At 51.2% G+C, this 232352-nt stretch overlaps 17 protein-coding genes across 19 annotated transcripts; 9 read left to right on the top strand and 8 right to left on the bottom strand.

The window, feature by feature from the left end:
• Positions 1 to 1322: 1322 nt before the first annotated feature.
• TANGO6 (transport and golgi organization 6 homolog) lies at positions 1323 to 27985 on the top strand (the record flags this gene model as incomplete). Its single annotated transcript, XM_079541351.1, has 17 exons — positions 1323 to 2111; positions 2379 to 2495; positions 3142 to 3289; positions 3744 to 3868; positions 4334 to 4496; positions 5057 to 5139; positions 7787 to 7899; positions 9259 to 9435; positions 10611 to 10737; positions 10858 to 11037; positions 14006 to 14140; positions 16612 to 17118; positions 17285 to 17342; positions 20941 to 21093; positions 24236 to 24387; positions 26087 to 26200; positions 27809 to 27985. 17 exons carry the CDS (start codon positions 1323 to 1325, stop codon positions 27983 to 27985), a joined length of 3318 nt encoding a protein of 1105 aa, XP_079397477.1.
• Positions 27986 to 30574: 2589 nt separating this feature from the next.
• Positions 30575 to 32786, top strand: HAS3 (hyaluronan synthase 3; the record flags this gene model as incomplete). Its single annotated transcript, XM_079541381.1, has 3 exons — positions 30575 to 31278; positions 31684 to 31785; positions 31863 to 32786. Exons 1-3 carry the CDS (start codon positions 30658 to 30660, stop codon positions 32784 to 32786), a joined length of 1647 nt encoding a protein of 548 aa, XP_079397507.1. The 5' UTR covers positions 30575 to 30657.
• Positions 32787 to 34611: 1825 nt separating this feature from the next.
• CHTF8 (chromosome transmission fidelity factor 8) lies at positions 34612 to 35101 on the bottom strand (the record flags this gene model as incomplete). The annotated part of the gene is given in 4 exon segments (XM_079541442.1): positions 34612 to 34766; positions 34769 to 34808; positions 34887 to 35004; positions 35079 to 35101. Coding segments are annotated over 4 exon segments (336 nt in total).
• Positions 35102 to 35791: 690 nt separating this feature from the next.
• UTP4 (UTP4 small subunit processome component) lies at positions 35792 to 40497 on the top strand (the record flags this gene model as incomplete). The annotated part of the gene is given in 18 exon segments (XM_079541684.1): positions 35792 to 35950; positions 36393 to 36399; positions 36402 to 36583; positions 36663 to 36747; positions 36858 to 36947; positions 37189 to 37400; positions 37492 to 37672; positions 37821 to 37897; positions 38209 to 38233; positions 38236 to 38304; positions 38641 to 38705; positions 38819 to 38941; positions 39061 to 39220; positions 39418 to 39524; positions 39640 to 39735; positions 39834 to 40019; positions 40164 to 40274; positions 40381 to 40497. Coding segments are annotated over 18 exon segments (2052 nt in total).
• A 143-nt stretch (positions 40498 to 40640) lies between these two features.
• SNTB2 (syntrophin beta 2) lies at positions 40641 to 45270 on the top strand (the record flags this gene model as incomplete). The annotated part of the gene is made up of 7 exons (XM_079541403.1): positions 40641 to 41210; positions 43667 to 43877; positions 44010 to 44211; positions 44313 to 44455; positions 44531 to 44727; positions 44906 to 45087; positions 45178 to 45270. Exons 1-7 carry the CDS (start codon positions 40697 to 40699, stop codon positions 45268 to 45270), a joined length of 1542 nt encoding a protein of 513 aa, XP_079397529.1. The 5' UTR covers positions 40641 to 40696.
• Positions 45271 to 46815: 1545 nt separating this feature from the next.
• VPS4A (vacuolar protein sorting 4 homolog A) lies at positions 46816 to 49894 on the top strand (the record flags this gene model as incomplete). The annotated part of the gene is made up of 11 exons (XM_079541679.1): positions 46816 to 46836; positions 47010 to 47121; positions 47190 to 47337; positions 47412 to 47473; positions 47655 to 47774; positions 47983 to 48139; positions 48374 to 48522; positions 48670 to 48751; positions 48892 to 49111; positions 49189 to 49329; positions 49612 to 49894. 11 exons carry the CDS (start codon positions 46816 to 46818, stop codon positions 49711 to 49713), a joined length of 1314 nt encoding a protein of 437 aa, XP_079397805.1. The 3' UTR covers positions 49714 to 49894.
• A 205-nt stretch (positions 49895 to 50099) lies between these two features.
• PDF (peptide deformylase, mitochondrial) lies at positions 50100 to 51137 on the bottom strand (the record flags this gene model as incomplete). The annotated part of the gene is made up of 2 exons (XM_079541284.1): positions 50100 to 50501; positions 50597 to 51137. 2 exons carry the CDS (start codon positions 51135 to 51137, stop codon positions 50344 to 50346), a joined length of 699 nt encoding a protein of 232 aa, XP_079397410.1. The 3' UTR covers positions 50100 to 50343.
• Positions 51138 to 51400: 263 nt separating this feature from the next.
• COG8 (component of oligomeric golgi complex 8) lies at positions 51401 to 53990 on the bottom strand (the record flags this gene model as incomplete). Its single annotated transcript, XM_079541283.1, has 5 exons — positions 51401 to 51690; positions 51804 to 51972; positions 52178 to 52996; positions 53254 to 53461; positions 53677 to 53990. The coding sequence occupies 5 exons, from the start codon at positions 53988 to 53990 to the stop codon at positions 51401 to 51403; spliced, it is 1800 nt and encodes a 599-aa protein (XP_079397409.1).
• Positions 53991 to 54104: 114 nt separating this feature from the next.
• NIP7 (nucleolar pre-rRNA processing protein NIP7) lies at positions 54105 to 55686 on the top strand (the record flags this gene model as incomplete). 2 transcript variants are annotated; one of them, XM_079541634.1, is made up of 5 exons in its annotated part: positions 54105 to 54160; positions 54769 to 54855; positions 54942 to 55080; positions 55164 to 55304; positions 55385 to 55686. In XM_079541634.1, the coding sequence occupies 5 exons, from the start codon at positions 54105 to 54107 to the stop codon at positions 55502 to 55504; spliced, it is 543 nt and encodes a 180-aa protein (XP_079397760.1). In that variant the 3' UTR covers positions 55505 to 55686. The 2 variants fall into 2 exon arrangements, with proteins under 2 accessions (XP_079397760.1, XP_079397761.1); XM_079541635.1 differs by lacking the exon at positions 55164 to 55304.
• Positions 55687 to 56205: 519 nt separating this feature from the next.
• On the bottom strand, positions 56206 to 58458 carry TMED6 (transmembrane p24 trafficking protein 6; the record flags this gene model as incomplete). The annotated part of the gene is made up of 4 exons (XM_079541210.1): positions 56206 to 56430; positions 56738 to 56889; positions 57056 to 57182; positions 58204 to 58458. The coding sequence occupies 4 exons, from the start codon at positions 58456 to 58458 to the stop codon at positions 56206 to 56208; spliced, it is 759 nt and encodes a 252-aa protein (XP_079397336.1).
• Positions 58459 to 60236: 1778 nt separating this feature from the next.
• On the bottom strand, positions 60237 to 66954 carry TERF2 (telomeric repeat binding factor 2; the record flags this gene model as incomplete). The annotated part of the gene is made up of 10 exons (XM_079541554.1): positions 60237 to 60395; positions 61335 to 61387; positions 61788 to 61873; positions 63329 to 63709; positions 63947 to 64770; positions 65167 to 65313; positions 65852 to 65938; positions 66229 to 66359; positions 66544 to 66639; positions 66777 to 66954. The coding sequence occupies 10 exons, from the start codon at positions 66952 to 66954 to the stop codon at positions 60237 to 60239; spliced, it is 2142 nt and encodes a 713-aa protein (XP_079397680.1).
• Positions 66955 to 71540: 4586 nt separating this feature from the next.
• Positions 71541 to 82325, top strand: CYB5B (cytochrome b5 type B; the record flags this gene model as incomplete). Its single annotated transcript, XM_079541233.1, has 5 exons — positions 71541 to 71696; positions 78313 to 78441; positions 78981 to 79007; positions 81290 to 81321; positions 82235 to 82325. The coding sequence occupies 5 exons, from the start codon at positions 71541 to 71543 to the stop codon at positions 82323 to 82325; spliced, it is 435 nt and encodes a 144-aa protein (XP_079397359.1).
• Positions 82326 to 90651: 8326 nt separating this feature from the next.
• NFAT5 (nuclear factor of activated T cells 5) lies at positions 90652 to 141539 on the top strand (the record flags this gene model as incomplete). Of its 2 annotated transcripts, XM_079541457.1 has the most annotated exons (13): positions 90652 to 90724; positions 106344 to 106469; positions 118853 to 119411; positions 124089 to 124281; positions 127078 to 127268; positions 128840 to 129012; positions 131141 to 131275; positions 131438 to 131490; positions 132890 to 133022; positions 133630 to 133710; positions 137029 to 137168; positions 137658 to 140097; positions 141301 to 141539. In XM_079541457.1, the coding sequence occupies 13 exons, from the start codon at positions 90652 to 90654 to the stop codon at positions 141537 to 141539; spliced, it is 4536 nt and encodes a 1511-aa protein (XP_079397583.1). The 2 variants fall into 2 exon arrangements, with proteins under 2 accessions (XP_079397583.1, XP_079397584.1); XM_079541458.1 differs by lacking the exons at positions 90652 to 90724; positions 106344 to 106469 and having other exon boundaries at positions 118853 to 118992.
• A 9474-nt stretch (positions 141540 to 151013) lies between these two features.
• NQO1 (NAD(P)H quinone dehydrogenase 1) lies at positions 151014 to 152168 on the bottom strand (the record flags this gene model as incomplete). Its single annotated transcript, XM_079541282.1, has 5 exons — positions 152009 to 152168; positions 151809 to 151939; positions 151565 to 151678; positions 151393 to 151494; positions 151014 to 151289 (listed from the first exon to the last, which is right to left on the bottom strand). The coding sequence occupies exons 1-5, from the start codon at positions 152115 to 152117 to the stop codon at positions 151014 to 151016; spliced, it is 732 nt and encodes a 243-aa protein (XP_079397408.1). The 5' UTR covers positions 152118 to 152168.
• A 1334-nt stretch (positions 152169 to 153502) lies between these two features.
• NOB1 (NIN1 (RPN12) binding protein 1 homolog) lies at positions 153503 to 155689 on the bottom strand (the record flags this gene model as incomplete). The annotated part of the gene is made up of 9 exons (XM_079541596.1): positions 153503 to 153772; positions 153945 to 154089; positions 154216 to 154313; positions 154552 to 154779; positions 154853 to 154993; positions 155080 to 155151; positions 155216 to 155349; positions 155423 to 155555; positions 155627 to 155689. The coding sequence occupies 9 exons, from the start codon at positions 155687 to 155689 to the stop codon at positions 153503 to 153505; spliced, it is 1284 nt and encodes a 427-aa protein (XP_079397722.1).
• Positions 155690 to 158220: 2531 nt separating this feature from the next.
• On the top strand, positions 158221 to 186902 carry WWP2 (WW domain containing E3 ubiquitin protein ligase 2; the record flags this gene model as incomplete). The annotated part of the gene is made up of 23 exons (XM_079541630.1): positions 158221 to 158296; positions 158923 to 159070; positions 159362 to 159480; positions 165192 to 165473; positions 166053 to 166149; positions 170096 to 170235; positions 172331 to 172535; positions 176140 to 176229; positions 177768 to 177942; positions 179710 to 179764; positions 181041 to 181122; positions 181339 to 181467; positions 181682 to 181760; positions 181877 to 181948; positions 182035 to 182123; positions 183162 to 183321; positions 184000 to 184133; positions 184216 to 184356; positions 184779 to 184899; positions 185194 to 185298; positions 185389 to 185489; positions 186535 to 186603; positions 186803 to 186902. The coding sequence occupies exons 1-23, from the start codon at positions 158227 to 158229 to the stop codon at positions 186900 to 186902; spliced, it is 2763 nt and encodes a 920-aa protein (XP_079397756.1). The 5' UTR covers positions 158221 to 158226.
• Positions 186903 to 189094: 2192 nt separating this feature from the next.
• On the bottom strand, positions 189095 to 194213 carry PSMD7 (proteasome 26S subunit, non-ATPase 7; the record flags this gene model as incomplete). Its single annotated transcript, XM_079541436.1, has 7 exons — positions 189095 to 189534; positions 190225 to 190316; positions 190689 to 190769; positions 191016 to 191113; positions 191966 to 192058; positions 193406 to 193497; positions 194140 to 194213. The coding sequence occupies 7 exons, from the start codon at positions 194211 to 194213 to the stop codon at positions 189096 to 189098; spliced, it is 969 nt and encodes a 322-aa protein (XP_079397562.1). The 3' UTR covers position 189095.
• Between the last annotated feature and the right edge of the window lie 38139 nt (positions 194214 to 232352).

Genomic DNA, 232352 nt, shown 5'->3' with positions numbered 1-232352 from the left:
AATTATATTTGATAAGAGTACTTACGGTCAGATTTCTATTTTTTTGTATAACAGGTGATGATGTTATTTCCATCTGTGTCGTTTGTAATTATTGTTCTGTTAATGAGAGGTGCTTTCTGAAATCAAGCGGCTTTACTTAAACTCTGAACTCCATGTCTAGCTGTTGTTTTGTATTTTTAATATGGGAAAAGGGCCCGATGCACGCTGGAAAGCCAGCGATTGTCTAAGTGTTAATTGATGGAATGATTTTTATATAAAATTGAAAGAATAAATTGTAAGAAAACCAGCAGCTCTGTTCTCTGTGCGTACCTCTGCCTGCAGCGCTGCCCCATGGTGCTTACTTGGAGTGGCTGTGGCTGCTGCTGCCTCCGAAGTGCCAAAGAGAAATGAAATGCTTTCTGCAGCCCTGCTCTTTATAGCAACCCTGCTCAGGAGGAGACGGATTCGTATCAGAGCACATGTTTTCCTAGCACAGAGCTGAGAAGCACAGCAGTATCTAATAGCAGTCAAGGTTTTACTCTGCTGCCTGGACAGATCCCAGGGAAGGGAGGAGCAGCAGACTGTGTGAAAACTGGACTTGCACCAAAGTGCTTTATCACAGGAGCTGCACCCTGTGCATAACGCTGTGCCCCACTGACCCGCATGGGACCGCAGCACAGCCAAGGCTGCTATCTCTGATGTTTGCCCAAGCCTGTAACGGCTCTGCTCGCTGCCCTGTAAGGAAACACAAAGCAGAACACCGTGGCCCACAGGGCCTGCATGCCTTTAGCCACACAGCCACCCAGGAGGCAAGCTGAGGATTCACAGCCATCCTGGTTACAGCCCTAACCAGGCTGAACTGTGTGCTCTGCAATGTACGCCTTATCTGTTTACTCCAAAGGCAGCGAGCGTTTGGCTGCAGCCGTGGGAACACTGCTCACCTCGCAGTCCTCCTCCTCCACATACTGACCACAACAGGCTGCTGCTGAGATGGGGCAGCTCCAGTGTGGGTTATCCCTCTCCCGTACCCGCAGGTAACACCTGACAGGCGGGAGCTTTCCTGAAACACCTGCTTTGCCGCAGTGCTGAGCGCTATTGGACCCGTGCAACGCGGGACTGGAAAGCAGGGACAGACAACGAACTGCCAGCCCTCACCTCAGGGTGGTGCTAGGCTAGGTGGAAGGAGGCTGTGTAGGGCTGGGGGACGGCGGCGTCCCGTGCCCAACCTGCTTCTCCGCACCAAACCACAAGCGGTGGCGGTACCCGCGCTGGGGAAGCCCGCACGTGGATAGCAGGAGGCAGCCTGGACCCAAGATGGCGCCGCCCACCCCGACCTGCCCAAGATGGCGGCAGGCGACGCCTCTCTCCCTCCCGTTGCCCTCCAAGATGGCGCCGTGCGGCATAGCCCCGCCCCCCCGCCCGACCTCCCCAAGATGGCGGCGGCAGGCCGCGCCGCGCCCCTCGGCGTCGGTTCTAAGATGGCGGGTGGCACGGTGGAGCCGAGCCGGGTGGTGGAGGCCCTGGAGCTGCTGCTGGGGCGGCCCGCGGGGCCCGGGCCGGACGGTGTTTCCTTGCGGCTGGAGGCCCTGCGCGACAACGCGGCGGCGTTGGAGGAGCGGCTGCGGGGGGAGCCCGGCTGGGCCGCGCTGCGCGGCTTGCGGGCCGCTGTGCTGGGCCGGGACCCCGCGCTGGCAGCCGGGGCGGAGGACGAGGCCGAGCCGGCGTGGGCCGCGGCGTGCGCGGTGCTGGCGCTGCTGCTGTGTCTGAAGGAACGGCTCGAGGCGCTGTCCGCCGCCCCCGTCGCCCCCGCGTCCGCTCCCGGGGCCGCCCCGCCGCCTGCCGCCGACACGCTGAGCGCGGCGCAGGGCCAGACGGTGCGGCGGGCGCTGCGGGCCGCGGTGGGGCTGGGGCTGGCCCCGTACCTGCCGCCGGGCGTGGGGCGGCGGCCGGGGCTCCCCGCACCGCCACTGTCGCCGGGGGCCGCCCGAGGGGCCCGGCTCCGTGCCGCCACCGCCGCGCTGGTGGAGCTGGCCCGGCACCCCGCGCTCGGCGCCCCGCTGCTCGCTCAGCACCTCGGCCCGCTCCTCGCCGGCCTCTGCCTGCTGGGCCACGGCCCCGCCGTGCACTGCGAGGTCGGTGGTCCCCGTCCTTCCGCTCCTTCGTGCGGGTGTGTCCCCGCGGGCCTGGGGTTGTGGTTCTGGAGCAGTCGAGGTTTGGGGATGCCCAGAGTCCCTGTGGAGTGCTGCTCCTGGCAGCTGCTTGTGAGCCGTGTGTGTCTCAGTGTGAAAGAACAGATCAAAGCTGTTGCACGTACAACGTGGGAGCTGGGTGCTGGGTGTGTGGAGGTGCAGTCTCACAGCTAGGCTGCCCTCACCGCTTCAGGGTTTGTGTTTTTCCAGGGCCTTTCAGAAGCAGAGCGAGCAGAGAGCCGGGAGGCCCTGCAGCACATTCTGGACCGTGTCTATCAGCCTCTGGCCGTGCGGGAGCTGCTCATCCTGCAGGGCGGCCCCAAGCAGGTACCAGGCAGCAGAACCATCTCCCGGTACAACTTATGGCTGTTACCTCTTGTTCTGTTTGGGGCAGCTGCTCAACCTTGTGCTAGGATGCAGCAAGCTGCTACCTGCAGATAGCAAGGTGCAGGTTCAGTTTAGGCACACCTGCACCTGGAAGGTTTGCAGCAGTTCTGGTGAAGCAGAGCTGTCTGCTGCCTTGGCTCCTGCTGTTGTCTGTGGCCCTTTCAGAGGCTGCCTCTTAGCAGTGGGGAGTAGAATATAGGCAATGTTAGCTGGGTTGCAGCCAGGGCAGCCAAGGAGAGGGATTCACCACTTCTGTCCCCTTATGTACATTGAATGTGACTCATCCCCTGAGCCCCTGTGTCAGTAATGAGACAGAACTGCTGCCTAATCCTGAAAGATTTTAATTAAAGGAGGGAAGCTCTCCATGACAGGATGCTCCCAGGAAGGTTGGTCTCTCTCATTAAGCCTTAATTTACTTTGTGCCCCTGGATGAAGTGATTTTAAATGTTTCTCCAACCTCTGCTCCTATGTGGTATCAAGTCCTCTGGGGCAGGATGCAGGCTGCTTTGCTTGTTAGTGAGGGTTTGCCCACAAATGTGTACTGGAGAGAATTCACTCTTTAGCTTGCTCCTTTGTTTCCTTTCAGAGTCGCCCTGCTGGGGGAGAAACAAAGCCAGCCCTTGCTCGGTCTCCAGCATGGCTGCGTCGCCTTTGTGGCCAGCTGCTCTCAGAACGGCTGATGAGACCCAATGGGCTTCAGGCTGTGGTTCGGGGTATCATGGAGGGCACTGGCGGTGAGTTGGGTGCTTGGGTGCTGCTCTTCGTTTCTGGGGTTGCAGATTAAAAGACTCTTAAAAGATGTGTCTGAGACAATTCGTCCCATGGGACGTACTGAAATGGGGAATGCTTTTGTTAGGCCAAACTGGCTTCTGTAATGCTCAGATTCTGCTTCTAAATGTGGCTATTCTGTTGAACTCCTGCAGCATGAACTATGTAAGCACAGCCTCCCTCTGTTTTCTTTCTCATACACCTGGACATTTATGGACATTGTTTTCCAGTGTCAAAGGCCTTGGACAATAGTTTTCCCTTTTCCCTCATTCAGCCCAGGTGTTTCCTGAAAGATGGTTTGAGGAGGTTAATAAAAACGAAAAGGCCATTTTTTGGCCAGAAACGTTTGACTTCAGCCAAAAATGGCCCTGCTGTGTGCAGTCGGGCTGAGCTGATCTTGTCTTTCTGTGAGTGGGGCAGGTGGCACTGATGCTGAAACAGCAGCTGTGGACTGGAGAAAATGTGATGCGGTTGCAAAGATCCTGGCTTCCTGCCCTCAGCAGTGCCTTTCCCTGGAGGATTACTACAAACACGTGTGCCCCCAGGTAGGCGCTGCCCTCTGCTCTCCACACAGCATGCTGACTGCCTGTGCATGTAAAGTGGGAGCGCTCTCAGCACAGTATCTGTGCTGTCAATACTTGAACATCACCTGACTTGAGCCTGGCTGCCCCAGTGCAGAGCTGTTTTCCTACTGCTCTCCCAGTGGGATGCGTTTTTATTCTGCTCATGAGTTTTCTATATTTTACTGAAATACTGAACAACCTTGCCTGACCACATGAGCTATTCAGCATTGCATTTCAAGGAGCTTTCTGCTGGGGAGCTTTGGCTGTGGGTGTGGTGCAGGCTCAGGTCACCCTCCTGTGCATAGGACAGAGAGCTGCTCCTCTGTGTGGGGAGTGTTGTGCCCAGTGTCCAGTAAAGCAGCACTGCAGGGGCTCCTCAGTCTCTGCCGTTAGCTGCGTGGAATCAACTGCTAAGTTTTGTTCTGGTTCTGCGGACTTTCCTTTCAGATTCTGGACTTACTGCACATCCAGGACAAACTGACAGCGCGGCAGTTCCAGAGAGTGGCCACCACGACACTGCTCACCATGGTGAAAGAGCACCCTCAGCTGGCAGAGAAGCATTTGCTCCAGCCTCTGCTGACACCACTTCTCCGCTGCTCGGACGCAGCAGGTAACAGCTGGTGAGGGGACACGTTGAGCCCTGGAACAGGGAAGGATCGGATTTCTCTTTCCACTGGTCTTTGTTTTTCCGTCACAATTCTCTCACGTGTTGGTGACTTGGCTACTGAGGGTGCGAGCCCAGGTCTGTTGGTTATGGATATGTTTAGGTAGCTGTGTGCACCATATTCACTAGCACTTAACTCATGTTGGTGTAAGGTCAAGCAGTGGGGCTTCTACCATCTCTCTGAGAGCCTCTTCCATTCTGGCATTGTCGTTCTGGTCTTCTAGATGGAAGCCATCAGTTCCCCACACTGGCCAAGCAGTTCTCTAAGGAATAATCCATCAGGATTTTTTGGTCTGTTTTGATTTGATTGTAACCTTGCAGAGTTTACAGCAGCACAGTGATATTTAGCACAGCTAACAGGGCTTATTTTTTCCTGTGCTTTTCCCTCATGGAGAGTAAACAAGAGGATTATCTGTGGGCTTTTTGGTACTGGGCATCAAGGGGCTGACATTTTGTTAAAGACTCTGCATACGTGAAGGTGCTTATTTTTCTCCTCTTTGTTTCAGAAATAGCAGAGGAAGATTTGTCAGCTGGGACAGTGCTGGTGACAGAGGCAGAACTCAGCAACTGTGTGGAAGATGTGTTCAAGGTAGAGTCTGTGATCTGATCTTTGGGGAGATGAGAACGCTGCTCTATGAAGGAGCTGGCTGGTGACTTCCTGAGCTGTTGAGGGTGTGTGTTAGGCCGCAGCAAAACGAGCAGCTCAGGCAGTGATGGTGCTGAAGCAAGGCCTGGAGTTGTGCAGAATAACTTTGAATGAAGTTCTGCACTGGAGGGACTGCAGCTTCTTAGTGGATACCAGAGGTGCTGCTTCCAAGTATTCTCACCCCGAATTCTGTGAAGTAGCAGTGAGCTCTTGCTGGTTGGTTGTTTTATTTTTCTTTTCCCCCAGCATCTTTCTGGTGTGTCAGTGAAAGGAAGGAAGGAGTTGGGGTGGTGGGCTGGAGGCCAGCAGTCCCCACGATGTTGTCATGATCTTATCCTCTTTGAGCTGCAGCAGGACCTGAGCCTTGCTAGGTTATGCTGTTTCCAGTAGGATGGCTGTGCCCGAGTGTTCTGTCAGAACAGCATCAGGCCTCGGGATATGATTGTGGATCAGTAATATCTGAACAGGCAGTGAGACACAGGAGCTGGCTGGGAGTGCCACTGGCCTGGCACGTGTTGCAGTCACTCCCTGGCAAAACCAACGTGTCTGTCCTATCAACATCAGAGCCTGACAACCTCAGGTGTCCCAGATCCGTGCAGGACATCGCAGCTGGTGCCCACTGGGGGTCCTCAGCGGTCTGTCTCCTGCTGGTACGTCTGGTGGCTCAGGGAATTACAGTGCATTTCCTCCCACTGGGCGAGGTGAAGTGATGAGGGTTAAGTAAGGAAAAACGAGCAGCCTGCTTTGCAGGGACCTTTCTGAGCCTGACCTCGTGACATGTGTTTTCTGTGTGCGTGATGTTAATTTTGAAACCTGTGGGTGTGTAATCCGTCAGCAGCTGCTGGGTGTCCTGCAGCCTCATTTGCTGATCTGTTGGGAGCTGCTCATGGACAGGACTGAGACTGGGGGTAGTGGTCTGGCCTCAGTGCTGCTCTGTGCAGCACGACGGGCTGTTGGAGCTTGGCAGCTGTCTGCCTGGTGCTTGGGTTCTAATCAGGTTCTGGGGCATGGGGAGGGCGCAACAGAATTGACAGAAAGGTGGGCCTTGTTGCTGAAAGGCTAGTTGCAGTCTGATTTCATTGGTAACAGATCACCTTCCATGTCTTATGGGCCGGGCAGTGTATGTGTAACACCTGTAGCTCCTTCCAGCAAGGATAATTAGGATTATGATGATTTTAGTAGGGAGCATCTCCACCTCTGTGGCACTGATCTGTTCCCAACTGGAAAATTTTCCTGTCCGTGTAGAAGGGGCCCCTTGCAGCGCTGTGCTCAGCAGCACAGATCTGAGCTCTGGTGTTGGAGGGAGAGGTGGTGTCCCGTGAAAGACCAGGGCTGTTCGATGAGGACCTCTTCTAAAACCTCTACTGGTGCCTCCTTCTCCCATCAGCGCCACCAGTACTGTGCTGCCTGGCAGCAGCTGAACACTTTCCAGCAGAGAAGGACATCTCAAGCCCAGGAATTCAAGAAGGGGGTGACTGACTTACTGGCATGCCCCTAGGCAGCCTAAGCTCTTAAATGCTGTGTGATTGTTGTAGTATTTTGTGTACTAATGATCTGTTGCAACTAGCTGGCAGGCAGAGACCAGTCTGGAGGGCTGCTCTGTGGCTGCTGCTCACAATGAGAATGCTTTTGGAGTTTGGGGTGGATCCCTGCTTAATGGCATAGTGCTTTAGGCCTGACAGCGGTGAGATTAGCGATGGAAGATCCAGCCTGCCATTTGTGGGGGTTTCTTCCCTAGCAAATGTCATTTGATGCGGAGTGGGAAACCATCCTTTAGGCTTCATCAGGGAGCCTTTGTGTACAAAAGATTCTGGTTAGGAAGAGTGGCTCCATGGGGATTAGAGAAGGCAAAACATTGGTTTGCTTCAGTGCAGCAGGCCAAGAATTATCCAGGCAACGTCCTTCCTAGTGCTGTACCTGGGCTGTCACAGTGCCTCTGGTGGGCCAGAGCCCTATTGCTGTGTCTCCAGCTGATGGGAGGTGTGGGGATTGCTCTGTTGCAGGGACAGCATCTTCTGAGCTGGATGTCGTATGGAGAATGAGAAGAGGCTGTTTTTTACTGCTCTGTGGGCAGCAGCAGGACCTGTGTGCAGTGCCCTGGTAACAAGGCAACTGGGCTGAGGGTGCTTCTAGTAGTTCAGGAAGGCACTGCTTGAGGCAGAGGGCAGGAATGTGGTCCTGCTGCCTCCTCCAAGCCTGATCAGTTCAGCACACGTCAGCTCCTACTAGAGACTGATTTTTGTATTTGGGATTTGGCTCTGAGTGCAGTTTCCTTAAGATCTGCTGAGTCGAAGGTGTCCATTGCATCTCTCTATAGCTTATGACCTGACCCCTAAGCAGCAGCTTTCCTGAGTTTGCTGCAGTGTTCCTGCAGCTTGGAGCCCTGCTGTGTTTAAGCAAATGCTGGGAGAAAGATGGTGCTGAAGGCTGCTTTTAATGCAGGATATACATAATCAGGGAGAATGGGCTGAAAGGGTGGAGGCTGTAAACACTGTGCCGTGCTCTCTGGTGTCAGAAGTACCTTCTGTTCTCCCTTGGCATCCCTCTGTTCCACTCGAGTTTGACACTCTGTGTGCCCTTCTCTCCGTAGGTATACGTGGTTGGGAATGACAGCTCCAGCTTGCTTCTGAGATCCTTGCAGTCAGTCCTGGGAGTGGTTTTCTCCCTCTATTCCTTTGCCAAGCAGAATGTGTCATACTTACGGTAAGGGAGGGTTGTGCACAGCTTCTTTGGGGTTTTGTTTCTTTACCGCCTGGCCCTAGAGTACATGCTCTATATGGACACGTATAGAAGTGGAGACCAATTTTCTTACCCTGAAAAGCTTATTAAAAGCAGGCAGTAACCACAGGCCTAGGCATGGTGCGTGACCTTACTGTGCCCAGGGAGTCAGTTCTTGTCTTCACTTTTGTCTTCCCCGAAGGCCAGGTGTTTGGGCAGGCGTGCCCTGCGGGAGCCCTGCTCACCTCACTGCAGTGTGCAGCAAGGGCAGCCCAACCCCAGGCCAGGGCTGGTAATGCCAGGACTAGGCTGGGTGTTGGAGGGTTCTGTGGGGGTGGATTAGAAAATAAAAGATCATCTTTTTGCTAGATGGGATCATTTTTTCCAGTGCATGTGGGATCTGCCTCTTGGCAGCTGTCTCTTGCACTGTGCCCAGCTCCCCCACGACTGATGTATGATGATGAACATGACATATGTCAGTTGTGGTGGGAATGATAGTGGTCACCAGGTGCTGGCTGTCCTCTCCCTGTTCTCCTCCCAGGCTTTTCCTGGGCTGCTTTGCTTTGGGCCATTCTAGTACCTATGCTCCTGGTGGGTTTACATTGATGCCTTGGTGGTACCGGCACGTGGGTACTGGAGGTTTCCCCTATAAGGTCTGTGCTATTATTAAAGACTTCATTAATCACTTCAAAGAGTAGTGAGTGCTGTGGCAAGTTCTCAGAACAAGCCAAGTGAATGCTGCTGCTGGGTGAGCACAGTCACTGTTAGCTTCTCTCTTTACACAGGAATTTGGCAGGGGTGATAAAAACCACAGCTGCCTGGAAGCGTTCAAGTTTCCAGACCCCTGGCACAGCACTGCTATTCAATCTCATTAACCTGCATCTTCACTTGGCAGGGGTTTCCGTGCCACCTTACAGTGCTCCCCGTCTCCTTCCTCTTTCTTGGCATGGCTGACAGCTCTGTGCTTTGTCAGATTGGCATGAAGCACCGCGCGCAGCATACTGAGGCTGCGTGTGAGTGGCTGTCCTTGTACAAACACGCTGTTCAGACAGAGTGCTCTCTGCTTGGCTGGGCTGAAATCTTGGAGGGCCTACATTCTTCCATCTGTGAATACTAGAATGACAGAATGTACCGCTGAGCTCCTCCTAAATGGAAGCAAATGCTTTCAGCTAGGCAGAGCTCTCCTGCCAGAGCATCCCAAGGAGGGTCTGTGCTCACTGCAGAGCATTCACGCTTTTCTCTTTGTCCTTCCACACACTGTCACATTGCAGTGCTGCTGCGCGCTGCGGGGAGGGCTGCAGCGGGCGGCAGAAGGTCACCATTGCTCTGTGTCTGTCCCTGCAGCTCCCCGTGCCAGGAGGTGCTGCTGTGGTTCCTGGAGAAGTCAGAGAGGCAGACTTCACTGTGGGTGCTGGAGGGCTGCGTGGGGTTGGCCAGCAGCGTGCACCGCCTGCACCCGCAGTGCCGCTTCCGCGTGGGCAGCGAGGGCGGTGCGGCCATCGCGGCGGAGGAGCCCGTCAGGTGAGGGCTGCAGGGGCATGTGAGTGCAGGGCTCAGAGCCCTGCGTCACCCAGCACCTGGGGCCTTCTGTGGGGATGTGAGGCTGGCGATGCTGTCCTCACTGGTCTCGTTCCCCCGGTGGGTGGGTGGGCTGTATGCACCAGCTCAGTGGTTCCGCAGTGCAGAGCCCGGCACTATCTGAGTGTTAGTACGTGCTCGCTGCGTGCCTCTCCAAGTCCCAGGACTGGGCTGTCGGATGTCTGGGTGGAGGACATACAGCATCAGTCCCGGCACTCTGCAGATGCCCATTCCACTTCCAGCCAGGGTCTGCCTGTGGCCAACCATGTCTGCCTGGAGCTGGTGGAATTCCTCAGGCGCAGGTGGCACTGTCACAGCAAGGACTCGGTGATGCCAGAGTACCTGAGCCAGTAACCAGACCCCCTCCTGCTCTGGCAGGTGGCCTCTGCACGTAGAGTCAGAGCGTGGCCATGTGGTGAATAAACGACAGCCATTAGACTCCAGCTATGCAACTGAGGACTGCTGAGCAGCATGATGTTCACTTCAAAGAGAGGCAGCAATGTCATGTGGCACATGTGAGCACAGAGAAGCAGTACACATGGAGCACACAGCTCCTGCCAGCAATGTCTGCTGCATGGGTGTGTCAGCAGCTGCAGGCACTCATTTCACTACGAGTGTAACAAAACCCCATAGAAATGTGCTCATTCTGGTTGCATTTCAATCTTTTCCTGACCTGAATTAGTAGAAGGTCTGCCGTGGGATTTGCACTGTTTAAACTGAATATAATTTAAAATTATTTCTTAATGATTATGCCTCTGTCTGTCCTGACTGTGACTGCTATGAGCGCTGCATGAATTAACTAGCGCTAGAATAGGATGGTTTCTGTTAATGTTATTCTTTGAACGAATGTAGGTTAATTAATAAGCTGAGTGCTTGATCATGCAGACCAAATGAACTCAGCAGCAGCAGTTGCGTTTGCTGCTTCCAGGCACTCACTTTCTGGTTGTGCCTCAAAACCCAGGGGCTGTCCGTGGAAAGGTGCTGAGGGTGCTGTGGCCTACAGGGTGCCCCTTGGGTGGTGTCTGTGAGACTTATTCTCTCTGCCTCCTGTGACTGGGGACACACCAAACTCAGCTTGTGCCGTTAGTGGCTTTCACAAGAATGGAAATCTATTTCAGTGATGAAGACGAGGCCCTTTACCAGAAGGTTTCCTCGGAGCAGTGCCATGTGGAGAGTTTAGTGGAGCTGCTGTCTCACTGCCAGCAGAGCGGCCTGGCTGGAGACTTTTTCATCCACTGCCTGAAGGTGAGAGCTTTGCTAGGGGAGCATCCCTGGGGTGGTTTCCCTGGGACAGGTAGCAAAGAGGCTGTGATGCACCTGGAGGTGCTTTGCAGTGTCCAACCTTCCTTTGCCTCTTCCCATCAGGCGTTGAGAAATGTGGCTGCAGAGGACGAAGCAGTGGCAAGCTGTGATGTCATGGCTGGACGTAGCCTCCTGGAGCTGGAGCAGCACAGTGCTGAGCAGAGGAGGAAGCTGCTGGTCCTCCAGCTTGTGGCTGCGCTGTGCGAGAGCGTCTCGGACACTGTGTTCACCAACATTGCTCAGGTGGGTGATGGTAAAGCCCTGGGGGAGCATGGCACTGCTGTCTGTGCCCCTGGGTTTAGGTACGTAATTGCTAAGAAACAGCAGGAGAAAACTAGAATGTCCCCGGGAAAAGCAGTTTATTGAGTCAGTTGTGAGTGTCTGAACAAGACTCCAACCTGTGCTGTATCAACAGGGAGGGGGGAGAGCTGCAGATGTAGGAGGGAGCAGCCAGCAGATGTCTTTATGGCTGTGTTTTGAAAACCAAGAGAGTAAGTCATCAAAACTCCAATTTTTCATATTTTTTTGAGCAAAATTCACTTCCCAACATTTAGCAAAGCTTGAAGACATCTGCACCAGGCAGACTTTTCCAGCAAGTGCTTGCTGTGCATCCATGCAGTGGTGCCAGTTCTTTTGGCACATCTCTGCAACAGCCTCTAGCTGTTGCTGCAGCTGTGCCCCGACCTGGCAAGAGCACTGAGGCTCTGGGTGTGCAGCATGGTACAGCCATCATATCGTGTCCCCTCTCCCTTGTCAGCATGTAGGCTGCTCTGGTTTCTGCTGCTGAGCACCTGTACTGAGTGGGGTGCCCTACTGTCAAGGCTGGTATAACCATGATCATGCTCTTGTAGATGTCTTCCTGAACAAGTAGCTGCAAAATGTATCAATTACTGTAAGTTCAAAATGTGGTGTTTTGTCACCTCCCAGCCCACACCGCAGTGGCACTGAAGGAGATTCTTGTCCTGCACCTGGCTGTCAGGGCTTTGTTGCTCACCAGGGCAATGCTTAACCAGCTGCTTTGCATGTTTAACTTCCTCATCCAGTTCTTTTTAAACTCAATGATCTGATTACACTGGTTACCTATGACTTCCTGAAGCAGAGCAGGTCACTTCTTGCACGGTTTTTCTCAGTTTTCTTTTTGGAACAATGGCATTTCTCATGCTGTGCCCTGCGGTGGCAGAGCAGTGACAGCGGTGGTCGCTGCAGCATCCAGCTCAGCCTGAGCACCAGCAGTGTGCCTGCGCCCTCCTTAACCCACAGACCTGAGCACATTCAGCTCTGCTGTCCAAGTCAAAACTTGGGAGTGGGAAATGGGAGAGGGTTTCACTGAGTTTCTGGGTCCAGCATGTCTGGTGTAAAAAGAAACAGCCCAAGAAAAAAAAGTGCAGACAAAAAAGCCATTATACTTCAACCTGCAAGTAAACACCAGGGGTCATATTTCAAGGACCAGTCCCTCAGGTTCAAACAGGCAGCTGCATAGCTGTGTTCTTAAGCATTTTCTGCAGTACATGGTTCCTTAGGGGGTTTTGTTCTTGCTGCAGCTGCTTTGCAGCGTGTGTTTGTGTAGAACAGAGTGGGAGCAAGTAGGATCTCTCCATGTGGGGCCTGAGCCCAGGGATGGAGATTGGAGGCAGCTGTGGACCTCCTGAGCTGCACATTTATTCTACATTTTCCCCCTCACAGTTGGGTTTGATGAGGTTGATTTGATTTTATTTCCTCGGTGGCCACTGGTGGTGCAGCATGTCTCCTCCTGCACGAGACAGAAACGTCACCCAGTGTTTCATCTTCCAAGCTTTTATTTTTCCTTTCTAGACGGTAGTGTTTCTTTAATTATTGGTGTCGATCACTGCTGATGGACCACTTGTATGTGACATTGCTCTCTTTGCAATTGAGTGTAGTTTCAATTCGTTCAGGTTGTGTTACTATTTTATGAGAGCAGTCACTAATGCGTTTTCGCTCTGCATTCTTGCTGTTTAACAGCACGTTTCTTGGTCCTCTTAGTCCAGAATGTACCTGTGCCTTACCTGCAGACCCTCAAAGCCAACCTCCTACTCTCTGCTGCAATAGGGGACATGTAATGAAGATGGCATTGGTCAGCTCTTTGAGCCCTGCTGATGAGGAATGCGTTTTACCCACGGTGCCTGCTGCACTGGCAGGAGGCTGGTAACATGGGGAGCTGCTGTAGCAGTGCCTTGTTGCTCTCTTGCTTTGTTTCTAAAGGAGGAGCTACTCCAAAGGGTTCCTCTCATTTTGCAACAAGTGTGTTAAGCAGTAGTGACCACTAATCCATGCTTTTCCCACCATGAATGAGCAGCTGGCTCCCGTTGCAGTCAACAAGTTCACCCGGAGCAGACAAAGGAAAAGAAGTATTAATTTCAAGCTCCATTAGAAATGCAGGAAGCCTGTGGGATCAAAGATCTTGGTGCCAAGTGCTGAGAAGGCCAAAGTCAGCCAAGTGAGATCATCACTGGCTTGGAGAGAAAATACTGTGAGAAAATCACCAAGTGTGACACCCCCACCCCCCACCCCTTTAAGCCAACAAATTGGGGTCGCTGTTTGCAGTCTGCAGAACTCAAACTTTTCTCTAGCACAATCTTGTAGGGGCCTCTCATATTTCCCCCTACTTGTCTCTATCCGCTTTGCTCCCTGTTAGCCTCGTTTTGCTCCCCAGCATCTTCCACAGCCTTGTTTTCCCAGTTTGGGCAGAGGCCTCCAGCCCTGTGGCAGCCAGTCTGCTGTGACTGTTTATGGGCTAGGCTGTCAGCACCTTTCTGCTTCAGCTTTGTTTGCTATGGCTCAGGAAATGGATGGTAGCGTTGGATTTTAGGTCTCATGTTTCACAAATACTGGTTTCCTCCCTTCAAGGGAGGGCTGTGTAGGGAGAGGAGAGGAGCTTCCAGCCTGGCTGCTGTGGTGCTGCTCCCTGTGAATTTCATCTGCTGGTTTAGAGGGCGAGAGGCAGGGCTGTGCTGCTGTCTGGGTTTGGGGAATGGCAATGGTTTAGGAACTCGAACACATCCACCAGCAGAGCCCCAGCATGCTGCATTCCTGGTGCAGATGGACTTCACCTAGACCCTGGCTGTCCCCCAGATTTCCAGGGCTCCCTGGTGGGGCTGGCATTACAGCAGCTCCTTGCTGGAGCTGAAGAAGCAGCAGTGGAACTGCTGGGGCCACCTCCTTCCTTCCTAACCGTTCTCCCATCCGTTGGCAGGTGGAGGAGTTCGTGGCTGTCACACTTCAGCGAGCATGCATCAGCCTGGCCCGGGGCCACGGCACAGCAGTGGAGGCACAGACCCTGAGCATGGCCATGGGGCTGGTGGCTGCCATGCTCAGCGGAGCCATGCAGGTGAGCGGATGTGGGGCAAGCCCTGGGTTCAGGCACGGTTTGGTACTGATGGAGGTGACACACACTGGGTTAGGTTTGGGTTTCCTGAATACTGGTGTGTTCATGTGCACGCATTGTCTGTTTCCTGGGAGCACAGCCAAGGGTCCCTTCCCAGCAGGTCACTCAGAGTGCAGCTGGTGTGAGCCCTGGGATCCTTGCCACACTCTTTATGGTCCTTGTTATCTCTTTCGGAAGCACCAGCCTGCCCGCACACGCGTGTGCTGCTTTGGGTCTTGCTGGCATTCACGAGCCACTTCCTACTATTTGCTTTATTCATTTAACCCAGCTCTCTTTACAATGCTGTGTGTTCCTTATGAGAAAGCAGACAAACAAAAGGTTGTGTGCTTCCAGCAAGGCTGGGAAGCAGCCCCGAGTGGAACCTTGTGTGCCCTGCGAGTGTGCCTGCAGGCTCTGTGTGCTTGGAGGATGAGGCCTGTCCCATCATCTTCGTGTGCCACTGGCTGCAGGGTCCCAGACATCGTGCTGTTTCAGTGCAAAAAGAGGCACAGAAAAGCTCTGCAGAACTATGCTCATTGATGACAAAACGTTGGTTAATTCATTGATCATCCGAAATCTGCTTCCTAGAATGTTCTGTTAGAGCCCTGCCATCACAGTCTCCTTATGTTATCATCTTTTGCATCCCTACGCATCTGTGTGCTCTGCCTGTGCACGGTGAACTTCTGCATGTGGGCTGCACCATTCTGGAAAATCCTCTGTCAAAGCTGTGAGTTTCACAGTGTCAGTCAAACAGCACTGCAGAGTGGTAATGTTCATTAGCACTGCGAAGTCGTCATATTTACTTCACTGAACAGTCAGCTGCTTTATCCCTGGGCTTGCCCAAAGGAAAATTCAGACATTAATGGAAGAAGATGATTTATTGTCTTATTAGCAACATTCCTAGAATTGGAAGAAGGGACATTTAATTAAAAAGGATGGCATGCTCACAAACAAGGGAAGAACAAGCAGTGTCTTTCAATTAGAGCAAGAGCAAACGGCAGTTCTCATGTAATTAACGAGCATATTGTGGCAATTGATGTGCAGGAAAAGGAGGTGCAAAGCCACCCATCGGGTGCTGGCCTGGGGCCTTGCCTTTGCCTGGCCCCTAGCGTTGCATTTTCATGTGCAGCCCTGGGGCTAAACTGGGTGCTCAGCGTGGGGCTGGAGGGTTTGCCTGAGGCTTTTGAGGCCCCCCCAGCACCCCCGTACTCTATTGGTCTGGCTGCAGAAATGCAAAGCCTGGAGCTGGTCCTGGTCCAGGCAGCCCCCACCTCGCTGGTGGTCCCGGAGCAGCCTTAATGGGCCCCCTCCCAGGCCAGGCCCTGCTCTCTCTTCTTAATGGAAGCAACTTAACTTGGCCAGCAAATTGAATGAAAAAGGTTTCCCAGGGCAGCTGGTGCTGGAAGCAGCAGGAGTGGCTGCAAAGCTGTTTGTTTTTGAATGGCCAAGTGGGTGTGTGTTTTTTTTTTTTTTTTTGCTTTTTTTTTTTTTGTCTTTACACAATCATCCAAATGCTCCCCTGAAACCTCCGGTAAAGCTTTGCTTTTCAGGCCTTAGCAGCCCAGCTTTTCCTCCTGGGATCTAGCAATTAAATCCTAAATCCAGGTTAGGGCAGGAACTTCTCCCCAGCCCCCAGGGCTGTGTGCTGTGCCAGCAAACCCCGCCGGGCTGCCTGGCACGTTCCAACCACCTGCGTGCCACTTCCTTCAGGGGATCACAGCCTTGGCAGGGCAGCAAGAGTGCTGTGGGATGAGCAGAGTGATCAGTGCCTGGATCTGATGCTGTGCCAGCCCTGGGCTTAGCATCAGGGCCAATCACCTATCTTTGTGGGGTGCTTGTGGCTCCCAGCATTTGGGATGCTGCTTGGTGCAGGGACAAGGAGGCGTCCTTGGGAGCTCCTGCAATGCCTGCCCTGCCTGCTGCTTTCTCACCTTCTCCCGTGACATGCTGTTCGTTCTCAACCCAGAAAGCTACCATGTTACTTTGTAGTGCACAGAGTGTTTTATTTCCCAACAGTGAAGTCTGCATTGTTGGAGCTCTGTACAATGAGCCTATTGAGGTGCTATCAGAGAGGGAGGGTGCTGCAATCGATACGTTTGCTGCTAACCTGGGATTTCACTTTGCAGGCTCATCTAGCTAGGGCAGTGCAACAGATCCAGCCATTCCCTGCTGTGCACCCTGAGATATGATGCTCCAGTGACCAGAACTTGGGATGGGGCAGCCCTCAATGTTCAGCAGCCCCATTCTTCTGCAGGGCTGCCAAGAGGCCATCAGCACCATACAGTTCCCCCTGCCAAAGTCTCACGACAGATTTAACCCCAGAGTACATCTCCTGCCCACAGCTCACCCCTCGCTAGCGTCACAAGGGAGCAGCCCCGTGCCAGCATGAGCCCCTTGTTGCAATGGTGCCAATGCTGCTTCTCCCTTCCCTGCAGCTGAAATCAAGTGACTTTGCTGTCCTGAAGCGACTGCTGCCCTTGCTGGAAGAGGTGTCCTGCACTCATCCTGACCCCGTCATCCAGGAGCTGGCTGCAGACCTACGCATCACCATCTGCACTCATGGCGCCTTCTCCACTGAGACGGTTGACACTGCAGCTGAGAGTGTGCTGGGGAAAAAGCTGGGGCCAGGCAGGACAGAAGCCTACACAGCCCCCTGCCAAAGCCCAGGGGCTGCTGGGGCACTGCCACAGCACAGCCACGGCCGCGGCCACCCCTCAGCTCCCAGGGAGAGTGAAGAGCAGACTGTGCATGGGGAGCCTTCTGCTGTGGGTCCTGCTGCAGCTCCAAGTGCTGAGAGCTCGGCCCCAGCTCAGCTCCATGAGCTGCTTCTGTCAGCCTATGACCCCCAAGTTCCTGTCCGGGCAGCTGCCCTGCGCAGTCTTTCCAGCCTGATAATGCAGCGAGACCCAGAGGCACTCCAGATTCAAGAGAAAATCCTCCAGGTACAGGATCTCCACACCATCACCATCCCCTGTGACCAAATCATGGGGTGCGTGGTGAAGCTTGTGGGGCAGAACATCTGTCAGTGCCCACCTCGTGTCAGTGCCCACCTCGTGTGCTGCAGGGCTCCAGACTGCTGGTAACAAATCTGTTCCTTGATTTTTACAGGTTTTCCTAGAAAACCTGCAGCATGAGGACTCCTTTGTGTACCTTTCTGCCATTCAAGGTGAGCAACTCATGACCTGGGGGAGGGCAGCTGTGTAGCAGTGGGGAGTGACAGCACTGTGTGCAAGTGGCAGTGCCACATCTGTACGTGGTGCTGTGCTTTGTGGGCTGTGCAGGGTCCCTGGGCACTGCTACAAGGGCACAGGCTGGAGAAGAGCCCACCGAGGGGCTTGGGGGTGGTAGCACCAAGGAGGGCTGCGTAGGAGCCAAGCCAAGCAGCAGCACTGTGCTGCACTCAGGGCTTTGAGCCCGCTACAGCCCCTTGCCATGGCTTTTCTGAGCTGGGTTGTCTTGGTGGTGGGAGCGTCACCAACAGATGAGTTTTTGGAGCGGGGGGAATGTGGCCTTTGGAGGTGTTGGGGCTTCAGTCTCACCCCACTGAGACTGTGGCTGAGCTCTTCCTGAAGCAGAAGGTTGAAGTTTCCCACCGTGAAGGGGCGGGGAAGCAGTGAGTGAGCTGTGGTGCTCCAGCCATAGCCCTCCTCTATCTTGGTGCTGTAGAAATAGGCCTGCCGGGGGGAACGGTGACAAAGACTTAAGTAACCACTCCTGAGATTTCTAACCCGCTTGGGAGCCGTTCCCTGGAAGACACCTGGTTGTAGGGGAGGTTGAACGGATGTGGGGGAAGCAAATGCCAACCTGTCTGTGCCAGCCCCTGCTTCCTTCCTCCTGTTTCCCTGCAAAGGTTGTGATGCCAGGAGGCACGGCCACCTCTTTTCATGCCTGCAGCCTCAAGACCAGTAGCAGGTGGTGCTGCTATGCCCCTCTAAGTGCCGTGCCCTGAGCAGGCAGCAGCGATGCTCCTGCGTGTTTAGCTGACCTGCTGCAACAGCCGTGGTCTGTATGGCAGTGCTGCATGGCTGGGCTGGGAGCTTAGGAGCAGTGTCCCCTGTGCCACATGTTCCCAGGGACCTGCAGTGTCACTAGGAGTGGGACAGCTGGAGCTTGGGCTCGGCTCCTATTTCCTGAAGCTGGTGAGTGCCGTCTCCTTGGCCTTGTCTAGTTGGAGCTCTCCTTGTGCTTCGTCAATGGGTAATTAGTTAATTTACTGCCTGGTTTAACTGCTAATGTGCACAGACCACAAGTGTGCATCCTCAGTGGAGCTGTAAGTGCAGAGGTGAGGGTGCCCTGCACTGTTTTACTGCTCGGGGTGTCCTCCAGCTGAGGACAAGCAGGAGCTGAGCACTGTCCCTGCACTGGGTCTGTGCTTCTGGCACCTAATCTATGCAGGCAGGAACTGGGGGCTGGGAATACTTGGTGCTGGCATTGCACTGCGGCTCTTTTAGAGCCTAAGCTGCATGGTAGCAGAGGCTTGGAGAAGGAAGCTGGAAGGACACAGCCCAGCTCTGCATGCCTGGGGCTCCCCTTCTGCTGGGCCTCCAGCCCTGCTGCTTTCCCTGCAGACCCTTGGGACTTGGCCTGCTCATCGTTCAGCTATTCCCTGTCCTGCTGTTCTGATGCGGTGGCACCAGGCTGACTGCAGTGATTTGCATGCAGGAGCTTCCAAACCCAGACGTGGTTTAGGTGTTGCCGTTTCAAATTGCTGTCTCTTGTGTGTATGTGAAGTAGCAGAGGTAATTTGAAGAGAAGTTGTTCCGTGAATGTAACCAGAGCCTTGGGAGACCCCTGTGAAGCAAACTACAAGCTTGGCATGGCTGAAATGGGAGAGGAAACTGTTTGCAGGGCCAGGTTTCCCCTGGAGGCAGGCAGAGCTGGTGGGCAGGCAGCTCACTGAGGCTAAGGGAGCTGGAGACAGGAAGAGGGTGCACTGCCCCTGCGTCTCCGCTGCACTTGTAGGTAACCTTCAAACCTAGTTGGAAAGCGATCTTATCAATATACTTTCCTCTCCATGCCTGTATGGTCTTGAGTGCGATGGGTTTGTCCTTGCCCTGCAGGTGAAATAGAAATGAAGGCTGAAATATTCCCTAAGTGATTAATATATGGTGTGCAGCTGCCTCTGTGTTTCGCAGCCTGGCTATGGCTGTGATTAACCCTGACGCAGTTCCCTGTGGTGGTGACTCACACTGCGTGCTGTGCTGGCACCTGCACCGTGCTGTGCTGTGCTCTGCCGTGCCTCGCTGTGCCACACGTGGGGCCAGAGGGCAGCAGGAGAGGCACCAGTGCTGCTCAAGGCTCCCGCTGTGCCTGCAGGGCTCGGCTCTGGGCACACAGTGCTGCTGCTGGGAGCTGGCTGCTGCAGCGGCTCAGATGGGAACCATGGCACTGGGTGCACGCGTGGTTGATGCTGGAGGAGAGGTCGCAGCCCCTCTGGATGTGCCTGGGCTTGTGGGTGGTAACTTGTGCTGAGTGCTTTGTGATAACTGGGGAACTGGGTTGGAGGTGAAGGTTCCTGGAGGGCAGGAGAGCTGGATCCGGGCTCGCTCTTAGCCCTCGCTCTGACTCAGTTTTTGGCACGGTCAAATTCTGCCATTCGTGTTTCCCTGGAGAGCAGCTGCCTTTCCCCATCCCAGTGCCGTGGCCATAAAAGTGCCTGCATGCAGGAGCCTCAGTACTGGAGGAGCTCTGCACAAAGCCAGCCTCTGGGCTGCACAGGAGGAGAGGGCAGAGGCCAGACTGGGCTCCAGGAGTCACAGCCAAGTGGTGCCCAGAAGCATGCCCAGCCCGGTGCTTGCTGTGGCAGTGTCTTGCAGCCAGTGATGTCTGGCTTGTTATGTAGACACTGGGTCAATGAATATTAACCAGCAGTAATTAGTGGACACCTGCTGCCAACTGTTATTTATCTTTCAGTTTGGCATCCAGCTCATTCCACGCTAGACTCTTGGTGGTTTGGCTTTGTGCAGAGGGGGCTACGTGATACGCTGTGCTGAGCTGGCAGGGTACAGCGTGCTCATCTGTGCAGAATTCATGTTCAGCCTGGGCATACCTGCAGGCCAAAACCCAGCAATGCTGAGCAAGCAGCGAGAGACCTGGGGGTCGTTCCCCTAGTTATGCAGGAGGGATTCCTGCAAGGAGCCTGAGATGTGCCACGATGTCCTTCGCATCTCCCAAAGCACATCTTGGGAGCCAGAGGGGCAGTAGGGCCTGTCCCACACTGGTTCCCTCCATCACGGCCCCATCAGTTTGGTTTTATCATCTGGAGCATTGTGCAGCCCCAGTGCAGCTGCTGCCTCTGCCCAGGAGTGGCATCCCTGAGGAGCAGGCTGTCACCTGGGCTCACACAGCACACAGGCACTGCTTGGCTTCCTGCCTTTTTTGGAATGCTTCACCCCTTCCCTGGCCATCACTGTCTCACCTATAATGGATTTTGGGTCTGTGCCTTTTTGAGAGTGAAATCCTGCGTTTTTCCTCCTTCCTGCCTGCTCAGGAGCTCTGGTACTGGCCTGGCCACGGGGCTGGGCCTGATGGCAGCATGGATTGGTGCTCACCATTATGCAGAGCCACAGTGGGAGCTGCTGCCAGGGTGCTGCTTGGTCAGCTGTGGCTACCAGCCTACATTAGCCATTCCTGTTGCAGTGGAGGCAGGAGACCAGCACACATCGTGGGTACCTGGCCACGCGTGCAGAGTACAGTACCACCCGTATGCGTGCCATCTTCCTGCTCAACCCTGGACCATCTTTCCCAATCCCTTTGACTTCCAGGTGCTGCCTTGCTGTCCAGTGAGTACCCAGAGCAGATCCTGCCCATCCTGCTGGCCCGCTATGGGCATCCTGTCCAGGGCACAGAGGACAGCACAGCTGCTGTGACCAGGATGAAGCTGGGCGAGGTGCTGATGCGCGTCACTCGGGCGCTGGGTGAGTCCTTGGCTGCTCTCTTCTCCCACTGGGACGTTGCAAAGCTCTTGCAGGGTGCTGCCGGGTGCTGCTCTCCTGTGCTTCCCCCACCTAAAGCACATGGAGCTTTTTGTTGTCTAGAAGTGGGTGCAGGGTTGGGACTGGGGCATTTTGAAGATAAAGGCGAGATAAAGCCCAGGCTGTGTCAGACTATGGGTTCTTGCTGTGTGTGGTATCACTCAGGACCGTGGAGGGTATTAGCAAATGGGACTGAACCCACTGTGGGCGTGGTGAGGCTGGAGGGACCCATGCAGTAATGGGGGCAGAGGAGCAATCTGGGGAGCACCACTGGGAAAATAAGTCCAAGGCTTTGGTGTGTTGCACAAAGGCCTGGAATTCTTTGGAAAACCCCATCCGCCCGCATATGGGGCAGATGGAGCCAGTCCCTGGGGCCTCCCAGACTTCGCCCTGCCTGGGGGACATGGCCTGACAGGAGTTGGGATCCTGCCCCGGCACTGGGAGCTTCCCAGCTGAACCCCAAGGGCAGGAGCGGGGGTGCAGATCCCACAGCCGTTCCCCCTCACCCTCAGCAGCCGACGCCGGGATCGGAGGACGCTGGGAAGCGCCTGGACATGTAGGGCTGAAGGATGAAAGCTGGATGAGGCCTTCCTGGCAGCTGTTGTTGGGACATGTCCTAAAACGCCTTGTGCTTCTCTGGTGGAGACAAGGCTGATGAGAGCAGGCTGTTGGTGTTCCCGGGGCACGAAGGGAAGGAGGAAGCTGCTGTCCCTGCTGCTGTGGGGCTGCCGACAGCCCTGTCCTACAGGGGATGAGTTGAGCTCTCCTGGTCCCACATGCCTTTCTGTCAAGGTCTGATCCTGCTCATGCTGAAGAGGAGTGTAGCCAACACTGGGGCCACAGCCAGCTCCCAGCTTGGCAGCCAGTCCTCACACCATTCCCACTGGTATCTGCCAGCATGGTGGCAGCTCTGTGCCACCTTTCTTCCTGGGAACGTAGGGGCAATGCACAACCTGCACAGCCTCCATGCTGATCAGTCCAGTCTGTTGTTATCCATAACAGTCACACCGTGAGGAAAGGCTTCTCTCCAGGACTCTGAGACCACAACAAATCTCTGTGCTGTGCCCTGAGCCCTCCCTGCCCTGCTCCCCCACCTCAGGTATCCCCTACTGGCTTCCGTTCTCAAAGCACACAGCGTGGTGCACACTGCCTTGCCCAGCATGGCTGCACGGGACAGCAGTGGCTTGTTCAGGCAGAACAGTGACTGTATGCCCTGGAGTCCTGCTGCAATAAAAAAGGAAGAGAAATCTTCCCATGTGAGGAACTGTTGCCATGTGAGGTGGTGTGGGTTTGAAATGTGATGGTGGAGCTGGACGGGGGCATGTGCTGCTGTGCTCTCTGAGTGACAGCAACCTGCACTTCCAGCCCAATGCCTCCTGGCTTTGGTTGTGCTCTAGGTGCATTGAGCTTAGCCGTGCATTAAGCCAGCAGCTGTGCCAGATGGGGAAACATCTGTGTACATCTGTGCAGTGCAGGGGAGGGCTGATAGAGCAGAAAGTATCACAACTCCTGGGCTGTCTCATTGCTGCCAGCAGCTCCTCCATCCTCCCTCCTCGCTACGGAGCCATCTCTTGGCTCTAGGCATGAGCAGCAATTGGCAAAGGGCCTTTTCTTTTAAGATAATAACATAATTGTGCTGCAGTGTGTCAAGGTTTTATTCCACTCATAGCTCGTTTGGATCCTTCAAAGATACTTTATCCTTTAAAGATGCCTCCTCACCTACCAGCAGGGCGGGAGCTATGCTTGCAGGTACGGAGAGCTCAGCCAGGATCCCAGCCAGGATCTCGGGTGCGGAGGTGCGAGGAGGATCGGACAGAGGGCCGCACAGCCCACAGCCAAGGCCCCCCGGGGAGGGCAGGGCGAGGGGTGCGCTTGGGGTGTGCGCGTGGCAAGGCTGAGCCTTGGCGCGGCCAGTGCAGGAGCACTTCTGCATTGCCGTCCCCAGCACAGCCCCAGCCCTTTGTGCCAGGGCCTAGCAGTGCCAGCACGGCCCCGAGCAGCCTCCTCTCGGGCACTGAGCGTGGGCACGGGCCGTGGCACAGCCTGAAGCGCTGGCGGCGGGCGGCCGGTGCGGCACTGCGGGGCTCTCCTCCCTGCAGCGGCGCCTTTGCTGTGGGCTGCGCTGTGTCCTGGCACGCCTGTGTATTTATAGAACAAATTGCACCGAGTTGTTTTTTGTTGCAAAGCTTCAAGTGTTTGAGATGGAGAATTTATCTGGTGTTTCCAGAAGTGCTTTGCTTTCTGGCAGTGTGATGATTCAGAGCTTTCCTGCTGCCTTGTGCCTGGGGACCGCCATACGTCCCTCTGTCCCCATCCCTGTCTGCTGCTGTCTGCTGTGCTACTGGAGCGGTGCCTGCGTGGTGTTGATGGCTCCCAAGGACTGGGGGCATCAAGGCAGCGTAGCCATAAGCATAGGTTATATCCCCATGTGCAGAGCATTGCTTTCTCATTTATCCCAAATACCACCTCGGGTTAATCCTTATCAAAGCAGTCCCTGCTCAATGGGAACTGCTCTTGCAGGAAGGTGCCCTCGCATTTGGGAGCATGTCGGGCTGCTGTTCCAAGCATCTTTCTGCACTGGGAAATTGTGCATGCAGATCACTGGCTGCACGCTCGGTGTTCCTAATTAGCTGGCTCACACCTCCCCGTGTCTGCATGTGCTAATTGGGTGTGGGCTCTGCGCACTGAATGATGTGAGAATTTGGGCCTTCACACTCCATTTTTGTTTATTTGTACCATGTCACCTATTTGAAAGGCTCAACAGCAGACTGAGGGAGTTTGTGATGCCCTGAGCAGCCCCAGACAATGATCTGTGAGTCCCCAGCAGCACAGTAGGTCACCATTAGGGGTTTGTCTGCAGCGTGCCCTGAGCACCATTGTGCTGGGCAGAAGCATTGCTCTGGATGTTGCATCCACCCGTTCTGTGCAATGCAGAGCTGCTGCCCTGGGAGCCAAGGGGCTGGCGCTGCTCTGAGCGGTGCTGGGAGCGAGCTCTAGTGCAGGATGGGGCTCTTGCATCTCCTTGCGGTCTAAACACTGCACCATCTGGCATTGCCATGACCCACAGTTCTGCTCTCTCTTGCAGGGGATTTGGTCATCAAGCACCGGGAGCCCCTGATCCACGCCTTCCTGCGGGGAGCGCGGAACCCAGACAGCACGCTGCGTGCCAGCAGCCTCTCCAACCTGGGGGAGCTGTGCCAGAGACTCGGCTTCCAGCTGGGCTCTGTCATCCACGAGGTATCAGCTCCCTCTCCAGCAGCCTCTGTCACTTCCCTCTTCCCACTGTCTTGGGACAGAGATGCTCCATCTGGGCAGGGGCTGTGCTGGGTGCAGCCTGAGGTCTAGTGGGGAGGCTGGGGGCAGCACTGAAGCTCTGTCAGCCCTAGGGGCATCCTGCTGGGGGATGTTAATGAGGGTGGTTTGTCAGCTGCTGGCAGGGTCATTGCTGGGGGCACGGCAGCACGGTTTTGTTCACTGCTTACTGTGGGAGAGGAAGTGAATGATGTTTGCTGCTATTAGAGTGTGAAAGTCATTCATTCTGAAGCAAACGCTTGGGAAATTCTAGCACTGAAAGCTTTATAAATAGCTTAAAATGTCCCTTGTGATGGGAAATGATAGACAGCCCCAAGGAAACACAGCAGTTTCTGCTCCTCCCATAGCCATCTCACTACAGTCCTCAAGGCATGCTTTGTACCTGCCAGAGGCACCTCCTCCCCTTTAATGAAGCCTCATTATTCCTCACTACTGATGGGGAGAGCTCTGTGCCCACAGGAGTGCGATGGCAGCGGCTCCCAGCCCTTGCTAAGAGAGGTGCCATGGGGTGAGGTGTGCTGCAGGGCTCGAGTGGAGCCAGTCTGCATCTGTGCATCTTGAGAGCTGTGCCCTGTGCCCAGCAGCTGCCATGAGGGCTCAGCAGCAGAGCCAGTGCGCAGGGCTGGAGGGAAGGCAAAGCAGCGGCACTGAGCTCTGGCTTTTTTCCCTGGGTTCCCTCTTGCTGCTCGCGCATCAGTTGGGTAATGACAGCATCTGATGAGATGCCAATGCACCACACATGCAGCTATTTCAGGAACGCACTCACTCTGCTAATTCTCCCTCCTGTCACTGGCTGTTTGATTAGCTTCTTTCAACTCTGCTTTTTCTTAAAGCTCTCAGAGATGTCCGCACTACACTCGGCCCCTGGCAGAGGCTGGTGCTCAGTGCCCCGCAGGCAGTGGGGCTCAGTGCTTTGAGGGCAGCACAGCCCCTTGGCAGCAGGGTTTCCGTGCGGGCTTTTAAGGACACTGCGTGTCACCTGGGAGCACGCTGCAGTCCTGCTGTGCTCGGTGCCCTCTGACGTGGGTGAGCTTTGCAGAGGGACCAGCGCTGCCTCCTCACCTGCTGCCGTGCTCAGGGTGACAGCTGACAGCCAGCACAGTGCCAGCATCAGCTGGACTGCTCACCCTGGCACTCATAATGCCAGACGCTCTGCAGGACTTGCAGCAGTTTTGATTTTTACTGCGGAAGTCCATCCCCCTGTTTCAGTGCTCTGCACTGTTGCAGTGAGGCAGACGGCTTGCCTGCAGCTCTGCAGCTGGAAGGAGAAGAACGCAGGGCTGCATCCTCTTCTGAGCTCAGGAAAAGTCTCTGTGCTTCATTACTGATGATGAAATCCCATCCTGAGTGTGTGGCTCACCACTGCTTTGTTCTGCTGCCACTGACCATAAGCAGAGCCTGTCCCAGCCCCGAGCAAACTGCCCCAATTCTTAGTGTGATGCTGCTGCCCAGCGACAGATCTGCAGTGCATCCAGAGCAGTGTTGCTGAAGGATGGAGGTGCTGGGAGGGTTTTTCCATCCCCATCCACCAGACTCGGGCCACAGGCCGAGTACCAGAGCCACACATTGTCCCCACCAGGTCACCCTGTGTGCTTGTGCTGATCTCCCTGTGCCATCCTCACAGGTGTCCTCCTGTTTGACGGCCATCGCCAAGACGGACCCTGAGGCGGAGGTGCGGAGAGCAGCTGTGCATGTGGTGGTGCTGCTGCTGCGGGGGCTCAGCAAGAAGGCAACCGAGGTGGGTCCCTTCCCACTGCATGGTGCCCCTCAGGAGTGTCCCCCACCCCAGTGACAAGGAGGGCAGCAGGGACGGGGCTGGGTGTGCATGTGGGGGAACTTCCTCTTCCAGGCAGTTCCCCTCAAGCTGGGGGTGCCCCCCTACTCTTAGGGGCTGTTGCATCCAGCACCATCTCAACATGTCCCCGTGCTGGTGGTGGCTGTGCTCACCCTGAGGGCCCCCTCCTGCTCCACAGTGCCTCCCAGTTTCCTGGCAGCAGTGTGTAGAGCAGCTGCAGTGAGTTAGGAGAAAATTAACTGAGCTATAATTACCTGAACAGCTGCAGGCTCTCTGCCTGTGTTATTGCTGATTCTGGTGTGAGCAGCACCGTGTACCGTGTTCCTGGTGGGAACAGCCTGGAGAGGGCTGGGCCGGGTGCACCAACTCATCCTCTTATAAACAATGCTCTCAGCACCAGCACAGCCAGTATCAGGAAGAGCCCAGTTGGGCAAAGCCCTTCTAGGTCCTAATTGCAATTGTTTCTGTTTCTTTGCACCAAAACGGCCCTTCTCATCTATTCCCTCCATTCTCGCCCTCCCTGTAGAAGGAGCGAGCAGAGGAGCACACTGGGAGAGGCAAGAGCAGCTCAAGATCAGCGTGCAGCCGTTTGGGGGCACACCAGTCCCTGGTGCATTATTCTGCCAGTCCACCATGGGGCACGAGTGGGTTGGGGACTCTGATAGCCCCTCCGATTGCAGGACCCAAGTTGGGGGCAGTAAGGACACAGGCGTGTGGCGCAGTGATGTTTTTGTGTCACAGTCTTGATTTGCTTCATCTTCCACTCATGGCTCCTCCTGAGCCCACGTCTGCTTGTCTCAACAAACCAACTGCCTCAGAACCTCTCCCAGGTGCTGCCTATGGGTGCTTGGTGCCAGTGTCCATGTCCTTGTGCTCAACCACTGAAGAGTAACCAGCACATCATCCTCCTTCCTGGGGCAGAGGGGCCATGATGACAAACAATATCCTGAGAAGCTCTGGGAAGTTGCCCTTGGAGCCCTGGTGATGGATACTTTGACCTGGAAAGGACCAGGTTTCCTAAGGTCATCGTTGCCTTCCTCCCTCCTTCCCAGCAATGAGTGTGTTGGGACTCAGTTCCTAGGAAGGAAGCAGCTGGTTCCCAATTGGAATCCCCCGCAGCTCTGCTTCCTGCTGTGTCCCTGTGCAGGCAGTGACTCTGTGCCCCATGCTGTCACTGGGGCTGCTCACGGGGCCTCATCCTCTGGAGGGGCTGAGGGTGCTGCTCCCTCCCAGGGCTTGGTGCTGCAGTCTGGTGGCTGTCCTCAACTGCTGTGCCCACAGGGTTTGCTACCGGGGCTGCCCAGCTTGTACCCATGTCCTGCAGCCTCGCAAGGATCTAGGGGCTTGGGGAGATCATGCAGTGCTGCCTGCATGTGGGGAAACTGAGTCACAGGAGGGGAGGGCTGTGAATCAGCAGTGCGGCGGGGCCATGTCCCGGTGCTGGCCAGGTGGATGGGGCACCTGCCGGGACACGCCGTGCACTGTGTCTGGGGCTCACCCCGGGTGCTGAGGAGGCCCTGGCGGGTTCTGACTGCTGCCCGCTCTCCCCAGGTGCTGCAGGACGTGCTGCTGGACCTGTACCGCCTGCTGAAGCACGTGGTGGCAGCTGAACCCGACGGTGCGGCCGTGCTGCACGCCCAGCTGGCACTGGAGGAGCTGGACATGGCCATGAGGAGCGTCCTCTTCCCTCCGCAGGTGCTGGAAAAGAAAATCGTGGTGCTGCCATAGCGGGTGCCGGGAGCCAGAAAGCCACTTTTCCTGCTCCGGTGCTGTGTCAATTTGCTCCTTGGAGGAGACGTGTTTGCTGTGCCCCCGGGCTGCCTTCAGCAGGTGTCAGCCGTGGTGTAACCACAGCGCTGCTGGGGGCACATAGCATCTCCAGTGCCCCTCGTCCGGGGCAGCGTGGGGGGGTGAGATTAAAAGGAGAAATCCTCTGCTGTGTGTTGTCTGTTTCTGGGAGCCACACAGTGCCCTGGTGCCATCTCAGCTGTGAGACACATGGAGAGCCCCTGGGTACTGGGGGATTTGGGGTGCCAGGACCCTGGAATGGCCAGGAGTGTTCAGCCCTTCAGTCCCTGGGGTTCCTGTGGGCATCAAGAGGCATTTATGGGCCAAGGAAAGAGATATCTGGAAGCAGCAGCCGAATCAGATTCAAAATGTAATTTTATCCATATTTGAGTGATTTTCCCAGGAGAAAATAAGGAAATGGAGATGGTATTGCCAACCTCCTGTACCCCACCAGCACTGGAGCCCTTCTGCCTATTTGACAGTGCTGTGGACCTGCACTGGAGCTCCTCTGTGCTCAGGGGGCTGCAGGCCCTCACAGTAAACCACTGTTTGGGGGCATTCCAGCACACTGGGGAGAGGGAGTCATCCCTCTCCCTCTTTCAGGGCAGCCCCCACGGGTACCCCAGCAAGGGGGACATCCCAACCCTGCAGCATCACTGCACATCCTGAGCAGAGTGGGTGAACAGGGCAGGGGGCTGCAGGATCACAGCAGGGTACCCGAGGGTCTGGCACCCTGCAGCAAACCAGTGTTCAGCCACCCCCAGCCAGGGCTGCACAGTGCTGCTGCACCACAGCCCCGCAAGGTTGGGGTACCGGGCTGCATCCCCACCCCCAGCAAAGCCACCAGCGCCGTGCCGTGCCGTGCCGTGCCGTGCCGTGCCGTGCCGTGCCGTGCCGGCTGTGTGTGTGGCCAGGAGCGCATTGTCCTCGTTGGCGGACCGGCGCTCCTCTGCGCTGTCACCGCCGCCAGCCGCTGCCGGCGTTGGGCTGCGGGCGCACGCCGGGATGCAGCCGTACCGGCTGTGCTTTGCCAGGGCCTGGAGCAGACGGCCAGAGGAAGGGTTTGAATGAGAAGTCTGTATTAATGCAGCTCCCTGGGCGTCTGACTGCAATTCTGCCGCTGCGAACAAGGAGATTTCTGTGCCGGAGGAGGAGGAAATTTTATTTATACCTTGGGAAGCACTCGTGCGGGGAGAGCACCCGGGAGCTGCGATCACACTGAAAGGTAACGGGGCCGCAGCGTAACCCCAGCGCTGGGCACCTGCAGCGGGGCGCGGTGTGCACCCTCCTGTCCCCGTCCCTTCCCTGCAGTGCCGGGACACCCCGTGCCCCAGCAGCAGGGACTCAGATGCGACCGTTTGGTGCCACGTGGGAGCCCGACAGCAGTGCGGGGGTCCCAGCTCGTCCCACCGTGCGCGGGGGACCCCCGGGGTCCGCCCAGGGAGTGTCCCCTTGGAGGGCGGCACCGAGCCCTGCACCCAGCCTGGGAGGAACCCAAAAGTGCGGGATCTGAGCCCAAAGAGGAAAGGCTGCGGCTCGGCGGGGTCCATTCCGGGGCTGGCGGTGCCTTGCCGTCAGCCTGGCACGGGGACATCGCGTGTGATGGGCGCAGGTCTCCCGTTCTTGAGGGGGCACAGGGACAGAATGACAGCCACGAGGTGTCCCCGTGTGTCCCCGGGAGGCGGTGGCTGATGGCTACGGAGGGGACGCGGGGAGGTGGGGAGGGTCCTGGAGGATGGCACGGGGCTGGTAGATCCGTGTCCCCGGGTTTCCCAGCTGTCCCCGGCTGACGGGTGGGGACGGACCCGGCGCCCGGTGCATCCCGCAGTGCGGGGCCGGTGCCGGGCGGGTCCCGGGGGCTGCGGGCGGGGCCGGGGGTGGTGCCGGGGGTGCTGGTGCCGGGGGTGCCGGTCCCGGTGCCGGGCGGAGACCCCGCGGGCTGCGGGCGGTGCCGGCCCCGCCGCGGTATAAAGCGGCCGCGCGGGCCGGGCCGGGCGCACAGCGGCGGCGGCGGCGGCCGGGGCGAGCGGCACCACCGGCACCGGTACCCGCACCGGTAGCAGCACGGTGAGTCCCGGTACGGTCCCTCCCCTCCTCCTTCCTCCCTCCCTCCCAGCCCCGCCGGTGCCAGCCCGGGGCTCCTCCGCCCCCGCGGCTCTGCAGGACCGCCCGCGGCCCCCCCACAGCGCGGAGCGACACCGGGGGCCGCGGGGCGGGGGAGGACCGGGAGCGGCGGGGCGCTGCGGAGCCCCCGGGAAGCGCTTCCCGCCCCCGCCCCCCCCCCTCAGCCCCGGGCTCCCCCGGCCCCGCGGCGCAGTCCCCGTCCCGCAGTTGGGGTCGAGGACCAGGGAGGGGCCGAGCCGGGTCCCGCAGTACGAGGACCGGGGGTCCCGGGGCTGTCCCTGCCCCCCGGGGTCAGCCCGCTGCCCGTTGTTCCCGTGCCCTTCCCTGTCCTCCAGCCCAGCCCCTCAGGGCTGCGGGTGGGGAAATCCCAAAAGCGATGTCTGCGTGGGGATGAGGTTCACGTGGGCTGGGAGACCACCCGGTCACCGTGCCTGCATCGCGCTGCCCCCTGGGTGGTGGCCGTGCCCTGACTGTCCTATCCCACCCAGATGCCAGTGAGCCTCTCCACGGCGCTGCGTGTCGTCGGGACCAGCCTCTTCGCGCTGGCGGTGCTGGGGGGCATCCTGGCCGCCTATGTCACCGGGTACCAGTTCATCCACACGGAGAAGCATTACCTCTCCTTTGGGCTCTACGGGGCCATTCTGGGGCTGCACCTCTTCATCCAGAGCCTTTTTGCTTTCCTGGAGCACCGACGCATGAGGGCTGAGGGACAGCCGGTGCGGTTGGGCCGCTCCGTGGCCCTCTGCATCGCCGCCTACCAGGAGGATCCCGATTACCTGAAGAAGTGCCTGCACTCCGTCAAGCGCATCGCCTTCCCCGACCTCAAAGTGGTGATGGTGGTGGACGGCAACGGCCCGGATGACACCTACATGCTGGACATCTTCCACGATGTGATGGGCTCCGAGCGCGTGGGCAGCTACGTCTGGAGGAGTAACTTCCACGCACGGGGCGAGGGCGAAACAGAAGCTGGGCTGCAGGAAGGGCTGGCCCACGTGCAGGCTCTGGTGCGCGGCACCACGTACTCCTGCATCCTGCAGAAGTGGGGCGGGAAGCGCGAGGTGATGTACACGGCCTTCCGGGCGCTCGGAGACTCCGTGGACTACATCCAGGTGGATGTGGGGTCCAGGCGGGTGGAGGGGGGGCACGCAGGGTGATCTGGGGACTCACGGGGTGCGGCACCACGTGGGAGAGCTCAGTGTTGCTTCCTTGGTGCATCCCCTGCTGCGTGCCGGTGTCACCCGGGGGACACCGTGCAGCACCGCATGGGGCCCGGACCCCCATGCGTGGGTTGGGGTCAGCCGGGGTGTCCCACCGCGATGCCATTGACCAGAACTGGGTGTCCTGGGGCAGCGGTGTCCGGCACCGCGGAGCGCTCCGCTCCCCTCACCGCCCGCTGCTCTGCGGGCTCTGCCTCGTCTCGCCAGCCGTGGCTCAGGCTTGCCCGGCTGGGGCTGGGCCGTCTGCCGGGCGCGTGTGGGCGGTGGAGCGGGGCTCGACGTTGCCTCTGCCCCCAGGTGTGTGACTCAGACACGGTGCTGGACCCCGCCTGCACCGCCGAGATGCTCCGCATCCTGGAGGCCGACCCCCGCGTCGGTGGCGTCGGTGGCGATGTCCAGGTACGGCGGTGGGACAGAGAGGGGGCGCACGGGGCACCACTCTTGCATTGGTGGCACTGACCCCGTCTCCTCCGCAGATCCTGAACAAGTACGACTCGTGGATCTCCTTCCTGAGCAGCGTGCGGTACTGGATGGCCTTCAACGTGGAGCGTGCCTGCCAGTCCTACTTCGGCTGCGTGCAGTGCATCAGCGGCCCGCTGGGCATGTACCGCAACGCGCTGCTGCAGCAGTTCCTGGAGGACTGGTACCACCAGACCTTCTTGGGCACCAAGTGCAGCTTTGGGGATGACCGGCATCTCACCAACCGCGTGCTCAGCCTGGGCTACCAGACCAAGTACACGGCACGCTCCCGCTGCCTGACGGAGACGCCGACACGCTACCTGCGCTGGCTCAACCAACAGACCCGCTGGAGCAAGTCCTACTTCCGTGAGTGGCTCTACAACGCGCTGTGGTTCCACAAGCACCACCTCTGGATGACCTACGAGTCGGTGGTGACCGGCTTCTTCCCCTTCTTCCTCATCGCCACCGTCATCCAGCTCTTCTACCGCGGGCGCATCTGGAACATCCTCCTCTTCCTGCTGACGGTGCAGCTGGTGGGCATCATCAAGGCCACCTACGCCTGCTTCCTGCGTGGCAGCGCTGAGATGATCTTCGTCTCCCTCTACGCTCTGCTCTACATGTCCAGCCTGCTGCCCGCCAAGATGTTTGCCATCGCCACCATCAACAAGTCGGGCTGGGGCACGTCGGGCCGCCGCACCATCGTGGTCAACTTTGTGGGGCTGCTGCCGGTGTCGGTGTGGGCGGCCGTGCTGCTGGGCGGCCTGGCCTACACAGCCTACAGCCAGGACCTGCTCAGCGACACCGAGGTTGCCTTCCTCGTCTCGGGTGCCGTCCTCTACGCCTGCTACTGGGTGGCCCTGCTGACGCTCTACTTGGCCATGGTGGCGCGGCGCTGCGGGAAGCGGCAGGAGCAGTGCGGGTTGGTCTTTGCCGAGGTGTGAGGACGCCGTGGGTCCCCTCGCGGTTGGCGCTGACCCACCGGTGGCCACCCGGCTGCTGCTCCCTGCGTGCGGCAGCGCTGAGCGCACCCCAAGGTCAGCATTTGTGATCAAGTCTTGCTTTTTTTTTTTTTTTTAATTGCGGTTGTTTTCTTTTTTTCCTTTTTAATTATTTTTAATTTTTTTTGTTGTTGTTTTCTGTAAAACTCAGCCCCGAGGGTGCTAGCGGCCGCGCCGGGGCTGTCTGGAGCTGTGCTTGGCACAGCCTTGGTGCTGCAGGGTCCTTCCTTGTGCCACGCTGAGCATTTCGCTGCCTTGGTGCGAGGGCACAGCGGGAGCTCCGCTGGTTGGGCTCCCCCTGCCCTGCTGGGCCCCATCCTTTGTGCTTTCCTGGGACCCCCGATGTCCCCCCCGTGGCACTGTGGAGGATGGACCCCACGTGTCCAGCCAGGTGCTGAGCTGTGATGCTCAATGCTGCTGGAATTGCTGCGCCCCAGGATTTTTTCCCCACCATCCCTGTGCAGCCCCTGCATGGGCGGGAGCCGGCTGCAGGCTCAGCCCCCTCTCTGCCATGATTTAGGGACAGAAATTGGATTTCATCCCAACGTTGGCACCACGTCGCTCAGGTGCTGTGCCAATGCCAGGCACCGCTGGCTGGTGCTGCCAGCTGGGCCCACCCACGGGGGCTCAGCATCCCTGCTCTGTCTCCATGGAGCTCTGAATGTCCCCAAAAGCCACCCACCCCCATCCCCATGCTGTGTATGTGCGGGCATGTACCCACAGCTCCCTCCAACTCCATTCTGGGGATCTGGCTGCCCCAGGAGGGCAGCTCCTCTGTTGTGCTTTGCCAAAGAGCATGTGGAGGGGGCACTGGCACCCCATTTTTGTGCCGCAGCCTGGGCAGAAGCAGAAAAACCCGGGCCGTGGGTCAGCTGGAGCATGGGTTGCTGATGGTCCGGCCAGCCCACGGCACCATAAAGAAGCCAACCACGTCCGGCTTCCTGCCAGCTGCCTTCTCCACCGCCCCTCCTCTGCCCCCTAGCTCTGGAAGCGAGGAGGGAACCTGGCATCCGTCTAGACAGCGGGGAGGCGCTGGGTTTTAGGTCTGGGCATGCAGAGGAGGGCGGGGAGAGCCAGTTCCCAGCCTTTCCCTGCCCACTGTGTCCCCCTGGGTATTTACCCACGGCCATCTCCCCTGGGCCCTCTTTTCAGGGCTAAAACCTTTGTACAAGTCAGGCTTTTTATTTAAGATGGGATTTTTTAGGAGACTTTTGTAGCTCTTTTCGTATTTACACTTTATTGCTGATTGTTTGTAAATCTATTTATTTTTAACTCCTATTTTTTTCATATTTTGAGAGGTCTGTTTTTTATATCTTGGTGGATTTGACACAATAAAGACTTGCACAGAGAAAACATGGTGTGTCATCCCTGCTCCCCCTGCCCGACTACACGTGGGCTCCCAGTCTGGGGAGACTCGAGGGGGGAAGGTGCTAAAACAGAAGTGATAGACCCTGTCTGCAGCTCTGCTGGCTGCAGGAGTGACTTTAGAAGGGAACACGAGGAGGCAGCCAGCTTGAGAGTGTGCCCAAGCCATACCTGGCACAGGCAGGAGGATGGGCAGAGCTGGCAGCACGATGTGCATGGCTGCAGAGCTGAGTTCTGGTGCTTGAGGCAGTGCTGGTGGCACGTCATGTGCAGCCCCCATTAGGGGCACAGCCTGGCCCTGCAGGATGCCCCTTGCCTAAGGTGGGTGCTGTGTTCATGCCCAGCTGTCCTTGGCAGCGTCACAAAGGAAAAGCATTGCTCCCGTGGCAGCAGGTCTGTGTCCTCACACCTTCTTGGGCACGTTGGTGATGATGGGCTTGGGCCGCGTTTTGAAGAGCAGCTTGGTCTTGATGAGGGCGGTAACAGCGTAGCGCGTCCCTGCAGGGTCGGCTGCCTGCTTCATCAGGACAGCAAAGGGCTTCTCCAGCTGCACCACCTCCCATAGAGGATGTGGTGACCCACGATGAGCACGGGGATGCCCTGCGTGGGAGGAGTGGGGTGAGGACGGCCCTGTGGGCATCGCCGCCCCACAGCCCGGGCTCACAGAGCGCTGCTCACCTCCCGTGTGTAGTGCAGGTCTCCCAGCAGACTCCCAGGCAGCGCACCGCCACCACGCGGCTCCACCTCTCCCTGCAGCTCCACCAGCACCCAGCGCTCCAGGCTGCCTGCACCAGCACTGCCAGGGAGAGGAGTGGTGTCGCCCACCGGGCACAGGGCACCCGAGCGTGGCAGGCCCAGGCCCTCACTCACCTGGAGATGATGAGCTGCACCATAATGTGGGCTCTGCAGAGCTGCTGTCACTGCAAGGGGATGGGATGGGAAGAGCCCTCAGGCTGCTGCGTGATACTGGCACCCCATCTCCTCAAACCCATGCCCTGAACCGTCCCACGTCCCCTGTGCCGTGATCCTTTCCTATGTCCCATGAATCTACTAAGCCAACGTTCCCATACCAACTCCATTCAAAGCCCCACTATATTCAGCTGCCCCCTGTGCCTTGCTTTGCCCCCCATAACCCCACACCCCACCAAACCCGCAGCGCCCGAGCACCATACCTCCCATCATATCCAGCTGCTCCCTATGCCTTGATGCCCTCCCCATGCTCTAAATTCCTCCCCATGCCCACACCCCACCGAATCCTCTACGCCCAGAGCCCTGTACCCCAAAATCGCACCGCCCCCCGCCCCGTGCCTCCTGGAGTCCCGTGTCCCATTCACACCCCCAGCACCTTCCCGTGCCCCCCGTGCGCGCAGCCCTTTGCCCGCCCCGCTGTTCCGTCCCGGCTGGGTGCCGCCCGCCCTCGCTCCGCACCCCCGGCTCCGCTCCCACCGCCCGGCACACCCGAATCTCCCGCCGTTCTGCTCTGCCCTTCCGCTTCCAGGTACTGGGGATCACTTCCGCTTCCGGGAGCGCGGCGCCGCACGTGGGGCCCGGCAGGGCGGAGCGGAGCGGGACCGGGAGCCGCGATGGGGGAGTTTGAGGTGCACCGCGTCCGGTTCTTCGAGCTGGTGCCCGCCGGCGTGCGCTGCATGGCCTACCGGCACCGCGGCTGCCGCCTGGCGCTCGCCCGCACCGACGGCGCCGTCGAGGTGTATAACTTCGCCGCTAATTACTACATGGAGAAGGTGGGCAGGGAATGCGGGGAGAACGGGGAGGACCAGGCGGGTGGTGGTGGTGGTGGTGGTGGTGGGGAGTCTGGGTGGGAAGGCAGGAGGTGGGAGCGGGGCTGGGTGATGGAAGGGAGACGGAGGGAGAGCGGGGAGAACTGGGCTGGGGCTGAGGGTAACGAAGGGGAGAACTGGGCGGGGTGATAGATGGGAAACCGGGGTGAATGGTGGGAATGGTGAGTGGAGGGTGATGGTGGAGGACCGGCGGGGGAACCTGGTCATGTAACAGTGTGGAACCGGGGGTTATTGAGAAGAGCACGCCTGGGGTGTTAACGGGAACTCGGAGGAACCGGGGTGTGGGGTGACAGGGGAGAAGCAGCAGGGAACCAGGGGCCACAGGGTTGGGGGCGGTGGGGATATGGGTGGAACAGAGCCGTGGTGATGGGGCCTGCTTCCCTAGGCCATCCCCGGCACCAGGCACGCTCAGTGGAAGCGCTGTGCTGGGCAGCAGGGGAGCGGCTCTTTGGGGCCGGCCTGAGTGGGGACATCACTGAGTATGACCTGGAGCGGCTGCACCCGGCCCGCGCTGTCGATGGCTTCGGGGGACCCATCTGGAGCATGGCTGCCAACAACGATGGCACACGGCTGGCGGTGAGCAGCAGGGATGGGGCTCACAATGGCAGAGGAGCTGCCACCCCCAGGAGCTGATCCTTACACCCCCAATCCCTAGATTGGCTGTGAGGACGGCTCGGTGAAGCTCTTCCAGGTGGTGCCTGGTGGTGTTCAGTTTGAGAAGAACCTGGACCGGCAGAAAGGTGAGTGTGGGGGGCTCTGCAGGGCCATCCCCTTGTCTACTCCTCGTGCCATTCTGGTCACCGAAAGGCTGCTGTGCCCTGGAGCACACCTGGAGCTTCCATCTCTACAGGACGTGTGCTGTGCCTCTCCTGGCATCCCTCGGGGACCCACCTGGCAGCTGGCTCCATCAACTTCATCCGTGTGCTTGATGTCCGCTCAGGTAATGAACTGCCCCAGATTGGGGCATCGCTCCTTGGAGCAGCCTTCAGGGGAGCCTGCGGTGTCCCCTGTCCTGGGGCACCATCAGCAGCCACAAGTCTATGCTTTGGGATGTCTGCCTGGCACTGCCACAGCTCCCAGCCTGGGAGTCCTGCAGAGCACAGGACACAGGGAAAGGACAAAGTGAGGAGCCTGAGGTCATCCCACTCTCTCCCCATCTTGAACAACCCTTCCTACCTCAGGCCGAACAGCCCAGAGGATCATGGTGAACTATCATGTGCCAAAGTCCAAGAAGCGCGAGTGCGTCGTGTGGAGCATCGCCTTCCTGTCGAGTGGCACCGTCATCAGCTCAGATTCATTTGGGAGAGTGCAGTTTTGGGACTGGGAGCGAGGGACTCTGCAGGACTCCCACACTGTCAGCACCTCAGCTGCACTCTCGCTGGCTGTGTCAGAGGTGAGGTCACCCTGGGCCGGGACAGCAGTGCCAGCACCCAGGTGGTATCCATCGCTGTGCCCTGTGATCAACAGCCCTCTCTTTCTCCCAGGAAGAGGACAGCATTGTGGTGGGCACCTCGGCGGGGGCCACTTACCAGTTACAGCTGCTGCCAGTGAAGGCAGGCGGCCAGGAGAAGCGCTGGGTGAAGACGAAGCCATTCCAACATCACACCCACGACGTGCGAGCTGTGGTGCACACCCCGACAGCTCTCATCTCTGGAGGTGAGGACTGTGTGGGGAAGCTTGATGGGTGCTCCCCCTTCCCTCCCATCTCCCCCCTCCCCCTCTTCCCTCCCCCCCGTCCTCCCTTCCCCCTCTCCCCCCCTCCAATAGTTGCTTGTATGAGCTCCACTCGTGGTTTCCAGGCCTGGATGCCCAGCTGTGATCCGCCCGCTCATGGAGAAGGTACAGAAGAAGGGCTACGACACAGCGCTGAGGAAATTCACCCTTCCCCACGTGAGTGTGGCTCTAAGCAGGGTCCTGTGGTGGCTCCTGGGGCCATGAGGTGAGCTCTGTGGGAGCAGCCAGGCTCTGCCTGCCCCGCTGGGTCCCCTCCTGGCCCTGGCACGCCTGTGGCTCCTGTGATGCAGTGAGATGGAGAGTAGAGTTGATGAGCTGTCCTACTGGTCCTGCTGCGGCCTCCCTCTCCTGGTTCTCATCCCATAGAACCTGAGCTGTTGCTTGCTGCAGCCCAAGCCATTGTGGCTTTGGACCAACCCTTTCTGCAAGGCTGTGGTCCATGATAATGTGCCCGTTTCTGCCTGCAGCGACGCCTCGTCTCCTGTGCCAGGAAAGCCGGCTCCTCCTCTTCCAGTTCTCCCAGCACCTGGAGCTCTGGAGACTTGGCTCTACTAATAAAACTGGTACGTCTGCCGGTGTCTGTTGGGTACAGACCTCTGAGTTTAACTCCAGGGCAGTGTCTGGAGGACTACAGGGTGCAATCTGCCAGGGCAGTGGAGGAATGGTGCAGCCCAGATTTGCTTATGGCTGTGTTGCCCAGTGCTGTGCAGGACCGTGGTGCTGCTGGCAACATACTCTTCTTGCTGAGCTGGGTGGTGCCCTGAGGAACTTAGCCTCGAGGCGGCCAGGGAAGGGTCTGGATCCATCCCGGTGTCTGGACCATGCCCTCTGGGTCCCCTGCTATTCTCACCAAGGCCTGCATAGTTTCTGTTGTTACTGATGTTTGTTTGTCATTCCAGGAAAGGATGGAGAGGTCCTTCCTGTGAGCCGCATGCCGGAGCATCTCCTGCAGCTCAAGAGCAAGGTAAGACTGAACTGGAGTTGGCACCTGTGCTTGGCAGCTTTGCTTCCTCCGATGGCCAAGTTGCGAGTGCCAGGGTGCTCTGCAGACCCCACTCAGCACCTCCACATCTCCAGGGTCCTGAGCACATCTACTGCAGCTGCGTCTCACCCTGTGGCAGCTGGATTGCCTACAGCACTGCGTCTCGCTTCCACCTCTACCGTGTGCAGCACGAGGGCGACAGCATCAGCGTCAAGAAGGTGAGGGCTGGGGGGTCTCGCAGGGAGCTGGGGCTGCTGGTGGCACAGTGTGTGGGTCAGCAGCAGTGGGGCTGCTTGTCAGCAGTGTGACTGCCAGTGCTGCCTTCTCCACCTGCAAGGTCCCTGGCCTGCCCAAGCTGCTGCTCCCGGCCTACCAGCTGCAGTGTGCTTCCGACTCAGGCAGACTCTTCATCGCCTCTGACAGAGGCTCTGTCCATGTGGTGCAGCTGTTGGAACTGGGAGGTTGCAAACACCTGCACACGCTGCGCCCACCCGCAGGTAGGGAGCAGGCACTGTGGCCCCTGTGGGCACACAGCTGAGGGTGCTGCCCTAGATCTGGAACACCTTGGAGTAATTTAAGGCGCCTGAGAGCATGGGGGTGAAGATGGAGAGCATTTCTGGGTACTTGTTTGTCCTGACTGTGACTGTGTAGCATTTTCTTGTGTCTGTGTAGCAATTGTGTGTGTGTTGTTCAGGGACCAGGGAAGCTGTCTACCTGCTGGCATCGAGTGCTGATGGGAACTGGCTGGCTGCGGTCAGCGGGGACTGGGAGGTGCATGTCTACAGCCTGAAACACTTCAAGGTACAGGCAGGGCTCTGTGTGGGGCCCTCTGCGGTGTCCCTGGAGCCGGGCATTGGGGGAGGTACCGGCGGGTGGCCGAGGACACGTGGGGCAGTGTTGTCCTTCTGCCTTTCAGCACCACTGCACGGTGCCCACCTACAGCTGCGCGGTGACAGCCCTCGCCATCCACCCAGCAACCAACAACCTTTTTATCTCCTACTCGGACCAGCAGGTGGGAGCTGTGCCTGCGGCAGCCGCGTGCTGCTTGGGATCGGCTGTGTGTTGGCATTGGGCTCATAATGGGGATCCATCTTCTCTCCTGTGCCACAGCTCTTTGAGTTCAGCATCCCTGAGAAGCAGTACACGGCCTGGAGCCGCGCGGTGCAGAACAGCGGGCTGCACAGGCTCTGGCTGGAGAGGGACTCGCCCATCACCCACATCGCCTTCAACCCTAAGAACACCTCGCAGGTCCTGCTGCACGATGTCTACATGCTGTGTGTCCTTGACAAGTCCCTGGTGAGCTGAGAAGGGCACTGCTGGAGCTTCGCAGGGGTTGCTTGTGCTGGTTCAAAGGGAAGGGCGGGTGGTGTGCAGCACTTCAGGGGGTGGGCACAGGGTTTGGTGCCCAAGCTGCAGCACTGACACGGGCTGTGCCCGCAGCCCCTGCCCGACAACAGCGCCCTGCTAATGAACCAGAGCACCCTGAAGCAGCTCTCGGAGCCCGCCCGGCGCCGGCAGCTTCACGCCTTCAAGATCTGCAAGAAGTTCCAGGTGGGCGGTGCGGTCCCTGCGTGCATCTCATACCCGGGAGCGCCCTTGGCACCGCTGCCCTCGGTGCTCTGTCGCGTTCCCTGCGCTCACACCGTTGTGTCCACAGCCGCTGCTGTTCGCGGACCTTCTGGACGAGCGCTGCCTGGTGACGGTGGAGCGGCCCGCCGTGGACATCAACGCGGAGCTTCCGCCGCCCGTGCAGCAGAAGAAGTTCGGCACTTAGCGCCGGCCGCCTCAATAAACGCGCTGTTCTCACGCCGCGGTCCCGCGCCTCGTCCTTACCGGAGCACCGAACCCCCGCCTCCCCCGCCCCCAGTCCGCGGCGCGCTGCCCCGCCGCCGCCTCCCGCCCTCGCCAATCGGAACGCTGGAAGGGCCCCTCGCCCCGCCCCTCGCGACGCGCACAGCCAATAGCCTCTCGCCATGCGGGCGTGGGGCGTGTCCTCGCGGCGGGGCCCGTGGCGGGGCGGGGCGGAGCGGCGCGGCGGCGGCGGCATGGCCGTGTGGACGCGCGCCTCCAAGGCGGGGCTGCTGGAGCTGCTGCTGCGGGAGCGCTGGGTGCGGGTGGCGGCCGAGCTGAGCGGAGAGGCGCTGAGCCTCACGGCCGAGCCCGGAGAACCGACCCCGGGGCTCAACGGCGTGGCCAACGGCGGCGGCGAGTGGGGCGGCGCGGAGGCGGCCGTGCCCGGCTGCGTGCGGAGGGTGCGGGTGGTGAAGGCGGAGGCGGGCGGGCTCGGCATCAGCATCAAGGGCGGTCGCGAGAACCGCATGCCCGTGCTCATCTCCCGCATCTTCCCGGGGCTGGCGGCGGAGCGGAGCGGCGCGCTGCGGCTCGGCGATGCCATCCTGGCGGTGAACGGCGTGGACCTTCGCGACGCCACCCACGACCAGGCCGTGCAGGCGCTGAAGCGCGCCGGGAGGGAGGTGATCCTGGAAGGTACTGGCCCCGCTCCCCCCCCCCTTTGCCCCGTCCCGCTCTCCGCCCCGGGGTCTCCTCCTCCCCCGTCACCTCGTCCCCGGGCTTCCCCCGGCTCCTCTCCCTGTGGCGTCTCCGCACAGCCCGGCGGCGAACGGGGACGGCCACGTCGGAGCTCACTCCTACTGCCGTGCCCCGTGCTGCCGGGGGTGGCAGCGGCGCCCCGGGACCGGCGGTGCTCCCCACGGTGCCCGCCCTGATGCTGTGCACGAGGCTCGGTGCCCGCGGAGCACCGGCTCCTGCCCGACCTGTTCCCGGCAAGCTGGGGCAGGACCTGCCGGTGCAGCGCTGCTGGTGCCACCGGTACCACCAGTGTCAGCGCGGTCCCACCCCCACGTCCCGTCCTCATGTCCACCGGGGCCCTGTGTCGGTGCGAGGGCGTGTGCGGATTTGTGTGGCTCAGCTGCCCACGCTGGCTCCAGGGCACCGGGGGACAAGGAGGGGACGAGCCATGTTTGGGGCTGGAAGGAGCATGCAGGGACAGGCAGCATTGCTCCATGGACGTGGATGGGGTACCCTAGCCAGCTGGGGGCTGCCAGGAGCACTGGCACTGGGCCCCGTGCCCACTCTCCAGCCCTGGGTTTCACTTCACTTGCAGGCACCCGTGCTGGGTGCCATCCTTCTGGTGCCATCAGCGTAGCGGAACCCCTACCCCATCCTGGGTGGGAGCTGGGAGCTGAGCTCTGGGCCCACAGGCAGCTCTGCACCGGGCAGCAAGGTTGGAAAGAGGAAGGAGGGCTGTGGGAGGAAACCCACATGCATGGGTGGGGAAACCACTCTGGTGCTGCTGGGAGGGGGCTGGTAATGCTGGGCTGCGAGGGGGGGTCTGGGCTGTAGTGAGAGCCCCGTAGGTGAGCCCAGGGTGCAGCCGCTTTCCTGCAGCGAGCTGTGAGGGTGCAGCAGTGCTGGGTTTCCTTTGCGGTGAGCGTGTAGGCGTGCCGTGCCATGACAGCCGTGCTGGGATGGAGCTCAGCTGGTGAGTCTGCACGTGCCATTGCCCTCTGCGCTGCGCCGTGTTGGTACAGCAGCTCCATGCTCGTGTCCTGCCTCGGGCACTGCCCCCAGCAGCATCTCCCAGCTGTGTTCTGGCTCTGCTGCTGCCTGTGCCCCAGTGCCAGGGTGCTGGCCAGGGTTGTACAGCATGGCAGTGTCTGCGTGTACTGTCCCAGCTACGGCAAAGGCGGGCAAACCACCAGGTTGGTTGAACCAACGCCACCCAACCAAGCATTTGGAACACTGTGGTTGCCTAGCTGGTGCTGCACAGGGTGCAAGGCACTGCAGGGTGCCCTGTGCAAATCAAGGCGCCCTGTGCAAATCAAGGGAGGTGGGCATGAAGCTCACGGTGTGTCCAGCAGCTCCCACTTTGGGCTCAAAAGCCTGCCCAGGGGGTTTCAGGGATGTCGTTGTCTCTGCTGCTCAGTGCCAGCACCATGGCTCAGAGCACAAAGGGTTCACTCCCGGGCAGGGAGCAGTGGCCCCAGTGCTCCAGCCTCAGACACAGGCTGCCAACATCTGGCTGCCAGCTGTGAGCCACCTTGGAGGCTGCCGCTGGCCGAGCCCCAGCTCACAACCATCCACTCCAGGCACTGGCCTGCCCATGGGGATTAGAGGTGCGCAGGGAAGGCGTAATCTGGGGATAAGCGCGGCGGGAGCTAATATTATCTCCTGGTGTCCGCAGCAAGGGCAGTGCATCCCCTCCAGCTGTGTCGGCTCAGCAGCACCGCCAGGCGCCCCTCAGAGCTCCCACCACGGCGTCACACCGTCTCCCTGCCTGTGGGGAGCCGTGCTTCACAGCTGTGTTTCACAGCAGATTACAGCTTACTCGCTGTTTTTTTTCACTTTAATTCCCCGCTGCCCTGCGGCTGTTCCCTCCCTGCTGAGGGGGCTCGGCTCTCTGGCTCGGCCGCACGCCCGCTGCTCGGCGTCAGCCCCTGCTCAGTGCTCTGGCACGCAGCGCTCCCAGCATCTGGAACGCATTGTGTTGGCTGTCCCCAAGCGTGACAGCGGGGAGCGGCATGGTGATGGGACAGCACTCAGCAAGTGAAGGATTTTGACATCCTGGCGCCTACCATGTGTTTGGGGAGGGATGGTCTGTGGGGACCTGGAGCGATGAGTCCTTCCTTCCTCTCAGCCCGGAGAGGAGTGCAGGGCCGGGACATCCTGGCTGCAGGCACCATCCTGGGGCTGTTATCACCCGCGGCGCTGGAAACTTGGCCGCAGCGTGCGGCAGGGTGGGCAGGATGGGCTGCAGGCTGACCTCCTGCCCGCGCCATTGTCCCGCGCTGCCGGGCCCTTCCGATCCCCATGTCCTGATGGTGCTGGGATGGGCCCTGCGTGCCTCCGGCTCCTGGCAGGGGTCAGCGCTGTCTGTGGCCCTTCTTCCCCCCATCCCTAACACCGACGCCGTCTGCCCGCAGTGAAGTTCATGCGGGAGGTGACGCCCTACATGAAGAAGCCATCGCTGGTGTCAGACCTGCCCTGGGAGGGTGCTGCCCCGCAATCGCCCAGCCTGAGCGGCAGCGAGGACTCAGGATCACCCCAGCACCACGGCGCCCGTGACCACAAGGTCATCCCTCTGAAGATGTGCTTCGCTGCACGGAACCTCAGCATGCCCGACCTGGAGAACCGGTGAGCAGGCGGCGGTGTTTGGGAAGCGCTTGGCACATGGCCCAGGCTGCGCCGTGCCCCCATTCCGGCCCCACTGCTGGCAGCACGCCTGCAGCCAGGCTGGCCCCGTCCCAGAGCCCCGTATCCCCGCAGGCTGATCGAGCTGCACTCGCCGGACAGCAGGAACACGCTGATCCTGCGCTGCAAGGACACTGCCACCGCACATTCCTGGTTCACAGCGCTGCATGCCAACATCACGGCGCTGCTGCCGCAGGTGCTGGCGGAGCTCAATGCTGCGCTGGGTGGCAGCGCTGGGGGCCGGGAGGTGAAGCACGTTGCGTGGCTGGCAGAGCAGGTACGGGTCTGTGTACCGGGGGATGCCATCACTGGGTGGCACCATGACGCTGGGGAGGTGGCGGCTGAAGCTGCCCTGTCGTTGTGCTGCTTGTCCATCAGGCACGGCTGGACGGCGGGCGGCAGCAGTGGCGGCCAGTCCTGATGGCGGTGACGGAGAAGGATCTGCTGCTGTACGACGCCATGCCTTGGACGCGCGACGCGTGGGCCTCGCCATGCCACAGCTACCCGTTGGTGGCCACCAGGTACTGGGATGGGGACTCCTGCAGGAGCCATCCCCACACGTGGGATGCAGCACCGACATCTCCTCCCGTCCCCAGGTTGGTGCATTCAGGCTCGGGCCGCCGCTCGCCCTCGCTGGGCTCTGAGCTGACCTTTGCCACGCGAACGGGCTCACGGCAGGGCATTGAGATGCACGTCTTCCGTGTGGAGACGCACCGTGATCTGTCCTGCTGGACGCGAGTGCTGGTGCAGGGCTGCCATGCTGCTGCTGAGCTCATCAAGGAGGTGTCCGTGGGTGAGTGCACACCGGCACCAGGGCTCTGCCCATGGGACAGGGAGTCCCTGGCAGTGATGGTGCTGTGCTGCATGATGGCTTCTCTACCTTCTCCACTGCTTGGGGCAGTTTTGGGGTGTCTGGGGGTGATTGTAGCCAGGTGGTGGGGACAGAACCAAAGCCATGCCTGTGCCTGCAGGCTGCACTCTGGGTGGCCAGGAGGTGAAGCTCTGCATTCACTACGAGGGCGGCTTTACCATCTGCCGCGATGAGGCAGGCGGCAGCGTCCTCTACCGCTACCCCTATGAAAAGCTGAAGATGTCGGCGGACGATGGCATCAGGACCCTCTATCTAGACTTTGGAGGCCCAGAGGGGGAACTGGTGAGGAGGGACCCCTAACCCTATCCGAGGCATACCCTAGGACTTGGGTTGCCCTTATGCTTTGACACCATTCTCCCTTTCCTTGCACAGGCGCTGGACCTGCACTCCTGCCCCAAGCCCATCGTCTTCGTGCTGCACACCTTCCTCTCGGCCAAAGTCACCCGCATGGGGCTGCTGGTGTAGGCGACCATCCTGACCCCCCCAGCTGCCTCCACAATGCAAAGCAGCCTGGGAAACATGGAGCCCCACCGCTGCCTGCCACACCGGTGCCTTGGGGAGGGGGCTCCCCTTCTGCGACTCGGGGAGCTCAGTGTTATCCCCTGCCCCCAAAAGCCATCTCTGATCTCACCACCTGTGCCTTGCAGTGGGGCCACTGCCCCCCCACCCCCCCGGGAGCTTCACCTTGTGTTCCTCCCCCAAGTGGGACTGTGTTGGGCACTGTTTGTATCCCCTGGGGGGGGCTCGTCTTAAAAATGTGGGCACTCAGGAGGACGCTGGGACCTGGCCCTGTGATGCTGGTATGGGCAGGGGGCTCGGTCCCTACCATGCCGCAATCACAAGGCAGGTGCTCCCCAAACTCTCAGAGTCTGCAAACAAACGCTGTTCCCTGCCTGGGCTGAGAGCACAGTGGGACCCCCGTAGGCCCCGTGGTTTTGGGGAGGGATACATAGATCAATGCACTTTTGCTTTTTGTACTTTACCTCCGCCCCTGGTGCGGGGACGGGTGCTCGGTGCTGGGGGTCCCCGCTGTGCCCCAGCCCAACTCCTCCGCAAACGTTTCTGCTTCCCATGAGCTGTGCCAGGGGGCCTGGGGGGTGCAGAGCCCCCCACCCCGCTCAGCCCATTCTATTTTTGTACTCTTTGTAAATCGCTATTTATACAAACTGGCCTTGTATGGGGTTTGTGATCGGCACCGCAGCAGGAGCAGCTGTGCATGGTGCTGCACACGTGTGGGACGTGCTATGTGGATGGGAGTGTGCTGTGTGCCCCTGCACGTGCAGTGTGTGTGTGCTGTATGTGTTTCTGTGTAGGGGTGTGCAGATATACACGTGTGTGTGCTGTGTAGATGCTGTGTTGTGTGTGTGTATGAGGGGCTGCACTGTCTGAGGCGTAGTGTGTACATGTTTGTATACACATGTACATGTATACACACACATTGTGCATGCAGTACAGTATAGATACACATACACGCTCTCCGTACCACACACGCAGTGAACATATATATCACACACAGATATGTATGCACACGCTATTTATGAGGTGTATACACAGAGCATATTGGCTATGTGCACCGTGTGTCTGTCCGTGCTGTGGACCACCGTATATGTATGCTATGTAAGCATTTTGCCCTCCGGCACTGACTCCCAAGGGATTCTCCCATCAGATGTCCCAAACAGCCCAAGTTCTGCCTCCTGAAGTCCAGGAAGCGCCTTTGCTGACTTCATCAAGAGCAGACAACCGTGCCACTCGGCAGCCGCTCACACCGACACACTACGTTAAGAGCCGGCCATGCGCGGTGTACGCATGCGCGAGAAGTGCGGGCGGGGCGCGTCCAGCGGAGGCCCCGCCCATGTTCTGCCGTACCGGCGGGCGCCGCCTGGGGGCGCTGTAGCCGCCGCGCACAGCCGCAGTCGGGGCGGTCCCGCGGGCCCCCGCCGCCGCCGCCGCCGCCGCCGCCGCCGCCGCCGGGCCGGGTCGCGCCAGCTGCGGCCGCCACCGGGCGATGAGATGACAACGACCACCCTGCAGGTACCGCGCCGTGCCCGCCGCCCGGGCCCGGCCTCCGACCGCCCCGCCGGGCCGCTCCGGGAGGGCCCGGCCCGTCCTTCCGAGCGGGCCCGGCTGCGGGGCGGGGCGGGTCGCGCTCGCTGGGGCCGGGCCCGGCGCCGGGCTCAGAGCTCAGGTCGCCGCTTCCCCCGCAGAAAGCCATCGACCTGGTGACCAAAGCCACCGAGGAGGACAAGGCCAAGAACTACGAGGAGGCGCTGCGGCTGTACCAGCACGCCGTGGAGTACTTCCTGCACGCCATCAAATGTGAGCGGGGGGGCGCGGGGGGCGCGGGGCTGCGGGGCCCGCGGTGACGGCCGGGGCTCTCCGTGCAGATGAGGCGCACAGCGACAAAGCCAAGGAGAGCATCCGTGCCAAGTGCGTGCAGTACCTGGACCGGGCCGAGAAGCTGAAGGAGTACCTGCGCAGCAAGGAGAAGCAGGGCAAGAAGCCCGTCAAGGAGGCACAGAATGACGCCAAGGGGTGCGTGGGGGCTGCTCCCCTACCGGCGGGGCACGGTACGGCCGTGTGACCGCATCCCTGTCCTATCTCTCCAGGAGCGACAGCGACAGCGAGGGCGAGAACCCGGAGAAGAAGAAACTGCAGGAGCAGCTGATGGGTGAGGGGCTGTGGTGGGCATGGTGGTGCTCGGCTGGAGGGAGGTCTCACAGAGAGCGGTGCCGTGGGGGCACTGCTGGAATTTGGAGCTGTGCTATGTGCCAAGGGGTCGGGTCAGCCTGGCAGGGTGGGGGTTTGGCGGGGTGGAGCCGTGGGCTCCAGCTCTCATCTCTGCCCCGCAGGTGCCATCATGATGGAGAAGCCCAATGTGCGGTGGAGCGACGTGGCTGGCCTGGAGGGAGCCAAGGAGGCCCTGAAGGAAGCCGTGATCCTGCCCATCAAGTTCCCACATTTGTTTACTGGTGAGGCTCACTGGCAGCTCCAAGACTGCCGCTTGGCTATGGAGAGGGGCCTCATGCCCCATGACGAAGGGTGGCAGCTGTGGTAGAGGTGTGCATGCAGGGAGGTGACCCAGAGCAGAAGGGATGTCTGTCCCTGCTGGCCCGAGGTCCCTGTGCAGATCCAGTTTGTGCAGTGCAGGAGAAGCTTTGACGCTGGGCTCTGTCGCAGGGAAGCGCACGCCCTGGCGAGGGATCCTGCTCTTCGGGCCTCCTGGCACTGGGAAGTCCTACTTGGCCAAGGCTGTGGCCACTGAGGCCAACAACTCCACTTTCTTCTCCGTGTCGTCCTCGGACCTGATGTCAAAGTGGCTGGGAGAGAGTGAGAAGTAAGGTGTCACCAGGGCTGCGGGCTGGCCAAGGGATGGCTGTCCAGGGGGTGGCTGCTCTCTGTGCACTGCGTTCCCCTCCTTGGTACCATCACAGGGCTCTGGAGTAGGCAGGGGCAGGAGGAAGCAGTGGTGTGTAGGGCTCGTGCCCCTCTGCAGTGGGTGGGCAGTGGGGCTGTGGGTCCTCGCCTGGGGCTCTGGGTGGGGGCACCCACCCCTTGCCTTTGTGTCCAGGCTAGTGAAGAACCTCTTTGAGCTGGCAAGGCAGCACAAGCCCTCCATCATCTTCATCGATGAAGTGGACTCACTGTGCGGCTCCCGCAATGAGAATGAGAGTGAGGCAGCCCGGCGCATCAAGACAGAGTTCCTGGTGCAGATGCAGGGTGAGTGGGGCTTCCCCTGGCACGATGAGCTGCCCGGGGCATGCACACCTGTTAGGTAGGGAATGTGGGATGGGGTGGGTTTGGATGAAGCAGCGATCTCCTTTAGGTATGGCTCTCAAGCGTCCCCCCTGCTGTTTCTCTGGGCAGGTGTGGGCAACAGTAGTGATGGGATCCTGGTGCTCGGTGCCACCAACATCCCCTGGGTGCTGGACTCGGCCATCAGGAGGAGGTAAGCAGGACACGATCCCTCTGCAGTGCCCAAAAGCACAGTGCTGCACTGCACAGGATATGGCTGCGAGATTTGGCAGCGCAGGGCCAGCCTGGTGGGGAACACAGCCACTCACCCACGCCTGCCTGTGCCACACTCAGGTTCGAGAAGCGCATTTACATCCCATTACCTGAGGAGGCAGCCCGGGCCCAGATGTTCAAACTGCACCTGGGCAACACCCCACACTCTCTGACGGATGCTGACATCCACGAGCTGGCACGCAAGACAGATGGCTACTCTGGGGCTGATATCAGCATCATTGTGCGGGATGCCCTGATGCAGCCTGTCCGCAAGGTGCAGTCAGCTACGCACTTCAAGAAGGTGAGTTGGGTGCCAGGAGCTGTGTTGCTGCAGGGGGGGCACTGAGGCTGTATTGCAGCACTGCCCGCCTCTCCCAGGTCCGCGGTCCCTCCCGCACCAACCCCAACCTTCTGGTGGATGACCTCCTGATGCCGTGCTCGCCTGGGGACCCGGGTGCCACCGAGATGACCTGGATGGAGGTGCCCAGTGACAAGCTGATGGAGCCCATTGTCTGCATGGTGAGTGGGGCTGCCAACAGCGGTCAGATCCTGCTGCGTTTGGGCCCATCCCCAGCACAGCAATGCTGCCACCCCAGCCCTACCGGTTCCCCTGCCTCCTCCAGAGCTGCCACTTGCCTCAGGGCCTGGTGCAGGCACGTGGCAGCTGGGTACTGGTGCCCTCCCGAGCCCCTGCAGTGGCAACGCCTGCCCGGCAGCAGCACCCTAAGCGTGAGCGTGTCCCCAGCATGTTACCATCCCCCCAACCTCCACGTCTGAGCTGCCCCCTGCTCTGTATTGCAGTCGGACATGCTGCGTTCTCTGGCCACCACCCGTCCCACCGTGAACACCGAGGACCTCCTGAAGGTGAAGAAGTTCACAGAGGACTTTGGGCAGGAAGGTTAAGGGCCGTGGTGGATGATGGGGCCCCGCTGCTCCCAGGCAGGCGGCTGTGCCAAACAGGTTCATCTGCAGCTCACAACCCAACCCATCTCACTTCAGCACCAGGCAGGGAAGGGGGCACGCTGCCCTGGCAGGGCCGACATTAACAGAGGCGTCCCAGCGCTCCTCTGCTCCTCACTCTTCTTCCTGCTCTTTTTTTATTTTTTAAATTAATGCTGCTTTGGGTTCTGTCTTGTTTATATGAAAATAAAAACAATCTGAAAGCTTCCGCCAGTGCCTAGCCCCTCCCTGAGGCACAGCTGCCCCACAGCAAGGCTTTGGGGCCACAAAGGGACCCAGCGTTGGGGATACCCTCTCCTCCCCATTCCCACGGTCCTTTGCCTGCCACACAAGGAGCACGTTCTATAATGGCCGCTTGGAGCCGAGTCCCTCCTCGTTTCTCTCCAGGTCCACAGCCCACAGCTCCCAGCCCCTTCCCCTCCCGTGGACCAGGTGCTGCAGGAGAGAGGGGTGGTCCCGTCCTGCACAGCCCCATTTCCTAGACCGAGAAAGGAAGCTCCGAGGCCGGCTCCAAGGGGCAGATGGGGGCCGCGGCCACATCGCAGAGTGCCGTACCGCTGCCGGGGCTCCGTCTCAGTCGAGGAGTTGGCTCCAGGCGGTGTTGGCGAAGGTGCGGCTGTCCATGCGGTCGATGAAGAGCACGCCGTCCAGATGGTCCATCTCGTGCTGCACGATGCGGGCAGCCCAGCCAGTCGCCTCCCAGCTCACCGGGTCCCCGTTCTCATCTACGCCTGCGGCAGGACGGCGCCAGTAGGGCCGGAGCCGGGCCGCGGGGAGAGGGGACGGGAAGAGAAGCGGGGGGGACGGGGTGGGGACGAGGCCGTACCGGAGACGTGCACGGCCCAGTGCCGCGGGACGCAGGCGGAGAAGCCACGGATGCTGGCGCAGCCCTCGGGCGCGGTGACGAGGCGGGCGTCCAGAACGCGCAGCGCGGGGTTCACAAGAAGCCGCAGCGGGAAGGGCTCGATGCGGTGCGCGCGGCGGAGCGCGGCGGGGTACTGCCGGCAGCGCTCTGGGGGCAGCGCGGCGGCGAAGACGCGCAGGGGCACACCGAGCTGCGGGGCGCTCAGCCCCAGGCACGGCTCGCCCCGCAGCCCGGCCGCCAGCGCCGCCGCCAGCGCCCGCAGCTCGGGGCCGCCCAACCGCTCAGGGGCGACGGCGGCGGCGGCGGCGCGCAGCACCGGAGCGCCCACCTGGCACGGCGCGGAGAACGGCGGCTTGGAAGGGCCCCGCAGCCGCCGCCGCAGCGCCTGCCAGTAGGAGCGCTCCCGCACCGCGGCCCAGCCCGACCCCGCCTCGGCCCCGCAGCCGCGGGCCTGACCCGGAGCCCGGCCCGGCAGCAGCCGCCTGCACAGCACCGCCGCCATCCCGGCGGATGTGACGCAGCGGCTGGAGGGGCGCTGGGGGCGGGGAGGGCGAGGACTGGCGCCCCCTGCCGGCGGGGAGGAGCGACGGCTCCGCGGCTTCAAACGGGAAAGACACGGCGGGGACCGGGCGGCCACGCGGGTGGCACGGCTTTATTGCTGCAGGCACGGCCCGGCCCCACCGAGGGGACGCGTGGGGACCCCTGTGCCCGCAGAACAAGTGTTCACCCGAGCAGCACGGCTCTCCCCTCTCCGCAGCCCCCGGGTCACGATGCAGGATGCTCCCCTCCCTGCCCGCTCTCATCCAGCAGCACAGCACCCAGTGCAGGGTCTGCGGGCTCGTCTCTGCCCTGCTCTGGCGGGGGCCCCCCTGGCCCAGTCTCCTCTGTCTGCGTGCGATGCAGTGCGAGCACAGGGCTTTGTGGGGATGGCTCTTCCTCACTGGGCGGCAGCTCTGCCTCCTGTGCTGGCAGGACAGGGGCCAGCAGCTCTCTGAAAGCGTTCACATCAATGCAACCCAGGTGGGTGTAGCGCTGCAGATGGGCCGGGGGGATACCTATGGGACACAGAGAGGGGTGGGCACAGCCCTCCAGCGCAGTGCAGCTAACACTGCATCCCGTGGTGACAACAGCATCTCCCACTTTATTCCTCCCCACAGTGGAGTCTTACCCAGCACCTGTGCGATCTGAGCCGGGGGGAAGAGAACCTGGAGGCAGCGATTCAGGTAAGGAAGCAGATCCTCCAGGAATGCTGCGCAGAACTGGACAAAGAGCTCCTGCTCGCGCCCGCTGAATGCCGCCTCCTCTGCCCGGTGGAAGGCCAGGATTATTTTGGTCACCTGGGGCAGAGAACAGAGTCATTAATTTCCAGATCACAATCCCCAGGCAAACCCAAGGGCCTGGAGAACCTGACACATGAAACAGCCACTTCCCTTTCATAGCACTAGGCCCAAGGCAGCATTTTGGGCACAGAAACCATCCTTATTTGCAGCTGTTCTGTTTCTCCTACAAAGTAGGAGCCCAAGTGCAGCCCCAGCACCTTACCTTGCCAAGGGCATCCTTCAGGCAGGCAGCCACATCCTGTGCCAGGGCGATGGGGCAGCAGAGCCGCAGGTCATTGAAGGCAACAAGGAGGCCATTGAGGAAGCAGGCAAGGGGAGGAAAGTCCAGCAGCACCATGGGTGGCTGCAGTGTCCCTGGCTGGGCTGAGGGCACCGGCACTGCTGCGGCACTGCCCAGCACAGATGGGGCAGAGATGAGCGTGTAGGAATTCATCTCCTCCTGGAACTTCTCCACCGCCTCATCCACTGCCTTGTTGAAGGTGGTGGCAGCGACACGCTGGAAGATGGGGGCCAGCTGCCCACGGAAATCAGCCCCCACCCTACTAAAGGAGAGGCCAAAGTACATGCACTGCCCCAGCAGCGAGTCCAAGCGGCCGCCCACCCCTCGCTGCAGGTCGCGCTCCAGCACCTGCAGGAACTCAGAGACCTTCTGCAGCACCCAACCATGGAAGATGGCCCCCTCGTTGAGGGAGGGCTGCTCGGGGGCCAGGAGCGGTTCCTCATCAGAGAAGATGGCACGGTACTGTGTGATGATGTCAAAGAGGTGGACACGGCAGGCCTCGACTGTCTTGGTGAGGTGGAAGTAGGGGTCATCCTCGGGGATGGAGGCCTGGATGGAGCGCAGCCAGGCGTCCCGTGCCTGCAGGAACTTGATGCGCAGCTCGGCCTCGGTGAAGACATCCATGCGCCGCAGATAGCCAATGACCCGCAGGCAAGTGGGCAGAGGGATGTTGGTGCGGAGCTGCTGGATGAGCTCGTTCAGCATCAGCTGAGTGGACTGCCGCACCTCGGCCACAATTCCCTGTGAGGAGAGAGCCTCAGTGGTACTATCAGTGGGCTGAGGCCAACTGCATGAGACTCAACAAGACCAAGTGCCAGGTCCCACACTTCGGGGTCACAACACCCCATGCATCAAGAAACATGGAGCTGTGGCATTTGGGTCTAAGCAAGCATGGCAAGGTGGGTTGACAGTTAGACTCGGTGATCTTTTCTGACCTTAATGACCTTTCTGACCTTTGACTGTGGGACAGCCATGCAGCAGGGGCAGCATGGCCCTACCTGGATGACGGGGATGCTGCTGTACTTCTTCTCCAGCCGGCGCACGTAGGCCGCCAGCTCCAGCGCCTCCTCATAGTAGCGGTTACGCACACAGGTGTCCATGAGCTGCGGGATCTCCAGGATCTCTAGGATCTCTGTGTGCCGGTTCAGTGTCAGGCTGTTCATCCGCCGGCTGCAGGCAATGGCCTCAGCATCACGCATGAAGTTCCTGCGGGGCCAGGAAGGATCAGTACCGGGCGGGTGGAGGGGGACATGCTGGGACCTCCTTAGCTACTCTCCTGCTCTGCTACTGACCCCGATCCCAACACCGGGCTGGCACTGGCCTCGGGGCTCCAACTGCCCCCAGCCTCACCCACCTCCAGTCCTTCCTGCGTCTTGTCAGCTCTGTCCCCAGCGCCCCCGAGCCTGGCCCATCCCGCTCACCGGCAGGCATCCTGCAGGGCGGGCAGGCGCTCCAGCAGGCTGCTCAGACGGCTCTCGATGCCACCGAAGCCGCGGCCGGCGCGCCCGGTGCACTCCGCGGAGCGAATGAAGGCGCGGTAGTGCTCGAAGGCCAAGCGCCGCGTCTCGGCCCCGACCCGCTCCCGCTCCGCCGCCAGCCGCGCTGGCTCCCGGCCCAGCTCCGCCAGCCCCAGCGCCGCCAGCTCGGCCACATAAGCGGCGAGCTCAGCGCCGCCGGGTCCCGCCACAGCCGGTCCGCGCAGCCAGGCCAGCAGCCGCTCCTCCTCCGCCGCCATCGCAGTCGCTCCGCCGGCACGGGCCCACGCCACTTCCGGCCCCGGCTCAGGCACTTCCGGCGCAGTACCGCCACTTCCGCTTCCGGCGCTGCAGCGCGTGTGGGGCGTGCGGCGATGCGGCCGCTGACGGAGGCGGAGACGCGGGCGGTGTTCGAGAAGCTCGGGAGATAGTGAGCGGCTGGGAGTGCGGGAGCGGCGCGGGGGAGCGGTGGGACCGACGGGGGAACGAGGGCCTGGGGCTGCAGCGGAGGCGCGGCACGTGCCGCGTGTGGGAACGGCGGGGCTGACGGGGAATGGATGGGGCGAAGGACGGGTGCAGGCAGTGGTGGCACAAGGGGGGCCGAGGGGATCGCAGCGTGATCGGGTTGGAACGGACCTCCTGCTCCTCCCCTGCCGCCGGGTGCCCCCCAGCTCGGGCTGCCGGGAGCCCAACCACGGCCCCGGGCACCTCCAGGGATGGGCACCACCCGTCTTGGGCTGTTGATGCAGCCCAAGATACTGTTGGTTCTCCGGGCTGCAAGTGCACGCCGCTGGCTTGTGTTAAGCACTCCGTCTGCCAGGACCCCCAAGTCCTTCTATGCAGGGCTGCTTTCTACACATTTTTTCCCTCACTCTATGTATGTATCTGGGATGGCCCCAACCCAAGTGCAACACCTTGCATTTGGCCTTGATGAACCTCATGAGGTGTGAAAGAGAGAGATGGGTCAGAAGGAGCCAGGCGGACCAGAGGACACTGGGAGAACACCAGAGATGGATCTGATGTAGCTTTTCCCTGCAGCATTGGCGAGAACATCCAGTTGCTGGTGGACCGGCCCGATGGCACCTACTGCTTCCGTCTGCACCGTGACCGTGTCTACTATGTGAGGTGAGCTGGGGTTGGGGCTGTGGGACACAGGGTGAGCCCATGCAGCCCTCCCAGCCTGCAGCCTCTCCATCCCTGTCTCCCCACAGCGAGAAGCTGCTGAAGGGTGCTGCAAGCATCCCACGGGACAGCCTGGTGGCACTGGGCACCTGCTTTGGCAAGTTCACCAAGACACAGAAGTTCCGGCTCAGCGTCACTGCCCTGGACTTCCTTGCACCTTATGCCAAGGTGGGATGTTTCCCACCCCCCAGCACCTGCTTGTTCCCAGTGCCACCCTTTTGGCAGCTCACCGACTCCTGCCTCTCTCTTAGTATAAAGTGTGGGTGAAGCCAGGCTCAGAGCAGTCCTTCCTCTATGGCAACCATGTGCTGAAGTCTGGCCTGGGCCGCATCACGGAGAACACAGCACAGTACCAGGGCGTGGTGGTGTACTCCATGGCTGACATCCCACTGGTGAGTGGCCTCCCCAACACTTCCCACTCTAAGGGAATGGGTACTGGGCTGCAAAACACTCCCTCTCCCTTCTTCCCCAGGGGTTTGGAGTAGCTGCAAAATCCACCCAGGACTGCCGGAAGGTGGATCCCATGGCCATTGTGGTGTTTCACCAGGCGGATGTCGGGGAGTACGTGCGCAGTGAGGACACACTGACTTAGGGCAGCACAAATGCTCAGGAGCCACAAGCACGCCTGGGCAGAATGGACTTGTCCTGCATCATGCGTGGTAGCAGCACACGGAGCTGCAGGGAGCACACCCCAAGGAGAAAGCAGGAGCTGGGAGCAGTTTCTGCTGCTGGGAGCACAAGAAGGCACCAGCTGTGCTGTTGTGATTGTATAAAGCCTGTTCCTTCTTTTTAACTGTCTCTTGTCTCATGCAGCACCTTAGGGCGTCAGTCCTGAGGCCTGGCTGCACATTTGGGAGCCTGGGATTGGTGCAGCAGGCAGCAATACACAGGAGGGAGGCAGGAAGACAGCAGATAGCTGCCTGCAGGGCTGCTGTCATCCCATCCAGGCAGGCACAAGAAGGATGGGTACAATCCATGGGTATTTCATAAAATGGGGTTCTAGGCAAAAGGGGCAGATTGAAACACTAAAAGCTGGCAACGACACACTAACACAAAATCGAGGTTTTTGTATTTTTTTTTCCTAAAGGTAATTTCAGTTAAAAGTGGGAGGTGAGTGAGCTCTGCTTCCAGCTACACCACCCCCTCTCCCCAGGGCAGGACCTGGGCTTTCTCCTCCTGCTCTGTGGAAAGCAGGGGGGCTGATGCAGAGGAGCAGGCAAGCCCCTCAGTCACTGCTGCGGGTGAGTGCAGGTGGGGCTCTGCTCCTGTGGGCTGTGCTGTGTCAGGGAGCTGTCAGCACCTCGGCTTCCCAGAGCTCTGCACGTTGAAGAGACGCTTCAAGAAGTAAAGCTGCAGGACCCCAGAGAGGACAATGAGGCAGCTCTGAGCCATCGACCACCAGTTGACGTAGTGGTAGTTGGACTCGAGAAGGAAGGAGTCGGCCCTTTTCCTCATCCGGGCAAAGTTGTAGAACCTCCACATGTGGAAGATGCGGATGTACAGTTTCTGAATGCTGTCCTGCAGACATAGCCCAGGAGGAGAAGAGAATGGTGCTCAGGCAGGTTGTGCTGCTGAGGAGCTGGCAGAGCACTGGCAGAACCCTTGCAGGAACATCCAGTGAGCCACCAGCTTGGTTCAACACCAAGTTAGGCAGCAGCACATCAAGCAGGGACAAATGTCCTTCCTTGGTCCCTGAGGAGGAACTTGCCCATCCCTGCCACGGGGTGCTGCTGGAGGCCACACTGTTGCGTTCAGTTCTGGCCTGTTTTTGCATCAGCCTGACCCGTGCGCTGCTTTGAAGCACTGTGGCAGAAGCAGCACTTACCTCAATGGCATCCAACGTGTCATTCAGCTGTTTCCTCTCTTCTGTCTGCTCCTTTTCCATGTTGAAGCCATCATAGTAGACACCAAAGTTGAGATACACCTGCATAAAGCCAAAGTGATTTTGCCCATTGTCCAGGCAGAGCTGATAGAAACCTGCAGAGAGAAGTGGAGATTTTTGTTCCCTAAGCTGGCAGCGCTGCATTGAGCACTTAATGCTGATGTGTGCTGGCAGGGAGGGCACCGTGACCACACAACACACATCAGCACTATGGGGACCCACAGAGCCCACCCAGCCCCGGGGGACACGGGCAGCAGGGACCTGTCTCCTTGGTCAGGAAGTTGATCTGTCCTCGCACATCCTGGGAGGCGCCGAGCTGGAAGCCATTGGGGTCTTTTGCTGTGGCCAGGATGTGCCTGCTGTTGGCAATGCCTGTCGCCCGCTGCACCTGGAGGTGGGAGACACCCAACAGCAGGGCTGGGACGCTGCCCAAAGGGGACACCTGTCCTTAGGGAGGCATCACCTAAGGGTCTTTTGTGCCCCATTCTTGGGAAAACAGGAGTCCTTCAAGTTTCCTTCTGCTTGGTCGTGAGCAGGAGCTGAGGGTGCTGGCTGCACTCAAGCACTAAATGCCTCCTGCCACTGCCAGCTACACATAAAAGGAAAACAAAACCCACAGCCTTGAGAAGGGTCACCTCTCAGTTCTTTGTCCTTGCCCATAGTGCTGCTGGCACTCACAGAGAGGTAGAGGACCGGGTTGGGTCATTGTCAGGGGTCCCTGGAGGGGAGAGCAGGCTCCAAGCATGTTCTCAGCCCTGCAGAGCAGCTCCCAGCTGTCTGCTGGCTTTGGGGCTGAGCAAGAGCATGTTTGGGGTCGGCTGGGCTTGTGCTACGTGCTGGGGCTGTTCCCACACGAGCACTGTGTGGCTGCTCTGCCAAGCACGAGGTGGTGGCAGCTGTGTCCCCACGCTCCTTCAGCCAGCAGTGTAAACAGGAGATTAAAGGGCTCCGGTCCCCCTTGTGGGAAGGGGACTGAGCACAGGGACAAACTGATACGGCTGCACCTGAGACCTTCAGCACTCCTCCCAGCCACAGCTCAGAGGGAAGCTGAGGTCCTGCAATGGCCTCCAGCCAGCCCAGCACTCCTGCAGCGCTGAGCTTGCCCCAGCGAGCTCCATCTGGGTACAGGGCCACCACAGCCAGAGCACCCTGCACCTCCTCACTCTGAACATACTCCTCGTTTTGAAAATAGCTGATGGGATTGATGATGAGAAGGCAAAGTGCCTTAAAAAAAAAAAAAAAAAAAAAGCTCAGGCCCTAGGACCAGGCATTGAAGTTACTGCAGCCATTCCCCGGTACAACCAAGGATGTTCCCCTCCCCTCCACCCCGATGACAGCAAGGCAGCCATTCCCCCAAACCCATTGGCAGAAGCACCAGCTCACAGCAGGATGGGTCCCACAGCACTCACCTCAAAGCTGAAGAAGAAATTGCCACTCTGGTGTGCAAACTGCCAGAAGCACTCAGTGGTGCCAGCATGGACGATGATGGCAAAGTCATAGCGGTCAGCACCACGGAACAGGGGCTCATCGCTGGTCCCGCTCAGGGGCTCAGTCCTGGGGCACCCAGCAGGACCTGGCAGCCCCAGCACCAGGAGCACCAGCAGCAGCATGCTGCTTCCAGCTGGGCAGCAGCACAGAGCCGAGGCAGCGGCGTTATCAATCATTAACTGCGCCTGTGCTGCTGCACGGTGTTGCTCGGCAGGAGCCGGCTCCACTCAAGGTGATATTGGTGCACGGCCAGACTTGGTCTGCTTTGTTCATGTTCCCATCCACCCAAACCCCCCTGCTAAGGGCCAAGGCTGCTGCAAAGTGCCACAATCACCAGCAGCATCTCCTGTCTGCACAGCACTGGTCCAGGTCCCAGGCAGACTCGCTCTGCTTGCAGACAAACGATGCCAGTACTTATGAGCAAAGCAATTAATCACTCTGGTGATTCCTGCCCCACTGCATGATTCTCACCAAGTCCAGAACTGGCCCCTGCAAGCTCACAGTGCTCCCATCTACCTGCAGCTGTTCCAGCACAAGTAGTGTTACAGCAGCAGAGGGAAATGCACAGCCACAAGCAGGTGGCAGCGGAAGCTCGTTCCATCAGTGCTGAAGGGCAGAGGGGAAAGCAGGTGTTTCCAAACAGTCTGCTACCCAGCACTAGCTCTACAGCTGCTTCAGTGAGCCCAGAGCATCGATCAAAAAGGAAACAAAACCCCTTCCAAAAAAAGAAACTGGAGAAGTGAACAGATCAGAGGGTGGAAGTACACGCTATTCCAGCAACCCTCCAGATCCAACCCCACAGTGTTGGTGTAGGTACGTCTGCACAGTGCCTAGCTGTTGTGCATTGGCTCACAGCACACACGAAGCCCCCAGCTGTAAGTCCAGAGGCTACAGAACAACTGAAAAAAGCAAGAAGCCTGGCTGGGCTTCCCATCATTTCTAGGGTTTCTACAGCAGTTACTCTCACCCCACAGTGCTTTTAGGAAATGCCCCTTTGGCTTCAGGGCCATGAGACTTCAGAGCCTGTGAGGAGGCACTTCACACCTTCAGAGCATCCCTGTTCCACCCCCCCCCCACCTGCTGCTGACATTGCAGCAGGCTCAGGCAGCAAACAAACTGGTCACCACACAGCCAGCGCTCCAAACTGCCTCACTGCTATCAAGGAGGCACAAATTCACATATTGCAACTCTTGAAACTCATCAGCAAAGAACTTTATTTTATAGAAGACACCACTCAGTCATTTGAAGGCAAGAAACAGTGCCCTCAGGGTTCACATGCTTGCAGATTGCGTACAGGATGCTGTTACCAGGAAGGAGACAATGTCACAATCAACATCATTAAGCACTAGATTGTTTAACATGGGACCAATTTTTACTAAAACAAAACAAAAAAACAAAAAAAAAAACCAAAAAAAAACCAGTTGCTTAAGTTTCAGAAGGGAGGGAAAGTCCCACCTGCAGGCTAGAAAAATACTTCTGGGAGAAAAACTGCCTTAGCTAAAGCTCTTCCCAGAAACTGTGGGACTGTGTTGCCTCTCCAAAGGAGAGAGTACAAACAGACGGAACAAAACTCGAATAGTTTAGACAAGTTAAACATAAAAACAGCCACTGACAGTTACGCAGATATTGTCAAATGGCAGAACAGAAGACAGCAGCCCATCAGGTTGGCTGCAGTTGTCAGGTAGGAAGAAGTCCCAATCCAGGCCATTTCCTAGCACATGCATTCAAACTGCAGCTTCTGCCAACTGCAGAAGACGTAAACCTTGCAGCTACAACTCGAGACACAAGGCTCCTTAGAAACCACATCTGACAAGAACCACCTGCAGCAGCCTGTGGTAGGCAGTGCAGAGGGGCTCACCACACACATCAGGGAAGCGCCCCGCAGCTTTGCTGCTAGTATTGCTATGGTCAACCTTAAAGAACAAGAACACTGACACTAAGGATGGCCCCAGCTTTAGGCGATGCCCAGCTTCTTCATGGTCCGGTAGCGATCCTTGATCTGCACCGAGGTGCGGTTCTGGAAGGGGTATTTCTCAGAGATGGTTTTCCACCTCCCTTCTCCATACTTCCTCACGCCGTCTTTGATCCACTCGCTTTCCTGCACTGTCCATTTCTAAAAAAAGCAGGTAAGCAGCATTCTGTGAGTTCAGAGCACAGCTTCACAAGGGAGCTGCACAGCACAGCTCTCTGCAGAGCATCTCCTTCCTAATTAGCTTTCCTTTATCATCTGTGCTAGGGACGTGGAGGAAAGGCAGAACTGTTCTGTCAAAAGCACACGAACACCCAAGAAATCCCTTCATTGTAGAAGAGCTCTCATAACTAAGATAAGAATAACGCCAAGCTCCAGCACAAACTCCAGTGGTTCTGCCTCCAAAATACAACACTAATCACAGAAGAGGAATTGTCCATTGATGCAGCAGCAAGCAGAGATACAGAGCACTCAGTGCTTACCTCCCACACAGCTGCACAGAGGCAGTTAAAACTGCAAGGTCAAGTCAGCTGAATTTTTGCATGGGAGGCAAATAAAACAGAACTGCAGAAAGCAATCATAAGCACAAAAGCACTGCTCTGTGTACAGCTGCACAAGAGCTAGCAGCCATTCACCCACACGTAAGGCTGACAGTTATTTGGAGCTGCTGGAAGGCATCAGCTGCCTCACGTGCGTCCCTCACCTGAACAAGATGCTGAACCTCTCCAGTGCTCACAAACCTTCTGTATGCTGTGCACCAGGGAAGAGCAGCTTTACTCAAATACCCAACACCTGACATGCAGGAGGCACAGAACCACAACCAGCTACCAAATCTGTTTTTGAAGGACAAACTCACACCAGCTCTGCAAACACAAAGACCCAGACAGCTAACCATGCCTCAGTGCTGCAAGGTCTCAGCAAGAACCACTCTCCAGCCCAGCCTGTGTGCATGGCAGCAGCTCAGCCTGCTGCAGGGCACTGCACCAGTGTCCTCACCAACATTTCCAACCATTTTATGACTGCTTTTCTCTGCAGACGTGTTCTGATTTCAAACCTTACAGAAAGGCTGCAATAACTCATTACCTGTTTCTTGGAACCATAGACTGTAGAGTTGTTGCTGCTCGTCTCAGTTAATGCTGAAAAGCAAAACAAGGGCATTACATTGGGTATCAAAGCAGTGCCAGGGCAGACATTCCCAAGAGACAGCCTTGTTAACTGCCGAGCTCTGCAGTTGCTCACAGTGCAAAAATGCCACGACACACAATGAAACTACATCAATTTATCCCTCTCTTTTCTACAGTGTCTCTCTTCTAAACTCTGTCTACTTTCCGGAAAGCTTCCCAATAGGACTGGCTTATTGGCTTTGTTTTACACTAGTCAGTATATCAAGAACAGGGGCGTGTACCCAGAATGAGGCTGTACTCTGTGCTGAGGCTGGAATTAGGCATTCTGGACCCTCATCCCCTCCTTTTAACTAGCAATGCCAGCCAAGCCATGCACGTAGCCACAGAGGTAGCTAGACCAGAAAATTCATACCTGCATCTGCAAAGAGCTCATCTTCATCACTCCAGCTGTCTTTTCTTTCTTCACAATGTGAACTGTTCCACCTTGGTTTAGAGGACCTGAAAGCAGGCAAGCACTTACTTCAGCTAATGGCGAGTAAGATTTTGGTGGAGGAGGGCAGAGCCAGCTAGAGCACAGCAAGTAATGCAGAAAAACGCATCACAAAGCAATGTGTGAACAAGCTCCCCCTGCATCCCCCCCAAAGTGGGGTTAAGTCCTTCAGAGCCCCTGCTGGAAGCCACCAGCTCTATCTCAAGAAGTGGCATGTTGTATTTTGTAATCTGCACTTGCAAAGCCCAACAACCTCACATTAACAGCACCAGTAAACCAACAAGCACTGAGCTTTGCAGGCCACCACATACAGCACTAACTCAACAACAGCTCAGGGCAGGAAGCCTGTAGTATTTCTAGGCATCGCTTGGAAGTTTCCACTACTAACATGAGGGCAGCTAAACCAGAAGAGCCTTTGTGAGGAAACATGCCTCAGTGCTGTTACCTGCTGCCATGGTTCAAGCACAAACAAGTGAAATTAAGTTAGGCACTTTAGGAATACTTCCTGAAGCTCATGCATGGCTGTCACATCCCATATAGCTGGATGGAAATAGAGTCTCAGTGTCACCTCTGCTCATTAAGCTTAGCCCTGGGCAAGGCACTTGAGAGGTTTCACCACCTCTCACACTAATGCACACTGCATCATAGCACGTGATGCTTGAGGCCACCCTGGTGTTTCGGAGCAAGACAACATGTCTCCAAATGCTATACAAAGATCTGTACTGTCTACCTTCAAAAACTAAACCTTAGGTTCTTAGCAGTCTTCAGCCAGGAAACCATGAGAAACTGATTTATTTCTCCTCCTGAACACAAAGTTGTCCTCAAACAACCTTTCCAGTTTCACTCCTGGAGGTCCAAAGTATTACTGCTGTCTGCTAACTGAAGAACAGCAACTGAAGCAGGAAGCTGTCACACCCTTGCTATGGCTTGCAGAAGGAGATACTCTTGAGACTTAACTTAGGAGTCTCACACCAGTATTAATCTCAGACTTCTTCCAGTGAGCACACTTTGTTGTTTTCCATAGGAAATACAAAAATTAAAAATCTAAAATCCCTCTACCTCCTTCACTGCTGTAATTTCAGCTATAAGGTAAGCAGTAACAAATTCCAGAAACAGTCAGAAAGCTGCAACTGAGAGCTTTAGCCAGATGTGTTTCAGAAAAAAAACTTTGAGATTCTACTTCTCAAGGGGCATAAAGGCCACCCCCACCACGAGGCTGTCAGAAATACCTGTCAACATTAATGGCACTGGCTGAGCGACTGCTGCTGCAGCACTGCCACCTCTAGTACCAAACAGCAAGTTATAACAACAGTTTACTACACATGCTGGTGGAGAAGGAAGGCCGATACACTCGTACTGAATTAAAGAAAGGTTTCTTGTCATTCACACTGGTAAAGTAATTCTACGTGAAAATACTGGCTGCAGGTTTGATCATAGCACAAGAGACAGGCTTCATACTCAACCTTTCAGCAGATACAGGCTGGTCAGACAACTCCTGAACAGGTCTATAGGCAGAAGATACAACTCGTTCCTGGGAAGAGTCTGGGCTTTCACTTGACTTGCTGCACTGGCTGCTTTGGTCCATGACCATTTTGCTTATGGTAAACAAGCGTTTGCTCTTATGGGGTATTTCAGGAGAGTCTGTGGTCTCAGAACCTTGATTCTTCTCTTCTTTCCGTCTCTTGGTTCTGTGGGATACAGAAGGAGACATTTGCTGGGGGGAAGGTAAGTCTGTTTCATCCAGTTTGTTGAAGAGTGCATCTGAATCCGGGGAGCTGGTCAGCATCTTGAAAGCTTCTCTCAGAACAGAAATCCCGTAGGTGGTTACAGTTCTAAAGGGCCTCCTACAAAATAGACAAAACTAAGCAGCTTGTATTTCACCTACGTGGTTCCACCTCACTGATATCAGTCTTTTCCCCATGCCTTGCCCCTCACCAATTCCCTATAACTCTATGGTGCAAACAGAAGCTACTAAAGAAGTCAATCCCAACCCTTCCGCCCACCCTCCTTAAGGACGCTGCCAAGGCCACCCAGCACAACCCATTTTTATCTACAACACAGGGCCAGCTTTCTCCGCCCACCTTTCCAAATCCCTGGAGGACACTCCTGCATGCACTGGAGCTGCGGCTGCTGGTTGTTCAGATACTTCCATAGGCACTGAAAAAGCTCTCGAGCTCTTAACAGCTGCTATTTGAGGCTGAGGAACCGCTGGGTAACTGGCACTTTTCACAGGCTCGGAAGTTCCTGCTGTGTCCTGTGCCCTTTCAGCAGGGCTGGGTGCTCTCACCACATCTCTGGCTGTTTCTGGGTGCTGTGGAGCTTTTACAGAGTCCTTTCTCCTTTCAGCAGGGCTGGGTGCTCTCACTGTGTCCGCACACTCTGGAGCTCCCGACGGGTTCTTTGCAGTTTCAGCAGGGCTGGGAGCTCTCCCATCTCTCGCTGTGTCCGCATGCTCTGCAGCACCCGCTGGGTCCTTTGTACTCTCAGCAGGGCTGGGTGCTCTCACCACATCTCTGGCTGTTTCTGCACGCTTTGGAGCTCCTCGCAGGTCCTCTGTCATTTCAGGGGGACTTGGAGCTCCCACTACATCTCCTGCAGTTTCTGCACATCGTGGAGCTCCTAGTGAATCCTCTGCACTTTCAGCAGGGCAGGGAGCTCTCGCCACATCTTTCCCTGTTTCTACATGCTCTGGAGCTCCAGTCGGGTCCTTTGCCATTTTAGGGTGGCTTGGAGCTCTCACCACATCTCTTGCAGTTTCTGCACGCCTCAGAGCTCCCACTGAGTGCTTTACCCTCCTTAAGGGCTCATAAGCTTCTTCCTGGTCCTCTGTCCTACTTGGAGACTCAGGAATCACTGATGAGCGCTTTGGCTCTTCAGCACGTTCCGAATTCAGACTCTTCATCATCTTCAATAGGAAAAAAAAGCATGTAACCATCACAATGATAATTCACTGCAACACCTTTCAACTTTATGCTCTAAGGGCATTTTTTAGCTGTTACCTGCAGTTCACCGAGCGCTACGTACAGAGCTCATGCCTACCAACTAAAGCCTGTAACAGCTGAAAAGCATCTCCAACTGCTTAAACCTTATAGAAACAGATCTGTAGTACTGCAGATTTCATCCACTATTAATTACTTGAACTCTGCAACAATTTCACACGTACGAGCCAAATTACTGTATTGGATTGTGTCGTGGAAAGGTGAGCATTCTCCCCAGGATTCCATCTCATGCTCCGTCCTACTGCACACGAGGGCAGAAGCCAGCCCAGGGCTGGAAGCAGGTGAGCAGGGCAGACACACACCGTTACCAGCAGCGGCTCTGACGTATCCACGTAGGCCTTCAGGAACTGAAACATATACTGCTGGAAGTTCACGTATGAGAAGTCTCTGATTATTGGATGAGCACGATTCTTCTCCCGGATGATAGTCTGCAACTCAGTCCTCTTTTTCTGGAAGAGGCAAAAATGCTCTTAATAGTCATTGGGGCTGTAGGTGATAACCTGAGGAAGCGGCTGTGAGTGCCTTTCCTGCTGGATGCTGTGTAAGCCCAACTAATTTACACTGACCTAAGTTACAGAAAAAGTTGGAATAGGAGATCTAACTGGTTCAGCAATTCTGTTGGCTTCCAGTGCCCCAGGCAGTACACTGCACACAAACAGGAGCGGGGCCTCTTCCCACCCTCCTTGCCAGCTCCTGCTCTAGCACGTAAGCTTGATTTTGTCATGGGGCAAAAAATGAATGAGGGAACGTGTCACTCTGGAGTGACAACCAACAGACTGGAGAATGCTCAGTGCTAAGGATTCATCTTTCAAGAGCTCATTTCATTTCACCACTTTTTCTTCTTTCTACTTTTTCTTCTTTCTCAGATCTACCCAAGGTTCTTGCCTCGCAGTGAAACTTATGGCTGTGGTAGAAGTCAGAGATACCCCATAATAACCCACGAGCTGTCACAGCCCTCATCCATCTTTCATTCAGGTGCCAACTCACCTGGTTTCCAGTATCCTTCTCCATATGTCTCTTCAAAACCGCCAAAGCTTTACTGAACTCTTTGTTTTTTATGCAGACAATAACAGCCTACGAGAGAAAAAAAGACCCATTTATCTGTCGATACTGGTTAACTCTACTTCCAATTAGAAAGCACAAGCAATAATCACCATGGCACAGAGGTAAACCCCCTAGCTCTCAGTGCAACCTAGCGTTCAGTTCTAGGGTAAGCAATAAGAAGCACACACACACACTGAAGATATGCATTTGCAGCCAACACACTGCTAATGATGACAGTTCTCACGTTACACAATGACTGCTGCTCACAGAAAACTACATGAACAAGACACAAGCAGTGTATTTATTAGAAAAGGTCTTACAGCTTCCTTCAGTACTTTGTGGATGAATTCTATCTTCTTTTCAGGCACGCTGAATTCTTTTGCAATCAGCTGCAGGATTCCAATTGCTGACTCAAGAGGAGTGAGCTCTGTCTCTTTATCAAAGGTGCAATCTGCAAAAATTCACAGCCCACGGTTTCAGAAACAGACACAGAAGCGTTCTGTTCAATCACAAATTCTAGAACTACCGATAACAACAACGGGCGGGGCACCTACAGCGGGAAAAGTCCCTCCAGGAGGGCATAAACCCACAGAGGCAGCGCCCGACCTCGGGTGACCGACCCCGCGGGGACCCACCTAGGTTCTCGCCTTCCTCGATCCGCGACAGGAATTGCATGACGCGCAGCATCTGCGCCACCGCCGGCTCCCGCTCCAAGGGCCGCACGAGCAGCGCTGCGGGACAAGGTGGGTTATGGAGGTGGGTTATGGAGGTGGGTTATGGAGGTGGGTTACGGAGGGCCCGGTGCCCCCAGCGCCGCCCAGCGCCGCCCAGCGCCGCCCCGCCCCGCCCAGCGCCCGCCGCCCCGCACCCTGCATCACATCGCGGAGCTGCCGGAAGTCGCGGTTCCGCCCGGCGCGGTAGGCCGCCACGGCCTGGTGGAAGTAGAACTGCAGCACCCAGCGGTTCACCGCCTGCTCGCGGTCGTCGCTCCGCGTCGACGCCTTCTCCTGCTCCTCCATTGCGGCCCGCGATCGCTTCGCCGCCATCCCGCCAGGAAGTGACGCGCGGCGCAGGAGGAAGTGACGACAACACCGCCCGCCCACCCCCCCATCGGCGCCGCAGCTTTTATCGCGAGAAGGGATCCCGCCATCACCGGCGTGCCCCGCGCCAGCCAGCCCCGCCGCGCTGCTGCCCCCTGGCGGGCCGGAGGAACGCTCGGGCCCAAAGGCGCCCTTCTTTACGGCAGGAGACCTTTATGAACCCCTCGTGCCCCAGCTACTCGCAAGCCCCTTGCTCTTCTCTGTCACAGGAGAGGTCACAGAATCGTGGAATTAGACGAGTTAGAAAGGACCTCTAAAGGCCATTGGGCTCAACTCCCTGCAATGAAGAGGGACACCCATAGCTCGATCTGGTTCTCATAGCTCCTTCAGCCTGACTTGGAACGGATCCCTCCCTTGTCCTGCCAGCCCGACTGCTTTTCATGCAGCGCAGGATGCGGTTGTCCTTCTGGGCTGAGGGCACAGCGCTGGCTCGTGTCCAGCTGCCATCCATCACTGCACCCAAGTTCTTTTGGGCAGACTGTGCTCTATCCTTTCACCCCCCAGCTTGTACTGATAGCACAACATTTGGCTTGAACCTCATGAGGTTCTTCTGGGCATACTGCTCAAGCCTCTCTAGTTCTGTGTGGATGGCATATCCCAGCCCCACGGGCAATGCTCCCTGCCACAAGGAATCCCACAGGTGATCCAGTGAGCGAGCAGCACGAGCACCCTGCCGGTGCCAGCCTTGGTGCTGCAAGCTGGCCCTGGGGCCATGGGGCTCTGCAGCCAAACCGTGCCTCATCTTAGAGGCTGCTTCACCTCAGGTGGAAAAGCACGTGGAAATTCCTCTCACGTGAGGTTATCCAGGATACTCCCTGCCCTCCACCCCTGGCCAGAGGAGAAGGAAACGCACATGAGAAAAATCCGTGTGTCAAGTGGAAAACAGTAAAACTGGGAGGGGATTTTATTGGCAAACAAAGGGAGATAAAAATAATCGTGTGAGGCCCAGCGGCAGCAGCTGCCCCAGGCAGCACGGGTCAGAGGGAGCTGTGCAAGGGAACGGTGTCATGCGGCCAGCGCGGTGAGCACGGCTGCAGTAGGAAGGCTGCAGAGGGAGATAGGGACGGCTGCTTCCTGGGCTGAGACAAGTTGACAGAGCAACGCGCTTTGATTAAGATACTCATTTCATTGGGATTTCACGAGCAACGTGATCGAGCTCTTTCTGTGTCACAGCATGTAAGGACATGGGACACGGCCAGGACTCCTGAACCTCACCTCTCTCCCTGATCTGAGGATTTTGAGCAATTGCGTTTACTTCTGCTATGAGACAGAAAAGAGTCCTTGGAGCCCTCTCTCCCATGAAACAATGAAAGCCTTCTCCTGGAGCCACACGGGCAGAGCCATGCAGGGTCTGCCTGTCCCCTCCAGCCCTGTGGAATTCAAGGAAAGCAGCAGAGGTATGGCTCACCAGGCCAAGCCTTTTGACTCCCCTGCTTCTGGCAGTGCCCCCCTCTGTGGTACCCACCAGCACCTCCCTGCCACTCCACCAGGGGCTCAGCACAGCTCGGTAGCTCCCCCCTATCCTGGAAAATCAAGCTGCTCCAGGTTAGGGCCAATGGATGGGATTTGTGCAGCCCCTGTGATCCCTCTGACAGCAGCAGCTGAAGGCGCTGTAGCACAGTCGTGCTGACAGGTGTCAGCAGTCACTGTGGCACAGGGTTGAGAGAGTGCTAATCCCTGCAGCTCTGCTGCTAGCAGGGCACGTGGCAGGGGCTGCAGTGCTGGCATCTCAAGTAAGTCTTTTCTCTCATGAGGTCTCCTGGCCTGCCTGTGCCAACTATGAGCTAGCAGCATCCAGCACTGGAAAATAATTCTATATTTGTGATTTCCAGAGTAGCCACAGCTCTACAAACCATTGTTATGCTCTCTCAATCTTCTGTGACGAATGAAGAGGAAGCAGGGATTATGGAAGTGAGATCAGGAATGCTGTGGACCTTTCTGTCCACTTTCACCGAATCCTTTCCCAGTGTCACCATAAATTCCCTTTCAGGAAAAGGTTTGGTGTTTTGTGTGCCAAAAGAAACACTGGGCAGGAAGACACAAATTACAGTCATGCTTGTGCTTTTTAGTCTTAACTAACTGATTTATGGATTTTGATGAAGTGATTACAGATGAAAGAAAACATTCCAGGGAACGAGATCTACACGTTGCTGAGGTCTCGTGTCTGTCCTTCTGTTCGATTTATAGTGGAAAACAAAATAGGAAAATTACTGGGGGCATTCTGGTCACCGCACAGATCTTTCTCTCCTGTGCATTTGTGCACCCACTGTGTGCTTGCTGTTGCACCAAGCAGAAGACAGCATCTGCCCCCAAGGGCCTGCGCCCTGAACAGACACGCAGTAGATTTCTGACTTCTGTTGGATAATGATCATGGGGAGCAGTAATTGAATCCTGTCGCTTTCAAATAAATACACACCCCAATCAGAATTTGTATTGCTAATGTGCCCTGAAAGCCTTGTCCTGGACCAGGATCCCGCTGTACTGTGTACAAATGCAGAAAAGATACTCTGCCGTGTAGTCATGGAAAGATAGTGGACAGGTACAGAAAAATAGTAACAAAACTGTTGTCAGAATAGAAACAGGAAATGCTGAGGAGCGTAATGAGGTTGTCTTGAAGAATATATGGAGAAACCCTCCAAGCACGCAAGCTGCAAAGACAAAAGTACAAAGGCACTTATTCGAAAATGTATCACGTTGCAGAAAATGATGCTGTAAACCAACTAGAGACAAAAGGCAAATGCTTCCTAATAAAATTAAGACAGACAGCAATGTGCTGAACAGATCTAGGGAAAGGGACATTGTTTTTGATGCAACCCCCGCGTAGTGGAAATGCTGAGTCCTGGCCTGAAACAGTGACTGAACACCTGGTGGGCAGGCAGGGCCGACCCAGCAGAGCTCAGGTGCAAGCAACGCACCTGAGTGATAGGAAGGAGTGGAGTCAGGATCCATCCCTTTCCAGATCTCATTTAAGGGTTGGCAGGAGGGGGTGAGGCTTTCTTGCTGGAAATCTCCTGCTTACTAGAGGCCTTCTAAAGGTAAGCGGTGTTCCTTTCTTTGTTTCTGTCCCCCTAGTTGTATTTAGGCTTATTCTTGTTTTCTGTGGTGTGGGATTGTGCCACTCTGCTATTATTGCTATTCTTTCCATCACGTTATCATGTTACGGTATTGCACTCTGGATGGGCCCAGCAGATAAATGCAGAGATAGGTAGCCTGGCTGAAGCGAGGGTAGAACAACCTTTACAACAGCCTTCCATGTGAAATGGGGCAGGGCTGCAACTGCCAAGGCTAGGCAGAAGGATGTTGTGGCAACAATGATGCAAGGTAAAATCCTAACATGAGTTTATAGGACATAACCTGATGAGGGCAAGGAGACCTTCCCCCTTAGAAATGTTCCTTAGAAAGGAAACTGAAAGGCTGCATGTCATGTTGATATCCTCTCTGTGCCAGAGAGGATGCTTGGATTACAGGCAAAACCAGAAATGCATCCTTAAGGACTGAAAAGAGCTACACTAAAAAGGATTGAAAGAGGAAAAATAAACTCAAGGTATAAGCTACTTTGGAGCATGGCTATTGATTAAGTAATTGTGAAGAAGTTTCATAACAGGTAAAGATGTCAATGCATACAAAATCTGGTTGAAGAAATGTATAACTTGCTGAAATAGAGAATATATCTGACTTGTCAGTTATGGGTAAAGAATCTGTGTTAATCTGAAAGTAGATGGAGAGGATGCTGTGAGGTCTGTGCCCTTCAGACACTGACAGAGCTAGAGAGAGGCTAAGGATTTCAAGAATAGTGAGACTTCACTCTCTGAGCAATGCTGTGCCCTCCCGTGTGATGGAGGCACACGGTGCCCTGTGGTACCTCATCGGAGTGGAACCCCAGCTGCAGGTGTGCAGAGCGCTGCATAGACCTTTAACCTTTAGCCAGTGTCAGCGATGGTATCAGCACTTCTTTCCACACAGGGCATTTCTGCTGCCTCAGCAGTTGCATTAGAACAAACAAAGCACAGCTGTGAGTTCACACGTGAAAAGCAGTGACTTCACAAACTGCCCGTCTGTCCCTAACCCTGCCTGGGAGGGAGCGGACCTTTAGGAATGGGTAACAAGGCAGCGCTCCGGGAATGTTACAGCACTGGCTCGTTGTTAAGATGTACGAGATTAAGGCTTGCTTTATTGACAAAAGGAGCAGCCGTTCTGCCAGGCTCTGGAACCCAAAGCGCCCCGCGGCGCTGTGCCTCAGAGCTGAGCGGCGGGGTCAGGCTGCGCGAGGTGAGCCTCTGCGCCTTCCCGCCCTCCCGCTCTGGCCGTTCGCCATTGGCCCTCGCCCGGCGCGGCGCTCGCCCATTGGTTGCGACCGGTGCCGGGAGTCGCTCCACCGCCGGGGCCGATCGCTCCTCATTGGCCGGTGCGCTCGGCGCAGCGCGGCAGCCGGTCGTTGGCGTCGGAGTAGGAGGGGGGCGGCTCCTCCCGACGTCGCTACGGTGGCCGCCGCGGGCCTAACCGCGCGTTTCGCGAAGCTGCCGGTGGCCAGCATGGAGACTGGGAAGCGGACGGAGGCCAGGGACTGCGCGGAGGAGGCGGCCGGGCCCGTGTTCACGTTGGAGGAGGTGGGGAAGCGGAACTCCAACCGCGAGGCCTGGCTGGTCATCCACGGGCGCGTCTACGATGTCACCCGCTTCCTGGAAGAGGTGAGGCGGGGCGGGGTCCGGCGGGCCGGGCCAGGGGAAGGGCCGGGCCGGGGGGTCGGGTCGGAGGTGCGGGGTGCGCCGGGCCCCTCCGTGTCCCCAGACCGGCCCGGAGAAGGCGAGGAGAAGGAGGAAGGAGAGGAAGGCCGGGCCCGCCGGGAGCCCCGCGCTGTAACGGACGCGCCGCGGCCTGCGGTCGGAGCCCAGCGGTGCGGCACCGGGCCGGCGTGCGCCTCCTCGGCCGTGAGAAAGCGGCTCGGAAGGGCCGCAGTGCGTTGTGACATCTCCAGTTCCCCTGGTTGCAGGGGCAAAAATTGTCCAAGACTCGATGCCTTCAACTATTGCTTCTAAGAAAGTTGAAAGCTGTGTCCTTGCTGTTTGGAGCTAAAATCAGAGCACGATGAAATGCTATCAACGTTTCTGAAGCTTTTTTGTCTCAGCTGAAAGTAATGCCAAGCCCTGTAGTGTCCGTAGGGTAACAATGAGAGCTGGTTTGAGCTGGCTGGAGGAGAGCACTTTGTTACAAATCTTCAAGTTCCTGCTTGCTGGTTTTGCTTGTGTAAATTAAACTTCTGTTTTCCCCCAGGCGTGTATGATTACAGCATGTCCGCTATGTACTCATCACATCACATGTAGCGACAAATTCCTTTGCTGAGGTGTAAGAGGTTTTCCAGATAGGAGGAGGTTGATAATGTGGCAGCTGGAAGCAGTGGCTTTCTGTGTAGTTTTCCAGCGTTTATAGACAGGATATAAAGTTGCATGTGATTTATTTTGTTCTTAGAATCCAGCATCATAATCTGAATCTCGTTTGTGCTTTGAGTCTTCCTCCTGACACTTTAAGAGAGCTTCGAAGATGTGTCAGTGTACATATGAGGAATTTCAGTGTCTCTTACCATGGTGGCTTGAGATGGCCTTTGCTGTAGTTAGATTTTCACTGCTTGCAGCTTTTAAACCAGGAATTACTGTTTTTCCTTTCAGGGCTGTAAATGAGTCCTGGCTTCTAGCTCCTTTGCTCAGCTCTGCATGCAGTCAATACTCAAGCAGTGTTTTCAGGTGTCTTTGTCAGGTGAGGATCTGAGAAGCAGCCTGATGAACAACCGTTGTTCTTGGGCATTTAATGTGTGTGGAGGCTCCAGGCACCCAGTCCATAGGAAGGCTGGAAGAAAAGATGTAGGACAGTGGGATGGTGAGTTGTGGAAGTATGGCTGCAGGGTGCTGGGCACGGCAGAGGCACAGCAAATCATCAGCTGACACTCAGCCGCTTGTTGTACAGGAGAGCCCACAGATCTATCTGAGATGCAGGACTGGTTGTACACCTAGCTGTGTGTATGCACAAAAGTATACATGCTGTCAGGGTGGGAAGGGAAGACAGTCCTACTAAGTGTAGCTCTACCTCAGGAAGCCACTGAACAGTGGAGCTATGAGCAGAATGAAGGTCTGTGAGCAGTTTGGGCAGCGACTGCCTCCTTTACGCATGGCCCCCCCTCATGTTTGTATTCCCTGGTATTAGGCCAACCTGTCATCTGGCACCTGTCGTGTTCCTGAGAGCAGAGCACAACACTGGGCTCAGCAGCTCTGCTAACCAAATGAAGTGGACAGGGTGGCAGGGCAGATTTTGAACATTTGTTATTACGTGGGTTTCTGAAAGCATTCATGTTTGCCTGCCACAAGTAGCAGGGGGCATCGCGGAAGCTGGCTGGAGCCTGTTTCAAAACTAACAATGTTTCTTCACACAGCAGGGAGCAGACCATTCTTGCCAAAGAACATTAAGGATGCAAGAAGCTTAGGCAGCTTTGGGGGAAGATGGGACAAAAATGTGGAAAAGCAATTCACTATTTGTTTCTAAATAACAAAGCACCTGGGGCTTAGGAAGAGCCAAAACCAGCTGGAAGCTGGGGAGGTACTTGCAGGAAGTGCCCTGTCTTACGTGTGACTCAGTGTACGGTTACGGTTGTTGCTTATTGCTTTCAGAATTAAGAGATAGGAAAAAAATAAATCTTGGAAGAATTTTTTTCAGAATCACAATTTCCAAGGTATTTACCTGCAGACCCATGTGTGTGTATGACGCTTTTGCAGCATGGGTGCTGTGCAGTGGTCACAGTCTTCATCTTGGCTCTTTTTGCTAAGATGGCATCTGGATTCTGCTCTCTGGAGCGCCTTCAGTATGTGTAAATGAGCCCAGAAAATTCCTTTGTTCTACCCCAGCAATTTGGGTGGAGTGCCCTAGATGCTTCCTACCGAAGAAATTTTTGTGCTGCCCTTCCCAAGCCCTTTCTCTCATTTGTGTTTTTCTGACATAAAAATTTACTTGATTAGGGAAGGAAGAAGAGTAAGGCTACTCTTGTAAGTGTAGTAGCATGGCTTGCAAATGCTCTCTGCTATCTAAAGCTTGTAAACATAAATCACAGCCTAATTTATTGGTAAAAATACACTTTGTATCTGTTATCCCACTGTAATCAGTCCAGTGACAGGAGAACAATGTGTAACTGATCAGAACCAGGAATGTTTGTCTTGTTTAAAGGTTACAGTTGTCTGATAAACTGTTCTGCTTTAAAGCTCCAAGCTGTTGTAACTGCAGCTATCAGAGTTTCAGTGGGTAATATTTTCCCTTGATCTTGTGTAGTCACTGAAGCAGTGTCTAATTGTTGCCTTTTCTGGCCTTTGGCCATAGATTATTTGAACAAGATTGCTGAATTCTGCTGGAGCGTTGCCTCGGAGCAATTTGTTATCTCTAAGAAGCCTCCTTAGAAGGTTGTTGAATATTGCTTCATGATTTCTGCAGCCCAGGTGCAGCAGGTCAGCTGTTAACTAGCCAGCTCCAAATCTGTGTGCTAGCAGTAGGAGAACAATACTGAATATCTTTGTTTTTCTGCACATAATTCCTGCACACTCAGATGTGTTTGAAACCAAAACTGTGAGGGAGAAGGAGGAATGTCAGGGATCTGTTTTTCCTTATGCTGACTTGTTCTAGTGCTATGGAGACAGACTTAGGGAAACCAACCTGCTTCGTGTCTTAGAACAAGTTGTGAAGGGCGTGTGGCTGACGAGCACCATTTGTGTAGGTGTTTTTTGGCCTGCACGGTACTGACACATTGCTATGGCACAGAAATACTCTTTCCTTTCATGGCATATTTCTCTAATAATGGTGGCTGGAAATTAAAGCTTTTGCATCTCTCTTCAGTGTGATGATTTTGTCTCATCTGATTCAGCAACCTAATTAACCACTGTTTGGTGTTGCTTCTGAACTCGCTGGTGGTTTGCCCCGGGGCTGTAAGGGTGGCTGCCACCCGTGGACAGGCACTTGGCATTTGTGGAGAGACAGCTCCAGGTTCTCACCTTCTGCATCGACTTTGTGGTGCACTCTTTGAAGCCTTTGCCATGTGCTGTCAGCAGTGCAGGCAGTTCTGACTGCTGTGCTACACGTCCCTTCTAAAGGCTTCACAGAGAGAGCATCTCCTTGGCTTTCACCAATAAAACCTTGTGGCTGAACACAGAACATGAGAAATACATGAGCTGCTCCTAAATACTAATTAGAGGGAGAGTCTTATTTTACCTGCTGCCTTAGAGCATCAGTGTGTATTTCAGTTTGGGTTGCATATGGGGTTACTCGGCGTCCTGCTGCTATTCTCTGCCTTGTGGGATCCGGCCTTGGATTCGGAGGACTTGATTCAAAGGTCACGTGGAAATGATTCGTTTGAGGTCTGTGTAGCTCCAAGCATTATGCATACTCTGCAAATCCTGGGTTTTATTCCACCTTATCCTCCTGACTGCGACACAGGCAGCCACCTCGCCCTGTGCTGTGGGGCTATGGATGCCTTGTGCTCGCAGGGGCTGCTGCTTTTGCTCCCAGGCTGCAGGGTTCCCTCTTAAAGCTGTTTTCTCTGCTCGGTGGCACTGGGTATGTCCTGCCAGAACCAGTGCCTCAAGACTGTTTCTGCTGCTGTCATCAGGTACTTAGTGCATTATGTATGTGAGAGACTCCAGAGAGAGGGAGGTCCTGGTTACATTATTGTTGCTAAGAAAGAATTTGGAGGGCTGGCACTTGGGCCCATCTCTTATTCTCGTTGGCTTTTGTCTGCTCATTTTCACAAGGAGGAAAGCTTTATTTTTGTCATTGTTTCTTCTGAAAGTACATTTTGTTTTCAGAGTTTGCCACGCTTCTCAAAGTGTCTGTTTTTCTGCAGGAGCTGTAGCTTTGGGAAGTTTTGTGGCAGAGCAGATGACTTGTATAAATAGTCTGGTTTTATATGTGCTTGGGTATGACAAGGTAAGAGCTGTCTGGCTGCAGTTGTGGGTGTCTAGACTAGAGAGTTCTGTCAGAAATAAGATATGCCAAAAATTCTTTTTTTTTTCTTTTTTTTTTTTTTTCTTTGGCTTGGTGATAATGATGGACAGATGTGCATGAGCAAGTAATTATTGGAGACTTAACAAGTGCATAGGGAGGCTTCAGAACCAAACATGTAAAGAGGAGTAAGCTTTGCCATTCTTCTCTTTTGCACTGGTTCCCACCGAAAGCAGGCAGCCACTCCACGTCCTGTCTTACTGTGGGTTTTGTCTGCTCATCTAGGATGGATGACTAGGAAAGGAGGGTAATATTTAAAAAAAACTCATCTCAGTTCTGAAATGAGGTTTCTATCAAGATATCCCCAGAGGGTTCTTGTAGAGATCTTAATGGTTGGCCCTTCATCCCCTCATTCCTTTGCAAATGGATCTTTACAAGAGTGTTCTGTAAACTGGACAGCCGCACACAAGGTGCAGAACGAGATGCAGCATCCCACACTACAACCATGTCTGGCAGGGTGAGCTAAGGAGTGCTGTGGTGACCTGAAGTGGTCCTGCTGCAGCCCCTGCTCCTGGTGACTCTCATGCACCCGGGTCTGTAGAGAGTTCATTCACAACGACCGGCAGACAGTCATTTCCTTTCCTTTTTTTGGTGGGCTGGTTTTCTGCTATGGCAGCCCCTGACCTGGCTGCCTTTGAGATCAGGTGAGCCTCGGTGCAGGAGCATGGCAGTGGGACGTGGCTGGGCTCAAAGGGGAGCAGCAGAGCGGAGCCTTCCTTGGTTTTACAGCTGAGGAGAGCTGATACCTGATTGCTGCCCGGCTGCCTCCCAGGCCTGCAGACTTTGCCCTTCATGGCTGCTGAGGGAGCTCTGTGTTGATTGTGTTACGTACCTGCCCAATAAAGGGATTTATTCAGAATAAAGAGCTCTGATATGGGGATTGGAGAGTTGGCTGCAGCAGCTCCCTGGAGTAAACAACTGTACTGTTTTTGTGTCCACACGGAGTATGTTTGGTATGAGGTGGGATAGCCAAGTGAGAATATTTAGGCTTTTGGGAGAAAAACCAAACAAGCTGAAGAAAGAAGGGCAATAACAACTGTTCTGTGTCTGTGGGAAGGAAAAGGGTATTACAGAGGAAAACCTTTGAGTCCTTTGATGTGAAATTTACTCTAAATTGTTCAGTTCCAGGCTTCTAGTTGTTAGAGGAATTTCTGAGCGCTGAGCCAGTCTCATCTTCTCATGCAGCCATTTGGTGCCTGTTGCCTAGCGCTCTGCGAAACGAAACTGGGTTAGTCCTTGTGTGTGGACTCAGCAGTCTGATCACTTTATTGGTTTAACTGGATTAGCTGGTAGTTTAAACAGAAGCATTTCTTCCCATATACACACTGTAAATAGATTGTACACTGCTGGCCTTGTGGTTACTGCTTTCTATTGCCAGTCTGTTCCTGGAATTCTGGTACTGACAGTGTTGAGAGCCCAACCCATCAAGGCAAATAGCACTGCACTAGGGATTTTTCAGTCTGTGCTGCTGGTCTCGCTGTGACCGTCTGCCACCACCAGCAATGCCAGTGCTGCTGGGGGTGTCCTGTGCGTATGGTGCTTCTGGTGTTGCAGCTCCTGAATTTCTGAAATCAGTATGTGATGTCAGATGGTGGATTTTCATAAACAATACTTTTCTTTCTCCACCCGGTACTGAGTAGCTGTATGCTGGATCAGTACTGGTGCAGCTATGCTAGAGCTGCAGCTTCTTATGTCACTGCACTTCCCCTTTGTTCTTCTCCACTTTTCACTGTACAGCCACACGCAGAGGCTGTTGGTTTTTTGTCAGATCTGAAGAAGTAGAACATCATTTCCTCCACTGATGCCTATGGATGCAGCATTGTCTTGTGCTTCACTGGGACTTGAGCTGTCTCTGGAAAGTTCTTCAGAAAAAATAATGCAGCAGAGGCTCCTCTGCAAGGAGTCTGGTTTGTGCAGTGAGGGCAATGACAAGGTACATGAGGATATGCTTTCTTCTGTATTATTTTCTTGCCTAAACCAGTTGCAGAATTGCAGAAGGGTTGGTTTTGCTGCAGGGGGATAAGCTGTGCTTCTCTGTGTACATTGGAGATTTGCCTCTTTGAAAAGATTTTTATTTTATGCAAGGTATTTCCCAGCTGTGCAGCATGCATTGTTCTTTGTGACTTCCTGAAGGAGAGGCTGGATGACTGAATCTTTGGTAGATACCACTGATGTTGGTTTCATTCATATGGAATGAAAAGGGCCAGAAAGGCTGCTGAGACTCTGGACACCTCTTTTGCACTCATGCTTTTGCTCACCTTAAGTCTTCTCTTCCAGCATCCAGGTGGAGAAGAAGTTTTGCTTGAACAAGCTGGAAGAGATGCCACGGAGAGCTTTGAAGATGTCGGTCACTCCACAGATGCCAGGGAGATGCTCAAGCAGTACTACATAGGGGAGATCCACCCGGTAAGGACCAGCCCTCTTTCAAACACAGGGTAGGATGCTGTAGAAGTGTGCCTTTCCTTTATGTAGCCCAGTAAATGTACACCAAGATGAGTCTTGCACAGTAAGTAGTTAAGTTTTCGTACAGTGTCACCCAGGATTTCTGCTGAGGAAGGGGGATCGCTGCTGAAAATAAAACCAAATTAGTTTTCTTTTCCCACTGTTCAGAGCAGGTTTCTCCCTTCAGTTAAAATTGGTGGCACTTAAAGGAGCTAACCGTATCAGTAGCTCCTTAGCTGATAGTACTATCTGACTGTAGTTTAGGATTCAGGAGGATGAGAGATGACGGGCATGACACAAACACCAGCTTCCTGCCTGCTACAAAGACGGTGCCTTTGGGCGCTGTAGGTACGTCTGCTTTGACAACTGGAGCCCAGGCAATTGCTGCTGTGATGTGGACTGTGTACAGAGCAATTCCCTCGTCATGACTGTAATGACTGCAGGTTCTCTTGAAGTCGTTGCTTATCACTTTTTTCCTTCTTTTTTTTTTTTTTCTATGACAGGATGACCGTAAAAAGGGAGGTTCCAAGGTAAGCACTGGTGTTTTACTGTTCCATTTTATTTAATGCTGAGGAAACTATATTACGCTTACAAAATGAACAAAGAAGTCACCACACACCTTTTATTTTGCTCTCTTTTTGTCTTTTTCCTCTCTGTGGAGTTTGTGCTTTATGCTTACAGCTACAGAAATGAATAAATCTCCTAAGCAAATGATTCCTTTCTTCTTGTTCAGAAGCTCAGCAAGCACTTCAGTGTGAAAATGGGAGTGGTTTTTTTGTGCCTTCTCTCCTCTGACATCAGCAAAGCTATTTCTACACCTTGAGCCACAGACTGTATTTTTGCAGAACTGGCTGTGTCCTGATGACTGAACTGTTAGTGTTACATTCAAGGCAGGAGGCAGGCACAGCCACCACGGGATTGGCTTCAAAACAAGAATTCTCTGTTAACTGCCCTAGAAATCATAGGTGTTGGTTAAAACTTAGGTACTCCTGGATTAGGATGGGAGACAGTGTTGCAAAAATGCCTTCAAAAGGGATAGGGAGAGGGAAATGGTAACAAATAGAATGCCGTCTGGAAGGTAAACGTGTCCTGCAGCTGGCTTCTCTTCTTGCTTGGCTTGAAAGCTTGGAGCAGGCACAGCTCTGTTTTCAACAACGCTTTCATTGGGTGTTGTTCGAAGCAGGGCTGCTTGCGGGGTACCAGGAATCAATAATATCAACAGAGAGCAGCAACTGAAGCCCTTGGGAGAACTTGGTTATTACAGCCAGCCATAGGAAGAGTGATTCAGGCTAGGCAAAGCCTACTCTTAGTTATAAAGCGGGCTGCATGATTATGCATTCACCTTAACGTTACTTTGTTTGGTTCAACTCTTTCATTAACAGAACGATGTGCTTAACATGTGCATAGAAATTAATCTGAGCAGTGCTGCCGGATATGGGTTAAATATTTTTGCAGATATTTTTCTATTCTAAACAAAGTCCAGTGGGTCTTTCTGTAGTGTGCAACATCTGCTTTAAAAGTGGATCCAAGTATAATTTGAACAGATGGAAGTAATGTGGATCCCACCTATTTATTTTTTACCAGGAAAAAAATAGAGACTGCATACTCTTATGACTCGGGTCAGAGGTAACTCCCCACAGTTAAATGTTAACGTTTAGCGTGCACTGATGGGGTGTTGTGGCAGAAAAGAAAGCACTACGATTCTCAAGAAGTGGAGGTGATACTGTTCAGAGTGGACAAGTAAGGTGATTTTTGGCTGCTAGATACAGGAGAACAGGAACAGCCACTGAGAGGTTGTAGAATTGATGAAGTAATTTTCAGCTGACTGGAAAAGAGATCATGGTGAGATGATTTTCTGTATTGTCATGAGCTGGCAATGTGCACTTGCAGCCCAGAAGACCAACCATATCCTGGGTTGCATCAAGAGAAGTGTGAGCAGCAGGTTGAGGGAGGTGATTCCACCCCTCTGCTCAGCTCTTATGAGACCCCACCTGGAGCACTGCGTCCAGTTCTGGAGCCCCCAACACAAGAAGGACATGGAGCTGTTGGAGCAGGTCCAGAGGAGGGCCGTGAAGATGATCAGGGGGCTGGAGCACCTCCCCTATGAGGACAGGCTGAGAGAACTGGGGCTCTTCAGCCCAGTAAAGAAAAGGCTCTGAGGAGACCTTATATTGGCTTTCCAGTACCTAGAGGGGCTTATAGGAAAACTGGGGGGAACTTTTTATCAGGGCAGGTAGTGACAGGATGAGGGGAAATGGTTTTAAACTGGAAGAAAGTAGATTTAGACTAGATATTGGGAAGAAATTATTAACTGTGAGAGTGCTGAGACACTGGAACAGGTCGCTCAGTGAGGGTGTGTAAGCTTGGTCTTGGAAGCATTCAAGGCCAGGCTGGATGGGGCTGTGAGGGAGGTGTCCCTGCCTATAGCAGGGGACTTGGATTTAGGTGACCTTAAAGGTCCCTTCCAACCCAAACCATGCTGTGTATCGATGATCATATCTCTGTGTCACATAAAATGATCAGAGTGGTTTCAAGGCTTTTTTTTTTTTTTTTTTTTTTTTTTTTTTTTTTTTTGATAGTTCCAGTATAAAATTGAGAGCTGGGTGGGAAGGTTTAGACTAATAGAATGTGGAGGTGGGGAGGAGGGCAAACATCCCCAGAAGCATCTACACTTCTGAGAGAGAATGTTTAGAAAAGGAAGAGGAGGGTTATTTTTCCTCTGCGTTTGCAATTCATGTCCAATCTTGCAGTCTTGTTAGTGTGACTTAGGGTATTTTTTTTTCCCCTGCTAACTCCCTCTTCCTTCTTTCAGGATCAAAGCAGGACATCCTCAGGACAAGCAAGGTATAGTATCTTCTTAAGAATAAGAAATTGGGAGAATGGGACTCTCCATTTGTAGAACTGCAGATTAGCTCTAGCAGGCAGGAAAGCAATCAGTGGGATGTTACTGCACTGTCCTTCCAACAAGCAGGAACTCCACAACAAGCTGCCAAACTGCATCACAGTGGGTTCGCTGTGCACCTCTCTTGTTGCAGATGGAGGTGCAGCCCGTGGTGAGACATCAGCTCACACTGAGCACAGCAGGCAGCCTGGGGTTTTTTAGCTTCAATTCTCTGTCCATATGTTGACATTGCACAAGCGTGGTTGCACTCCTCTTGTGGATACTCACAGCAGTGTCCTTTTTTTGAAGGATGTTTATGGCAACCAGTGCAATTTAGTTGAGAATTCAGGAGTGCTTGCAACCAGGACGCAAATTCAGTCTTTTCTATTAGGATTTTTTTTTTTTTAAGGAGGCTGCTGAAAGTGAGCCTATGCCTGTGGTCTCAGGTTTATGAGTAAGGATGATTTATTGTGGGGTAGCTGTAGTAATTTCCATCCTTGAGTCAACTCAGCTGTTTGTATAGCCCAAATTGACAGTCTGGCTTATTTAAGAAAAGAAAATAACAAAAAACTCAAATTGGTTTCTGTGTGTGCCAGGCTGGAACGTTCAGCAATCCAGCTGTTGTTTTATAAGCAACCAAGCCATCCCTGCAGTCACAGGGGCCTCTCACAGGGGCAGGGGAGCCCTGAGCATGGGACAGCTGGAGCTGTTCTGTCCTCTGTCCTGAGAAGTCAGTCTGTGAGCTGGTGGGAGATGGGGTGAAAACAGACGTAGCAAGTAGTGAATGTATTGAATGTGTCATTAACTTCATACTTTCTTCTTTTTTTGTGTGTGTTTGGGTGTGTGTTCTTTGTTCTTGTTTTCTCCTCCCCGTAGCTTCTGGTCAACGTGGCTAATCCCCATCTTCGGAGCACTAGTCATAGGCTTAATGTATCGCTATTACATATTGGATGGGAGATCATCTTGAATCGACCTTGATAGGACCTCAGAAAGCCTGAAGAAGCAGGTATGAGAGAGAGTGCATGCACGCAGCACATGGAATTCCGGTTCCCTTCACCTTTGATGCCTTGCTTTTAGCCGTGTTGAGTGATGTTCATATCCATGGGACCAAGGTCATATCAAACTGTCTGAATTCTGCCACCCAGGGATCTGTCATACTTGAGTTTTGCTGTGGCAGAGCAAGTGAAGCATCCTGTTACTGTTACATCTGTGTGTGGTCTCCCTGGTGCGTGCGTGCTTGCACTCTCTCTCTCTTGCTCGCTAAAGTAAAACACAGATAACCTTTTCCTTTCAATGCCTTTTTGTTAAGCCAGACAACGTGAAACAGCTGCTAGTGAGCCTGTGGATTTGCCTCAGTACTTCACACAGCATTGTCAGAAATAAACTGCAAATTATCTGTAATCCTGTCCAGAAGAGATTTTGAGAGATTCAATTCCGCAGTAACTTTCTCAGTGCATGCAGGCAACACTAATTGGAGCAGCAGGAAGTTGTTAGCTTTGCTACCTCTTTCTGTGTCTGTTTTTAACGGTTCAACAAATATAAATATTTTAAAAGTGATCCCGTTGATTTTGTAATATTTCTACTTGTCCTTTTAACATGTATATTCTGTGAAACAATGTATGCCTTGGATCCTTGTTTGTTCGGGTGCTTTTGTGCTGTGTGTGGCAACGCCAGAAACGGGAACTGATGCGGCTTCTTGAGATGGAGTTTTTTCTCCCTGGGCTTTTGATCCAACGTGTGTAATGGAAACAAAACTCATTCTTACTGCCTGTGAATCTGTACCAGATGGGGGGCAACTCACAAATAATCCTGCCTCTCCTTCCTAAATAAAAAGGGAAAAGAAATCCATCTGGGATTTGTGCATAATGCTGTTTTTATCTTGGAAGAAATATGGGAGGATCCTTTGCCTTGCAGCCAGCCTCCAGCAGCACAGAGGCGGGTGTGCCTCATGCAACATGAGGCATGAAGCTTTCCAGCTCTTCCAGCTGGAGAGGTGGTTTCAGGATCTGTTATCAGAAAGGAATTCATGTTCCAGGGTCTTACATCCTTTAATGGTTTGATGCTTGTTCCCAATCCAAATGTTGCAGCAGAGCAATTCACCTTTCTGAACTGCAGCAGAAGAGAAGCCGTATAATGTTCTGTTTATGAGAACCTCCTGTAGGTTGTTTTTTCCTTTTCCATGAAATCACTGTGCTCCTCAGAAGTTTGTTTAGAAGTCTCTTACACTTAAAATTGCAGTCCACCTCTTTAAAAATGAAGGCCAAGGAACTGCATAGCTATTGGGAATGGAGCACACTGCTGGGGCTCCCTCTGCTCCTCTGGTGGGCTTGGCCTGGTTGCTCCCAGCTGCAGCAGGTCATGTTCCTCAAATGCTGTTTTAGCAGAGCTGCAGCAAAACCTCCCCAGGAGTTTTTTTTTCCCTCTTCAGGATGTTATTCCATTGATTGCTTTGTCTTACACAGTGAATTGTCTGGCCTACCTTGTGTGCAGCACAGGGGAGCCCAAAGCTCGCTGTTGCCTAAGTGGCTCTTGAATATTCCGTGTTTGTCTCTCATTTTGTTCTAGCTGGTTTGGTTGTGTGGTTTCTGTTTATTCATTTTAATGAGAAAATAGCAAAAAGATAAAAATGTGCCAAGGAATATTTAGTAGGAAAGATCTGGGTAGTTCTATTTAGGTGTATTGCTAAAGGTAACAGGCCATAGTGTCTTACAGGTCTTACAGTGGGTAAGTCAACCTAAATTCATGGAAAATAGATCTATCAGTCTAACTTGATGTTTTTATATTTGAGATTAACTGAACTGCTTGGGCTTCTGGTTGAATTGATAGTGCAAGGTATATTGCATGGTTTAATGGAATTAAAGCAAAAACCACGAGGTCAAAATAAAAAGGGAAGGATTTGATTTAAGAGTGGAAGGGCAGAGCTGCTCGGTGAGCGCGTTCCAGATTTCCCTCAAGGAGCAGTTTGTGAGCTGAGCTGTTCGGAGCCGCCTGGAAGGAGGCGGAGCTCCCCTGCAAAGCGGGCTGCTGGCTGAGGGGAGCCGCTGGCACCGGGCCGCCAGAGCTGCTGGTGCTGGGAAACGCCAGGCCGCGTCCTGAGCGGCGTGCAGCGCATCACAGCAAGGAGGTGGCAGAGCGTGACGGCGGGGTGAAGGTTGAGTGCGTTCCTCTCCTGCAGTAGTGGGAGCTCTTGCCTGCTTTTGGCACTGCTGCTTCAGGGAATGAATGCTACGGCTGTGCCTCTGGCTTTTAAAAACACGTAAATGATTAAAAGCTTGGAAAACATTATTTATGGTGAGACAGTTGAGCTCAGTGTAGTTTATCGAAGAAAAGGTTACAAAATTGCAGTGCAGAAGTTGTTGCACGGGGAATAGAAACTTTGTCAAAGGGCTTTTTGATCTGGAGGATGAAGCTGAAGTTAAAAGCAAGAGCAGTTCAGACTGGAAGCAGGTATTGCACATTTATCATTAGGTCATTAACTGTGGAAACAGCTTAGCTAGATTTATAATGGATTCTCTATAAAGCTGAAGTCTCAAAACTGGAAGGCATGCTTTTCAAACATCTTATTCAGACGAGAATTAGTTCAGGAGAGTCCTGAGCCCTCTGCAGCAGTCAGAGGGATTGGTTTTAGGAATCAAGGAAAGGAGCTGCTGGGTGCTGCCTGGTGTGATGGTAACAAATGTCTTCTCCACAGGCATAATTTTACCTGCATTTTGACACCGTTTCATTTTTAAAATACAGTTTTCCTGATGCTCTTTGCATTCAGCTGCATTTTGACTGCTCTGAGTAAATTTTGCCCTTACCAGATCTTGTCCTGCTGCTACTTCTGCTGAATTCCCATTTGCCACGTTGCTTTTTTTCTATTGTTGCTTCCTTTCAAATCCTTTAACTACCCATGAAAGACCTCCAGGCCTGTTGTGTGGCACCTTTGTGTTTTTAAGTGCCTTTCTGAATGTCTTGTGGAAAGCAAAAGCAACCTCTGCCAAACAGCTGCCCCTTTTCTGCAGGCAAGCTGACCCATCAGAGCTCAAGGGGCTGGAGCTTCAACCGCAGGAACTACATCGAAGCCTTCTCCAAATTCACCTGCTAGGAGCAGCAGCCATCAGTGTTCCTCTGAAGGGCACTGGCTCTGCTGACCTCAGGTGCTGGATGCTGCCTGCTGGGCACAGCCCCCATCTCCTGTGGCTCACCAAGTGGTGGGGCCAGCAGGCCTGGAAGTGCTCAGCACATGAAGGAGGCATTAACAAAGTTGTTTACCCATTTTATGTGAGGATTAAAAAAGGAGGATCCCAAGTCTTTGCACTGGTGCTTAACTCTCCTGTGTTGCTGGGGCTGGCTTTAGTGCAGCTGCAGCATGCAGGTGCTGCCTCAGCTCGTCCTGCCAGAAAACTCCCTGAAAGGGAGGGCACGTGCTGCAGGCTTTCTGCAGGTGAAGGAGAAGAGGCTACGAGGTGAAGAACTGCAGATGGGCATGGAAGCAGCGTGTGCAGTCAGCAGCACAGTGCTGAAGCTGCCTTGGGAGCACCTCAGAGCTGAACGCTGGCAGCTCCTGCCTCTCTGTGAGCCCCAGTTCCTTATTAGCACAGAACACTGCCGTACACAGACTTGAGGCATACGGAGGAAGGGAGGGCTGAGAGCTCCAGACGTGTTGCAATTAGCTGAGAAATGGAACAACATGGAGAGGAGGTGCAGTTTGTCATGGTGTTGCAGCACCAGCCACTGTGAAGGATATATGGTGAGCTGGGCTGTGCCTCCTTAAATAAGTGCGCAGTGAGCAAGTGTATAATGCTGCCTACAGCAGACACCAAGTGTAGAATTAGTCCATTGGTGTTCAGCATCAAGTTTTACTGCACTCTTGGGCATCCACCTATTGTTACTGTTTCTGAATTTCAAGTATTTGTTACATGTTATAAATCTGAGCAGCTCTCATCCTCTGCATTTAAGGCCTGGGGTTTCCATATGCCCCCAGGATGAACAGAGCCCGCCCAAAGGACAGGGCAAGCACAACAGCTGTTTGCTGCTTCCCACCCTGGTCTCCTGGAGCACCAAGCTTTGTGGGAAGGGGAGCCAGCATCAGCTGAGCTACATCACTGAGAAGGAACCTGAGCTGTGGAGCTGTGACTTGGATTCTTGAAAATGGCTGGGTATGGATGTAGAGTGGTTTGAGCAGGGAAAATTTGGCCATGACAGCTGTTCTGCTTAAAACTAATAATGAGTTAAAGCTGAGAAAGCATCGAGCTTTTGCACATGCAGGATTTGTCTTCCTGTCAGAGGAAAAAATCCTTCAGATGGCATCAGTTAAAAGTGAGCCTCTGCCAAAGATCTTGTTCAGAGCATTGTAACCAAGCAGCACGATTGTTCCTGCACTGCGCCAGGAAAGTGACAATTTCTGGACAAACAATGTGTGAGCAATGCTGACCAGATCTGGTGGCGGGGGGAGCCAATGGGGTTTTCTGCAGCGTTCATTCCATCGTGGTCTAAACATGGATGATACTCAAGCTTCCAGTTAACAAACATTGTGCAATCACTCTCCTTCTGTCCTAAACTTATTTGTAAGGCAGATCTCCGTGGCCAGGCGGTGCACTGATGTGGCTGAGTACCGTCTTGTCTTTCCGGTTTCATGAATGCCTGCTCTCTGGTCAGCAGCTGCTGATTCTGCACAGTATCTAATGCTGTAATAACAATAATTTGACTTTTTATAATCACAGAAGAGGAGTAGTGAAAGGCCCTGATAAATTCCAGTCACCTGCTCAGGAAGTGCGACAAGTAAGCAGCAAAGAAGTTGTCAGAGAAGTGCCGAAAGGTCTGCTCCTGTGACAGCGTGGCTGTGTGCTTGGGGATGAGCTCTGGGCAGCAGAGCATTGCCTCGTGCCACCACGTGCTTGCCAACATTCCAGCAGCGCATGACAACACAAACCACCATGGCCATGTATGTGGGAGAAGGGTTTTCAACAGGAAGATGGAACAGACACAAAAACACAGCATTTATTTACATGAATACTTATAAAGGATATGTCTCCCCACTCCCACAGCTGTCAGCAGAAACTAGATCTAGAATTTATCTAATTGCAGCTTTCATGGGAGCTGCAGCAGCTGCATGGGAAGCAGTACCTGGCTGGGGCATCCCAGACACGAGCAGAACAGCAGCGAGCACAAAACAACAGCTGCTGATGCAGTAAGTGGGCAAGGAAAATCAGTGAGAACTGGCTGCTGTGGTTCTGGATGTTAGCTGACACAATCTGGGGACCAACGGAACTGGTAGCACCAGTCACCTATGAGATGAAGCTGCCATGTGGCTCTGAAGCTCTTCAGGGACAGAATGTCCATCCTTAGGGTCACATAGTCCCACTCTTTACTCCTTTCAAAACCCCGATTAGCCAAATAGTTGGGAAGTCCATAAATGGCACACACCGCTCAAGTGCCCAGCTGATGTGCCCAGCCGATGCAGCCATCAGAGCAACGGGAAACTCCTGATCGTTGCTAATGACAGCACTGACGATCTGGTAAATAGCAGCCCGCCCACTGGCCTCCAGCGGCCCAGTGCCTGCATCACGAGGCTGAAGTGGATGCTGGTGTCACACACAAGGCTGCCCCATCTCCAGGGACGCTGCTGGCAGAAATTACTACAGAACAAGTTTCCTGCCAACCTCAGCAGCTCTAATGAGTCAGGAAGCAGTAATCTGGGAGTAGGGCAGCTGTTGAAAGAACCTAATTATTTTCTGACAGCTCTCTAATGCAGATGAAAAATACAACACCTACACAGGGTTAGACACTGCAAGCAGGGCTAGTGACTACGCATGCACCTGCCAATGTACACACACAAGCCCTGTGCAGACTGCTTCCCACTCACACCTGCTGCTATCCACTGCTTACACGGGGAGAAGAGCTTACTTATAAAACAAGAAAATACCTTAATTACACAATACATAAATTTTAACAGGAGTCTCGTGTTTCGGTGCCTGGCAGTTAACTGGTTGAGATTTTCTTGTGTTTCATCTATGTTACTCCATACAGAATCACTAAGATTGGAAAAGACCTTTAAGTTCAAGTCCAACAAGGGCTTTTGAGTGGAGTGGAGTGGGGAAGGATGGAGCCAAGCATCTCCACATGCCAAGGGCAGCATCCCTGACCAGAACCTGTCATTCTGTAAATCTCTGCTGTGACGACTGGGGAAAAAATGCATCAGTGTGTTCACTCAACTGTGGGCCCTTTTGCTCCAAACAGGTTGCAGGTTTCCTTTTCTTTGTTATTGAAACTTCCCTTGTTTGTGCAGTTTGCACAGCTATAGCAGCACTCACTGTTTCCACTACAGTCACCGCCTGCAGTTCCCCCTTCTGGGATACTGAATATCTTCCCCATCAGCCAAACTACCATTTGAAAAGAACCTGCAAAACACCAAGAGCCCACAGCAAATCTGCCTGGAGCTGTAAGTCCATTAAAAAAAAAAGTACAGGAAAACGCAGATCAATACTTCTTAATGTACAACACCCTTTGGCATTCCAGCCTTTCCCACGTCTGGATTTGTCACCAACAGTGCCCAGTACTGCACGAGCCATGAGAGGCCACACAGGATCAGAAAATCTCTGTTCCGAATTCCACTGACACAGACGGGGCAACACTTACATCAACCTGCACATCAGTGAGCTCACCCTGTTGTGTGTGTACTTGGGTCATCAGGCAACCCCCAAATCTTACCAGTCCCCGAAAGCCAGGCATGTTCAGGGATTTGGTGCTAAGCCTGCTGGGCTGTGCCAGCCAGTGGTGCTCTCCAGTCCCCAAGAGGAACTGTCTGAATTCCTCCTATGCTGTCCCGATTGTTTCGGCAAGGAACACAGACTGGGTTTCACTTGCTGGTCACACAGCCCAGAACCTCAGACAGCGGGGACCCTGCAACTGGTGGGAACACACAGGGACAGATTTGATTAAACCTTGTAGCTGCCCTTACAGCTTAAAGCTCACCTGGGTCTGGGGTGAAGCTGGAAGCTGGGGTCTTGCAGGATTCTGACTCTCTTTCTCCCACTTTTAGCCTCATTCTGTGCTGTCATCTGTGCTCTATCCCTAGGCCTGTCTTGATGCGCTTCACCTCTAACTGCAGACCACCTGCTGGCAGCACCTTCTCAGGACAGCACAGCAAAGGTGCTGGCTTCCAGACAGTTTGTTAATTGCTGGCATGAAGGAGCTGCAGCACCGCAGGGACGCCAGAGCCCCTGGCAGGCTGGGCGCACGGTGCCTGCTCACAGCGCTGTCCTGCTCTGCTCCGCACAGAACAGCTCTCGGCGCTCTGCTCGGGGTCACCGCGCCGGTCCCCAGCCGTGGAGATCTGCATGCAGTCCACACAGCCTATGTCTCCACGACCCTGCGCAGCACAGCAGTGCTGCCGATGGGCAAGGGGAACCTCCCGTGTTCATTTACACAGACTGCCTCTGCTCCTGGCTCCGGCTGGCACAAACAAGAGCGCGGCTCTCCCTTCCTTCACGTTCTTTCCAGTACTTTTACACAGCGACGAGACCCCGGGCCTCCTTCAGGCAGGACAGGCCAGGCTCCCTCAGCCTCTCCTCGCAGGAGGGGTTCCCGGTCCCTTTAGCGCTTCGGCGGCCCTGCGCTGGCTTCTCCAGAGCGCACCCGTATCTCCGCGGTTCTGAAGGCCCGGATCCGGCCGCACAACTCGCAGCCGCCCGCCTCCCCTCACCGCCTCCGCGCGAGGCCCCTCGGCCCCACCTCCCCCCCCTTCTAGACGCTTCCGCGCCCCCCGCCGCCGCCGCCGCGGCTCTTCCGCCTGCCGCCCCCCCGCCCTCCTCGCGCATGCGCACGACCTCCCTCGCGCCGCTCGCTCCCGCGACACCTCTCCCCTCGCCGCGCGGTTCCGAGACGGCCCTCACGGGTCGCTCCGCGCAGGCGCAGAAGGCCGGGCCTCGGCGCCGTTCCGTCTCCTTGTCTCCCCGCCCTCCGCGGCGCATGCGCGGGCCGGCGGCGCCGGCCTTCCTGGCGCGCGCCCCCTCCCCGCGGCCCCGCGCAGGCGCAGAGAGGTGCCGGAGGGGGCGGGTGGCGCGTTCCGTTGGCGGCGGCCGGTTTCTGTCAGCGGCGGGCGGCGGCGGCGGCGCCCGGTCCCGACGGCGAGCGGAGCCCCCGGCCTGGCCCGACCCGGTCCGCCCCGCGGCGAGCGGAGCGCCGCGCTCTCCCCCGCCGGTGCCCGCCCTCCCCTCCCCGGGGCGGCGGAGGCAGCAGCAGCGCCCCCCCCCCGGGCCGGCCCCCTCCCGCCGCCGCCCCCCTCGCCCCAGCCGGGCCGCGGAGCTGCGATGCCCTCGGACTTCATCTCTCTGCTCAGCGCCGACCTCGACCTCGAGTCCCCCAAGTCCCTCTACTCCAAGGGTGAGCGGGGCCGTGGGGGCCGGTTTGGGGAGGGGGGGGGGGGTTACGGCGGGCCGCGCTGAGCTCCGTTGCAGCCCGCCGCGGGGATGCTCGGCTCCGGGCCCGCTCGGCCCGCTCGGCCCGCCCGCATTCCTGGCCCGGCCGCGGCCGCCTCAAGAATGCGTCCCGACAGGTTCTGCCCGCGGGGGCGGCGGGGGGCTCGCGGCCCGCCCGGGAATGCGGATGGGCCTCGCGGGGCCTGCGGCGGGGAACGGCGCTGCGGGGGGAGCGGAGCGGGGCGGCGGGGCCGGGGGAGCGGCGGCGTCCGGCGTGTGCGGCGGGACGAAGGCTGCGACCGCCGCTCCGGTCATTGAAAAGGCCGTAACGTCGCTGGGTTGGGTGAAATGATCGGAGGGGCGGCGGTGCGGGGATGCACGGCCGGACAGACGGCGTTGTGTGGCACGGGGGGCGGCTGTGCGGTGCCGCACGTTGGAGGAGGGATTGAAGTGGGATTTTTTTTTCGATTTATTTCGATTGAGGAATTTTGGAGCTGACGTTAATGTGCTCGTTAACTGTGAGGCACGTGTCGGTAACGCTGGAACTAAAAGAAATAAAAACACTTTCACAAATAAAGTACAACTTCAGAGCTCTTGCTGCCCAGGGCCGCTCAGCTGCCGTTGCCGGGCGGCGCTCTGTGCTCCTTACAGCCCTATTGCTGCAGGGCTCTGGAGCTGCCCTGTCGGACTCCGTGGTCCCAATGGGTCCTCCCCAGCTTGGTGTATTTTATGGTTCTGTGGCCTGACGTACACGTGTCCACCCGGCTTTGCTCTAGCCACAGCAGTCGAAGCAGGCGGCTCTAACAAAGAAAGAAAATAAAAATACAGCTGGTGAGGAAGTCAATTTAAATAATCATTTGAATGGTTGTCTTGAGCATTTGAGAAGCGCGTCACTAGAACAGTCTGTAAAGCATCACGGCATAAAGGTGTTCTCTCTAAGAATGAGGTTTCCTCAAGGGCTCGTGCTTAACTATGCAGAACTTGTGGGCTCACTCACCTTGCTGTGAATTGTCAACATCTTCGATTTGTTTTGGTTTAATGGGATGATTGAGTGTCAGCTTCAGGTTGGGAAGAGCCTCTCAAACTGGTTCATCAGGAGCACATTCTTCTGGGGGCACTGCTGTGGGGTCACAGCCCGCAGAGGGACGGCTTGTGCTGGGAGTGCCCCTAGGAGCTGTGTGTGGAGAGCTGGACAGAGCGGTGGGGGAGACCCTAAAACAAGATTTGCATTCTGTATCTTATAGTAGTGAACGATCAAGGAGATGTTAGTTTGGAATGTGTTTTGATCTAAATTGGAAGTTAGAATGGATGGCATAGTTAGGCGGAATAAATAATTAATCTCTCCTCTTTGCTGCATGGTTTGTTGGCATTATTTTAGCAGGATTTTGGAAAAGATATTAGTGGCTATCTGATTAATTGGGACACGCTTGGTTGCCATTTTATTTTATAGATGGGTACAGATAAACTTATCCCGCTCACTTATGCTCTGGATAAACTTATCCTGGATGAGAGTGTAAGTACAACTGATGAGATAAAGGAGGTCTGCACAGAGCTGTGTGCTGGTGGGGAGGCTGTGCTGGGAGCAGGGCAGTGCTGCCCCACGGCTGGGATCCTGCTCACAGGCTGCCCCGTGGCTTTTCCTCCGTGCCCTGGGTTGTGAGTGTGGCTGCATTGCTTGGTGCCTGCGTGTGAGTGCCAGCTGCGGTCACGGGGGTGTTTTGGGCAGGAGTGAAGCAGGAGGACTGGGGTCTTCCAGGGGGTCAATGAAGCTTCGTAGTGTTTGTGCTTTGCTTGGTTGAAAGGGGAGCAGAAGAGTATTAGCGCTCGGATTAAGTCAGGCCGTCTGCTCTTAGGGAAGAAGAGAGGTTATATTTGAGTGTGCGGAGAGTTGGGATGAGGCTGCTGTGGTCGTTACGGCCCGGCCTGCTCCCCGTGGCTGTTACGTCACCTGGCACGCCGTCGCTGCGCGTTAGCGTTCTCTCTGCGTGGCCACTTCAGTGCCGATTCTTGTCTCCTCGTGTTTCTGTCACAATGTCCAACATAACTTCTGAACCCACACAGCCGAGAGGTGAAACGGCAATTGAAAGAGAGAGTCATTGATTTAAAATTTGCTCCGATTGTTCTTTTCAGGGTGCTTTTTCCCATTCATGTTTAGCTTGGGAAAGAGAGCATTTTCCTTTGAGTGTCCCAAGAGCTTTATCTTCCAGTTTGTACTTCTGTACTTGCAGCTCGCATGCATCTGCACTTGCTGAGTTCAGACAGTCTCCTCCCTCTCTCTTCCTCACTGCTCTGTTCACACCAATGTTTCTGTAGCCCTACATTGAACTTCTGGCTTGGGGAACAATCATGTTAAAACAAACTCAGTTTTTCCCTTCTTCATTCTCTCTTTTTTTTTTTTTTTTTAAAGAGAGAGAGAAATTATGATTTTATGACTGCGGATGGAGTTTGCTGTGGGTCTCCTTGAATGACTTACGCTGACTCAAGGAAGGGACGTGTGGAAACTAGCTGTGGGAAGGGTGGGCCCACGTCTGGCTCAGCGTGCCCAGCAAGCAGCTGGGATCCCTGCTGTGGGATCCCCGGCCTTGGGGACACGGCTGCCAGGGCTGTGAGTGCTGAGCGGTGGCTCTGGAGCTCATCCCTGCAGTGCTGAGGACTGGAAAGCTGGCTTTTGGTGTGCATACATCACCAATGCTTCTGAAAGTAGATCCTTTGAGACCGTTGTCAAAGGATGGTGTCTGCTAATTGATAATAGAGATAGTGATCAATTTCAGTCTTCCGCTCTTTATGTAACACACTGTCCTTTTTGAAATAAAACAACCCAAAATGCACACAGATTGGTAACGCAGTAGAAAAATCACTGAAGTGTAAAACCAAAAACCTTGAGGCTGGTTGTTCTGTGGTTGAATATCATATGCAGCATTCAAATATAACAAAGTTAACTATTCATTATGAACAGGCAGAGGTACAAAATTGCAATCAAAGCAGTTCATTCAATGTCAAGCACTAACTCTGAACTGATTAAATGTGCTAATTTAGCTAATGCTTTCATTCTGAACAGCTAAAAAGTAATGCGTAGTAAAAATTGCATCTTTTCACTGGAGCAGGTAAGGTCAGAGCTCCTTACTCTTTTTTTTTTGCCCGTTTTGTTTTTCATATCTGAATACCTGTAAAACTGCAGGGCTTTTTGGAGCTTGGAAGCACCAAGAAAAATGTGAGCGGTCTCCTGAATAGCTCCTTTGCCCTGAATATGTCACGTAGTCAGAACTCGGTTTCCTTCCATGCTTATGTGACTGTGATCTACTTGTGCCCACTGGGATTTATTGGCGCACTCCATACGCTTTGTAGCAATTTTTTTTTTACTAGAATTTTTTTTCTTTCCATGATGCAAGAAGTAACTCTAGCAAGGCAGTGGATGATCAAAGAAGAGCGGAACAGACGCCTTATGAAAACAGCAAGAGCCTGCTTTTACTTCTGAACTTCAGAACAAATATGAGCAGTTTTCAGGAGTAGAAATAACGTGTTTTAGCTTCTTTGAGGAGCTCCAAGAAGGTGCTGCAGCAGACAGGCTGGGCTGAGTGGTTCTTTCTGCGGGCTGATGGTGACCAGAGCACAGTTCTTCCAAAGCCTTGTAAGTTCTGCCAGCCTTGGACATGTCTGACTCTCCTTCGAGTCCATCTGTCTTATTGGCTTCGAAATCAGAGCTATGGAGCACGTTGCTGCAAAACAATTGTCTGGATTTGGGGCAGGGTTTTGAATTCCCAGCTTTTCTCACCAGAATTAGAAAATTCTGTTGGAACAGCCCCTTGCTCTGCTGCGTGTTCCTACCCAGTTCCACACACAGTGCCAACGCAATGTTTTCTTATGTCTCCAAACGAATGGGATTGGGAAACCAGTCTCGGAGTGCACTGTGCTTTGAGTCAGGTTTTCTGACGTTCTGCCCCTCATCTGTGCAGCTACACTGTGGTGTATCCAGAGAAGACGGGGCGACTGAGGGCTGGGGTTGGGTGCTGGGGAGGCAGGCCTTGGGGCGGAGCTGCCGGCCATGTGGCTGTGTGTGAGGACGAGGTGCTCCTTGTTCCATGAGGTGCTCCTTGTTCCATGCCTGCCCCCTGCTGCGCTGTGCGTTCTGCCTCGCAGGTTTCTCGGGAGCCAGAAGTTGGAAAATGCGTCTGCTGCGCAGATTTTCCTGGTTGCTGATATGCTGCAGAGGAAGCAAGTCTTTCTCAATGCTTTCCTTTCCTCTCGCCTTCGTATTTAGCTTTTTTAGTCCATTATGTACTTTGTGGACACGAGGTTTTGCCTCTTTGCATTCCTCGTACTAAGTTTTGCTCGAGAAACTTTGTTTTTTCTTTGTTTTTCTTACATTTTTGGTTGCTCATAGACTCCAATAGACTCTGAAGGAGTAGTAATTTCTTTCACACAAAAGATAGCGGCCTGACCTCATTCTGAAGTTCAGATACGCTGCTAATCTTAGCAGGAATTGGTGAGTGGCCAAAGTGCAGGTGAAGTGAGGTACGTGCTCGTCCCTCTGTGCTTTATCACGTGTGTTATCTTCCCGGTGTTTATGTTAAGAGTAAACTGATGAGGGTGGATATTCTTTGGATAAGATTTGGCCTTCTCATCAGTAAGTACAGCAGCTGATTTGAAGACTGACTGCAGTGAACTCATGGGTCTAACTTTGAACTGTATCATAGCAGACTGCTGGGCACGTGGTAAAATCCAAAGGAGCTGCTGTTTGCAAAAGCATGCGGCGCTTCAGCAGGGCTTGAAATGTAAACGATCAGCATCTGTTTGTAGAATTGAATCCCAAGTTGAAAGGGACCTGTAGGGCTGTGGGGTCGGGCTCCTGAACCTGGTGGTTATTCTCTGCTACACTGTATGGTATTCTTAGTTACTTTCTGTATTCACCCTGTGGCTCTTGGTCTGAGTAGCAGCAGCGAAGGGAATGCTTTCCCATTGGGGTGGATGTGCTGTGGAGTTGCCCTCCCAGTCCCATCTGCCAGCCGTCCCAGCAGCAGCCAGAGAGCTTTTGCAGTTGCTTTGTAAATAATTGGAAAGGATTTGGGGTCACCTTGCAAAGTTTATGAAACTGGTGCAATGTACCAAATAATGCAGAGGTTTGTTATTAAAGGCAGGTCTGAGTTGTGGTGAAGTTTGTTTGGCAAACAGAAGGCAGATAGATAGCAATCAATGCCAGTGCTTGGCAAGATGAGGCATGTAGGAAAGAAAGATTCATAGGCAACAATAAAAAGAGTTTTTGCTTGTTGGAGTTGCGCTCCAGTTCAGACAAACAGACACTTACACACCACTTGTTTCGGTCGCATTGGCTGGAGCCCTGGTATTTTCTATGGCTTTGCTGAGCAGAAGAATCTGTAAATTTTGATAGCAGCATTACAGAGTGATTGGAAAATAATAAGCTGCAGAGTTCAGTAGTTTCCATGAACCGATGGCAGTTTGTATTTCCTTGTGCGTAGAGGAACACGATCTGCTCATACACCATTCACTGGTGGTGGCTGTGCGAGATGCTGTGTGCAGTGGGGCAGGCAGGAGTGACCCCCGGAGCTGTCCTGACCCCAGGCTGCCATGGCCAGCATCCTCAGTCTTGCTTGTGTGGGCTGCTTCGGCCCTTTGGTCGTCCTCAGGGCCCACGTGCATGTCAGGCTGTGAGTTCTGAAGTGTTCTTGTTGCTCTTGGGACTTCTGTGAGCTCTCACATCAGCAATTCACGTCCAGTGTCAATTTGCACCTGCTCTTCTTATTGGGGTGAGTTATCCCTCTTGAACGTAGCGGTTTATTTTCCCAGAAGCTGTAGGAAATGTGTGGGTTTTGTATCCTATTGCCTCTTGTCTTGAAGGTATCTGACAGGTTTGGACCCTACTGGAAGCTGGAGCCCTGCTGCTCCCTTAGCAGAGCGCTTACACCTGTTCAGCAGAAGCGTGTTCCTTTGCAATTGACTTCTCTGTGTTGTGGGGTTTGGTGCTCCAGGCTTGTGCCCCCGTTCAGCAGTTTTAAACTCTTCTCTGTGTTTGCTACTGCTAGAACTTCCATCAGCTCTTGACTGTAAGTATGTTTGAGTGAGCATGTGCCCTTCCTTTGCCTACATGCAGATTTCCTTTGGGTATAAGTCTGGCTTTGTTTTTCTTTTAGGGCATCTGTATTCTAGATGGGGCCTTCTGCCTCACCTTGAAACCTGAGCTGTACTGGGATGGAGCTGCTCCTCAATCTGATGGGGAAATAATTTGGTTTCTTATTTTGTGGCCTGAAAAGATTCAGTTTAATCTTCAGCACTTTGTTTAAGTTGCGTGCTGCCAATTCAGTAGAAAAGGTGCTTTCAGAGGTGTGGCAGCAAGGAAGGGATTATATTGTTTAGAGTAAAATTAAGTACTGCTTGCTGTGCAGGTATTCCAATACATTAATGCAATAGCAAAAGAATTCATTTCAGAAGATTACCTTTCTACCCCTGAGCCAGGGAATCTGCAGGCTTTTATGTTTACTGAATTAAGCTTTAACATGTAAAGGAAAGAAAGCTGAAGCCCTGGGAAGTGGCAGCAGGTGCCTGATGCAGTGGATGCCAGTACCTGCTGAAGGAACTCTGGGAACGAGGCTCCTCCCTTAAAAGTTCAGTAGGGAAAGGCAAGTTAATGGAGCTGGAGAGGTCTTCAGTATAGCAACGGGAGGCTGTGATGCCCTGCTCCCTTCCAGCGGGTGGCCCTCAGTGAGGCACGTCTGAGTCCCCGGAAGCTTTTGCTGGGGTGTCCAGCAAGCATCGTTATCTGCATCCAGCTGATTACCCCATGAACTCTAACCCCCAGCGGGCTTATCTGCTGTTAAATTATCTTTCCATGGATCCTCATCGAGCTTTAGCACATACAAAGTGTTGCACATGCAAAACCAAGGAATTGAGTGGAGGGGGTGATGGATGATGAAGCACAGATAAACAGGCCTTGCTGTTTTAGTTAGTTTTCATGGCTTCAGAGTTAGAGACGCCCAGTGCAATGAGCAGGCAGTGATTTAAAGCAAGATTTATTTGGTTGGATTGTTTCGGTGTTTTTTTTTTTTTTTTTTTTTTTTTTTTTTTTTTTTGGAACGCTGTTTAATTTCAGAAATGGCTGATGGATGTTTTGGGTGGTAAAAGGATCAATGAGTCGAGGTGTCGGATCTGTAGGGATGCACCTGCTCAGCAAAGCACAGAGGAAGGGAGCCAGTCTGCAGCTGCTCGTAGAGCCTGGAGGGGATTCTGTGCAAAGCTTAGTGCTTCTTGTAAACCTTTCCTTGTAGTCTGCTGCTATCAGAGAAAAGCTATCTCTGTTTAGTTTGATTTGGCATTACCATCCCTATGTTTTCTACCACTTGGCAATTCCAGACTAGTTACACCACTCATTCTTTCACTGCTCCTCTTCCTCTGATTCCATTGGGGGTTCTAGCTCCGCAGTACAGAAAAGAACTTTTTATCCACGTTTTGCTGTTGAATGTTTGGCTTGGCTTCCCACTTTATCATCAAACATAGTACTTGAATTGTAGTTAGGAACCAAAGTGATGGTAAGGGAGCATAAGTGCTCTTCAGTTTGGGGAAGGTGCATGAAAGCACCCTTTAATGTCAGCAGCTTACTGAAGTGAGCCAGGGGCTGTGCTGATGGCCTGTGGGCTCCGGAATGGAGGATGGTGCTGTGGGAGGAAACGCTGCAACAGGCCACGTCTCATGAATGTGGCCTCCAGGCCTGTCTTCACTATGAAATGCTGCATCTGAGAGCTGATTGCAATGTATGAATTCTTGTCTGAATTCATGTATGAATTCAAAGTCTGAATTCTTGCACGCTGTCGTTCTTTGAGGTCAGATACCATGGTATGGCTCAAAAGGAAAAGGTGCATCTGTCTTTTTGTTGCTGCTGGCACAGCAGTGGGTGCTGTTACAGCTGTTGTACAGCAAATGTAAGAGATGGCAAAAATAAGCCCACTGGAAAAAATTGTGCTAACCTGAAAAGACTGAGAAACTGTCCTGATACGAGAGTGTGTGGAGTGTCAGATGGACTTCTGTCTGCAGTGCTTTGCACCTACCGAACTGATGTAACCGGCTGGAGCACCTGGTTACCTTTGTTTCTGGTGGATTTTGATTTTGGCACAAGATCAATGTTGTAAAGTGGTGGGTAAGCAGATATTGCTAATACTTGTGCTTTGGACATTCAATATGTGGGCATTTGGGAAATGAAGTTGAAGCTTCTTAGTGGCAGAATGAAGGTGGGGAGGAAACCAAGTATGCTTTCCATTCTGTTTTGCTTGGAATCACAAAGTGTTGCTGCTGTTATAACATTGTTATTTACTGTTGTTACCTGGAAAAATAGGGTTGTTTGAATTCCTTAATTTTCATACCTATCATATTTGGACTCTTTCCAAAGGGCAAACTTAGTTCAGTTTCCTGCATGCTGGAAAATTAAAATATGGCAGCTTTGGGTTGTTTTCTTTTCATTCTTCTCAATTTTGAGTTGTTTAAGAGCAACGTGCCTCCTCAAACACTGCTGCTCCTCAGACGTAGCGAAGTCAGAGGTGATGGGGTGGTTTGGCTGTGGAGCTGAGCGGTGCCCGCCTGGGTCCGTGCCTCTGTGCTGCTGTCATTCTTTAGCTGTGCTGCTTTGTCCGCTGTGTTCTATTTGTTTCTTTTGAGTTCTGGGAGTTTAGTCTGGAATTTACAATGGCACAGGACAGACTTTTTAGTAAGTCAGTGCCGGTCCATTTCTTGAAGTGACACTCGCTAAATAAAGTTGTTGTCTTTCTGAGATTTGTAAAATTGGATGCAAACAAGACCCAGGATTTATACTGTCTGTCTGCATTTATAAAAGTACTCTTTGAGCTGTGAATGAGGATGACTGAAACACAGCCAGGAAAGCTTTATTTGATATTTGGACGTGTGCCATGAATAGAGTTCAGCTAACACATGCCTTTGTCAGTTGTTGAAATTCAACTTTAAAAGGATTAATTTCTCAACCCTACCCTGCTGAGCAGAACCCTGAATGCTGAGATTAACAGCTTTTCTGAAGGTTGGTGGAACGCTGCAGTAAGTGACTTCTGTTCAGGTATAAATTATTGGCACAGTTACCCTTCTAATACGAGCATTTTTGGTCTCAACACTTGCAGCTTTAAAAAAGGAGGAAAAATCCTTTTGGATTTCACGTATTTATTTTTCAATACGAGAGGCAGCAATGGAGGAGTTGCGGTAAAACTTCAGTGACTTGGTTCATCATACGCTGCTGATGGACCTGTTCAAAGCAAAGGGGCTGTGCGTCAGAGCTCCTCCCGCTCAGCAGCGTGTGCCGTGCGTTGTGCCGCGTGTCAGCAGCACAGTGCAGCTCCTCTGCTGCTGCTCACAGGGGACTTTCACCAACATCAGCTTCTTAATCAAAGTTTTCTGCTGTGGGCAGAGCGATGGCATCTGCCTTTCCCTGTGTGCTCACAAGTCGTGTTGATTTAGGGTTCGCTGCTTTTGTCTGAAGCCAGAGGGAACTGGAAGGAAGATTTGATGTTTGGTTGTGTAAAACGGCCCTGTATACACTGCAGTTTCTTTGAAAACCTGCCACTGTTGCTGTAGTGGCAGTACAGCTCTGCAGTATTGGCAGTAATGAGAGCACTGGTGGCAGGACTCGCTCCTGGCGTTTGGCTGTGCTGCCATCCACAGAGCCACTGCTCGTGGCGTGGATGATGCAACGCAAGGGAGGCAGCAAGTTCTATCACTTGTTTTCACTGCTGTCTGCTTGGAGGTGCAGCTGAAGGAAGGCAGCGGCGTGAGTGCCTGGAGCACAGCTGGCATGCCTTCCTTTCAGAAGGATGTGTTCCTCACAGTACTGCATGGGGAAGGACATAACCCAGATGTGTTTGTCACCTGGTTAAGCGTTGGTTTGAGCTGAGTCCTGTGTTTAATCACGTTATTCTGAGACACCCCCAGAGGTGTTGTGTACGCACTGCTGTGGCGGTGCCCGGCAGACTGAGCACTGGCCTGCATGGACACGGCCGTGTCCCGCTGCGTGCTGGTGGCTGCGCAGCCTCATCAGCTGCTGCCTGCCTGTGGCTCAGTTTCTGCTTGTGCAGACAGGAGAAATCATGCTGACAGCCTCGTAATGTGCTTTGGGATGTGTGCATCAAGGCTGTGAAGGAGTTCCCTGCCCCAGCCCGTCAGCTTGATGGCTCGCACCTTCTGCTGGTTGTGCGCAAATCCTGTGCCGTTTGTACGTGTGTGTGGAGGTGTGCACTCAGCGTGGCTGTAGCGCTTCTCCTTGCTGACCTGGGGGCACAAAGCCTCAGGCTGCCTGCCTGCATCTCCCTGCAGACCTGAGCTCAGATGGGCTGGGTGCAGACGATCCCTGCAGCAGCGCACATCATTCTGTACTGTAAGAACCGAACTTGTTCAATTAAACCATACGTGGGGTATGTGGGAAGACCGGGTTTCCCTTGGTGTATGTATGGAGGGAGCTGATCGGCTCCTGCAGGCTCTTCCTGATGTGAAATAGTTTGCTTGAAAGTGTTCCCACACCCAGGCTTTTGTTACAGAAAAATCCACCAGGGTCTCCTGACGCTAACATGTTGTTACAAAGCAAGGCTTTGCTTGTGTGTTGAGTATTTAGAGCTGACGTAACACTCCCACCTCCCTTTCAGAACCCTTTGTGAACTGAGCTATTGTGGTGTTGTTTAGTGACTGGGTTTATTGTATGCAGCTATATTGTTTGTCATAGACTGGATTTGTGGGTAGAACCAGACTTCAAGTTAAAAATAAACAAACCAAAAACAACCAACAAAAACATGTGGGTTCTTCTGAAAGGATCAGAAGCTTTGACTTTTCAGATATAGCGTAGATTTTGGTTTTAGTGCCTTCTACAAACATTTCTGAAAGACCTCAATTGCGCACAGAGCTTCATTAAACAGCAGCTGACTTTGGAGTGGGGTGTGACAGCAGAGACCTTGCAATACAGGTTTAGCTCCAAACCCTACACTTCAGCATGAGTTGACGAGCATCACAAAATCTGTATGTGCACGGGCACTTTGAACCTGATTTTTTATGCTGCCTGGGGATGTATGCAGCATGGACACTGGTTTTGGTGGTTTAATTTTTTTCTCTTTCTCTCCAGTGTCCTTCATTTGCAGAGCATGTGTGCTCCACTGTACTTTCCTCACTTGCAGCCTCTACAGCTGGAGCTACTTGCATGTTTGTGTACTTCTAATTGTTTTTTAATTTAGTTCCATGTAAAAATCTCTTTGCCTGTTTGCTTGCTTGTTTTTTGATCAGCTCGGAGTACCTCATTAGAAGAGATTTCTGCTAGCATGCTGACAGCTGATTAGAAGAGAGCACCAAGGTTTGTCTAATCTCTGGTGTGACTGTCATGTGCTACAGCAAGGAAGTGGCTTCGGGAGAAGCAGCCAAATCTGCATGGGTATTAAACCATGTTGAGGAGAACTGTACTGGTGGGGATGAAGTGGATAGCCGTTCGGTGCGGGCAGCTTATTAAACACAAGGACTGTCTTTGCTCAGAAGGCCAAGGAAGTGGTAAGAGATTTCCAGTACATACCCTTAAAGGCAAAAAGCCTGTGGGAATGCTCTGTGTGCCCCCAGTGCACCGGCTGTGCCCCGTGCTGTCCTGCATGGCTGCTCTGCACGCAGGGCACTGCTGTCACTTTGGGATGGGGCTGAGATGGCCTGGCTGTGCTTTGGGAGTTGTGGTTCAGCTGCACCCAACAAGCCACCTCACAGAGCCTGGGGAGGAGATGAGTCCTCCTGCAGCGTCATGAACCAGTTCTGGCACAGTGAGAGCCAGCGAGGCACTGAATTGCTGGGATCACAACTCTTCGTCTGTATAGCTGGAACTTCTATGGGGATGTAACTGAGGAGTCATTCAAGGCTCATTCCATGTGAGTAGCTACAGAGAAGGCTTGCAGTTGCTGCATGTGAGGCAGTGCTGGCTCTGGGTGTGCTGGGTTTGCTGGGCTACAGCTGCGCCGATTGTTTTCAGCTCCTTTCATGAACTGTTTTGAGGAAACTGCTTCTTTCCTCTTCCCACCTTCCACTTACTTGAAGCAGGAGCATCTGTCCCCGTGTTAGCATTAGGCTCATATTTAATGAGAGAGCTTTTACCTGGCAGTGGTTTATCTTCTGACAATGGGGGCCTGCCCAAAAGGGGAATTGTCCTGTGTCACTGGGAGGTGAGCACACCAGTGATTTTTCTGTGGGACGTATCCAAAGCCGGGAGAGGAACGTTCAGTTCTGAGGGGGTTAGGCCGCCTCTAGCTGTATGCTCGCAGAGGATCTGAAATTTTGCAGGGCTGGTTATGGACTCGGGATCTTGGCTGTTGTTCTGGATGGCCACGTGAAGTGCAGTTTTCTGAGGTGGCAATGCTATTGGCAGCAACATCAAAGTTACGGGCAGCTGATTGCAGAGAGATTACAGTGCTGGGATAATTGGATAAAGGGCGGGTGAAGAAACTCGACGCTTAAAGTACTTGGTGTAAATCTGCCTGTCCCTGTGTGTCCTTGATTTCAGTACTAGAATGTGTGAAGCCTGGGCTCTCCTGGTGGGTCCCGGGAGATATTCTGAGGGGTGGGGGGGATTTGGGAGGTGGTTGTGAGTGGGGTGGGACAGCTGGCAGCGTGGCTGTGTGGGGATGGATGTGAGCGGCTCAGGGCTGCTGCTGAGCTGGGCTGGTGTGTCCGTCTTGTTTATGCTTCACAGCAAGAACAGTCCTGAAATGCAGGTTCCTCTTTTCCTATCTGGCATTAAAAAAAAACGTATTCAGGGAAAATGCTGGGTATACATGGAGCTGCTGGTAGGGAAGAACAGAAACTCGAGATCAATGGGTGCGTTCTCCAAAGGGATTTAAAACCAGCAGTAAATTAGGAGGCACTGGTGCTGCCAGCTCACTGCAGCCTGACTCCTTCATTCAGCACAGTGCCTGCTGAAAACAGCAATTCTGTTTACGTATTTTTCATGTTAATTTTTTAAAAATTATTTTTGCTTTCAAATGCAATGCTACATTTAGATAACTGCTTTTTCTTGTTGGTGTTTTCCGTGTGAATAATTGCAAAATTCTGGCAGAAGGAGCGTGTGTGTGTTAAAAAACAAATAAAAAACCCCACTCCACTACCAAAGAAACAACCAAAGGAAAACCAAACAGCAGCAGCAACGAGCTGATCAGTAAGAAAGGAGCCTGAGCTGTTTAAGTATGGCAGAGCATGGGGAGAAGCTGCATCCCCCGGGAAGAATCGGTTTCCTTGCAGTAAGGCTAATCTTTCTGGCATTTGTCAGTTTCTGCTTTAATGCTATTTATAGTGCAGCATATATAAACACTGGCCTGTGTTTAGGTGAAAACACAAAGTTTCATTTGAAGTCTGATGTGTTAGGAGCAGGTTTGATGTGGCAGGTTTCCTTAAAGGTACCCAAACCCTTTCAGATTCCCGAGGGAAGTTCTGCAGGGTGGTTCTCAATAATGCAGCTCCTGAGAGATGTGCGTTAGCTCACAAAGCTGTAGCTGTGCTGAGGAAAATCCAGGAGGTTCCCCTTAGCTTAGATGTGACGTTGGACTTGTTGGCGCAGTGTTCAGGTGTGGGGATAGCAGTTGGCTGCTGTGGGTGAGGCCGTTTTGAGTCGCTTGGTCTTTTAGCAATGAAGCATGAAATTAAAGGTTTGCTCTTAATGGTCTTGTGATCTTCGGGAATGTGCTTCAGTTTGAATGCCTGCTTTTCTCTATCATATTGTTAGAATTATTCACAAAGATGGTATTTGTGCTTGTTGTGGGTCATATTTGTGCTAAAATTATCTGTTCCGTGAGAAACTGCTTTGGGGCTTTTGGCTCTGAGCATCCCTTTAGAGCAGCGGATTTGACATGCCTTTGTCACTTCTGAGAATTAAAAATACATATTTTAAATAAGATGAAAGCTCGATCCCACCTAATTACTTAGCTGGAACGAGGCTTTGTAACTAACACCAATATCTTATGAGTCATGTTGGAATTATAACGATGAGCGGTCCTCTCAAGGAGGATGTCTGGGGAGGCAACAGTGAGAAGTGAAAATGAATGCATGTATTCTACATGCAGATAAAAATATACCCGGCAGCCTGTGGCTGTGGGGCTGCTGCTGCTCCCCTGCTGGGGGCTGCTGTGCACCGGGGGCAGCTGCACGGCTGCCGCTGCTGTGGGGCCTCTGTTGCTGCTGCAGCAATCTCGGCCTTTGGGTCAAGATCCTCATCCTGAAGACAGTCTGTGGTTCAGCAGGAAATGGACCCACGCACATCTCATGGCTTCCAAATGCCACATTTTATTTGGAGATGTTTTTGACATATTGACAGCTATTGCACTGGCCAAGCTTATAGGAGGCGTTCAACATGGAAATAAGTAAACGTTTTCTTTGAAAACTGCTTGGGATTTGTGGTTCATGGAAGCTTTCTCAGAATGTGGCATGACAACCAACCACCTCCTACAAATATGCACTGCTGGCTGCCTTTTTGTGCCTGCAGAGCTCGAGGTAGGCTTGGGAGCTTGAGTTACGCCAGCTGGGTTTTAAAAGGTGTGAAGGCATGTCTGTCCTCTGCTGGAACTTCGCTTCTGTGCATCAGGACTGACCTTGCAGGTCAAGGAGAACAGAGGGTGAAAAGCCCTGACATCGGTTGTAAGTGCGCTGCCAGGGTCTCTCGCTAACTCCTTCCTGTATGCAAGCTGATTTGAAGGTGTAATGAACCTTCCTGATAAGTTTTGGTGCCTTATGTTGCAAGTTCAGAAGCTGAGTGCCAGCGACAGCTTGCAGCAGTAACCGACTCCTGGCTGTCCTGCCTGGGCTTCACCTGTCTGCCCCGCTCAGACAGGCTGGGAAACAGGAGCACAGAGCCCCAGGGCCGTGCGTGCTCCCTTTGCAAGCCAGGGAGTGTAAAGACATCCATCCATCTCCATGCTGGGCACGTTCTTTGTGTCCTCCTGGAAAGGTGTACGTGCAGTGGTGTTGAGGTGGTGCTCCTGCACAGATCGGGGTGCTGGGTGCGATGCAGGGTCACCACCAGCGTTCTTGGTGGAGCTTGCTTTGCAGTGTCTGCAGCAGTTTACTGAGAAGTCTGAGGCAAGAAAAATGCTGCAAATAAATGGAAGTAAGGGATCTTAGATAACAGGAGCTGACACTTATTACATGGGAAGACCTTGCAGGATATTCTGGAGATGGTGATACTGAATTAGTCTCTTTCTTTGAAAGTCATTTGCACAGTTTGCAGAGTGCATGTTTGCCTTCAATGCTCGTGAATTTCTTGATACATGCTGTCATCTCTTTCATTCTAAACCAGTACAGCTTCAGTGGAAGTTCATGAATTATTTCTTTGTTGGAACAAATTTTAATCTTTTTGTCTTGGACTTGAGAATGTGTGTCCTCATGTTCCCATGGTGGGTTTGTTTTCCAAAGTAACTTTATTCTGCAATGCTGAGATCTCTATGTACTTAATGTAACTTCTTAGGGAGGTTCTGAAAATGTTGAGTCATTATTCATATCTCTTACACAAATACATTATCTTCTCTCTTACTGATCAGGAATATATTTTTAATTAAAACTTTTTCCTTTTCTCTGTCCAACAGAATCTGTCTATGATCTTCTCCCAAAGGAGCTGCAGTTACCACCTTCCAGAGAAACATCTGTAGCATCCATGAGCCAAACAAGTGGTGGTGAGGCAGGTTCGCCTCCTCCAGCTGTAGTTGCTGCTGGTAAGCATTCTCATTTATTCTGTTGCTTTGTTAAGGTTTGTAACGTTCTGGCCAACATGAACAGTGCTGGCAAAGTTTTGGTTGTAAAAGGCTTGTGGAGAAGTTTTGTGAAAACGTAGGAAATATAATCTAACAAACTAGGTGATTTAAATAATGAAGTGTGCTATGTCAGTAGTTGCTGTATTTCACATACAATTTATCTGTAAGAGATGTTATTGATTTTCCTATTCTGCTATTACTCAGAACAGCCCTCAGCTCCTGGCATGCACTCTGTCGTTAGAGGTACACGTACCTGTTTGAGTCCAAATGCTGACCAGCTGTAGAACTATGAATTCTGGTGAGGATTAAAAAAAAAAAAAAAAAAAGGAATGGAGATTGTTTGGGGCCATGGGAGTTCTCAGGCTATAGGGAGGAAGAAAGGTTGTGTTTTCTTTTCAGAGGCCTGGTGAGGAAGCTTAGTACTTAAACTCCATTCTGACATAGCTCTCTAGTGTAACGTATTATAAAATGCCCAAATGCATGAGAATGTGAAATATTAGTCAGGACAGCACATTTATAGCACTGATAAGTTACTTCTTTTTCTGTCAGCACGTAAAAATGAGGCACAACCTTTTTATCTTTTTCTTCTCTAGCTACTCCCATGTTTTAGACTTCAATCTAAAGACTCTGTCATTGGTCTTCATTAAAAATAAGGTCAGCATTTAAGGGCAAAGTTCTCATTTGTGAGGTTAGTCTTAGTGCTGGTTTGCATCTGGAATTCTTGTCAGTAACCGCTATAGATTACTGAACATCTGTGCAATGAGGAAAAAGGGGGAAAATGATAAATTTCATCATTGGATGAGGGCTGGTTGTTTGTTTTTCATAATTTGATCCCCACATCCATTACAGAGTCATGTTCCAATTTCCTGTTTGGCCTTAAGTTACCTGAGGAAAAATGTGTGTGTGTGAGATGAGGATTCTGATAGCTGCTTTAGTCTTTTTTCTCTCTACAAGTTCATATGCATTAAGTATTTATATGATAACGTTTACCACGTTTGCATGGCACAGGAATCTTGATGAGAAATTAAAGTGATTGTAGACTTGTTGGAAAAACTTTACAGCACTGCTCACCTGTCATGTTTCGCCAGACTTCTTCAGAGAGAACCTGTGGATTTAACTGTGCACAGTGGAACTTCAGTAATCGCATTGAAGAAAAATATGTTTTTATTAACTATCTTGAAAGAATTTGTTATTTTTGTAGCAGTTATTCAAAAATAATCTGGGCATATATTTCTAAAATCAAGGTACTTAAAGATCAGTTTTGTTCAAAGATACAGCAGCGACCAAATCCTGTAGCGACACAGATCTTAACAAAAAACCCACAAACCCTGTTACACTCTAAATCCACAGACAGACACAAACTGCTAATTAATTCTGTTTCTAACAGAGAAATCTTAAACACTTGAGGTGAATGGAACTAAAGGTCTGTTTCCTTCAGGTATTTAGTGTCTGCTAACAGCCAGTCCAGCTCCTCTAAAAAAACCAAGAACGTGTTAGCTATCTTGGGGTTAAACTGCAGCAAGATTTTATTCAATGAAAAACTGCAAAGAGTACTGTGGAGATTTATTTGCAAACACTGAAAGGAGGACATTTACTCATTCAATTAAGAACACTTCTCAATGTCAGAGGTATAGAAGTTTCACAAAGACTTTGAGCTGATCCCACTGCCAACAGAAGAGGTTTTCATCCGAGTGCTGCTGAGGGACCTGCTTCAGCCAAGAGCCGGGGCTGCACAGTGCCTTTGGTGGCGCGAGGGGAGGAGTAAGATGAGGAGGAAGGAGCAGTGAGAAAAGGTGGCTGTCGCTTTGTGGTAGTTTACACTGTTTGCTGAGCTCTGGCTCTGGAGGCCTTCCATCTGTGTTGTGACGAGACAGTTAAGTATCTGAGTGCCATTCAGCTTTGGATCGGAAGCACCAAGTACAAGAAACTACAGTCCTCCTCGTTGCTGGGAAAAAAAATTAAGAAAACAGAGCAGAGGCTGGTTTTGTTTTCATTGGTTATGTCACTTTCCACCACAGTGAGGACAAGAACAATTGAATCTTGCTCTTTTCTAAACATATGATTGTGATGACCAGGATAATTCCACAGCCGGTTGTGCTGCGTGCACATGTGAGCAGAGATAAGCCCCTGCCCAAAGCAGCGTGGCTGCTGCCTTTAAAGGCCTCCGCGCACACTCAGCCTCAGAATTCTGGCCACTGAATGTTACCAGATATTTTTAAGGTGTTAATGGGTATTCTGTCCTCCACCGTGTCGTGATAAGTGCATCTTAGATAGCTGTTTACTTGGAGGCGGGTCTGTGGACAATGATCCAAAATATAGGCACAGCACCGAGCTGAAAGGACGGCCCCAGCTCCTTCTCCTCCTGTCAGGAGGAAGGGGAAAATGCTCCATATGCATCATGGATGGAGTGGTGCTTGGTAATTCCTGTAAGTCTGATGCCAAGTCTCATTCCTCTTTGAAGCTGGGGACAAATTTTAGGAACAGAGAAAGCGCGTGTACCAAAGTTGTAGGTGAAGGAAGAAGCAAGAAGGGGGAGCTTACACTTTCCTCAGCCACATCAGAGTCAGTCCCCCCTCCCCCAGATTCCTTCTGGTGCTGCCTGCCTTTGGTTCCTCCTCCAAGCTGCTTTGAGCTCAGCTCTTCTGAGGCAGGCTGGGGCCTGCAGCTGCCCTGGAGCCGTGCATTGCCCAGCGTTTAGCTGCCTTTCGGAATCCCAGGAGTGCTTTTGCTTTTCAATGGGGTTGTCTGTGTGTTTCTTCTGCAGCCAAACCTCATCTTTCTCAGCAGAATCGAGCACAGGTGTTTCAGCTGCACTCTTGCCATAGGTGTGCCACGTTTCTACGTACATGGGTGTATTGGGTCCTGCTGCTTTCACTAATTGCTTTACGATTGCTATAGTGTCTTTGAATTACTACTGCGTTACCAAGCCCTGCCTCTTGTTATAATGAGAAGTCTAGCTGGGCTTTAATTTCTTAACAGGAAAGAAGAAGGAAATCAGCCTGGGCTTTATATATGTCTGTCTGTACAGGAAAACATGAGTCTAAAATTTACTGTTAAACACCACGATTGGCTCTCGTTTGTGTATTTCATGTCCTTAATAGCATTTTCAGGTAGTTGCCACTGTACAGATGATAGGATGAGGAGGAGAAATGTCTTTGGCTTGTGGCATAGACCTGTTTGTTCTGAAATCTTTCCCTGCTTAGTGCCTCTCTTTGTCGTCGTTTTTGTCAGCCCTTACTTGTTCTAAAACTTCGCCGTTTTTTGGAAGTGACAGAGAAATGATGATTAGTCTCCATAGTGCTGTAGGTTATTCTCATTTATCTCTTTTCAAACCAGGCCTTCTTTTAAGAAGTTCTGCTCGCACACTGTGTGGAAGTCTATCACAGATGTCCTTTTGATAATGAGAGGATTGTGCTGTCAGGAACGGTCCTATGCGATGAAAGTTTTTTACTACTCCTGTAGTAGGTAATATAGTTTGTTCTCTGCTTCTCAAAACACAGCAAGGTAGTACATGCCTGAAACTCGGCTTGCTCAAGGCTTTTCTGTCAGGCACTATTCTGGGGGATTTCGTTCCATGAAAATATTGTGATGGAGGTAGATCTGTTGCTGCAGTGAACAACTTGGTTTTTTTGGAGGAGCAGGATGGTTTTAGCTGCGATGGCCTTTCAGGAACAGACTTCTAGTTTTTCCATTTTGAAATTTGTCTTGCAATTTACAGAACAGCTTTACAAGTACTAAAATGGAATGTTGCTGATTGGATTCATTAACTTGTTAATAAATGTGTATCTGATATTCGTTAATCTAGACAAAAGTGCTATTACCCACTCTCTCAGTAACGATCAGGCAAGTATAATTTAATAGAACTCTAGGATTTTGAGCTGCTATGTTCACAACCTTAGCTGCTATCTCAAGCTTCTAAGTCTGTTAGACCTCTGGAAAGCAGAAAGGAGAGAAGGGATCTGATTTTCACCCCTATAAAGCATTCTCTGGCTTGTTATTTGCATCGCAGGTGTCTTTGTTCAGGGCATAGGATTTTGCCTGGTATGCAGTACCATAAATACATTGAACATGAATCATTGTGCAGACTCTTGAAGTACATGAAGGTGTCATGCTGAGAGATGTTACTGTAAGCTGTGCCTGGAGATGTCTTGCATGAAAGAAGCGTGGCTGAAGCTTTACCAGTGCCTTCTGCACAGTGTTAGGCTCCGGCTGTAAGGAGGGATGCTTGATTCTTTTCACTTGCTTGTAGAGGTTGACCAGTTTTTTCCTGTTGGTCAAGATGTACTGAGGAAGTGCTTCAATGCTTAAAATACCAACTGCTAATTTAAGTCCTTCCTCAAAGGTGTCTTTCTCGTTAGTAGATCAGTTCCTTGTTCTTGTCTTTTGGGGTTGGTTCACAAGTATTTCCAGCCGTGTACTTTAAACAAGCACTGCATATTCATTCTTTATTTCCAGAGACAGGAATGTTCAAACCTTCACAGCCCTCGTTGAGAAAACTGTTCCATCTTCTTATCATCTGCTCCTTCTTCTGTAATGGAGTTCGGAAGGAGCTTCTTCAGCTACTTGATGCTCTCTTATGCTGCTGTGCATTTACCACGGAGGCCAATATATCCTTCCGTATTTTCGTATTGCTCCTCAGGGTAGTGTCTTCTTTCCTGCATCGTGTCACTCTGGCAGGTTTGAGTTCTCATCTGAAACTGAATTCCCCACAAGGAGTGGTGGTGGTGTAAGAAGAGGGATTTTTTTTTGCCTTTGAGATGTGTGTACTGAACTCTTTTGTATCTTCATGTTCAGATACAGTTTATCTATTACCTATTGAATTTTTCTGCCTCCCATGTTTCTTATGCTTATATCCTAGAGGTTTATGTTCGGAATGACAAAATTTTACCTTTCAGTGTCAATCTTATACTCCTCTTTAAATAAAGGGATAAACTACTTGTCCCCAACAGGAGTAACTCAGCTTTTTGGATCAAAGAGCTGTTATCTTGCTTTAAGCATTTCTGGTCATTTTAATTATGAAAATAAAGCTTTGCTTCTCAGATGCTACTGTAGCAAAATAGATAAATATTTGGATTACCTGTGGGCAGACACTGAGTTCTAAGGATATGGGTCATTTTCCCCTGCAAAGATAAGGCTTTTTGCATCATTTCCAAACTGAAGATTCTAATACTTCAAAATGAAGATTTGTTTTATTTTTGAATAGTTAGTCGAGCTTCTTAATTTAGATTCTTATTGCAAATATTTTCTCACTTTGTCATCCTTCCTGGTGTCAGTAGTCAGTTTTTCCTGTTGATTCAGAAATAATTACCAGAAATTTCAAAGAATTTCAAGGAGATCGGTGCCACTACTGGGCTTATGACTACACGCTGTAAACAAATTATCAGAAAAAGAAAGCTGCTTCTTTGTAGTTGATCTCCAATGCCTGTAAAAACTTCCATTTCTTTGTAGGCTTTTCCCTTCCCTTCCCACCGCTCCCAGCTGAGGTGCCTTCCTGTAGCCCCCAGGAGGATGCCTTCAGGGATGTCTGTCCACGCTGTGCTTCTTTCAGTTGTGGCAAGCACTTCTTTCTTGCAGGATGAGACCAAGGCAGGTGCTCTATAAACACATCTTTGCTGTGGTAGCAGAGCAGCACAGGACGCTCACTTGGCAGCACTGAGGCTTTGAGCTGTGCCTGCGAGCTGTGGGTCCCTCAGGGCAGACTGCTGAATGTCTGTGCCCAGGAGACACCAAAGGAGAAGATTCTTGCCTTATGGAAACCAGTTGGGTGCTCTCTAGCTTCAGTGAGAGCAGTGTAGCTGTGTGGGCTGGTCTGTGCACTGAGCACACGTCTGCCACACCGCGTGGAGCAGAGCTCTCTGATAACTGCATGTGAAGGATCACGGAGACTTGTTCTAGATCTTTTTTCTAAATTTGCTTCATTTTCAGTTTTCCCGAATCTTACACAGCCAACAGATCCCACTTTTCCAGTGCTGCCCAGTCAGACGCAAACTGCTTCTACCATTCTGAGAGATTTTTGACGACAAACTCTTGCATTAAATGGCTCTCGTTTTTACATCAAAAAAGGCTTGAGGGTTGCTTGTTCCTCAATTAATAATGGATAACCGAGTCAGAGAAGGTAAAAAGAGAGCATCCTCAGTGTACTCTAATTCAGGCACTTGCTGTAAGAGCCTTGAAGACTTCCTGAAGGCCAAGAGGAATTCCTAATTCGTTGGGAAAAAACCAACCGTGGACCTAAAGAACGAAAGAGGCAGATTCTTAACTTGAGAGGCGCTTTGTGGGACCCACGATGTGCTGTGCAGGCCTGTCTTCAGGCCACAGGGAGTTGAGGGGAGCTTGGAGAGCAGCTGAGGGCCTGGAGTTCTGCCTTGCCTGGCAGGAGCTGAGCTGGGCCTGAGCCACTAACAACAGTGCTGCTGGGATGCCCGAACTGGAGTGTGAATGTAATGGTGGATGTCACTGATAATGAAAGCTGATTGATTGATGTATTTACCCAAAGTATAATGCACTGCTTGGTTCAGCATGTGAATGTAAGGGGAATTTACACTGTTGGGCTTAACGTAAATTAAATTAACCTACTTATCTTGAATCTGAGTGTTTTTTAATAACTGGTGAATTGGATTGCTTTATTATATTTGCTGGGATGCTAGTTTTTTTTCTCTATTAATACACTTAACTTGCATTCTAGCTTCGCCATTCAGAGACAGGCATCGAGTGGTGGGTTGTGTGACAGTGTCTGTCAATAGTGAAGACAAATAGTGCCAGAGACACTTAACCCATCCAATCTCACCCAGGGTATAGGTCGGTCTTGTTTTCAGACTTCTTCATAAGTCTCTTTTCTTTCTTTCCTTTTCTTCTTTTTTCCTTTTTTTCCTTTTTTTTTTTTTTTTCCCATTTTTTTTTTTGTTTTTGTTTCTAAATAGTGGGTTAATACTGATTTGAAACTAAACTCTTTTTGGAAAAGTTGTTGACTTTACATCAGTAATACAAGAACAAGAAAAGTAGAAACCCAAGTTTGGCATGTGAGGTATCGAAAGCAGGTTTGCAGCCACTTTGCAAGTTCTGTTTTTTACCTGAAAGCCTTTGGCAACACAAAGGTTGATGCTGGAAATTTTGCACGTAGTATCCTTGTTTTTGGACTGACACTTCCTCCAGTGTTAGGTAGTTCTATGAATAAACAAGTTTTACAAAAACATGACATGTTAGATAAATTAACAAATTTAATAAAAGAGTATACTTTGCACATTAAACTTATACGTGACCCTAACCTCATTCTATGTGAGGAGTTTTCATTTCTGTGCTTAATTGTTTCCTGGAATACAATAGTGGATCACATGGGATGCAGGCTAGAAAAAGGTGAGTCCTTTAATGGCTCTGTGCTCGTCCTGGCTGTTCACGTACAGGTGGCAGAAACACTTCTAGAAACAAAAATATCTCCTCTGGAACTTCCAGGCTGAGAAATGATTTGCGTTGCACTCTAGCCATGATGGAAGGAAAAGGTGTCATTAAGGCACTTCGTTCTGGAAGGTTTGGTAACCCTTGTATTGGATGCTATCTGTAGATTGGGCTGAACAAGGATTTCAGGGTTGGCTTCTGGCTCCACGTGAATTTTATCCAAAGACAAGTCTCCTCAATGCCAAGAAGTGATTTTTTATTTTTTCTCCCTTTCAGACATTTTTTAAAAGGCTGAATGCCTTGTTTGCCTTCCCAAGATAATAAGATATAGAAATATATGCCATTGCCTTAGCTGGCAATTCAGGAGGTAATACATTTTCTTTTACAATAGCTTGTTATGGAAAAGAAAAAGACTGCGCTGATCTGCTCATGGGGATGCTCTTTGCTACATGTTCCCTTACTCTCTGATATTTAACAAGCCTGTGATTTTTAGCAGCATGCATTTGTGCCACATGCGTGTTGCATCCCTTCTTTCACTGCCTGCTTTTTGATTTCAGACAGAGCTTGAATTATTCAGTCTCTTGGTTGTGAATATGATTTTGTTGGCTTCCCCAAAGTAAGGTAAATGTTTGGGACCAGTAGGCCCCTATTTTAGGCTTTCTGGAGAGCAGATGCAAAATGGAACAACTCAAATTGCTTTGAAATTTAGTCCTTCTAGGAGCAGTGCAGAGTTATGGGTTGTCTTTACTTGCATTCTGAGCTCTGGCACTGATCAGTTTATTAGCTCTTGATTCCTTTCTGCCTTTCATTTACATGTTTCAGAATTATTGATTGGTGTACAAGTTCTGCTGTCCAAAACAGAAGCAGAAGCTCCTTCCGCTGAACTGTTTGCTATCACTTTACCTGAGAGAAAAAAAACAGACATGTAAGACAAATTCTGGACTACTTATTTCAGCTGTCTCACGTGGCATGGAGATGGCAGTCAGGAGCTTCAGGAGGTTTAGTGCCAGCAGTGCTCGAGGTTGCTCTAACGTGGCAGTAGTTCTCTCTCACACTCTATTAATTCAAGACCAAGCCTTGTGAAGCTGGTGCATGTTTCATTTACAGTACTGTGGCCTCGTACTTGCCATAATGTGCACTTGGCTTCTATTCCGTGTTGTTGCTCTGAAAGCAATTCTTACTTTGAAAATATGTTAAAATATCATACTCAGTCTTAAATTTCCAGATGTGCATGCTCGTTGAAACTACATGTTTGTCATTGCAAGCACTGTTAAACTGCAAGTGAAAGAGCCTCCTGTAACTATTTCCTACTGTGTCCAAGGAAAGTAAAGCTCAAATAAAAGAAATGCTTGAACTGGGCAAGGCGTGTTTGTTTCCACTGTCACCTGAGCGACCGCTGACCAGGTATAGCTGTCAGACTGAATGCCTGATGGTTGTATTTTGTTTGTTCTCTGCATACTGGGGAAAGCTTCCTTCCTTAAAAAGTGGAAGTGCAAAATGTTCACACCTCCCCAAGCAGTGCCAGGCGAGACTGAATGACCACAAACTGTAGGAAAAGTTGTTTTTTGAACGTAGCATATTCAACCAAGAGACCCCCTATGGGTGTCAGATACGCATGTGTAGTCACAGGCTTCAGAATAAACTAATGTAACAGAGGGAGCCACGTGAAAGATGCAATATTGTGTTTGTTGTAGTAACTTTTGTGGATTCTTAGTTGGTTGATCTCATTTATTTGTTTACTGGCTCAAGGGAAAATGAGTTGGCTAAAGGCCTGCCTGTGAGAAAAAACAAATACTGACAATTGAACACAGTTTGTATAACTTAAAATGTTCATAGAATTACTAATTCATCCCCCTAAACGTATTTTAAATTTTGGCTATTCTAACATAGCTGGCTTGTTTAATTGGCTTCGGTGTTTGTCATTCTTTCTTACATGTTTTAGCTGTTTCAGTAGGGACAGCGCTGGCCTGTACATGCTTTTACACGTGCATGTTTCTGGATGGTAGTGGCATTCATTTGAGAATATGGATGGCTGAAGACAGAGGTTTTCTTGCCATTATTTTTCATCTCGATGCTTATGTGTACATAATTTAATTTTATTGGTGCACTGGGATGTGTCTGACACATGGAGGAGAATATAACCAATGTGTGAAGGACATTTTGTTTCTTTCCTTCCTTCCTCAGGGCAAAACACATGCACTCAAACACATACATGTTTTTTAACTTTAGGAAAAAAAGATGGAGAAGAAACTGCATTGGGAACTTGGCAGAAATAACTGTAGTAACTTAAATGTTTCTTACTGCTGCATCCTAAAATAATGAAAGTGTTAGCAGTTAGTTTAGCTTCATAGTGAAAAGTATTTCGTTTAGTGATTTTACAAAAAATTCTTTAAGAAACTGAAGGCAAAATGCAACTTGCATTTCTGGATTTACAGTGAGGCGCTCAGCGCAACGCAGGGCTGTGAGTGAAGTGTGACAGATGTCCCCATAGGCCTTCTAAAAAGGCCCTTCCAGAACTTCTCCAGTACTTATTGCAAAAAAAGCCATCCTTGGTACCAAGCTCCCTATAGAGGAGCAAAAGCCTTTTGATCCTAGAGCCCTGCTGCCTGGTTCAGTGCTCGTAATTATTTAATCCGTGGAACCATGGAATGTCCTGAGTTGGAAGGGACCCACGGGGAACACTGAGTCCAATTGCTGGCTCCGCACAGCAGCACCTGGAAATCAAACCACGTTTCCGAAAGCATTTGTCAAAGTCTTTGTGAGGGGCAGGAAAGCCTGAGCTCTGCGTACGCTGCATCGTAACACGCGCTGTGCTCAGCTTCAGCTGTTTAAAAAGAGCAGAAGCCATTTTTTACATAGGGGAGATGCTGCTGTTCAGCAGCCCGGCCCAGCATCGCTGCGCTCCACGTATTCTGTTTGCAAACACAGCACGTATTTCTGTTTCCTTGAGTGCATAAAGGAGGAATAGAAACGAATTCTATTTTAACAAAACAAAGGAAGCATCACAAATAGCAACAATCTCAACTCAAAGTGGCTGCAAATCAGCTTCTAAATATTGTCACTGAAATTAATATCTGGATTTAATAGTTCTTGCCAATCCTATAAATGTTTTTGAAAAAAAGCATTGCATTAATGCATGATATATAAAGGATAAATTTGCCTTTAAATTGGAATGCAGTTCAAAGTGACTGAATTCTCCAATTTCAGCCGCTATATTTGCCAAAGAACAAACTGGGAAATGGAACTGGTATCATTCATCCGCTCCTGCTTCTCTGGGAGATTTGAGGAAGGGACTCCCTGTGTGAATAAAAGCAGAATTGATTGGTTGTGCTCTGTAACAACCACTGCATTTCACTTGACTCCAATGTGAAATACCTTTGATTTACTTTCAATTTTATTTAGCACAGAGAAGCTGTAAGAAACCAATGCCTTTTTAAAAAGCCTTCCTCATCAATCATGGATGACCCATGTAAATAACAAGGAGACTGTAGGAAGATTTTCTGACTTCTGCTGCTAATTCAGTATATATTGTAGTTGAATGTAATTTTTATGCTACTCTTAAATGGCTTACCCTGGATAAAATAGTTCAATACGTTTAAGCCTTTTCAGAAATAATTTGGATTTTAAAAAAGTCTCGAGAAAAAGTGAAGTGTAATGTCCCTCATCATAACAGGCATCGCCTGTACTGCAGCAGTACCTCGCTGACCAAACGCACTGTCTTATCAACAACTGATTGCAAAATTAGATTATTTCTAAAGTCTGTGTTCACTGTGTGAGGTGTAGTTAGCAGGGCAGAAATAAAGAAAACAGCATCTCCTCCCTAGGGACTTAAAATCTGGATAAAAAATCCAGTTGTTCCTTAGTGAGCTACAGCTGGCTGAAATCAATACCTGTGTCCTTCCTGCTGCCTCCTCTGAAACATGTCAGCTTGCATTCTCAGCTGATCTGTCCATTAACGTTCTTCAGTGGAAATGATTGCACTGCTCTCCAGACACCTTCAGGGTTCTGTTCTGATCTATTTGCTGCCCTTCGTATTTCTACAACTGCTCCATTTGTGGGGCATCCGGAGGAGTCACGATCATGCTGCTTAAAGTGCCCTGCTTAACGTGAATTTGTTGGAGGACTCTCCCGAGCTGTCTCTGTATGCTTAGGGAATTCACCTAATGAAGTCTGATAGAAGTCTAATGCGGGACTTGAGTCTGAAAGAGTCAAACTACAGAAATTTCACATTGTCTTAAGTCAATATGTCACCAGTCCAGATCTCTCATCCCTGCTTTGAACCTGCAAAATGAACAGCTGTCATAGCGACTGATACCAGTTCCATTTTGCCTACCAACTCAGTTGATTTTATATTTTATTTCTCATTTATGATGGAATAATCAGCAGCTCTTTTCTCATTTATTTTCTCATATTTTTATTCCAGGATTTGCCTCTGAAGCAGGGAGTGTCTGCATTAAAAATGACCTGTAGTTCTCTGCTTCATAGGTTAGAAACTTATTTTAATATTTTGTGGCTAAGCACAGTCCCGTCTTTTTCAAAACATAAAATAAAATCCATTGATAAATGGTTTAATTGGCATCGAATGTGGATTATAAGCATTTTGCATTGGGGCTTGCATTATTTTACATGAAATGGCTTATACACAAATAATCAGTCCAGCTGAGGCAATGAAAGCTCTGTTTACTTGCAGCCATTTTTTCTGAATTAACTGTAAGTTTTAAGAGAAGTTGACTGCGGCACAATGCGTTAAGTCTGATTTGGACATTTCCAAAGTACCGTATTGGCGAGGCTTTACCGCTTTGAACGCTTACAGTCCAAAGCTTACCAAATTCCAAATATTTGCTGGGGGAAAGAAATCCGTTCATAAATCACTTTACTTCAATGGGACTGCTATAGCCAGCACACACACAGAACCATGTGTCTTGTATTTACTTCTGAATTGTACACCGCAGATGCTTCTTCAGCTCCTTCCTCTTCCTCCATGGGCGGTGCTTGCAGCTCCTTTACCACCTCTTCCAGTCCTACCATTTACTCTACCTCAGTCACCGACAGCAAGGCTATGCAAGTGGAGAGCTGCTCCTCAGCCGTGGGGGTAAGTAACCGAGGGGTAAGTGAAAAGCAGTTAACCAGTAACACGGTCCAGCAGCAGCAGTCAACGCCGAAGAGACACACAGTGCTGTACATCTCGCCACCACCTGAGGACTTGCTGGACAACAGTCGGATGTCCTGCCAGGATGAGGGGTGTGGATTGGAATCAGAACAGAGCTGCAGTATGTGGATGGAGGATTCACCCTCCAACTTCAGTAACATGAGTACCAGTTCCTACAATGATAACACTGAGGTGCCACGTAAATCACGCAAACGAAATCCAAAGCAGAGGCCAGGGATCAAACGCCGAGATTGCGAAGAGTCCAACATGGATATATTTGATGCCGACAGTGCCAAAGCGCCTCACTATGTCCTTTCTCAGCTCAGCACGGACAGCAAAGGCAACTCAAAAGCAGGAAATGGGTTGGTATCTGCATTTTTTTTTTTAAAGTTCTATCACCATATGCAAAACCAAACTAATAAAACTCCCTTCCCATCAACCTTCTACTCAGGTTCTCACATAAATTCCTTCCCTTCTCTGCCATTCCCTTTGGCATCCTAGCCCGTGATAAAGTCTCACTAGACTTTAGCTGTTTAAACATTAAAGATTAACAATCTTTAAATAAAGGTAAAGCTAAAGTTTGTCACAACAATTGGAGGAGCACTGATGCACTCATCTGTATTGTTGTTTATGCAAGATTCCTAAAAGTTTGCACAATCCCATTTATAAAATGGCCATGAAATGTTATTGTGTGTAAAAACAAAGGCAGAAGTGGACCGGACGCACCCTAAACATTACTGCTTCTGCAGTATTTTATGTGAGGATTTCAGTCTGTGCACTTTACCTTCTTGTTCGTCTCTTTCTCTATTTTCAAAGAGAGAGAGTGATAGAAGCGAATGGCTTGTAAAGACTTCTCATCATTTGAATTAGCATAGCCTTTTTTAATTAAAATGTTAAGATTCTATGGTGAACTCAATTTTTTTTACTTGTGAATTCACTTCTGTATTTGATTTTTCAGAAATAAATCTCTAATCCTGTTTCTCTCTGTGCTTCTGGGTTGTGTGCATGTGTGTGTCTGTATGTGGGCACGCCTGGGTGGTGGTCTCTCATCTCTCCCACTTCACACTGTTCATTAAATGCATTTCAGTAGTTGCTTAAAGAAGAAATATCCATCAGCTTAGTGTGTTGATTATATATATATATATATATATTTTTATCTTGTGGCTTTTTTTAGTACTCTTAAGATGGTTGGGTGGAAAGATTTTATTATTTTCTTTTGTTTTTTGGGGGGGAGTTATTTATTTTGTTTCTGTTCTTATGTGTGTGCTTGCAGTATGTTCTAATGTTCATCACGGTCATGGTGAATATTAAAGTTTGACTGATGGGAAAGATTATGATCTTCTCATATTCCAAAGGGAAAGAGCCTGGAGTCTGTATTCCCAGGGTCACTGCAGTTCCATACTTAAAATTTCACTGTGAGAAAGTGAGTCTGAGAAACTCTCCAGAGTGTGCTGCTGCTCCTTCCTGCGCAGGGGGCATCATTGGGCACAGGAGCCAGCCGGTAACCAGGAGCTGGTGCTGTCACCCGCTGCTCTCCTCAAACCTTTGGCACAGCAACTGTGCAGAGATCATTTCGGTGTCTGTGACAAATGCTTTAAGCTTGTCTCATGCTGCTCAGCATCTCTTATTTTGGCAACTGAAAATTCTAATGAAATAAAACATTAGTTCTTGCTCGAACCTAGGAAGCAAATTAGCGTGGTTACTTGGAACAGGGAAGCTGCTGCCACCGAGCACAAAGGAGGTCATTCAGTCAGTTACAAAGGGAAGAAACTATCAGGAGGCAAAAACTGTGTGACTCGTGGCAAAAAGAGGAGACGTGGTAAACTCAGGAACAATATGTGAGATTTCAATCCAAAGCATCACAAGAGTATAGTATTCCCTAAAACGTTAGGGGCTAAGCAGTGAGCATTTCAGTGCTTGCATCAGTATCCTGTGAACAAGGGGTTGGACAAGCATAAATCTTCAGTGCCTCATACAGGCTAGATTAAACAAGCAAAAATCTTACGTAACAGAACTGTCCTTTTAAACAAGAGCTTTGCAATAAGTAATAGCTACGATACTGAGAAAGTTAATTCTGTAGTTAGAGAATGCAGTTTTAGCATGACCAATGTAGGTCACAGAAGTGGCTCTTAAAACTTTCTGTAAAACTTTCCATCCTGATGGGGTTCAGCCAAAGAAGGTCATTTACGTTGGGCCTGAAGAAAAAAGCCAGGAAAGAACATTTGCTGATTTGTGAAGTGGAAATAGAGTTTGTCTCAAAAGAGACTTCAGTTTGCCTTTCAGATGTAGAAAAAAGAATTTATTCCTATGGAAACTCTTAGAATTTCTGAAAGCCTTTTGAAAATAGATAAGTTAAGAGTGATTTAGCACAAAGACTCTCAGATTTCAGTCATGCTTGGTCTCGCTTTCACTTTCAGGTCTTCACTTGGAACAACCATGATGCAAGTGCAGGACCAGACAAACGTTAACTCCTGAAATCTATTTTAATAGAATCATGGGTTTTGCCATTTGTATTTTAGAAAAGAAGTGCTAGCTTTGAGGAGACATTGTCTGGTAACAATTAAGCTAATAAATAAAGGTGTGTGTGTGTGAAATATTATTTTTACTACTTGTCTATGCATGGCTACTAGTATTATAAGTCAACTAAATTAAAAGGATGTGTAAATGATATATCCTGATAATTCGACAAGTAAGAGCACTGAGAAATTCTGGTGAAATCTTTAAAATTACTTCCATGTTCATCATCTAATCTTACTGAAAATAATTCTCTCTTAAAGCTTCTTGAGGGAAGACTTTCCAAGTAATTTTTAGGCAGCATCCCTTCATGTAAATGCTGCAAGGTGTGAAATGTTAGTATGCTGACAACGAAGGTAACTTGGTTTAAAGAGCAAAGTGCTTCCAGGAAAACCTGATGATGTGCTGGAGTTGCCAATGAGTCAATGTCACACTGGTAGAACCTTGTATTTTTGATATCAAAAGTGATTTTCATTTTAATGGCTGCCTCTCTGACTCTTCCCTTCAAAATTCTCTGTACAGTCTTCTGCATTAATTTATTTACCTGGAATTCTGAAGTGCAACAAGGTCAGCATAAGCAATCTGTGTGCTGCATTCACTGCAGTGAAGCGGGTCCAGGCGGAGGCCAAGGCAGCACCCTTTGTGCTCCTTTTCACATCCCCTGTGGGAGCTGAACTTCAGCTGTATAATTTGAAGTTCTGAATGAGAAAGAAGACATTGAGTGACAGTTACTAAATGTATTCCTTTTAATGACTGTGCGTTGGAGCAATGTCCTGACAGGAAGTACAGATAAATGATAATCTAACAAGCTTGAATTCAATTACTATTTATCCTGGCTTGTACAAAAGCAAAGAGCACAGCACTGTTAACTACAGTGTTCTTAGCGTACCACAACTTCTGTATACACTACACTGAAGACACTTTGTCCCTTTTATGTTCCTACAGTAAGGACTGTTTTCACACAGCATTTCCCAGCAGCCTGACTTGCCTCTAGCTGTGCGCAGGACTCATGGCAGAAGGATGCTGCCACGTGGGCCTCCTTCCCTCCGGCTGTGGCTGCCTGCTGTGAGCTGCTGGCGCAGGCCTGATGGGGTCGGGGCAGCTGAGGAAGAAGGAGCAGTAGGTCTGGGACCTTGCCTCGAGCACAGTTAACCTCAGGAACAGAAAAAGTGAGGTTCAGGCTCAGCACAAACCTAGCAGCTCCCCGAGGTGCACTTAGCGCTCTGTGACGTGCATTGCAGACCTGTGGAAGTTTAGTGGAAGTTGCAGCGTGGCAGTGAGGGCTGCGGGGGCTCAGGGGACAGAGCCTCCCTGCACACACAGGAGGTCCTGCTGCTGCAGGAGCTGTGCTCAGTGGGAGGCCTCATTGTGCACCAGCTGTAGGAAAGCTGTGATGTTCGTTAGCATAAGCCACCCGGCAGCTGGGAAGAGAGCACTACAGGCTGCTTTGGAGTCAGGTCCATGGCAAGCTCAAACAGTGGGTGAAGACAGCAGCAAAGCTCTCAGTACTGTTGAAGAGAAGGCGTTTCTCTCACCCTTCTCCCTCAAAAAAAAAATCCTTGTTAAGTTGCTTGTACGTTGTTCATTGAAACAAGGTTCTGGTTTCTGACTTAAAGCTGCTTTCTTCCGATTGATTAGCACTTAAAAATGCCTTTCTGGTAGTTTAAAGAAAAAATAATGACAGAACTGCATTCTGCATAACCTCATGGAGCTCTTTTTCTGTTCTGTCCCATTTGCTCTGGCGCATTTACATTTGTTAATGTTCGATAGGTTTATTGGACTTGATAATTATAAAAACCTCCTCTATGTAAAATCAAGAGTTACCTTTCCTTATGCTTTAAAGTGAACAAAGAATTGGATCCCAAAAAGTTATGCTTTGGAGGGCTTCTTCATTCAGGTTTTAATTATGGAACTGATCTCAGCCAATACGGTACATCTTAACATGCACACCTGCAAAGAAACACTCTTTTGCATATACTGCAGCTTTACAATTTGTGCCATTACGTTGGAGCCTTTTACTACAACTAATTTGTTTTAAACATAAATTTATCAAGGTGTTTTAACAGAAACTAGCATTTGAGTTTGCATGGATATACAAGGTCAGGAGGAGACAGGCTGTTTTCCTATTTCAAGTATCATTTAACCTTAAATCCATTTAGTGTGTGTGTGTACCTATGCATATTTTTAACAGAAGTTAAATGGCTTATTCCAGTAATAATAGGCTGTATCAAGTACTATGAAAACAGCAGGTTATAAGCCTATTTGTTAATATAGTTTAATGCCAATTGCTTTTCCCTTCCTTTATGTTTACTCTTTGAAAAAGCAGTTCCTATTTGCACTGGATGGAAGAGGCAGGGAAGCACCATTGCTCTTCATCCTGCAGGTTTCCTTCTCTGTCAGAAGGAGAAATCTCTCAACTATGAATCCTCCGTCCATTAATGTACACATCTTACCTTTATAGCTTTTCTGTGATTTTTTTGGAGCTGCTTTTAACATCTTTTTAACGGTCTGCTTTGACTTCTCAGAGCATCGGAGAGCCAGAAAGGAGCTGGAGGGAAGAAGACCCCAATGTTGTGTGGTCAGTATCCAACCAAAAGTGAGGGGAAGGAGCTGAAGATAGTGGTGCAGCCGGAAACCCAGCACAGGGCTCGTTATCTGACTGAAGGCAGCCGAGGCTCAGTGAAAGACCGAACACAACAAGGTTTTCCAACTGTGAAGGTAGGCTGTTCAGGATTAGGTGATATGAAAGTTCCTTTTCAGTGGATAATTCAGTAGGTGGGAGCTGGTTCAGTTCAGATAAGGCGTGGTCTCTTCTTGAGGGTACGAAGGCTGAATTGAAAGGACATCTCCTTGCATCACAGCATTACAAGAGGTGGGAAATTTCACGTCAAGGCAACGATGCCTCATCCCTAATGCGTGCTGTTAGGCTACAATTAAATGAACCGCATACAAATAGTGGAAAGTTGAAAAATGCAAAAGTAGGACAGCAAAATTCCGTAACTGTTCAGTTGCTGCTGCTGGGTCATCATTATGTCTTACTGTTAAGAATGTAAAACAAAGCTTCATTCCAAAAAACATTTAAAGGTTGTGTGTTTTTTTAATAAGTATCAGGATCCACATAACGATCTGTTAGCTGAGGTGTCAGAGGTCACCAAAGAGTTGCAGTGATCGCAGGATGGTTGTCAGTGTGGGCAAATATGGAAAATGGGAAATATGGTACACGACTTCCATGCATCCGTGGGAGAAGCGTGGGCAGCAGGCTCAGCAAGTAACCATAGCTGTTACCATACAGCATGGTAACTGTTGAGTCACATCCTGAGCACTTGGTTGAGCTCCTGGGGAAAGGACCTGGTCAGCCCTGGGAGCACAGGTGAAGGCAGTTCACTTAAGTGACTGGAAGAGGTGGAGCCTGGCTGCATCTCTCTTAGACCTCATTTAAGGACCGACTGCCACTGGGGAAGGAGCTCTGGTTGGAGGTCTCTCCTTTGTGTGTTGTTATTCTGTTCAGATTAGTCCCTTCGCTGCTGCATTGCTGCATGTCCTTTCACCCCGTTGACCTTTCTGATTGTTACACATAATGACAAGAAAAATGAAAGCTGTCTCCTCTGATACTTTTCTTTAGTTATTCCAGTTTAGGAAAGCAGCAATGCAGTTCTCTATACAAGCTAGTTTGTTAGGTCCACAAAAAAAAAAAAAAAAAGTTTGTAAGGCCTGCCTGGAAAACAAATTTGTGCTGTTTACAGGGTATTAAAATGCACTTGTCTTTAAAGATCAGTTCAGCATTGCAATCATCTCCAACACTTTGCTCCATCCTCTTTGGTAATATGGAAGTCCAGTAAAGTTTCATAAGAAAAGAATCCATTCATATACTCCTGTTGCTATGGCGATTTAGTGTTCATTTATGTGGACTTTCTTAATAGGCCTTTGTTTGTCTGAATTTCCTCTTAATTCCTTTCCCAGTTACTCTTTAGCACCCGTCAGTGAAAATTTTCTGTTTAGAAGAGTCTCGCATTACAGAATTCCTTGGAAGCTCAAGCTGTTTTACCAGCAGGCAAACTAGTTCATACTCTGCACACAAAATTACTTTGAACAACAAGGCACAAAAATCCATCAGTGACTTAGTCTGAAAACTGCATTTGTTGTATTCTTGAGAAACTTGCTTCTGTTAGAAAACGTTACTTTTTAGTAAAGTTCTTGCTAAAGTACTTCATGGAAGCCATGGGCTTTCGAGCCCTTTGCTGTTAGCCTCATTGCATACATGTGAGCCTGTGATGGGCCACCTCCAGAAGTCTTTTGGCTTGGCCCATCTGTAGCATAGAACCCAGCTACCTGCTTTAAACTCAAAGCTCCATTTGGACGTGGGAGGCATACTGTGATCTTACAGGTGTTTGCTAATGGTTTTACAAGCCAGCTAAGAACTCCAAGACTAAGTTTTCTGAGTCTGTCAGGAACTACTCTGAGAGATCCTCCAGGGGACTCCGCGCTCCTTTGCTGTCACCTTATGTGTAATCAAAGAATGTTAGGATGTTATAATCACAAAATAAACAAGAGAGTTAGGCAAAGTAGATTATGATAACAAAAGAGAATAAATAGAAGGCTTACCCTTATGCTGGGCTCACCCCCAAAACTCCAGCAGAGGCAATCTCCAGCAGAGATCCTTCCCTACTGGCAGCCAGCTCTTAAACAGCTCTAGGAGGGATGGAGCCTGGCTGCAGCCCTTCCAGCAGCACAGCTGCATTGCCTTCACCTGTGCTCCTGTGGCTGACTCAGTGCTCACCTCAGGTGATCAATCGGGTTCAGGCTGTGACTCAGCAGTTCCCATACACCTTACTACTGCAGATTGAGCTTTATTCCCCTCTGCAAGTATCGACTGTGTTTCGACACCTAGAACAAAATGTAATGTTGTCACCCAGAAATCCTCTAGCAACAATTACAACAACACTAATTGATCAGTTGAATCATGAGAATGTAAGCTGCTAGCTGGTTGATCTGCGTGCATGTACTGACCAGCACATTCTCATGTACCTCACAGTCAGCCACAGCAAGTTTCTTCTTAGTTAACTGGTGGATGTCATAGAATCATGTCAGTGCTGGTGGGGAGGAGACGAGGAAATTGTTAAAGAGCAGGTGGGAGTGAGGGATCATTAGAGATGTAAAAGTTGGAGTTGGTTTAATTCCATGTGAAGGCGTATAGGATTCAAGCCGGTTTATATACGTTTATATTCATTTCACCCGTGTGTTCTAACAGCAGAACTAAGGACATTAACCACCTATTTTTGGGAACCTGCTTTAGCAAGGGGGTTGGACTCGATTTCTTGAGATCCCTTCCAACCCCTGCAGTTCTGTGATTTCATTTATGAACTAGATTTAAGAAAAAATCATGCTTACCTTTGGTTTGTTTCCAGCAACGCTGGGAGTAGGTTCACTTCAAGTTCAGCTGCATGAAATGCTCCCTGTTTTAATTAAGACATTGCTGGTCAGTTGAACTATCCGATCTGTGCTGCTGTGTTTCAGCTGGAAGGTCACAACGAGCCGGTGGTGCTGCAGGTGTTCGTGGGCAATGACTCCGGCCGAGTGAAACCGCATGGCTTCTACCAGGCCTGCCGGGTTACTGGGAGAAACACCACTCCCTGTAAGGAGGTGGATATCGAGGGCACCACTGTTATTGAGGTGGGACTGGACCCTAGCAACAATATGACACTGGCGTGAGTAGTTCCTATTAAAAAATAGATATACGTTTAACTTGTTTGTTTTCAGAGACTGATTTTCCTTTCTCCATTGGATTGCTTAGCGGTTAGAAGTATGAGCATCTCAGCACACGTCAGGCACTTAGTTAAAGCTACAAGCATAAGAGAAACATTTAAATCCCGTTCTCTGCTTATTATGCTTAATGTTTCATCTTTTTGTAGGAATTTTTCTGTGGACTTTGTTATATTAGAGTTTCATGGGCTGTTTAAAGAATAACCTGCACATTGAAGTTTCATGTGAACCATGAAGTTGTCACTGGCTCCACTGATACCTCTTCAGTTAGCAACTATGAAACTGGTTATAAGAAGAGGAAAGGAGAATAGCAGGATCTTTAGTCCTCAGAAGGGCTGGGACATTTAGACAAGGAGGTTAAACTGAGTTTTCTCTCCTCTGTGCTTGTTCCATTTCAGTCGTTCCTGTTAGGTGGTTCTTTATCATGAAAGCTGTTAAAATTGAGTGCGTTCCTGTCTTTACAGACCTTGTCTGGTCAAATACAGGCAAAATCTTGGACATAGCTGAATGATGCATTTAAGCCGTGTGTGCTGCTGCTCAGGAGGAATGAACTCAGTCTGATGAATTGTTTGGCTTTTTTGTTTTGTATAACATTTTCCCATAAGTGAAAACTACCCCTTAAAATAATTTGTGATTGCCCTCAAGTGGTAATATAAAACCCTGTAAGCATAGAGATACTGGAAGAAATGAGTTACCAAGGAAGACAAGTTTTGTCTAGCTGTTTTCCCACAGGATACCTGAATGCCTCAGGAATCTTCCTGGTGTGTCAGTGGTGACGCTGTAGTTGTTGCTGAGGCAGTGGCAGTTGCCATTTGGCAATTGCTGTCTCTTCTCCCCTTCTCTCTACTCCCAAGCTGTTCCTCCTTGGGTGACTTGCAGTGCAAAGATTTGCTGTACTCAAATTCAGTATCAGATGCCCTGTGTGCTTTTTGGATGTAAGGCCTGAGATCCTGGCAGAGTCAGTGTTCTTTTCCTTAAAGCACATCAGGCTGTGGGGTTTTTCTGTTTTTTTATTTGTTTATCTTTTCCTCTAAATCATTTTGCACCTGTCATGTCTTTCTATAAGCTGGCATGGCATTGCTCTCTCTCACCCTCACACTTTGTATCTATTTATCCCAGGCCCACAGTTACTGCCCTGAACTTTTTGTTTTACTACTATCCAGAATATTTTTCATTAATAACCCTGCAAGCCCAGATCTGGTCCAGGGAATAAAAGTATAAAGATCTCCAATGATAAATTGAATGCTTACCAGAATTACTTTCTCGTATGGCATTTTCTTTTCTATTCATAGTATTTTCATGTTCCTTCCTCCCATGATTTGGCATCCAGATTAGGTAGGGATGAATTGAAAACCAGTATATAATAAGAAAGGTTATACAGGAATTTCCATGTGAATAATTAATAATATTTCAGTAGTTACTTCAATAATTGTGACTTTATATGGCTTGTGTAACAAGTGAAAAGATTTTAAAAGGTGCTGAATTTATTAAACTCTCAACTGCTTCTTATTGTCAGGGTTGATTGCGTGGGAATACTGAAGCTGAGAAATGCTGATGTGGAAGCTAGAATTGGGATTGCTGGTTCCAAGAAAAAAAGCACACGTGCCAGGCTGGTATTTCGTGTCAACATCACTCGCAAAGATGGTTCCACATTGACTCTGCAGACACCTTCTTCCCCAATTCTGTGCAGTGAGTATCAAAGCAAAATGTTGGTGTTAGAGGACTCTGGGTTTTGGTGTGATTGAAGGAGTAAGGAAAAAAAACAACAAACCAAGAACAAAATGAAAGCTGTGTTAATCTGTGATTATTTCAGAATTGCTATGGCTTAAATCAAATGGGATGATCTTAATTTGGAGCAGGGTGTTAGTTAAATGACTGACCAATATTTAAAAGTAGTTACAAAATGGCTAATCTGTTATTAAATTCATTTTTGCCTTTTAAAAGATGAGAAATTCTGTCAGGCTTTCTTTGAAGGGATCATATGACTTTAAAACAGGTTTTAATCTCTTTGTAGTGTCACTTCCATCTGCCAGCGTTCAGTGATGGAGATGACTTGTCATAAGTTACTAAGCATGGCTCTGTACAGATGTGGGAGTTCATTGAGCCAGAGGGGGAATCTGTTCTGGTTCAGTGCAAGAATTAAACTTGTTACAGCTATTTATTAAAATGCTCTGTTTAGCACTGAGAACAGATGGTTGCATTGACAGTTCAGGTTATGCTGACCAATGTGGAAAATGAAATCAGAGTAGAGCTGCTGCTTCAGTTACAGGAAATTTTGCTCATCTGCCGGAGAAAAGATAGGAAAAATAATGCATCAATTGCTGTTTTAAATTCTTTGTATTTCTTGATGAACAAGAGGATAGGAGAGCTTTTTCTGTGTACTTGGAATTTAGTGTGATTATACAGGTGCATTAGAAAGAGAGTGTCCAGCAGTGCGAGGGAGCTTCTCCTCCCCTCTGCTGTGCCCTGGGGAAGCCACATGTGAGCACTGCAGCAGGACAAGGGGCAGTGAGCACAGATTGGAGCCCGAGGCGTTCCGTCTGAACAGGAAAAAAAAACTGTGAAGGTGGCAGAGCCCTGGCACTGCTGCCCAGAGAGATGGGGGAGCCTCCTTCTTGGAGATATTTGGAACCCACCTGGACGCTTCCCTGTGCAAACTGCTGCAGGGAACTGCTTTGGAGGGCTGGTCTGGGAGGGGTTCAGAGTTCCCTTCCAGCCCCTATGGCTCTATGATTCCGTGCCACTGACAGCAGTATTCATAGTGTTCCCAGAGCTACAGTCGTGAGATGCAGGCTCTTTAACGAAGCCTGCTTAAAGTGTAGGCCTTACTAATTTGATAGCAAACCTAAATCTGGTTTCTCTATTGAGAAGTTCATGTGTACTGAGCATATTTAGTAGCTGCGTAACGGTTGCCTAGGAGCCTGCTTCAGCAGTTGTAGAAAAATCCTTTCTGAAAGGTCATTAAATAATGTGGACCGTTGTGGTATGTATGCTCTTCTGTGCAGTAAGCTAAGAGAATACTATTATTAACACTGAAAGTGGGCCACATGAATGCAAAACACAAGTACAGTCTTACACCACTAGGATTTTATGGAGAATAGAAAAGCTGGCTGAACACCCTCTGCTAGGAGCTGGATTTACTTTGTTGCATATTAAATGTGACAAAGTCAAAATGCATTATTTTAAAAATCTGTTTCTTTGTTCAAGAGCCCAGAGGGAAGTTCAGATTCTTTGCCAGGAGGGTTCCAAAAATGTGCTTATGCACTCAAGTGTGCTTCTGTATTTCAGCTATTTTTGGTGGTCAATTTCCTTTGGCACAGGTGGTTTTATTGGGTTTGTGCTTTAAGAAGCACAGAAGTAGTTTGCAGCACGACCCATTTGTAACCTTACAGCCCACGATTTGGCTGATGACTTTGGAGAGGCAGAGGTTCCTAGGGGTGTGCATTGGTAAGCTGCATCCCCTTTGCTGGCTCAGGGGGTACGGATTGCTGTAGTCCTCAAAGAAAGAGATGTGGCTGCAGCAAGGATTTATATTAGCAGGCATATATAGCTCTTGAAAATAGCTCAAATGCTGAAAATTTTGTTTGAAAGGTTCAAAAAATGCAGTAGAAAGGGGAAAAGATGACTTGTGGGTCATTTACCTACGCGTTGTTTTTAGAGTCGTTACTTTTAGAAAAGAAACAGTAGACATATTTAGGATTTGTTTTGTTCTTTCCCGTAAGTGAAATAAGAAAGTTATAATCCTGTCAGTGAAAGCTCGTTTTTCTGGATATTGATGTTTTCTTGGACTTCAGGATCCGTGTTTTGTCAATTGCAGCTCAACCAGCAGGAGTTCCCGAGATCCTAAAGAAAAGCCTGCACAGCTGTTCGGTGAAGGGTGAAGAGGAAGTTTTTCTAATTGGCAAGAACTTTCTAAAAGGAACGAAAGTGATTTTCCAAGAGAATGTTTCTGGTTAGTGTGAAAGCAACAACTTGTGGGAGAGAGCATGCTCGGGTTTACGTCGTTTCATACAGAGTAGCTGTAGAGAACAAATTGACAAACTGAATCAAGGGCACTAAAATAAATTGCTTTATATGGATGAGCAATAAATTATGCTTTTTAACTTTCATTTAGATGAAAATTCTTGGAAGGCAGAAGCTGAAATAGACATGGAATTGTTTCATCAGGTACTTACTACTGCTTTGTTTTTTTTTTTACTTAATATTTTTCTTTTTATTATGACCTGCAGACTCCCTTTTAGCATGATCAAATCATTGATTCTTAGGTTTTAAGTCATTGTCTTGGCAAATATGCTCCAGGATCAGTGGCTTATTACAAATAAAAAGCAAAGTATAGCATCAGGGAAATGGAGCTTAGGAAGATGTCACTTTTGCTGAAGGTGTTGTGTGTGGCTCACGTTGATGAAAGCTGGAAAATGTACCCAGTGGTTTTGTTTTCAGTCAGTGCTGTTGATAAGGGAAAGGCAGACAGAGCTTTCCTCATTTGGAAGAGAAATAGAATTTTAAAAGATAGAGCAGTTAGTATTTTTAGTGCTACTTTTAATTTCTTGAATTTTGCTCAGATTTGACTTTCTATATTTTCTGTACTAAACTGACTAATAACTTTAAAACAATTTAGTAATCTGTGACACTGTTCTGTCTGTAATCTTTGCCACTCCACAAGCAGTTGGACAGTTCTTACACTAGAAAAACAAACAAAAAAACCCAAACCTAACAGCAAAAGATTTAAAATGTAGAAGGATTTTACATTCCTTTGTTGAAAAAGGAATTTGTAGCGAGCCCAAAAGACAAGAGCTGTAACAAATACATAATAATTACATTTCTTCTCTAGGAGGACTGCCTCTGTGCTCTAGTAACAAGCTTCTCTTTTGGGATTGTGATTTGGCAGTCTGTTGCTTTTCTCCAAAGATGAGATGTTCATTCTGATGGATCTGCTTTTTTTTCCTTGGTACTGCAGTTTAAAAAAATGTTAATTAAGTGCCTATAACCTGGTGCAGAACTGCTCCGTGGAGGAGAAGTGGTAGAAGGCAGCTGGCAACCAGCCTGACTGCGAGCTGCTTGGATGAGTGACGTTCTGTGTGCGACCCATCAGTGTGAAAATGAGGAGCTGAAATGCACAGATCCCAATTAAAATCTGTCTGAAGTATCGCCAACCAGTTGGTGTGCAGAAATGCTCCTCATGCAACTTTGTGTCAATTGGAACAGGCACAGCTTGATTGTGCTGCAGCTCTGTGCTTCTGGATAGAAAGCACTTTAAAATCTGATGTCCAGGAAGTGTTGTCTATGAAATAGTGGCTGTATGAAAGCTGTTACACAATACAACCTACAGTTCTATTGTGAAAATGAAAAGTAAAAGTGGTATTACAAGCTTCCTGATTTACTCTGGCGGACTAGTTCTGACTTTCCAAAACGAAATCAAAACTGTTACCAACTGACTTCACTAAACATTTTCCCCCGTTCTTTCTGGTGTTTTATTAGTCTGTTTCTTTGCTTTGAGGGAGGTAGATAGTCGTAATAGTAATGAAGTGAGGTTTCTGATATGATTTTGCTGTTTTTGGCATTACAGAATCACCTTATTGTGAAAGTGCCACCGTATCACGACCAGCGAATAACCTCAGCTGTTTCTGTGGGAATTTACGTGGTGACCAACGCTGGGCGATCGCACGACGTGCAACAGTTCACCTACACTCCAGATACATGTATGTAGAATGGGAAACTGGGGCAGGAGTGGGCAGAGACCTGCTCAGCCCTTCTTTCCTGATCTCACAGTCCATATAACAAATGTTAGGTAATGAGGATCTTTTCAAACTCCTCTTGTGGTTAAGATTTACTCTGCGAGGAAAGCCAAGCCCTTAGATTTCATTATTCATCTGCATGGTGCTGTCACCAAAATCCACTGACAGGTATCAGTAGCAGCTGCTTTTAAGCGTTTCTTCTATAAGCTTCAAAATGAAGCTGAGTAGGAAAAATACAGGCATCCTACATACAGAACGCAACAGAAAAAACAGCACCAGTTTTTACTGCATGGAGTGAAGATTCGTGACGTGTTTTTTGTTGCTTTATCCATGGCAGTGTGCAGTGCAGTCGCTGGCGTCACTTTTGGCTTCTTCACTTTTGGAAGTGAAAGTGATATTGTGGGCACTGCGGTTCCCAATCGGTGAGCTGTGTGTTCGCTGCAAAGCACTTCCATGAGTTTCAAAAAAGCTTAGTTACTTTAAGGTCGAAGTGACTGAGTTTGCTTTGAGGATTTTTTTTTGTTTGTTTGCTGTTTTAATATAAGGAAGTTTTCAATGTGTTTTGCCTCAGCAGCTGGTACTCTGAATGTTAATGTGAAGAAGGAAATCTCCAGCCCAGCCCAACATTGTTCTTTTGAAGAGGCTATAAAAGGTACTAAATTGATTCTTATCATTGTTGTTAATAATTTAACTATAAATTCCCACCCAAATTTTGCAGGAATGAATCAGCTATCCTGAGAAGCTGTGTCTGCACTTAGAAAATCTGGCAGTGTTCTTACAGTGGGGTTTGATTTCTAATCCTGAGTATTTCACTTAGTAGCTGTATTCCTTGAAGTATATTGTAACATGAGAGAGAGCAGAGCAAAAACCTCAGCAAAAATAATTTTTAAAGAATTGTTTTTGGGCCTCGGAACCAACATCCCAATCTTCATGTAATACTCTTACAAAGAAGAGGAGAGAAACCTAAGAGGACAGTGGGTACAAAGGATTTAGAAGCTATGTGGTGTCAGTTGAAGTTTAAAAGGAAGAAAGGCGGGGGGAGGTTAGAAGAACAGAGCACTGAAAAGCCCTCACGTACTAAATTGGTGCTTTTCCTTACAGTTATGATGGTGTGGTAATATTAGAGACTGAAGCTGTCCAGTGATTTTTATGGCTGCTTGCAGTGGCTCTAGTAAGAAAGCAAAGTCTGGCATTTTCAGCTTACTTCCTTCAGTGGTGTTTTCTTTCTTGTCATTCTGTCCATGCAAGGTTTGTTGTTTTGTTCCAAGGGAGAATCTTGTAGGCTTGCCTGGCTTTTAACTGAATTGATCCTTTCTATATTGAAATAAAGGAAGGAAATATTTCTTGGTTGTTAAGACTATGGCAGTGTACAAAGGTCAATGGAAATTTCCATAGCCTGCTCTGGTGGAAGCAGATTGAAAGGTAAGCAAATTAACAATGTGATCACAAGTTTGATAGGAATCCATAGCTTCGGGTTAAAATCATGAAGCTCATGTTTAAAGTTAATAGCTGTACATTTGGCCTTGACAGGGATGTATTTACAAGTCAACTTTACAACTTGTTAGGTAGGATAATGCAAGATATGATGAGTTTAAACCTGCAGAGCGTAATAGGGGAGAAATTTGCAGAAGGGTTTAGGGCAATGAAACAAGCTGATCAAAGGATTGGTAAGACTTCTTAGTAGCTAGATTAAAAAGATAAGGATAATAATAGCCAATGTATCGGGGCAAGCCTGACATCTATCTGATCTAGTACGGAGGCTTAACCAAGATGAGATAGCAACTGCATCAGGGGAGCACTGCTGTTCACGTGTGGTTCCTATTGGCTCATCCCTTTGTTCATGAGAGAACTTGTCCTGCCCTTGTGTGGATTTTCCTCTAGCTTTTTTTTTTTTTTTTGACTGTTCATTCCTGCACCTACTCCATCTGTTTTAGGCTGGAGGTGAACCTTAGGTCAGACGGTTTCGTCTGCTTTATGTACTTTGTCTCTACATGTCCCAGCTTATCCTTCATCTCTGTTCTGAAATGATACAGAGCGAGTGGGGATCCAGTGAACACTGCTTCCTTCCTGTTTGCTTTCACTGGGAACAATATCATAGAACTCACAATACAGGTGCCATCATGTACTGCAGCCTCAGACAAACGATCTGTTGCTGCCTACAGTTACATCCTGAACTTTAAGGGCCTTTCTGTTCTTATCATGGGCAAACTCAAACTTTGTCTCAGATGTCTGTAAATATTCCTTATAAAATTATTGCACCTGTGTAAATGAAAAAAACCAACACATTGCTTCCCAAAACAATTTCAGATTTTTAGTTCTAAGACTGTAGATCTGGAAGATTTCAAGAGCAAGTTATGTTTCAGGGCAACGTTTAGAATTGTAAACTTGGGAGAGAGGAGTGAGTGTGGCTAACCATGTAGTTCAAGTCTCTGCCTAAGGAAATGCACGTCCTCCCAACAGAGGAGTAGTCAGCTAGCATTGTTTGTGAATGGTTAAAGATGGTTACAGGTTCCAGTTTCACTGGGAGAAAAGGGAAAGGCTGTATTTGCTTTGAAAACATCGTAGCAGTTCAGAAGTTCTAAAATAAGTCAATCACAAAGACGTACAAACCAAGACCAACAGCAGTTTTCTGCTTTTGAAAACTATTTCATTTTTAATCTCGTTTCTTTTTTCATTTTTCCAACCAAGTACGTCACTGTGAAGCAGCACACTACTGCTAGTACCTAACCTGTATGGCACTGGCATTTTAATTACTGAAGTGTAAAGTCTTTATTGTTTCCAGTTAATACTACATGATTAAACACGTAAGAGTGGAAAACTTGATAAGTGTGACTGCTGTGTGTGAGTGGCTGTCCTGAGGCAGGCGTGGGGGTGGGATTCTCCTGCTCGGATTGCACTCCCTGCCAGCAGCACAGCCCAACACCCCGGGCCACGTGGCCTGTGCTCCTGGAGCCAGCCCAAAGGTGTGGGTGAACAGGAGGGGAGGAGTTTGCTTGGCTGTTGGTATGCTGATTTGTGTTGGTGTGCTGATGACTGAGGATTTATTACCAAAGATAGACGATAACACTTCAGGGGAGAATATTTGCTTATATGCAGAATAAACATGTGAGGACTGTGACGTAGGACGTGGCGTACTGTCGGTACGGATATGCAAAAACTTTACTGCCGTGTTATTGTAAGATTTGAGTTTGTTCAGGGTATGCAGGTTTTCTATGTTGAAGATTAATTCTTTAATCTACTTACAAACTACTTACAGGTCTGTGGTCTTCACAGATTTTCCCATTGGTTTGCTTTAAGCTCAAATAATTTCAGCAATATTTTAAGTCGGGAGAGCTCATTTCATTTACTGCAAAGGTCTCGGCCTATGTAATATATATGTGTATATATTTTTAAAATCTGGATCAGGAATAATGAATGTAAGGAGATCTGATTCAAGTCAAGAAGCCACCTTTCTATTTCAGAAAGAAAGAAAGGCACTGCAAAGGCAAAATAACAACTTGCTCTTCCTAGTCAGCTGGCGTGCAGATTTATCAAGTTTTCACTTGGTTAGTTCTTTAACAGAGCAAAAACACAGTTTGAGTGCTTTGAGTGTTTTGAGTGCCTTGAAGTGAGACACATTTCACTGGAAAAAAAAGACATTTTAAAATTGAAATGGAGTGCAGTTAAAGTACAGTATGGTTTAAATTTTTTGTGGAAAGATATGGTGAGCTTTTATGTTTGCAGTTTAAGACAATTGATGGCTATTTATCCTGGTCCACAAAGAACAAGAGAAAGAAAACGTGAACAGTTTTACTGTTTCTTAGGATTATTTGATGTATATTTGTAGTGATCTCTGCATTTTGGCATCTTATATGGGGATTTGAGCTCTTACGGTGGTGCTGAGAAGTTAAATGGGAAGCAGGCCAGTGCTAGAAACCCGTGCTTTGTCGAGTGAATGTTTACATTTCGTTCTCCTTTTTATTTACGAAAGCCACCAGTTGTAATCTGGAGAAGGTAAATATTCTTCCTAGTGCCTTGATAACTCCGCTCATGCCAAGCAGTATGATTAAGAATGAAGATGTGTCTCCAATGGAAGTAAGCGCAGAAAAAAGATCTCCCCCCGTTTTCAAGGTAAGTTGGACTGTGATCTGAAGATAATCGTATGCCTGACCATCAGCTAATAGTGCAAAGTGGAGGAGAGGCTGCACAGAGAAAATGGCAGTGTCCAAGATCAGTCTGGCCGTATGATCTCCGGGCACGATTACAGCAGTAGACAGTTTCCTTTGAAAGTAACTCTCTCTTGTTCCTACATTCCTGCCTTGGCTGATCAGTGCTCCTGTGATGAATGTTCTTTTTGTCCTGTGACAAAAAATAAGTGAAATATTGCAAGGATGTTAATCACTGCTTTGTATTGCTTTCATTGAATTCTCACTTGACTCGTCTTGAGATAGCATTTCCCCATTTTCTCACTCATTTGCTTGCATAACTAATTATGTATGTAGAGATGCACAGCCATCAAATACTTTATTGTCTTTCCTGAGCATTATCAGTTGGTGGAAATAGTATCAATGCAACTTGATAAAGCATGTGAATTGCTTAACGTATCACTGCTCTTTTCAGGCTTCGAAAGTAGTTGGACCAACTCAGCAAACTTTAGAAAGCAGTATGCCTGGCATACCAACTTCTGCTTCCCATTTACCTTCTGAAAATGAAAAGCAGCAACAAATACAGCCTAAGGTTTATAATCCAGAGACTCTAACTACTATCCAAACGCAGGACATTACCCAGCCTGGTAGCTTTTCATCTGTCTCTACTCCAGGTCAGCTGCAGAACAGTGACACATTATTGCAGCAAGCTGCACAGTTCCAAACAAGAGATTCCCAAACCAGAGAAGTCTTGCAGTCAGATGGCACAGTAGTCACTTTGTCACAATTAGCTGATGCTTCACAGCAGCAACAATCTACACTACCAGAACCAGCACAGGCGTTACAGCAACAGATTTCATCAAGTATTTTCTCGTCAGCGAGTGGTGTGAGTCAGTTGCAGAACACTATACAGCAATTGCAGGCTGGAAATTTTCCAACTAACACTGCCACAGGCAGCAGTAGAAATGTAGACTTGGTGCAGCAGGTACTGGAAGCTCAACAACAGTTATCTTCTGTTTTATTTTCTGGGTCTGACAGTAATGAGGATGTTCAAGATCAGCTAAATGCAGATATCTTTCAGCAAGTTAGTCAGATACAAAATAGTGTAAATCCTGGGATATTTTCCTCGTCAGATACAGCTGTCCATTCCAGACCAGAGAACCTTTTGCCTGGAAGAGGTGAAAATGTTCATTCACAGCCCGAAAATACATTGTCCAATCAGCAACAGCAACAACAGCAACAGCAGCAGCAGCAGGCAATGGAGACTTCTGCAGCAATGGTGATAGGAATCCAGCAAAACATTTGCCAGGCTGCTACACAGATGCAGTCCGATTTGTTCTCTTCAACAACTTCAGGGAATGGAGCCCTCCAGCAGTCACCTGTTTACCAGCAGGCTTCTCATCTAATGAGTGGGTTATCAACGAGCGAAGACATGCAGATGCAGTGCGAATTATTCTCTTCGTCTCCTGGTGTTTCTGGGAGTGAGACCAATTCTACAGCTCAGCAGCAGGTCAACAACAACGGACCTGCTATATTTCAGGCATCAAGTTCTGCAGATGGAGAGGAAGCTTCAGGACAGAGTAAACAGATGCAAAGTTCTGTATTTCAGACCATGGTTCAAATGCAGCACAGTGGAGAAAGTCAATCTCAAGTTAATCTCTTTTCATCTACCAAAAACATGATGACTGTTCAGCCGAGTGGAGCTCAGCAGCAAGCAGGTGGTCTGTTCCAGCAGGGCGGAGAAATCATGTCTATTCAGCCTGCAAACTTTATGCAGCAATCTCCACACTCACAGGCTCAGCTTTTTCACTCTCAGAATCCTATTGGTGATACTCAGAATATATCACAGGAGGCACAAGGCTCCATTTTTCACAGTCCAAATTCCATTGTCCACAACCAGACCAATACTAATTCGTCAGATCAACTGCAGCGTCCAATGTTCCATTCGCAGAGCACCATGGGTGTATTACAGAGCTCTTCAGTTCCTCAAGATCAGCAGTCTGCCAACATGTTCCTTTCCCAGACTTCAATTAGCAACCCAGCAACTCAAGAGGAGCAGATGTCATTCTTTACAAACCCAAGTTCCATTTCTCCTCTTCAGGCAGCAGCAAACACCGAGCAACCAACTTCTTTCCAACAGCAGACACAGATATCTCATATCCAGAGTTCTATGCTTCCCCAGGAACAGCCACAGACTCAGCCTGCTCAGCAAGGTTTGTTTCAGCCTCAAGTACCATTAGGCTCCATCCAGTCCAGTTCAATTCCCCAGAACCAACAAGGAGCTATCTTCCAGCCTCAGCATTCAATAGTTGCTATTCAGAGCAGTCCTCCGTCTCAAGAACAGCCACAGCAGCAGCAACAGAACATGATGTTCAGTAATCAAAATGCAATGAGTACAATTGCTTCTCAAAAGCAAAACATGATTTTTAACCCAAACCAAAACCCTGTTACTAATCAGGAACAACAGGGCCAGTCCATTTTTCATCCACAGACTAACATGGCGCCAATAAACCAGGAACAGCAGCCCATGCAATTTCAGAGTCAAACTACAGTGTCTTCTCTGCAGAATCCTGGATCCAGCCAGGCCGAAGCACAGCAGCCAGCCATCTTCCATAACTCACCCCAGATTCAGCTGGTCCAAGGGTCACCGAGTTCTCAAGAGCAACAGGTCACCCTCTTCATCTCTTCAGCTTCCATGTCTGCCTTGCAGAACAGCATGAGCCAGCAAGATCTGCAGCAGTCTCCAATGTACTCTTCTCAAAACAGCATGGCAGGAATGCAAGGAACTGCTTCTCCTCCACAGCAGCAAGCTTCTTTATTTCATAACACAGCAGGGGGTGCTATCAACCAGCTGCAGAATTCTCCTGCTTCATCTCAGCAGACTTCAGGAATATTCCTGTTTGGCATTCAGAACAGTAAGTGCTAGATGCCTGACTGGGAGTTTAGAAGAGCTACTGATGGGAGTCTGCAAGACTTTTATGCACTTTTATTATGTTTAATTAAAAAACGAAAAGTAATGTGGCAGTACAGCTGAGTGTACGTATTTATTCCTGTTGCTCTGAGCACAGACGTGACTTTTGGCAATGCAAGAGTACTCTTAGCTTCACTGTCTGTTGGTTTTCCTACCCTTAGAATTAGCATATGACAGAAATAGCCTAGAACACTGTGTGCATCTAGATATATGGTTATAAAATATATATTATTAAGAAGGTGTATACAAACGTTCTTTATATATATGCATATATATATATACACACACTGAGAGAAAGAAATATGGTTGTTCTCTTAAAGACAGCTCCACTAATCTTCATGCTGCATTTGGTTTCTGTGATTTCTGCAATGAGTTTCCACACACTGTTGAAAAGGAAAGATGTTTGAAGCTGCTTAGTTCAGAAAAGCCTCCATTGATGTATATTTGAAACCCCTTTGAGTTTATAAGCTTGCAATTTTCTGTATCTCCTCTCTGAATCTAGCCTCTATTGTAAGTTCTTTGGGATACAGATCCTTTCACCTGTCCATAAAGGGTGTGAAGGGTGTGAATTGTGGGAGCTATTGGGAATAGGTGAACGGTTGGACTGGATGATCTCTTAGGTCTTTTCCAACCTTGGTGATTCTATGATTCTATGAATGCCTATGAAGCTCTAAAAGCAACAGATGCAGTGATTGTAACATCTTATGAAACACCTGGGGAGAAAGTGGTAACCACAGAGCAGTTGCAGGGCTGTACCTAAGTATGTGTCTTGCTGTGTGAACTCTTGCAGACTTGTAGGAAGAGCTGGAGGATACCTTGACTGACCTGAAAAAGACACATCTGTAACTTACAGAGGCAGAGAGTGGGCACACTTAGTGCTTCTCTTATGTCACACATCTTGTTTTTCTTCTAGCAAAATACTTTTCTCTGACATATTAACAGCGTTTGGTCAAAATACAGAGCTCATAATTCAGTGTGCGTACCTTGAGCCCATGCATATAATTGTAGGGAGCAGTGAGCAAAGGTGGTGACGTGAAAACTGCCTGCAACATCCTACAGAGTCAGTAGGGATAGGTAGAAAGAGGTTGGCTAATTCATTATATGCATTAATCAAACTGAAATTGCCTTGCTGTTCTTTACTTAACAGACTGTAGCCAGCTGCTGCCTTCTGGCCCGGCTGCACTGCCTGACGAGTTGATGGCTATCAGTCAGCCAGGTCAGCCGCAGAGCGAGGGACAAGCAGCAGTGCCAGCGCTTCTCTCCCAGCAGATACCTGAGACTTCTCCACTACCTTCAGCTATGGCACCCAGTCAGAATATTGAGAAAATAGATGATCTGCTTGTTTCACTGCAAAACCAGGGGAACAATATGACCGGCTCATTTTAGAAAGGTAAGTAAGTAGAGTGTTTGTGCTTCTGGGTTCTTTCCTGCTGTACATACTTCTGTTCACAAGTTTTTCGTTGGAGTGTATCCCCATTCTTCAGGGGGTCAGCTAAGATATCAGTAATGATGAATTGAGAGTATCGTATCAGCAAGTAGAAGAAAGAGTTATTTAAAATAGTCCAAGGTCAGTATTTCTGGGAAACAGTTGGCTAAGTTTTATTGTTTGATTGCTGTATATTTTGTCATCTGTTTTTATAGTGTAGTACTTCAGTAGGAAGGAGTGAGTGGATCACTGACAGCTTGGCAGACAAACATTAAGGAATATGGCTGTAGCTAAAAGCATATGGCTTCCTGGGTAAATAACACAGCTCAAGTCTGTACTGTTCTGAGGTTGGGCCTCTGAGTTACAATAATGTAACTTGACATCAAGTTTCTGAGGACTGTGATGGGTGTTGAGTGTGTCTCATGGTGAGTCTGTTAAAAATGAGATCACAGGATTAGCAGCGAGCAGGAAACATTCTGCTTTTAGAGGATGCCTTTTCTAGAGAGGTGGAAGAGCCTTTGGCTGCACCGAGAGCAGAAGGACTCCAGAATATAGCATTATCCACAGTATGTTACCTGGCTTTAGAAAATTGAGTTGCCATCCTAAATTCCACCTAGTTTCACTGAAGTGAAATTGTTTTGGGTGAAATTATGAACTTGAGTTGAAAAAATGCAATCCTGCTGTATGAAAGAGTGTGCAGTTCTGATCTTTGCTCATAGTTTGATGTCTGCTTGTAAAGGACGTTTTCAAGATGAGAGGAAGGAACTGTGCAGAAGTAGGAAGATGATTTCTGTGAGGTCTAACTTTTTTTTTGCTTGCTTATTTTTTCTGCAGAAATTCTGAGAAGAAAGAGGCGATGACTTCTTGGATCCCCTCAGACCTTGTGACTCTGGATTAGGCAGCGTGGAACTGATTGCTTCTGTCAAAAAGTGGCCCTCTTTTCTAAGAGCACACATGTGGCCAGTTGCAGTGTCTAGCACCTAAGGCTATGACTGTACTATTTGAGATTCAAGATTCGTAGTGCCAATAATGCTGAAAAGCTATGCTTTGTTCTACGGGGGCGTAGGATTGTGCTGTTACCTGACTCCTACTGCCCGCCGAGAGTGGCATGCTCTCTGAATTTAAAGCATATCTGGTCAGTTATTATTGTTGTTAGAAGGTAATGCATACTACCGTGTTTACTTTATTTTTTCCCCTTCTCTTCCTTCTTCACATCCCCTCTTTTGACTCTTTTGAAAAGCTAGTGAAGCAGAAACATCAAATACCCGTGACCTAAATCGTGACTCATAGCTGTCAGTAAGTGAAGGGACTGGGTGTTCTACAGTTAAGTGGGAGAGCTAATACTCTGATTTATTAACTGCAGTAGGGGCAATGAAAATATTGACACACATAACAAATGAGCAGAGAATTGCTTGCTGCTGTAGTTGGCCTGACAGAGGTGCGTGCTTCCCATCTAAGAACGTGATTAACGGTTGTCCGTGTCTCTTACATGTAGCTGTACACAGAGCAAGGGATTGGTGGCTCTAACTGAAGAAACAGAGGGGAGCTTTCAGTTAAATTATGCTCTAAAAATCTTAACCTCTTGAACACCTTCAACTTGAAAAGCACATTCTGCCTGGCTGACGAAACAACTCCTTTTGGTCTCCCATGCTGACTGGATGGGTCAGAACGAGTTGAAGCTGCATTTCTCATTCTCAAACTCGTTTTTTCCTTTTTGTTCTTCTTTATGCTTTTCCTTCTCTCTTCCTCAGTTTCGTATTATGTTTTTGGAAGTGTTAGAAATATCCTGCTCCCTTTCAAGATCAGAAGCAGCTTTTAAGAGTCCATGGCACCAACTCTTGTGCTGTTAAAATGCTTGGTCAAACAGGCTCTGAGAAATAAAGATTAAGGAAAGAGGGAGCAATTTTTCTGCATCCCTTCAAATGTGGGAATCCCCCTTCACCAGTTGCTTTCCAGCTGTTGCTGTTGTAAATCTTCTGTTTGACTTTACTCCAAATGGGGGGAAATTAAATCATTTTTACACATTCTTGAAAATTTCAGTTTATCCTGAGCTGCTGCATTTTGTAGCTCGTTGCAAATTTGAAGTGTTATTTTCCTCCTGACAGTCCCCTAGGCACAGCTTCTAGATTGTCAGACATCGACTCGTTACAGAATGTAAAGCCAACCCACTCCAAACCATGCAGGTGTGTTGTGAGGCATGTGAATTTTTGGGTGCTCCAACTGTCCAGTAGGTTTTGTGAAGTCTCACTACAGCCTCATTCGGATATTTGTTTCTCCTCCTTCTGCACGTAGAAAGCTGTTAACGCAGTTAGAGCCCAACAGCTGTCATGTATGGCTATTATGCCTCGGTATAGTGTAGTTGATATCATGTCATATTTCATTTTTGTTATTTTAAATAACAAAGGATAGTCTGTAAATGGTTTTTAAGTTACTCTCGTCTGTTTACTGTGTTTCTTCCCTAACTCGTGTGCTTAGTTGAGCCGTGTAGAGTTTTTGTTTGTTTTGATGGTTCTTCCTGTTTGTCGGTCTGTCACAGCGTTCATTTTCTCTTTCTGTCTCTCTTTCTCTCTCTCATTGAGAGGCATTGAATTACGTTTTCAGTAGTAAGGCTTCTTGCCGATATGAAGGGAACTTTTCAGAAAGAGACCTGCTCTGGGTCATTTAATTTTGAATACAGTTTTCAATCGTTCAAGTTTTGGATGGTTTATATCTAATGTGTGTTTCATTTTTTTGGAAAGCTATATTTTGTATTTAGGAAATGGTATACTATTTTGCTATTTGTACTGAGTGAGTACATTGGCATAAATATAAAAATTTATATATATACATATATATAAAATATTCTTTTTGCCACACATTTTTGTGGTAAATTTGTGAGTTTGTCTGATGTTCTACCACAACGTGGCGTCTGATAACAGTGGGTGGGGTGGGGTTTGTTATGTCTTTATTGAGTATTTAAGTACTTTTTGCAGCATAAATGACTTGTTCATCTCTCGCCATTCCATCAGGCAGTGGTTTGTTCCAGCTGGCTATGAGAAGCTTCGCCGTGCGGTGCTGTCTGTCACTCAGCAGTTCAGTCTAGTGCAGAGCCCCGTAGCAGTTAGGCGTAGAGCGGAGGACGGGCTTTCGTTCAGAATGAGCCATTCAGCTTTTATCCTCTATCATTGTCTATTTAATATTTTATTATTAGTGCCTCTATGTTTTAACTTTTAATTTATGATTATGCTAAAATGTTTAAAATTTTAATCACGATAAAAAGAATTCCCTGCTTCGTACTGCCCAGAGCTGCTTTGTAACCCTGAACCATACTTTTTCTTCCTGTGATTTATATATATATATTTTTCTGCTAAGAGCAAATATTAATAAAACCCTGTTATGGTTCATGACACGAAAATAGCAACCTCGCAGGACTAAATGCTAGTTGAGGATGCGTAGAAGACTGAGAATTGTGGACCGAAACAGCTTCCAGATGGCTGTGAAAGTCGATAGCCAGTTACCTACAGATGAGCTGGTGGCTTTGCAGGATCCCAGTCCCAGGACAAACTGTCGGGTGTCATCTGGGGCCTCCATACACAGAAGAAGTAATAGGAATGACACGTTCACCTGTATGCTGCTTCAGTTTGTTCCGTTGTTCTGAAGGGTGTGTCCTTTTGCTGAAGTGTTGTTGGTCAGTGCCAAGTCACCAGGGACCAATTTTCCAATTCAGAAGTTGGGTGTCCAAAAGAGAACTTTATACCAAGACTGCTACAGCTCCAGGGAAGGGTATGTTTGAACGGTGTGCGTATGTTAGGTGGCTTATTTAAAAAGAAAAAAGAAAAAGAGGAAAAAAAAAAAGGGCTGTGCTATCACATTTTTCACTTTTGGCTAACACCTTTCGTTTATTGTGTTGAAATTTATCTCGTTTCATTTTAGGTCAATGTTTAAATGTACAACACTTTGGACACGTGATTTGGTTACAAAAGCTATTTGTCTTATGAAGGAAAAGATTGCTCAGTGGTTGATTAGTGCTGGAAATGCTGCTTGCAAGCAGCTGTAACGAGGGCTTTGATAAGCCAACAACGAGCGTAAGGGCAGCCTGCAGGATTTCATGGCAGAAAGAGACAAGAGCAGTGTGAGCTGCATCGGTTTGCTATCAGAGTCCTGAACATTCGTGACAACCAGTTGATGCTGATAATTGGAGCTTATTCTGCGTTTTTAACCTCTTTGTTCACTCCTGTGCACGTTGATGCTGGTGTGCCTGTTGGACTGAGGGCGGGTGGATGCTGGCTGGCGTGGAGCTGAGAAGTGGTGTCACATCCAATCCTTTTTGCTGCAGGAAGTTGGGAGATACTGAGACATTTAATCTGAACATTTGAAGTTCCTAGCATTATTCTAAAAAAAAACCAAACAACCCACTATCATACACAAGGCAGCAGTTAAATGCAAGAGATGTTTCTAGGTGGAAAGTGAGAAAACAGAGCTGTTACTCTGATGGGTTTTCTGTGTTTGTTTGCTGCTTGAGCTCTCTCTGAAGCCATCTGAGCCTCCGTCCTAAACGTGGGCTGTTCCTCCAGTTGTAGATGCTCTGCTGTCTGCCCAGTGCCTATGTACCTGATGGTTTACAGAACAGAGATTTATTGGCACAGATAAAAAGCTACAGAGGTGTATCTGCTAACCACCAGCCTTGGGTTCATGTCTGCCTGTACCTTGTTTTACAAGTAAAAAGAAACAGCAAACAAAACGTCGTATGAATAGCATAGTACACAAAGTAATGAGCTAACATCTGGCAGGAAGTTATTGGTGCTTTGTGCTCCATCAGCAACTCCACTTTTTTTTAATTAAAATTGCTCCTTTGCTGCTTACTCTTCCAGCAGTTTATGAAGCCCAGTGCTTTGATATTTAACATCAAAATAGCTCAAGAAACAATTCCAACCTTACTGCTTCCAAGTAGAGGTTTAATCACCAGCTGTTCCATTATGTGTGTGTACATATATATGTATATTACTTTTTTAAATCATGGAGAGTAATTCAGTTTTAAGATAGAATGAAACATCAATAAGCTTCTGTAAATTGAGCAGGCTTTCTTTAATCTGGAAACATTGAGCACCTGGCAGCTGCACTGACGGGTATTGCCCTGGTTCAGGTAATGGGATCAGAAGGAAAGACTGGTAGAATTTATGGTGTAGTTTCTAGAATTAAACTCATCTGAACAGTTCTTCATTCATGTCTGGAGTCTTCAGAAAGAATAACAAACAAGTGGGAAACTTGTGTTTGACTTGAAGGAAATTTGAAATCGCAGGTTGAGTGGGATTTTGGCTTATTTCAAATCAAAATCAGAAGCTTTTATCGGACTAAAGCTAAGCACAGTTCCTGCCCAACGCGTGTGCAGGCGTGCAGTGTGCGTTCAATAAGAGTTGGTGAGGACTTTCCTGCTGGTTTTTCAGTCTCACGTCTCAACGTATGATGTTGGTTTATTTTTTCAGAGTTATTACAGGAGAGCAGTGCTAAGGATTGCAGGCCTACCTGAGCGATGGAAGCGAGAGGGAGGAGAAGGAACTGCTTTGCATGCGCTCAACCGTGAGTTGTAGGTGGAAGGTGTTCATTTGTTTCGGGGGCTGTCTCTCTAATTTGGAGTTGTCTTTTGGGATAGATTGAGAGAGCTTCATCTTCCCATTCGGGTGGATTCTGCTGGCTGTGTGTGGCAGCAGCCAGCTGAGGGGTTACACAGGAGAGGAGAGGCCTTTCCTTTCATACAGTCAGTGTAGGTGTGTAAATAGGCAACGCCTGTATATTGAGGATTGTATATATGTATATAGAGGAGTCATATCAATTATAAATAGTCAGTAGACATGTGTAGAGTACTGCTGTATTTACATTTTTATTACCTTGAATTATATCCTTTTTTTCATATTTCCTGAGGTTTTGCAGCAGCTCCTTGGTAGCTGCAGGACACCTTTCAGTACTGTACGTGTGGCACTGTTGGTAGCGTTGCTTCAGAAGCCATCTCTGCTTCTGAAGGTCACTCGTGTCCGTGGGGTTAAAGTGGCTGTTGAAATCAGCTATAGAGTTTTGTATTTTTGTATATTTTTATTAGTAGTTGTAAATGCGGTGTGAACCGACAGCAGTGCCAGGTCAGCCCGCACCCGCGTGTCCTCTGCGTGCTCTGAGCGCTCTCCTAGAGCAGCACTGCTTCCTGCCTGCGCCTCCGAGCAGCTCCCGCAGGCACGGAGCAGTGGCGCTGTGCTCAGCTGAGCTGACACCAGCAGTGCTCTTACTGTGGGCTTACGAATCTTTGCCTAGCAAGGGATGTTGGTGGCTGCTCAGCGTGGGCTGCGGTTGGGTGATGATGCTGAGGCTTAGTCTGTAGGCATTCCTCTTCTCTTTGCCCCGATGCTTGCATGCAAGGGGAGCACCTCTCAACCTGTTCTTATTTTTGAAGTAGTTGCTATCTGGAGCGCTGTCTCATAGGAGCCTTGTGAAAGCCCCCCCCAGTTCCGCCCTATGGGAAACACTGTCCCGACCCACACCAGTTTCCTGCAGGTTGTCTGAGGAGTTGAGCTCCCTAAAAGGAAACCCAGATTGTAAGCTCAGCAGCGTGTGCTTTGTCCACCATGACTCCTCAGGCCAAATCTGATCGACCCCGCTTCAGTTTGGCATGAGGCTGATCTGTAGATATTGTTGTCCTGGTGCAGGTGCTGTCAAAGCATCTCTGCTAAACGGAAGGTAGCGTCCTCGTTTCTTTTCTCTGAGATGATTTCCACTGCTTCTGGAGATGGAGATCTGTAGCTTTTGCTATCACAATTGATTAAATTGCTCATAACATATCAATGTGCTGGGACGAGGTGAGGAACAAGAGGATTTCACTGCCTCTTGAGGGATACTCACCGAAATTCTTTGCAAGTGCTCAGTTTAGCCTCCAAAATTTCAGCACCTAGCCCACTGAGGGCTTTGTGTGTGTTAGTTGTAATTCAGGTGAGGAAAGGGTCCCGTGTTCAGACGATGAAAATTGCCTTATCTTCCTTTAGTCTGCAAAGCTGCCCCCTGTAAGCTGGTGAGGATCTGCCCCTGGCCCAGGCTGCCAGGCAGCATTGCTGTGCCCTGCAGCCCCCAGGCGCTGCCTCCCCCCAGGAATCATAGAACTGGAGGCAAGTTCCAGTGTCTCGCATAAAAGCCCACAGCATTGCTGAAGCCTTTTAATTTTGAACGCTGTTTGAAATGAGACAACTCCGCATTTTTACTGAAGCTCACTGATGATGAGTAAGCTCCACAGTCGTTCAGATCAGAGCATTCTACCTCTGTTAACACCTGCGTCTGTCTTGTGGCGCGCCGCCTTTTCTGCCATGTTTTCCTGCAGTGCACTGATCAACCGCTGAGCTGCCTTTTCCCTTGTCCTGCAGTGTGAAAGTAGCACCAGATATTCCCTGTGCATTTCTGTGTATATGGCTTTCGTAGATGGGATTTTCAAAGCACTGATCCCCAGTGCTTTCGGTTTGTTCTATGAGGGGGATATTTCATTTGCATCTATGTTTTTAGCTATCCTGTGATAACATGTTGAATATTAAAAAATAAAAATATTTTGCTTCTATTGGGACATTTGTATACTCGCAACTATATTTCTGTAAACAGCTGCAGTCAAGAATAAAACAATGAAAGTTTTCATTTTGCAGTGTAAAGTCCTGTTGTGGTTCTTTTCAAGGACACCTCCCTGCGGGGGAAAAAAAAGGCTGTCTGGAAAGACAAAAGTGCATGAGTGCATGGATTTGTGCCCTTGGTGCATGCCTTATTTTGTTGCATAGGAAGAGGCAGCGTGTCATGCACACACTCTGCAGGGGGGGGGAACAATTCCAATGTTTCTTTGTTGTTATGTGGTCTTAAGTCCAAAGTTGCTTACTGCCCAAACACCAGCTTTGAGTTACAGAGATTTCAAGGAGGTAATTCATGATTTGCCTGAGGTGGGGATTCCCTCTGCGGTCTCCCATAGTCCCATCCCTGGGCTCTCCTGTGGGGCCGGCGGTGGCTTCACCCCACTCAGCTCAGGCAGAGCTGGCAGCAAGGCCGAGGCCTGGGGTCTGCCTTGTGCTCAGCTGGATGCAAAGAGATAGAATGAATAGACGAGCAAACACAATCAATTAATGTAACTGAAAGTATGCCTTGGTAAATGTGGCTGCGTTCTGAGGGGTCAGCTTGATCAAGATGATGCTTTGTGGGAAAGACAGTGTGTGATCTGAGGTAGTTCCTTCTTGGAATTTTCAGATGGATGCTCAAGCTGGAAAAATAATGGGGATACAACTTGGCAGAAGACAGCTTGTGCAGAGAGCGCTGCGGTGTGTGGCAATATGGGCTTTGTGCATCTCCCGGATGGGAAAAACTACAACATAGGTAAGAAACAAAAACATTAAACGTACCCTGAGTTCTGACAGAATGCACTGCTGTATGATACTGGAGCAGACATCAGAGCCTTGAACTCTGTTGTAGCACAGGAGGAAACGTGGCACCGGTTTGCTTGTTGTGGGAGGAAGGGGCGTGTGTTGGTGTGCATTGCTGTGTGGGTGTTCAGTTTCCTGTTAGCATTTCTTTTCAATGATGCATCCAAGTCCGAGCTCCTTGCTACGTCCTCAGCGTCCCAGAGCCCGCCTCCAGAGAGCTGCGTCACCGTCATGGTCCTTCAGCTTCCGAGTGGGCGAGAAAAGGGAGCAGAGGAGATCCTTCCCGCAGCCTGGCACAGCCTCACTCTCCCTCTGGGCTCAGTCCCATGCAGTGTTCCCTGCCCACGCTGGTAATCCGATGCCCGCTGCTATGGATGGAGCCCCCCAGCTCAGGCCTCCCACCCCCTGCCCTACATGGCTTAGCCAGCACCGTGCTTCTTTACAGTAACAGCTGCTGCCTCGGAGGGGCCCTCAGCCCCCTTTCTTTGAATTTCAATCCAGACTCCTCAGCTCAAATACTGCCCCACTACATGGCCCATTCCGTGGATGCATGTGCAGGAGGTGAGGGATAGGGTGCTGAGGCTTCCCAGGACATGACGGGACCTGGAGATCAGGGACCTGGAAATCAGGGCTGTGTCAGGCCCTGAGGCTGTGGCCTCGGCTGCAGTGGGGCCGCCCGGTGTCAGTGGTCCCCAGGGTTCCTGCCCAGCTCCAGGGGTGGGCAGGGGGCAGCCCCCCAGCTGCACAGCAGAGCTGGGCCTGAGTCTGCACTGCCTGATGGGGGCAGAGAAGAGCACACCACCTCCAGGTTCTGGACCTCAATTTATTGTTGCATTCACGCAGGCCTCAACCACAAGCCCTTCCCTTGAGCCCCGAAGCCTTGATTTTGAATAAAATTGCACAGAAAAATGTCAGGAAAGAGAACACAGAAAAACAAGTGCATGCGGGTGTGGGGACTGCCCTTGCGGCCCCCTGCCGCGGTGCTGTGAGGCCAGGCCTGGGTCTCAGTGCGGGCGCAGGGCCTGGCTGCTACTTCTGGGCCTGGAGCTGCTCGTTGAGGGGCACGGCCTTGCCCAGGTGCTGCCCCACCGACAGGCCGTGCTGCTGCCCCTCCTGCTGCGCCAGCACCTCGCGCTTCAGAACGAAGCCGCCGGCCAGGCTCATCTCGAAGCAGCTATTGGGGACGAAGCTGAGGGGCTTCTCCTGCTCCACGGCTGCCAGGCGGCTCTTCCATGCACTCAGCATCTGTGCCCGCGCCTCAGGACTCGCGTAGCGCACGCTGTAGAAAATCTGGGGCGCCAGAACCTGGAAGCCGCAGAAGTGCAGAGTCCCCCGCTGCCGCCGGGGTGGGAAGAGCCGTCAGCACGGTGCCCTGGTACCACGCTGTCCCCAGCCCCGACCGTACTACCTGCATGGGCCACAGCAGCACGTTCATGTCGCCGTTGATGCCGCTGGGGCTGTACATGGAGCCCATCCCGCCGGTGGTGAGTGACAGCATGGCTTTTTTCTTCTGAGGACGGGAAGGGGAGAGGCAGGGGCTGCAGGGCCAGCACGTGTTCCCCCACAGCCCCGAGGCCTACCTGGAAGGGCCCCTGGTCGTACATGCTGGCCAAGGAATAGGCGAAGCCGTCGACGAAAACGCGGTCGAACCAGCCCTTGAGGATGGCTGGCATCCCAAACCACTGCAGTGGGAACTGCGGGCACGGGTGGGTCAGGCAGCGAGCGCTGCTGCTCTTTTCCCCCCTGAAACAGCCCCTCCAAAACCAGCCACCCCCCACAAATTCCCCCTCAGCCCTTGCAATAAAGACTGCACCGCAGTCTTGCCTGGAAGATGACCAGGTCGGCCGCTTCAATCTTCTTCTGCTCGGTGACGATGTCGCTGCTGAGGCGTCCCTCCTTCCATGCATGCCCCATCTCCATCTCGTAGACAAAGTGCTCGGGGTTCTTGGGGGGCCCTGCAGGGAGGGTGGGGGCTCAGGGAGGAACAAGCTGGGGGCTGGTGGGGACGATGGCTGCACTCGTACCGGTGATGTCGCGCCGTGAGAGCACGGCATTGAACCCGATGGCATAGAGGTCTGAGATGGTGACTTCCCAGCCCTTGTCCCGCAGTGCGCTGCTGGCTGCTGCTGCCATGGCGTGGTTGAAAGAGGTTTTCTCGGGGTGCGCCAGCACGATGAGCGCCTTGCGGCCTGTGGGGAGGGTGCTGCTCAGCATCGGGGCTGACGGACCCACGTGGCTGAACCTGGGAGTCCACGCTGCCCTGCGGAGCCCCATGGATGCTGCACGGACCCCCTTACAGTTGTCCCCCAACCAATCCCCACCAGCACCCCGCCGCTGCCCCAGGCAATCCGTGCCGGGAGCTGCAACTCCACGGCCACGTGAACCCACGAAGGCAGCAGTGAGTGGTGCAGTTATTGTCTGCTGCACAGAGGGAAGCACAGCTGGAGCCAGTAGCATCGAGGCCCTGGTGCTGCTCACTGGCCCCGGGCAAGATTCGCCTGTACCGGTACCAGTGCAGACCTACCTGCCATTGCCGGGGCGGTTCGGCTCCCAGGAGCGGAACTGGAGCGAGGCCGCAACACCGCTCGCGGCCAGTACAAACGCTGGCTGAACTTTGCTCGGGCAGGGCTTGCTGAGACCCGGGGGGCCGGCCGAGAGGCGGGGCGTGCGGTACCGAGACTCAATCGTACCGCCCCGCTGCTCGCAGGCGAGATTCCAGGCCAGTTGCGCGTCTCCAGCCTTGTCCCTGCCAGCACCCATTGCCTGGGACATCACCCGCTGCCCTCGGGGAGCCCCGGCCCTCCCCCCGTGCTGTTTTCATCCCCCTGGGAGCCACCAGCCCCCCGTGTTATGTCATGGGTCTGCCCTAGGGAGAACCAAGGGCTGCCACCTGCACAGGGTGCTGCACCCAGACTCCTGACCTCCCCTTCCCCCTGTGGGCAGGTACCCTGCCTCACATCCAGCAGCGTGTAGCTGCAGGAGCAGCCGTGCAGTGCAGGTGGGGTGGTTTGGGTTGCTGTGCAGGTGCAGATGGGCACAGAGCCCAAGAAAGGTTGGCCGTAAAATCTGCAGTTCATATCTGCTTGTCAGGGAGTGCCCTGATAGAAATCGTCCCAGGGTGCTGCTGGTGGGCAGCAGCCCAACAGCCCTGCTTTCCCTTCAGTGGAAAAAAGACTGAGTCATGGTGGTGTAGCATTTCGTGTTTATTCGCAATGCTGTCATTCAACATGGCGTCCTTGGAAATAAACAGGAATGCCTATACCCCGCTAGCAGTGTAGCCAGCACTTTCCACATGTGCTGGGTCTGGCAGGCAGTCAGGGTCAGTACGTCACACACCCAGAGCCTTGCCCCTGCTGCTGCCTGCCCCGCTGACACCTGAAGAAGCCCAGAAGGAAAGGCTGGGTGCCGGCGCTGCAGGCATCTCACCCTCCTGCTGTCACTAGGTGCCATGCAGTGCCCAGGCAGCCCACCTTTCCCTTTCCCTCGCAACTGCACCGCCAAAGGCCCCGAACTGCCCTTCATCTTCTCTTCACAAATTTCTTTGTCACAGCATTGGGGTTCAGGCGCCTCCTACCAGCGCCCAGTGCCATGTCCCGGATTTGCAGGTTGGCTGCGCGACTGTAGATATCGTTTTCTGCAAAGGGAGAGACCCCTGCAATGTAGTCGGGGTCGAAGACGTTGGTCTTCTGCCTGGCCTTGCGGGATAGCCGCTGCTGTGGGAAGGGCTGGTCCTCCACCAGGTGCGGGTTGTTGGCATGCTTCCCTCCCTGTGGTGCTGGCAGCGGATACTGCCCAAAGAACAGACTGTTAAACCTCTGGGGTAACTCCTGGTTAGAGGACCTTCACAGTGACTGCTGGTTTATAGAGAACTCAGCAAAAGAAGCTCGAGAGTCCCTGCAGTAAGTGAACACCCAGAAGGCAACCACAGCTCTACCTAGCCCAGTCCATGCAGCAACTCACCCTGAGTCCCCGTGGGTTCAGCACCTTGGGGTTGCGGGAGAAGTGCATGTGGAGGCTCCCATCCTCACTGACGCTCACTGCAACTTTCTTCAATGTCTTGTTACCGCAGTGAGGGCAGAAGACCTTGGTCATGTCTGAAGTTGTCCTGTGGTAGACAGAGATGGAGGAGGTTTACTACTCCCTGGGCTGCAGAGCAGAGGCTCAGCCCAGGAGTGGGATTACTGCCCATCCCCAGAGACTACCCCTTGCCCTGGTGGTGCTGTGTCTGCACCTGAAGCAGCCATGGCAGCGCAGGATGTGGCTCCGGGCCTGGCGGATCAGCATGCCATTCACTGCCAGCACGTGGAGGCCCATCTGCAGCAGCACATTCTGCCATGAGGGGGAGAAAGCAAGATGCCATGAGCCCAGCAGCTCCACCCAGGTTTGCCTACCCGGGCAGCAAGAAGCCAAAGGCAGCAAAGCCAATGGGCTCTGTGCAGGCCTCTGCTGTGGGGAGAACTGGCAGCTCTGAACACAAAAGAAGGCACCGCAGGGTGACTTTTGTATGGTACGTGTGTGGGATCAACCGAGCTGGGGGCTGGAGCCAGTGCCATGAGGCAGCACTCACCTGCATGGAGAAGTCTGTGGTGACACAGCCAACCTGCACGTCGGCAGGCACAGTGTCGCAGTGCCCCGTGTCCTGCTGGACCTGCTTGAGGTTGCTTGGCGTTATCCAGCCCTCGCTGTCATCATCACTCTCCTCCTCCTCATCCTCTTCCTCCTCAGCACCATCCCCATCCTCCGAGCTCTGGCACTCATCGGTGGCCACTGAGCTGCTGGAGATGCTGTGTGTTTTCTGCAGAGATGGGCAGTTGGTGCTGTGTACGCCAAGGAGCCGGGATGCAGGGCAGTAAGCACAGCAGCCTCACCAACATCTCCTGGAGCTCATCCTCGATGCTGGGCAGGGGCGGCCTCCAGAAGAGGAAGGAGCCAAACTCGGCGCTGTCGGGCAGCTCCGTGCTGCTGTTGGGGCTGTGCTGTTGCTGCTGGCCCTTCCGCAGGCGCTTGTGCTGGAGGACACACAGCAGCCCAAGGCTCCACATCCCCATTCCTCTCACCCCCCACGCCCCCTCTTTGTCCCTGGCATACCCCATACCTTGGCAGGCAGGTGGAAGCCGGCGAGGTGCAGCGTGGCCTCGGGGTGTCGCGGGCTGGAGCTGAGCCGCACCTGTGGGCAGCGCCAGGCTCAGCAGTGCCCGCAGCCCATCCCCACTCCCCAGCCCACTCCTTACCTTGTCCGGGGGCTGCAGACGGACGCTGCCTGGCCCCGCGGTCTCGGCCTGCAGCTGGCAGGTGAGCGCCAACACCTGCAGGTCGGCGGCCGACAGGCTGGGGAAGTCCCCGGTGCGCTTGGCGAATTCGGTGACTGCGGGCACGGGGGAGAGGAGCCCGTTACCCCCACAGCCGCACGCGGCCCCGCCGCCCCCACGCGCACTCACCCGTCCGCACGAAGTCGGCCCGCGGGCGACGGAGATGCAGCTCGTAGGGCAACGCGGCCAGGCGGCGCCGCGCCCGCCGGTCCCGGATCTCGGCCAGCACTTCGGGCACGGTGTACACACTCTGCGCCACGTCCTGCGGGTGGGCCGCGGGTCAGCTCAGCCCGGCCCGGAGCCTCCCCCCATCCCGGAGCCCTCGGTCCGTACCTGCAGCGCCGCGCCGCTCAGAAACGCGCCGGCGTCGGCCACGACATGCGGTACCCGCGCCATGCCTGCTGTGTCCCTCCCCGCACCCCGTAGCGCCGCGCGGAGCCCGACGGGAGCGGCGCTGCTGGAGCACTTCCGGGCGGTGCGGTCAGGTGCGCGCGGGGTCACGTGACGGCGGCGCCGCAGCCGGAAGCGGGAACGCAGCGGCTGCCGGTGAGGCGGGTGAGGGCCGGGCGGCGCGAAGCGGCGGGGTCTGGCGGTCGCTTCTGGCGGTCGCTGAGCGTGGGGAGCCTTTCCGTTCAGCTTTACCGGCGGCGACTGTTGGCCTCCAGAGGGGAAGCCCGTCGGGGCGACCCGGGGCACCGGCTGTGGGGCTGGCCGGGCAGGGGGCCGAGGCCTGGGTTGGAGGGAGCGGCGGGCCTGTGGGAGCTGCGGCGGCGGCGGCAGCGTTGGCTGAGGAGGCGGCGCCGGGGCTCAACCCGGAGTCCGGGAACTGCCCCTGCCCTCGGCGGCACCGCTGGGCGAGGGGCTCCGGGCGCTGGTTCGGCACCCAGAGACCGTGCGCGTTCTGTGAGGATCCCGACCCCTCCGGCCTCGGGCTGAGCGCAGCGTTGCAGCTCTACCGGGGCGCGGGGGAAGCAGAGGGCCCGGGGTGCCCTTACGCTGCTGTGCCGTGAGGTGAAGTGAGAATCAGAGGATGAGAAAGCGGGCAGAAGGGGGCAGGGTTCGTAGCCGCCACCAGCGAGGAGCCGCGCTAACGCGGCCGTGTTCCCGCCGTCCCGTGTCGGGCGGTGCTGGCGCTCCGCAGTGCGGGACGCTCGGTGACTGCGCTCGGCTGACTGGCGCTGCGGCTTTGTAGGTCGTGGCGGGAGAGCGCGAGGGCTGCGTGTGGTGAGGGTTTGGAATGAGTGCAGCGAACTATGAATCCCTGCCGGGTCAGCTTCCCCAGCAAAGCCTGGGGCGGTGTCTGTGTGGGATGGCTGCAGAGGGCTGAAATGGTGCCTGAAGTTGAGGAAGGATCAGGGATCCCCAGGTCCCGGCACGGCAGTTCTGGGGTGTGGGTCGCTGCCGGTGGCACAGGAAGTGCCCTGGGGAAGAGCTCACTGCTCCGTCCTGCACAGGGCTTGGTTGCGGGCTGTCTGCGTTCTGTGGGACTTGCTGATGTTTCTAATGAAGTGAGTGGTGATGTGGAACTGGGGGGGTCAACCAGCAATATCCTGGAGGGTGATCTGTTGAATTGGAGTTGGAATTCCCACCGGAGTTGGAATAGCTTGTAATAGCAAGGCAGTCTGTCTTGGATATGACCTCAGTCTGTAAGCTGGCTTCCAGCTGCCAGGGAGGATGGAGGGGCATCTTGCCAGGCCCCCACCTGGTCTCGTGTAGCCCAGCAGTAAGTTCCCAGCAAGGCTTTGTTAGGCTCCTAGGCTCAGCCTTGTGCCAGGCTGGTACCAGGAGGGGTGTGGGGAGCCTGTGTTGTGGGAGGGGTTAAAAAGGAGCTAGCAGAGGTTGAGACAGGGCCCCGTGAGAGCAGCGTGATACCATAGCTGACTGCTGGGGCCAGACTGAGCACCTCGTGCTCCTGCGTGATCCCTGACCCTGGGATTTTCCTTCATAGTCAGGCATTTCAGTAGAAAAACTGCTGCCTCTGCCATAGAATCACAAGATTGGAATCATCTAGACCAACCATCTCCTCAGCACCATTGCCACCACAAGCACTAAACCATATCGCACAGCACGTCATCCAGACGCCTCTTGAACACTGCCAGGGACGGCAGCTCCACCACCTCCCTGGGCAGCCATTGCAGTGCCTGACTCTCTGAGAGAAGTAGTTCTTCCTTCTGTCCAATCTAAACCTCCTCTGATACAACTTGCAGCCATTACCCCGTGTCCTGCTCATTGCCTGGGAGAAGAACCCAAATCCCTCTTCACCACAACCTCCCTTCAGGAGGTTGTAGAGTGCAATGAGGTCTCCCCTGAGCCTCCTCTTCTCCAGACTGAACAATCCCAGCTCCCTCAGCCTCTCCTCCTGGAGAAGAGAGGGGAGAGGGAAGTGCTGTGGTCGCTGTCAGTGATGCAGTGCCCCAGAGTGAGGAAGTGGTGAGTGCCTGGGAAGGTGCAGGCTGTGCTGGGGTCCAGCCCTGCGGTTGGAGCAGCTGTGGTTTCCCTGCCCACTGAGCTGCAGCTCTGCAGTGTCTTGGAATAGAGGGGACTGATCTTTTCCATGGTATTTTGGTGCCCAGCAGCCTGGTGAGCTATCCTTGAGGGACATGCAGCTTCGCTGTGCTGTGAGCAGACCCAGCTCATGATGCTGCTGTCTCATCCTTTCCAAGGGATGCTATGTGCCATGCCTTGCCCTCACCTGCAGGCTTTAGTGCTCGGTTGTGCTGGAGGCTGCTCTGTCCCTATGGCCAGGAACAGCAGCGGCCTTGGGGTCGGGGTGAGGTGGAGTTGCTCACAAGACTGCCTGCAGGCTGCTGCCCCGAGTGGCTGCGTGCTCTTTGTGCTGTGTGGAGTGCTGGACACAGTATATTTTTGGGCCCCAGCTCAGCCTTGGTGCTGAGTCCCCATCTCTCTCTCCCTTCCAGGCCAGGGGTGATGACATGGCCTCTGCGAGCTCCAGCAGGGCCAGGGCAGGGCCACCCTGCGAGAAGTCCCAGCTGTCTGTGAAAGGTGAGTCCTGTGCAGGGCTGGGAGCTGAGCTGTGGATGCACCGAGGTAGGAGACCTTGGGGTACCTTGGTGGGAAGGGGCCGTGTTCCAGGCTCCGTGGTGCATGCAGTCTTTACCAGGCCTTCGTGCTGGAGGCCTCTGGAAGCAGAGCGCTGCCTGTGGGGGGCTCTGCGTCCTCCGCTGGGATGTGGCTCCATAGCGCTGTCACGGCGGTGTTTGTGCTGCAGTGGCCACGAGATGGCTCCAGATGCCGGGAGCTGTGGTCCCAGCACTGTCTGCAGCCCTCTGGTCCAGGCACAGCTATCTAGAGCGTAGCAGTTCTCCCCAGCCAACTGCCTCCTTCCCTTGGCTCCTGCAGATCCCCTGTGTCCCTGGCTTGTCATAGAGCACAGGTTTTCTCATCAGGCTCCTGGGCTGGGAGCAGCTGAGCAGGGATGGTAGGTGTCTGTGGGGTGAAATGGGAGTGGATGAAGCATGACCAGGGCCGTCTTGGCCCAATGCTGTCCCCTCCCCAGAGCATCAGTGGCAGAGATGGGTGTGCACATGTGAGGCAGTGTCCTCGGGCTGGGGCAGGGGCTGTGGCTGTGGCTGTGGGGCTGCTGCTTGACCCCTGCCTGTCCCACTCAGTGGTGTCCGTGAAGCCCAAGGCCCACAGCCGACAGTCACGGATGAACTGCTACGTGGAGGTGGCGGGCGATGGGCTGCCCAGCGAGACCAAGAAGACGGGAAAGCAGATGGGGAGCTCTGAGCTGCTGTGGAATGAGATCCTCATCTTGTAAGTCCCTCTAACCCTGTGCCGTGGGCTGGGGCTGTCCCCTGCTCCCACACCTTGCCCTTAGTGGGGATTCATGCAGCTCCATCAGCTAGGGCTGTTTGGATGTCAGAGGGCTTTGCCCCTGCTGAGGATGCTGTGAGTGTCACCAGGAAGGGGATACAGTCTCCTGTCACCCTGCAGCTTTCCCTCATCCCTTCTGCTCCTTGGCTTGGCAGGCCTGGCACTACCTGCTCCCGAGCAGAGAGAAGGGACGAGGCCATGGTGATGGCCCCTCTCCTGTTCTCTCTCTAGGAATGTCACGGCTCAGAGTCACCTGGACCTGAAGGTGTGGAGCTGCCATACGTTGAGGAACGAGCTGCTGGGCACCGCCTCCGTCAGCCTATGGAACCTGCTCAAGAGTGGTGGGAAATGTATGTCTGTCTGTATGGCCTGGCCAGAGCTGCTGTGGGTCCCTTGGCCTCTGTGCGGAGTCTGTGTCCCTGCTGAGGGCCGGGGTCTCCCCGCACCACAGGAGTGGCCCCAGCAGGGAACAAGGCACTGTTGTGTGCTGGGTGACAGCAGCCAGATTTGCGTTAGCCGGGGTGCCAGAGCTGTGTGGAAACACAAACCCTCAGCTATTTGCTGCTATTTGCTGCCATTTGTGGTCACTGGAGTGTGGCTGTGGCAGCAGCTTCTGCATAAAGACACCCATTCAAGGCTCAGCCATGGAAGCTGCTGCGCGGGGCTGGAAAAGGCTTACTCTGTCTTTTCCAAGCAAAGCTCTGCTTCTCACAGAATACAGAGCTGGTATGGGGAGGGGGGGAGAGAGGGGCCTCTGCCCAGTGGGGAATGGGGTGTGCTTGGCCTCTGCCAGGCCTACATGCGGCTGTTCCTTGGCACTGCTACTGCGGGTGGCAAAGTCCCAGCAGTGTCCCCACAGTGCTCCTTGGGGCAGGCTTGCCCTGTGCCCCTGGGGCCTTGGCATCGCTGCATCCTTGCTGGGCACACGTGGGGAGCTTGTTTGCTGCAGTCGTGCTGTAAAGCCCGTGAGGACCTGGCTGGTGCCTGGAGGCACAGGGCTGGGCTGCTGGAGCTGCCTGTGCTGGGGGCTCAGCCCCGTGGTGCTCCCTCCTACTTTCTCCCAGAGTCGTGCCACTGCTCCCGCCCTACCTGCCCACTCCTGTGGCAGGGCACAATCAGCCCTTTCATTAGTGGGTGTCCCAGGGGGCTGTGTGGAAATTGAATGGAAAAGGCAACTGGCTGTTCTAGTTCATTCGTTAACGTGCGGCAGAAAAAATGTGTCAGATTTTTCCTTGACACCGTGGGCCAGGAGGGAGGACTCTTAAAGCTGCAGAGTGCTGCTTTGCTGGGAAGGTGCTGCCACAGGGTGGACACTCCTGCATGCTGCCTCTCTCACCAAGTCTGGGCCCTGCTCCTTGTTGCTCAGCTTTTGTGGCTCTGCTCCAGCTCTGTGTGGGCCTCAGGCTGCTGCTGCTCCTCTGGAGGGAAGGCTGCATCGCAGGGACCCTGCCCTGGTCCTGGTGTGCTCTATGGCCTGGCTGCTGGCTCCTGCCTTGCCTGCTGAGGAGATGAAGCCGTTTCCAGAGTGTAGCATTGTGGTGACCAGGGAGTTGGCCAGGTCGCACAAGTAAACTGGGATTAAACCCTCCTGAGCTGGACAAGGGATGCCTTAATCCAGCCTAAGTCCCCCTGCTGAGGGAGACACTGTATTGAGTGCTGTCTGCTTCTTGGAAGCCCCCAAGCTCATTCTTTGCTCCTGGGAGATGCTGAGCAGGGACGTGTCCTCCCCAGGGCAGCTCTTGGCTGGCAGCTTGCTGCTGTCTGACCTTTTTTTGTTGTTGTTAGTTTTGGTTTTTCTTCGCTATGGTTTTAGTGAGGTTTTCTGTAAGTTACCGCTGTGTGAGCATAATTGCAATCTTTTGTTTGTATTCCTGTAGCTTTACTTGGTGTGGAAGGATTGTTCTCGTGGCTCAGCTTTTGGGCAGATGGGTGTTTTCCAGCAGGGGTGGTGTTCTCATCTCCAGTGACGTTCGTGGCAGTGTCTGCAGGGCTCGTACTGCCAGGAGCAGCCGTGGCTCCCTCTGTTCTCGCTGTCGAACCTTCTGCCAAGCACGCGTCACTCCAGGTGGAACAGCCTCAGCTCTGAGGCCTGCAGCCTGGAAAAAGAGCTCTGCAGTGAGGCTGGGTGATGGGGAGAGCCTACGGGGAGCTGGACCCAGGCTGTTCCACCAGGATGTGGCCGGTGCTGGGGCTCAGGGGAGAGCATGCTCCTGTCTTCGGCTGGGATTAAGGACAGAAAACAAGGCACAGCCTCCTGCGCTCGGTGGCACAGCCCTGCCTTGGGCCCCCCAGCAGTAACGCTGTTCCCAGGTGCCAGCAGCTCCTTGGTGTGGCTGGAGCAGTGTCCCTGGGCGGCCCCCGACGCGGTCTGGGTGGAAGCTGATCTTGGTGCTGCTGTTTGCTGGTCCCTGGCAGCCGAGTGGTGAATGTCTGTGCAGGCTTTGGAGGGACACCAGTAAGCTGGGCTGCAGCTCATGGATGAAAGTGCTTGCTTTTATTGCTTACTGCTCGGGTTGCAAGTTACATCAACAGGCTCCTGTTTCTCAAGTGGCACCATATGCCAGGACTTGACAGATCCTGCAGAGCCCTTTCTTTCCATTCTTCTGCACCTCTGGCCAAACCCCCAACCTCTGGAAAGCTGCAGCTGACCCCACTGCTTGAATATGCTGCCACAGGAATTCTGCGTGGCCAGAAAGCAAAGGCTCTTTCACCAAGGAGTGGTGAATGCAGGCAGTCAGATGGGCTGCAGTGAATGCTTAATGCACTGTCTCTGCTGGGGTGGTGGTCCTGGTCAGAGAAAAGGAGGGGAAAAGAGGTCTGAGGTCCTCCTGGTTGTGCTGCGTGGCAGTGGAGTGGGCACAGTTGTCAGTGATTCTTGGGCATCTGAGGCTGTGTCAGCAGCAAGGACTAATCTTCCACTGCCTGGGAAGACTGGTTTTCCTATAGGACTAAAGATGATCACTTCTCCTAAACTCTGCTTCCTCCCTGCTCTGTGGGATAGCTGGAGAATGTCCTGCTCCCCTCAGGTTCCTCCCAGAGGACCATGGCTGCAGGGACCCTGCGTGTGCCATGGGATGGTGGTGTTGCTGCCCTGCGCTAACTGGGGGCACGTAGATTGCTGAGTAGAGTGCGTGGCAGTGGCTGTTGGGTCAGCCTGGAGGAGCTGCTTATCTTTGTGTCAGTGGCTCTGTGTGGGGCTTTTTTCAGGTGGTGGAGGGTGCAGCTTTGGTCACGTGGAACTGTTTGAGGGAAAACTGGGATTCGCATGCAGAGGAATGGTGCGAAGAGGGCTGTAGGAGGTGAGAGGTGAGCAAACTTTTTTGTCTGCCTGTGGGAGAAAGGAGCCGTCCCTGTGAGGTGAGAGGCAGCGGGTCCCCTTTCCTCAGTGCTTGTGCAGCTCAGGCAGCTCCCGGGGTGCCGGGGGGCTCGGGCTCAGCCCGGAGTTGTGCTTGCTGCTACCAGGGTGGAACTGTAAATCCGCTTAATGGGTTGGGAGGGAATTCCAGCTCGCCGCCACTAAATGGCAGCTCTGATGCCGCACGCAGGGCACTGGAAGTAGCTGAACTGAGACCTCATTCAGGACCAAATCACCCCCGACCCCCTCCCAAAATAATAATAATCCCTCTGACATTCTGGCAGCCGGTAGGACACAGGCAGCCTTTGTGCTTGGCCGTTCAGGGGACCCTCTGTTGGTGCAGCAGCAATGTCCCTTTGTGCGTCCCGCGTGCTGGACGGGGACAGTGAATGGAAGGTTCTGCTGGTGTTTATTTTCTTTAAAAAAGCTGAAGGGGGTGGAGAGGGGGAGAAGGCGGCCGGCTGGGAGGTTCGTGTTCACATCCTCTACTCGGAGACACCTCGTCTTTGCTCCCGTGCTGCCGTCCCCCCGGGCCGGGCGCTGCACAATGAGGGTCTGTGCGGCTGCGGCTGCGGGGCGCTCGCAGGAGGGGCGCAGGAGACCCCCGGTGTGTGCGGGCGTGACTTCCGCACGGCTCGGGGGAAGGGCACGTTCCTATGGCTCGGAGCAGGCAGGGAGAAACAGGATCTGGATTTGTTCTGCTTTCTGGCTGTGCTCGGTACCAGGCTGGCTCTCGGTCTTCTGTCTCATGTTCTTAGAAGGATCCGTGAGATCCGTTCCCCTTGCAGATTTGGAGAATAACACCTTTATGCCGATGGCTGAGACCGGGCTTAACCAAGAGCCCTATGTGATGGCAGGTGGGAAACAAGCAGCAGCATCAGCTCTGACCGACATCCATGCCATGCCCTGAGGTGAGGGCCCTGGGCACTGAGGGCGTCTGCCTCCTTGGGACTAGAATCCGTGATGCTCACGAACGACCTGTCTTGCAACCCTCTGTTCACAAGTCCCAGGCACCAGGTTTGGGGTTGGATGTCAGACACCCAGCATGGCACAGCAGGTGCGCACAACAGGTTCCAGGGAGCTCCACGCTCGCTTGTCTCCAGGCCTTGCATCCGGGCAGGGCAGTGGAGAGAGTTCCTGTCTCTGACCAGTGCCCCCGCAGTGCAGTGACTCCTCCTCTGCCTGCTTGTGTCCCTTCCTGGCTGTGTGTGGCTGATGGGTTCTGGGGACTTGGGCTTGGGGAGCGTTTCCAGCCCTGAGCACTACATTGTGCTGACTGGGCTGCGGGTGCAGTGTGGAGATACTTCCTGCAGCCCCTGCCAGGCCCTCGCCCTGAGCTGGGGACAGGACAAGGGGTCTGTGGGGAACATGCTCCCTTCCTGCTCCCATGGGTGGGTACTGCATCTCATCCTCACGGCGAGACAGGGTGAAGCAGGTTGCTTAAAAATGGTGCCGTTGTGTCATGAGCAATCCGTGTATAATAAAAATATTATTTGAGCAATGAGTCAGGAAGTGTCTGGGCTGGCGTCCCGCACTGGGGCAGCCAAATTTTTCTGGCCCTGTGTGGCGGAGCTGGGTGTTTTGGTCCTACTGGCTCAATTGGGGCACGGCCGCACTTGTGTGAGTTGTGGTACTGATGGTCCCATTGTGCTTCTGTTTCGGGGGGAACATGGAAGGCGTGCAGGCAGCCTCTGTGCTGTTCTCTACCAGCCTGGGAGCTGGTGGCTCCCCCAGTGGCACTGGGGATGTGGTTCACTGCTGTCTGGACGGCCCCTGGAGAGCTGGGCGTGCAGCATGTGCCCACCCTGGGACAAGGAGCAGTCAGTGATTTGGGGCAGGCTCTGCTTCTTGTTGCAGCTGTGGAGCCCCTGCTTCGGGCATGGTACCTGTGGCTCATCTGCTGCCTTCTCTGTGGCTGCAGCCATGACAGGCAGTGCCCCAGGTGGATTACTTGTGGGTGAAGAGACAGCAGCTGGTAAAAGTCTTGCTGAGCACTGGGAGCCAGGCTGGCTCACGATGGAGTGGAGCTGGCAGCTGCCTCCTGGCCTGAGGTGGTGCAGAGGTGGCCCAGTGCTGTGGCTGAGCATTTCTGTATGTCATGGGGCAGCTCTGGGCTCAGTAGAACAGATACATGGGGATGTGGATAGAGTGATGGTCCTAGGATTTTCTTTTGCTGCTTTTCTAGGTGGGAAGAAGAGTAACCCAAGTCTGAAGAATGCTCCTGCTCCTCCACAGCAGAGCAGGACTTCAGGCATCTCAGCACGTAGTTGCTGATCCACTCTGTGCCGCAGGCATCTGATGGCTGTGCTGGCATGGATCTCTTCCTGCCTTGTACATGAATCCAGCCCCGTCTCTCTCTACAGCCTCAGATCTGAGTCTGTGAGCTGTTGTGGTCTGGGTTGTCACAGCCATGTCCCCATGTGAGGGGACGGAGGGGCCTGGCCTTGCCCCCAGTGGCTGGAGATTGGTGAGGGGAGGAAGGGGGGCTTCCTTAGGAGCAGGCTGTAAGACTGACAGTCTTTCATGGGCACTGTGGGGTGCCTGTAGGTGTGGGGCTGGTGCTTGGAGGGACAGCTGACCCTGGGGGTCCTTTGGGGTCATGGGGAGCTTGGTCCTGCAGGGGACTGGGACATGATGTCTTCATCGTGGTCAGGTCCCAGGTGATGACCGGTGGTCTCTTTCTCTATGTCTCCTCGTCTCCCCCAGTGGAGAACAGGCAGCTGACCCTGAACCTGCAGACGGAGAACAAAGGCAGCGTTGTCTCCGGTGGAGAGCTGACGATTTTCCTGGATGGGCCGGCTGTTGATCTGGGAAGCCTGCCGAATGGCAGTGCTGTGACAGAGGGTGAGTGCTGCCCGGCTCCGCGTGCATGCAGCGGCTCTGTGCACGAGGTGGTGAGCAGCGGCGGGGAGAGGAGCGGGGCTGACAGCACGGCCCCCAGCACCCCTGAGCAAACATCTGAGTGCCGACAGCCACCTGCTCCCCCAGGTAAGGCCTCGGCCTTGCTCCAGGCTCCTGTGGGAGCTGATGTGTGGTGGGACACAGGAACAGGAGTGTCGATGGCATCGTGCCTGCCTCCTCTCAATGTTCAAGCAGTCCAGCCCCTTCCATAGCTTTCCCATGTTGGGCTGTGCAAACACATTCTCTATTTGGTGAACCACTCAAAAAAGGGTTCTGCGTGGGGAGGGAGCATGTGCAGGGGCATGGACAGATGTCTGACTGCTCGAGGCTGCCTAGGGAGTAAGCAGAGCCTGTGCTGGGAAGTGCACTGCTTTGCATTCTCTCTGTTCCTTCTCTGCCTTGCTGGGTCATCCAGGTCCTAAAACCTGGGGCCCTGATGATGCTGACAGAGCCCACAGTCATACTTAGAGCTGTGGGTTCCAGTGGGATGGGCAGAACCACAGCCCAGGCTAGCAGAAGGGAGCAGAACTCCTGATGGATGGGGTCAAGGTGGATAGGGGGGAGAGAGCGGTTGTGCTTTTAGGTCTCCTTTATGGCAGGAAAGAATGAAGGTAGAACTAATCAGTGCTATAGTTGTTTTCTTTACTCACTTCTTCACCCATCCAGGGTCCCAGGTGCCTGGACGGGACCCCGGCAGCATGGCTGCAGCCACGGAGAGCAGACATCAGTCTGCCACCACAAACTGCTTTGGGAGCAGATCAAGGTAAGAGCAGCACCTGCCAGTCCATCACTGGGCAGTTACTGAACCTCTGGGGGCACTCGAGCAGTGTCCTTGTTGCTCAAGGACACGGCAACTCCTCCAAATCTCCCAGCAAAGCAGCACACAGGAGACTTGGGGCAGGGCTGGGTGCAGACAGCAGAGTTGGGCACAGTGGCCATGCAGCTGGAGTGCAGATGGCCGGTGTCTCCCTAGATATTTGTTTCTTAAGGCATATCAGGCAGTTTTCTGTGATTGCCTAGGCAGTTTCTCCCAGCTGCTCTGCTGGCAGGCATGGGAATGGTGCATCAGGGTGTGCGGGGAGGACTGGCACTCAGAGCAAGGAGCCTGGTCCTGGCAATGGGGCTCTCACTGAGTGGCTGCTCAGTGGTGGGTGCTGCACCTCTGCCTGCAGCATGGCCCTGGGCCAGACTGGGAGGCACCATATCCATAGTGGTGGTCACAGGAGAATGCTTCAGAAGGTCCAGGGAGAGCAAGAGAAGCAAAGCAAGCCTAGCTATAGGGAAATAACAGCTACTTCCAAAGGAAATGAGATGCTTGGGCAGCAGCCACCCTGCCTGGCACAGTGCCTGTCCCTGCCTTCTTGCTGGAATGGAGTGGCGCAGAGCTGCTCCTTTTTGGAGCTGTGGTTATTGAGGGACGTGTCACACTGTCAACATGGAGTTGAATTTAATGCCTATTTATATTTCTACGGGTGTGGCAGTGGCCCAGCAGCCCATACAGATATTCTGGCTAAAGCGTGCCTGTAGTGATGAGCCTGCAGCCTGCACAGTAAGGGGCTCCGTGTGTCCTGCAGGCTTCAGGTGCAGGAGCATGGTAAGGAGCTCTGTGCTTGGAGCTCCTCTGCTCCTCTTTATCTACCAGGCGCATACAAGAGACGAGTGAAGGAGAGAAATGCTTTTTAGCTGTAAAAAGTGATCCCATTCTTCGTACAGCGCTTGTTTGGGGTAGGGGAGTGGTGACGCATCGCTGACTGCAGTTTGTGCCCTGTTGCTCTCCTCTTGGTTTCCGCTGTCTGGGTATTAACGCCATCTCAGAGATGAGATGGATCTCTGTCCTAGCAAAAGCTGCTCTTTGCAGCAGTTCTCAGCCGGTGCTGGAGAGCCTGGAACAGAAGAACTGGTTGGGATGCTCAACCTGGAGACTGGGTGCTTCACATTCCCCATTGCTTTCCGCCTGTGAGTAGTGAATAGTTTCTGCTCTTGGTGTCCTGAGCTCTGAGCATGCAAGATGAGTGCGCTAAGTCCTGGCTGGTGCTTCTGAAAGGACCTCCGGAGACCTTCCAGCTGTGGCAGCCTGAAGTTGTTACATATCACGGCATGGGAAACGTTATCACTTGTTTTTGCTTCATTCTGGGCTCATCTGAATGTAGGTTGTTCTGAACAATTCGACATTTTAGTGTAGCACTGCTGTATGGGGCAAAGCATGGCTGTGTGTACCCGGCACAGTCAGCTGCCTTCCCCAGGTCCTTTGCACGTGAGAATGCTGTTTGATGTTAACTCTGTTTATATGCAGAGCAGTGTTTATTTTCATGGGCTTGGTGATGGATGCTGGCAAACTTGCTCGCAGTCAGGATGGAAAGAAAAGTTTCATTCTTTGCTCCTCAACTATTTCTACACTGTCCCCCCAAGGGAAACTGCTTGCTCAGGGCTTCTCTTTTTTCTTCTGAGCAAATGTCATCTTGGGGTTTGCTGCTAATCTTGGTGACGGGGTGTGAAATTCCACAGCCCTCTGCATGAAGAGAAAACAGCCCAGAGGCCCCCAGCTGAGGTTTGGTGCTGTGGGTGCCTAGAGGGTTGCCACAATCTCCATTTGTTTTGTGGGGGCCTAAGAGGCCCCTCCTGACAGCATGGAATGGAGTAGTCTGCTCCGGGTTTGGGCTGGTGGGCTGAGCTCTGTTGGGTTCTGCCCCCTGACTTTGCTGTCACCTGCTGCAAACAGTGCAGACCCCAGTTATTCCTACGGTGCGCTGCTGTGTTAACTTTTACTACCTAATCACATCCAAAGCCTACAGCTTAGCTGGTGATGGGCATGAGTAGCCCTGAGGACAAGCAGCACCTCTGGCTCCATGAGCCCAATCCCCCTGTGAGGGCCCAATTCTTTGGCTGATCCACAAAGCACGGTGCTGGGTAATGAGGATAAACTGGGCTGGGCTCACACTGATTTGGGGTTTCAGAACCAGGCACCAGTGCTGCTGGTTGGTGTGGGGTGACAGGTGCTCCTCCAGGTGCTGGTACCTGTTCTGTCCCCATTCCCAGCACCATGCGTGACATGGGATGTGGTGGGGAGAAGGCAGCCATCTCTCTCAGGGACAGGGAGAATTCCTCTCCAGCTGCCGTTTGCCAGATTGCATCCTGAATGAGGATGCCTGGCACTTCAGTGGCTCCTGGCATCTTGTGCTTGAGTCATGGGGATGGAATCCATTCCAGCATTTCACACCTGGGCTGGAGGTGAGCGTGGGTGATGTGCCTTGCTCTGTGTGCCCTGCATCAGCCTGTGCAGAAGGGCTGTGCCTTGATGGCTGACACCACTGCCCTTTTTGGCTGCATCTGTTCCCTCTGTCGTGGCCTGGGGTGGGTGATGGAAGGGGATGGTGAGGCTTATGCTCACCACCAGGGCAAGGGGCTGTCCCTGCCTGCTCCTTCCCAGCGGCACTGCTGCCTGTTCCCATCTGCATGCTGCTGTTTTTTCCCCCATTCCTATTTTAAGAGTTTGTTCCCAGTCTAGCCTCCGTCACGTGGCCTCACTGGGTTTGTTTCCATGCATCTATTAAAAGACAATGCCCAGATGGGAGCGCTCGTAGGAGGGCTGGGCTGGGCGGCCCGTGGGCTAATTCAGGCCTGATAACCCTGTGTGGCCAGCTGGCAGCAGGGAAACATCCTGTTTTGGTTGCTAAAAACTGCGGGCAGCGCTTAGCTCATCTGCAGCAAGAAGGGTGAGGACAGGATTCATCCATCCATTGCTTCAACTAAGGATGGGCACAGAGATCTGGGTCCTGCAGCCCGGCTGGCTCTGAGCTGCTTTCTGCTTTCCCGTGTCTCTTCCCAGCCCCAGCCCTTCCTCTGCCTGGCGTTGCTGCAAGCTGCTCCCTGAGGAGCATGGGGAGGATCCAAGGGCTTGCTGGAGCTGGCGTGGGTGGCATGAGCGATGCTGTGCCCTGCCCTTGCCAAGCTGCTGTCCCCTCCCAGCTCGGCCTGGCCCTGGGAAGTGGGGACAGTCTGCAGGTTTTGCCCTTTTAAGGGGAGAAGTTGGCTGGAACAAAGCAAGCCCTAATTCCCGCGTCCTGGTGCGGTGGCTGTGAGCGCTGCACTGCGCTGGGCAGGAGTGGCCCCACTCTGCCTGCACTCCCCAGGCCTTGAGGTGGGAAGAAGGCTCTTCCCAGTGGTGCAGAGCTCTCACTGCCCCACATTACAGAGTGAACACCGAGGGGTCTGTCAGAGTGTTCCCTCGGTCAGCGGTTCTCTCACCTTGGTGTTTGTGCATGATGAGGTGCCCCGCTGCTGGATGTTCCCCTTTCCCTCACTGAGCATCCCTGTGAGAAGTTGGGCTCTGGCTGCAGTTGTTTCAGTGCTGCCTTTTCCCAGCTGTTCCTTCCTGGCACCATAGGCAGAAGCTTTCAGCATCCCCACCTGTCTCTGCGTGGGGCTCGTGGCTGCTGTGAGCGTTTCCTTGGGGGTCTCCTGGAGCAGAAAGCAACAGGGTGTGATCGTCCCTGGGCACACAAGCAGTTGTCTCCTGTGGGCTCTGACGTGGGGGGTGGGATGCCAGGACCCGTGTGTAGGTTCAGAGAGCTGAGGTTTGGGGCAGGTATGTGCTGCTGTATCCCAGCAGGCAGATAGACGTCTGTGCCTGGGGAGCAGCAGCACGGAGTCGGGGCAGGCAGCTCTCTTCAGGCCCAGCTGCGCCTCACCTCCTGTTTCTTCCCCTGCAGGACGCACCGCCTCGCCGCTGGGGCCTCCAGGCAGGGTGCGGGCAGCGGGGAGCAAAGTCCTAACGCACGGAGCCGGCACCGGCAGCCACCCAAGAGCCCAACAGCCAGCAGCATGGCCAACGGCACCGCCAGCAGCACCGGTGAGCACGGCGGGGATCTGCTGCTGCGACAGGCGCGGGGTGGGCAGAGGTAGGGGTGAGGTCTGAGGGGAAAAGGAGTTTTCTACTGTGAGAAAGGGTCCTGTAGTGCTGAGGGATTCCTTCCCAAAAAAGAACTGTTGATTTCACTTTGATAAGCCGGGCAGCTCCTTAAGGCTCACTGGTGGGACCTGTTCTGTCTCTCTGTAATGATTTCTGTGGCTCTTCTCTGAGAGGGCACAAACCCACCCCCAGAGGGGCACTCAGTCTTATGCCAGCAATACCTTCGGGAAGAGTTTTCCTTTTCTTAGGCTTGTCTGCAAAGCCATGAATACCCCGTGGATCGGGGACTGGACCTGGTGAGTGTGTGACTATGAAGCCATAAGCAGCTCACCAGCTTTTCTTTGCTGGTGTGCTGGAGCTGCTCAGTAGTGCAGGAAGCCTGCAGCAGCCCAGTGACGTGATGGTAGGATGGTGTCTGGCACTGTGGGCTTAGCAAGGGTCCCATGTCCCACATCCTGGGGGAGTACATGGTGCGGTGCTGTAGGGTGGGAGGTGGCAGCAGGGTGACATCAGTACCACAGGTATTTCCTACTCCCCTGCACTGTTATTTTGCAGCCAGTTCTGTCCTTACTTTTGCTTTTGTCAGAGACCTGAAGGAAAAGCAGCATGCTTTGTTTTGGATAGAAGGAAACGTTTGGTTCAACCCAGGAGGACTTTTTTCCTTTTTTTTTTTTTTTTCATTACTTTGGAAAAGCCTGGAGCACTGTAATTTCCATTTTGCCAAAATCCATTTTGGGAGGGAAGTGAGGGTGCAGAGGGCTGCAGTGGGACACAGCAGTTCAACCTGCACTCCTGGCTTGCCCCAGTGCTGCTCAGTGCCGCTGCCTGCCCGCCCCATGCCCCACTGGGACGCACCCGCAGGCACGGCGCTGTTCCTGGGCTCTGCTCGCTTCGCAACGCGTTGTGCTGGCCCGGCCCCAGCCTTCCCAGTGACTTTATGGCTGTGCTGTCCTTGTTGCTGTTTATCTCTCAGCAGCGTGCCAGCTGGGGCGTTACACCTCGGGATGGGAGGTGCTGCCTGGGGGTGGTGCTGGATGCTGTGTCACGCTCAGCATGCCTCCAGAAGCCTTCCTCTTCCTCCCCGCTCGGTACATTCTGTTGATGTCAGTGCGTGCAGTTTGGGAGCAGACTGCTGCAAGAACTTGCCAGTTATGTTTGTAGCCCATAGCTGTAATTTCTTCTGAGAAGAAAAGGAAGTTACTGTGTGGCATGCGTTCTCCATGGCGTAGCTTAGCCCCAGCCCTACTCCTCCCTGAGTCCTTATCAGTGGACTTTGAATAATCTTTTCCCCTGTTCTGTCCAGGACTGAGATCAATGCAATTGCAGTGCAGTCACCTGAGTCAGGTTCCCTCAGAACATTGGCACAGTTTGCTTGAAGCTCCTCAATCCTCTTCCTCGTGCTTGTCAGCAGTAAACACCTGACTACTGTGCAGTGTTTATTACAAAACTTGGGCTTGCAGCTTTTTACATTTCTTAATTCTGATTTATGGAGCTCTATATGCATCCCTTTTTGTTTTATTTTTAATTCTTTAATTTCACTGTGGCTGTGGCAGAAGTTATCCTCTGCTGTGCTGTCAAGCTCTGTTTTTTTTTGCTAGCTGATAAATATTCATCAAGCAAATTTCCTTTCATCCTTTTGGTCTACGTTTTCCTCCTGATCAGTTTCCATTGCGGTTTTCCCTTGCTCAGTCCCTTCCTCTCTCCACAAACACAGTGGAACCAGCACCGCTCAGCTCCCAGCAGTGCCTGTTGTGGGGATGCTGTGAGGCTGCCCCTAAGCTCCTCATCTCTGGCCTCCATGTCAGGCCCGCAGCACACCTGCAGGCAGCAGAAGGGATGCTGAGCACAAATGCAGTTGTGTCTGCTTTTATCTCAAGAGGAAAGATGGAGGCAGGGGCTCTGTGGGACCTGGCCTGGCCTGGAACTGTGTGCTCCCTGTTGCCACCACCACTACCATGGCTGTGGGGCTGTCCCAGGGTGGTGGAAGAGCCAGTGCTGTTCTTGGTGCTAATATTTCTGCCCTCTGCCTTCCCAGTGAACGGCGATGTGGTGGGAGCTGCGGACATGGAAGAGGAAAGGCCAGCTGTGGGGACAGCCACGCTGGCTGCAGCGACATTGAGCACAGCTGAGGGCTCTGTTGCTGCATCCACCCTGCCTGGCTCCACAGAAGCTGAGGAGGCAGCACCCAGCACCCCGCAGGCACGGACAGCAGTGCAGGCTCAGGACTCTCTGCCCCCCGGGTAAGCAGCTCTGCCTCCTCCTGCTGGAGGCTCTTGTTCCCTAATGGGGCAGTGTGGCTGAGTGTCCTGGGGGTACTGGAGGAGGAAGGCACAGCCCTGGAGGCAGTGTGAGAGCTGCTGGGACACTGCTCTATGCTTCGAGAGGGGATGGGTGTTGGAAGCTGGGGCCATGCAGCAGGGCTCGGCAGCAATGACCTTCCTGCTCAGCAGAGCTCAGGGCATGGGAAGCCCTGCAAGGGGCTGTGAGGACAGCCTGGGAAGGGAGCCTAGAGCAGAGAGGGGGTGCTGCTGGGAGTGCAGAAGCATCCAAGAAGACCTGCTGTCTCTGTCTCGTTCTGCTGAATGGGGATCTGTGTCTTCCATCTCTGACACAGCTTGTCCTGTCCAGCCAGAGCTGGGTCTGTCTGTGTTGCTGGACTGCTCTCTCCTCCTTTGGGCCAGGACTCTGATCTGTATCCATTGTGGGGCCCTGGGGAAGTGAACAGTGAATCGCATCTCCACTGTAAGTGGCCTCCCAAGGCTGGTGCCTGGAGCAGCGACGTCCTCAGAGCTCCTGTAGCTGCTCAAGGGTTCAGTGGGAAGAAAACAGGATAGAGAGAGACTGTGGATCTACAGGGAGCTCCTGAAAGGGGGGCGTGGATATTAAAGAGTGGAATATGACAGAAATTGGCACTGTGGGGAGCTGGGAGGGATCCTCCCTCAGTTTGTAGGTCTGGTGCTACTGGATCCTGGACTCTTCTGGCATTACTGGGAGAGAGGGAGAGAGTCATCACTGGGAAGGTAAAACCCGGTCTTTTGCTGTGCCAGCCCTGTGGTGCTGTGGGAAGGCCTGGGACTGGGGTTCCTCTCTGGCTGCTTTGTGTCTTGCTGGGCGTTGGAAAGAAGTGGGACTGGGGCTGGGGCAAGCTGAGCCTCATCCTCCACCTTTGCTCTGGACTGCAAATGCAGAGCAGCACAGGGGGGTTGCAGTGCCTCGAATTCATGTGAAGGGAGCTGTTTATTTTCCTCTGGCTAAGCCGATGCCTGGAAGGTCAGGGCCTCGCTGATGTGTCAGTCACAGGTAATTAGGGTTAACGGCTCAGTGTGCCTTTATGCGGGGTGTGTGAGGGTTACTGTTCTCCAGCCTGAGCGCTTCCTGTTTCCAGGCAGCTGGAAAAGTCCAGGACTCTGAAAAAGGTCTTTATTCCAACCCATGCCCCTTCCTGTGCTTACTGGGCAAATGGGAGCTCTCCTCCCCACCTCTGCCTGCCTGAGGTGCAGAGATGTGGATACTCCTCCCCCGGGTGTAGAGAGGGGCCTTCATTTTCCCTCCCTACTTCTTACCACAGGATTTGTAGTGGGAGAGGAGAACAGCAGCATCTTGCATGCATTGCCTGAGCTGTAGTGGCTGCTCTGCTCAGGTGGGTTCTGAGTGTTGAGGTGCTCCCAGGTGAATCCAGAGTGGAGCACTGGATCTAGCCAGGCCATGAGCCCTGTGTGAGGGCAGCTGGAGGCTGCTGCCTCTGCTAAGCAGGGATTGCAGGAATGTCCATGGCTTTGAGAATGGTATAAGTGAGCTCTGGGGGATCTCTCCCAACATGAGGAAGCTGCCTCTGGGTGGCTCACTGCACTGGGGGATTGCTGTGATTCGTGGTTTGGGGCCCAGTATGGGATGAGGATGCAGCTGGCTTGCAGGAGACAGTGATGCCTCAGGCAGGAGGCATGTGGACCAAACCAGAGTGTTCTGGGACTGTGCAGTCCTCACCAGCCCTGGAGATCACTAGGTCCCTTGCAGAGCTGCTGGGAGCCATCGTGTCACTGTCCCTAAGAAGCCACCAGAAAGCTGCCTGTTCCCTGGGCTCCTCTGAGCATCTTCTTTCATCCCAGGAGCAGGGAGAGCACTCACGCTGTGCAGAGCAGGAGCAGCTCCAAGCCCATTCCTCCTTGCTGTCTGGGCTGCGTGTGGAGCGCCAGCATGTTGGGTTCATGTGGGGATTCGTACCTCTTTATGTGGCCCAGAGAGCTCTCTCTGAACATCTGCACCAGATGTGCTGAGCACAGAGGCAACATACAACTAGTGGTCTGTTTGGGGCTGGAGGGTTCTGGAAGGTGTCCTGGATCGTTCCAGCCCCAGCTGTGCGTGGAGCCGTCCCTCGCCCCGGCTGCTGAGGAGCGGCTGTGCTGTGGGAGCAGCCCAAAGCCTCAGCGTGGGGCCCTGGCCCTCCTGCCTGGGTGCCCAAGGGACAGCAGGGCCACGAGAGCGACTGGCCCCGCATCTGGTTCCTATCAGCAGTGATCCCATGCAGGGACGGGCGCTCGCTGCCATTCTGCGCACACGGCCTCATCTGCGTGCACAAAGAGCTGCATTATGTGCCTGGCAGCAGGCACGCTGCTGTGGTTTCTTACACAAGGAAGGTGTTCTGTTTGGACTGCAGGACTGCCCCACAGCCTCCACTTGCCTCTCCCGCGGTGCACATGGTGCTCACTGGGGCTGAGAGCTCCCAGCCTTTCTCAGAGCGGTGGCACAGCTGTGCCGTGCATGGACCTGCAGTCATGGTGCGTGTGGCTCTGGGCTTATGTCTTACCCTGGGGGCTTGGGGAAAGTGGGAGTGCTGCAGATGATGGGCACTGGTGCTTGGAGCACCTTCGCAGAGCGCTGTGTGGGCCTGCCAGCCCTCATCCATTCAGCTGCCAGCACAACAGAAGTGAGTAGGTTAATTTCTCAGGGCTTTTAGTAGTGATTAATTGAGACAGAAGATTGAATTGGGAGGGAGACCTGTGGGAGCAGAAGCGTGGCAGGAGAACACTTGATCTGTTGGCAGCTGTGTGCTGCAGAGTAAGAGCTGACAAAGCGTGGTGCTGCACGGGGACTCTGTGTTTGCCAGAGCGTAAACTTCCATGAATGAGTGAATGGAGTTGAGGAATGGCTGCAGTGCTGTGCAGGACTGGGCTACCCCCTGGCTCTTGGTTCCCTGGAGGACTGCATCCTCGTGGTGTCTGGCAGCAGTGGGGCTGCCAGGGGAGCACAGCCCCAGCCCAAACTTGAAAGTTCTACTTTAAAAATGTATGAAAAGAAACAAAACAAAAACACATGGACGTAAAGCTTCACCTGAATGAAGTGACTGATTCTCCTACTTTCTGCAGGAAGTCAGGGATCTGTGCTCCCAAAGACACCTGTCATCAGCACACAGCCTACTGCAGCACCTCTGCCCTGCTCTGTATATAGTGAGCCAAAGAGCTGCTGTCATGCTGTGCTTTAAAGAAAGCTTAAACTTCTGTAGCTAAGCAGTGCAAGGAGACAGGTTACTAACCCACCAGATGCAACTCTCTAATAAGTTGACTGTTAATTACTATTGGCCCACTGGTCCCTGGGGAGCCCTTACAGGTTAACGCATTGTCTGGGTAGTTCTGGGTCCCTGATGCTCATTCCAGCCGAGCCCCTCTGCTGCCCTGGCTTAGCACAGGTTCCTGCGTGTCTCCTGCTGGACCTGCTCTGCCCGGTGCTGGAGCTCTGTGGGGCAGGCATGGAGAGCAGCAGGCTCTGGTTGCTGCCAGGATCCGTGCTCTGCCGTGCTGGGGTTTGGGCTCTCTGCCTGCCTGTACCAACTGTGATCGTCTCTTTCAGGTGGGAGCAGCGGGAGCTGCCAAATGGTAGAGTCTACTATGTAGACCACAACAACAAGACCACCACGTGGGAACGACCGCTCCCGCCGGGGTAAGGGCCTTGGGGCAGGTGTGAGGTGGGGTGAGGTGGGAGGGCTGAGCTCTGGGTGGGCACACACAGACACACACCACGTGCCCCAAGCCTGGAGCTGGACTGCATCTTCTCAGAGGGAACTCTGTTCTTACACCTGGGGTGTGCTTGTTCTCACACATATGATGCTGCACAGCTCTGTGAAACCTGCGGAGAGATCTCTGCAGAACTTGTATTGGTGGGGGAGGGTCAGCCTTTTGTTTGCAGGATTTACACAGTCCTTGGGTCACAGGGGCTGCATGTAGCCCTCTGGGCCCATGCATTTTCCAGAAGCTTGTTGAGTTCTCACCTCTTCTCTGTGCCCCAGAAGCAGAGAAGTCAGTACAGCCAAACTGCTGTTAGCTGGGTTAGCTCACAGCTGGAAGGAGCACAGTGCTTCACAGCCAGCGTAGCAGTGAGCCTGAAACACAAACCAGTCCTGGGAGCTCTGGGTCCCCATGCTCACATGCTGCCCTCAGTTGAGCCGTGATTCCTGCAGCCCTCCCTGCCTCTTGCTGGTCCTCTAACAGCTTAAAAGCTGCCTAGTATTCAGAAGGAAGCTATTCCCAGGAAAAGACAGGTTTGGGAGGGCCGCAGATGTGCTCCTTCTCTCCTATCCTAGAATCACAGAGTTGCAGCATGGTTGGGTTGGAAGGGACCTCACAGCTCCCACAGTCCTACCCTGTGCTGTGGGCTCAGTGCCCCTTCCAGCTCACACTGCCCAGGACCCCATCCGTGGCCTTGAACACCTCGAGGGATAGGCACCCACATCTCTCTGGGCAGCCTGTGCCAGTGCAGGTGTTTGCTTGGTGCCTTGCCCCTGCCAGGTGCCAGCCTTCCTGGAAGAACATGTACCACATCTCAACCATGGTGCCTCACTTCACTTGGAGCAGAGCTTCTGTATGCCCTCGTGGCAGGGCTCACCTTGTGCTGAGGAACCCTTTCAGCACGAACTTGGTTGTGCTGGGGCTGGGAGTGGAGCCCCTGCGTTGGAGAGCAGTGCTTAATCTGTGGGAAGTCAGCCCCTGCTGTCAGTGTGAGAGGAGAAATCAGTCCCCAGAGGGGACCTCAGCCTCAGCAGCACTCAGTATTCCTCCCTTGGAGGCTGCTTTTCTCACCCGTGTTTCTGGAGGGTGTTGATGCCATGGAGCGTTTCCGAGTCCCCGTGCCTTCACACAGTGATAGCACTGAGTAGCTATGTGGCGTGTGAGCTGAGCATGAGGTGCAACCTGGGTCTGTGCTGGTTGTCACCACTGTCCTTTGCTGCTGCAGTGCTCTCAGCAGGGGTGTGCCAGACCCTCTGTCTCCTGAAGGGCTGTTCGGCAGCGTGGTGCCATGCGCTGGGCTCTGAGCAGCAGCAGGAGTGCTGGAGGAGGTGGGACGGTGGTCTGCTCACAGTAGGGTGTGGAATCCTTGGAGAAGAGGGCATCCAGCTCTAAGAGCACTGGAACAGGGCGGCAAGTGCCCAGGGAGCCCTTTTTCCAATGACAGGTAGTGACATCTTGCCATGGTGCCTCCAGGTGGGAAAAGCGCGTGGACCCCAGGGGCCGCTATTACTACGTGGACCACAACACCCGCACCACCACGTGGCAGCGCCCCACGGCCGAGTACGTCCGCAACTACGAGCAGTGGCAGTCCCAGCGCAGCCAGCTGCAGGGAGCCATGCAGCAGTTCAGCCAAAGATTCCTGTACCAGGTGAGAGCCGGGGGCTGGGTGGCAGCAGGAGGCAGCGGCTGTGTGCCCGGGGTGCCCACAGATGGGTATTGCTGCCCACGGATGGGTATTGCTGCCCACGGATGGGTATTGCTGCCCACGCAGCTGGGCAGTGTCTCCAGGCCCTGTGGATGGAGCTGGAGGGGGCAGTAGAGGGGGCAGAGGAGGGGGCTCCCGCTGAGGCTGGGCTGTGATCTGGCACTGACTTCTCTGCCAGGCGCTTTTGGAGCCACTCCAGTGCTGCGCGAGTCACCCTGGCTGTGTTCTGTGAAGTGCAGAGGGAGGGACTCGCACTCCAAATTTAGCCTGATGAAACGATTGTACTTCTCATTTTGAGCTTTCTGCTCTCAGCAGCGATGGCTCCTGCTCTGCCTTCCTCTCCACGGGGATTCTGTGCTTTGCTTTGCCCTCTTGGTCCCAGTGGTGGCTGCCTCCCCTCCTGGTGGTGCAGAGCCCCCTCTGGGTGGTGCTGCAGCAGGGTCTCTCCACAGCAGACTGCCTGGGAGCAGCACCCAGGGGTCTCATGGCACAGGGCCGTGCTTGGAGGCTGCGGATCATGGAGCTGCTGATTGCCATCTCCACGGGGCCCTGCACCGAGCTCTTGTTTCTCTGCTCTGTTGGTTTGAATTGGTTATTTTTAAGTCACAGTGAGGCGACAGCCCTGGACATTCCTCAGCTTCTTCTCTGGACAGGGAGTGAGGGAGCTACCCGAGGTGCACCGTGCTGGGGCCTCTCCTGTACTCATCCTGCTGCAAGAGGAGAAGCCAAGAGGTGTGGGCTGCTCAGCCCCAGTGCACCCCAGAGCATCCCTAGGGTGCTGGGCTGGCCCCTGAGTACTGGCACCCATTCTAGGCGGGCAGGCGACCCTGGTGCCCCGGTGGTGGTCGTGCCCCATCCCCATGGAGGTGGGCTGGGATGCTGATCCCTCTCTTGAGTCTGGGCTTCAAGAGGTGTGATGAAAAGGCCTTTTGTGTTACAACACGTTTCTTGTTGAACCCCAAAGTCATTTCCGTACTCCTGCACTGAATCGCCGGCTGCCGGGGCTGCGCCTCCGTCGCTGGAGCTGTGGGCTAACACAAACCAGGGCGCAGCGCCTGGGGCACCCCCCGCTTTAGGCTGGGTGAGGCCGCCCGCCCGGCACAAGAAAGGTGCTTTGTGTGGCCCCGACCTGCTGGGGGGGGCCGGGAGCCGCCTGTCTGCGCGGCCATGAATGTGCCCTCAGTGCGAGCGCATCCCGGCCCTGCGTGCCGCCCGGGAGGAGGGGGGTGCGGGCCCCGCCAGGAAGCGCTGGGCGTGGACAGGGCTTGTGGGAATGATTTCATTGGAAAGGCCTGCGATATTTTTTCCCTCTTGTGTGTGGTTCTTGGAGGAGGCTGGAGGTGTATCTGCTGGGGAGAGCCGCTCGGGCCAGCGGGAGCTGAGCGGCCGTGCACATCTGGAGCTGCAACATGGTCCCGCTGCTCTCTGTGCTGCCCCCAACCTCTGTTTAGGTTGTGCTTTTTTTCCTTTTTTTTTTTTTTTTAACACCCCTGAACGTGCAATTGTTTTGTTTTGTTTTGTTTTGTTGTTGGTTTTTTTTTTTGGTTTTTTTTTTGGATTTTTTTTTTTTTTTAAAGTACTTTGGGAGCTGTGGGCCAATAGGAGGCGAGTGGGGAGCAGGGCTGTTGACTCCCCTCCATCTGCGCCTTGCTGTTCCTGCCTGTCCTGGCCCTGCTTTTTATTTTGTGTTTTGCCCTCTCTCATCTCTAGCCGTCCGGTGCCCCGTCTGACAATGATCCTCTCGGTCCCCTTCCTCCTGGCTGGGGTAAGTACAGAGCCCCTTACCTGCCTGCCCTGCTGCATTCAAGATGCTCCATGCATCTGTGTGTCCTTCCTGCCTCGGTGTGTGCCCCATCTGGGGACACAACGCTCCCTGTACTCTGCTGTATGTGGGGCTGTCTGCCTACAGTTAGCTCCATCTCTGATTTGAAATCCAGCTTTTTTCCCATTTCTTTCCACCTTTTTTCTCTTTTCCTGGAGAATTTCCCAGCTCTCTCTCTCTCAGCTACTGAATGCAGAAGTGTTTGTGGTTGTTCTTTGGACTGGGGCAGAGAACAGGGATCCAACTCCTTGCTCGGCCCTGGAGACCTTCAGTGCTCTCCCTGCTGCCACGCAGTGCCCCTGGGTGCCCTACCCCCAGGCACAGCAGGATGGCAGCTGTGTCCCCAAGTGCTGCTGCTGTCCTTGTGCCTCATCCAAAAATGTGGGGGTACCTTGGTGAAACTGAGCTAGAGAGGGCTGGTGGTCGGAGCAGCAAGGGTCTGGTGACATGGAGGTGGCATTAATGGGAGCTGAGGGATGTGGGGTGCCAGGATGTTTTAAAAGGGCCCTAGTGCCATCTGCAGAGTGCAGATGGCCCCTATCCTGAGGGAGGCATCTCAGTAGGAGGGTGGACTGGGGTGTGGGGGGCTGCCCTGTCCCAGTACCTGCACCCAGGCAGATGGATGGGGGTCCCTGGGGCAGCTGGAGCCAAGAGCAGAAGTGCTGGAGCACCCGATCACCATGCCTGGTGCATCCGCAGGGCTGGGGGCAGGAATGTGCCACCGCCATGTTCCCTCCCACAGCCTGAGAGTGAGCAGGGGGGGACAGGGAGGGGACAGGGAGTGCGTGCAGAGCGTCCCTGCCAGCATGGAGTGGGGCTATGCTGGGAGCACATGTGGTGATGGGGACACGGCAAGCGGAGCAGGCGCAGAGCAGTGGGCAGCAGTGGTGCTGGTGTGAGCAGTGTTTGTTTTATGGCTGTGTGCAATAGAGAGGGGTGTGTGCATGCGTGCCTGCTGACAGCGGGGCTGTGAGAAAGCATCCCTGGGGTCATGGCCCCAACAGGGTGCCCCTGTGGACCCTGGGCCTTCCCCAGAGGCACTGCGGCTTCTGCACATGGAAAAAATGTGATTTTACAAATCATTACTTTTGCTTTTTTAATTCTGCCTTCTCCATATGTACTGTAGCAGAGCAGGTGGAGAGGTGGGAAAGGAGGGCTGTTCCTGGGACACCAGTGCCTGCAGCGCTCCAACTATGGCTTTTCCTCTGTTTCCTCCTAGAAAAGAGACAGGACAACGCGCGGGTGTATTACGTGAACCACAACACGCGGACCACGCAGTGGGAAGACCCTCGCACACAGGGGTAGGTGCCCATGGGAAGAGCAGGGGCTGATGGTTGTGGTGAGACACCGAGCACTGAAATGTGGCTGTGAGGGTGCTGAGCCTCTTAGGCTGGGGAGCCAGAATCAAAAGCGTGGTGCTGGAGGTGCGAAAGTCCAAGGCAGTCTCCAGGAGGAGCGGCATGAAGCAGGGAGACACCTCCCAGGTGGCAGTGCAGTGACCCCATCTCTGCCTACAGGATGATCCAGGAGCCACCCCTGCCTCCTGGCTGGGAGATGAAGTACACCAATGAGGGCGTGCGCTACTTTGTGGACCACAATACGCGCACCACCACCTTCAAGGACCCACGGCCAGGATTTGAGTCTGGGTATGTGCTTACAGCTGGGGCTGGGGGTCGCTCGTTCACAGCTCATCTGCCTGCTTTGTGGCAGGGACGCTCAACATTGGGTGTAGGTGAGTGTAGGGCCTTGCACTGCATGGAGGAGAGCTCCCTGCATGCAGTGGGGGTCATCTCCCACCTGTGGGCATGGCACTGTGTGCTGGAGCCGTGCCCTGAGTCCATGCTGGTGCTGCTTTTGCAGGAGCAAGCAGGGTGGATCACCGGGTGCCTATGACCGGAGCTTTCGCTGGAAGTACCACCAGTTCCGCTTCCTTTGCCACGTGAGTAGTGCAGCTGAGGGCTGCTGAGCCCCCAGGACTGGGGGTGCTCATGAGTGGGCTGGTGATGTGGGACTGTCGTGCCAGCCCACATATGGCCTCGTGTCTGTGCCTTGCAGTCCAATGCCTTGCCCAGCCACGTGAAGATCAGTGTTTCCCGACAGACTCTCTTTGAGGACTCCTTCCAGCAGGTGAGGATGTGTGGAGGCCATGGGGGTTGTGGGGGCGTCCCCCTTTGAGCGTCCCACAGTGATGTGCTCTTTGCTCCCCCCCACAGATCATGAACATGAAGCCCTATGACCTGCGACGCCGCCTCTACATCATCATGCGTGGTGAGGAGGGCCTGGACTACGGCGGCATCGCCAGGTGAGCGTGGGGCCACATGTCTGCTGTGGGGCAGGGTAAGCCCCCCATGGCATGAGGCCTTCTAGGAGTCTCAGGGTTCCTGGCCCTCCTGCAATGCCTGCTCAGGCAGAGGAGGTGAGAACAGTGTAAATTCTGGGAAGGCATTGTGCTCCCCTGTCCCTTGTTCAGGGAGGGCTGCAGGTCCAGCTGGGCTCTCCTACAACCCCCAGTGCAGAGCGGCCACCGGGCTGAGCTGCCTCTGCCCCCTGCAGCCTGCAGATAGGCACTGGTGTTTCTTGAGATGGCGGTGTGTGCCAGGGCAAATGTGCTGCTGGCTTCTACCATCTACCCAGTGGATGGTGCTGTGTGGCACTGGGCTGCGCCTCCAGCCAGAGGGACTGTCTGTTGTCCCCTGGCCAGCTTGCCTGGATGTCCAGCTCAGTGGTGGGCTTGCACTGCCTCTGCTGTCCCAGAACCTGTGCTGCAGTTTGCTCCCCACCTTCTACTTCCCAGTGATGCTGCTGCTGGCTGTGGGCAGGGCTCCTGCTGCCTGCATCTCTCTGTGTCCTGCCAGTGGTTTTACCCTATGGTAGGTTACGTCATGCTGTTCTACCACAGGGTAGAACCACGGACGGGATGCCGGGGCTGCCTCTGCGTCTGAGGACTGCCAGCGGTGGGGGAGCAGAGTGAGGGGCTGTGCCTGTTCCCCACTGCTTGGAGTGGGAAACTGGGAGGTAGGGGAGAGGTTTGTAGAGAAGGATAGCTGATGTTTGTGGGCACTGTATGTATGTGCACAGGCATGTGTGCACGTTTGACAGGCTGGATTCATGCAGCTACATTTTTCTTACTGATGTCTCCAAAGGCACTTTGTGGCCAGGTCCTGGGCTGCCCAATACTCAGACCAGGGCTCAGTGCTTGCCCCACACCCCGAGGAGCCGGGCACTGTCTGTGCAGCTGTGCTCCATGGTCATGGGGCTGTCCCCACTGCTGGGGCAAAGCCTCCCGTGGCATCCCCAGCTGCTGATGTCTGCTCACCACTGTCCACTTCCTCTTGCCCAGGGAGTGGTTCTTCCTCCTGTCCCACGAGGTGCTCAACCCCATGTACTGCCTCTTTGAGTATGCCGGCAAGAACAACTACTGCCTGCAGATCAACCCTGCCTCCTCCATCAACCCTGACCACCTCACATACTTCCGCTTCATCGGCCGTTTCATTGCCATGGTAAGAGCCTGGGGCCGGGGAATCTTCTTGGCAGGGTCACCCCCTCTGAGCATTTTCTTGCTTAGTCTGTGCCCAGAGGAGAGTGGCCACGGCAGCATGAGGTGACGTTGCAGGGCTGGGGCTGGGCCATGAGGCTGGGGTCGCAGTTTCCTGAGGCCGTGCCTCCAGGCCCTTGGCTGCCATCTGGTGCTGTCGGCTCTGCAGCTCCCGGGGCTGTTTTTAGCCCCAGCAGTGTGAGGTTTTCCAGCTGCCCCTGCTTGGCTCCTCCTGTGTTCTCACCCTCCCCAGGGCCTGGTGGGCATAGAGCTGCAGTGGTACCAGATGGGGCAGGGTCTGCCCAAAATGCTGCGCCCTGCCCAGATCCCCCTGCCCTGCCCCGCGCCTCGCAGGATCCCAATAAAACTCCAGACTATTACTCACCGCTGGGCTGTTCTAGACAAGCGTCTGCATTATTTTTGGCTGCCTTTGCCTTAGGCTCCTGGAAGCCAGGGATTCAGGGAAGCCACGGCAGAGCTCTGTTTAAACAAGTGCTCTTAATAGAGCTGTGAGGGGAGAAGGAGCTGCAGTGGAATTCATGGTGGGGAGGGGAAGGGGTTGCAAGCCCCATGCTGTGGTTTCAGCCGTGATCTGCAAGGAGCCGTCCTGGTCCCCCTGACCCTCCATTCCCACGCCCTGTAGGCTCTGTACCACGGGAAATTCATTGACACCGGCTTCACGCTGCCCTTCTACAAACGGATGCTGAACAAGCGACCCACTCTGAAGGACCTGGAATCCATTGATCCAGAGTTCTACAACTCCATCATCTGGACCAAGTGAGTGCCTCACGCTCGGGGGCTGTGTGGGGGCGTGACAGTGCTCCCCCTGTGGCCCCTCACATCCTGGTGCCCTTTGCAGGGAGAACAGCCTGGAGGAGTGTGGCCTGGAGCTCTACTTCATCCAGGACATGGAGATCTTGGGCAAGGTGACCACCCATGAGCTGAAAGAGGGCGGCGAGAGCATCCGGGTGACAGAGGAGAACAAGGAGGAGTACATCATGTGAGTCCGGTCCTGATGCCCCCTTGGGCACCTGGCTTCGGAGCAGCACTGGGTGGGAGCGTGGGGCTGGGGACGTGGCCCCTTCTTGGCTACGTGGCTTTGACGAGCCCGAGCTGGCGCTGCACTGCACTGCGGTCTGGCTGCCTGTGGTCTGGGTGGCTGCCAGGACTCTCAGGAAGAGGAGAGGGGAGAGAGGGTGCAGCTCCTCGCCTCGTCCCACGCTGCTCGCCAGCCTGTGTATTGGGGGGCTGCTGGGGCCACCGTGGTGCTGCTGGTGATCACCCTATGGTGACTGCTCCATCCTCAGAGCCTTCTGCTGCTCGTGGGCTGGGAAGCAGTGGGAGGGAGTCGTGGAATCACAAAGGGTGAAAAAGATGATGAGAGCCCCGGTGCCACACACAGACCCCTGCCTGCTTTCGCAGGCTGCTGACGGACTGGAGGTTCACACGGGGTGTGGAGGAGCAAACCAAGGCATTCCTGGACGGCTTCAACGAAGTGGTGCCACTCGAGTGGCTGCGGTACTTTGATGAGAAGGAGCTGGAGGTGAGCAGGCCCTGCCCCAGGCAGGCCATTGTGGTGCCCGCGGGGTGTGTGAGCTCTGCTCAGCCCTGACCTCTGATTTCACCCATTGGTTCAGAGGTGTGCCCACCTGAGGCAGCAGGGGCTGCAGGGCTGCATGTTGGGTCTCTTGGTGAACACTTCTCATCTGAGGCGAGGAATTCCCTTGCTCGCTTCTGTTGCTCGAGCTTGTGCTTTGCACAGCCCCAAAGGAGTCAGTGCTGTGAAGCATGAACATGGGGCTGTATTTCCATCCCCCTGACTGTCGTCCATCCCCAGCTGATGCTGTGCGGCATGCAGGAGATCGACATGAACGACTGGCAGAAGAACACCATCTACCGGCACTACACCAAGAATAGCAAACAGATCCAGTGGTTCTGGCAGGTGAGCCCCAGAGCCTTCATGTGCCATGCTCGGGGCCAGGCACTGCCTGAGGCTGTGGGGTGATGGGGATCCTCCTCCCTGTGCTTGCAGGTGGTGAAGGAGATGGACAACGAGAAGAGGATCCGCCTGCTGCAGTTTGTGACTGGAACGTGCCGCCTGCCTGTCGGGGGCTTCGCAGAGCTCATTGGTGTGTGGCCGTGCTGAGGTTGGGCAGGGAGGGGGATGGTGGCCATGCCTGGCTCTGGTTGCTGGGGCCGAGTGTTCGTGCTCCCATTCCAGTAGGGTAGCGATGAAGCTGCAGCGACATCTGAGTGAGGCACTGTGCTTTGTTGCTTTGTTGGTGCTGTACTGAGACAAATTCCTTTAGCATGAACTGTGCCACTTAACTTTGTCAGCCCAGTTTGTAATCTCATTTTGAATGAGATTTGAGTGTTTTTTTTGTTCTTTTTTTTTGAGTATCTTTATGGTAAGGGTGATGGAGCACTGGAGTAGATTGCTCAGAGAGGTTGTAGAGTCTCCTTCTATGGAGATATTCAAGACCTGTCTGGATGCCTACCTGTGTCATCTATTGTGGGTATCCTGCTTTAGCAGGGGGTTGGACTGTACGATCTCTTGAGGTCCCTTCCAACCCCTATGATTCTGTGATTCTGTTTTTTAATTTTTTTTTTTTTTTTGTGCTATGAAACCCCTTTTTTGGAAAACCATAGTGTGGCATTACTCTGTGTCTGCCCTTTAATTTGCTGCTTTTTAGGCCCCCTCACAGCCTGCCCACTGTTTTCTTGGAACTGATGTGTACCAGCTCACTTAACCCCTTCGGTTGTTCTTACTGCCATATCAGCCTTTTTCCAGCCCCCTGAAGCCTGTCCAGGGCTAACCATTTGTTAAAAGCAGCCTCAGTGACTCAGACCTCCTGAGCCAGGTCCCTGGAAGTGTGCAGACAGACTGCTTGGTCCTGTGGCTCTGCAGAGGATCTGCATTTCAGTGCTCACTGCTGAGCCACCCACCTTGCACTCTGTGCTGTGTCACTGCATGCTCTGGAAAACACTGTTCTGCTTTCCCTTTGGATGCTCTCTGTAAAGGGCTCAGAGCAGGCTCTGAGTACAGCTCTGGGTTTGTGACCCCGTGTGCTGTAGCATCGTAGGGCTGAGGCACTCTGCTGGCTGTAGGGCCAGGTCAGAGTTCTTTTCCAACTCCTGACATGTAATGAGATCGGCTCTGCTCCTCATTAACAGGCAGCAACGGGCCTCAGAAATTCTGCATCGATAAAGTTGGCAAAGAGACGTGGCTGCCTCGGAGCCATACGTGGTGAGTGGCTGCTGTGTGGGGCACACTGGGGACAGCTCCTGGTGTCCCTGTGGGGCTGCTTGGGGGTCTAGCTGCCTGTATGCCCTTCTCCCATGGGATGGAGCTGCTGGGGGGACCCGTGGGAGGGGACCCTCTGGTGGGGAGCAGGGTGGCAGCAGCACTGGGCTCCCTCCCCACTCACAGCACCCTGTCTCACCAGCTTTAACCGCTTGGATCTGCCTCCGTACAAGAGCTATGAACAGCTGAAGGAGAAGCTGCTGTATGCCATTGAGGAGACGGAAGGCTTTGGCCAGGAGTGACGGAGCCCTGCTGCTCTCCCAGCAGCTCCGGCGGTGCTCGCAGCACTGCTGCCTGTGGGATGGTGCGGGTGGTGCTGATTCTGTTCTCTTGTTCCTGTGTGAGGTCTGCACACACAGCCCTGGGGCAGTATCCACGTGTCCTTCCCAACCCAAACTGAAGTTGGGAGGGGAAAGCCCAGCCCTGCTCAGCCTGGGGCTGAGGAAGGGCCAAACCCAGCCTTGTGCACACAGTGTGCACCACAGCTCCTGTCCCTTTGCTGGGACACAGGGACATGGGTGCTGCGTGGGGCTGTGGGCTGCACTCCCTGTCCCAGAGGCTGCTCCATGTTAGTGGGGTTGTCCCTGCTTGTGGGAAATGGCTGTGCACCTGGAAATGGACACAAGCAGCTTCTGACTGAGGTGCTGAAGCCAAGCCCCAAGGTTCTCTGCAGTTTATTTTGCCCCTCTCCCTGAAGCAGTATTCAGCTCTTCCCCATGTGGCACAGAGCCACTGATGGACTCCAGCCCTGACTTAAGGAGCCAGGCTGGGGCTTTTCCCAGGCTTAGTTAAAGGAGATCTGGTTTAGGTGTAGGCTATCCCTCCTGTTATTTTTTCAGCCTTCCTGTGGCGTTTCAGTAGATAATTAAGGATGAGAAGTGGCTCTTGAGCTGACTCAGGTGCTCATAAAGATATATTTGTGTTTGGGCCATATCTTGCTCCCAGCAAGGTACTTGGGTGTCTGCAATGGGGGCTGTAGGGTGCAGGCAGGGCTGGGCCTGGCACCATGCTCCACCTTGCTACTATGTTTTGAGGTGCCAGTGTGCAGTGCAGCCCTGTGCTGTTTGGTATTTAGAGCAAGTGCTGGGAGCTGGTGCTCTGCAGCTTGTGCGAGGCTCGACCACCCCTATGTGCTGTGCCAGGAGCTTCCAGAGCTGTGAAAAGGGCAGGATCAGGCCCTGCCCACAACCCGGGGTGAAGGGCCGTGGTGTCCTGGCCGTGGCTCTAGGACAGGGCCCTGATGAGCAAGCACTGGTGTGTGTATATCTGTACATAAATGAAATTGTGGACACAAAGCTCTGCAATAGCTTCTGACCGATAACTGGAGCGTTTTGTACTGCACCATCCTGCCTCAGTGATGCCGATTTCTTGTGCAATAAAAGACAAGCAGCTCTCGCGGTGCGTCCCTGGCTGGTGTCACAGTGCAGGGACAGCCCTCTGCTCCCCGTGATGGGGCTGGAGGTTTGGGTGCAGGATTTCAGCAATGCTGGTCTGGCGACTGCATGGGGTACCCTGCATTCCCCCATTTCAGGAGCAGGGATGGCTCTGCTCAGAGCTGGCCTCTAGGTTTGTTTCCATGAATACATACATACATTCCATCTGTTTTTCTGTGCACACATGGAGGCACCTTCCTTGTGTTGAGGGTCTGGCTGGGCACAGCGCCTGCCTGCCTCTCTTAGCCTGTAATCATGCTTAGTTAAAAATGGCTCTGGGATGGCTGGCTGGCTGTGGTGCTGTGGCTGTGTGCCTACATTTGGGTGCCATGATGAACGTGTCCTCTGTAATTAGTGGGCTATAGGCAGGGCGGGAGGGGTGGATATGACTGGCACAGCACGGTGGCACCACCCTCATGGGGATGTGGTGTCACGGGGGCTTGGATGCTGTCATGCTGCGTGTGGTGCTGGGGTACCATGCTGACAGCTGTGAGGCAGCAATGGAAATCATGCACATGAGAACAGCGTTTTACAGAATTACAGCTTTTGGTTCAAAAAGAAAAAATCCAACACAGCAGAACTAAATAAGCCTGCTATTCACACCACCAGGGGCCAGCTAGCATCCCATCATTTTGCCATCATTTTGCCTTCAGCAGCACTTGCAATGGGTTATTTCCTTAGTAGACCATACTTGTGCTGCACTGTGGGAAAGTGCTGCCAGCATGGCACAGCCCACCCCCAGAAATTCATTTGCTAGGGGCCTCCTCTGGCTGCATTGCTGCCTCCTGGCCACAGGCACTGGTACAGCTCAGCCCACCCTGGACACAGCACCCACCTACAGCTGCCACGCTGAGTCCATCCATACAGCCTTGTTACAATGAATGCAATGAGTATCGAAGCACCAAAAAGCAGAGCACTTCTCATTACAAAGGAAAAGAACCCAGCAGCAAAGTGACTTAGTTTACAAGATTTTTTAATTTACAAATAAAAAAACTACACATTTTACTTTTTCTCTTTTTTCTCTTCTTTCTTGACATCGCTCTTCTCCTTGTCTTTCTCTTTCTCATCTTTCCTCTCCTTTTTACTCTCTTCTTTTTCCTGTCCTTCCTTCTTCTCTGCATCCCTGTTGGCAATCTTGTTGTTGATAAGGTTGTGCAGGGCAACCACCGAGCGGATAAGAGAAGCCAGGTAAACTACCACCATCTGGTCATTGGTCTTCAGGTAAAAGGCCTTGACAAATTCTTGCAGATTGACATCCGGTAGCAGGTTGAAGACATCCTGAAGGTGGTAAATGATCTGGTGGTTGATGGGTAGCTTGCCCATGGCTACTTTCTCAAGGTAGCTCCTGATGTCCAGAAGCTTGGAGTTCAGTCCCTTCAAGCCATGGACCTGATTTGTGATCCGCTGGGACAGAGTGCCCACCGTGGTGTCCTTGATGTCTCTGAAACACAGTAACAAAGATTGGACATTAGAATGTTTGCTGCATACTCATCACCAAGCTGTGAGTATTCACTAAGAGGTCTTTCCTGTTTATAAAGAACAGCAGTTGCAAGAACAGATGAAGTACAACTAAACAGAGCACTTCAAGTCAAAGAATGAGATCAAACTGATTGACATTAGAAAACATGTCTAGAATAGGTCATTGTTGCACACTTTTGTGCAGAAATGCTGTCTTTGGAAATAGTAGTGATACCACCAGTTAGAGGGATAGAAAGAAAGAAGCCAACAGGATTTCCAACAGGTGAAAAGGCTGTGCAGTTTGTATGAGGTGGCTGCTCTTTTCCTGGCTGGCAAGCTTTGCCAGTTTGCCAGCTGCAGCTCCGGCAGCCACAGTCCCACTCAGTCCTGCTCTGTGATGTATGCAGGGGCTGAGATAGTTCCAGACCATGATATTTCAAAGCTCTGACCTGATGACAATGTAGCTGTCATCATTCGATGGAGTTTCAGTGGGCAGTTACACCTTCCACTAGCAATGGCTGAACATGCCGAGCGAGACTGCTAAGAGAACATAAGCAGCGTGTTTCACAAGCTCTGCATTTCCTCCAGGAAGCTGGCACTGGGAGATGCCAGATGGACCACGTTCCCTGCTGTGTGAGTCTCACAAGAAAGCTCTCATCTTAAAGGTGTTTACCGTAACAAGTGTTCAACACCGACTTCCTCTGCCTCCTCCGCTCCGATCTCACTCGTCACGTGCTCGAACGTCTTGGAGGTTGGAGTGCCATCCTTGGAGGTGCACAAACACAAGGACACAGGGTTAGGCTGAGCACACAGCTGACTACGGGCACAAAGAGACGGACTGGCCAGCACAAATGGCTCAGCCACAAACGGGGGGCAATGTGAACTGTGCCAAAGCAGCGTAAGATGAACTGAGTCTCATTTGCGCGACAGAACCAGGAAGAGGCAATGGGACAAATGAGGGCAGAAAAGTATCAGGATGAAGCACACAGGCCCTCAGCAGGGAATGTAACATCACCTATGCAGAGGGCAAATGAGTGCCACGGGACGTATGTCCTTTTGAACATACAGACATCCCAACACTCATCTTTCAATGGAAACCTTTTCCTAGGAAGGCACAGAAAAGCATTAGGTGCTCACATCATGAACCTCTTCAACTGAAATATAAGCTTCTGTGGGCAGTCCCAGGTCCTTTGGTTTCACATCAATAATCACCAACACCTTATGGAAAAACAGAACAAAACATAGAATACCAGGTTTTACTCAAGGACTGGAACAAAACACCTTCACACTACAGGCTATGCAGAGGTGTTAACTCCAAGCATTGAAATAAGACATCTGTAGCTGTTTAAAATACTTTGCTGTGAGTTTTTTTTCACAAGTTTTATCAACTATTACAAAAGTAGGGGCCAAGGATTCCCATGTCCACATTTAGAGAAAGAAAAACAAACAAAGCGCAGCACTTACAGAGTTTGGACAGTATCTTTTCATCAGTTCATTGATAGCAATGTCATTCTTGTGCAGTTTAGGGCCTGTGTGGTACCAACCAACTATTCTTTCTCTAGCTGAGCAAAACCAGAAAGGATTCTAAAATCAGAATTGTGTAGCAAGACAACAACAGAAGTATTTGGGTGGAGACTGAATTAGCAAATGAGCAATCTGACGCATGCAGAAAATGAATGTAAGGCAGGGGAAAATGAATCAGAGGAGGCAAAACAATTGCATGGCTAGCAATGAAGACATTTCACAGAAATAACTACTCCAAGGTTCTTAATTAAATGAGTCTATTTCATATAATGCAGTAATTCATATAACAGCCATCTGTCAACTTGCAACTCTGACATCTAAAGATACAAAAACTCTGGAAACAGGAACTGTTTCACAAATGTCTCAATCATTTTGAATTGTTGCTAGAGCAAAGAAAATTCATGGGAATTGAAGTTTTGACTGAATGTCATATATAAACTGAACTTTAATGTCTCAAATGAAGTAATGAAGAGTAATAGAATTACTGTCGAAAACATGAGTTTGTAATATTTGTAAATATTACAAAATCCCCAAATATGTTCTTTTGTTCATAAAAACAATTTCAGGGCAAATCACAGAAGTTATAGAAGAGAAACATATGTAATTCTTTAGAAACAGCAGCATTTATGAAATCTAACTAATTCTGAAGATACAAAGCTATCAGATGTAGGAAAATTAATAAGGTATGAACGAATGTGTTAGGAACACAAACTACTTAAACAAATTAACCCTTGGAAAACCATTAGCAAAGTGAAGCTACATAAGGAATTAGCATGGAGAGGCTTCTTACCTGGGCACATCATTTCCTGCTTAGCTATGAATGCACCTTCTCACGTGGACAAAGTTAAAAGTTTCTAGGAGTGTATCCATGCAAGGCAACCTAAACTTACCGTTGACCTTCTTAAACATTCCATACATGTTCTCCAGATAGTCGTGGTCCAGAAACCACACAGTATCATCCTTGTCGTCTTCATCAAAAGGTACTGGAAATAAAATGCCAATATTTAAGAAACCAATTTTCTGACTAAAAGTATCTGTAGGAGCACCATGTTTTAAGATCGCTCTGGCTGCTAGGGGCAATTGGATCTTAATCAGTTTCAACTGCTCTGCAATGTTACGCCGTGAGTGCAAAACTACAGTGCAATTCTTTCTCCTAACTGCCAGCAGTTTTAAAACAGAGGAATAAAATGCAAAGCGTTCTAAAAGTTATCCTCGGTGGCCAACATCAAAGCATCAGAGGGAAACTCTCCCCTGCACAACAGTAACTGCATGGTATTCATACACATTTGATATGATAAATAGGATCCCAGCAGACTTTGCAGTTTGTTGATCAACAAAGAGCAAAAGGAGCTTTCGCCATAGGACGCATTTCATCAACGCTTTTACAGACTAGTAGAACATAAAGAGGCACTTTAGGGAAGGACCGGTTACCCCTGAGTAAAGGATGAGTGGTTTTATCAGTTAGCATGCATACAGAGCACACTGCTGGTTTTGAGAACAGAGTGCTCTCAGCATTTTGATATACAGAAATACTAAATACTTCAAAGTTGAAAGGCCATCATAGTAGCAAAAAAATCCCAAACTTCTTTTCAACTCAAAGGGAAAAAAAGATCTTCCAAAATTGGCAAAGAAAAACAGAAAAAAAAAAAATCATCACATGGGAGAACTCCTTACAACTGTGAAACTCCATAAATAAACTGAGATATTTCTGCTTTGTCAGAGCAGTCCCACCGGGGAGGAAATGATATAACTAACACAAGTGGGTTAGTGAGAGCCGTGCACCCAAAAATTACTCCTGATATCACATGAAGGTACGTAAGAGGAAATGGTTTCAACACCATTGAGAACATGCTTTAAGGAGGAAGGAGCGCTTTCACTGGACAAAATCTGAGGGTGACATCTTCCCATAAGCGGTTACGGCCACATGAGCACTGGGCAGAGAGGTGTTCCACAAGCTGAGACACGAGCGCTCAGCAGAGGTCAGTGTGTCCAGTGCAGCAAAACATTCAGCAGTGCTTCAAAAAAAGTTTACTCCTGCTACTGGAGCATGGCACACTGCAGTGCTGCAGGGAGGCTGCCGAGAGAGAGACAGGCTCCAATGGGGCACTTCAACAACAGGCAGCTGTTTCACAGAATCACAAAGTCACGGGTGCTGGAAGGGACCTCTGGAGATCGCCCAGTCCAGCCCCTCCTAAAGCAGAGGATCCCTAGACTTTGATACAGGCCGATCCATACAAGAGGAGGACCTGTAAGCTGGCACAGCGGCTTAGGGACAAACATACAGCGCAGCCTTTAAATCACGTCCTAATGGGGGTGGAAGCCCAACTCACCTGCAAAGCTGTTGGACACGTCCAGGATCTTCTTCTGCCAGGAGCCCAGCAGCACGCCCACCACGCGCTTCTGGTTCCCAACCTTTCCTATTCTGAAGGGAAAACGCCGTCAGCGCCCACACGGCAGCCCGCACAGACAGCCGGGCAGCAGCGGCTGCTTCTGCCACGGGCACGCCAAGCACCCGGCGCACGGGCCGAACAGAATTAGGGGCACCGTGATTTCTGGTCGCCGACTGTTGCTTTACTCTTAAAAGAAAGGTATCCCGGTGCCCTCGTTACCAAACCTCGGAACGCGGCGGCGCTCGGCGCGGGGCTGAGCAGGGCGCTGTGCCGCAAAGCGGGGATCCACGCAGCGCGGCTCCGAGTTGCGCCGTGCCCGCGTGAGCGGCTGCAGCACGGCTACCGGCGGCACGCCGCCGCCGCTCAGAGGGTCGCGCTCGGCAGCTAAGGCACGAACTGCAGCGGGCTCCGGGCTCCCCTTCCCCCCACCGCGTCCGCAGAGCTCCCCACACCGTGAGGGCCCGCCCGCGGCCCGCTGCCGTCCGAGCACCCTTCTTCCTCCTCCCGAGGACGGAGCCCACCCCGGCGCGCTGCGGGCTGCGCTCCCTTCGCCTCGGGGTCTCGACCCGAGCGATCGCCCGGCCCCTGCCCCCCGCAGCCCCGCGTTCCTCACACTGCGGCGCGGCTCGGGCCCGTGACTCAGCGCCGCGGCCCCACCGCCGGCCGGGCCCCACCTGTTGAAGTGATCGACGACGCTGAGCAGCACCAGCGGGTGCACCACCACGCGGTCCACCGCCAGCTCCGGCATGGCGTCCCCCGCCCGGCCCGCTCCGGCCCCGCTCCGCCGTCAGCCCACTCCCAGCCCGCCGCAGGCCGCTCCCCGCCGCCAGGCCCCGCTCCCAGCCTGCCCCGCGGCGGGGCGGGGCCGGGCCGCCATCTTGAAGAGGTCGGCGGGAGGCGGGCCTGCTCGGCGAGGGCGCCGCCATCTTGAGGAGGTGCGCGTGACGAGCGGCGAGGCGCCATCTTGGGGAAGTGGCGTCGTTCGGCGTGAGGTAAGGGGCGGGCCGGAGGGGAAGGAAGATGGGCGGAGCGGGCGGGCTTCGTCTCGGGGAGGCTCTGAGGGGGTCTCCGGTGGAGGCGGGGGGGCCTTAGGGCCAGCTCTCGGCGGCTCAGTCGGGGGGGCGGTTTGGCCCGGAGCCGTGGCGGCACCTCCCGCGGGCACCGCGAGACGCGGGCTGGGCTCCCGCCTTTCCCGCCAAGCGGGCCGCTTTTACTGGAAGGCGGCTCTCATCGGGCGGGCGCTGCCCGCGGCACTCCGCGCCGTTCCCCGCTGCCGTGGCGGCGTTCCTTCCCGTTCGGCCCCGATTCCGTCCCGGTCCCGGCGCCGTTCCGCTCGCAGCTCGGCACGGCCTGCGCCGGCGATGCCCCGAGCCGCCAGGGTTCCGCGTCGCACCCCCGAGGACGCGTTCGGTGACGGTCCCTATTTCTACGCTTTCCCCACGTGCTGCTGCTCGGCGCGTTTCCCCGCCCTGCCCACGTGGCGCCGTGCAGCCCGCGCTGCCGTTCGGATCTCGGGGCGCTGCGCCGCCCCGGCCGCTCCCTGCCAGGCGCAGCGCGAGCCCGGCCCTCTCGTGGCGCTGCCCGGCGTTACGCGGCCCGGCGGCGACTTGGCGATTCGGGCGGAATTCCGGCGGAGCTGGCGGAGCTTTCTTCCAGCAGAGGGAGAGCTCTGACCGCGGAATTCCAACGCGGCCGGCGTTCCTGTAGCTTGTTTTATCAATATACATATAAAACTCACTGTTCAAATTAACTAGTTCAATAAGTAATTTAGCTCATTGATTTTTGGGCATATCCTAAGTGCCGTTACAAGCTACGGATATTTTAAATGCCATTACCTAATAAAAGGTGCTTAAAACATTCCTTCTATTGATTTTATTACTGCTTTATTTTGCTGCCTTGGTTTAAAATCATTTTAACCGCTCTGTAATCAAGAAGAAATATATCGTTGGTGAAATACAGTCAATTTCCTAAAAACCTTTGACATCGTTAAATAAGGAATTAGTTGTTAAATCATGTCGGGCAATAACCGAGGGACAGAAAAGATATAAAATTTGGAGCGGTGGGCCGGCGTACCAGTGAGCTGCTCCGACCTTTGGCATTCAGACTGTATGCGACAATCGCACTTCAATTCTGTTCTTGATTCCTACATCAGTCAGAAGAGATTTAAAATCTCAGCATGCCAGGAAGGTTGTTGAAGGATAACGGAGTACGATCTAGAGACAATTAAGGGGTGTTTTAATGACCTGCTGTGACTTTTTGTTAAAATTACTCTCTAACTTAGCGCATTTGAAGTTTCATTTGCCGGATTGCATTGCTGGTAGTTTAGCGTATTGATGTTATACACAAAAGACTAAATTGAGTCTGCTCATGGGGATTTCAGTTACTTCCCTTCCCGGCTCTTTTGACTTGAGAAGATTATCAGTATTATTGAGCTAATCAGATGGTAGATGGAGGCTGGGAATACAGGCAATATGTTGCTTAACTGAAGAATTGAAAAGTAAGTAATGAATGTTGGTGCTCAATAAAAAACAGCTAATGAGTTGATTGCATCGATGCTTGGTGTAATTTAACTGTAGAGTGGCAAACATCAATACTTATTTATGTTTTGATTCATGATTGCTGATCTGAAATTCAGAGTTTGGAGAGGTCCTGCTGTAAGCGAGCGCCTGGCGAGGGGAGGCTCCTGGAATGGGACACGCGATCGCGCGTCTGTTGTTGGGCTTTTTTCTTCTTTTCAAATATAACTTTTCAGAGAATTGCCGAAAAATAGTTCAAAAGTAAGATCAATGATTAGAAATGTTGAAGGAACCTCCGGTCTTCCTATAATAAAGACCTTAATAACCTGAAGGGAAACGTCAGTGGCAGAGAAACCTGGTGCTGCTGGTGGAGGTGGGCATGTGCCGTGTTTCAGCAGCAATCCCACCACTGCTTGTGTAAGTTACTGCTGCTTATGACGGCATTTCAAAAGAAAGTTAATTGGCAGAAAATCTCGCAGTCTTGAATGGTACAAGAGTTCTTAATTCACTTCATTCAGAGCTCACCTTTTGCTCTTCTCTCTTCCTTGTGGTTTGCGAGATGTTGTTGGCATTCTGTAAGTGCAGGTTTATGCTTATTGGTGACACAGAAGGACATCTCTGCAGGCTTTTCTAAGCCGTGAAATGTTTCTTCAAATGTGCTTTTTAATTCTGTAAAATGCCCTGTGTCACATTTGGGCCTAGGTGCTTGTTAGCACAGGGGCATGCTGGTATGTTCTCTGGGCAGCTGTCAGCCATGGCTTTATGGAGTCCATGCTTGCCAGCTGTTTTCTAATTTGACTAATGCTGTCTTAACAAAGCCCCGGTAATGTGGCTAAAGGACACTTGCAGTGGCCTTATTTCTCTCCTGGTCCTTTCCACCTGCAGCTTTTGGTGCCAGAGGGCAGCGTGAATTTGTAACAGCAAGGAGAAAAAATAAATGGAGATGACTGCTATAGAATCACAAAATGCCTGATGGCCACGTATAGGCTGGGGAAGGCATGTGTTTACAGAATACATTTGCTTTCTGTTTCTAGGTGTTCTTTCCAGCTGTGAGAGTTAAAAACACTACTGTGCTTTAAATGAAAATACCAGCATGCTGCAGTTAGCCGCAGCTCATCAGGCCCAGGAGCAAAGCCTTGGATGGCTGTGCCCTCCTGACTTGCTGTCTGCTTTGTGAGTTTTTCCATCTTGTCTGAGAAGGGCCAGGCGCTGCTGCTGGTCCATCAGGAGCCTCACCCTGGGAAAAGTTTGGCTGAACCTTCCCCAAGCAGAGGGTTCTCTGCATACCTGAAGGGAAGAGCACAGCTGGGGGGTGTGGGCAGGTCAGGGTGGGCTGTGCAGGAGGCAGTGACGCTTCTGCCCGACCTGCTTTTCCTCTGTGGCTTTCCAGAACCTGCCAGTGCTAAGGGATGTCCTTGGGACTGCGGCTACAAAGGATCCTTACAGCTGGGAAGTATTGGTGCCTGATGCTTTGGAGTCTCGTCCTAAATGACACTTCTTAATGTGTGCCTTTAATTCCGGCTTTGTTTGGTTGTAAAGGAAATCCTGATGTTGTTCTCTCGAGACAGAAGGATTGGGGGAGGAGGGGAAAGCAGTGCATCCATGAGAATGTATTTTTATTGAGATGCCGTTTAAGATGTGTTTAAAATGCACTTGAGAAGTGAAGCTTCCTTTAGACCCGTCAGTAGTTTGTTGCGTAATGTCTTTATGCTACCGGCTCAAACGGGCAATATTTATTTCCTTATAAGTTTAGCTTTATCCACGTCACTGTAGTTTCCTGCAAAGATTTCCATGACCGGGCTTTGGGAGGAATGATGCTGCCTGGAATGGAACGGGTAACGCGAGCCACTGAAGGAAAACAGAAAGCCGCCACAATATTATTAGTTCTAATTTGGTTTGGTTAAACTATAATTCAACAAAATGCTGATGCTGTAGGCTCAAAGCATGGTGCCGTGGAGCGTGGACTTACCCAAGCTTCAGAATAAGTATCAGTTTGCTCCGATTTGGAGGTCTTCAGAAGCAATGACCACTTATTCCAAGTGTCTGTTCTAGAGCCAAATGCCTTAAAGTAAACTTTTAATCTGTAACTGTAAAGTGATCTGTACAATTCTTTGCAATCTGATCTTTAAATATTTGTGTTGCAGTCATTTATTTGGCTCCTTGTGGAGCATCTACAGAAGTACATCTAGAAGGAACACTTGTGCTGCTTACTGTGGTTGATCAGCTGCAAGTATCCCAGTAGTTGCTGTTGGTGAATTTAAGACCTTTTGGCCATATCTGTGTGTTATCCAGTTACAATCCTATCCTTCCACAAATAGTATCACAGTGGAATTTTGGCCAGTTACTTTTGCATGTAGAATTGGCATTTCCTGCAGTCCAAATGCTCGTGGAAGAATTGTCGACATCTAGTGCAAATTTGTGGGGAAAATCCTCCAGATTTGATGCTGTGCACTTAGAATTTCTGTGGTTCTGTCCAGAAATCAGAGGGTATAGAAATGCCAGAGATGTTTTTAACAACTAAACCACTGGCTTTGATTTCTGTATTTCAATACAGCAGTTTCAGTACTTTGTTCTTCTATTTTTGCTAAGAATGTGCTTTTTTTTTTTTTTTTGCTTTTTTTTTTTAATTGTGGAAACAAATAGTTAAAAAAAAAATGCAGAACAGTTCTGGTCCTACTCATTTTTCCACACCTTGAGGACCAGCAAATTCTTTAATATGAGATTTTATTTGTACAAAGCAAAACTTCAAAACCACTCAAAAGCTTTCTTATTAACTGCTGTCAGTCCTTTGATTTACAAGGGCAATAAAGATCTGGAGGGGGCACATTTATCATGGCGCTCAGCACACCAGGAGCCATTTTCTCAAGCGGTAAAGCCAAGTGATAAAATGAGTTCTTTTGTTCTATAACCAAGACACATTCCCTGTTTTTAAAAATGTGCGTTGGACTTCTTGGCTTGTAGTTTGGCTGTGTTCCTCTGATACTCCGTTTGTAAATGAAAAATGGCGAACATGCAGATGCTGATGATGCATCTGGAAAAAAAACCAGACTTTCTGAAAGTCGACTTAGGTTTATTCGCCAGCTCTTTTTTCCAGCGCAAACTCTTGTGTTATTTATTTTTTCACAGCACCTTTTAGTGTAGCGGGTTTTTTTTGTTTTGTTTTTTAAACTGATGTGATCATAGACCTCTGCAAAGCTTGTGAAATTGCGATTAGAAAGGAATTAAAAGTCCTCTCCTGACAATGAAGAGCCATGCTCTGGAGGCGTAGTGCTACTTCGCGAGTTTTTGTTACTTCATCTGTTTCTAAACTTGTTTGGGTGACTTTTTGGAGGCTGTTCTTTAATATAAGCAAATAGGAGGGAAAGTGCTCTTGTTTATACAAAAAAAAAAATCAATGACTTGTATTGGTACTTCATTAATAGACATAGCGGTGTGGGAGGAGCGCCTTGCAAAAGTAAATGTGAGTGAGGGCTCGGAGTCTGACTGTGTATGCATATAAATAAAGCCAGTTTTGTCTGCTCCATGTAAGTGCTGCCACCTCTGGTCTCTTCCAGATGTGAGAAGCACTGCTGGATGCTGGGTAGCTGACTGGCAAAAGCAGCAAATCCAATTGTGCTCAGCTGTCTGGTGCTGTTGTGCAGAAATCTTCAGAACAAGTGTAGGAGAGCAGGTTCGCAAAAAGTACTTTTTAATGTAGCTTTGAGTAATATGATCCTAATTCTTAGCTTAAAACTAGGTAAGGTTTTGTTTAATGCTTTGGCTTCAGTCGCGACGCTGTCGGAACATAAGGAAGAATGAGTTTGAAAAAAGGCAGCAGCATCAAACCTTATTTGTATTTACCAGCACCACTATGATGCCCATACAGCTGCAGTAGTGCAGCAGAACCCATTTGTCCCCAGGTACTCAGGGTGTGATGGATGGGCTTGCAAGGCACTTTGGACAATAGCTTTTTCTTTGGTTTTATTCTCGGTTCCCTTTGTCGACAGAGGATTTTTAAGAAAAAGCATGCTGCAAGCAGGCTGGTCTCGTACCAGAGCCGTGCATTGCTCTCTAACACGATGTTGCCCGAATGAAAGCCCTGAGCAAAGGACCGCAGGCACATCTGCCTGGAGGTTGGTGGTCCTGCCTGTGGTGGGGGTTGGAACCTGATAGTCCTTGATGTTCCTTCTGACCCAAGCCATGCTATGATTCTGTGATCCAAAGTGAAGTCTTCAGGCGTGCTAAGTGCGTGTGGGACAAGTCTTCGCTGTATTCTACAATACACAGTGTGGAAGTAGCACCTGTGGTATGATGCTGCTCCAGCTTGTATGTCCCTGAAAGCACATCGTTCAGTCAGTGTTTGTTGGTGGCTGACTTACCGTGATGCCTTATCCAGGAGGGAGCAGCTGTGTTACAGCAAAGGCCCCACCACAAGTGCTGTGCTAACGCATGGAAGAAGGTGGCTTTGGTTGCCCTATCGTAGCAATCTGTAGCAGAGGGATTTGCTGTAGTTTTATGTTGGTATTTGAAATTTAGCAAGAACAGGCTTTGTCGAGGAGGCACACCTTCATGTATAGCTGTGCACTTCTGATACTTGCTGCGTTGTAAAGCTTTTAGTCTCTGATATTTAAAGTTGGGAATTACCAGGTTTCATAGTTGGTTTTTTTGGTTGTTGTTTTCTTTTTTTTTTTTTAAACCCCGGGGCCTCTTTATGCTGTAGTGTCTTGAAAGAGCCTAAAGCTTTGGAAAAAAACCCCACTGCAATACTTTTTATTTTATGAAGCAGTTTTGGGGTCAGTTTTTCTAAAATGAATGCTTTTATGTTGGATAGTTTAAAGACCATCTGTTAACTGAAACCAACCATAAGTGAAGTTGCAGTTATGTTTCCTATTAGTCTTGTATCTTTCCTATTAGTCATGTATGAAAGAATACAGAGACATCCAACAGAACTCCAAACAAAAATTGAAAAAGCAGATGTTGAAACTGTTGGCCTGTTGGTTTCCTTTTACAGGAGCAAGTAATTATTAACGAGTCACAAAATTAAGACTAGTTTTGTAAACTGTCATTTAGAATAGTGGTGAAGGTGTATTTCTGATTATTGCATGCTGCAGTTGAAAATGGAATATTTTACTTGGAGAAACTGAAGGCGATTAAAAAAAAAAAATAGATCCACGACTGTTATGTCTGGAAGCATACAATAAAAGATAAAATAGAACATTTTAAATAGTTATGCACTTCTGGTCTCTCAGGGCTCATTTATTATGTTGTCATGGTGAGCAACAAATAAAAAAAAGTAAAATAAAAGGCTGTTCCTTGGGTAGTTGTGACTTATCGGTAGTTACCTTTTACAAGAGTTCCATGCTGACTTAAGTAAAGATCTCTGAGGAAAAAAAAACAAACTTCATTTTTCGAATACGTTCAGCTAAGAGCTTACAGCCTTCCGTGACACCACCTGAATTATGATTAGTGTGCACTGCTGTGAGAATAACACTCGCTGCTGTTTAACAACAGTGTCTTTCCATAGAATTTCTAAGAGTCGGTAGGAAAATGAGAGGCAGAATTGAGAGCTGAAGGGGAATTAAAGCAGTCCGTTCTGAAGCCAGGATATTATCATCATTGCTTCTGTTTGAAGGAGGAATTAATGTGTACTGCAGATGCAGTTCTGTGTGATTTGCTCGAAAAATTTTTAATAGATGTGTATGTTAAGCAGAGGGGCCTCCCTTGCCTGGATAAAATCTTGCAGCATATTTCATTCAGGCTTCCTCTTTTTTTTCTGCCCTTAACCTGTAATTAAATACCAAAAATGTATGCAATTTTGTCTATACAGAGCTTCATTTCTCACGGAGCGTGGAGGTAATTCATTGTTCTGCTTGCGTCCATCATAATGGAAGATGGCGCCTTGCGCTCGGTAGACGATGAGATGAAGATCGCTGGCCGTTAACAGCTGCGTCTGTCCTGCCCACATCAGACGCCGACCCAGCAGTGCTCCCTGCAGGCGGTGCTGCTGCAGCGGCTCCCCGGAGCTCCCGGCCCCCTTGTGCCCGGGCTGCAGAGGGCAGCTGTGCCCATGGGTGCCACGGGCCCTGCGGGGCTGTGTGAGCTGCACGGGGACGTTGTGAGCGGGTCCAAGCGTTAGGAAGCGGTACTTCATTTACCATGGGTGCTGATGAGAAAACTTTCAGGCCTAAATACTCAGTTACTCAGATTTGATACAGTTCTGTCAGGACCCTTCTGCCCTAACCATGACATACAATTGCACTGAAGACACCCCTCCGTATTTTACCTCAGGTCACTCTTCAAACCCAATTGAAGGCCTATCTGCCAGGCACTTGGGCAGTTGATTTTAGCGGCAGACTCTCCTACAATAAAATGTCAGGGAAGCACCGTGCCAGCCAAGCCAGGACTGCAGAAGCATGAAGTGCTCCTTCGTGTTCAAGTGGGCTGGTTCCTCTCTTTTTTAGGGGTACCAATGCTTATTAATGGGACCCTTTTCCTCCCCTGTTGTCCCAACGCCCTACTGTCACAATTTGAGAATCGGGGAAACATGCATTCTTTCTGAAGAACAAACTTCATCTGCTGTTTTGCTGGAAGCCTGAGAGGGGAAAAATATGGAAACAAATAAAATGAATCTCCGATGGCAACTATTTTCTTTTAGAGAAAGCACATTTTAGAATAGCATTTACAGAAACTTTATTGGTACTGCATTACAGTCTTTCAAAGCTTTTTCCATAACTAACAGGAACTTAAAATGTATTTATTTATTTCCACACTTAGGCAGTTGTAAATCCCACGCAGCACAGACCTGCATTTTATAGACGAAATTTACTGCTGTTCTCGATGCTGTGCTGCATTGATTATGTTGCACTGGAGCATCTATGACAGGGACACGTGCCTGTTTCCCGCACTGTCTGAAGCAGGGTGACAACTCGTGCTGAGGCACTGAGCCTGGCTGCCCCGTCCCACTGCTCGCCTCCTCGGGTTCCCCTCTCCACTGCTCCCCCAGCCCAGCCCTGCCTGCATGCACCCGGTCTGCTGCTGGGTCCAACCTGTCCCAGCTCTGGGGAGCAAAACCCATCCCAGGCTAACTCTGGTTTTACAAGTGTGGGTTTTTTGTTTGTAAAAGTATAAAAAAATCCCACAATATACGGAGTCTAAAGAACGTCTTTACACTTAATGTTTTGGAATTAGCCTGCCATTTTTATTACTGGTACGGAGTGGGCAATGGGAGCCCTTAGGTACCAGGAGCTCTTCTCAAAAGGTGCTTCTGATCGGCTGTGTGGCTGTGTAAGTCTGCAGGTGTTTAACAGAATATGTAAAGGAGACTGATTTACGTAATGCTTTTAAGAATGAAATTGTAATCCCTCCAGAATCAAAACAGAAAGAATAGAGAATATGAAACGTACTTTTCCTTTGTCCCATTTTGAATATCTGTCATTACTTTATTTTCTTAGGACTATTGAATGAAAATGTGATCAGTTTGTGTGTATGTGTAATAGTTGTTAGGAGGCGGGAGACTGAAGAGTTCTGCAGAGGGGGGTTCTACAATGAAATGCCACAGTTAAGTGTAGTGAGGAAAGCACTGTACAAGGTGACGTAAAATCACTGAATGGCAGCATCTGAGGTTGTTTATCTAATCAATAAGCTGATTGCTTTTCATTTAAAAAAAACAAAAAAGAAAAAAATACCTCAGAACACCTAAAAACCCTTTACTGGAGGTGCATCATGGAGACAATTACTCAGATGTGCTTTTCATATTAAAGCATTGCATGCTATCTTTGTTGATGTGACATGCACGAGGGTTTATTAAAGATTACTTTCTTGGCTTATGGAAAAATGTTGTTCTAACTCATCCATTCTCAGATTCTGGTGATAGACCTTTTAATTTCCTTTGCTCTTATTGGATTCTGGAAAAGGTTAATTAGTTATCCACTGAGCTTTTGATAGAAGATTTTTTTATTTTTTTTTTTAGAATATAATAATAAGAAATGTTCTTCTGGGGTATGAAGGTAACACCACGAGGGGGTACTATAATTTTATCAAATTTGTCTTGGTAAGTCAGCTTATTAAGGTAAAGTGATTGCAGCCCACAGAGTTAATTTTAATATGCTAATGCACCACAGCAAGTTGGGAACTTAGCTAAAATGACACACAGTTAACTGTAATTTATAGAAGGCAGAGAAGCTTAGTAAGGTCATCTGTATGTTACATTAAGATTGCGTAGAGGCTCACCAGATTTCAGTGCAGTTCTCGTAGAAGCAGCGTTAGGTGCTGGCTGTTCACATCACAGCTTTGCACGAGGAACTCAGCGCAGTTCTGTGCAACCTGCTCTGTTCTCGTGTAAAGAGAATAATCCTTTATGCTCGGAATGCAGAAAGCTAATGTCAGTTATGTATATGTTTTTGTGGTTTTAACACCCGTTTGAAGCTGTATATTTATTGGCACTTAAAGAGGTTGTTTTTTATTTGCAGTGAAAAATTTGCCACCTGGTATGCTTCCTTTGGTGCAAGAATGACTCCTGATGGAACCTTTGATAAAATAACGCAACATGTTTTTGGATGTATTGGAGAGGGAATTGTTTCCGTGGTTGTGGAGGAGTTGGGCCCTGCTTCTGTTCGGTGTTTGAAGGGAAGGAGTGTCAGCACCATGAAACAGCCAGGGCTTTGGGTTGTTATGTCACTGTCATGTTCGCGTAAGTCCCTGTCTGCTGTGCCATAGAGGAGCAGGGTAACAAGGAATTGAGCAGAAACAGGCTTCTTGAAAGTCTTGCTGTTGTATTTCACTAGGGGAAGTAAAATAAGTAAATCAGAAGTAAAGAATGTGCAATCACAGCAGAGCAGAACTTATGGAAGACTAGTTCTAGCATTTTGGCTTTGTGTGGCCTATAGCTCTGTGGCTGCTTTATTTATCCGAGCAGCACTACTGTATGTGAGAAGGGGAAAGAAGCCATGAATTCCTGCTGGGGTCTCCAGGTGCATCCTGCAGCTGTGAAGCACGACCACCAGTGGCATTGAGTGCTTGGGCAGCTGGGCGTGAGGTCTCCAGGTGCTGTGGAGCACACCAGAGAAAGGACTGAGAACTGTTAACAGTGATCTTTCTGTTCTCTTTGGAGGCTTTGATGAGATCCACTGAGAATCACGTTAGAAAACAGGAAAGAAAGAACGTGTCAGAAGAACACATTAGAAAATATTTTCTTCTGATTTCTACAGAAATAATTTGTCATTCCTGTGATCATAGGGAGTGAGTTTTGCTTTCATCGGGAAGTTCCTGAGATCACTGTTTCCCCTCAGGAGATGGAAAACCAGATGGCACACCAATAAACGGTTGAGAGGCTGCCTTGCCAGGGACAGTAATTGGCAGTGATGTCACAAAATGTTGGGTTTTCTTCCCCAAATGTTTTTAAAGATGTTTTCCATGCCCATCTGCTGTCTGTTATTGAAGTCGACTCATAGCATCTGTGTCTGTGGAAGGGTATGCTAAGCTGGGGCAGTATTGCAAGCTTGGTTCTGCTGCAAGGAGGTGAATGTACGAAACTCACAGTGACAAAAGGATCTATCCAGGTTATTAGTAAAACCTGCCAGATCTCTTCTTTTCTGAAACCCATGAGTTGTGGAGGCCTCAGAGAAACAGGACTATGCTGATGGTGCCCTCACCAGTGGGACCCTGTCCTCACCTGATTTGTGAGCAGCGAGCAAATCAGCGTTAGCTGTGTGGTGTGCTGGGTGCTGCCTACTGCTGAATGCTTGCCCTGGTGTAAGGAAATGTACTGAGAATGTTGAGCTTGGCTTTTTGGCATAGTGCATGGACTGTGACATTTTAGAAGGTCATAATGAGTCAGCTTTTGCAGAAAATGAGTCCTGTTCTACTGTGATCGCTGTTTATAATGGTTTCCAGAAATCTGGCTTTCTTCTAGAAGCTGCACCCCAACAGAAAAGAATCAGAGCTTTGCCTTCCATGCCAGCTAAAAGCTGTTTATTCTTGTCGTGGCTTTCCGTGGTTGTTTCTCGTCTCTGTATTGGATGGGTGCCATGATCAGAACTCTGTTAATGAAGCTAGGTCCTCATCTCCTGTGACAAGAGCAGGAGGCCACGTTTGAGGACACATTGAGAGCAGTGAAAGGGTATGATTTGGTGGTTATAGGTGCTGTCCTGGATAGGAAGACTGCAGACAAAATGTTGCAAAACTTAGAGCTCTGATAATTAGAGTATTTATTCCAGGAACCCTGAAGAATGTAACTTGTTTTCCAGGGAAAAAAGAAAAAAAAAACCAACAAATTAATGCATTCTAGATATATATAACAAATTATTGACATCAAATTATATGCACAATTAATTTTTTATTAAATGAGAGATAATGTATGCAATATTATGACAATCTTCTAAAATAACAAGTTTTAAACTTTACCAGCACCATGCACTGTGTCTCTGCTTCTCAGGGGGCTAATGTTAAAAGTGAGGCATTCAGCAATTGAAAAAGAAATTACAAGATTAGTCACTTGAGTAATTTAAACATGCAAATAAGTATCCCAGCTGTGTTGATACCAGATTTAGCTGAATTTACTGGGGCTGCTTTGACTTTATCACCCTAATTATTCCTGCTTTGTGTCAGACTTCAAAAAGACAAAATTATCTGTCAGAGAAGTTTCTCGTGGTACTGTATTGCCTTACTGTATGTTCACTAATGCTCACGCTGGCAAAGAAGTATTGCAAGTTTCTTTTCATTCTAATTAGCTGAACAAAGGTAATGAAGTCTCCTCTATCACTGCTTCTGTCAGAATACCAGAAATTTGAAAGCATCTGGATTCTACTTATTGAGCTGATTGAAGTATGATTTACGTATGCTTCATAGCAAGCGGTGCGGTGTAAACAAGTGAAGTGTATTGCGTCTGAGCCTCTCTTGAATTCGGTAAAAATTACCTGTGAGGATGAGTGAGTGCCAGATGTGCTGTGGGATGAGCTGCTGCCCAGCTGGTGGCTCCTCAGCAGTGCTTGCCCTGCAGACACCCTCCTGGCAGCAGGAGGAGACGATGGACAGAAGGGAGACCGTGGGACGCTGTCAGCAGGCCCAGGAGCAATGGCTGTGTCTGCTGTGGGCTTGTGACAGGCATCCTGAGAAGGGCTTGGTTCCATGGGAGCAATGAGCATCTGTTTGTTGAGATGCTCCTGTGTAACAACTGTGTGATAGGAGAAGGTGAAAATACTTTGAAATGAGTTGGCAAACAGCTTCGGTGAAGTTAAGGTGAGGATTTCAGTGGTGGAACAGCAGCAAAACAGTGGGGCCTTCTGCTAACTCCAAACTCAGTAAATGGTGAAACAGCTTGAAAATAAAGATGCATCCTTTTGTGTTTTTGGTTTTTTGTTTTTGTTTTTTTGTATATTGAAGAGGGTAAACAATACAGCTGTGAAGATTGTTGGAAATACCCAAGTCATGTTTGTCAGGACGGTATCTCTGATAAAAGCAGATTTTATTCCAATTGCAATGGCAAGCAGGAGTGCCTATGGACACAACATGACAGCCTTTACACCCTGCTTTCTCCCCCTTGCTTCCCCCCCTCCCCTGTTTCCCCACTGGCTGCGTACTCCAGGTTCACAATCTTATCAGAAGGTTTACATTTGTTATTTACGTGTTACTTTATTTGTTATCTGGTCAGTCAGCAGCCATCCTGTTGTTTCCAAGCTGTCTCGGTGCTCTCCTTGTATTCATACAGTGATTTTCTTTGAAGTCTTCGTTGAACAAAGAGCACTGGGGGATGATGCCAGGCCTTCCCATGTCTCTTCAGGTGCTTCTTGGGGGAGGCCATCACTTGTTCTCTGGTTTGCTCTCATGCAGGATATTTTTGCAGTGTGTGACAAAATATACATCTATACACCTGTATACAGAGCGTGCCTTCCTGGGAAGGTTCATCTAGAGGATCAGTGATGTAAGCTATCAGAGATCTTCCCCAAGTGAAGTAGAAGGACTCCCAAAAAGAACTATGATAGCGGAGATCATGAAATTAAAAAAATATGTTTCTAATGCAGAAACCACATTTGATTCCCACGAGATGGATTTCTTACATTAACATAAATGAGTCAAGATAGTGATTATGTTGCTGTTTTTTAAATGGGAGAAAAGGTTGTAGGAGTTGTGAAGCTATAGGATGAAGACATGGTCAAGGCATCTAGTTGGATGAAAAGGCAAAGTTGTGTCCTAATGATGTCAGGCAGGACAAAGGAACAAGTTAGATTTGATGGAAGAGAAAAAGAAATGAGACTTGGGTAATGGCCATGTTATAAGTCTGAACAATAGAAGACTGCGATCATAGTTTGTGAAGGTGCAGTCAGAAGAAACAAGGAATGCCTCAAGGCACAAACTGAAAGATCTGCTTTTGAAAGAGCGTAATCTCATGGTTGGGCACATGCATACCACCCTAAAGCCCGACTCAAAGGAGAAGGTGTGTCGTTGAAACATCACAGCACTTGTGAATGTTGGCGGGTTCTCAGCTGTGTCTGAAGTCCATTCACCTCGTGCATCAAAAAATGCTGCCAGTGTGGTTGCAGCTCTGATATTCCGTGAGACCATCCCAGCATGGCTGACAGGCGGCTGAGCGCTGGTTTCCCTTTGTCATCCGGGGACGGAGAGCTTAGTGATGCATTTCCTGAGGGGACCTTCAGGGTGCAGAACGCCTTCCTTTTGTTGTTGAGTGGCACGCATTAAGCAAAGGAGGGCAGTGGGTCAGCCTCCGACCTGTTGTGCAGTCATCTGCTTGAGGTTTGCTGTGATAGTTGTACGCTTGGCAATACTCTGCCCCGATGGTGGTGTTTTTTTTTCCAGAACATTCTGCTTTCGTAGTGTCGATTTGGACATTAAAACATATCAGGTTATCATGAAAAAGGTATATTTTTACCGACAAGGTAAAATATAAGGGTTAAAATTTTTACCTACAGGAAACTAGTTAAAGATTATGGGAGGACTAATTGTGGAAATAAACGTGTGAACCAATGGCACGTGCAGGGCTGCTTTAAGGAGGATCAGCCTTAAGAGAATGTTGGTGCAAGAAACCAAGGTAAGAAGTAAGAGAGCAGTCTCCATGCACATAACGTCCAAGAGCTCTTTGTTGAGCTTTGCTGGAAAAGCAGATGGACAAGCTAGTATTAAATTGATTTAGTCCTTCTTACCTGTGTTTAGATGAGCGTTTAGAGGAAGTGATTTATTATTTTTTTTTAAGGTATTGTAACGATAAAAGGATGAGAAGCAAACTGACATTTCTTATTTTTTGGCACAAGTTTTTAAAATGCCCCCCAGGAACTGTTTGTAACAACTCCATTTTCCACATGTGGACAGAAATAGAAATAATCTTTGCAGTTAAGGGTGCTTCTTAATATCAGTTCAAGTAAAGATGCACATAGGGCTTCTGCTCTATAAAAAAGGTGAGAAAAATAAGAACAAGTGTTAATTCACATACACAGAATTTGCGTTTGCACAGCAGGTGTAAATGTTACATTAATGCTGGAAATATCTGTCCTGCTGTGTAGTTTTCCTTCCTTTTTATTACTTGGTGGTTTGGTCTCGTATGAATGCACCATACTTATTTGCATGTTATCACAACAGATTCCTCTTTGCCTTTAGTTATCCTATAAAGGGAAAGATCCTCCACATGACCTCAGTATGCAAATGAAATACTATAGCAGAAAAATCTTGGGTTTGGTAGTGCATTGTATCTATACATCAATGTTACTTTTTAGTCTAGGTTATTGGTTGCACACAAAAATGCTAAGTAAAAAGAATGTTATTAGGTATGCAGTGTCAAACACCTCTAGTTGTGGAAATGTCAGAAGTAGGGTTCAGCCAAAATCTCTCTGAGATTAAATGGGAAATTATCCTGGCCGCGCAGCTCAAGCAGCAACGATGTTCTTTGTGTGACACCAAATCCCCTGCCCTCAGCCTTCCAACGTGCACAGAAGGCCCATCTGGGAGCCTGCTTTAGCAGCGTGTTGGACTCGATTACCTCCAGAGATCCCTCCCAACCCCTGCAGTTCTGTGGTTCTGTGACGCGGTAGGGTGATGAGAAGTCCTCTGCAGGACTGAGGCTGTGGCTGCAGGTCAGGGTTCTCCCCCTGGGTTTCTGGTGCAAGGTGGTCCCTGCAGCTGCTGCCTCGGAGGCTCTTGGTTGCACACAGCTTGTGGGATGCCGCAGGTGTTGGTAAGCTGAGGCAGGACTTGGCTGCTGCAAGAGATGTGCAGAAGAGCTCACTACTGTATTCTGAGATCCAGCAGCTGTTCGTGATTCTCACTGCCAAGAATGAGCAAACTGTGTAGTTTTTCCCTCATCTTTTATCTTACTGTTTGCCACAGGGTTGGCCACAAATGGAAATATTTGAATTCTGTGCTTTCTTCCAGATGAGGCTCAGGGCAGGAGAGCACAGGTATCTTTTAATGGTCACCTGCAACCAAAGGATTTTGGGCTCTGGCTCTGCTGTCCTGTCTGCATGGAAGCAAAAATGCTACTCCAAAATGTGTTGCTAATTGAAGCTGGTGCTCTGCAAAGAATGAGTTGGATGAGGTGGCTTCCGAAATATGTGCTGCTTCCTCTTCTGACCTAAAAAATCTATTTTTTGTTCCCTGGTGTCACAGGGCCAAACTTTCTCCGGTGATTTTAGAATGAAGTCTGTAATTGTAATACTGTGTCAGATGCATTGAGGATTGAGTAATTACCATCTGTAAGCACTGCTTAATAACTTGTCTTCATGCATTTATATTTCCTCCTTCTTGGAAAAAAAACGTGTTGATATTTTAAGCATTTTAGCTGCTGCTGCTTATTTTTTTGCTTCCTTTTATGACATAAAAATTCAGTTTGCTGGTTCATTTTGAGCCTGACTAGAAGGCAAGTTTGTTTATTTTGGCAGCTTAGTTGTAGATCGGCCAAGAGGAAAATGAAAAACTGTAGCCTGTGGGCATTCTGTGTGTGCTTATCTAAGTACTGCTGGGAGCGGGGATAACTGTCTTTTTCCTAGTGGTGAATCCAGTCTAAGCAGGGAAAAATACGGAGGAGAAGGCTCACTTGTTTGTCTCTTTGTGCTTGTTGTACTGTATTGGAAGTCAGGTCTGCAGTGTGGGGTTGGCCTGTACTGGTGGTGCACAGTGAGTGGAGGCTGGGAGGGCATGAGGTACTTCTGCGCAGTGGAAGTTTAAGTCAATGCAATCAGTGCATTCTTCTTCTCCTAATGTTTATGAAATGATTTGAGACTGGGTATCTCGTGTGGATGAGTATTAATCTAGCAGAAAATCTGGAAAAAAAAAAAAAAAATTGGGCTCCTTTTTTGGTGTTATCATTCCAAAAAAGGAATGCATTCCAAAGTGGTATCCTCAAGAGCTCTGCTCCACCTTTCACAATCAGGGCTGGGCGCTGCTGAGTTTCTCCCTGTGAGCCCCAGCACCTCCTGATGCACCAGTGCTGTCTGTGCTGCTGTGGGGACGTGCTGGGAGTCGTGCTGTGCCTGCAGAGCTCGGTGCCTGGGGGTGGCTGCTCAGCTGGGGCTGCTGAAGCCTGCCCTAGCAGGGATGTGTGCAGTATGCTGTGGGACTGCTGGGAGATGCTGAGTACCTTCGGATTTTACAAATCCCGGGATGCTCACTTTTAATTTGCTGCTGCATGGTGCAGGAAAATGCAGCACTGCCATCCAACTTGCATTAAAACACCTTAAAAATCTGTTTGTGTGGACTTCTCAACGTGCTTTGTCTCTCCGCATGTGCTTTGTCACCAGGGCATGTGGGAATGTTTCTGATGGGATTAAACATGCAAGGTTTTAATTCATTATGAGTCTGTGACAGGCCAAATACTACTGATCTGCTTCTGTGTTGCTTTTTTTGAAGATACTAGAGAAGAAGCAGAAAGACATTAGGTTCAGGAAGTGATGGATATGAGTTTAATGACTTCTTAAAATGCTCCTTGCTAAAATGCTTTTATCCCAGCCTATGAAGACTCGGGTGTTGTTTTCTTATGCCTTTTTCTTCACAAATAAATTGTTCCTTCTGTTATTCTAATCATAGATGTACACTAAAGCATAATAAAATTTTTCTTTATGTGTCTGAGAAGAAAAATGTATTCTTTTGTTTCGAGAAGCCTGGCGGCTGGGCTGTGCTGGATGAGCTGATGGGAAGCTCGTTGCAGAGCCACTGAAATCGCTTTGACAGAAAACTCGTTCACGTGCCCGCAATCCACGTGCTCAGAAGTAAGGCTGCGCTCACAGCCAACGCGGAGCTCAGCTCTCGTGCTGGGGCTGGCGCTTGCGGCAGTGCCTTTTGTCTGCCTTAAGATCGCTCCTTAAGGGTGTCCGCCATTCCTGAAGGGCTCAGCTGTGCGCAGGCTGTGGAGAGGTTACCTCGTATCCAAGCGCAGTCTGTGTCCTGCCTATTTCTTGCAGTATTTTCCAGTTATTTTTCTCCTCCAAGTATTGGCAGACCCAGTGGAAGGCCTGAAGCGCCTATGGGAAATAGGTAAATTCTGCCTAACTGCCCACCCCGTATTTCCTCATCAGTGCGGCCCTCGCTGTGGGATGAGGCGGTGCCTGGACGTGAGGAGCACATCTCGTGTTAAGACATACTTGATGGGTTTTTCATGTTTGGAGAGCTGCTGGTGTCTGGGAGCGTCCTTCTGCTCCCTGGCCAGCCAGATTTTTGCATGTGAGCAGGAAAGCAGGAAGTTGGGGCTTCGGGAAATTGCAAAATGAATGCAAATTGAAAGTATTGGCAATTGATCTTCAGTTAATCCCTTCCACAGCAGCACACCCAGGGATCTTTTGAAAGTCTCCGTGTGTGTCATAATTAAGTAATAGAACTTTCCAAGCAGATGTGTTATTTCTTGTTTTAAAACGTGAAGAATTTTTTACGAGTTGATACAAAACCATAATTGGTTTAATGTCTTTCATTGTTTCAGTTCCTTTAAGCTTTCTTTAGTTCCTTAAAGCTGATTTTTTTTCCTTGTCTGCTATCTGTTCAAATGTTTCTTTAAACAGTTCAAAGACTGTTGGGTTTCTGTATCTTAGTGTGAAAATAACATTCCTTTCAACTTCATCTCTACTCAAAGGGGCTTCTCCAGCTCTTTAGTTGTTTGGGAATGCACACATTTGATGCTTTGTATTCCCATTGATACCTTCACAAAAAATGGCTGCAGAGTCACATGAGGTTTTGCTCTGGATGTGCGCACTCAGTTTTGACTCAAGGAGCCAATCGTTTTCTCTATTGTGGCTCATGCAATTAGGGGCCATTTTGGTCTTATTAGCACTGTGTGAAGAAGGCACGTGGCCACAGAGAGCCTCTTATTATAACCCGTGACTCAGCTCTGAGCATCCATGACGCACCCACGCTGATGTCGTCCTTTGTCTGCAAGGGGGTGCTGGGCTCTGAAACAGGTTGTGATGCCTTGTGATCTTGATTTTAGTGAAACTTTGTTATTTGTGAATGGCAGAATTCCTGAAGTCTAGTTGTCTTAACAGGAATAGGCCCTATTTCCAGAAAAGGAAATGGGACCTTTTTTGGGAAGTTTGGAAGCACCTTGTTTGAGTGATCCATGTATGAGTCTGGACCACCTGTGCCAATGAGTGTAGATCTCTACATGCTCACAGCTATTGAGAAATATTTTCAAATTGTCAGAGAATTTAATATGGTAAACTTTAATGAATGAATGCACTTAGAGATTACTTTGCCTTAGCTCCAGAATTTGTGGGAAAGCAAGAACTGGTGTGCAGAATCAGAGCCATGAGGCCAGGAGGGAGCTGGAGCACCGCTGGTGGTTGCCCGTGGTGCGAGTTGTTCAGAGCTGTGTGTGCCGTGCGGGCCGTGTCCCCATCGCAGCTGTCGTCCCCATCGGTCATCACTTTGCACCCTGTGAAGTACCCACAAGTGTGTGTCCTCTGTTCTTCAGGTCTGCTTGCTGCAGTGTTGGAAGAGCCTCTGCTCTGAGGGTAGAAGAAAGCTTCTTAGAATCGTGGCATCATTAAGGTTGTAAAGGACCTCTGAGAACACCAACCCACCCCACCGTGCCCATCAGCGCTCCCTGCGGTGCCACATCTCTGCAGTCCTCGAGCACCCCAGGGACGGTGACCCCATCACTCCCTGTTCCACAGCCTGACTGCCCTCTGGGAGGAGAATGTTTTCCTAATATCCAACCTGCCCCTGCCATGAGGCCATCCCCTCCCGGCCTGTCTGTCGTCCTGTCGCTGTAACCTGGGAGCAGAGGCTGACCCCCACCTCGCTACAGTTTCCATTCAGGGAGCTGGAAGAAGTGATATTCCTCTCAGCTAACATAGCTGTACAGCACCTAGGATTGATAAGTTAAAGTTTTTGTTGTGTGTGAGGCTGAATTGTGGTCAGTGCTTTGTCAATATGAGTTGTGTGGTTCAGTGCTTTTAAAAATGGTTGTTGCCCCTGTGCTTGGTGTAAAAATACACCTTATGCCGCACAAGCTACCTTTATAAAGTACATAAACAGGGTTTTTCATCTGTGCTCCATTTACTGTTACATTTTGTTGTCTTTGCCATGGGCATTTAAGACCGAGATGTTCTAAAGAGCCCTGCATGAAATTTTAAAGAGGCCGGACCTTTCATCTGCACACCAGCAGGACACCAGATAGATGAACAAGAAAGAAAGAGAAATTGTTTTTGAAGCAATAGCAAAAAAAAAAAATAATAATAACAGTAGAAGCAATTATTTTATCAAAGGTTTATTTTCTTTCTTGTTTTTTTAAAGACCTTTCCTCTGTTGAAGTTAGCTGCCTCCTTACATATGTTTGATTTGTGGTTTTCACAAGGTCCAAATGAAAAACGTCAGCTGAAAGATGTGTATTGTTAATGAGCAATCACAACGGTAACGGTGATTTCAGTGAATTTTGGCGCTCAGAGTTGCAAAACTCTGGTCTTCTATTCTGGAAACAGGCTCGTGTTTCCCTTTCATATTTCAGTCTGTTCCTTGACTATGGAAAAGTCTTTTCAAAGCATTAAGAGCTGAGTTAGTCTTGGCCTCGTTCCTTCTTGTACTGAAATAAATGGTGTTTCTTAGAATGCCGAGCTGCATCGCCATCCCTCGCTTCCCCTCTTGGGGCAGTTCAGCAGTGATCTCCCCTCCTGCAGCGTCACCCTGTGCCACAGCCCTGATGCCACGGAGATGGGCGTCCGCTCGTCTCCTCCTGTGCAGAGGGCACCGCTCGCTGCCTCGCCTGCTGGGAGCATCCTGGGGCAGCTGGAGTGGCCTTCTGTGGGACGGCAAATGCACGTTTATTGCACAGCAAACGGGGCGGATTGCGGAGAGTGCAGGATTCCCTCCGTGCTGGTTTGGTGCAGGAAAAGGTCAGTGAGAGAGCAGCGGTGCGAGCAGGGACAGCGGCAGGAGGAGGTGGGGAGCAGGCTGGGCCCGGCTCAGCACTGGGCGCCGGCTGCGTGCGCCGTGTTGGGCGGCTCATTTAGGAGGAAAGCCTGGAGAAATTTAAAGATACCAATAAATGCATCCCATGTTCCTCAGTTTCAAACAAATGTACTTTGTATTATTAAGTGAGGCAAGTGGGCACAGAAGGGTTTTTTTTTGTGCTGCCAATAAATACTGAAGGTGGAATCTTGTTTGAATTAAAAAGGTGTGTGCTGGGTGAAGGAGATCTATGGAGAAACATAGGGCTGATGCTTCCAGCAGTCCATACTGTCTTTGCTGAAAGGCATATTTATATCTTCCAGACCAGTAATTAATCACTCAGTAGGATTTTTTGGGACGTGCGTTCACAGAAGATCGTTTTGTACTGCCAGGAACCACAAAGCATGGGCACAATTAAAACTCTGGTTTAATTTATTAGGTAGAGGCATGGAATGGGAATGTTTTAAGCGATGTTGACAGGCCAGGATTTCAGAACTACTTTTTTTTTTTTTTTTTTAATAGAAAACAAATGCTGCTCCATACAAAACTTAAATTACATTAATAGCTGCTTTCTAATGCATTACTAGAAAGAAAACAAAGCTTTTGGCATTAATTAAGATGTGAAGAAATGTTATAATTTTAGAGAATCCATTTCAAAGTTGTCTATTTGTAAGAAATGAAAGGTGGTGCCTTTGGTCAGGCTCTCTGTAGGAGAATGCTGCTTCCTCTGAAGAACTTGCAGCCGTCTCTGGGCAGTTCTGTTGCTTGCTGGGGCTGACCCAGGAATGGGACACGGCTCTGGCAGTGCTGCAGGTGTGCCCGGCTGCAGCATTGGTGCCTGTGGCAGGAGTGGTGGATGGAGCAGGGCTTTTCTATAGTGGAAGATCCTGAGATGCTCACCGATTTCCTTCTGGTGGTTATGACTTCTACTTTCATTTGGTTCTTCTTCTGCTTCAGATAGGAGACATAAAGGTCTCAAAACCACAGGGTTACGTAGGAGATAATTTAATAGGAATTTCGGTCTGCTTCCTTCCAATCAAAGCAGCTCAAATACTGTAAGTGTAGAATATAGCTTGTTGTGTTTTTGTGGTCTTGGTCTCAATGCTCTGTGAAATGGCATTGCCCTTAACATGGGGACGTGGGGCAGGGCTGTACAGTGAGCAGCTGCCAGCCTCGTGCCACCAGCTCCCCCAGCACAGCCAGTCTGCAGCCCAGTAGGCTTCCATCATCCAATCCAACTGTGATGTATTGGGTTTGAGAAATGCTGCTGGTTTCAAAAGCTGTCATAAGAGGTCATCTTGCTGATCCGTGGATTAATAGAAGCATGCTTCCTTTATGGGACCTTAAAAAGAGTTAGAAATAGTTGTGTGATCAGTGCTTTTGAGGCATTATGACATGTATTCTGTAGACTATTTTCTTGTTATTTGTTGCTTTATGGCTGATTGGAAAGAAATATATGTGTGGATTGAAATGAAACTCTAGAGGAGTCCAGTTCCAGCTGGAAGCCACAGTTTGCATCCTTGCCCATCCCTCTGGCTCTCCCACTGCCCCAGCAGCTGCAGCGCTATGGGCTGCCCAGGAGAAGTGACTGGGACAGGGTCTGTCCCATGGCAGCTGCTGCAACAAACCAAGGAGAGTTCTGCAGTAATACCAGTGCTCGGGGACTGCTGCAGTCCTGTTGTGCATGACCTGAAGGATGCTGTGTAGGATCTGAGTTTGGCCGTGCAGGATTTAGGTTTGTGAGATTCTCTCTCTGTGCCACTGCAAATGCCTCTGGAATGCTGTCCCTGTCCTGTGTCAACACTTGAAGGGTGCTGAAAAGGACACGCTGAAAATTCAGGAAGATGATTAAACAAGTGGAAAATGTGTCTTATGGTGACAGATCAAAAAACCCAAAATGAACCAAAACCAAACTCTGAGCTTCTTATGTTATCAGAAGGACATGGGGTGACTTGAATGTGGTCACTAAGTGCTTACACAGGCGAGGGAAATTTGAGAGCAGAGAGCTCTAAAAACTAGCAACAAAAGGGATAATGAGATTCAGTGAATAAGATTAAAGGTAGACAAAAATTTGTCTAGAAATAATGCATGTGTTAATCAGGCAAGATGATTAATCATTGGAACAGCCTAATGGCCATTACGGTGGGTATTTTAAAATCAAGATAGAATGATTTTCTAAAAGCTCCAGTTGAAGTGCAACTATTGAGCTTCAAACTGGAAGTAATACAGAAAATTCCTGTGGCCTGTATTATGCAGAGTGTCAGATCACATCATCGCAATGTCTAGGGTCCTGTGAATTAACAAGGCACTTTTGTTTCTGAATAAACATGACCTCTAATAATTTTCTGTTTCTTGAATAATTCAGCAGTCCTGCAGTTCACTGTTTTTGATATGTTTTATTCCATCACTGCGAATTGTCTGAACATGGGATTTCTTCAGTGATGATCCAAAGTACAGAAAATAAATGATAATGGAATGAGCTGTCAGAAAAAATATATTAAAAAAAAAATAATCCTGTACAGTTCTGCCTTTTTGCGTATCCCTATCCGCTCTTCCCTTACATCTGCAGTGCTCTATGCGGCTGTGGCACCCCGTGTCACACAAGGTGTTATGCAAGGCTGGAACGATGAACCCAGCTTTAATTTTGCTGCCTTTTGAGAATGTCACAACATTAATGTGGTCTGTTTTATTATTTGGTATTTACCGTGTCAATGTGTGTACGCTGTATTAGCTTAATGAAAGCGCAGCGATGGGATGAACTGCGAGGAGCTGAGGGAGATGACAAAGGAAATAAAGGCTTCTTGGTTTCAATGAACGGCGCAGCACCGCGTGCCGCCAGGAAGCTGCTCCTCTCACAGGAGTGGTGCAAGGCAGCATGAGAACAATGAGCTCCCATCACAAAGACACAGCGCCGTCAGCGGCTGGGCTGTCAGCCTACATCACAGGCGTTCCTTTTGGAAATGACTTTGAAGGTTATCTTGGAAGAGCTTTCCAAATTGACTTCACTTTTCAAGTGCAGAAGAATTGATGGATGGACGGAGAGGCAGTCAATGACATTAAATGTGAGCAGCCGACTGCATGAGCAGGGCTTTTTATGCAGGGCATCACGCAGCCATTTAATGGTTACTGTGATGTGGTTCCACGTTGTGCTCTAAGTTCTGGAATGAGAATAAGCACATGGGGCTTTGCCTCTTCTGTGCATGACCTCCATCGGTGGTGTCTCGTAAGCACGGTTCTCCGCAAGAAGCTGCAGGCTGGCAGCTCCCCCAGGCCCAGGGCAGAGGCGGTGTGTGTGACACACAGACACAGCGCCGTCACTTGGCTCCGCAAGGTTCTCCTTTATTGGTTAAGATTTCAAAAAGAGGAAAGATTTTCAGTGATTTCCCTGCTCCATGGGAAGTGCAGGTGAGTCTGAGCTTTGCTCTGCTGAGTGCGGAGAGCATCCAAGGGCACGGCACAGTGCTGTGTGGCGGTGGCACAGCCTGGCCCCATGGCGGAGAGCTGGTGACACCTGAACTTCCAGACCTACAGCCGGAGATGGCAATATGAAGAGTTTTTTCAAGTGCAAAAATAATTTAATTTTCAGAGCAAATCTGCCTGCAATTTAAATCTATTCTAAAATAACATGTACAGAGACTGTTCCATTGGGATTTCATTTATGAATGGACCAGATACATTAAAAAAAAAATGTGCAAGGAACCACAAACAGATTTTCAAAGCTGTTCCAGGGCAAGTAAAATTTCTGCATGATTTACGGGATTCCAAGGGGGAATACTTCACAGCGTGGGTCTCTGTTTCTTCTGGGATGTAAGGAGGCATTTGTTATGTGTGTTTCCGTACCTTAAGAAGCAGGTATTACTCCATGCACGAGTACCAAATGGTTTTGTTCCTGATTGGAAGGAGTTTTATTGCACTGCTGATGTCACAGGTCAGGAGGCCGGGGGACACCTGTTTGTTTGGCTCTCGCTGAGGACTCGGTCTGCTGACATCTCAGGAGATTTATTCGCGCACTGGAAATTGCAGATGACAGTTTCTCTGACTTTCTTTTTAGATTCATGGTTTGCAAAGGTTTTCTCTTAATGAACTGTTAATTCATAACAGTATCTGCTAGTGATGTAAAATAGAAGTCTGCTGCCTTCCAAGCTGGTTTGCATTGTGCTGGAGTTTGCAGTTTTTAGGAGAAAAGGATTTATTTCCTCATGAGTTTTTGTTTTTAGATCTCGGACTTTCTTGTGAATCTGTTAAAACTCGCTTCTGGTTAATATTTACACAAATACGTACAACATCTGAACAGTTGTGTGTGAACTTCTGCACTTCTGTAAAATGCGTTATCTCATATATAAAGCCCCACAACTGCACCTTCAGAAGCTGCGCTGACACTGAACCAGGCAGGTGCAGCACAGCCTCCCCCTGCTCTGAGCTCAGCTTTCTCTAGAAACCCACAGACACTGATGCACAGGTTCACAGAGCTGGGAAGCATGCTTAGGGACTGTCTTGTGGTGTGAAGCGTGCAGCTACCTAGAATTATAATGTCACAGAACAATACCTTAGTATTATGGCTATGTGCCTGCGTTGAGCATGACACAGATGGAAACAGGAATACCTTTCTGCTGCAGCATTGGGATTGCTTTTCTGCCTGGTTACCCTCTGGGATGGGAGCTAGAGGTTGGGAGCTGGGTGCTGTGTGCTTGTGGCCATGAGGAGGAGCAGTGAGCTGCCTGGGAGGAGAGGCTGTGGCTCAGATGGGGGCGTGTGATGTGCTGTGGGTGATGGATGAAGAAAATTACCTTGGCTGTAACGCTTCAGATAGGCTGCGAACAGAGCAAGGGTGCATTTGTCAAGGGTGGAGAAGAGAATGCTGCATCTCTCCTCTTAAGCCTGGGAGTTTGGCAGCAGTCCCCTGGCAGTTCGATTTGACCATATGAGATGCCCATTACTTTCAGCGTTCGGCTTTTCTCCCATAAAAAATGTGATTTTTAATTGTAAAAGAACACTGAATTCCATTACGAGCCTTTCATTTACCTCTGTGACATCCTCGTGCTGTTCAGGCCGTAATGCTGTGGCCTTCTGCAGGCTCACGTGGTGGATTTTGGGTCTGTGCGTCTTGGTTCCATAGGAGGAAAGCGGACAGGTGCTGTTTGCTGCTGCGGATATTGAAAGGTTTGGTGCTGAGCTGGGCAAAACGCTCTGCAGCCAGGTGTGGTCATGGCTGATGTTGCAGCTTTTTCTCTGCGCAAACATGTGAATCCTTTCTGCTTCTGAGCAGCAGTGAGCACAGCACCAATTCATGAAGTGGGTTCACCAGAAGCGGAGGAAAGCTGGAGATGAAAGGGCCGCGGGGCTGGAACAGCCTGCAGAGATATTGCATGTTTATAGCGGGCTCTGCAGGAATCATGGGTGTTTATAAATGAGTTCAGAGGGATAATGTGTATGGAAATATGAGTCCGGAGGGAGGGTATGTATTCAAAAACTATCTACTGTATATAGCATAATAATCCTGGTATTTCATAAACTCGTAGGAAAGTATTAAATAAAAATAAATTACAAATGTCTGTGGCTTGATTGCAAATCATTTCAGAGGAAAGGGGGAAAAAGTCCTTCTCAAAATGTGGAAACCATCTTGTGCTAAACGGCACCAGAAAAAAAATTATAATTGTAAAAAGTAAATGTCAGTTATAGTTATTACAGTGGCCATATTGTTTCCAATAACAATTTGGCATTTTATTTCGTCTGTAACAATCTACAATTTAAATTTAAAATAAAGATTTTTTCTTATTTCTCTCTGAAGTTGTGTGCCAAGCACAGCAGAGCAGAATGTAACATCTGCTGATGATTAAAACAAGCTTTCCTATGGGCCCTGAATACAAAGTAAACATGGATTTTATCCATAGTCAACAGCATTTACAAATGTAAAGGGAGGAAGCTACTGAGTTTTTGAAGAATGAGCTGTGAGGGAGGAAATATAAGTATGGGACGGCAGATGGCGATAATTAGTTCCATATCGTGGAGGCTTCTATTAAAAAATAAAGAGGACGGAGCCCTGTGCTGTGTTACTGCAGCACCCCTTGTGTGCTGCACGGCCCTGCGGGGCTCTGAGCAGAGGCTGCTCTGCTGCTCCCACAGCACTGCTGGCACCAGGCAGCCTGGGGTAACTTGCTGTGTGGGCACACAGGCCGGGAGTCGTGTTTTGTCCTGCCCAGCTCAGGGTTAGGGGCAGGGTGCTGGAGGTTGAAGGCGGCTGTGCCTTGCTGATCCCCTGGCCTTGTGCTGGGGCCGTGTTTAATTGCGGGTTGCCCAGTTCTCACCTTGGTGCTCAGTTGTCATCATCAAATCGTAGCTTAAATTTTCTCTCCGAGGCAAAATGCTTTTGCCTGCTCCTAGTCTGTGTGTATGGTCCACGTGTTTACTACATTACTCAGGGTAACCATAACTAAGAACTAATAATTGCTGCTGGAATAATTTAATTTCTTAGGGCTCTGCTCAGCCCATTTCTCTTGTTTTAAGTATTTTTGTTTTTCCAGTAATACTTAAAGCACACCAAGTGAAGGATCATAAGGAAATGCAGATTGGCTGCCGTTTATCCACTTCCCAGGAGCAGGACCAAGCTCCTGCTTCCAGCGTGTCAGCTGCTCCCAAGCTTGCTTAAGAGTTTGACTCGTTCAAATTGGGGCTGTTTTCACAAGAGGACACATTTTCTATCTTTATTTTTCTTCTCCTGTATTTTGCAGTGTTCCAGTCAACACATTACTGTGGACTTCTTTCCTGTTTCTAATTGCATTTTCTCCTTTCCTCGCTTCCGTCTTCCTTCAATTTTCTTTCCAACTGGAAGTGGTTACGGCTGAGCTCCCCACGCCGGCACCTGAGGAGCTGCTTTGCGCGCTGCACAAACACCCAGTTTGTTCATATCCCTCTCTCTCGTTTCCCCCTTCTGTCCTTTTATAATTACTGGAGGTGGTAACAGCTCTTAAGAGCCCTGTCTGTCTCCCTGGAACCAAATGCCTTTTGTTGAAAATTAAGGAGAGGCTTCAAAAGTTCCAGCTCTTTCAGCTATGAATTATAGCGGTCCTCCAGCAGAAATAGTATGTTGATGATGGATCCCATTACGCTGAATGACACAGGGTGTAAGTACTCTTTCGTGGTTAAGAAGGAACACGGCCATTAGAGATGTGTGTGGGGGGCTGTCTGCCCTCCTCCCCCAGTGCACATCTGGGCAGCTGTGCCCCACATCTGGGCAGCAGTGTGCGAGGGAGGAGGCACTGAGCTGCAGTGGCCGTGACTGAGCTGGAAGGAGACCGTCACAAATTGTCACAGTGATAGGAAAAACATCCGTCGTGCTGAAATGTCAAATGCGAAAAGAATTCATTGTGGAGTTCAGGATGGTTTTTAAATTGCTGGAAGAATACGTGTGAATAATTTTAGCTAAAATGAAACTAGATTTAAACCAAATACATATCCAGATCTGCTGAGACGTTGGGCAGACGTGTTGGGCAGAGTTTTCCAAAACTCACAACTGTAGCAAAGTCTACAGGTAACAGATATTGTGCTTAAATGTCCAACTTCAAAGAGAAATGACTGCAGAAGCTGCTGTGCTTTCATTTTTAATTAAAAATTTGAAAGTCTTACCTGAGCGGACCCGAGAAGTTAAAAAGCAGTAGGCAAATAAAATGTTATGTCTTTTATTGTCTTTGAAGTTGACTCTTGCAGCTGCCGGATCCTGTTTCCTTGTGCTTTTGGACACGGCTGTGGGTGGGAGTGCTGCAGCAGGCTGTGGTGCCCGTGGGGACCTGGCTGCACCCAGGTGTCACCACTTGCTTGCCATGGGGGTACCGGGGCCCTCCCAGGATGTGGCTGCACCCCTTGGTGGGCTGCTGGGGGTCCACGTGCCAGGCCAGGCCTCCCCATGATGGTTACAGAGTGTGACCAGAAGGTCCCCGGACTGGCCCTGGCTTTCTTGTCAGTAACCAGCTTCATCATTCTCTGCTTCTAATTACAACTTTGAGTCAGTCGCACGTGTTGCAAATCTGCTTGTGGAGAATTTATTTAACTGATAAAAATTAGCCTGAAGTTACGTGTACCTGAGCAGCTGGGCACTGAACTCTGTATTTGCCGGCTACAGTCCCCCTGCCTAGCACAGGGTTCTGTTCCTCAGAAGCTCCTGCTAAGGATTGCCAAAGGCCTCAATCCCCTCTAATAAAAGCCATTATTTTTTGCTCCTGCACAGCTTGGAGCCAGGCCGCAGTACAGGATTGAAGCACCTTCTAAGACTTACAGATGATCTCCTGCTTTTGGGAGATGGAGGCCAAACTTCTGTTTTGTTTTCTGGTTTTGTCTGTGTGTCGGGGTGCTGCAGCCCATGGTGGTTGTGCCCACCTGGTCGGACGGGGAGAGCTGATAGGGTACAGCAGGCCCATGCACTGCGTGTTTTAATGGGTCTTGTGTGTGTTTCTATTGATGGTGTGACCCAGTTCTCCAAGATCTACCTATGGAAGGCAGGGCTTGTTGCCTTCTCACCTCTGTCCAGCAGTGAGGCTCTGCTTGGGACCAGCTGCTCGGGGGGCTCGGTGCCCCCACCCACTGCCCTGGGGCAGCCACCCACACCTGAGGCTCTGGCTCAGATTCCGACAGTGCTGCAAAAGCTAAAAATCAATGTTTGTTCGACAAGACTCTGTACAAAACATTTGTGACTTGAGTTAATTTTATTCCCATCTTCTAATATTTTATTGATCAAACTCTCTATTAACTTTCATTACTTTCTGGTGAGGATTGATGTCAGGTTAAGTAATCTGTCGTTACAAGTCGTCTCGCCTGCTCTCTGTGAGCATGGGTATAATCTCACATTCTTCCACTGTTCTGCAATGACCCTTGTTAACTTTTTCAGTTCACGTTGGCAGATCAGAGATCTCTCCTGGCAACTCTTTTGCCATGTGGCAGCACGAGGCGTCCAGGGGCTGTCAGGTTTTAGCTTGATGCTCCCCTTGGCTAGAAGTACACCAGGCTGGTTCGCTGCCTTCATCCTGTGTGGGAGTGCTGTCTGGGTGTTTCCTAACAGTGTTCATGGAGTGCTTCTATTCTGTTTGTACCCTTATTTGTAACACAGCCATCTCACTCTAACAGTAATCTGTTCAGTCCTTGGAATTCCTTTTGGTGCTGATGTGCCCAACTTTTCTGTCCTGTCCTATGTTTGGCCACCTGGATGTGAGCATCTTCCTCCACTTCTGGGAGGGATTCCACTCCAGCCTCTTTCAGGCCAGCTGGGCAACATCTCACTAGCAGCTTTATTTAGCATTATTTTTTTAGCATATTTATTTATTTAGCATTAAAACTGAAAGGGTGAGATTTGCTCTCTGGAAATAGAGATTGAATTATCAGTTGATTGAAGTTGATTCAGAGTCTCAAGAAGAAATAATCATATGACTTCTTGCAAAAAAATTGCCTTGCAGCAACTTTAAAACGCTCAGATGTTGACAGTGTTTGAGGTTTTGTTGTTTATATATCTCAGATGGCCTGCATGCTACATTAAAACAGGTATGCAGGCAAGACTTCTCCTTGCATTTTTGGTTTGATTTCTTTAACAGATTGTCAGGATGGTAATCTTTTGTTTTATTTGTTCTCGTACTACAATAAGATGCCTACCTTTAGGTTGCTCTGAAGTTTTCTCTTTGAATATTTAAAAGAGAAATGCTCAGGAGATTTATGGATAAGGTAATAAAGAAATATTGCAGCCTGGTACTGGAGGGTTAAATGCATTCACTTCCTTCTGAGCCACACAAAACCTGCAGGAAAGGCTGAGACTGCTGTGTGTTCATCTCCTGAAAACTGGCTGCCTTGGCCATGAGTATAGGGCTGTTACACGGCCAGCTTCCCACCAGCAGTCTTGAAGTTTCTTGAGTGCTCTTTAGTAGGAAAAAAATGTTGGTGCTACGAAAGTGATGTGCAGGGGCTCAAGGTTGCCCTGTAGATGTGGGTCTTGTGGTAAGGAGCTTGGACCTGATCCGAGTCCTATCCCAGTATTTGTGGTGATACTGATACAGAAATTGTTAAATGCTTGCAACAGGTCTGGCAGGGGAGGAAAAGTAATATTTCCTGCATGAACCTTCCCCGTCTGCAGACACTTCCCCAGTTGCCCAACCTAGAAGGAAGGTTCCTCTCTGAGTGCTGGTGAGCGCTGGTTCTGGGGGTGTAGGTGGAAGTTCTGTGCACCTGGTGGAAGACTCAATAAATGATGAAGACTGAGAACAGTAAAGGCAAAATGTTTATTTTTATAATGAGATTTGGTGTACAGCCATGTACTGATCCTACATTAATTCTATGCACTTTCTTTAATATATTTTAATAGCTCGAGTGATGAAGTAAACGTCGTTGGACTGATCTTGCAGAATGAGGAGTAGCGAGGAGGAGGTTTATGCAGGTATGATGTCAAATTGTTCATAAAAGTGGGAAGGAGAAAAATGAAATTCAGCCTTGAAAAATACAGATGGTATTGCTGCCTGTGTATGAAAGTGATAATCCATCATAGGTACATTCAATAGCAAGGGGCCTGAGCTGCAGCAGTGCTGACAGACATTGCAGGGTAACAACAGACAGCAAGTTTGGTACAAGTTTAAGGTGTCGTACGAGAAAAATGAGCAGTGCAGCTACAGTCACACTAAGGAGCAGGAAAACAATGGTGTCCCTGTCCTGGGCTGCAGCTGGGGTTGTGCTGTGCTGCAGCACCAACTCAGTGCTTTTCTGTGAGCAGCAGTGAGGAGTGGGGACCTGAGAAGGTGACTTAAGAGAGGGTATGAAAGTTAAATTCTTGCAGCTTGGCCACGCAGGGGCTGAGGGGACACATCAGTGCCAGGAGTGCCAGAGGCTGTGCACAGCAATGGAGTGGTGTTATCTTGCAGGATGCCCATCTCATAATCCAGAGATGAGGGCTGAATTTAACAAAAGAAATTTGTATGTAATAATAGGGAAGTAAGCAACCAGTCGTGAATTCCATGTGACTATGCAAGTATCCCTCAGAGATGTGGGAGAAAACTCAATTGCTTGGGAGTTTTAAAGCCAGATGACGTGACAGTAGAATATATGGTCTGGTAACATGCTGTATTTTGCTGAGATGTTCTCACCCTTTGATATCCTCACCGTGAAAATCGTTAATAGAAGGTACAATTGAAAGTGCAGATATTGAGTATGACTTGTACTGAAAGAAATTGCAAGCTATGAACTAAAAAGCCATGCAAACTGTAAGTGCTCAGCTAGGGCTGACAATTATGTGCTCCATTCTGTTTTCGCAGTTCGTATTGTTTCAAGCAGCATGATATGGGAGAAAGTGTCTCCTTTCCTGTTGTCCTTCTGCTAATGGCATGATGAATTTTGATTACACTGCAATTGCATCCCCACAATGGGGACAGTCACGGGAACTATTTGGGACATCAGTTTTCCTTCTGCCAACTTTCAGGAGCATTTTATAGGATTAATATTCAATAAAAACCCCTTAACATTAAAAAAATGCTTAGTCCCACAATTGTTATTAAATTCTTTTCCTGTGCCATAATGCAGATGCTTTGATCTAAAGTCCTGCAGTTTCTGGAAGGAGAGCTTGCGTGATTACGATAATGTGCAGTGCTCTTTCTGCTATTCCTATAGGGAAAATAAACCCCACATTAGTTCCATATTAGTACCTGACTCGGAGAAGTTAAAAAGTGCCAGAAAAAGGTTAACCAGAGTCAAGTACACATAAGAGAGCTGTGATTATTAGTGCTAAGGGAGCCATTTGAAAAAAACATTTCTGCTTTTACAGAAGAATTTATTGGTGTCTTTGCTTCTGGCTGCTTTATGCATTTTAATAAAGCAGTAGCAGCAATAATAGGGTGTGGGATTGGTCGTGCCTGTGTCAAAGGAGACGCAAGCTGGGATGGCTGTGCGGCACTGTGCTCGCCCCAACCCGCCCCGACATTTGCATCCCTACACATAAACTTCCTCAAGCCCTCCGACTTCCCTGCTGATGGACGGGGTCCATTTGGAGACCCATTTAAATGGAGGCAGTAATTGCTTTTGTGTGTTAAAAGGTACACGCAGTCCACCAGCAGTTCTGCTAGTTTTCCTGCCAAATGTCTGGGATTATTTTGAAAACAGCCCTGGTCCCAGCAGGCACTGGTGTGATCGCACCTGGACGTTTGCTGCGAGCAGCGGTGTCCAGAGATGCGTTTCTGGGTAGCGCCCACCTTGCAGTGCTCCTTGTGCAGGGTCCCATCTGGACACTGGCACAGGGCTCACGTCCCTGGGCACCGCTGCTGGCCTCCGCTGGAGGCGTCCTGGGACCAATGGGCCTGCCATTTAACCCAACGTTACTCCCATACAAAATCTTGTCACAAACCTCAATGTTTTGAAGAAGCAGTGGCGGTTCAGTGATTTAAATTTCATACAGGACCACATGTAGCAGCTAACGCAGAGAAATTGGGTTTAGGTTTTACAATATTTTGCTTAAAAAGCCATGTATGAAATACAGGCAGCCAGAACGAGTGTAAGTAGTGTATGGACATGTTGGGCACATGTGGAAGCCACATGAATGTGCAGATTTTTGTATTTAAAATGTTAGCTCTGTTGGTCTGCCCTTACTGCTTTGTGATGGGTTTGAGCTGCCTTGCCTATAAGAAGCACATCTCTAAGAGTTACCCATGGACGTGCAGCCCGTTCAGGCTGCACGGGATGGTTCTTTGTCAGTCTGACCCTCGTCCACCATCTGCTTCATCTACAGAGCATCCCAGTGCGTGGCTGTGTGTATCTCTGCATGCTTGTGTGTTGCAGCAGCTGAGCTGCAGTGCTTTGTTACAATGGTTCCCTGGTAGAGTTCAGCTGTGGAAGTTCTACAGTTTTTGAATTTCAGCCCATCACAAAGACCTGTCACTTACGCCTGAAAACACATTCTCTGTCCTTCACAGCTACAGCTTAATAGAAACTGGGGTACATCTGGACAGTCAGATGTTGCCCTCTGATGCATATTTCCTCTCCAAGCCTTTCTAGAATGTTTTCCTTTATTCTCACACTCTGGCTCTTATTTCAGTCTCCCATTTTCTGATGCCTATAATGATGCTGGTTTGGTAGCAATAATTTTTCATGGGTAATGCAATGGTCCCATTCATCTGTTTGGGAGGGCAGGAAAGCATTTTTCTTCATAGCCTTACACATCTGGCAGGATTTGCATTGCCCATCTTGTCAGTGTGCCGGGAGCCTTCTGATAGAAATAATCCTTAAAGCAGTGCTGGATAATGGTAAATTCTTCATGAAATGTGGATTTACATCGAAGTTTCTTTCCTCTGATTGTTTGCAGGATGTTTTACTCATCCTCACATCTGCCAGCCCAGGTCTGAGCCCCTAATGCCCTCTTGATGCTTCACTTTGAGCTGAAGCTGCTCCGTTGTCCCTTCCTCTCATAGGATCCCAGAAACATTAAGGTTGGAAAAGAAAGACTGGAAAAGACCTCTGCGATTATCAGATCCACCCCACCCCACTGTGCCCTCAGCCACGTCCCTCACAGGACATCTGCACGGATCTGGGACACCCCAGGGGGTGACCCCATCGCTCCCTGCACAACCTGAGCTCCTGCCTGACTGTTCTTTCAGAGAAGTTTTCCCTACTATCCACCCTTCTCTTCTCTTCTTGCTGTGTTCTCAGGCATCGCCTGTGGCCGTACAGGGCTTCTGACCTCTGCCTGCCGCTGGGCAAATAATCCCATTCACAGCAAATTTACCCTCAAACCAGATTGGAAATAAAATGCCAGGAGTTAATGGTGGGCTGGAAGCAGAGTGTTTTCATGTGTTTTGCTCCTGCAATTTCCCCCTTTGTTTTAAAGGGAATGACTTTACCAAAAATAGTCAAAGGAAGAAAATAAAGTTTAAGACTTCTGGGAATGAGCCAAGTTTTCAACACTGAAAATCAATTATTGCCTAATATTTTAAAGTCAAGATCCCCGTGCTCTGGCAGCAGGCCAGCTCATGGCTGGTCATCCTGCTTTGTTCTTTGCCTTTAGAAACTCCTTTATTTGCCGCAGAGCTCCGGGTTGCAGGAGAGCACTGGTTGCTGTGGTCGGTGCTGCTGCGAGGAAGGTGACTCCTAGCAGCAGTGTGTGTGCAGCGCGGGGTTACCGATAACAAATAAAATCATTACACGAGATAAAATGATTGCTTTGGGAAGGAATTGCAAGGTGGCATAATTAGACATCGGGCATTTTTAAGGTTACTTTACGACTTCGGAGCTGCAAAAGATGGAAGTAATTTATTTCATCTCGGTAATGCTCCTCTCTGGTCTAGCAATTTATCAGAAGTGTTAATCCAACAGGCAGGGAGCGTGCACGGTGGGAGGGGGCACAGGGAACACAGGCAGCAGTGAGGGAAGGCATTGAGAATGAGCTTGGAAATATTGTACATCTCATTAAAAATGTAATCATGCATAAAATGAGATCAATGAAAATTTATCTAAAAGTGCAAGGAAAAGGCGTTTTCTGGTATGATACTGGGTATAATAGACTGGATTTTAATTTAGTCAGTTGGCAACAAAAATCCCTCCAGGCTAAATAAAACAGTTTCCCTCCCAGTTATTGTATGGACAGCTAATTTTCTGCACCTTTCCTTCTAATATTCACCCTTATCTCTTGCTGGATAGAGGTTTCAATATACTACAGAGTTTGTTTTCTTTACGTTTCCTATTACTGCAATTTAATTTGCATGATAAATGATGAGAGGTAGAAAGATGATAAAAAGAAGCGGAACATTTCTTTATTAATTTTGTTTAAATTAGTGTAACTTTTCACTGACTGCTTTTTACAGAGAAAGCCTCTGTAGGAGTTATTTTAAGACCCTATTGTGGCGGGGAAGGATGCCACACTCCACATGCACCTCCTGCTTCATGTGTCACCATGCACATCCTTGTTTTGGTGTCTTGCTTCCTGCTTCACACCATGCTTGATGGTGCCTCTGGGCCATTCTTGCGCAGCACTGGTGACTTCTGTGCAGCAGCTGTGGTGTGGGGATGGTGCTGGATGGTTTTGGACGTAGCTGGGGATGCGGATGGGGTTGGGATGGGTGTGAGGATGGGAACAGGGCTGGAGCCAGTGTGGCCGTTCGTGGGTCCGGCTGCTGCAGATTTTCATCTTTTAGGGGGTTGCTGCTCAGTGTCAGGACAGGGGCTTCTGGGCTCACTGCTGGGAACAAAGACATGATGTCCAAATGTGTGCGGGTACAACTCTGCCTTGCCCTGAGTGCCCTGGAGCTCAGTGCTTCTGAGCAGTGTTTGAGATCCAGTGTGACCCAAATGTGCTGAGCCAAGGTGCAGGTGCTGCTTCTCGGCTCTTTTATCTGTGCAGACTCGCTGTCATGGCTGTCATGGTCAGGGCAGTGACTCGTGCATCCCACTCTGTGCTTTGCTGGCAGCTCAGCGTTTATTTCAACAGCACAGAGTTGGGATGGCTTTGCTCATGGCTGTTAGATTACAATTTCTGCTTACCTCAGTGGTTCCTCTCTTTCTTGCTGCCACCAGTGCATGTGGCTGGGATGCTGCCAACCAACATGGAGCCTGCTGCAGTGCAATGCTATGCTGCAATGAGGGCTGGGACTGCCTCATCCCCTGGCCCCAAACCCTGCACCTCCTTCCATCCCAGGAACAAGCATCTGTATGTTAACCTCCATATCTGTGCACTTAAATAGAGAGATGTGTACAGTATTGAGATTTCTTAACATATTCCACTGTGGCATTTTGGTGACTTTTTTTTTGGTAAGCATTAATTCTCTTGGTGTTTTCTACAGACATCTGTAAAGAGAAGAAAAAGCACCAGCGATGGAGGTTTGCCATAAATGTCCTTCTTTCCCCAGTTTTTGGTCTCCCAAATGACATTTCATTGCAGTGGAGCTGAGTTATAAACTTTTGAAAATTGCTTTTTTCCTTCTCTGTGCTGTAAGAAAAATACAGGGAGCACAACAAAATAATAAATAAAAATTGAAATTCAAGCCTGCGCTGCTGCCTCAGCAGCCTGCTGCACTGTGGGCTGTGTTTGAAAACAAGCCTTGGTACATTTATTTCTTTACTTATGCAGTTCCTCTGCTCCCCTGCACTGTGGCTGCACCTAAAGTCTCATCTCAGGAGAATCTTGTCCCAGAATGCTCTGACAGCACCTTCACAGGATGCCCTGACAGCATCCTCCTGGCACGGCCAGCCACCAGATCCCAGCCCATGAGGGCAGCTGAGCTGAGATCAGTGCTATTAATGGCAATATTAACATGGATTAGTGTGGGAAATAGAGGCTTGATTTCATACTTGTTCCTTATCTCTAGAGATGACAAAATGCTTTGCAGAATGATTGTTCTATATGCATATATTTGTTTGGACATCTACATTGAATAATTTATTTTTATATAGGAAGAACTTGTCTTTTTTCTATGTTTTGTCCCGAAGAATAATCAGATCAGTGTGTTGCGGCCGAGAAGCAGAAAACGGGATCAAGACTTGTGTGTTATGTCCAAGGATGAATTCTGCATTAGCTTTCCCCTGCAGCTCCCCCAGCCCCAGGCCATGCTGCACACCCAGCCAGGTGAGACGTGCCTGCGGGGCAGCAGCCGCTCTCAGGTCTGCCCATGATGATGGGTCGCCCGCCTGCTGATGTTGCACAGCTGTGGCTGTTACCTGGAGCAGGGACCAGAGCATCTAGGCAGATCTTATGATGGATCTTTTTCTCCTGTGCGCTTCTTCTTCTTCTGTGTAGTATGGAATGCATTGCTGCCATTCATAGAGCCCGCCCCAGTTACTACTGCTGTCTCTTCCAAAGGCATCATTGTTCATAAAGATTCTGATATTAAAACTCCTCACTGTATAATCAAAATGAGTACTGCGACCATTATGCAGTACGTTGCTCTGTGTTCTCCACACGATGATGCTGTGATGTGATCCATCTGGTTGGTTGGTTGTGCTGTGATGTCTTTCTCTTCATCTCACACATAGAACAAAAGATACCCCAATTGCCCCCCTAGCCCCCTCCCCCCCCCCCC

Source organism: Tetrao urogallus (assembly GCF_951394365.1).
Source record: "Tetrao urogallus genome assembly, chromosome: 12".
Classification (NCBI taxonomy): domain Eukaryota; kingdom Metazoa; phylum Chordata; class Aves; order Galliformes; family Phasianidae; genus Tetrao; species Tetrao urogallus.
Note: the sequence above shows the minus strand (reverse complement) of the source record. Positions and strands in the feature narration are given on the sequence as shown.